Here is a 224686-nt window from a genome sequence, read left to right on the forward strand (position 1 = left end):
GGGTGAAGGAGCTCTACATCATAATTTGCTGAAGAGCTGGCATTTTGCTCTTCCTGTATATAAAAGAAAAAACCTTTTTACCTGTTGTCAAAAACCAGGGTCTTTCAAATAGACTGGTTTGGAGTTGGACCAATTTAACGAAAATCTACAGACCGTTATCTGGCATAGCTACATCATCAAAACTAATCCTAGTTACATTATCAGTTTTTACTTTAAAAAAATAACAATTTTAATAAGATTTGCAAAATGAAATTAGGAATATTTGTTCCCAGTGTCAAGGTAATAATCTACTGCTCATAGTTAACAAGAGCCACCGCAGGGCGGGGGTAATGCTTGACTTTTTACTTTTTCTAAAAGCAAAAAAAGAAATGTTTGAAAAAATCTTAACGTTTCGTTTTTATAAATATATATATAAACACACACACATTTATATATATTTTGCATTTTATGTTTATTTATATATATATTTTTATATAGAAATTGAGAGAATATATACACACATACCACCACATCGATATGCCAGTCCAATTACCACAGCGCCTAGCAGAACATAGCCACTGCTCATCCACCATCGCAAAAATGACTAGTTTCAGCAAACAGCTTTATATACAGTCACAAACTGCACTACACATTGAAAACAGACTCAACATTCCCATATATAGAGTAGTTTTTCTCTGTTATCATGTCTCACAAATCAACGATAACATTTTTATTGTCTTTTTCACTAGATTGACCAGAGAACTATATAATATCTATTTCCGAAAAGTCAACTGTTATCCCGTAAGATCAAGTAGATCCCCCGTAGATACAATGAATTTAGACAATAAAGTATATATAAAGGGAATAATTAAATTCAATACAGTTATACTTTCCCCTACGTGGATCAGATAAGATACAAGTGTGCAATAAATGTTATAGAAATTATACATACAAGAGTGTACAATAAACATACAAGAGTGTACAATAAACATACAAAGAGTGTACAATATACACACAAGAGTGTACCAATAAACATACAAGATTGTACAATAAACATACAAAAGTGTACAATATACATACAAGAGTATACAATAAACATACAAGAGTGTACAATAAACATACAAGATTGTACAATAAACATACAAAAGTGTACAATATACATACAAGAGTATACAATAAACATACAAGAGTGTACAATATACACACAAGAGTGTACAATAAACATACAAGATTTACAATAAACATACAAGAGTGTACACTATACATACAAGAGTGTACAATAAACATACAAGAGTGTACAATATACACACAAGAGTGTACAATAAACATACAAGATTGTACAATAAACATACAAAAGTGTACAATATACTTACAAGAGTATACAATAAACATACAAGAGTGTACAATATACACACAAGAGTGTAAAATAAACATACAAGAGTGTACAATAAACACACAAGAGTGTACAAAAAACATAGAAGAGTGTACAATATACACACAAGAGTGTAAAATATACATACAAGAGTGTACAATAAACATACAAAAATGTACAATAAACATACAAGAGTGTACAATATACATACAAGAGTGTACAATAAACATACAAGAGTGTACAATATACACACAAGAGTGTACAACAAGAATTTGTAACAGAGTTACCAACGTCCCCCGCCCCGGGAGTTTTATATGAAGCATAAAATTGTGCTATTTCAAAAGATTGAGGTATGGACCTCAGGACATTCAGTCCAAAATTATGATCAATGCTAGATCTGCAAATGTAACAATAAATTTGTTAAAAAAATAAAATGAAACACGGAATTTAAAAATCTATCATGTTAAGCTTTGACCTCTAAGTGTGAACTTGACCTTGGAGGTAGGGGAGCAGGTGTTGTGCATGACATAACGTCTTATTATTGTGACTATTTGTGCCAAGTTATTTCAAAATCCCTTGAACTATGAAGAAGTTCTAGATTCAACACAAAATATACCCTATAACAGACTATGTTAATTTTTGACCTCTAAGTGTGACCTTGACCTTGGAGGTAGGGATGCAGGTGTTGCGCATGACACATCCTCTTATTATAGTGACTATTTGTGCGAAGTATTTTCACAATCCTTTGATCTATGAAAAAATTATAGACCTGACACAAAATATACCCTGTAACAGACTATGTAAGTATTTGACCTCCAAGTGTGACCTTGACCTTGGAGGTAGGTGACCGGTTTTTGTGCATGACACATCATCTGATTATTGTTAACAATTATGGCAAGTATTTACAAAAGTCCTTCATAGATAAGAAAGTTATGGACTGGACACGACATTTACCCTCAAATAGATAATGTTGACCTTGAATGAACAAGTACGACCTTGACCCTGAAGGTACGGGTCTGGTTGTTGCGCATGACACATCGTCTTATTATAACAAACATTTGTGCCAAGTTATCTCAAATTCCTTTGATAAATGACAAAGTTATGGACCGGACACGAAATATACCCTGTAACAGACTATGTTAATATTTGACCTCCAAGTGTGACCTTGATGTTGAAGGTAGGCAACTGGTTTTTGCGCATGACACATCGTCTGATTATTATGAACAATTATGGCAAGTATTTACAAAAACCCTTCATAGATAAGAAAGTTATGGACCGGACACGAAATATACCCTGTAACAGAATATGTTAATATTTGACCTCCAAGTGTGACCTTGACCTTGAAGGTAGGTGACTGCTTTTTCCGCATGACACATTGTCTGATAATTGTGAACAATTATGGCAAGTATTTACAAAATCCCTTCATAGATAAGAAAGTTATGGACCGGACACGAAATATACCCTGTAACAGACTATGTTAATATTTGACCTCCAAGTGTGACCTTGAACTTGAAGGTAGGTGACTGGTTTTTGCGCATGACACATCATATGATTATTGTGAACAATTATGGCAAGTATTTACAAAATCCCTTCATAGATAAGAAAGTTATGGACCGGACACGACATATACCCTCAAATAGGCAATTTTGACCTTGAATGAGCAAGTGTGACCTTGACCCTGGAGGTAGGGGTCTGGTTGTTGTGCATGACACATCGTCTTATTATAATAAACATTTGTGCCAAGTTATTTCAAATTCCTTTCATAAATGACAAAGTTATGGACCGGACACGAAAGTGTGACGGACGGACAGACGGACAGACGGACGGACAGACGGAGCCTATTTCTATATCCCCCTTTTTTCTTCGAAAAGGCGGGGGACAATAAACTTACAAGAGTGTACAATATACACACAAGAGTGTACAATTTACGGTACATACAAGAGTGTACAATATACACACAAGAGTGAACAATAAACATACAAGAGTGTACAATATACACACAAAAGTGTACAATCTACATACAAGAGTGTACAATCCACATACAAGAGTGTACAATATACATACAAGAATGTACAATATACATACAAGAATGTAAAATATTATAATACCTTCATAGGTATTCCAGTAACTGTAGTGGAGGCTAGGCAATAATGAACATAAGCCATTTGAAGCATCCTGTCATACTGCTTCTTTCCTGACTCAGTTGTGACTACTTGGCATGTGAGAAGTTGTGATATGTTGTGCTTTAGCTTATCTGTGATTGTGCATGTGCCTTCCACAGGGTATGAGTGCAGTACCACAAGCTCGCAGTAAGACACTGGCAATAAACTGAAATAAAAATGTTGATACTTTTAGCATAATACTTGAGATTATTCAAAATATTTTGAATCAGACCTCCATCTCAGATACTTAAGGCTAATGACAGATATTTTGTAAGTAATTGAATAAAATCATAGTTTTATGAACATCTTTTTTTAGACGTTAAAAATGATGATATGAAAATGGTTTCCTTCTGTTCAATTTAGGGATGTCATCTGGAGCCAAAACGGCCATCCGGATATCCGAATCAAACATCCGGAAACATCCGGATGTTCGGATTGTTGTTATATTCTTAGTTGGTTGATATGACGTAACCATTTTTTCGCGACTTTTTTCAAAGTGTAATATTTCGTTTTACTTCCTTTTTAATTGAATGTTACATCCGGATGTTCGGATCGTTGTTATATTCTTAGTTGGCTGATATGACGTAATCATTTTTTCGCGACTTTTTTCAAAGTGTAATATTTCGTTTTACTTCCTTTTTAAATGAATGTTACATATCAAAAATTTTTCGTTATTGATTTTATTATTTCTTTATAGAATATGACTGTTCTCGATAAATTTAGTGCATATGGTACTTACCATTTTAAAATGAAATGAAAATGAAATTCATCGCCGATTGTCTCAATTCACCAATTAGTGCTATAATACACAATAACACTCGCTCACATTTGTGAAAACAAAATAACACCCGTAAAATATAAAAACTAGAGGATGCTTTTGTAAAAAAGCGCATGTCTCCCCCACTGCTGAGAATAACTGTGAATGGAAACAGGAATGGAAATGGAGATAAAAGAACAGAGTATATAAAACCAGACAACTGATATATCACTGATATATCAATAATAGTTAAATGTCCTCACTGATAAGAACTCTAGTTATCATCCGGAAATGAGAAAATGACCAATGGTCACTGTGACCTTAACCTTTGACCTACTGACCCCATAAACAAGAGGGATCATCTGCTCAATAAGACCAATCATCCTATGAAGTTTGAGGGTTGTAGGTCTAAAGGAACTCTAGTTATCATCCGGAAAGGAGAAATTAACCAACGGTCGCTGTGACCTTGACCTTTGACCTACTGACCATTAAAACAATAGGGATCATTTGATTAATAAGACCAATCATCCTATGAAGTTGAGGGTTGTAGGTCAAAAGGAACTCTAGTTATCATCCGGAAATGAGAAATTGACCAACGGTCACTGTGACCTTGACCTTTGACCTACTGACCCCAAAAACAATAGGGATCATCTGCTCTATAAGACCAATCATCCTATGAAGTTTGAGGGCTGTAGGTCAAAAGGAACTCTAGTTATCATCCGGAAACGAGAAATTGACCAACGGTCACTGTGACCTTGACCTTTGAACTACTGACCCCAAAAACAATAGGGATCATCTGCTCAATAAGACCAATCATCCTATGAAGTTTGAGGTCTGTAGGTCTAAAGGAACTCTAGTTATCATCCGGAAACGAGAAATTGACCAACGGTCAGTGTGACCTTGACCTTTGACCTACTGACCCCAAAAACAATAGGGATCATCAGCTCTATAAGACCAATCATCCAATGAAGTTTGAGGGCTGTAGGTCAAAAGGAACTCTAGTTATCATCCGGAAACGAGAAATTGACCAACGGTCACTGTGACCTTGACCTTTGAACTACTGACCCCAAAAACAATAGGGATCATCTGCTCAATAAGACCATTCATCCTATGAAGTTTGAGAGCTGTAGGTCAAAAGGAACTCTAGTTATCGTCCGGAAACGAAGAATGGACGGACGGACTGACGGACTGACGGACGGACGGACTGACGGACGGACAGGGCAAAAACAATATGTCTCCCCCCGAGGTGGGGGAGACATAATAATGTTTCCATTGTTCAATAACACGCATACAATTTACAAACTATGACCTTTGACAGGTATGTAGCCGGCTTTTCAAAAGAATCTGCCAATCTTTGATGTTTACCAACATGTAGCCCTGGCTGTTTGATTCGCATCATCAAAGAAGTTGCCGAAAGTTACATGAATTACACATATTTTAAGTGTTTATAAGTGAAAAAAAAACTGTGAAAAAAATGTTCTTAAAAAATGCATATCTTTGATTAATACTAAAGGAGAAAGTTATTTTGTCGGATAATTATCATATCAATTTCAATAAAAGCTGTGATAATTAACATATTATTATTCGTAAGTGCATTTATTGATTTGATTATTTTATTTCTGCAGATTTTTCATTTTCTCAAAATAAGGAGTTGACGGGTCGGTTAGCCGAAATATATATAACAAGAGCACCACTAGGCGGAGCATTATATGCCCGAAAGTGATTTTTTTTTTTTAGTAAAGATGAAGAATTTGTGAGACATGGGAATTAAATAAAGTATTAACTCCTTCACAAAACAATCATCCTTTGAAGTTTCAATATCGTAGTCCAAATGGAACTTAAGTTATGCCCCGGAAACTATTTTCATTTCTAAGGTAATAGTCATCTTGACCTTTGACCTTGTGACCCCAAAATCAATACGGGTCTTTTACCCAATATGGACAATCATACTATGAAGTTTAAACACAGTGGGCCAAATCAAACTTAAGTTATGTTCCAACAACTGTTTTCAGTTTTAAGGTCATAGTGACCTTGACTTTTGACCTTGTGACCCCAAAATCAATAGGAGTCTTCTACCTAATATGGACAATCATCCTATGAAGTTTGAATACTGTGGGCCAAATTGAACTTAAGTTATGCTAAAGAAACTGTTTTCAATTTCTAAGTAATAGTGACCTTGACCTTTGACCTTGTGACCCCAAAATCAATAGGGGTCTTCAACCCAATATGGACAATCATCCTATCAAGTTTGAACACTGTGGGCCAAATGGAACTTAAGTTATGCTCCGGAAACTGTTTTCAGTTTTAAGGTAATAGTGTCCTAGACCTTTGACCTTGTGACCCCAAAATCAATAGGGGTCTTCTACCCAATATGGACAATCATCCTATGAAGTTTGAACACTGTGGGCCAAATGGAACTTAAGTTATGCTCCGGAAACTGTTTTCAGTTTTAAGGTCATAGTGACCTTGACCTTTGACCTTGTGACCCCAAAATCAATAGAGGTCTTCTACCCAATATGGACAATCATCCTATGAAGTTTGAACACTGTGGGCCAAATGGAACTTAAGTTATGCTCCGGAAACTGTTTTCAGTTTTAAGGTCATAGTGACCTTGACCTTTGACCTTGTGACCCCAAAATCAATAGGGGTCTTCTACCCAATATGGACAATCATCCTATGAAGTTTGAACACTGTGGGCCAAATGGAACTTAAGTTATGCTCAAGAAACTGTTTTCAGTTTTAAGGTCATAGTGACCTTGACCTTTGACCTTGTGACCCCAAAATCAATAGAGGTCTTCTACCCAATATGGACAATCATCCTATGAAGTTTGAACACTGTGGGCCAAATGGAACTTAAGTTATGCTCCGGAAACTGTTTTCAGTTTTAAGGTCATAGTGACCTTGACCTTTGACCTTGTGACCCCAAAATCAATAGGGGTCTTCTACCCAATATGGACAATCATCCTATGAAGTTTGAACACTGTGGGCCAAATGGAACTTAAGTTATGCTCCGGAAACCAAATTGCTAACGGACGGACGGACATACCAAAATTTGATGTTTATGAGGCAATTGAGCTCATAAACACCACCTGGACCAACGTCCATAAGCAAAATAAGCTCATAAAAACAAAAAATAGCTCTTAATTTTAAATTTTATGAGTTTATGTTCTTTATTTAACTACGGAATGAAGCTCATAATAATCAAATGTTGGCTCGGACGGACGTACGGACGGACGGACGGATGCCAGGGGGTATAACATAATATGTGCGAAATTCTTTCGGGCATATAAAAATAATAGCCTAATTAAATATCTAAATTTGGACATAAGGAAGGTAACATCGTTGCCGCTGACAATCGCACAGGACTTAGAATATTCATCTTAAATCCTACAAAACTTAAATTTGTTTGGTGTTTAATATTTATTAATATGTGTCATACCTCATGTTATTAAAGTAATTATTGATTTTTTTATGGTCTGCAGAGATTATGATGTGTATTGTCAAACTAAGGTACAATATACAATATGGTGTCAACACCATGTCTACGTCAATTATCTCAACGCATGTTTTTTTTATTACATTTCCTCAATGTTCTGAAATATTTTTTGCGAACATCCCGATCCGAAAATCGGCTCCGGACACCAATCGTGATTCGAACGTTCGGATATCCGGACTCCAAATGACATCCTTAGTTCAATTCATGAAAATTAGAGGACAGAATCATAAACTTTTAAAGTTTAAAATCTTAATCATAATAGGCCTGTTAAACATCTGAAATAAATAAATTTTTCATTCAGTATGTAATTGTAGAACTGTGATGTAAGATGTTTATCACATGGAAACAAGAACAATCTGCAGCAGTGATCCCATGTTGCCTGATGATTGCCAATTCAGGGGTGATTGAACAGTTAATATATTCCAGGTAACTTATTGTAGCATGTTACAGCTACTGTGTAACAAGAGAAACAATGTTGACTTTTTACTTTCTCTAAAATCAAAAAACAAATCTTAGTTTGATTTCTTTTTTCCTTTTTATTACTTTAATAGGTCTGTCTTGTCACACTAGTTTTGTCAAAGACATAAACAAGAGTCACCGCCGGGCAGGGGCAACACTCAACTTTTACTTTTTCTAAAAGCAAACAAAGAAACGTTTGATCAAATCTTAACATTTCCTTTATATAATTTGAATAGGCACAAATCAGTGAAAAATCAATAATTTAACCTTCAAGGTCAAGGTCATAAAAGGGCCAAGGTCAATTTGAGTTTGATATTCATGAAGGTCTTGTCCTTAAGAATGTTCTGTTTTAATATGAAGTCAATCTATTCAATAATAGCAATGTTACAGCAAGCTACAGCCAAAACAAGCAAATTCGTTGAATTTATATCCCCCGCCAAGTACTGGTTATTATTAACACAACAACTGAAGACATAAGGCTTTTTATCCCTCTCCGAAAAGGCGGCGGGGGATATAGTAATAGTCTCCGTCCGTCCTTCCGTCCGACATTTTTGTCCGGAGCATATCTCTAAATGTATTTGAGTTATCAACTTGAAACTGGTGGATAGACCTCAATGAGGAGGAGTGCAGTGCACAAGAATGATAACTCTACCCTGCATAATTTTTTAGTTATTGCCCTTTGTTATTTTTCAAAATTGATTTTTGTCCAAAGCATAACTCAACAAGAGCACCGCTAGGCGGAGCATTATATGCCCGAAAGTGACTTTTTTTTTTTTAGTAAAGATGAAGCATTTGTACGACATGGGAGTAAAATAAAGTACATTGTATTACCTCCTTCAAATAACAATCCTCCTTTGAAGTTTCAATATTGTGGTCCAAATGGAACTTTAAGTTATGCCCCAGAAACTGTTTTCAATTCTAAGGTAAAAGTGACCTTGACCTTTGACCTTGTGACCCCAAAAATCATTAGGGGTCTTCTACCCAATATGGACAATCATACTATGAAGTTTAAACACAGTTGGGCAAATGATACTTAAGTTATATTCCGAAAAATGTTTTCAGTTTTAAGGTAATAGTGACCTTGAACTTGTGACCCCAAAATCAATAGGGGTCTTCTACCCAATATGGACAATCATCCTATGAAGTTTGAATATTGTGGGCTAAATGGAACTTAAGTTATGCTCAAGAAACTGTTTTCAATTTCTAAGTAATAGTGACCTTGACCTTTGACCTTGTGACCCCAAAATCAATAGGGGTCTTCTACCCAATATGGACAATCATCCTATGAAGTTTGAACACTGTGGGCCAAATAGAACTTAAGTTATGCTCGAAAAACTGTTTTCAGTTCTAAGGTAATAGTGACCTTGACCTTTGACCTTGTGACCCCAAAATCAATAGGGGTCTTCTACCCAATATAAACAATCATCCTATGAAGTTTGAACACTGTGGGCCAAATGGAACTTAAGTTATGCTCCGGAAACTGTTTTCTGTTTAAAGGTCATAGTGACCTTGACCTTTGACCTTGTGACCCCAAAATCAATAGGGGTCTTCAACCCAATATGGACAATCATCCTATGAAGTTTGAACACTGTAGGCTAAATGGAACTTAAGTTATGCTCCGGAAACTGTTTTTAGTTTTAAGGTCATAGTGACCTTGACCTTTGACCTTGTGACCCCAAAATCAATAGGGGTCTTCTACCCAATATGGGAAATCATCCTATGAAGTTTGAACTCTGTGGGCCAAATGGAACTTAAGTTATGCTCCGGAAACCAAATTGCTAACGGACGGACGGACAGACGGACGGACGTTCCTACTGAATTGACATTATGGGGTTTTTTCTTTGATCTCCTTTGATCTCTAAAACCCCATAAGCAACGTATTTGCACCCCATAAGCAACCTTTTTCCTCACAAGTACCGTCTATACGGATTGAACATGGATATTCACCCCACATCATCATTTCAGTGAGCTCGGACAGACGGACGGACGCCAGGGGGTATAACATAATATGTCCGAAATTCTTTCGGGCATATAAAAAGCCTATGAGATATCAACATGAAACTTCATAGGTGCATAGATCTCACTCAGGAGGTGTGCAGTGCACAAGAATGATAACTCTACCTTTCATAATTTTTGAGTTATTGCCCTTTGTTATTTTTCATACTTAATTTTTCACCTGAGTCAAAAAGTGTTTGAGATATCAACATAAAATGTCATAGGTGGATAGATCTTATTGAGGAGGAATGATGTGTGCAAGAATGATAACTCTTCCCTATACAATTTTTGAGTTATTGCCCTTTGTTCTTTTTCATGCTATTTTGTCCTGTCAGCTTATCTCAAAAAGTATTTGAGGTATCAACTTGAAACTTAATAGGTGAAAAGACCTCATTGAGGAGGAGCGCAGTGCATAAGAATGATAACTCTACCCTGCATATTTTTTTGGTTATTGCCCTTTGTTATTTTTCAAATTAATTTTTGTCCAAAGCATAACTCAACAAGGGTGCCATAGTCACAAAACACGCCCGTTTACGAAAAAGCTTTAGATGGAGATGGGGGCATTATGGATAAGTGTTATCTATCAAGCAAGTTTTTATTCTTGGCACTGTGTTGTTAAATGAACCTTAAAACAAATCAGTAGGGAAGATATGCACAGAATGTGTGACCTTGACCTTGGTCGCAGGGACCTGAATTTTATGCACGGCACTCAGCCTCACAATGATGAACATTTGTGCCAAATTATATTGAAATCCCTCTATGCATGTAGAAGTTTTGCTCCAGACAAGCGTTTTTCTATGAGCTCTAACTGTGACCTTCACCTTTGACCTAGAGACTTGGTTCATGTGCAGGGCACTACGTCTCATGGTGGTGAACAATTCTATAAAGTAACATTAAAATTCCTCCATGCATGTAGAAAATATGCTCCGGACAACATCTGGATATTTAATCATCTCCAGTGACCTTGACCTTGCAAATATTAACCTAAATTAAATGTGTCACACCTGAAGTCATGATAGTTACCATTTGTGCTACAATCCATCAATAAATGATGACTAAATGGTCCCTATACACATCTTCAAATTTTTATCTGAACTTTGACCTCTATGTGTAACCTTGACTTTGGTCGCAGGGATCTGAATTTTGCGTGCGACACTCAGCCTCACAATGGTGAACATTTGTGCCAAGTTATATTGAAATCCCCCTATGAATGTAGAAGTTTTGCTCCGGACAAGCGTTTTTCAATGAGCTCTAAGTGTGACCTTGACCTTTGACCTGGAGACCTGGATCATGCATCGAGCAATACATATCATGGTGGTGAACATTTCCATAAAGTATTATAAAAATTCTTCCATACATGTAGGAGATATGCTCCAGACAAAATCTGGATATTTTCACCATCTTTAGTGACCTTGACCTTGCATATATTGACCTAAAGTACATGTGTCACAGCCGTAGTCATGATAATGACCATTTGTGTTACAATCCATCAATAAATGATGATTAAATCGTCCCTATACACATCTTCATATTTTTATCTAAACTTTGACCTCTATGTGTGACCTTGACCTTGGCTGCAGGGACCTGAATTTTGTGCGCGACACTCCGCCTCACAATGGTGAACATTTGTGCCAAGTTATATTGAAATCCCTCTATGCATGTGGAAGTTTTGCTCCGGACAAGCGTTTTTCAATGAGCTCTAAGTGTGACCTTGACCTTTGACCTAGAGACCTAGTTCAAGTGCGTGACATGGCTTCTCATAATGGTGAACATTTCTATGAAATTTCATTAAAATCCCTCCATGCGTGTAGGAGATATGCTCCGGACAAAACCTAGATATTTCATCATCTTTAGTGACCTTGAACTTGTATATATTGACCTAAATTATATGTATCACAGCCATAGTCTTGATAATGACCATTTGTGTTACAATCCCTCAATAAATGATGACTAAATGGTCCATATACACATCTTCATATTTTTATCTGAACTTTGACCTCTATGTGTGACCTTGACCTTGGTCGCAAGGACCTGAATCTTGCGCGCGACACTCCGCCTCACAATGGTGAACATTTGTGCCAAGTAATATTGAAATCCCTCTATACAAGTGGAAGTTTTGCTCCGGACAAGCATTTTTCAATGAGCTCTAAGTGTGACCTTGAGCTTTGACCTAGAGACCTGGTTCATGTGCGCGACACTGCTCCTCATAGTGGTGAACATTTCTATGAAGTTTCATTAAAATCCCTTCATACATGTAGGAGATATGCTCCGAACAAAATTGGACGCTGCCCGCCCGCCCGACCGCCTGCCCGCCAGGGGCGTTCCCATAATACGTCCCGTTTTTCAAACGGGCGTATAAAAAGCCTTTGAGATATCAACATGAAACTTCATAGGTGCATAGATCTCACTCAGGAGGTGTGCAGTGCACAAGAATGATAACTCTACCTTTCATAATTTTTGAGTTATTGCCCTTTGTTATTTTTCATACCTAATTGTTCACCCGAGTGGATCATAACTCAAAAGTGTTTGAGATGTCAACATGAAATGTCATAGGTGGATATATATTATTGAGGAGGAATGCTGTGCACAAGAATGATAACTCTTCCCTATACAATTTTTGAGTTATTCCTCTTTGTTCTTTTTCATAATATTTTGTCCGGAGCTTATCTCAAAAAGTATTTGAGGTATCAAATTGAAACTTCATAGCTGGATGGATCTCATTGAGGAGGAGTGCAGTGCACAAGAATGATAACTCTACCCTATACAATTTTTGAGTTATTCCTCTTTGTTCTTTTTCATAATATTTTGTCCGGAGCTTATCTCAAAAAGTATTTGAGGTATCAAATTGAAACTTCATAGCTGGATGGATCTCATTGAGGAGGAGTGCAGTGCACAAGAATGATAACTCTACCCTGCATAATTGTTTAGTTATTGCCCTTTGTTATTTTTCAAAATTAATTTTTGTCCAGAGCATAACTCAAAAGGCCTTTGAGATATCATTATGAAACTTCATAGGTGCATAGATCTAACTCAGGAGGTTTGCAGTGCACAAGAATGATAACTCTTCCTTTTATAATTTTTGAGTTATTGCCCTTTCTTATTTTTCATACTTAATTTTTCAATTCAATTTTTTTCTTAAAAGTATTTGAGGTATCAACTTGAAACTTCATAGGTGGATAGATTTTACTGAGGAGGGATGCAGCACACAAGAATGATAACCTACCCTGCATTTTTTTTCAGTAATTGCCCTTTGTTATTTTCAGCCATCAGTATTCACATAGGTTTCAAATCTGTAATCACTATAGCCATCAGTTTTCATTACCAAAAGACCTTAAAATGGAGTTATTCTGCTCTACTACATATACATTCTTCCAATGAGCAAACACATTCGGCGGGGGATGGCCATGTTGACATGGCTCTTGTTTATATATTAATCATGGCATAAACAGTAATATTCTTTGAACTTGATAAATATTCAGGGCAATAACAGAGCCATAACTTTGTGTTAAATAGTAAAATCTGGAAATGCCAATGAGATGTATGCATACTACATAACTAATCAAGGGCCATAAATCTGAGTTATAAGTATCTGACTGGAACAAGGCGACTATATGCACATCTCCTCTTAGTATCCCATAAAGTTTCATTGAATTCCAGCCAGTAGTAGCAGAGAAGTAGCGAGGAAACAAATATTTTTCTATATGGATACTGCATAACTAATCAAGGGCCATAACTCTGAGTTAAAGTGTCTGACCCGAACAAGCCGAAGCTATGCACATCTCCTCTTGGTATTGAAGGTTCCCATAAAGTTTCGTTGAATTCCAGCCAGTAGTTGCAGAGAAGTAGTGCGGAAACGATTTTTACTCTATATGCATACTACATAACTAATCAAGGGCCATAACTCTGAGTTAAAGGGTCTGACCGGAACAAGCTGACGATATGCACATCTCCTCTTGATATTGATGATTCCCATAAAGTTTCGTTGAATTCCAGCCAGTAGTTGCAGAGAACTACTCCGGAAACGATTTTTACTCCATATGCACATTGCATAACTAATCAAGGGCCATTACTCTGAGTTAAAGTGTCTGACCCGAACAAGCCGACGATATGCGCATCTCCTCTTGATATTGAAGGTTCCCATAAAGTTTCGTTGAATTCCAGCCAGTAGTTGCAGAGAAGTAGCGCGGAAATGATTTTTACTCCATATGCATACTTATCAAGGGCCATAACTCTGAGTTAAAGTGTCTGACCGGAACAAGCCGCAATATGCGCATCTCCTCTTGGTATTGATGATTCCCATAAAGTTTCGTTGAAGTCCAGCCAGTAGTTGCGGAGAAGTAGTGCGGAAACGATTTTTACTCTATATGCATACTACATAACTAATCAAGGGCCATAACTCTGAGTTAAAGGGTCAGACCGGAACAAGCCGACGATATGCGCATCTCCTCTTGATATTGATGATTCCCATAAAGTTTCGTTGAATTCCAGCCAGTAGTTGTAGAGAACTACTCCGGAAACAAAATTCGGACGGACGGATGGACGGACGGACGGACAACGCCAAAACTATATCCCCCTCCCGATTCCATCGGTGGGGGATAAAAAATAAAAAATTCAATTTGACCTCATTTATGAGTGAAGGTCAAGGTCTGTCTGGTTAATTTAAAAGGCTATCCTTGAATATTACTATTTTCAAGTTTGAAGACAATCCATTCAAAAATAACAAAGTTAAAATAGCCAAGAACAAACAAAATTTGGACATTTGACCTTGAAAGTCAAGGTCATTTATGGATGAAGGTGAAAGTTAGTGTGGTCTTTTGAAAGGTCTTGTCCCAAGGGTTGTTGTGACCAAGTATGAAGACAATACACCAAGAACTTTAAAAGTAATGATCCAGGTACAAGTTTGCGGAGGGCAACGACTACGCAGCCAGGACTATAACAATACCTCTACTTTTTTTTTCAAAAGCAAAAAAGTCGAGGTAATAACAAAACTGTACAATATTATGTATGTATTACAGTTTCATAATTACATTTATGCCTTTTTTTAAAAGGTCATATGTGTTTGTTTTTGTATTTTAGTAGAAATGTGTGTACAAATGTAATCTACACTCATAATACTATCAAGCAGGTCATTTTGACCATGAAACAAAACAGAGGCATATTGTCTCATATTGACATCTTCTGCTGAGCATACTTTCAAATCATCAGCCAGAGCTCCAGATAACTTTTCATGTAATTGGTTTTAACTTCTTGATTTTGCAGCAATTAGTTTTTACACTACCGGATTTCAAATTCAATAAGTTTTTTTAGAGATCTAGGATTTTTTTCATTTTTATTATTAAATTATTTTTTTTTTGTCGAAGGGTCATATTTAATTGGGTACTACATGTATTTTATAAAGCATTAAATTAGCATGTACACCTTCAGCAATAAAAGGCTCCGTTTTACTGAAGTATGTTTCTGTAATGTTAAGTCCACTACGTTTCAATATTTTTTCCAACTACAAATGATGACATTTGCTATTTACTCAGACTCAATTCCATGCATGATTTCCTCATTCAATTTATCCGGTCTTTTTAGCTGTCTATCATTTGTTTTGCTCTCCGACTTCATTTTCGATTTGATTTTCTGGAAGGGCGGTCACTCAGAGCACATGTCAAAATTGCGCAAATGCGGTGCTGTGATAAGTTATTGCTCTGACAAAATATGCCACAGTAAATATTACAATCAGAAAACTGTTTCTTTCATTTCCGATTTTGAAACGATTGCAATTGTTATTCAATTCATTTTAAAACAACAATTTTTTGTGACGGTCGTTTAATAGATACTTTAACACCTAACTTCCTATATTTTGGCCAACATTTAGTGGACGCTGGCCGCGATATGAAAACGTTGTTTATTGGAATTAACTTATACAGTAAAAATCATTGGGATGGATTTTATGCTGCCACTTTATAAAAAAAGCTTAATAAAGGTGGCCGCAAGTACCAAATGTATACATAAAAAGATCAAAGGGCTGCAAGCTCTGTGGTATTTTCTGACATTTGCAATCTAAATCGTACTATATATCTGTATGTATTTTCCTGTATAAGTTTATTTTGAAATACTTTAATTCATATTGCAGGGCACCGAGTTGCAGCGACAGCATTTAGATTTTTTGCTATAACAGTTTGAGTTTGGTACAGAATTTTGTATAACAAGAGTTTCTACTTGCATCATGAAATCATTTATGTTCATTTTTTAAACTTACATATCCTGGCTAATTCTTATAAAATCGCTGAAAAAAAAGAAGAAAAAAGTAGTAGTCACAACTGAGATTTGAACTCCAGACCTCTCACATTGTAAACGGTCGTGTGACCCCTCGGCCACGGTGATGTTTTATATAATTAGACTGAATAAAACCGTATTATTATTATTATTATATATTAGTATTATTATTTATTTAGAATTTCAAGTTATGGTTTGTAATTCTTATTAATTTCTGGGTAAACTTGTTGTTTAACGCTGATGTAAATGTTTTGGCGAAAATCTTCTCGCCCAAACAGTCCGACATGTATATATTTCACTACTCGACAGTCAGATTTATTGTATTTATAAGTCTTTGGTAATCAACAGCGCTAAAAATAGCATCTTAAATTAACGGGTGCTTTACTTATGTTAGAAATTGATTATCGATCATCTACTGTCCCTGTCATAGAGTCAACATCCTTACTTTATTTTTCAGAAAGTCTAAATAACAAATGTTCATTTAGGGGCCTTTAATTCCTATCACAACTAGAACTATTGCTGAATGCTATTCATACCCCCACCAATGTCCTTGACAGAAGACGACTTGGAAAGGTGGTTAAGAGAATAACTTTAGTGGCACAAATACATAAACATACAAGAGGGCCATAATGGCCCTGAAGTCGCTCACCTGTATATAGGCCCCCAGGGCGTGGCCAGTTTAAACCCCAGGGCTTTTATCTGAACAAACTTGGTAGACACCCATTAGAAGATATTTCAAGCTAAACATCTAAGGACTAGCTCGTTGAGATTTTTAAAAAAAGATTTTTTAAGATTTAACTATACACATATAGTTGAAAGCAATGAAACCCCTAGGGCGGGGCCAGTTTTGACCCCAGGGCTTTTATTTGAACAAACTTTGGAGACACTCACTAGAAGATGTTTCATGCTTGATATCTAAACTCTAGCTATTCTGTTTTTTTTTAAAGAAGATTTTTAAGTTTTTGCTATACACATATAAGGAAAATCAATGTCCCCCGGAGCAGGGCCAATTTTGACCCTAGGGCTTTATTTGAACAAACTTTGAAGACACTAACTGGAAGATGTTTCATGCTAAATATCTTAACTCTAGCTATTTGGGTTTTATCAAAGAAGAATTTATAAGTTTTTGCTATACACATAAATAAAATCAATGACCCCCGGGCAGGGCCAATTTTGACCCAAGGGCTTTTATTTGAAAAAACATTGTAGACACTTACTAGAAGATGTTTCAAGCTTAGTATCTAAACTCTAGCTATTTGTTTTTTTTTCAAAGAATTTTTAATTTTAAGTTTTTGCTTTACACATATATGGAAAATCAATGACCCCCGGGGCAGGACAAATTTTGACCCCAGGGCTCTTATTTGAACAAATTTGGTAGACACCCATTAGAACATGGTTCATGCTAAATATCTTAGCTCTATAAGCTCTTTGGGTTCATTAATAGAAGAATTTATAAGTTTTTACTATATGCATATAGGGAAAATCAATGACCCCCTGGGGCGGGGCCAATTTTGACCCCAGGGCTTTTATTTGAACAATCTTGATAGACACCTATTAGAAGATGTTTCATGCTAAATATCTTAGCTCTAGCTCTTTGGGTTCTTTAAAAGAAGATCTTATAAGTTTTTACTATATGCATATAGGGAAAATCAATGACCCCCGGGGCGGGGCCAATTTTGACCCTAGGGCTTTTATTTGAACAAACTTGGTAGACACTCATTAGAACATGTTTCATGCTAAATATCTTAGCTCTAGCTCTTTGGGTTCTTTAAAAGAAGATTTTATAAGTTTTTACTATATGCATATAGGAAAAATCAATGACCCCCTGAGGCCAGACCAATTTTTACCCCAGGGCTTTTATTTGAACAAACTTGGTAGACACCCATTAGAAGATGTTTCATGCTAAATATCTTAGCTCTAGCTCTTTGAGTTCTTTAAAAGAAGATTTTTTAAGTTTTTACTATATGCATATAAGGAAAATCAATGACCCCCGGGGCGGAGCCAATTTTGACCCCATGGCTCTTATTTGAGCAAACTTGGTACACATCCATTAGAACATGCTTCATGCTAATTATCTTAGTTCTAGCTCTTCTGGGTCTTTAAAAGAAAGATTTTTTAAGTTTTTACTATATGTATATAGGGAAAAAATAATGACCCCCTGGGGCGGGGCCAATTTTCACCCCAGGGCTTTTATTTGAACAAACTTGGTAGACACCCATTAGAAGATGTTTCATGCCAAATATCTAAGCTCTAGCTCATATGGTTTTTTAAAAGAAGATATTTAAAGTTTTTTCTTTCGGTTGCCATGGCAACCAGAGTTCTGCATGGAATTAAATTCTTTGAACAATTTTCAAAGGTGACCACCAAAGGAACATTCCTGTGAAGTTTGGATGAAATTGGCTTAGTGGTTTATGAGGAGATGTCGTTTAAAGTAAAAGTTTACGGACGGTCAACGGATGGACGACGGACAGACGCCGGACGGACGCCAGACGAAAAGCGATCACAAAAGCTCACCCTGTCACTTTGTGACAGATGAGCTAAAAAAGGGGCATAACTTTGTTAAAATTCAATACAGAGTTATGAAACTTGACCTACATATCTTAATTGTGACACTTCATATATATTTTAAGTTTCAAGCAAATACCTTTTCTAGTTTCAGAAATATTCAAATACATGTTAAAATTTAAGAACATTGTCTAAGTCAATTTTTGGCCTTCAAGTGTGATCTTGACCTTAAGCCGGCAAAAGGGTAACATGGGTTCTGCACATAACCTTGTTGAGGTGAACATTTGAGCCAAGTTTGAAGAAAATCTGTCAATTAGTGTAAGACTTACAGAGCGGACACGACATACTGTCTAATATTTCATTGTTTGATATTTGACCTTCAATTGTGACCTTGAGCTGGCACATGGGCAACATGGGTTCTGCACATCCCCTTGTTGAGGTGAACATTTGAGCCAAGTTTGAAGAAAATCTTTCAATAAGTGTAGGAGTTACAGAGCGGACACGACATACTGTCTAATATTTGATTGTTTGATATTTGGCCTTCAATTGTGACCTTGACCTTATCCAATGAAAATCAATGACCCCCGAGGCGGGGCCAATTTTGACCCCAGGGCAATAATTTGAACAATCTTGCTTAGAGGTTCACTACACAATGTTTCATGCAAAATATCTAACCTGTAGCCTTTGTCAATTCAGAGAAGAAGATTTACTATATACATATAAGGAAATGCAATGACCCTCGGGGCGTGGCTAATTTTGACACTAGGGGTAAAATTTGAACAACTTTGGTAGAGTACCTATAGATTATATCATATACCAAATATCAAAGCTCTAAGCCTTGTACCTTCAGACAAGAAGGTATTTTAAGTTTTTACTATATTTACATATAAATGAAAATCAATGACCCAGGGGGCGGGGCCAATTTTGACCCCAGGGCTATAATTTGTACAATCTTGGTAGAAGTCTACCAGACAATGCCTTATGCAAATATTTATGCTCTACTTGGCCTTGTGGGTCTTTAAAAGAAGATTTTTTAAATTTATTCTTATAATTCCTTTTGGTTGCCATGGCAACCAGATTTCTGTATGGAATGAAATTCTTTGAACAACTTTGGAAGCCTTTTACCCAAGGATCAATCCTGCCAAGTTTGGTTGCAATTGGACAAACACACAGGTGAAACGCTGTATGCCACCGCATCGCAGATGCTGCTGTGGCATAAAAAGTAATTTAGTATTACTAAGAGTATTTATTAAAGAAATTGTATTTTGAATATATTTAGATAGTGTTCTTGAAAGTAATTTTGTATGACAGACACACAAATCTAGGGCTCTGCATTATAAATGTAAGAAGAGAAAAATAAGATAAGCATTTTTTGCAAATTATTGAACTTCATATAATAGTTATTGCATTTTTAGGTTGACATGCGTCACTGTCAAGCGAATGAAGATTAGCATCACAGTCTGTGGGAATCTCCAGTTTCCAGATATAGTACAGTACCGTGTGATCATAACTGTATAGGCTTAATAATTATTCAACCATGAACACTTGGGACTAGTTGGACTATTTTAAAGGGCAAGTCCAAGTTAGCACTTCACTTGAATCCCCTGTTAGTAGTATAGGGCCAGTCAGGAACATTGTGTTGAAGGAAAATGTTAAATCTAGCTGTTTTGGCTTCAAACAAAACCATCACACTAACCCAGTGGTGATATATTAAATCAATGGTGATATTTTAACTGATTTACCCAAAAGCTTCCATGAATTGAAGCTCCTGGGACTTGTGTAACATTTGACTTCACATTCCATTTATTATTATTTAGTTATTATAATTTATGTTTCCAAAAGGGAGAGAATACAGTTGCTGCCTTAACCATCTGTCTGTATGGACTCAAGTAATATTAAGGATAAATATCTGTGTTCATTCTGTACAGACTTGTACTTGTAGGGAAAAAGGTTGCTCAAGGGAGGAAAATATGTTTCTTATGGTGTTTTTGAGATTTAAGATGACTGAAGAAACTAGAAATGTGTCCATAGGACACTGGTGCCCCCACACTCCACTGTTTTGTCAATCTTATGACTCTAGGTCAAATATTTTTTGTGGCTACATGTGCCACAAGTTGAAACATAAAAATCTTTTACTTAAATAAGGGCAAGAACTTTACTTTACAAATACTGAACAAATCCACAAGCGAACCCAAAGATGCATATGTACACATGCTGACCAACATTCTTGTAAACTTTCTTGCTTACAAGTCAAATACTTTTTAAGCTATGCATGAAACCAGCTGAATATTGCAAATTTATACTACCGTAAGTCAAGGGCAATAACTCTAACAAAACTGAAAAAAATCCACATGCAAAGTCCCAGGTGCATAGCTTCACAGCGATGTTGATCATTTTTCCTGTAAAGTTGGTTGAATATAAGTCAAGCACTCAAGGAACAAATAACGCAACATAATGAAATGGTTTTGACTAAGTCAAGGGCAATAACTCTGCAAATACTGGATTAATTGGCAAGCGAAACCCAAGGTGCACAGCTACACATGATGACCAACATTCCTATTAAGTTTCATGGATCTAGGTTAAATACATTTTGAGCTACACACGACACAATTGAAAATTGCAAAGTTCACTAAGTCAAGGGCAAAAACTCTGATAAAACATATAAATTCACAAGCGAAACCCCACGTGCACAACTTCACATGCTGATCAACATTCTTTTTAAGTTTCATGACTCTATGTCAAAATGTTTTTAAGCTACGTGTGACACAAGTTGAAAATTGCAAATTTTTACTAAGTCAAGGGCAATAACTCTTACAACAAGAGGGCCAAGATGGCCCTAGACCTGACCCATCAAACACATCGGAACAATTACCTAGACAAGCATTCTGACCAAGTTTCATGACAGGTAAGTCAAAAATGTGACCACTAGACTGTTAACAAGGATTATCCATATTTGAGCATTGTGACCTAGTTTTTAACCCCAGGTGACCCATATACAAACTTGACCTAGAAATCATCAAAACAAACTTTCAGACCAATTTCCAGGATACTTGGATCAAAACAGTAGCCACTAGAGTGTTAACAAGATTTTTCTATTTTTAGCTCCTGTGACCTAGTTTTTCATCCAAGATGACCCATCTTCAAACTCATCTAAGCAATTATCTAGACAAGCAGCCTGACCAAGTTTGATGATAATCAAGTCAAAAATTTGACCACTAGAGTGTTAACAAGGTTTTTCCATATTTGGGCGCTGTGACCTAGTTTTTGAACCCAGGTGTCCCATAACTTGACCTAGAAATCATCAAAACAAACTTCCAGACCAATTTCTAGGATATGTGGATCATAACAGTAGCCACTAAATTTTTAACAAGATTTTTCTATTTTTAGCTCCTGTGACCTAGTTTTTCATCTGAGATGACACATGATTGAACTCATTCGAGCAATTACCTAGACAAGCATCCTGACCAAATTTTAAAATTGAGTCAAAAATGTGACCATTAGAGTATTAACAAGGTTTTTCCATATTTGGGCATTGTGACCTAGTTTTTGACCTCAGATGACCCATATTCAAACTTGACCTAGAAATCATCAAAGCAAACTTTCAGATCAATTTCCAGGATACTTGGATCAAAACAGTAGCCACTAGAGTGTTAACAAGATTTTTCTATTTTTAGCTCCTGTGACCTAGTTTTTCATCCAATGTTTAAACTCATCTGAGCATTTACATGGACAAGCATCCTGACCAAGTTTGATGATAAATGAGTCAAAAATGTGACCACTGGAGTGTTAACAAGGTTTTTCTATTTTTAGCTCCTGTGTTTTTCATCAGAGATGACCCATGTTCGAACTCATGTGAGCAATTACCTAGACAAGTACCCTGACAAAGTCTGATGATTGTTTGTTTGTTTCATTTTACGCCTTTTTCAACCGTATTTCAGTCATATAGGCGGGTAGTTTCCTAACCATCGTTCCTGGAGAGTTACACCAGTACTAGACTACCTTCCTCCGCGCTAAACTACCAAAGCATCTCCCGGGGATCGAACCCACGCCAGAGAGGTACCTGGATTAGAAGTCATCGACTCTAACCCCTCGATGATCGAGTCAAAAATGTGACCAAGGTTTTTCTATTTTTAGCTCCTGTGACCTAGTTTTTCATCAGAGATGACCCACGTTCGAACTCATCCAAGCTATTACCTAGATAAGCATCCTGACAATTTTTGATGATGATTGAGTCAAAAACGTGATCGCTAGAGTATTAACAAGGTTATTCTATTTTTAGCTCCTGTGACCTAGTTTTTCATCAGAGATGACCTATGTTCAAACTCATCTGAGCTATTACCTAGATAAGCATCCTGACCAAGTTTGATGATGAATGAGGCAAAAATGTGACCGCTAGAGTGTTAACAAGGTTTTTTCTTTTTTTAGCTCCTGTGACCTAGTTTTTCATCCGAGATGACCCATGTTCGATCTCATTCGAGCTATTACCTAGATAAGCAACCTGACAACTTTTGATGATGATTGAGTCAAAAATGTGACCGCTAGAGTGTTAACAAAGTTATTCTATTTTTAGCTCCTGTGACCTAGTTTTTCAGCCGAGATGACCTATGTTCAAACTCATCAGAGCTATTACCTAGATAAGCATCACCAAGTTTGTTGATGATTTAGGCAAAAATGTGACCGCTAGAGTGTTAACAAGGTCTTTCTATTTTTAGCTCCTGTGACCTAGTTTTTCATCGGAGATGACCCATGTTCGAACTCATTCAAGCTATTACCTAGATAAGCATCCTGACAAAGTTTAATGATGATTGAGGCAAAATTGTAACAGCTAGAGTGTTAAAGAACAAGTGGGGATGGACGACAGACATTCAACGATCCTAAAAGCTCACCTTGAGCTAAAAACAGAATAAATCCACAAACGAAACCCCAGGTGCAAAGTCAAGGGCAATAAGTTTAAAAATTCTAAATATATTCACACGAAACCAGGTGCACAACTACATATGCGGATAAACATTCCTGTAAAGTTTCATGACTCTAGGTCAAATACGTTCTGAGTTGCGTACGACACAAGGTGAAAATTGCAAATTTTTACTACGGCAATAACTCTAAAAGTACTAAATAAATCCACACCAAAATACCCAGGTGCACAACTACATATGCTGATCAACATTCCTGTAAAGTTTCATGACTCTAAGTCAAATTTATTTATATATAATTCTGGATTATAACTAGATAGGTATTAAAGGGGTTTTATGTAAACTTCTGATGTAGACTTTTGAAAGGAAGTGCAGTGTTCAAGAAACATAACTCTACCTTGATCAATGTTTTAATTATCTCCCTTAAGTTAAAAATGCTTATTTGGAGTTTTACTTTCAAACTATCACTGAAACTTAGTAACACACAGTTGTACAGACTCGAATTTGTCAAAGTGTCAAAGAACCATAACTACATTCCTTAGTTTTTAAATTATCTCCCTTTATAATACATGTACTTAATAATGCTTGCTCAAAGAAAAACATAACAAGAACCGGTTGAACCGGGTGATGCTCCCTGAATAGGTTATGGACACAAGAAAGTTTAAAAAAATGAACAAAGGGCAAAAACTCCAAAATTTGGCAAGTCAGAGTTATGTTGTTTTTTTGCACTGCACTTCTATTCAATGAGATCTATCTATCTATAAAGTTTCGTGATTTTATCTCTTATGGTTTCAGAGTTATGTCCAGGGTAAATTTCAAAGTGTAAAAATGAACAAAGGGCAATACCTCCAAAATAAGACAGGGCTGTGTTTAGGTTCTTTAGCATTGCACACGCAATTCTATAAATAGAAACAAGATATTCTATCAATAGAAACACCCAATTCTAAAAATAGTAACACGCAATTCTAAAAATAGAAACACACAATTCTATAAATATTAACACGCAATTCTATAAATAGTAGCACGCAATTCTAAAAATAGAAACACGCAATTCTATAAATAGTAACACGCAATTCTATAAATAGTAACATGCAATTCTAAAAATAGTAACACGCAATTCTATAAATAGTAACACACAATTCTAAAAATAGAAACACGCAATTCTAAAAATAGAAACACGCAATTTCTATAAATAGTAACACGCAATTTTTAAAAATAGAAACAAGCAATTCTAAAAATAGAAACACGCAATTCTATAAATAGAAACAAGCAATTCTATAAATAGAATAACGCAATTCTAAAAATAGAAACACGCAATTTTAAAAATAGAAACACGCAATTCTATAAATAGTAACATGCAATTCTATAAATAGAAACACGCAAATCTATAAATAGAAACACGCAATTCTAAAAATAGAAACATGCAATATACGTTGTTGTTGTTGATGATGATGATGATGATGATAGATAGATATGTATAAATATATATATACACACACACACCAATAAATATATAATTATAGTCATTTAATGCCCAAATCTGAGAAAATTTAGTAATTTAACCTTCAAGGTCAAGGTCATTAAAGAGCACAAGCAAATTTGGGTTTGATAAACAACAATGTTCTGTTATAATATGAAGTTGATCCCTTCAATAATAGCAAAGTTACAGTCAGTGCAGCCAAAACAATGAAAATTTCAATAATTTGACCTTCAAAGACAATGTCACTAATGAGTGAAGGTCAAGGTCTTTTGGTATATTTTTAAGAGTTATTCTTGAAGATTATTATGTTCAAGTTTCAAGACAATCCATTCAAAAATAACAAAGTTACAGCCTATAATAGCCAAAAAAAATGAAAATTTCAATAATTTGACCTTTAAAATCAAGGTCATTTATGAGTGAAGGTCAAGGTCTGGCTGGTTATTTTTAAGGGATATCCTTCAAGATTATTATGTTCAAGTTTGAAGACAATCCAAAAATAACAAAGTTACAGCCAATAACAGCATGAACAAGCAAAAATTGGACTTTTAACCTTGAAGGTCAAGGTCATTTATGGATGAAGGTCAAGGTTAGTGTGGTCTACTGAAAGGTCTTGTCCCAAGGGTTGTTGTGGCCAAGTATGAAGACAATACACCAAAAAATAAAAAAGTTACGATCCAGGTACAAGTTTGTGGACGGGAAAGGCAACGCCTACCCGACTATAACAATATCTCTACTTTTTTTTTCAAAAAAAAAAAAAAAAAAGTCGAGCTAAAAAAGACACACAAGTAAAAAAGGAAAGAATAGGATCAAAGAGAATTTACTGTTACCCATTGTTTTCCAAGTCAAACAAGAACCTCTGGGTTCGAAGGGATGGACGGATGGACAAGGCGGCGACTATATGCTCCCCCGAAAAGGAGCATAAAGAGAGTTGATGGAATTTGATTAAAATTTTACACAGTGAAAACAATCAAGTGAAAGGAACCATAATTTTTCCTAGCTTCATTTTACAATTATCATCTCTTAATACATCAAAATTTAAAATAATGGTTGTCTGTAGTATATCTTTTTAACTTTCAATGATATCTCACTCAAACTATACACAGTTGAAGAGACTAGTGCTGTGTCAAATAACCAAAATTCTACAGTACTTAGTTTTTGAATTATCTCTCTTTATATTATTTCATGATAATTGTTCAGAGAGAGGATTGAAGATTAAAGTAATTTAATTGAAACTTCACACAGTGAAAAAGATTAGCATGAGAAGTGCAGTGTACAAAAGCCATCATCAGTTTTAATGACATGGCCACCTTCAAATAATGTGATGCAAAAATATTGACCACTTGAGTGTTTTCTTGATACTGATACAGAAATATATTTATATCAAAATTGATTCTTTTTTTTATAGTTTTGTCTCCCTTTATTTTGTCATGTGTTAAAAATAGTCGAGTTTGCAGTTTTCTCTGGCAGCTTGCTCTTGTCAATAAGAGCTGTCAAAGGAGACAGCGAAGCTCGACTAATAGAATAATGGACGCAGTAAGAAAGACAAAACTATGAAAGTACTAGAAATGTGTCCATAGGACACGGGTGCCCCCACACTCCACTGTTTTGTCAATCTTTTGACCTTAGGTCAAATATTTTTTAGGCTACATGTGCCAAAAGTTGAAAACTAAAAATCGTTAACTAAATCAAGGGCAAGAACTTTAAAAATACTTAATAAATCCACAAAAAAACCCATAGGTGCGTAAGTACATGGCTGACCAACATTCTTGTAAACTTTCATACCTACAGGTCAAATATTTTTCAAGTATATACTAAGTCAAGGGCAATAACTCTGACAAAACAGAATAAATCCACAAGTGAAACCCCCAGGTGCACAACTTCACATGCTGATCAACATTACTGTAAAGTTTCATGACACTAGATCAAATACTTTTTGAGTTACATGCAACACAAGTTGAAAATCGTAAATTTTTACCAAGTCAAGGGCAATAACTCTAATAATACTAAATATATCCACACAAAATTACCCAGGTGCACAACTACACATGCTGATCAACATTTCTATAAAGTTTCATGACTCTAGGTCAAATACTTTTTGAGCTACGTGCGACACAAAAAAGAACGGACGGAAGGAGGGACAAGGGTAAATCTAAATACCCCCCCCCTACCCCCCTAAAGTGGGGTATGTATAATTATGTATTAAGTTATAGTAAAAAAAAAACATTGTTAAAATAAATTCCAAGATCGAGGGGAATAATTCTGGAAATAGTCACGCTAGAGTTATAAACCTTGTCACACAACATAAGAATATATATTTGTAGTTTGAAGTAGATACCTTAAAAAGTAAAGAAGTTACTACAGTCCAACCCCGTTTATTCGCAGGTGCCTGGGACTGAATATTTACTTCGAATAATCGATGGGTTCGAATAATCGAAATCGGAATATTGTGATAGACTAAAACTACTCCACTTTGACCAATCATAGCAAAACTACCGTTTACAACACATTTACTTCCTGTAATCACCTGTCATCAATTGAGAAAAATAAATATTAAAGAAAAGATGCGTAAAAATTATTGTACTGACATTATAGACATAAATACTTTAATTTTATTCTATATTATGTATCATTTCGTTTCGTGCAAAGCCTTGATAATGGCCGTCACTACGGTATTTACAGCTAAACTCTGGTATTTTCGATTAGGATAAAGGCTCTCATGTAGGGCTACAATTAATGAAAAGTTTTGACAAATTTACTTATACGGTATGTATGAAAATCATTGCTGTCATCTTCAAGCAATAACAGTAACAAAATCGGAGACGGTGCATAGCTTTTCATTTTCGGTAATTAAAGTTGATAAAGAGTTATTATCATTATTGTTTAAATACACGCCTGACTGTTGATATTTTTCACAAGTCGACCGGTCAGCGAGTGGATCTGCGCCAATTAGTCTGGCTTCGAATAATAATTAGGCTGGCTTCGAATAATAGGTGTGAAATTCTTTCATAATTGTATAATCGGGACCGAAATTTTACTTCGAAAAATAGGAGGTATTCGGATAATGCATTTCGAATAATACCCTCGCATTTATATTGATTTATATAGAGATAAAAACGGGACCGCCCATCTACTTCGGATAATGCCGGGTATTCGAATAAAGGGTTGTCGAATAACCGGGGTCGGACTGTATAATATTTCTTAACCTTTTACCACATGAGCATATTGTGAAAAATGGCCGTTTTCATTGAAAAGCCTCCTGTTACAAGTTCCAACTGCTATAAAACTATGAACTGATGAAACTTGGCGCATATGTTGACTGAAAACCATAACCTCTGTAACATCAGGCTCAATTTTAAATTTCCTGTTACCATGGCAACAGGGGGACGTCTCAAAATTGCAAAAAATCACTATTTTGCATTGTTTTTTTCCCATCAAAACTGATTTCAGAGTGCTGCAATTTCTCAATGCAATGAGATAGAGTATTTTCAGCATTGGTTACTGTGACGTCACTTTAAGATCGACCTGAGGCCATTTTTAGCCTGTCACATGTCCAAAATTTTGTTCGCGATGAGGGGGACTTATACCGCCCTCTTCAAACCCCCCAAACAGAAGGGGGCACATCCCCCCCATGATGTATCATTTTAATGGGTGGGGGGGGGGTCCGCGCTGAAAAAATGGTCACTTTTTTAACAGTGCTTGAGGCCTCAAAAGGGGGGGGGGGCAAAAAGCCGTTGAAACACGCTTATATCAGGGAAAAGGTTCAAGAAAATCCTAAGTTCAAAGAGAGATAAATCTGTAAATATTGCTTCAAGAGTTATGAACCTTGTCACATAAAATGTAAATGATGATAAGGAATAAGTATTTGAAGTTTGATGTAAATACCTTTAAAACTAAAATGCTATAGTAAAAATTAACATTTTTTTAGTAAAAAATCTAAGTTTATGGGGAGATAATTCTTGCAATATTGGTGCTAGAATTATGAACCTTAACACATAACATGTGGTTAATAATAAGGTACATATATTTGAAGTATGAAGTTGATCCCTTAAAAAATAAAGAAGTAACAGTAAAAAATAGTATTTTTTAAGGAAAATTCTAAGTTCAAGGGGAGATAAATCTGAAAATATTGGTGCTAGAGTTATGACCCTTGTCACATAAGATGTGGTTTATGATAAGGAGCATATATTTTGAAGTATGAAGTTTATCCCTTAAAAAAAAAAAGAAGTAACAGTAAAAAATAGTATTTTTTAAGGAAAATTCTAAGTTCAAGGGGAGATAAATCTGAAAATATTGGTGCTAGAGTTATGAACCTTGTCACACAAGATGTGGTTGATGATAAGGAACATATATTTGAAGTTTGAAGTTGATACCTTAAGAAATGACAAAGTTACAGTGAAAATATTTTACTGCACCAAACTTTAATCTGAAATCTGGATGCGGACGCCGGGGCGAGTAGGACAGCTCTCCATATACTTTGTATAGTCAAGCTAAAAAGAGCCAGTAATAGTTTGTTATGGACCTAAATATTATATTTGAACATGTATGTCATAGAATAATGAATTCAACTACTATTCATTTACTGAATTGTGCACTATATATTAATCAACCGGCAACACCCTTCACTCATTGAATTATCTGCCCCCGAAATAGTAAAAAATGGTAATTTTGATCCTTCAAGTATGTCCCACTTTGATTAACTATATTGACATTTACCCACCCTGAAACTGTACGTCACTATGATACCAGTGCTATGAGAATTCTAAGTAGGACAAATTAGGTTGCTAGATTAGTAATAATAGGAGGAAGCTTCAAACAATTTGTTTATGGCACCAAAAATGTTGGATAGCATACCAAAGAAATGTCAGTCATGGTTATAAGTGATATCAGCAAAATCAATGAAAGCCAAACCTCAATACTTAAATGTACGACCATGATTGATTTATCATAATAGCTAATTGTTCATCATGATTATGATGGTTGGAAATCATTAAATAATGACAGTGTTTGAAAGTCTATTAGTTACTTACATGTAGTATATGACACACCGCAGACTGAAAAATCTCAAACAATACCAATATAACAAAATACATTATTGATTCCTAATATAGATCTAATCATTTGCACAATTAAAGCATAAATTATGTATAAAGTGAAAAAATAAAATATTTCTGTATGCTCTTTTTGCTGTCTCTTTTCATATTCTATGACTACTTTCGGCTGAAACACACCATGCTATAATCTCGTAATTCCATTCAAAAAAGCAATTCCAACTTGTATTGGACAAAGTGCTATGTTACTTGTGATAATAGAATGGTTTGCTAGACATCATTCTTTTTGTGGGAATATAACATACACAACTGTGATAAAATTTGCCAAAGAAAAAAGGATAATATTTTCATATCATTCTCTTTTTTTTAACAATTCAAACAATGAAAATAGAAAAAGGTAAGTATAAATCAATTTTGAATATAATTATAGTAACTGAAAATTATCTGCAGTTATAAGTAAGGATAGCTGGAAATTCATTAGTAATATTATACTGCCACATGTGCCCTTACATTTTTTTGGAGCATTTGTAATAAAAATGAAGTTTTATAATGAATTATTTATGTTACAGACTGGTTTCATATTTATCATAAATATATCCAAAAATAACATTCACATTAATGTCCAAAATATGATAAAGAAGCAAGTTTGTTTGATTTGATATGCCAACAAATTCATATGATATAATTAAGCCTCTAAGTCTGAGTCTATATGTACCTAAGATTGGAGTGAAAATGACTTTGGAATCTTTATTTATCACGTCTTGGCACAAGTAAACAACATCCTTCTGAGCTATGACATTAGAATATTATTATATATCATTTAATTATTCATGATGGTATAGTTACAATTTGATAAACAGGTTCTAGGATTTGGATCCTGATGAAGGAAAGACAATCATCCAGACTTTTGATGTTTAAATGGGTTATTTCTTTTATCTTCTTTGATCTCTAAAACCCGAGGAGCAACCTATTTTCACTCCATCAGTAACCCTTTTTCCACACAGTCTGTATGAACACGGATGTTTGTCATCTGAGTGTGTACAGCCAACCAACCATTTTAATTATCCCCCTTCTCATTTTAACTGCAGGGATTAAAAGTAGAACTAAGTAAATACCTAAGCTACATCATGAACATCAATTATTAAACATATTTGTCTTTCCTTCTTATATCCTGAACAGATGTTCCCCCATTTTACAGTGGTCCGCACTAAAATATCTGTTATTTCCCTTCGGACCTGATATTTTATCTAGAAATAGAATGTCCTGAGTTATCTAAATATGCTTCTTGACAGCATTCATTTGTCTCTAACAATTACAAGACTAACTTTGCACCATCATATTGTTTATATGTTCACCATTACCAAATATACAAGTACTTAACCTCTTTTTACCATGCTGAAAACCTACAATATGGAACACCACAACTGCCTCATGTTATTACATTTCTTTTTATCTTTCCTAGAAAGCGTCTTCTTATGTCAAATATTAGCTTTGTGTTGCATAGAATTTTGTCCACTTGTCTAAACATTGCCTTATTATGCAACAGTAGTCTTATCTCTTCAAAATGTGATGTTGACTTGTCTTAACATTGTTAAATTATTTCAAACAGTAATGTTATCATGTGAAAATTCATTTTGGCTTGTCTAAAATGTGTTATATTATGTCAACTAATCGGGCTATTTGGTCAAATTGTGGAGCTGTTTTCTCAAAAGACTGTCTGATCATTTGAAACGGTAGTGTTCTCTTGTCGAAATTTGGTGCTGACTTGTCAAAGCACAGCTTTATTTTATCAAACTGCTATGTTATTTTGTCAAAATATGGTGTTTAAATACCTTAACATTGTCTTATTGTGTCAAACAGAAGTGTTACTTTGCCAACAGTAACTTCACTTCTAGCAAACACGGTTATAGCGAACTTCTGGTTATAAGGAACTTTGACCTTCTTTATTCAATATAAAAATAAATGGTTATAGCAAACATGGTTATAAGGAATTATCGCTTATAAGGAACTCATTTCTTAGTCCCAATTTAGTAAAAGTGCAGATAATTACACTATTATAACAAACTCCAAAATATCGGCTATTCATTAATATATCCCCCATTTTTTGTTTTCATTGCCATGGATTAAAACTTGGCAGAATGAACCATTTATTGTCGTATGTTACACTTCAATACATCTATGAAATTTAATTTGTATAGCAGTATGTAATAGTTTTCTATCTAGGATATTTTTAGCATGAGTTCTTGTCACCAGGATAAAACGGTTATTCCTCTTATTCTATTATTAAATCTTTTCTTTAATAGTTTTGCTTGAGTAAAATAATTATGATCATTTATAATCGGTTTTCAACATAATCAAGCATGCTTGCAAACATAATTCATTGAAAACTACAAAGTAGGCTTGATTGAAATGAAAAGAAATCTATATCTTTCATTAGTAAAAGTCACCCTTAAATTATAATAGAAGAAATTTTAATATAAAAGGAAGAAAAAATCGAAAATCTTGTTATTGGCTTGCAGCCGTGGTCTGTTTTGGAAAAGTTGTTCCGGTTAGGTGGTTTCCTGCTTACATTTGTTAGTGCATGATTGAACCGGAAACCAGCTGCAATCGTGCCAATCGCAACTTTTCGGCCTTTTCCGTCACTCTTCGGATTAATGATAATAGCTGATGTAGTTCCGATTGCAATCGTGACAATTCGGGCGATTCCGTCATACTGCGGAATCAGACGAAGTAATATTACGGAAATCTAAGCTATTTTAGTTACTTCGGTAATCCCAGTTTGTTTACATAAATAGGATTTCTATTTTTACTTGATTTATCGGTTTAAACCGTATTAAATTATAAACGAAATTGTTCCGTTACAATTCTTTTTCAAGACGCAAAAGTTAGTTTCTTTTATAATTGTTTTTTGACTGTATTAGTTTTATACAATAGAGAATGTTGACAGTAGTAGTATTCCGTCTTCAAAGGGTGGTCCTGCTTACCAAATCACACAGAATATTAGTGCATGATCGAGTTATATTTAGATCTACTGAACGCAATTCAACGTCTTGGTGAGGTAATCTAAAAATAGTCCATGCATATCATTAACCTTACCACGTGCTGATCTACAGATAGCTCATAGTATCTGATCGTGTAACATAGTTGATACATGCTTATTAATTGGTACCACGTAACGAAGTATTTTAGTGCCTTTTTCTTGTCTATAAAGCTGCTATATACTGCCAAAACGAATGATTTCTCTGCTAAAAAGTGGAAATGAAATGTGCACACTTGTTTCCCTTTAGTGTGATAGATCTGGGATATACGATAACGTATGTCGCAGGATAGATAGATCTCCACGTTAGTATTTTTACGATTGATTATTTTCTTTATTAGTTTTATACAATAGAGAATAGATTTCAAATCGTTTTGACAAAAAATATTCGTTTTTACACAAAAAAAACAACAACTAAATAAACCCTTTATGATATACAAATACCGTAATTAAAAAAAAAAATGTGATAATAAATTGAAACAAAAAAAAAAACAATTTTAAAGGGTTGGGATGAAGGCACAACTGTGCAAGCCTTTCCTTTTAAAAGGAAACTTTATTTTTAATCATGGAAAGAAAACGAAAAGCACTGAGTTTAGAAACAAAATATGATATTTTATGAGAAATTGAGAAAGGTGTTGTAAAACTAAAACTGAAATAGCAAAGGATTTTTAAATTCCAAAAAGCTCTCGGGTATTGGGTCTAAAAAAGAAATAAATGACTAATTTTTATTAATCAAATGCTCTTCAAAATGGTGGACGATGGTAAACAATCAATTCGTTATATGTAAATCTGTTTGCTATAAAAACTCTTGATACAAGGAACTAATTCACTATATGCTTACAAGGAACTCCTGATATAAGAAACATATTTTGAATGTCCAAATGAGTTTGTTATAAGCGGAGTTTACTGTATATGAAATATTTGCATTATCTTGCTGAAATGGGGTGTTGACTGGGCTAAATCATGCCTTATTATAATAAACTGTATGCTATTTTGTCATAAAGCGGTTTTGACTGATTAAAACTCAATCTTATAAAGTAAAACAATTGAGGTATCTTGTCGAAATGTGGTAATGACTTGTCAAAACTCTTTCTTATAATGTTAAACAGAAGTGCTATTTTGTCAAAATTTTATGTTTTCATGTAAAAAACAAAAACAGTCTTATTATGTCTAATAATTGTGTTATTTTGATCAAATTTAGTTCTGTCTTGAGAAAACGCTGTCTGATTTTGCTTAACTGTCCCGTTGTCTTTTTTGCTCTATCTTTTCACGCTCCGCGAGGGCTCTGGTCACGTGATACTAAATTTGGACAACATTTCATTTGGACAGGATAACACGATTATCTGACATAATAAGACAGTATTCAGACATGTTAACATAATAAATTGGCAAGTAAACATCACTGTATTACATAATGATACTGTGTTTTAACAAGTAAACACCACATTTGAAAAGGAAAAATGATACTTAGCCATAAAATGATGATGTTTAGTCTAATTAACACAGAACCTTGACAAAATAAAATGACACTTTGACAAAAAGATAGTAATTTTAGACAAGTCATTACCACGTTTCGACAAGATGATATGACTATTTGACATAATAAGACGAATCTAGACAAGTTAAAATTGCATTTTAACAGTTCATAACCATAATTTGTTAAGATACCACCATTTTTTCACATAAAAGAATTTAATGAAGAGTTATATATACATGTACTCATAAAAGTTATGAACTTTAAAGAAAAGATGCTAAAATTAATTTGATTTATCATTTGATTTAACCTTTTACCCCACAATAGGACACAGGTGCCCCCACACTCCACTGTTTTGTCAATCTTATGACTCTAGCTCAAATAATTTTTAGGCTACATGTGCCACAAGTTGAAAACTAAAAATCTTTTACTTAGTAAAGGGCAAGAACTTTACAAATACTGAATAAATCCACAAGGGAACCCCAACGTGCATAAGTACAAATGCTGACCAACCAATCTTGTAATTTTTCAGACCTACAGGTCAAATACTTTGAGCTATGCATGAACAAATTAAAAATTTATACTAAGTCAAGGGCAATAACTCTAACAAAACTGCAAAAAATCCACATGCAAAGTCCCAGGTGCATAGCTTCACAGTGATGTTGATCATTAATCCTGCAAAGTTGATTGATTCAAAACTCATGCAATTTCAAAGGAACAAATAACACAACATTAATGAAACGGTTTTTTACTAAGTCAAGGGGCAAATAATTCTACAAATACGGGGATAAATCCACAAAGTGAAATCCAAGGGTGAAACAACTTTCATATGCCCTGACCAACATTCCATTAAAAATGCATGATTTCTAGGTTAAATACATTTTGAGCTACGCAAAACACAAATGAAAATCGGGCAAATTTTTTCACTAAGTCAAGGGGCAACAACTTTGACAAAAAAATATTAATTCACAAGAGAAACCCCAGATGCACACTTTCACTTCCTGTAAAGTTTTCATGGAAACCCTATGTCAAATACTTTTCCTGCTACATGTGACACAAGTTAAAGTTGCAAAAATTTTTACTCAGTCAAGGACAATAAATCAACAAATACAAAACTAAATCCACACGAAAATACTCAGGTGCACCCAACTTCACATGCTGAATTCAACAAATTTCCTGCCAGAACTTCCCAAAATACGGTTCCCCCCCCCGTAATGTCCGGAACGGACATTGTCCGATTAAATTTTTATTAGGTATCCGATCGTTTTTATAAATTTCCCGGATCGGGTCCGATCTGTCCAGGCTTTTTAATCCAAGTCAGCAATTGTACACAAAATGGGCAATCACTAAAAGGGTGCCAAACGAGTAATATCGGGCCTGCGGAGCGTGCAGTAACAGCAGACTTAAAAAGCACTGAAAAATAAATAGATTCTGAAGAACAAAAATTGGGAATGAAAAAAGGGGGAAGACAGGACTGGTGAAAGTCGTTGGTCGTATGACGGGAGCGAGATGAAAATTTAGAGCTAACGGATGTGGAAAACTGTGCCGGACTTTTTTTACGGCGAAAAAAAAATAAAACCTAAAAGTGTCTTAGGAATACAAACACAAGTTTTCCTTTGGTTTTGATTAATTTTATTCGGTCTGACAGATTTCGTTTCGGTCCGACAGATTTTCATGGTTTGTCAGACCTAATGTCTGACACTTTTTTTCAACTTTCGGGAAGTCTGTTCCTGTAAAGTTTCATGACCCCAGGTAAAATACTTTTTGTGCTAGGTGCGACACAAGTTGTAAATTGCAAATTTTTGTTAAGTCAAGGGCAATAACTCTGACAAAACAGAATAAATCCACAAACGAAACACCAGGTGCATAACTTCACATGCTGATCAACATTTCTGTAAAGTATCATGACTCTAGGTCAAATACTTTTTAAGTTACATGCGACACAAATTGAAAATTGTAAATTTTTACTAAGTCAAGAGCAATAACTCTAAAAATACTAATTATATCCACACCTAAATACCCAGGTTCATAATTTCGCATGCTGAGTAATTTAGGAATATGTGTACAAAAATTTTCAATCAAGCTGGGCTAACTTAAAGAAGTAATAACTGATCATTCTCTTCACAACAAATCAAAACAATCACAACAAATCAAAACAATCACAACAAATCAAAACAATCAAGTATTCTCATAACGGCTTTTGAATTTACAATCATTTCAATACAATGTTCAAAAGTGTTAATAATTGAAATATGTTTAATATAATTATACTGTGTATCAATCAATGTATAGGAGTACAATGTATTGTAATTGATGACAGTCTATGATTGGACATTGTCAGACATTGATCCATGCAATTAGAGGAGATGTTTTAAATAATCTTGGTTTTGGACATCAAACAGATTGAAGAATAATTCCAATGGATAAAGCTGCATACATGTACCTCCAAAATATTTAAAGACAACAGATTTGAGAAAAACGTAATATTTTTAAAATAGTAAAAAGATTCAAGAATAAAGAAATATGTGGAAAGTCAATGCAGAGCCCAAGGCCCTGCCAGTCCTATTTAAAGATCGTCTGCTATTTATCGTTATCGTCTCCACCGTTTTGAATAAAGGTTGAACGGTACTATTTTTGAATACTTTAACTTTTTTCCTTTCAAAGTCTTAAATTTGTAATTTCTTTTGTTTATTTTCCGTTCAAAGTCTTAAATTTGTTATTTCTTTTGTATATTTTAATTTTAGTCTTCAAAAATTTCATATGTGTTTTTTTCTACTTCAAAATATTTAAGTTATTTTAATTAAGTAATATTATGCAATAACCCAAGTAAGTCCTACAATAGAGCTATATAGCACTGCCAGTTCTAAATATCTCACTGAAATTTTATGCATTTTTTTCATTGTATTTTAATTGTTTTTCTTCAAAAAATCTCAATACAATTTTTATATCCTAGATCTAATGCATTCTTTGTACACTTCGTATTTCTTCATTCAACAAGCATAAATAAGTATGCTATAATCAATGAGCATAATTATTGTCTGAACAACAGTGTTGTGAAAAATTCTAACACGACCCGCATTTTTCCCTATTGAACATAGAAGAACCGAAAGTGTGTGTTATTATGCAACAGATGCACAGTTTGACGTTCTATATTTAGACATGTGACGTAATCATTATACACGTGACGTAACCACTAAAAATCCGACGCGCTTTAATTAAGTACGGAAACAAATCAGGCGCAATTTTGCTTAACTATCAAGTACGGCAACATTTATTTGTTGATGTCATGTTAGAATCGAAATAATATATCCAAATCAGTGATTTTATCGCTTGATAACATCACTGTTTGTCATTCGGATGCGCATCATTATATCACTCGGGCCACGACCTCGTGATATAATTCCTCGCATCCGAACTCCAAACAGTGATGTTATTGAGCGATAAAATCACTGTTTGGGATATATTATTTCTTAATCAATTCCAAGAATTTCAAAAAAAAAATGTTAAAGAACACAATTATTGTACAGCAGTAAATATTGATTCACATGCTACAACACAAGTAGATTTACGCTTTCCTACTCTGAGCATTTGCATATGCAGGATCATTATTATTATGCAAAACCTTACAGTACAGTTCTAGGGAATAACTGATGGTTCAAGAAAGAATGAAAATGCTTTCAAAGCCACATTTTCACAGAAGTGTTCAACACCAGACACGCAAAATAAACACATTGAACAAACCCAAATGACCAAAAATTACTCTACGACAATCATGTACATATAAGGAAAATCAATGACCCCCTGGGGGGCCAATTATGACCCTAGGGATTTTATTTGAACAAACATGGTAGACATACACTAGAAGATGTTTCATGCCAAATATTTAAGCTCTAGCTCTTTTGGTTTTTTACAGGATGATTTTCTTAGATTTTTGCAAAAAAATCTTTTGGTTGTTTTTATGGAATTTAATTACCTGAACAACTTTGGTAGAGCTTCATGCAAGGAACATCCCTGCAAAGTTTCAACAAATTTGGCGAAGTGGTCTAGGAGTAGTTGTTTAAAGAAATTGTTGACGCACGGAGGCACAGACAATGGACAATGCACCATCACAAAAGCTCACCTTGAGGACATTGTCCTCAGGTGAGCTAAAAAGCAAACATAGACCATAATTAGCTCATGTGTAAACCACTCTTAGTAGGACCTAAGGGTCAAGGTCAGTGTCACTGTTACTAGAAATAGACAGATAGTTTCAGGTCCATAACAATAGATATATTAATCAAACTTAGTAAACAGCAAGCTTTTGTGAGGTCTTTGCTTGGCTTTGCTTTAGGCCCGCTTAGGTCAAGTTAAAGGTCACTGTTAACTTCAAACAGAAAATTATGGTCAACAACTACAAGTTTGGAATGAGATATTGTATAATAGAAAGCTTATGTTGAGACCCCACTTGGGATTATATATTTTTATTGCTCCTAGATCACTGTGACATTAAATTAATTGTTTCATAATTTATATTTTAACTATATTTACAATTATTTTAAAAGCTGAAACATTCCTTCTACTATTGAAGACCTTAAGTCATTAGCACATTTCTTTGTTAATACGAGGGTTGTCCAAAAAATTCGTGCACTGCAGTTATTGTCGTGAGAGTTATTAATAAAAACAAATGAATTACTGTATATATCACTTGAAGGAGAAATCTGTCTCAAATAAGAAAACAAAAGAAAAAGCCGAGTAACCGGCGTGTCGTGTTAAGGAATGGTCATTGAGTTACCTTAGTAACGTAATACCAGCGCACGACAAATCAAAGCACAGAAGGCGCTGAATTTGTTTGGGTCTCAGAATGTACGAAAGGTGCAGGTTGTGAGATTATATGTATAGTGCCACCAATGCTTTCCAGCGTTTTAATTGTAGTAAATTGGCTATAAGACTTATTGCAACACTGATATGCAATCCAATGTTTATTTGACTTAAACAATTTGAAAAAAAAAATGGTTTGCCTTTACTAGGATTTGAACTCCAGACCTCTCGCTTCATAGGCGAGCGCGAAAACCCTTCAGCCACGGTGAATTTATATGTGAACGGCCTGAAGAAAACCATATTATTCTAAATTGGGGCTTGTAACGACTTTAACTGTTGTTTAACACAGATGTAAATAATCCTGGAGCTTACTATAAGCATGTATATTTATAAAGAATCAAAGGGATGCAAGTTCTGTGGTATTTTCTGATCTTTGCAATCTTAATCGTACTGTATATCTGTATGCATTTTCCTGTATAAGTTTATTTTCATGTATTATAATTCATTTTGCAAGGCACCAGAGTTTGATACATACGGAATTCTGCATAACTAGAGATGCATCAAAAAATCATTTATGTTCATTTTTTTACGACAGTCACACTTTATCCTTGCATATCATGGCTACTTCCTTAACAAAGACACTTAAAAAAGAATTAAAAAAAAAAGTTTCCTCGACTTGGATTTGAACTCCAGACCTCTCACTCCTGAAGCGAGCGCGTTACCCCTGCACCACAGAGAAGTTATACAAATAATATCTGAATAACATCAGGTCATTCTAGATTTAGAACTTCCATTGCATTTCGGGTTTGTTATCCTTATTAATTTCGAGGTATTTTGTTCAGGATAAACCTGTTGTTTAAAATTGAAGTAAATAATTTAGCGAAAATTTTCTCGCCCAAACAGTCCGACATGTAGAATCTATATATTCCACTACTCGGTTTGTGTAGTATTCGGTAATCGACAGCGCTAAAAATAGTATTTTCATTGATAAAATCATATTCATCCGCGTAATTTGTGATTGTGCATTTATTGACAATTCTATTAGCCAACGCTATTTTTAAACTTTGAATGCGTTGTTATTTGTTGGATACTTGTAACAAAATAAAAATATTTCTTTCTTTTAAATCGCTAGTTTTAAGCTGTTTTGAGAATTACTTGTTGTTAGGTTTGTTGTGAACTTCTGTGTCAGAGGTTGAATGTCCGCTTTGTATTTACTTAATTTCGATCAGAAAATACAATAAAACAATATTAGAAATCTTCGACCATTCGGGAATTATTTTGCTTGAAAATTAATTCGCCTGTCTTTGACCATCTTTACGCAGTGATCTCCCCTGAATTTTTCGGTGTTAGTGTACATATAAAGGGAAGTAACCGCTTCAAAAAAGTGGACTACTTTCGGCGTTGGCAATTTACAACATTAGACTCTGAAATTTCGCTACCATTATTTGTTTGGTCTGACAACCCAAACAAATAAAAATTGGGTTAGTTCATTATTGTAATTGTATTAATTGTTTGTTGCTTGTAAAGTGGTATTTGCTTTTTATGTTATAATATGTTTTACTGTCAACAGAGGAATGATTGATGCAAAGTATTGTGTAGTTTTTATTGTTTTTATGCAACGTACATGTAACATATTCCACCAGTGCATGAATATATTGGACAATCTCGTCACATGCGCCGGCATTACAGACAGACGTCTGCCTGACCGGTTGTCATCGTCTACTGACTCTCTCTCTCTCTCTTCTACAGAGCGTTTGTGCCATTTAAAAACCAGCCTTCGTGACACTGAACTTGTCCAACTTGCCCTTTTAAGTTCTTTGTAGGTATCTGTTGGTGATTTACCAATATTTGCACCAAATTTAATGATCGTTCGTATTTTCAGACATTTAGCGACTGACATTTTCACGTAATTACAGTATTGACGACCACACACAAATGTTTGTATACGACTGTTAAAATAGGGCAAATGACTCATATTTTCTAGTGACGTTAGGAATACGTACACACACTTTTCCCTGAATTTTAACATTAATATGTAGTGTTTTAAGAATACTGTGATGCATCAAAGTAATGAACTAACCCATTTTTTTGTCGTGCGCCAGTATTAAGTTACCAAGGTAACAGTATGACGATTCGTTTTCACGACATGCCAGTTACATGTTTTTTGTGCCCCCACTTTAGTGGCGGGCATTTAGATTTACCCTTCTCCGTCTGTCCTTCCGTCCGTCCGTTCTCTTTTGTGTCGCACGTAACTAAAAAAGTATTTGACCTAGAGTCATGAAACTTTACAGGAATGTTGATCAGCATGTGTAGTTGTGCACCTGGGTATTTTTGTCTGGATATTTTTAGTATTTTTAGAGTTATTGCCCTTGACTTAGTAAAATTTTGCAATTTTCAACTTGTGTTGCATGTAACTCAAAAAGTATTTGACCTAGTCATGAAACTTTACAGGAATGTTGATCAGCGTGCGTAGTTGTGCACCTGGGTATTTTCATCTGGATATTATTAGTATTGTTAGAGTTATTGCCCTTGACTTAGTAAAATTTTGCAATTTTCAACTTATGTCACATGTAACTCAAAAAGTATTTGACCTAGCCATGAAACCTTACTGGAAGGTTGCTCAGCATATTTAGTTTTGCACCTGGGGTTTCCCTTGTGGATTTATCCAGTATTTGTAGAGTTATTCCCCTTGACTTAATAAAAACCGTTTCATTATGTTGTTATTTGTTCCTAATGTGTGCTTGAGTTAGAATCAACCAACTTTACAGGAATAATGATCAACATCACTAAATTACAGGAATAATGATTCACATCACTGTGAAGCTATGCACCTGGGACTTTGCATGTGGATTTTTTTCAGTTTTGTTAGAGTTATTGCCCTTGACTTACAGTAGTACGATTGACCATGAATTGGAGAATCTAGTTTCATGGAGGGGAGAGTTACAATATAGGACAATGAAATATTGTGAAATTACTCTAAATTATTAAAACAAGATGCCAAGGCAAACATGTTGAGCCTACTGTCACATCTGACCTTGAGCTTTGACCTAGTTAAACTGTTCTTTCATGCGACACACCATCTCATGATGTTGAACATTTGTGCCAGGTTATTTGAATTTCCACCAGTTTGTGATAGAGTTATAGAGCAGACACTTCTATGCAAAACACTTTCTCCAGCATATTTGATCTTCGTATATAAAAAATTTGGGAGTATTCCGGTTTTGACAAGATATGCAAAATTTGCTTCAACATATTCCATCTTATATAACAAATTTGGAGAAACTCAGGTTTGGATATTTTATTGCAAAACTAGCTCCAGCATATTCGCTTTTTATATAGATAACTAATTTGTAGTACACGGTTTGTCATTTTATGCAAAACTAGCTCCAGCATATTCCCTCTTATATAACAAATTTGGAAGTACACAATTCTTGACATTTATGCAAAACTAGGTTTCAGCATATACCTTCTTATATACCAAATTTGAAGTACACTAGCTGTTCTTGATATACTATGCAAAACTAGCTCCAGCATATTCATCTTATATAACAAATTTGGAGTAAACAGTTCTTGCATTTTTATGCAAAACAAGCTCCAGCATATTCCATCTTAATATAAACAAATTTGGAGTACACTGTCTTAAACATTTCTATGCAAAACTAGCTCCAGCATATTCCCTCTTATATAACAAAATTGGAAATACCCAGTTCTTGAACATTTCTATTGCAAAATTAGCTCCAAGCATATTCCATTTTATATAAAAAATTTGGAGTACACAGTTCTTGCAATTTCTATGCAAAACTAGCTCCAGCATATTCCATTTTATATAAAAAAATTGGAGTACACAAGTTCTTGACATTTCTAGTGCAAAACACAGCTCCAAGCACATTCCCTCTTATATAACAAATTTGGGGAGTACACACGTTCTTCTACATTTCCATGCAAAACCTAGGCTCCAGCCATATTCCCCTTATATAAACAGATTTGGAGTAACACAGTTCTGACATTTCTATGCAAAACTAGCTCCCAAAGCATATTCCATCAATATATAACAAAATTTGAAGTACATAAGTTCTTGACATTTCTATGCAAAAACTTACTCCAGCATATTCCCTGTTATGTAACAAATTTGGAGTATACAGTTCTTGACATTTCTAGGCAAAAAACTTACTTCGCCAGAATTATTCCTCTAATATAAAACCATTTTTTGTGCAAATAAAATCTCTACAATACAGACCCAAAAAAACAGCAAAAATGAAAATGTTGCAGGCTTGGTTTGAAATGAGCCTGTTCAAGGATGATACTGTAAAATGTAACTTACTGTTTTTCGGCCCAAAGCATGCTTAAAGATATACTATAACTCATCTCAGAGTAAAATATTTTTATCCCAGAAATTATTTGAAAATCTATGTATTTCTTTCTAAATATGTCTTATTTGAATAAAAGAATGTATCAAACTGTGTTTGGGAAGCTGCATATAAGTAAAGTTTTTTTTTTTTTTTTTTTTTTTTTTTTTTTGACACTATGCATTCTTATTGTGCCTCTAAATTGTGTAGAGTTTAAGACATAAGATATCTTCCTGAGTGTGTAGTCAAAACATGTTTATTATTTATATTTAAAAAAGAGACTGTGTTAGTCAATTATCAATATTTAAAAATACAATGAATTTGAGCATATTATATCTTTTAAATTCAAATTTTATACTTATCATACAGTTACTCCAAACTAAAACATAGAATTATAATTTTGTGAGCAAGAGCTGATATTTTCTTATATCAAGTAAGATTTAAAACAGTAAATAACTGCAGATTTTTTAACCAATAGAATAAGAGTCCTTATAAAATCATAAGCTGTGATATGTGGCATTTCGTTGGCCTAAGACACATGACTTTGGTATGTTCGTGGCTCAAGAAATTAAATTGTTAATTATTTATAAAATATTAATTTTATGTCTTGATAACTTTCAAGTTAAAGCAATATTGTCTTTGTTGTTTGTAGTAGTAAAGTTGTAGCATAAAAAACTTGGAAGGTCAATGCATCTGGCCAAGGCTTCATACTGTTGTCCCATCATTCCATGATGACGAAACATGATTTTCCTAATCTGTTGGAGAGTTAATGATTGGACCTATACTGTCCGAAACTCCTAGACATTGCCAAATTTGTTGCAGAGTTTATATTGGACCTACTGTACGAAAACTCTGGGGTCGTTGCAGTACGCCTCAGTACCTAACTGTACTGGTTAATATAGCGACTGGTTGGGCTTCTTGAAAAAAGTGGAGTTCGCCTACTGGAACTGAACACTTAATAACCCATTCTTGTAGCAATTCCATGTGGAAAATATAAAATGGATAATCAAATCAAAACAGAAGTCAATTGTTATATCCATAGAAATATTGTCACTTTAAATTAAATTATGAACAAATAAATCCGGTATTAATCATTTTAACCAAAGTTATTAAGTAATTGTATTAATCCATTTAACAAGAATAATTGAATAAGATCTTGAATTCTAGTAATAACACATAAACACCATAAATTAAGAGAAATTAACTGGCGGCCACTTCTGATAGATACTTTTTAGCGTTCTGTTTGGTCATCTGATAAGATCATATGTTCATTCATTAACCCTAGTGGTCGAGTGCAGTAGATAATGATAGATTTACTCCCTGGTCAAGCATTTGACCTGAAAGAATAACTTTGACCTTTGACCTAGCCACACAGTTCTTGAAGATAGAAAGATATTAAAACATCAATCACTTCATAGGCAACTATTAGTTTAAAATTATAAAGATTTTCGTAAATTCTGTTGATAAAAGCACGGCTGAAACCATGCTCTAAACAATTTACGCCCTGAATTACTACAACTATCTGTCTTTTTCCCCTGATGCTTGACTGTAAGTCATGTTGTATACATGTGTTTTATTTACAAAAACAACTAGTTAATTATTCTTTAAATTTATCTTTTATTTAATGTATCCAATATTTGAATTTTATTACTTTTATCACATATTATCAAATTATGATGTATTGTACTAGAATTGACTTAACATACAAACTATTCATTTCTGTACGTCTTTCTCCGCGTTAAATAATTATTTCCCTGTCCTGTTCTGGTTGTAAAACAAATATGACCACTGTGGACAAAAGGTCATCTGCATGACTTTCTTTCATTAATCTATTCACTATTTCAATTCTAGTTGTATCGAAAGGAATTGGGAAAAAAACACACTTGGATGACGCTTGTTTAAATTTGTATTTTCTATTCAATAATTACAAAATCACCTAAATTAGATCACAACTGGGTAAACAAATACCAGGTACTTTGGATCATGCTTGGTTATTTTTGATGTTGTTTTTTTTTTTACAAATACTTAAATAAATGTTTCTGTTGGGATAAAAAAACAAGAAGCGCGCAATGCGACGAAAACCAATAGGTCAAAGTGCACTAAAGTTATTCAGTAGAAGCTGAAAATTCTATTGTAAGCAAATGACCTTGACCTTGCTCCCAAATATCTAAGTGGCAATCCAAAGCTGCCACACAGCAAGTTTGGTGTCAAAATGTCAAAGCAAACTCAAATTATTATGTGAAAACTGAATACATTAACCTTGATCACAGACACCTGGGTAGCAATCCAATGCTGCCTCTTGATATAAGCTACCCATTCATCAAGTTTGGTGTCAATGGGGGAAAGCAAACTTAAGTTATTGAGCAGAAACTGAATTTCTATTTTTAGTATCAGTCACCTTGACCACTGACACCTGGGTAGCAATCCCAAGCTTCCTCTTGATATAAGCTACCCATACACCAAGTTTGGTGTCAATAGGCCAAAACAAACTCAAGTTATTGAGCTGAAACTGAATTTCTCTTTTAGTAACAGTGACCTTGACCTAGATGACAGATGCCTGGGTAGCAATCCCATACTGCCTCTTGATATAAGCTATCCATACACCAAGTTTGGTGTCAATAGGTCAAAGCAAACTCAAGTTATTGATAAGAAACTGAATTTCTATTTTGAGTAACAGTGACCTTGACCTTGATCACAGACACCTGGGTAGCAATCCCAAGCTGCCTCTTGATATAAGCTAAACATACAGAAACTGAATTTCTATTTTTAATAACAGTGACCTTGACCTTTATCACAGACACCTGGGTAGCAATCCCAAGCTGCCTCTTGATATAAGCTATCCATACACCAAGTTTGGTGTCAGTAGTCTAAAATAAACTCAAGTTATTGAGCGGAAACTGAATTTCTATTTTTAGTAACAGTGACCTTGACCTTGATCACAGACACCTGGGTAGCAATCTCAAGCTGCCTCTTGATATAAGCTATCCATACACCAAGCTTGGTGTCAATAGGCCACAGTAAACTCAAGTTATTGAGCTGAAACTCAATTTCTATTTTTAGTAACAGTGACCTTGATATAAGCTACCTACACACCAAGTTTTCGTTGAAAACCTGGTTAAAAAAGAGGGCGTAGTTAACTCCAACTTATTTTGTAACCAAGTCCTTCTATTATACTCAGGCACATTAATAGAATCTGCCTGTTATCTATTTATTTAACCTTTTCCCTCATATATAGATGAGTTTTGATGGCTTTTTGTCCCCCCCCCCCTTTTGAGGCCTCAAGCAGTGATTAAAGGCCCTATTTAGGCCCCAAACACTGTTTTTCGTTTGAGAAATGTTGTTAAAAAAAGTGATCAAGTGTCATCAGTATTGAAGCATTTTCATAGTTTTATATCAGTTTGAACTTGTAACAGGAGACTTTTCAATAAACACAGCCATTTTTCACAATATGCTCATGTGGTAAAAGGTTAAAGATATTTTTATGTTGATAATAATGATTATTTATGTGGAATGAAAATGTAAGTACTGTTATAATTTTTTTGATGTCAATAAATTCTTGTGCTGAAATTTTGTTGGAGAACAAGGGCTAGGGTTGAAAGGATCTTCCGGGTTTTCGTAGTTAAAACTTTGTGATATTTTTGGCCGCAAAGGTATGATAATATAATTTTGAAGTATATATTCATCACCACCAGTGGTTTCTAAGTTTAAATGTATTCAAAATACAGTCGGCATCGTACTTGCGTCCACCTTTATTGAGCGACTTTTTTATTAAGCGGCCGCATAAAATCCCTCCCGATGATTTTTACTATATAAGTTAATTCCATTAAACGACGATTTTATATCACGGCCAGCGGCCACTAAATGTCCGCCCAAATGTACAAAATTCAGTGTTAAAGTATCTATTAAACGGCCGTGACAAACAATCGTCCCTACGGACATTCTCACCTGTGTAATTAGCGAGTAGGTTTGAACAAACAAATATTTTTCATGGTCATTGGTCTTAAAGTATCTTTAAACGGCCGTCAATTAGACCGTCACAAATAATTGTCGTTTAAAAACGAAATAAATAACAATTGCAATCGTTTCAAAATCGGAAAGAAAGAAACAGTTTTCCGATAGTAATATTTATTGTGACATATTTTGTCAGAGCAATAACGTATCACAACACCGCATTGGCACAGTTTTGTCATGTGCTCAGAGTGACCTCCCTTCCAGAAAATCATCGAAAATGACGTCGGAACGATGAGGAAATCGTGCATGGAATTGAGTCTGAGTAAATAGCAAATGCCATCGTTTGTAGTAAAAATAAAATCGTGAAACGTAGTGGACTAAACATTACAGCCTTTCATTGCTGATGGTGTAGATCTAGGTGCTCATCTGATGCTTTATAAAATACATGTAGTACCCCATTAAATATGACCCTTCGACAAAAAAAAAAAAATATATATATAATGATAATCTAAGATCTCTCAAACTTTAATGTTTTGAAATCGGGGTAGTGTGAAAACTAATTGCTGAAAAAATCAAGAACTTTAAAACTCATTGCATGAAAAATTATCTAGAGGTCTGGCTGATGATTTGAAAGTATGTTCAGCAGGAGATGTGTATAGATGTGTATGACCATATTAACAAGATATGTTTGTAAAACATGTATGCCCCCTATCAGCAGCCAATTATTCATGTGATAAGGTAATTATGCATGACTTCTGACCCAGTGATCAAACAATTAATAAGGGTTATCAAGTATCTACTGGTCATGACCTTGACTTTTGATCCCTGACCCAAAACTCAATAGGGTCATCTGCTGGTCAAGACCAATCATTCATACAAAGTTTTGAAGTTCCTAGGCCTAAGCGTTTTTAGTTAATTGATCAGAAAAACCGTTTTTACTTACAAGGTCAATGTGACCTTGACCTTTGACCCCTTGACCCCAAAATCAATAGGGGTCATTTGCTGGTCATGACTAATCACCATGCCAAGTTTGAAGTTCCTAGGCCTAAGGGTTCTTTTATTATTGATCCGAAACCGTTTTAACATACAAGGTCAATGTGACCTTGACCTTTGACCCCAAAATCAATAGGGGTCATCTGCTGATCATGACCAATCACTATGCCAAGTTTGAAGTTCCTAGGCCGAAGCGTTCTTTAGTTATTGATCAGAAACCGTTTTTATTTACAAGGTCAATGAGACCTTGACCTTTGACCCCTTGATCCAAAAATCGAAAGGGGTAATCTGCTGGTCATGAAAAATCACCATACCAAGTTTGAAGTTCCTAGGCCTAAGCGTTTTTAGTTAATTGATCGGAAACCGTTTTTACCTACAAGGTCAATGTTACATGACCTTTGACCCCTTGACCCTGAAAACAATAGGTCATCTGCTGGTCATGACCAATCACCATACCAAGTTTGAAGTTCCTAGGCCTAAGGGTTCTTAAGTTATTGATCGGAAAGCATTTTTACCTACAAGGTCAATGTGACCTTGCCCTTTGACCCCTTAACCCCAAAATCAATAGGGGTCATCTGCTGGTCATGACCAATCACCATACCAAGTTTGAAGTTCCTAGGCCTAAGGGTTCTTTACTTATTGATCGGAAACTGTTTTTACCTAAGAGGTCAATGTGACCTTGATCTTTGACCCCTTGACCCCAAAATGAATAGGAGTTATCTACTGATCATGACCAATCACCATACCAAGTTTGAAGTTCCTAGGCCTAAGGGTTCTTTAGTTATTGATCGGAAACTGTTTTTACCTAAGAGGTCAATGTGACCTTGACCTTTGACCCCTTAACCCCAAAATCAATAGGGGTCATCTACTGATCATGACCAATCACCATATCAAGTTTGAAGTCCCTAGGCCTAAGGGTTCTTTCGTTATTGATCGGAAACCGTTTTTACCTACAAGGTCAATGTGACCTTGACCTTTGACCACTTAACCCCAAAATCAATAGGGGTCATCTGCTGGTCATAACCAATCACCATACCAAGTTTGAAGTTCCTAGGCCTAAGGGTTCTTTTGTTATTGATCGGAAACCGTTTTTACCCAAGAGGTCAATGTTGACCTTGACCTTTGACCCCTTGACCCCAAAATCAATAGGGTCATCTACTGATCATGACCAATCACCATACCAAGTTTGAAGTTCCTAGGCCTTAAGGTTCTTTACTTATTGATCGGAAACCGTTTTTGCTTACAAGGTCAATGTGACCTTGACCTTTGACCCCTTGACCCCAAAATCAATAGGGGTCATCTACTGATCATGACAAATCACCATACCAAGTTTGAAGTTCCTAGGCCTTAAGGTTCTTTAGTTATTGATCGGAAACCGTTTTTTGCTTACAAGGTCAATGTGACCTTGACCTTTGACCCTTGACCCAAAATCAATAGGGTCATCTACTTGTCATGGACCAATCACCATACCAAGTTTGAAGTTCCTAGGCCTAAGGGTTCTTTAGTTATCACTCGGAAACCATTTGGTCTACGGACCGACGGACCGACGGACCGACGGACCGACAAGTGCAAAGCAATATACCCCCTTTTCTTCGAAATGGGGGCATAATAATATATGACAATATGCTTTGTTTCAAGGTCAAAATGACCTGTTAATAGTATTATGAGCGTAGATCACATTTGTACACAAATTTCTACTAAAAAAAACAAACACATATTGATGACTTTTTAAACAAAAGGCATAAATGTAATTATGAAACTGTAATACATAATGATTATATAATATTGTACAGTTTTTGTTTTTAATATGTTATTATATCTATGACTTGTCGTATAATAAAGTCTCGAATTTTCCAGAATTCTATTGAGAGACCACTTTATTAAGAGACCACTTTTTGGCAGTCCCTTGAGTGGTCTCTTAATACAATGTCGACTGTATTAACTAACACTTTTATTTTTTTTATGATATAGCGCTTTTGTATATGTTTACCGCATACAGCCTCCTAGGGTGTACTAATATGTTTTCATTGGTATAATCACATTCGCTATTTACATTTTAGCGACAGGTACCATTTTAAGGTTTTTTAGGTAATTTGAGTTATTCTTTGTGATTTTATGATTATTTTAAGGACAATGTATGGTGTACATGCCAGTGTGAAAATTTTCATGTTGCAGTGGAAAAAAATGAAATTTAGATCAGTTCGATTTCTGACACAGTTTTGAATCTAAATGGTTGAGACTTAAAGACAGACATCTATGAAATATCAGATAATAAAATCTGTCAGTCTTGCAGACTAAGATATAATATCTGACTTGAATTAATAGAAATGTATTTAAATTTAAAAAAGAGCATGTTTGGTTAAAAGGTTCTTGTCAGTAACAATATTTCAAAAATATGTACCCATTCACTCAGTTAAGGACGGAAAATAGTCTAAAACAAGAGCCACCAACAGGCGGGGCAACGCTCGACTTTTTACTTTTTCTTAAAGCAAACAAAGAAACATTTGAACAAATCTTAACATTTCCTTTTATAATTTGAATATACGGAAGCACAGAGGGGACATTCCGATTTTATATTATTTTCCTATCTCGTGGCCAAGAGTTATAACTCAGAAAAAAAACGAAAAACAAAATACTGTCTCGTTCCACGAGATACAACTAAGAAAAAAACAAAAAACAAAAAAATCCCTGTCTCGTGGCCAAGAGTTATCTCATGGCCACGAGTTATAAAAACAAAAATTCGCTATCTTGTTCCCACTAGTTATAAGTCAATGAAAAACAAAATTTGCTATCTCGTTACGCCACGAGTTATAACTTAGAAAAAAACAACTAGAAATGTGTCATCATGCCACTGATGCCCCTGCATGCAGCCAAAATTTCAGATGTTATAATATTTAGTTCCAAATTTGTTTGCACAATTTTTTTCATTTAAGTTCAAAGCCCTTAAAACTTTTCAATGTTAACACAAACCATTTTCATACAATGTTCAAGGCTGAGAAATTATTCAGTCTTAACCTTTTGAAAATAGCATATTGCATGATTGTAGCCAAAATAATGGCCACAAAAGTATGAGTGCTGAAACTGAAAGTTCAAAATTTTTCCAACATTCAGGAAAGATAAGTTTGTCCAAAATCATTGAAGCTCGACCAAATTCAAACTTAAACTGCTTATTCCTAAGATGTATCTATATTATTTTCAAAGTTAAAGGGACATAACTCTGCCAAATAATCATCGAACCATGACCAAATTCCAACTTGACCTGCCCATTCCTTTGACATAATTTATCCATATGTCAAATTTGAGTTGAATATGTAACACTGATGGGTAGAAAATGAACAGAAACTGTTAATTTCATATTATTTTCAAAGTGAAAGGGGCATTACTCTGCCAAAAATCATTGAACCATGACCAAATTTGAACTTGGCCTGGGCATTCCAAAAACATATCCATATGTCAAATTTGAGTTGAATGTGTTGTACCGTTGGGGAGATAATAAACAGAAACTGAAAATTTCATATTATTTTCAAAGTGAAAGGGGCATAACTCTGCCAAAAATCATTGAACCATGACCAAATTTGAACTTGACCTGCGCATTCTTTGACGTATTCATATGTCAAGTTTGAGTTGAATGTTTTGTACCGTTGGGGAGATAATGAACGGAAACTGAAATTTTCATGTTATTTTCAAAGTGAAAGGGGCATAACTCTGCCAAAAATCATCGAACCATGACCAAATTCGAACTTGACCTGTATGTTCTCATGACATATCCATATGTCAAGTTTGAGTTGAATGTGTTGTACCGTTATGGAGATAATGAACTGAAACTGAAAATTTCATATTATTTTCAAAGTAAAAGGGGCATACTCTGCTGCCAAAAATCATCAAACCATGACCAAATTCCAACTTGACCTGTATTTTCTCATGACATATCCATATGTCAAGTTTGAGTTGAATGTGTTGAACTGTTGGGGAGATAATGAACTGAAACTGAAAATTTCATATTATTTTCAAAGTGAAAGGGGCATAACTCTGCCAAAAATCAATGAACCATGACCAAATTCGAACATGACCTGTATTTTCTTATGACATATCTATATGTCAAATTTGAGTTGAATGTGTTGTACGGTTGGGGAGATAATGAACGGAAACTGAAAATTTCATATTATTTTCAAAGTAAAAGGGGCACAACTCTGCCAAAAATCATCAAACCATGACCAAATTCCAACTTGACCTGTATTTTCTCATGACATATCCATATGTCAAATTTGAGTTGAATGTGTTGTACCGTTGGGGAGATAATGAACTGAAACTGAAAATTTCATATTATTTTCAAAGTGAAAGGTGCATTACTCTGCCAAAAATCATCGAACCATGACCAAATTCGAACATGACCTGTATTTTCTCATGACATATCTATATGTCAAATTTGAGTTGAATGTGTTGTACGGTTGGGGAGATAATGAATGGAAACTGAAAATTTCATATTATTTTCAAAGTAAAAGGGGCATAACTCTGCCAAAAATCATCGAACCATCACCAAATTCGAACTTGACCTGTATTTTCTCATGACATATCCATATGTTCAGTTTGAGTTGAATGTGTTGTACTGTTGGGGAGATAATGAACTGAAACTGAAAATTTCATATTATTTTCAAAGTAAAAGGGGCATACTCTGCCAAAAATCATTGAACCATGACCAAATTCGAACTTGACCTGTATTTTCTCATGACATATTCATATGTTCAGTTTGAGTTGAATGTGTTGTACTGTTGGGGAGATAATGAACTGAAACTGAAAATTTCATATTATTTTCAAAGTAAAAGGGGCATACTCTGCCAAAAATCATTGAACCATGACCAAATTCGAACTTGACCTGTATTTTCTCATGACATATCCATATGTCAAGTTTAAGTTGAATGTGTTGTACGGTTGGGGAGATAATGAACGGAAATTCGAACTTGACCTGTATTTTATCATGACATATCCATATGTCAAATTTGAGTTGAATGTGTGCAACCGTTACTAAGATAATGAACGGAAACTGATGATGACGGAATGACAGAATGACGGAAGGACGGAATGATGGAACAGGGTAACACTATATGCCCGGCCATTACATGGCAGGGGCATAAAAATTCGCATTCCCACGATTTATAACAAAAACAAAATTTGCTATCTCGTGGCCACGAGTTATAACTTCGATTTTATTGGTCAGCTAACTAGTTACCCAGCTTAGAATTGTGTTCATCTGATTCGTCGGCTAACTCTTGGCCACGAGATAGCGAATTTTGTTTTTTGTTTTTTTCTGAGTTATAACTGGTGGCCACGAGATAGCAAATTTTGTTTTTTGTATTTATTTTACTTATGTCTTTTGGGAACAAGATAGGGAATATTATTTGTTTTTGTTTTTTTCTCAGTTATATCTCGTGGCCATGAGATAGGAAAATAAAAGGAAAATAAAATAAAATCGGTATGTCCCCTCTGTGCTTCCGTATGAATAGGCCTGTCTTGTCACACTTATTTTTTCAAAATATTAAGCCTTCCCATAAATAAATGACAATGTTAAGAAAATATTATCAAAATTCAGAAGAAAAAAAAATATAGGCATATACAATGTATTTAGATATATATATATATAATTTATTTTATTTTTTTTTCTCTATCTAATACATGTGCGTATATTTTTTTTTATTATATACGCATACGTATTACAGAAGAAAAAAATGATTTTATATGCGAAGGTAAGGCAAAAATTAAAACAATCTATAATCATTAAAAATACAAAGAAGGTGGTCTTAACATGGTAGATATTAGTAGTTCATGTTCATTCTTTAAAAAAAAAGGTCATGCTGTGACCTTGACCTTCAAGGTAGTGACTCAAATTTGCGCGTGACACGTCGTCTCAATATGGTATTCATTTCTGTGAAATAGTTGTAAAATCTGACTTCAAATAACGAAGTTCATGGGCCGGACATGATTTTGCTGCAAGGTCATGCTGTGACCTTGACCTTCAAGGTAGCGACCCAAAAGTTGCTCGTGACACGTTGTCTCAATATGGTGACCATTACTGTGAAATAGTTGTACAATCTGACTACAAATAACAAAGTTATTGGCCGGAGAAGATTTTGCTGCAAGGTCATGCTATGACCTTGACCTTCAAGGTAGCAACCCAAATGTTGTGCGCGACAAGTCGTCTCAATATGGTGATCATTTTTGTGAAAGAGTTGTAAAATCTGACTTCAAATAACAAAGTTATGGGCCGAACAAGAATTCTGGACGTACATACAGACTGTCTGACGGTCTGATATATGTATGTATATATATATATATATATATATATATATATATATATATATATATATATATATATATATATATATATATATATATATATATATACGCATATGTATATATTCAACAATTTCCCTTTCAAGGTCATGGTCATCAAAGGGCCAGGGTCAATTTGAGTTTGACATTCATGAAGGGTTTGTCCTTAAGAATGTTCTGTTTTAATATAAAGTCAATCCATTCAATAATAGCATAGTTACAGCCAGTTAAAGCCAAAAAAATGAAAATTTCAATAATTTGACCTTCAAATTCCAGGTCATTGATGAGTGAAGGTCAATTAGGTCTGTCTGGTTTATTTAAAGGGCTATCCTTGAAGATTATTATGTTCAAGTTTGAAGACAATCCATTCAAAAATATTATTAAAAGTTATTACCAATAATAGCAAGAACAAGCAAAATTTGGACATTTGACCTTGAAGGTTTAGGTCATTTATGGATGAAGGTCAAGGTTAGTCTGGTCTACTGAAAGGTCTTTCCCAACGGTTGGTGTGGCCAAGTTCGAAGACAATACACCAAGAACTTAAAAAGTTATGATCCAGGTACAAGTTTGCAGACTGCAACGGCAACGCCGCCAGGACTGTAACAATACCTCTACTTTTTTTTTTTTCAAAAAAAAAAAAAAGTCGAGCTAAAAACTATTAATTTGTCTGTAGCTTAATCTCTAGTTTGGTCTGCAAAAATATTAATCTATTCTTGCTGACTTAATTTTCCAATTTCATACAATAAAATACTGTAAATTATACCCATATATGGCAGAAGTTATGTTTTTTTTTTGTGAAACACTCAATTCACAAGACATTTAGTCTGGTCAGTAAATCTTGACTAGAAGTTATTATTTTGACAGACATAGATTGTACTGTTCCAAAATGAGATTGTTTTTGTTCTCAGGAAGAAATATCATCAAGAATTTTTTTGTTTGGATTCTGAGGATGATGTTTCCATCATGAATAAGTTTTTAACTAGAAATGTGTCATCATGCCACGGATGCCCCCACATGCAGCCAAAATTTCAGATGGTGCATTAATTATTTTTTTCATTTCAAGTTCAAAGCCCTTAAAACTTTTCAATGTTAAAATAAACCATTTTCATACAATGTTCAAGGCACTGAAATTATTCAGTCTTAACCTTTTAAAAATAGCATATTGCATATTTGTAGCCAAATAATGGCTAAAAGTATGAGTGCTGAAACTGAAATTTCAAAATTTTTCCAACATTCAGGAAAGATAAGTTTGTCTAAAATCATTGAACCACGACCAAATTCAAACTTAAACTGCTTATGTATCTATATTATTTTCAAAGTGAAAGGGACATAACTCTGCCAAAAAATCATCAAACCATGACCAAATTCCAACTTGACCTGCCCATTCCTTTGACATATCCATATGTCAAATTTAAGTTGAATATGTAACACTGTTGGGTAGATAATGAACAGAAACTGTAAATTTCATATTATTTTCAAAGTGAAAGGGGCATTACTCTGCCAAAAATCATTGAACCATGACCAAAATTTAATTCGAACTTGGCCTGGGCATTCCAAAAACATATCCATATGTCAAATTTGAGTTGAATGTGTTGTACCGTTGGGGAGATAACAAACAGAAACTGAAAATTTCATATTACTTTCAAAGTGAAAGGGGCATAACTCTGCCAAAAATCATTGAACCATGACCAAATTTGAACTTGACCTGCGCATTCCTTTGACGCATCCATATGTCAAGTTTGAGTTGAATGTGTTGTACCGTTGGGGAGATAATGAACGGAAACTGAAATTTCATATTATTTTCAAAGTAAAAGGGGCATAACTCTGCCAAAAATCATCGAACCATGACCAAATTCGAACTTGACCTGTATTTTCTCATGACATATCCATATGTCAAATTTGAGTTGAATGTGTGCAACAGTTCTTAAGATAATAAACGGAAACTGATGATGACGGAATGACAGAATGACGGAAGGACGGAAGGATGGAAGGACGGAATGACAGAACAGGGTAACACTATATGCCCCAGCCCCAGCCATTACATGGCGGGGGCATAAAACTATTTTGATAAATAATGCACCAGTGATTCCCACAGCTATTGCATAACAACCTGGCTACCCTATAAGCTTCCTTTGTGGAGGTATGATTATCTCCCTTTTTTATTTGCATTAATTTGGATAATGCACCTCAAATACATAAATATCTCTTTTAAACAGCTTTTTATACACTCCCACAGCAGGTGTAAATTTCTGTGAGGTAGCTTCACACTTCCAACCCAGCCTTGTGAAATGGGTAAAGATGTTTATTCTGGTGAATTTCATTAATAAAAAGATATGTTTCTATAAGTAGTGCTGGGCTGTGACATCATAAATCAACTGGATGCTTATGTGACTATAAAGGTACATCAGATTGAATCACTTTTGTAGGACCACCCCATGGGCTTTATTGGCCATGCCATACTAATTTGATCCACTGGAATGACTACAAATTATTGCTATTAATAAAGTTGTCACATTAATGATTATTTTTAATTATTATTGAAATTTCTGTGTTCAACCCCTATTTGTATCTATAGTGAAAACAAGATTGCATTTTGAGATAAAGTACTTTGCCACTGCAATAAATGATACAACACTAAATAGAAGGAACAGAAGTAAAAAAAAATTATTCCTATACATTCAGGAGTGTCTAGCGAATTTAGGGGTCAAGTATGTGCACAAAGGCCATAGTCTTCTATAGTTATTGGTCAGACGAGATTTTAGTGGTCAAAGTCACAGTGAACTTGACCTTTGATCTTCTGACCTCAAAATCAATTAGGGTCATCTATTTGTCAAGACCAAACCTCAAAACTAAAATTTTGGACTGCAGGAAAAAGTATTCTATTGTAAAACAAGTCAAACAAGCTTTGAGTGGTCAAGGTCACACTGACCTTGACCTCTAACTGGCCTCAAAATCAATAGGGATCATCTATTGATACATTTGAAGTTTTCCAGTAACATAAACCATATTTTATTCCTTCTCAAGTAATTGATGAGGAAGAGGTGATGTGCATTATAAGTGGGAGAATAAAATATACATAGAGCAATAACTCCAAAATTATGAGGTTTTTTCCTATGCTCCATGAAATTTATTCATCTTGAAAATTTTAGGTTGATACAATTCAGATACTTAAAATGTGTTGTACAGCAACACAAAACTTCAGTACAAAAAAATACAAAGGGCAACAAGAACAGGTTGAACCAAGTGATGCTCCCCGAGAAGGTTTTGGACACAGTAAAGTATAAAAAAATGAACAAAGGGCAAAAGCTCCAAAATTAGGCAAGGCAAAGTTATGTTTTTTTGCACTACATTTCTATTCAATGGGATCTATCTATCTATAAAGTTTTGTGATAATATCTCTTATAGTTTCAGAGTCATGTCTTGGGTAAAATTCAAAGTGTAAAAATGAACAAAGGGCAATAACTCCAAAATTAGGCAAGACAGAGTTATGGTTCTTGTGCACTGCAAACCTACTCAATGAGATCTATCTATCTGCAAAGTTTCATGTTGATAGCTCTTATAGTTTTATAGTTATGCCCCAGACAAAAATAAACAAAGGGCAATAATTATAGTTTTAGTCAAGGCAGAGTAACAGATCTTGTGCACTGCAAACCTACTCAATGAGATTTAACTACCTACAAAGTTTCATGTTGATACCTCTTATAGTTTAAGAGTTCGGACCCGGACAAAGTTCAAAGTGTAAAAATAAACAAAGGGCAATAATTCATAAATTAGGAAAGGCAGAGTTACGATTCTTGTGCACTGCACACCTACTCAATAAGACCTATCTACCTACAAAGTTTCATGTTGATACCTCTTATAATTTTAGAGTTATGTCCCGAACAAAGTTCAAAGTGTTAAAATAAACAAAGGGCAATAATTCAAAAATTAGGCAAGGCAGAGTTACGGTTCTTGTGCACTGCATACCTACTCAATGAGATCTATCTACCTACAAAGTTACATGTTGATACCTCTTGTTGTTTCAAGAAAAGCGGAGGGACGGAGGTTCCTACGAATGGTCATTTATTGGGTACTTCTTTTGTTTAAAAATACCCAATAAGAGAACAAAAGTACCCAATAATACTGACGGAATGAATAGAATTACCCAACATGTGTCCTCTTGTGTGTCGGAGGTACCAACAACCGAACAAGTGTCCTCTCGTTCGCCTGGATAGACGGACCGACAGAAGGACAAGGCGGCGACTATATGCTCCCTCGAAATTTTTCGGGCCAAAAAACATACCTTTAAAAGTAACGGCTCTAATGTGATGTATTTTACTAAAAGAACATGTATCCATTAATGAATTTTCAAATTGATATCTCTTGCCAAGAAGATAAGATGATATCAATTTGAAAATTCATCTTCTTGTATAAAAATTCAATGGGCATTAACTCAAACAAATTGCAAAAATCAAAGGGCTGCAGCTCTATGGTATTTTCTGATCTTTGCAATCTAAATCATACTGACTATCTGTATGTACTTTCCTGTATAAGTTTATTTTTATATACTATATTTCATCTTACGCAGCGACAGCATTTTGATTTTCTTCTATAACAGTTTGAGATTGATACATACGGAATTTTGCATGAAACAAGAGGGCCATGATGGCCCTGAGGTCGCTCACCTGTATATAGGCCCCCCCCCACGTTGCAGGGCCAATTTAACCCAAGGGCTTTTATTTGCACAAACTTGGTAGACACCCATAAGATGTTTCATGCTAAACATCTAAGCTCTAGCTCATTGGGCTTTTTAAAAGAAGATTTTTTTTAAGTTTTTAATATACACATATAGTTAAAAACAATGACACCCCTGGAGCCGGGCCAGTTTTGACCCCAGGGCTTTTATTTGAACGAACTTTGTATTCACTTACTAGAAGATGTTTCATGCTTAATATCTAAACTCTAGCTATTTGGGTTTTTTCAAAGAAGATTTTATGTTTTTGCTATACACATATAAAGAAAATCAATGACCCCCGGGGCAGGGCCAATTTTGACCCCAGGTCTTTTATTTGAACAAACTTTGTAGACACTCACTAAAAGATGTTTCATGCTTAATATCTTAACTCTAGCTATTTGGGTTTTTTCAAAGAAGATTTTTTAAGTTTTTGCTATACACATTTAAGGAAAATCAATGACCCCCGGGGCGGTGCCAATTTTGACCCCAGGGCTTTTATTTGAACAAACTTGGTAGACACCTATTAGAACATGTTTGATGCTAAATATCTTAGCCATAGCTCTTTGAGTTCTTTAAAAGAAGATTTTTTAAGTTTTTACTATATGCATATAGGGAAAATCAATGACCCCCCGGGCGGGGCCAATTTTGACCCCAGGGCTTTTATTTGAACAAACTTGGTAGACACTTATTAGAACATGTTTCATGCTAAATATCTTAGCTCTAACTCTTTTGGTTCTTTAAAAGAAGATTTTTTAAGTTTTTACTACATGCATATAGGGAAAATCAATGACCCCCTGGGGCGGGGCCAATTTTGACCCCAGGGCTTTTATTTGAACAAACTTGGTAGACACCTATTAGAACATGTTTGATGCTCAATATCTTAGCCATAGCTCTTTGAGTTCTTTAAAAGAAGATTTTTTAACTTTTTACTATATGCAATAGGGAAAATCAATGACCCCCGGGGCGGGGTCAATTTTGACCCCAGGGCTTTATTTGAACAAACTTGGTAGACATCCATTAGAACATGTTTCATGCTAAATATCTTAGCTCTAGCTCTTTGGGTTCTTTAAAAGAAGATTTTTTAAGTTTTTACTATATGCATATAGGGAAAATCAATGACCCCCCCGGGCGGGCCAAGTTTGACCCGAGGGCTTTTATTTGAACAAACTTGGTAGACACTCACTAGAAGATGTTTCATGCCAAATATCTAAGCTCTAGCTCTTATGGTTTTTTAAAAGAAGATATTTAAAGTTTTTTCTTTCGGTTGCCATGGCAACCAGAGTTCTGCATGGAATTAAATTCTTTGAACAATTTTTAAAGGTGACCACCAAAGGAACATTCCTGTGAAGTTTGGATGAAATTGGCTTAGTGGTTTATGAGGAGATGTCATTTAAAGTAAAAGTTTACGGACGGACGACGGACGGACGGACGGACAACGGACGGACACCGGACGAAAAGCGATCACAAAAGCTCACCCTGTCACTTTGTGACAGGTGAGCTAAAAAGAAATAGAATTGCCTCGACTAGGATTTGAACCATAGGCCTCTCACACCCTCAACGAGACCGCTTACCTCTGCACCACGGCGAAGTAATCATATGTACCTTGAATAAAAACGAATACATTATGTAATTCTAAATTGAGAATTTCCATTTCGTGTTTGCAATCCTTATTAATTTCGAGGTATTTTGTTCACTATAAACCTGTTGTTTAACACTGATGAAAATAATTTAGCGAAAATCTTCTCGCCAAAACAGTCCGACATGTATATATTCCACTACTCGACAGTCAGATTTATTTGTGTACTACGCTCTGGAGTATTCGGTAATCGACATAGCTAAAAATAGCATTTTCATTGATTAAAATGATATTCATGATAATCCGAAGCTTTACGGAAATAGCCGAACATTTTTCATTGGGTAAAAAAGCTATTCATCCGCGAAATTTGTGATTGTAACCTCATATTTCTATTGACTAATCTAAACTTTTAATGCACTGTAATTCGTTAAATGCCTACATTAACAAGAGCTGTCCGTAAGACAGCGCGCTCGACTTTTTTTATTGCTTGCCAATAAAAAAAGTTTTTGCAGTAAAAGGCAATACAAGAATCTCTGTATTTTTAAAGTGAACAATGGCCATGAGCATTAAGATATTTAGTGAAGAATTATTTTACTGAATTGTGTGATACCCTTGAACACTGCAGCAAAGTTTGAAATGTTTAAGTCAAAAGAGGGCTGGTAAGAAAGAAAAAAAATTAATATCTCAAACAGTTCAGTCAAAAAGTGGACTGGTACTAAAAACTTAACCAAGATTCTAAGTCGATAAAAGGCCTTAATTTTTTAAACAAATCCTTGACAGAGTTACCTTCTCTTGCGTACAGATGGGGGTAATGATGTGAAATAGCATTAAAAGTTTCAAAGCAATATCTCAAAGGGTTAAGGCAATAAGTGGATTTTACCCATATTCAATGTATTTTCTAAGTCAAAAAGGGGCATAATTCTGTCAAAAAACCTTGACAGAGTTATGTCCTCTTGTCTGTTGATGAAGGTCGTGATGGTAAACAAGTATGGTCAGTTTCAAAGCAATACCTCCAATGGTTTTGAAATAAAGTGAGGTGGTACAAAAAACTTAACCAAGCTCAATACACTTTCTAAGTCAAAAAAGGGCCATAATTCTGTCAAAAAACCTTGACAGAGTTATGTACTCTTGTCTGTAGATGGAGGTTATGATGGTGAACAAGTATGGTAAGTTTCAAAGCCATACTTGTAATACTTCTGAAATAAAGTGGGGTGGTACGAAAAACTTAACCAAGGTGTGACGCCAACGCCGACGCCGAGGCGAGTAGGATAGCTCCCCTTTTCATAGAAAAGTCGAGCTAAAAATTATTCTTTCTTTTAAATTGCTGGTTTTTAAGCAGTTTTGAGTGAGAACTACTTTGCGTTGTTAGGACTGTGAGGAAATTTTGTGTAAGACCGTGGATGTTAGCTATGTATTTACTGATCTTACGATCAGAAAATACAAAAAGAGTTGTGATTCTTAGGCAATGTACTTCTTCCCAATGAGATGTAACCATGTAACCATATTTGCAATTATAACTGAAATAATTCTAGTATTATGCTTTAGTTCTTGTTAGAGTATGACAGATGGATTGACCAATGAACTGACCAAATTGATAATGCTAAATCTATATCTCTCCAACTTCAGTTATCAGTCCAGTATCTATCATCTATTTGTTTTTGCCTATTTTCAGGATTGGTGATCATGCAACAGTTGCCTATGAATGAAGATGAAGTGAAAAGTGATTGAGGAAAATACAGCATCCTTGCCTAAATTGCCAGTGGGTTGTGATTGTACATTTGTCGAAGCTGTTATTTGATAAATGACCTGATAATCTCATCACTAACAAATATATCAAAATTCTAAAAATCTAGACAAAACCTGTTACCAAGAGGCTTCCTTCGGTATATGACATTTATATCTAGGGAATATGGAACAATTGGCCTTTGCTAGGAAGAACTGTTGTCATACAGAATGGGTGTGCAAGAATATATCTACCAGTTTGTAAAACAATTTTCATTCTTATCTAAAAATCGATTGAAACATCTCAGCCCATCAATGAAAGTGTTAAAGAAGTTATAATTGTGTGTAATTTAAATTCTCAGTCATAAACCATCATTAATCATGTCAGATATAAATTTTGTTATCCTTATCTAAATAGAAATCAAAAAAGAGAATTTTGTCTGCCTTTTAAAGAGCATAATTATCCTTTGTAGATATATACATATATATATATATATATAATTAATTTTGCAAATTATTCTCTCCCTTTGAAGAGTTATTTGCTTTAACATGTATATGGTTTTAATTTGGAACACTAACATGTGTGCTCATAAGTAGAAAGTTGTGTATTTGAATATAATTATGCAATTCCTTTAACAAATATCAGAAGTAATTTTTGTGCAAAATTTCAAAGAGTGTAAAAAGGAGAAACAACTAAAATAAGCCAAACTCAGTTGAAAAATGACGGAATAAAAGTGTTAGTTAAACAATGAGTTTAGCACGAGTTCATTGCTCATGTGGAACACCAATGTGTAAAAGTAATGGATATATACCAGTAGCAAAAGACAGACAGATGAAGATTAAACTACATAGAAAGTAAGTTTTACAAGTCATAGATTAAGTAATTTACGGATTTTACACTCTCTGACAAACTAATGATAAACAAAATCATTCATAAAGTATAAATACCAGTAAATTAATAAATGTACATACAATGTCAAATAGTAAATATTGAAATTTTGACCTTCAACATCCAAATTAACTGGTGACAAGGCAGTTTGAAGGACAGCTAAATCCCCTACTGCAGTAAACATGTTTGTGAACTTCTTGACCTTTAACCAGCCATGACCTTGATGTTGTGTCATGTATATCATTAGCACATAGTCCCACGATGGTGATTATATGTGCCAAGTTATTTCAAATCTTCCATAGAGGCAAAAAGTTATGGAGAACATATAACCTTAACCTTCAGGGTAGCAACCTGGATGTTGTGCTCTGCAGATTGTTTCATGGTGGTGATCATTTGTGCAGAGTAATTTTAAGAACTTTCAATTGTCAAGAAGTTATAGAGCGGACACGAAAAATAGATGTTTTTGCATTGGACCTTTGAGTGTGACCCTGACCTTAAGGGTTGTGACTTGATTATTGTTTTCTACCAATGGTGTCAAAATAGTGATCATTTCTACCAAGTTATCTTGAAAACATTGCAGCGGTTTAAATGTTGTGGAGTAGACACGAAATGTAGACTTTTCAACATTTGACATTTAAGTTAACCTTGACCTTGGGGGTAGCAACCTAATTTATAATTGCGCTCTGCACATTGTCTCATAATGGTAATCACTTATGCCAAGTTATTTAAAAAAACTTTTAAGTGGTTTAAGAGTTATGGAGTGGACATGAAATGTAGACAGTTTAACACTTGACCTTTAAGTGTGACCTTGACCTTGATGGTAGCAACCCAATTATTGCACTTTGCACATCATCTCATAATGGTGATCACTTGTGTCATGTTATTTAAAAAAATATTTTCAGCGGTTTAAAAGTTATGGAGCGAGGAGTTATGGAGTAGACATGAAATGTCTGCTTTTTCTGCACATCGTCTCATAATGGTGATCAGTTATGCCAAGTTCTTTTAACAAGAGGGCCATGATGGCCTTAGATCGCTCACCTGACCCATCAAACTTATCCGAACAATTACCTAGACAAGCATTCTGACCAAGTTTCATGACAGGTGAGTCAAAAATGTGACCACTACAGTGTTAACAAGGATTATCATGATATTTGAGCAGTGTGACCTACTTTTTGACCCCAGGTGACCCATATTCAAACTTGACCTAGAAATCATCAAAAAAACTTTCAGCAGACCAATTTCCAGGATACTTGGATCAAAACCGTAGCCACTAGAGTGTTTACAAGATTTTTCTATTTTTAGCTCCTGTGACCTAGTTTTTCAGCCGAGATGACCCATGTTCAAACTTGACCTAGAAATCATCAAAACAAACTTTCAGACCAATTTCCAGGATACTTGGATCAAAACCGTAGCCACTAGAGGGTTTACAAGATTTTTCTATTTTTAGCTCCTGTGACCTAGTTTTTCACCCGAGATGACCCATGTTGAATTTGACCTAGAAATCATCAAAACAAACTTTTAGACCAATTTCCAGGATAGGTGGATTGAAACAGTAGCCACTAGAGTGTTAACAAGATTATTCTATTTTTAGCTTCTGTGACCTAGATTTTCATCCGAGATGACCCAAATTAAAACTCATCTGTGCAATTACCTAGACAAGCATCCTTACCAAGTTTGATGATAATTGAGTCAAAAATGTGACCACTAGTGTTAACAAGGTTTTTCCATATTTGGGTGGTGTGACCTAGTTTTTGACCCCAGGTGACCCATATTCAAACTTGACCTAGAAATCATGAAAACAAAGTTTCAGACCAATTTCCAAGATACTTGGATCAAAACAGTAGCCACTAATGTTCACAAGATTTTTCTATTTTTAGCTCCTGTGACCTAGTTTTTGACTGGAGATGACCCATATTCAAACTCATCCAAGCTATCACCTAGACAAGCATCCTGACCAAGTTTGATGACAATTGAGTAAAAAATGTGACCACTAGAGTGTTAACAAGGTTTTTCTATCTTAAGCTCCTGTGACCTAGTTTTTCATCCGAATTGACCGATGTTCGAACTCATCCAAGCTATTACCTAGACAAGCATCCTGACCAAGTTTGATGATAATTGAGTCAAAAATATGACCACTAGTGTGTTAACAAGGTTTTTTTATTTTTAGCTCCTGTGACCTAGTTTTTCATCTGAGATGACCCATGTTCGAACTCATCAGAGCTATTACCTAGATAAGCATCCTGACAAAGTTTGATGATGATTGAGGCAAAAATGTGACCGCTAGAGTGTTAACGAACATTAGTGTGGACAGACGACAGACGAAGGACATTCAACGATCCTAAAAGCTCACACTGAGCTCACTCAGATGAGCTAAAAAATTTCAGTGGTCTTAAGTTATGGAGCGGACAGAAAATGTAGACTTATTAACACTTGACCTTTAAGTGTGACCTTGGCCTTGGGGGTAGCAACTCAATTATTGCGCTCTGCACATCGCCTCATTATCGTGATCACTTGTGCCAACTTATTTCAAAAACATTTCAGCTGTTTAAAATATATGGATTGGATACAAAAGTGTTATGGAATGGACAGACGGAGGCCATTCCTATAATCCCCGCTACGTGTAAGGGGATTAAAAATAAAGCTCATATTCTGAGGACTGATGTTCTTTCAATTCTGAATGCTTTATATTATAAAAGAAATGACAATAGCCATGGTAAAAGAAAAGGTCGTACTTAAAGCTCTTGTTCAAAGGATTATTGTTTCAAGTATGAAGACAATCTAGTATCAAGCTAAACATTTTGACCTGAAGGTCAAGGTCATTTATGAGAGAACAATCAATTCAGTCTGGTGTTCTGTTCATATACAAAGGCAATTCACTGAGAAGAAAAAAACATTATGACCAATATTAAAGTTTTCTGAAAGCAAAGACAACATGACTGTAGCAATAGCTCTTTTTTCTTCAACAAAAAAATGAGATATAATTTTTTTATTGAGACATAAATATTTTTTATAAGTTTTTAGTATAGAAACTTCTATATGAACACACTTTGGGTGTAATCATTTAAGGGCTTAACACTATGATTGTGCACTTGATAGATCCATCAACTGTCAATTCAACTACATAAGACTGGTATTAGTACCTTTATCTGGTCAGTAGTTGCTTGTCCCATTATAGTATGTCGGAGCCAAAACCAATGCCCAGACCACAACCTTTCCTTGTACTGTTAAATAACCTAATTATCTTGTGCCATATTGCCATGTTTAATTAAACAGCATCATGAATAACCTCTAGCATTATACCATGGCTGTCACATCAATTAACTGGGAGTACTACTTTAGGTGGTTTGTTGTTCTTTTCAGTCAGTCTCTTATCAACAATATTTTGTTATACCTCAGCATTATATACCCATGATGCCATTTAATTGACTAATAAGACATGATTATGAATGAAACTGACAAATGCACCTTCTCATGGTCGCAAGTTTTAGTTCAACAGTATAATAGGCCACCAGTTTGTTTTTGATATTCTACAGTCAGTGCTTTCTCTCAGTAATCAATTAGACTATATCAATTCTCCTTTAAACAATGCTTATTTACCAAAAACAATTATACAGCAAACTTTCTTCAGGGAAAACTATTTTCAGTGATTTAGAATTCCTTATAGGAGTGTGCATTATATCATGAAGGGAATTTATTGCTGTTTGAAATAGAATTTTTGTTACACTGAATTCATCAAAACAATAATTAAATTAGAAACAATGTTGGATTTAATGTTGAAACGCAATAAAAAATCGGACCAGAACTTAATGGTGCCATCCCGACACACATTGCAGCCTGGATTTGAAACAAATAATTATAGTTACTCTACAGCTGAAACATTTGGCTATGATAAATCATCTTTTGATGCATGGTATGTACATTATTATTTCATGTTGTATATTTTTTCCCAATAATTCCTGCAGTAAAAATAAACTGAACTTAAAGATGGAAGAAAAACAAATCATAGGCATTTTATTGCAAAACTGTCAGAACATAATTATGAAATACATGAGCCAGTACTCAATAAAAAATATGGATATTAAATAAACTAAGGTGTTAAAGTGAATATATCATAGCTTTACACTTTTGATTAATTCCAAAAACATTCTGGGTTATAATTGAATTAAAATACTAAAAATTGAACACTAATATAGTCTTGGTATCCAAGAAAAAAATATATACTAAGATTTTAAAAATTACAGCATAAATGAATTTTATATAGTTAAATTAGTTTTTGAAAATGAATTTTTTGTAGTGTATCAAGTTATCTACAAAGTTATATCTAACGCCAGATCTCATCTAAGATTGAATGTACATTTAGTGTAAATCAAACAATTCAAGATTTAATAGCCCAATATGCCTCACAAATGCTTTTACTTTTATTTCTCAAAAAAGCTTTTTAACTTTGATGTACCGTAAAATTCCTATTAAAGCCCCCGGGGCTAAACATTTTCAGAAAGGGGGGCTATCATTACAATACAGTTTTTCCTAAATCCAAAAATCACTGTAAATACATTTAGTGTTAGCAAGTGTTGGTAATAACATTAAAAAGTGTTAAGGTTTTAAAGTTCATATTATACATATTTGTGTTTACTATAAAATACTATGGGTTCTGAATGATTTGAATAAAATTTTGGCTTTAATTATGAGTTCAGCACTGATAAGTAGATTGTTTTATCAAAAGGCCTGGGGGGCCTTTATTAGGGGAGGGGCGTTTATTAGGAATTTTACGGTACTTTTGTAGTATCTAATAAGTTACTAATGATTGGCCAATTATTTGGCTAGTAATTAAGTATTTTGTATGGAAGTCAAAATTGTTCGCTTCGTTTACTGGCTGTTGACAGTACCAGTAATTTGACAGATAAACGTGAAACGGGAAACAATTCTCTTCATTACAATTTTTTCTCTTTATAATGATAATATTGGTAATTGAACACAGTCTAATAACAAACGTTTAGACTTAATCTGTGTTAATTGTTAGTTTTGGTTTATTGTATAGTATATAGATTATATAATTTACCATTAAGTCCTTATCTTGTAAACAAAATACTCTGAACTGGTTGAAACAGAAGAATCATTAAGAACCCACAATCATGATAACACCAGGTGTAATATATCAAGATCTACAAGTTTCAAACTGATCTGATTCTTCATCAGGATAATTCATACAAAATAAATCTGCCTCAAATAGTTAAACAATTGACTTAAGAAAGTAAGTCACATGATAGGTTATAATTAGTAACAAAATTGCTAAGTTTTGGAAAATTGCAAGAAAATACTCTTGAAGCGTTTACTTTAGGCAATATATACTTTAAAGGACACAATAATAAGTTTACAGCTAGTGACCTCTATTTTCTGATTTATTAGAGGTACTTTCTTTGACTGTATTTGGCTTTGAAAATGAACCTACATGAATATAATATTCTATTCATCAAATACCCAAAATAAAACTGTTTAAAGTAATCATTGATGCGCCTATAATGTCATGTTTACATTTAGCACATCTTTACGCTATATTTGTATAACACAAATGATGTCACAACGAAATATAATTTATCCACTGCTGTTAAATACCATTTTTTATGAAATCACACAAGCAGCAGGGGTGTGTGATAAATTAGAAAAGGGCATTTTATGTCTGTTTAACTGAACTTCATACATAATACCTATAGTAACCATATCACTATTTATTTACAAAACACTCAGTTGTAGTTCAAAAATACCATTATGTCATTTAGATGACCATTACTCACTAAACTGGATAGCACTCAGGCCATTTGTCTTAGACAAAACAAGAATACACATTATTTGTAGATCAAAGAAATAGAGAAAAGCAGAATCCCTAAAGAAAGCCCAACACAGCAAAATTGTAAAATGTTGCAGGCTCCGTTTGATTGAGCCTGTTCATGGACGGCACTGGAAAGTGCAAGTTACCATCCACGCCCCCTAGCACCGGCTTAAGCAGAATTCAACATTTAAACACGAAAATGGTGAAATTTGAATTAGAAACATCCTAAGATGTGTTCATATGGCAGTTATCATGGAACCTTCAATGTGACACAGTAGTGTCATTCCATGAAAAGCGGCGTATGGTCCCCAAGTTTAAAAGAAATGCGTGTGCCCTAAACAAGAAAACAATGGGCAGAACTAAATAAAATGAATTTTGAAAGGGGATCTAAGGTTATGAAGACTGCAATTATCACAGACAAGATATGAAAAGACAAATTTAACAAGCATTTATCATAATATCGCAAGCAATCCACAAGTCCCCTACCCCAGCAACATTCTGAAGGGCCATTGGTGATTGCATTGAATGAATGAATGACATGAATGAACTTAAATCTTTCCAGTCTCAATTTGTCTACATCATAGTAAAGTTTCCCTGCCAAGTAATACAACAGATAATCATAAGATCCAATTTTCTCAGAATGAATATGTATAACAGTTTTACTAATGTTTCAACTTTTCTCTATTTTAAGTAAATTTGTTGGAAAAGTTTTTTAAAAGTGATCTCAGGAAACAGTTTTTAGGAAAGGACCGACAGACGGATTGAAACACATTCTGAGGATAAATTTTTAAACATCCCTGGCTGTGAAGCACCAGAGAACAACATTTTAAAATGCAAAAATTCTTAAACTAAGAGGAGACAACTCTTGAAATAAAGATGCAAGACTTATGAGCAAATAATGAACATTGTCATACATGATTTGAGTGTATCCAAAGTATAAAGAAGATACCATAATTATATAGTCACAAAGAAGAAAACTGAAAAAACAAGATTGCATTTGTGAATCAAAGCACAGAAGGCGCTGAATTTGTTTGGGTCTCAGAATGTCAGAAAGGTGAAGTTATGAGATTATAAACCAATTTGTTTTTGTATAGTGCCACCAATGCTTTCCAGTGTTTTAACTGTAGTAAATTGGCTATAGGTCTGATTGCAACACTGATATTCAATACAATGTTTATTTGGTTTAAAAAAAAATAATAAAAAACAAGAATGTGTTTGTTAAACACAAATGCCCCCGCTCAGAATCTTGTCAGTAGCAATATTTCAAAAAAATTTTACCCATTCACTCAGTTATGGACAGAAAAATTGCCAAAAAATTGTAAACACAAGTTATATAGCTTGACAAAGTCATGGCATTTTGTAATTGTGAAAAATATAAGTTTCCAAGTCATTGCTCTGAAAAATATTCAACTTCATGCAAGTTATCTTCCTACCAAATATGAATGCAAGTGTCATTAAATAAAGGCTGTATGGGCAAAAGTGTAAAAATTTATTTTGAGCACTGGTGACCTTGACCAAACTGACCCCTAACTCTATCCAAAAGAAGAATACCATGTAAGTTATCTTCCTACCAAATATGAACTACATCTGTCAATAAATAAAGGCTGTGCAGGCAAAAGTGTAAAAATCTATCATGCTGTGACCTTGACCTTCAAGTTTGCCACCCAAATGTTGCTCACGACACATCGTCTCAATATGGTGATCATTTCTGTGAAATAGTTGTCAAATCAGACTTCAAATAAAGAAGTTATGGACCAGACCAATTTTACTGCAAGGTAAAGCTGTGACCTTGACCTTCAAGGTAGCAACTCAAATGTTGCATGCGACACATCGATTCAATATGGTGATCATCTCTGTGAAATAGTTGTTAAATCCGACTTCAAGTAACATAGTTATAGGCCGGACACAATTTTGCTGCAAGGTCATGCTGTGACCTTTACCTCGAGGTAGTGACACAAATTTTGCTTGCGACACATCGTCTCAATATGGTGATCATTTCTGTGAAATAATTTTAAAATCCGACTTTAAAGAACGAAGTTATGGGCCGGACACGATTTTGCTGTGACCTTGACCTTCAAGGTAGCTACCAAAATGTTGCGCGTGACACGTCATCTCAATATGGTGATCATTTCTGTGAAATAGTTGTAAAATCAGACTTCAAATCATGAAGTTATGGGCCGGACACGATTTTGCTGCAAGGTCATTATTTCTGTAAAATAGTTGTGAAATCCAACTTCAAATAACAAAGTTATGGGCCGGACACGATTTTGCTGCAAGGTCATGCTGTGACCTTGACCTTCAAGGTAGTGACCCAAATGTTGCACGTGACACGTCTTCTCAATATGGTGATCATTTCTGTGAAATAGTTTTAAAATCCAACTTCAAATAACAAAGTTATGGGCCGGACACAAATTCGGGACGTACATATGGACGGACTGACGGACGGATGACTCGACGACAAGATGCTCCCCTGAAATTTTTTCGGGGAGCAAAATAACATGCCAATGAGCCAGTCTATAGTCGATCGTTCTTAAACTTAACCATTGAAAGAGGTAACAACTGAGGCAGTGTCACTTACTTCATTTGCTCCGCCTCTGTTGAAGTTCGGCTCCACCTTAAATTGTTGCCAAATTTAATATGATGCTCCGTATGCTACTAGCATTTAGTCTTTGTTGACGGGGTGTAAGGGAACCAGGACAACTTTGATCAATATCACTTGTCGAATCATTAAATTACAAGTTACAAAGCCTAAACCACGCCCACTATCAGAGAGACGGTTCTCCCTCAACCATTAAGAAAGTAAGCCAAACTCTGCGCACAGGTTACGCTAAGGCCAGTAAGGGGAGATCACTGCAGAACAGTTTGTCCTCAAATGTCATTCGACCTTTATTCTATTCATACAAATATTTAAATGGATATATTCTCGGCACATATTATTGTCTTTAATTTATTTTAAGTATACCAATCATTTCAATTTAACTTGTTATCCAATTTATTTTGATTTGACCAGACCTTTCAATCTTTGAAACTATATTGAAGTTTGAACGACAAAAGACCAATTTTGGACAAGTCAAATATAGTCAAATAAACAGCAGTTCATAACAGCATCGGTAAATTTTGCCGTAAATTACAAATTTTGAAATTTTGTTTTACAATGCCTTTTGAAAAAGCAGCTGAATAACAATTTAAAAATACTCATAAAATAATTAATCTGATAAAATCAAAATCAACAACAACTAGAATTGTGAATGGTTATGCAGGAAACAGACATTTTTTCGTTTGTCACATATTTTCGCGATGCCGATTTTTATAATACAAAAAGAAGTCACCAAAAGGAAGCCTTGTATTGATAAAATTTGTCCAATAACACTTTAAATATAGTTTATTTATTAAATTTACTTACTGTATTGTTTACATTAGTTTAGAATGAGACATTTGCCAGTGTGTGTTGTACAATGGATATTTTCCTCAGGGAGGGGGTGCCTGGAATCACAGATATATTGTACAAGCTTCATGATGGAATTAATCAAGAAGAAACAGCAAAATTGGGAGTCTGAGGATTTTGAAAATCCTAGTGAGGACCATGATTATTTCTACCGTCCACATTTTGTTTTGTTTCTTCATTGAAAGCCAAACTAAGAAAAGCCGTCATTTTGACATTTCACCCAGGTTCTGTTATCATATAATACTAGAAATGTCACGGCCTGAAATAATCATCTGAACCAAAAATAAATAACAGGGTGCTGGTCCTTGTGGCCTTAAAAATGAATTTCGCGTATAATCTTCATGGTCAGCGTGCTGCTTGATTTTGTATGTAATCTTTATAATATCTTTAGTCATAAATAAAATAGCTTTTTAATATAATAGGTAAATCTCTGTACTTTCTTTGCCAAATTTTCAATGAGCTTAGATGTTATTTTTGCAATAGGATTGTCTTTTTGTGTAGCTTCATTGATTGAATTAATTAATTTACTCATGTAAAAGCACTTTTGATCGGCATAGGCATAGTACATCTTTATTCAACTCTTATAAAATTAAGATGTCTTATTATGTAACAATACATGTAGATCTATATATTTTTTTTATTTTGTCAAAACATCAATTGGTTTGATGTAAAAGGTTCAATAAAACAGCTAGATCATTACAATCAAGATAATTATTATCATGTTGCTTCCATTCTCAATCTGAATCTATATATATCTTACATACACATAATGTTAGAACCTATTATATAGAACAAATTCCCAAATATTGACCTCTTCGTGTGTAATTCCAGACCGAGAATGGAAAATAAAAAATAAAAATTAAAATCCACCCACCCGCCCCATTTTTTTCCAAAATTTGGATGAGAATCTAGTTATTTATTTTCTATTGCCTTAACAAGCTTTTTATATTTTTAGTTCCTGTGACCTAGTTTTTGACCGGAGATGACCTATATCTGAACTTCACCTAAAAATCATGAAAACAACCTTTCTGAGAAATTTCAAGAATATTTGGATCAAAACTGCAGCCACTAGAGTGTTAACAAGCTTTTTATATTTTTAGCTCCTTTTACCTAGTTTTTGACCAGAGATGACCCATCTTCAAACTTGACCTAGAAATCATCAAAACAACCTTCTTAACAAATTTCCAGAATATTTGGATCAAAACTGCAGCCACTCGAGTGTTTACAAGATTTTTCTTTCTTTAGCTCCTGTGACCTAGTTTTTGCCCGGAGACAACCCATATTGGGACTTGACCTAGAAATCATCAAAACAACCTTCCTGACAAATTTCCAGAATATTTGGATCAAAACTGCAGTCACTAGAGTGTTAACAAGCTTTTTCAATTTTTAGCTCCTTTTACCTAGTTTTTGACCGGAGATGACCCATCTTCCAACTTCACCTAGAAATCATTAAAACAACCTTCCTGACAAATTTCCAGAATGTTTGGATCAAAACTGCAGCCACTGGAGTGTTAACAAACTTTTTCTATCTTTAGCTCCTTTTACCTAGTTTTTGACCAGAGATGACCCATATTCAAACTTGACCTTGAAATCATCAAAACAACCTTCCTGACATATTTCCAGAATGTTTGGATGAAAACTGCAGCCACTAGTGTTAACAAGATTTTTCTATTTTTAGCTCCTGTGACCTAGTTTTCGACCAGAGATGACGCATATTCTAACTTGACCTAGAAATCATCAAAACAACCTTCCTGAGAAATTTCAAGAATATTTGGATCAAAACTGCAGCCACTAGAGTGTTAACAAGCTTTTTATATTTTTAGCTCCTGTGACCTAGTTTTTGATAGGAGATGACCCATCAACCTTCCTTACTGATTACAAGAATATTTGGATCAAAACTGGAGCCACTAGAGTGAAGAAAACCCATCTTCGAACTTGATCTGTATTTCATGGAGACAAACATTCTGACAAAGTTTGATGATGACCCAATCAAAACTGTGACTGCTAGACTGTTAACAACCCAATTGTTGACGAAGAACGACGCACAACGCCGGACATAGCCCTATCACTATATCCACCCTTACCACTTTGTGGTCAGGTGAGCTAAAAAGTTATGATCCAGGTACAAGTTTGCGAATATCAACTATAGCAATACCTATTCTTTTTTTCTTCAAAAAAACAAAGTGGAGCTAAAATTGATTTGTGTTTCGGATATTCAACTGTAATAGAGAACGATTTTCAATGCTGATTGACTGTTCAAATCATTTGGCGGCGTCTTTGATGTGCAGCATCAACAATTAATTTGTCACATATGATGTGGTTGATGATCAGAAACATATATATATTTGAAGTTTGAAGTAAATACGTTAAGAAATAAAGAACTTATAGTAAATGTTTGAAGTAAATACCTTAAGAATTAAATAAAGAACTTATAGTGAAAAAGTGTAAAAACTTGAATCAGAAATCTTGACGAGGTAGCAGACGCTTGGCGAGTGGGAAAACTCTCAATATACTCCCTTTAGTCAAGATTAAATTGATGTGCATAATCTCCATACTGCCATCTATCCGAAATTTAAGTTTCATAAAAATGTTTACAGTACTTTTTGAGTAATCACAAATATTGTTATATTTGTCTATTTGTTGCCATAGCAACCACATGTTCATGACAGGAAGAGCATAATTTCCAGACTGCCATCTATCCTTATATCAAGTTTCATAAAAATATTTTCAGTACTTTTTGCTTCATCACAGGATCCTGATTGTGGACGGACTGACAGAAGGACAGACATCTTTACATTTGTATTCTTGTTGGGGTATTTTACTGTGTAAAAAAAGTACCCAACAATACATCAAAATTCATAAAAAAAATACTCAACAATACATACGAAATGAGTAGGATTGGTAGTTGTTGGGTATTTAGTACCCAACATATACCCTCTTGAGCGCTCGGACGGACGGACGGAGGGTTAACCTCAAGTCCGCTCCAGTTAAACCAGTAGGGGAATAAAAAGCAGGCTACATATCCTAAGGGTGATTATACAGTATTCAAGTAGGAATACTGGAAGCACCCAAATTGAAAAAGGCCAGATGGAAGAAACTAAAAATACCACATAAATACCACATAACATGCACAACAAATATGTCGTGCTGAACGATATACAAAGATCGGAAATATAACATCTTGATGTCATACATATAAACCTAATTAATTAGTTAATTTAAACAATAAAATACCACTATGATGTCAATAACATAATGACCAATGGCAGTAACTAAATGCAGTATGCTGATAAGGCCAACTTAAGACTACAGTTATTGTTCCATCTTCTGGTATTTGACTACCAGTGCCATGTGTTCTGTTCAATTCCTTTCCTCAACAAGGCATGTTTTTGTTCACACTGCATCAACCATACTTTCACAAATCCATCAAAATTGACTAAACTAATATAACTAATGTGAATAATGCTGAATATCATGATTATTCTGTTAAGTCTCTTAGAACAAGGTCAGACTTCAAGGTCTAAGAATATTCTAAGGGCACTCTAAAAAGTAATTTACTTACATATCAAAAATATTTGGACAAAAACAACAAGTAATATTATAGGTGACTTATCTGTTCTAGAAATCTACCTAAAATCAAGTGAAAAGCCACTGGCACTGAATAATGGTCAGAAGTATATTATTGTAGCCTCCATTTAATGAGATCCTTCTGACCTCTGGCAGTATTAGCTGCTCATTACTGAGTGTGAATGTACCTTGGTGGTTAACACTTTCATCAGATCATCAACATGAAACAAGTAATAACAAACATGTAGACATGTGCAACCAATAATTCAATACAGAATGTTCTTGTAGGTAATAATTACTTTGTTCATGAACAATATATCCTAACAAAAACTGTCGGAGGACAGTTAGGCTCGACTATCCGAAAAAGTTGTCACAAGGGTGTTTTATTGCTTACCTATGAATAAATAAAATTGATCGAAAAGGTACAAAGGCTTGTCATCAAGTAAATCACTGCTTTATTATTATGAATGCATAAAATTGTCCCAAAAAAGGCACAAACCCTTCAGTAGTTATGGAGATAACAGCTTACAAGCAAAACTTTACCATGAATTTCTAAGTTGAAAAAGGGAAGAAAAATCAGCCTAAATGCAAGATAGTACAATAGATCTTGGTCAGTGACCTACAATTATGACCCTAAATGCATACGGTATGTGAAGTTTTAAATAAATATCTTTAATAGTTATTGTGATATGTAAAACTTGCATGTAAACATTAACCAAGAGACTAAGTAGAAAAGGGGAGATAAATCAGCCTAAATGCAAGATAGAGTTATGGAACTTAGTCAGTGACATACAATTATGACCCTTCATGCATATGTGAAGTTTCAAATCAAAATCTCTGATAGTTATTGACATATGTAAAACTTACATGTAAACATTAACCAAGAGATTAAGTAAACTAGAACTCCGCGAGTCGGATGTGTCGCCTTGTGAACAATATAGTTTAGCAGAAATGGCCAGGACAAAAAAGAAATATGAAAACTAACAAAGGGCAATAACTCAAAAAATAATAAGTGCAGAGCAGCAGTTTCTGTGCACTGCACTTCTTATCAATAAGATCTATCATTCTATGAAGTTTCAAGTCCATATCTTTTATAATTTATGAGAAACAGCCTGGATAAAAATAAAGTATGAAAATTAATAAAGGGTAATAACTCACAAATAAGAAGTGCAGAGTACCGGTTCTTGTACACTGCACTTTATCTTAATGAGATCTATCATTCTATGAAGTTTCATGTCCATAGCTTTCATACTTGAGGAGAAATGACCAGGACAAAAATAAAGTAAGAAAATCAACAAAGGGCAATAACTCAAAAAATAAGTAATGCAGAGTATCAGTTCTTATGCACTGCACTTCTTCTTAATGAGATCTATCATCCTATGAAGTTTAAAGTCCATAGCTTTTATACTTTCGGAGAAATGGCCCGGACAAAAATTAAGTATGAAAATTAACCAAGGGCCAAAACATAAAAAATAAGAAATGCAGAGAACCGATTCTTGTGCACTGCACTTCTTCTTAATGAGATCTATCATCCTATGAAGTTTCAAGTCCATAGCTTATATACTTAAGGAGAAATGGCCCGGACAAAATTAAAGTATGAAAATTAACAAAGGGCAATAACTCAAAAAATAAGAAATGCAGAGTACCTGTTCTTGTGCACTGCACTTCTTCTTAATGAGATCTATCATCCTATGAAGTTTCAAGTCCATGGCTTTTATACATTAGGAGAAATGGCCCGGATAAAAATAAAGTATGAAAATTAACAAAGGGCAATAACTAAAAAATTAGGAAGTGCAGAGTACCGGTTCTTGTGCACTGCACTTCTTCTGACGCTGCCGACAAAAGTAACCCCTATATGTCGCCTTTTCAAGGCGACACAAAAAGGGGAGATAAATCAGCCTAAATACATGACACAGATATGAGTGCTGTTCAGTGATTATTATTTATGACCACAAATATACATATGAAGTTCTTGCATGTTAAACTTAACCAAGAAAAGGAGATTTTTTTAGTACAAAAGGAAGCATAATTCAGTCAAAATACATGGCAGAGTAATGAATCTTGAGATGTGACCTTTAATAATTATGACCCTTAGTACATGTGTAAAGTTTCAAGTAAATATCTCTGAAGACCTTTAACCTTTAACCAAAATCTCAAAGTTTTAAAAGGGCAAATAATTCTGCAAATATTGCAGGCAGAGTTATGCAACTTTGCAAACTGATGTACATTGTTATTATAAACTAGAAATGTGTCCATAGGACACAGATGCCCCCACACTCCACCAATTTGTCAATCTTATATCTCTAGGTCAAATTTTTTTTTTGGCTACATCTGCCCAAGTTGAAAGCTAAAAATCTTGTATTAAGTAAAGGGCAAATACTACAAATACTGAATAAATCCACAAGAGAACCCCAAGGGGCATAAGTACACATGCTGACCAACATTCTTGGAAACATTCAGGCCTACAGGTCATAAACGTTTCGAGTTTCATGCAACACAAGTTAAATATTGTAAATTTTTACTAAGTCAAGGGCAATAACTCTAAAAATACTAAAAATATTCACACGAAAATACCCAGGTGCACAACTACACATGCTGATTAACATTCCTATAAGGTTTCATGACTCTAGGTCAAATATTTTTTGAGTTGCATGTGACACAAGTTGAAAATTGCAAATTTTTTCTAAGTCAAGGGCAATAACTCTAAAAATACTAAATATATCCACATCCAACTTGTCAATCTGATGTACATTGTTATTGTAAATAAGTATTGTTAGTTTCAATTGAATATCTCAAGCAATAATTGAAATATTTGACTTTACAAAAAACTTTAACCAAAATTTCTAAGTTAAGAAGGGGCATAATTCTGTAAATAATGTAGGCAGAGTTATCCAACTTGTCAATCTTATGTACATTGATGCTATAAATAAGTATTGTAAGTTTCAATTGAATATCTCAAGCAATAATTGAGATATTTAACTTTACAAAAAACTTTAACCAACGCAGACGTGGGCACAGACGCCGGGGCGACTACCATAGCACTCATATTCTTCAAATAGTCAAGCTAAAAATGTTTAATTTTACAGGGATACTCAGGCAAATTATTGAGGAAAATATTAAAATGATCCTATGTACTCAAATCACCCTAAAATAACATTTTTTTAAAGTTCCAGCATGAATTTGTGTATAAATTCTATATATTTTGCATTTGAAGCATAAATATATCTATAAATGTTGAACAGAATTTAGACGCAGTCAGAATCAGTGAGTAGATTTTAAAACAAGTCATGTGACTTGAACAAACCCTGAAAGCTGCAATAACAGATAATGTGGATATTGTATGATTGAAACAAGTCTCTAAGTCATTCACTTGACATGTTCTTTAACGTTTCTAGAGTTCACTCTGACAAGTATTGTGAAATCTTAATGCTCTAACCTGACCCACATGGGTCAAGTTAGGAAACCACCATTTTATTCTTTTTAAGAAGATAAGTTTTGTTCCTGTGACTGTTTAGTGCACTCATTTTGAGGGCATTTACAGAATAATAAATGAAAAATTCAAAACGAAGAAAGAATATTTTGCCTGTGTCTCCCTTTTATAGCTCCACTTTTTGAAGAAAATTTAGACACACTTGTCATGACACACTTGTCAGTGTTAGTCAACTTTCTGGGTTAATTTTTAACTTACTGTATAGTTTTTTAACTTCAATACTAAAGCTAGTTCATTAAAACATTAAGTGCTTGAGTTCTACCTGCCCAATCTATTTTCGGGTCAATTTTTTTAAAGACCAAAGGTCAAGGTCACTGGGACTTGAAATAGAATCAAAGAGAAATTTGCATGCAGTGTTGAACACAATTCATATTTGTTTTTATAAGTGCAACAACTATCAATAATCAATTTCATACTTATTCTAAGTAAAAAAAAGGATATTACTTTGAACAAGAAGTATAGATATATTTATTACCTCCCTTTATCCAAAATGCATCTATAACCTCCTATTATGGGACAAATAATTTAACTCAAAATACTATGTTAAGTTACAAAATGTTACTAAGTTAAAAGATTAGTTAAAATACTGTTACATAAAAAGTGATGTAAAACACTGTGTACCTGAGTCACAAAACATGAATGCCACAGTCTAATACTACCAGCATATAAGTTGTTTATATTGTACTGGAAATTGCATGGAGGTAAATTCTTCAAAATTAACTCTTTAAGGGCATGACTGGTGACATGTCCGGGGTCCGTACTCGACAGCCAAAGCTGCATTTTGTGCCCTTATGGGCTGATGGACCTTCATTAAGCATAGACTAAATGTACACACACTGTTTAGTACAACAGCATAAAATATCATAAATGTCAACAATAAGAAAATAAAACTAACTCGCATTCTTTTTAGTCCTTAGACACCTAATGTCTGGAAACATTTATTTTTGGAACTGTTTGGATTTTGGATTTAAAGTGTGACGCATGTAAACATCCCCCAAAAGAATGCTGTTCTCTTTGCTTTCATGGAGTATCATAACTAAAGAATAAGATTGGGAGTGACAGGAATAGCCCTGGTAAAACTAGTATATCACTAAGTTAATCTGGTGATGATTGGTGCATCTATTGTTGGACTGGGATCACATTCAATTAGGTTCATGAATCACATGGTAGCCCTAGCATTTGCTTGTTGGATGGTTTGTCACTTTTTAATGATTTGGTCAATATCATGGAGATTGAATCAACTAACTGGCATTCCTGGATAACAATTCAGTAATTACCAGTTTTTTTTTGTAAGAAACTACTAATCCCTGTTTTCTGAATCAAAGTGAAAGAGGATTTCAACCTGCTGAAGGATGGAACCAACAACCCCTGGATAACAAATCCAATACTCTCCCTATTGAGCCAGCTACTCTATTAGCCCCGGTAAAATTTAACTTCTTCACAGCAACTGATACCCACATAGTATTATGTATCTTAGAGCAATTTTAATATAAAGGGCCACTGCTCCAAAATAATAAAATAAACAGGGATTAGTAGTTTGACAGATGAGAAGTAACCACATATCAGAGTTTTTTTCTATATTTTATAATTTAATTTTATAACTGGAATAGATTCAGTTTTATGTCCAATGAAAGTATGACAGATGGGCACAGGACAGACATGCTGTTTAAATGTAATATGAAGCTTTTTTCTTATTTTCTTATAATAAGGCCCCTTTAATACTAGTTCTTTATTGTGCACAGATTTATCAATCAATCTGCTCTTAATACATTAGATGAGTCAATTCCTAATACAACTTAAACTCTTTTCTTCTCTCTATCTTTTAATTGTACATTTAAGTGGATTTGAGCAAGACAAATAAAGAAATCTGTTGTCAGATTGTATTTATGATAACTTAACATAGTCATGATGTTTTTTTCAATTCCTGTAAGGCATGAATAAAGCTTATTCAATTAGACTGAACACATGTTACAGCAGAGAAGACATAGATCTTTATCTATTTCTGCATTAACTAGAAATGTGTCCATAGGACACGGGTGCCTCCACACTCCACCGATTTGTCAATCTTATGTCTCTAGGTCAAATTTTCTTTTTTTGGCTACATGTGCCAAAGTTCAAAACAAAAAATCTTTTATTAAGTAAAGGGCAAATAAAAACCCAAGGTGCATAAGTACACATGCTGACCAAACATTCCTGTAAACTTTCAGGCCTACAGGTCAAATACTTTTTGAGTTACGTGCAACACAAGTTGAATATTGTAAATTTTCACTAAGTCAAGGGCAATAACTCTAAAAATACTAAATATATCCACATGAAAATACCCAGGTGCACAACTTCACATGCTGATCAACATTCCTGTAAAGTTTCATGACTCTAGGTCAATTACTGTTTGAGCTACGTGCGACAAAAAAAGGGAACGGACGGACGGACGTACTCACAAAATGGTACTTCAGTGATTTTTCCTTTGATCTTTTTAGCCATTTTTTAGTCAGTCACACAAGGCTTAAAAAAGACACACAAGACTTTTTTAGTAATCAAAGCACAGAAGACACTGAATTTGTTTGGGTCTCAGAATGTCAGAAAGGTGAAGGTTGTGAGATTATAAACCAATTTGTTTGTATAGTGTCACCAATGCTGTTTTCCAGTGCTATAGTAAATTGGCTATAATACTAATTGCAACACTGATATTCAATTCAATGTTTATTTGGCTTAAACAAAAACAAAAAATAAAAAATAAAACACATGAAAAAAAGACCTGAACTTGGTTTTGAACTCCAGACCTCTCGCTTCCAAAGCGAGGGTGTAAACCCCTCGACCGCGGGGAGTTATAAGATAACAGCCTGACGAATACCATATTATTATAAATTAGAGTTTGTAACCCTTATTAATTTCGATATAACCTGTTGTTTAAATAATCATGGAGCTGAATATAAGCATGTATATCTATAAGAATAACACAATAACACAATCTTCGACCAATCGGGAACTATTTTTTCGTTACAAAAATTAATGCACCTGTCATTTGACAATCTTTACGCAGTTATCTCCCCTTAATTTTTTCGGGGTTAATGTACATATGAAGGGAAGTAACCGCTTTAAGGAGTTTGGACTACTTTCAGCATTTGCAAATAAGAACATTAGGATCTGAAATTTCGCTACCATTATTTGTTTGGTCTGACGACCAAAACAAATAAGAAGAGCCACCGCCCAAATCTTAACGTTTCCTTTTTAAAAACTTAATCGGTCTGTCTTGTCACATTAGTTTTGTCTATATATTTTGTATATATATAGAAACATGCAATTCTATAAACAGAAACACGAATTCTAAAAAAATAGAAACACGCAATTCTATAAAAAGAACACACAATTCTAAAAATAGAAAATTGCAATTCTATAAATAGAAACACGCAATTCTATAAAAAGAACACGCAATTCTAAAAATAGAAAAACGCAATTCTATAAATAGAAACACGCAATTCTAAAAATAGAAAGATGCAATTCAAAAAATAGAAACACGCAATTCTAAAAATAGAAACACGCAATTCTAAAAATAGAAACACGCAATTCTATAAATAGAAACATGCAATTCTATAAATAGAAACACGCAATTCTATAAATAGAAATACGCAATTCTATAACAAGAAACACGCAATTCTAAAAATAGAAAAACGCAATTCATTAAATAGAAACACGCAATTCTAAAAATAGAAACATGCAATTCTATAAAAAGAAACACGAAATTCTAAACCAGATACACGCAATTCTATAAATAGAAAGACGCAATTCTAAAAATAGATACATGCAATGCTAAAAATAGAAACAAGCAATTCTAAAAATAGAAACACGTAATTCTAAAAAGAGAAACACCCAATTCTAAAAATGGAAACACGCAATTCTATAAATAGAAACACGCAATTCTAAAAATAGAAACACACATTTCTAAAAATAGAAACAGGCAATTCTAAAAATAGAAATTCTAAAATAGAAACACGTAATTCTAAAAATAGAAACATGCAAGGGTTTTAATGCTACCTTTTGGTTCTCATATTTTCTCATTAATATATTCTTATAATCCTGAATAAAAAAAATATCCAAAGATTTCAAATAAAATAATACAAAAGCTGATCCAGCAAAGCCAAAATTGATGTTAGTCACGATTGAAAAATCTTAAATTAACAAGTTTAATTCAGCAGCAAAGCAGCTAAGTCTTATATTCTAAACAAGAGCCATGTCAACATGGCCATCCCCCGCCGAATGTGTTTGCTCATTGGAAGAATGTATATGTAGTAGAGCGGAGTAATTCCATTTTAAGAGGTCTTTTGGTAATGAAAACTGATGGCTATAGTGATTACAGATTTGAAACCTATGTGAATACTGATGGCTGAAAATAACAAGAGCTGTCCGTAAGACAGCGCGCTCGACTTTTTTATTGCTTGCCAATAAAAAAAGTTTTTGCAGTAAAAGGCAATACAAGAATCTCTGTATTTTTAAAGTGAACAATGGCCATGAGCATTAAGATATTTAGTGAAGAATTATTTTACTGAATTGTGTGATACCCTTGAACACTGCAGGTTCAGTGGATAGGAATGAATTTTTTTAGATTTTTTAAGTTTTTTAGTGCTTGCCTATAATACAAAACATTGACAGTTAAGGGCCATAATTCAAATAAAATCTTTGACAGAATTACCTTCTCCTGGACATGTTTGGGAATCATGATTGTAAACAAGTATTCCAACTTTCAAATTAATATCTCAAACAGTTCAGTCAAAAAGTGGACTGGTACTAAAAACTTAACCAAGATTCTAAGTCGATAAAAGGCCTTAATTTTTAAAACAAATCCTTGACAGAGTTACCTTCTCTTGCGTACAGATGGGGGTAATGATGTGAAATAGCATTAAAAGTTTCAAAGCAATATCTCAAAGGGTTAAGGCAATAAGTGGATTTTACCCATATTCAATGTATTTTCTAAGTCAAAAAGGGGCATAATTCTGTCAAAAACCTTGACAGAGTTATGTCCTCTGTCTGTTGATGAAGGTCGTGATGGTAAACAAGTATGGTCAGTTTCAAAGCAATACCTCCAATGGTTTTGAAATAAAGTGAGGTGGTACAAAAAACTTAACCAAGCTCAATACACTTTCTAAGTCAAAAAAGGGCCATAATTCTGTCAAAAACCTTGACAGAGTTATGTACTCTTGTCTGTAGATGGAGGTTATGATGGTGAACAAGTATGGTAAGTTTCAAAGCCATACTTGTAATACTTCTGAAATAAAGTGGGGTGGTACGAAAAACTTAACCAAGGTGTGACGCCAACGCTAACGCCGACGCCGACGCCGACGCCGGGGCGAGTAGGATAGCTCCCCTTTTCATAGAAAAGTCGAGCTAACAAAGGGCAATTACTGAAAAATAATGCAGGGTAGGTTATCATTCTTGTGTGCTGCATCCCTCCTCAGTAAAATCTATCCACCTATGAAGTTTCAAGTTGATACCTCAAATACTTTTTGAGAAAAAAATTGAATTGAAAAATTAAGTATGAAAAAGAACAAAGGGCAATAACTCAAAAATTATAAAAGGTAGAGTTATCATTCTTGTGCAGTGCACACCTCCTGAGTGAGATCTATGCACCTATGAAGTTTCATTTTGATATCTCAAAGGCTTTTTGAGTTATGCTCTGGACAAAAATTAATTTTGAAAAATAACAAAGGGCAATAACTCAAAAATAATGCAGGGTAGAGTTATCATTCTTAAGCACTGCACTCCTCCTCAATGAGATCCATCCACCTTTGAAGTTTCAAGTTGATACCTCAAATACTTTTTGAGATAAGCTCTGGACAAACTAGCATAAAAAAAACAAAGGGCAATAACTCAAAAATTGTATAGGGAAGAGTTATCATTCTTGCACACAACATTCCTCCTCAATAAGATCTATCCACCTATGACATTTCATGTTGATATCTCAAACACTTTTTGAGTTATGCTCAACTCAGGTGAAAAATTAGGTATGAAAAATAACAAAGGGCAATAACTCAAAAATAATGAAAGGTAGAGTTATCATTCTTGTGCACTGCACACCTCCTGAGTGAGATCTATGCACCTATGAAGTTTCATGTTAATATCTCATAGGCTTTTGGAGTTATGCTCTGGACAAAAATGTCGGACGGAAGGACGGACGGACGGACGGAAGGAAGGACGGAAGGTCGGACGGACGGACGGAGACTATTTCTATATCCTCCGCCGAAATTTTTCGGCGGGGGATAACAAGATGCATGTCATCATTTATTGCGGGATGACACAATTGATTTTGCGACACAATTTATTTAATGAGTTGTCAATAAAAATATAAGTACATAAAAACGTTCACATACATTAGCTTTCCACTTCAGGACCCATCTTAAATTTCTTGCTTAAATTAATGTTGCAAAACATTTTTACTTACATTCTCTTCAAATGGAAAGACAATGTTTTTTGGGATCCCATATGCAAATAAAAATATTTCGAGTCTTTCAACACATAAAAAAAGGGAAAAAGGGAGTTTAAGAAATTTAAAATTGTGGAACCAGGCCCAAAATAAAATCATGGGGGTTAAAATCTGTTTCTCCATCCCTAAGGGGCAATGGTTTTTTTGGGGTTAAACACATCTGGTGTAAGAAATTGGGGAATTTTCCTGGTTTATAAAAAAAAATTTTAAAACCCATCTAAATGTAAACTTTTAAAAAGAGGCCCCTGATGGCCCAAAATCGCTCACCTTATATAGGGCCCCCGGAGCGGGGGGTTTTAAACCCCCGGGCTTTTAAATTTTAAAAAAAACTTTGGGGTTTTTTTTGTAAAGCATTTTTAAATTTTTAATTAATTTTATTTTTTTTAATTTTTAAAATTTTTTATTATAATATTTTTTATATTTTATTAATTTTTAAAAATATATACATACATACATATATATATATATATCATATATATATATATATACATAGTATGTATATATATATATCTATATATATATCTATATATATATATACATTTATATATATATATATATATATATATATATATATATATATATATATATATATATATATATATTAAATATATATGTATATATATAATATGTATATATCTAAAAAAAAAAATGTCAAGCTAATGAATGACCCCCAGGGCGGGGCTAATTTTGACCCCAGGGCTTTTATTTGAACAAACTTGGTAGACACCCATGAGAACATGTTTCATGCTAAATATCTTAGCTCTAGCTCTTTGAGTTCTTTAAAAGAAGATTTTTTAAGTTTTTACTATATGCACATAGGGAAAATCAATGACCCCCGGGGGCAGGGCCAATTTTGACCCTAGGGCTTTTATTTGAACAAACTTTGTAGACACTCATTAGAAGATGTTTCATGCTAAATAACTTAGCTCTAGCTCTTTGGGTTCTTTAAAAGAAGTTTTTTAAGTTTTAACTATATGCATACAGGGAAAATCAAAGACACCCTGGGGCGGGGCCAATTTTGACCCTAGGGCTTTTATTTGAACAAACTTGGTAGACACTCACTAGAAGATGTTTCATGCTTTATATCTAAACACTAGCTATCTGGGTTTTTTCAAAGAAGATTTTTAAGTTTTTGCTATACACAGTCATATAAGGAAAATCAATGACCCCCGGGGCGGGGCCAATTTTGACCCTAGGGCTTTGATTTGAACAAACTTTGTAGACACTCACTAGAAGATGTTTCATGCTTAATAGCTAAACTCCAGCTATTTGGGTTTTTTTAAAGAAGATTTTTTAAGTTTTTGCTATACACATATAAGGAAAATCAATGACCCCCGGGGCGGAGCCAATTTTAACCCCAGGGCTTTTATTTGAACAAACTTGGTAGACACCCATTAGAACATGTTTCATGCTAAATATCTTAGCTCTAGCTCTTTGAGTTCTTTAAAAGAAGATTTTTTAAGTTTTTACTATATGCATATAGGGAAAATCAATGACCCCCTGGGGCGGGGCCAATTTTGACCCTAGGGCTTTGATTTGAACAAACTTGGTAGGCACTCATTAGAAGATGTTTCATGCCAAATATCTAAGCTCTAGCTCTTACGGTTTTTTAGAAGAAGATTTTTTAAGTTTTTCTTATTGGTTGCCATGGCAACCAGAGTTTTTAATGGAATTTAAATTTTTGAACAACTTTGAAAGGGGTCCACCTAAGGATCATTTCTGTAAAGTTTGGTTGCAATTGGCCATGTAGTTTAGGAGGAGATGTTGTTTGAAAAGTTTGACGCCATTTTTTGAAGGACGCACGACGCACGACGCACGATGGACGCAGAGTGATGACAAAAGCTCACCTTTGAGCACTTCGTGCTCAGGTGAGCTAAAAATAGAAACAAGAGCTGTCGGTAGGACAGCAACGCTCGACTATTCTAAGTGCTTGATAGTAAAAAAAAAATGCTTGATTTTGACAGTTACCTCCTCCTGTTTACAGGTTGGGGTAATGATGGTGAACAAGTGTGCAAAGTTTCAAAGCCATATGTCAATGAACTTTGAAAATATTTGAGGTATTACAAAAACTTTAACATAAATTCTAAGTCGAAAAAGGGGCATAATTCTGTCAAAATGCTTGATAGAGTTACCTCCTCCTGTCTACAAGTTGGGGTCATGATGGTGAACAAGTGTGCAAAGTTTCAAAGCCATATGTCAATGGACTTTGAAAATATTTGAGGTATTACAAAAACTTTAACGTAAATTTTAAGTCGAAAAAGGGGCATAATTCTGTCAAAATGCTTGATAGAGTTACCTCCTCCTGTCTACAGGTTGGGGTCATGATGGTGAACAAGTGTGCAAAGTTTCAAAGCCATATGTCAATGGACTTTGAAAATATTTGAACTATTACAAAAACTTTAACATAAGTGGTTACGCCGACGCAGACGCGGACGCCGACGCTCGGGTGACTGCAATAGCTCTACTTATTCTTATCGAATAGTCGAGCTAATAGAGGTCTTTTATTAACCTTTTTCCCCATAAGCATATTGTGAAAAAATGGCCGTTTTCATTGAAAAGCCTCCTGTCACAAGTTCAAACTGCTATAAAACTATGAAAAATGCTTCAATACTAATGAAACTTGGCACAAATGTTGACTGGACCATAGCTTCTGTAACAGCATGCTCAATCATATATTTCCTGGTAACGTGGCAACAGGGGGACATATCAAAATTGCTAAAAAATCACTATTTTGCATTTTTTTCCCCCATCAAAACTGATTTCAAAGTGCTGAATTGAGATGATAGAGTAAAAGGCTTTTCAGCGTCGGTTACTAGTTACCCTAAGATCGACCTGGGGCCATTTTTAGCTTCTCACATGTCCAAAATTTTCTTGGCAATGAGGAGGACTGCCGCCCCCCTTCAAATCCCCCAAACAGAAGGGGGCACATCCTCCTTCTGGCAACCCCCTTATGTACCATTTTGATTGGGGTCTCCGCCGAAAAAGTGGTCACTTTTTTTAACAACATTTCTCAAACGAAAAACAGTGTTTGGGGCCTAAATAGGGCTGGTCATCCATCAATTACTATTATGTCACACCGACACAGTATAGATTGTGGAGGAAGACCTCAGGTGCACTTCTGTACATTATTTCAAGCACGAACGGGCACCTGAGTAAAACCACCGGCCTTTACTAAGCTAGCTGGATAGCTTCCTCACATGAAAGAATCCAAAGTCCCTGTCAAGATTTGAACCCACAGCAGTGTAGTAGAAGCTATTTAATGGTTTTAGTAGAAGCTATTTAAGGGTTTTTTAACCTTAGCTCTCTAGGCCCCTAAAAGGGACCTGAATCACATTAACTTGAGCAAACTTGAGAAAAAACAAGATTGCATTTGTGAAAAATGCTATGCCACCGCATTAATACAACACTAAATAGTAATGTTTTTGTTTCTATACAATTGAAGATTGCCAAAATGCATAGATCACTGACCCATCTAATTGTTATTATCAGATAAGTACCTTCAGACAAGAAGATTTTTAAAAAAAATTTACGTGACATAGTGACTGAAAATCAATGACCCCCGGGGCAGGGCCAATTTTGACCCCAGGGCTATAATTTGAACAATCTTGCTAGAGATCACTTCACAATTTTTCACCTCTAGCCTTTGTCACTTAGAGAAGATGATTTTTTAAAGTTTTTACTATATAAATAAAGGAAAACCTATGACCCCCGGGGCGGGGCTAATTTTGACACTAGAGGCAAAATTTGAACACTTTTGGGTACCTATAGATGATATCATATACCAAATATCAAAGCTCTAAGACTTGTACCTTCATACAATAAGATTTTTTAATTTTTTACTATATGTACATATAGTGAAAATCAATGACCCCCGGGGCAGGGTTGACCCCAGGGCTATAATTTGAACAATCTTGCTAGAGGTTCACTACACAATGTTTAATGCAAAATATCTAACCTCTAGCCTTTGTCACTTTGAGAAGATGATTTTTTAAAGTTTTTACTATATACATTAAGGAAAACCTATGGCCCCTGGGGCGGGGCTAATTTTGAAGCTAGAGGAAAAATTTGTATAACTTTTGTAGAGTACCTTTAGATGATATCATATACTAAATATTAAAACTCTATGCCTTGAACCTTCAGAACAGACGGTATTTTAAGTTTTTACTATATGCACATATAGTGAAAATCAATGACCCGGGGCGGGGCCAATTTTGACCCCAAGGCTATAATTTGAACAATCTTGGTACAGGTCTTCCAGAAAATGCCTTATGCAAAATATCTATGCTCTAGGCCTTGTGGGTCTTTACAAGAAGATTTTTTAAATTTATTCTTACAATTCCTTTTAGTTGCCATGGCAACCAAATTCCTGCATGGAATGAAATTCTTTGAACAACTTTGGAAGCCCTTCACCCAAGGATCAATCCTGCCAAGTTTGGTTGAAATTGGACTAGTGGTTTTTCATAAGAGATTTTTTAAGTTCACTATATAATCTATATAACACACAAACACATACACACAGGTGAATCGCTATATCCAACTGCATCACAGATGCTGCAGTGGCATAAAAACCTCTAAGAATGTAACAGACAAAGTTTGGTGATCATCCATCAATTAGTTCAGTAGAATTTTTTTTTAAGGTTTTTCTTTTTTTAGCTCTGTTGACCCCTAAAGGGGTCAATTGAAATGATAAAAACAAATTAAGTGTTAATGTCACATGGATGCTGCAGACAAAATTTGAAGTAAATTTGCCCAGCAGTTTCAGAGAAGATGAATGTTATTTATATATATAAAGTTTTATTTAATGCCTTATGTTAAATCTTTTCAAGTGAAAGAAACAGAATTTCATGCATGGATTGTATGTAAATATCAAGAATATAGGTATCATGTAATATGACAAAGATGTGCTTCCAACTAAGCAACATCAAAAAAAAACAAACAGACTGTACATACATTAACATTACTACCTAGAATCTAAACCTACACTGTTATAACGAAAACATGCAGTATTTTCTACTTACTGTAACAAATAGTATAACATCAACGACAACAACACTGTTAGGTATAACTAATTTTGTGTGGAATACTTTATCTTTGTATCTCAGGATAATTTTGGAAAATTGATTAATATACTGAAACCACAAAGACATCAAGAATTATAGAAACACTTTTTTTTCTTTGGCCTGGAAAATATTATTGGAATTAAATAATTTTATTGTGCATTATAACTTGGTGGGAAAAACATATAATCATATTTCATTACACAAGTGTTGGCAAAAAATATGTTTAAATGAGAATGTACTCATAGCAGAATTACATTAGCTACATATGTTGCAGACACCTTGAATCAAATAATTGTAAAGCATGCTTAATTTAGAACTCTTAGAAGCATAATTTATTTCAATTGAGGAAATCTGGATGTAAAAACTACAAAATTTGAACTAAATGTTATTACTGCTTGAATATAAGTAAAAAGTGTAGATAATAATTAAAGGGTTTGTGAATGTGTATATGTGTGCATAAAAAATGACAGGAATAACAAACAAAAAATATCAATGAGTGGACCCAGCCATGGAATTAAAACAGAAAATAATAGAGTAGATGAATTTCAAAGCAGGTTGGTAAAATTTCAATAAATAATACTAGTGTCAAATTATTTCCCATATTTTCTCCTTCCATATTTCGCCATTTGTACATCTTGACATAAAGTGGTACCATAAAGTTAGTAATGGTATTACTTACAAATAATCCTACCTTTCTTTTGTATACATAAAACTTCCAATAGCAACACATAATTGCCAATATTCATTTACGGGTTTGCTTATCACATTCATAAAAATACAAAATTTAACTAAGTCGAAAAACAGACAGGGGATAAGGGACAGACCTGAAATCGAATCCCACAGTATGGGACCATATGTCAATGCTGTATGCCAAATATCAAAAGGCTGTGATATGCAGTTGCTGAGAAAACTGTTACGAAAGTTTCCTACCAGTTTTTCCCCGCCCGCCGCCCCGACATTCACCATACCAAAAATGATGCAACGTAAGCCTGCTGAATAATGTTAAATCTAACAATCAAGTGCAATATTAAAGCATAGTCTTTTTTTCTTTTTTCTTTTTGTATAGTATTGAAACAATTATATTGTCTTGTAAATGTATCAAGAGAGGCCAGGTTTGAATCTCATACATATACAAAGTGCATCAAGATAATCTATTCTGGATAATTTCATAGAACAAAATGATAAAAACTCTAAGGATCGATTTATTCAGTCATTTGAAATGTTCTGCGAATTTGATTGATCCTATATTTTAATATAAAATACCAAGAAAATACCATTATCTTTTTATATTGCCCTAAAATTATACATGTCTACAACACTGTTGATAACAAAATAAGTGCATTCTAAGATCATGATAACCCACTGATTTACTCATTGTTCTAATTGATCCCAAATGTGCATTATACATGACCTCCAGCAGTCTGTAGTCCATAGTTTGTTTTGTTGTTTAGACAAGTGACTATATGCTACCAAAGGTTTGTTCCAATAACATATGGAGGTAAATTTATGAGAAGTTATATAAGCAAAAATGTAAAGCATTATCATTTTTAAGGGGAGACAATTTTAAATAATCAAGCTAAGAAGCACAATAGTTTTTTTTGACAATGCGCTTCTACTCTTGTTTCACAACTACTGCCTCAAGTTTTGAAAAAAAAAAATCCAGTGTATCCCGGCCATCCCCCCCCCCCCTAAGAAAGCATTATTATATAATGTAGAGTTTATATGGTTCTTAGACACTGCACTTCCCCACCTTAGCCTCTCTATACCTGTGTAAAATATCTTTAAGATGGCATTGATAGATCCATATAAATTGTACTCTGGTGGACAATTATAGAAAACAAGAGGGCCATGATGGCCTTTATATCGCTCACCTGAAGGCTCAATCCTATTTTATTTGGGCTGTGTGACCTAGTTTTTGGCCACAGATGACCCATATTTAAACTTGACCTAGAAATCACCAAAACAACCTTTCTGACCAATTTTCAGGTTATTTGGATCACAACAGTAGCCTCTATGGTATCAACAAGGTTTATCCATATAAGGGCTGTGTGACCTAGTTTCTGAACACAAGTGACCCATATTCAAACTTGACCTGGAAATCATCATAACAACCATTCTGGCCAATTTCAAGGATATTTTGTCTGGAACAGAAACCCCTAGAGTGTAAACAAGGTTTTCCAATATTAAGGCTATGTGACCTAGTTTTTGACCCCAGGTGATCCATATTCGAACTTTACCTAAAAATCATCATTTCAACCTTATTGACCAATTTTCAAATGTAAAATATGTACTGCAAATAATTGTCCACATTATATGTAATCATTAAAATATATGCATTCATTTCTTATTGAAAAAATTGACTCAGACTTTATAGAAAATAAATTTCTTATTACAAATAATGCTTTTTGGAACTACAATATTGGTCTTAACAAAGACATGGCTGCAGTTTAAATTGCATTTACAGTAATTATAACAGGATAATTACAACTTGCACCAATAGCTTGAGCCATAATGTAGTCAAGCTGTGTATTCCTGCATTCACTTTGGTAAGTTATAGTATTTACAACTAAAGCCACATGCTTGTTAATACAGCTAAACTGGTGTTGCTGTTGGTAGTTTACACTCTGGATCACGACAGTAAGCCACATTGAATTCACCAGAGCACTGTTCAGCACCGCATCGTTCCCTGGCAGGCTGTCAAGCAGTTTACCAGTACTAGTTTCCTTCACTTTCGCAAGGAACTGAAACTTCTGTACATGCCAGTGCAGAGGTACAGTGCGAATGATTTCCATGTTTCAAAAATTACTGTTTGGGAAGTCATTTTGAGTAGATTTTCAAGTTTAAATTGATAATATTGTGAGGTTAGGTAATTTTTACATTACGTAAGCTTCTTGCTTAGTTAACAAAATGATAAAGATAATTAAGTATTACTAGCACCATGGATAATTACCATAATTTATGTTCCATTTTCTATAATTTTAGAAATCATAACAAGGGAGGTGATATTTACATAAATACTGAATGTCATGTCTTAATTCTTCACAAATAGTTAACAAAATACCTGTTTCAACGATGCACACCGATAATTGTATTCATCTTCACTTCTTTGTTATGAAATACAAGTTTATGTTACAAAATTTCTCAATTTTCTTGTGCATGGAGGCCATTTCGTCAGGGTTGTCATACTTTTGGTTTAGTTCTTTTTATAATCTCAACTCGAGGTCAGACTGATACAGATGTTTTCTGAGGCAAAGTTGTTGAATGGACTGATTGATATGCATTATTTATTGATTTGAATTGTATGTTTGTTCTAGAAATGAAATATTATGACTTATTTATTTTATATTGTAACCTCGAACCACCTTATTTGCATACCAAAATATTTTGGTACTCATTTGCATACGCAAAGCTAATACCAGTGTTTGTATCCTAAAACATCACTTTGCCTCTGTCCTTACTGTAGAATAGATGTACAAAATTTTGTCTCAACGAAATCTTCCATATTAATTTCAATAAAAGTTTCATTCATTAAAAAAATTCATCTTGAAAAGGTACTGTATCTTTCCCGCAAACCGGAAGGATGTAAAAATAATATCCATACTGTAAATTAACTTTTAATCTTAATCAGCTAAATTTTTGTGAAAAAAATACAACATTTTTTGTTCACTTTCGTTTCTTTGTGAAATATTTTACACAATAAAATGTGCAAGTCATTGTTAAGAACCGAAACATTTGACATTGTATTGCACTATGTGCAAGGTGAGCTAAAAAGAATATAGAAACATTAAAAGATACCAATATCTGTCATTTTCTCAGCGAGGCCAATTATTTAAAGTGAAGTATCTTCAAAAAACTATTAACCTTAAAAGTATGTAATGTTTAGTTTAAACATATTCATTTAAGCTCAGTTGCCAAACAAGTTCTTGCAACTTATATTAATCACTTTCGCGCCCGCTTCCTAGAACCAACCGGTACTGGTGTCATATGAAGAAACATGGTCTTGACCCGAGTAGTGCTTGAACCCATGATCTCTGGGTTGAGAGGCAGACACCTTAAGCACTAAGAACACCACTCCCCTTTAATGTTTAATGTGTAATGTTTAAGATGGTGTTGGGAGTTTATGCAATTTAGAGATAATAATGAACATTTCTTTTATAATTCCATAACAGATGATGACAATCAATACTAATATTATTCTAGTCCAAAATATACAAGTTGCATGAATTATTGATATACATGTTTTGAAAGTGCAGAACAAAGATCTGTTAATCTATTGCTGAAATAAATTGTCATATTTGCCTGAAACAGCATCATTAACAAATTCCAAGTTTCATACCTGCTTAAATTGTAGCAATTATTACACTATATCATAAAACAAAAACAACATTTTACAGGATACATGTCTCAACAACAACTGTTTTCTCATATATCATGAGGTAAAACATTAACATAATTATGTATATCAATTTGTTACATAATGTCTTCATCAATACAAGGCTTAATCAGAAATTATGAATCAGAAATATTTAAATACTTTTTTGCAATGATTATAATTCTCAGATGAAATTTTATATATTCATTTACTGTCTGCACAAAATTTAAAATAAAAAGTGAAAAGAAGATTGATAAACAAATAAAATTACATGTGTTTAATGTGCAGTTTAAATTACATTTCTCACTCATAATTCAATTTGACTATGTAAAGTAAATAATTGTAAATAATCATGGACACTGGAAACTAAAAATTGTATGCTGATAGAAAAAGCAAAACAATTATTTCAAAGCTATCTTTAATTGTCGTCAGATAATTTCTTCAATAATTTGAAAATGCATATTTTGCTGTTGTTGTTTTGAATGAGTTTAAATCAAATTGATATTTAACAAATTCCAAACCTTAAGAAAAGAGGAAAACACCAGAATAATGTGTTACCATAAATATATTTCAGGCAAAAAGTGGTAGAACCATCAAACTCTTTTATTGCACAGGATATTTTTCTAACATAAAATGGATGAACATTCTTGGCAGGATTCAAACCAACAGCAGTGTTCATAAATAACTAATATTATGTTTAACCAAACAAACCTACAGCAGAATTTCAAAACAAGAGGGCCATGATGGCTCTAGATCGCTCACCTGACCCATCAAACTCATCCGAACAATTACCTAGACAAGCATTCTGACCAAGTTTCATGACAGGTGAGTCAAAAATGTGACCGCTACAGTGTTAACAAGGATTATCCATATTTGTGTGGCAGTGTGACCTAGTTTTTTACCCAGGTGACCCATATTCGAACTTGACCTAGAAATCATCAAAACAAACTTTCAGACCAATTTCCAGGATACTTGGATCAAAACAGTAGCAACTAGAGTGTTAACAAGATTTTTCTATTTTTAGCTCCGGTGACCTAGTTTCACATGCGATTTCGAACTCATCCGAGCAATTACCTAGACAAGCATCCTGACCAAGTTTGATGGTAATTGAGTCGAAAATGTGACCACTAGAGTGTTAACAAGGTTTTTCCATATTTGGGCGGTGTGACCTAGTTTTTCATCCGAGATGACCCATGTTCGAACCAATCCTAGCAATTACCTAGACAAGCATCCTGACCAAGTTTGATGACAATTGAGTCAAAATTGTGACCACTAGAGTGTTAACAAGATTTTTCTATTTTTAGCTCCTGTGACCTAGTTTTTCATCCGAGATGACCCATGTTCTAACTTATCCAAGCTATCACCAAGACAAGCATCCTGACCAAGTTTGATGATGATTGAGGCAAAAATGTGACCGCTAGAGTGTTAACAAGGTTTTTCTATTTTTAGCTCCGGTGACCTAGTTTTTCATCCGAGATGACCCATGTTCGAACTCATCCGAGCTACCACCTAAACAAGCATCCTGACCAAGTTTGATGATGATTGAGGCAAAAATGTGACCGCTAGAGTGTTAATAAGGTTTTTCTATTTTAAGCTCTTGTGACCTAGTTTTTCATCCAGGATGACCCATGTTCGAACTCATCCAAGCTATCACCTAGACAAGCATCTTGACCAAGTTTGATGATGATTGATGGAAAAATGTGACCGCTAGAGTGTTAACAAGGTTTTTCTATTTTTAGCTCCGGTGACCTTGTTTTTCATCCGAGATGACCCATGTTCTGACTCATCCGAGCTATGACCTAGACAAGCATCCTGACCAAGTTTGATGTTGATTGAGGCAAAAATGTGACCGCTAGAGTGTTAATAAGGTTTTTCTATTTTTAGCTCCGATGACCTAGTTTTTCATCCAGGATGTCCCATGTTCGAACTCATCTGAGCAAGTACCTAGACAAGCATTCTGATCAAGTTTGATGACACTTGTGTCAAAAATGTGACCGCTAGAGTGTTAACAAGATTTTTCTATTTTTAGCTCCTGTGACCTAGTTTTTCATCCGAGATGACCCATGTTCGAACTTATCCAAGCTATCACCTTGACAAGCATCCTGACCAACTTTGATGATGATTGAGGCAAAAATGTGACCTCTAGAGTGTTAACAAGGTTTTTCTATTTTTAGCTCTTGTGACCTAGTTTTTCATCCGAGATGACCCATGTTCGAATTCATCCGAGCTATCAACTAGATAAGCATCCTGACCAAGTTTGATAATGATTGAGGCAAAAATGCTACCGCTAGAGTGTTAACAACTAAATGTGAACGGACGACGGACAATCATCGATCCTAAAAGCTCACCCTGAGCATGCTCAGGTGAGCTAAAAAAAAACTAGAAAAGTGTCCATAGGACACGGGTGCCCCCACACGCCACATTTCTGTCAATCTTATGACTCTAGGTCATATATTTTTTGGACTAAAATTCATGTGCCACAAGTTGAAAACTAAAAATCTTTTACTAAGTAAAGGGCAAGAACTTTTAAATACTGAATAAATCTACAAGCAAACCCCAAGGTGCATAAGTACACATGTTGACCAACATTCTTGTAAACTTTCAGGCCTACAAGTCAAATTTCTTTTTGAGCTATGCATAAACAAGTTGAAAATTGCAAATTTATACTACTGTAAGTCAAGGGCAATAACTCTAACAAAACTGACAAAAATCCACATGCAAAGTCCCAGGTGCATAGCTTCACAGTGATGTTGATCATTATTCTTGTAATTTAGTGATGTTGATCATTATTCCTGTAAAGTTGGTTGATTCTAACTCAAGCACTCAAGGAACAAATAACACAACATAATGAAACGGTTTTTACTAAGTCAAGGGCAATAACTCTACAAATACTGGATAAATCCACAAGTGAAACCCAAGGTGCACAACATATGCTGAACAACATTCTCGTAAGGTTTCATGACTCTATGTCAAATCCTTTTTGAGTAACATGCAACACAAGTTGAAAATTGCAAAAAATTTCTAAGTCAAGAGTGATACTAAATAAATCCAGACAAAAATAGCCAGGTGCACAACTACAACATGCTGATCAACATTCCTGTAAAGTTTTATGACTCTAGGTCAAATCCTTTTTGAGTTACATGCAACACAAGTTGAAAATTGCAAACTTTTACTAAGTCAAGGGCAATTACTCTAAAAATAGTAAATAAATCCACACGAAAATAAACCCTGGTGCACAACTACATATGCTGATCAACATCCTGTAAAGTTTTATGACTCTATGTCAAATACTTTTTCAGCTATGTGCGACACAAGGTGAAAATTGCAAATTTTTACTAAGTCAAGGGCAATTACTCTAAAAATACTGAATAAATCCATAGGAAATACCCAGGTGTACAACTGCACATGGTTAGCAACATTCCTGTTCAGCTTCATGACTCTAGGTCAAATACTTTTTGAGTTTCCTGAGACACAAAAGTTAAGGACAGACGGATGGACCTTCCTACGAATGGACATTTATAAAGTACTTTTTTGTTTAAAAGTAAGAGAACAAAAGTACCCGACAATACTGAGGGAATGAATAGAATTACCCAACAAGTGTCCTCTAGTGCGCCGAAGATACCCAACAAGTGTCCTCTCGTGCGCCCGGAAGGACGGATAGACGGACGTACAAGGGTTAATCTAAATGTCCAACCCCCCCCCCCCTAAAGTGGGGGCACAACAACCCTACTGCAGTATTACATAAATAACAACTATTATCATGTATAAAAACAGCAGAATTTCATAAAAAACAACTGAACCATACAAACTCCTGTTGAAATTTGAACATCATGAAAAAATACAGTTTCATGATACTATCACTATTTGCTGATACACTCCATACACTATTATTAAATAAAAATATTAACCAGCTCTGTATGATGAATTTCTAATGTTTTCTAAGAAAGCAATACATATTGCTGTAACACTTTTTCTCTTTATCTCTATTTGGGAGTAGAGACTCCCTTGTGTGTTGCTTACTACTAATTTTCTCATTTGTTCCTCTATTGCATTTATTACTATATCATTATCAATCAGCTTGTTCATTTATGCTGCCATCATAAACATTTTCATAAGCACATTTTGTAGATTAAGGTATAAAGTTGTCAAATTCTTGTTAAAATCAACCAATATTGTATGGCAATTCTTTAAACCAAAGTCGGTTATGTGACTATTATAGGCAAACCATTATATTAAGTTAATCAGAGTTACTAAACCATGAATGAGATTCAAACATGTGCAGATATTTATGTTAATTTTCAGTGCTGTTATATTTTTTGGTAGTCCTATGTAGAATTACTTTATAATGTCCTAAATTAGAATTTTAAAGGTATTTATTTTGATGTTTCAAACTGGTTAACTGCTGTTTATCAAGTGAATCGCCATCCACATGGATAAACCTCACCTCAAAAATTGTATTTTTCAAACTTTTTACAATGTTTAACAAGAACTGTTGGAGGAAGGGAACGCTCGACTATTCGAAAAAGTTGTCACAAGGGTGTTTCATTGAGTATAATAATGCTTACCTATATGAATACATAAAATTGTCCGAAAAGGTACAAAGGCTTGTTATTAAGATGTTTTATCGAGTAAATCACTGCTTTATTATTATGAATGCATAAAATTGTCCAAAAACAGACACAAACCCTTCAGTAGTTATGGAGATACCAGCTTACACGCAAAAACTATTTCTAAGTCAAACAGGAGCCACCGCCGGGCGGGGGCAACGCTCGACTTTTTACTTTTTCTAAAAACAAAGAAAGAAATGTTTGAATAAATCTTAACATTTCCTTTTTATAAATTTAATCGGTCTATCTTGTCACTTTAGTTTTGTCAAAGTATGTATCCTTTCCATATATATATCCTCATGAATATTATATATATATACGCATTTAATATATATATACATATATAATATATATATATATATATATATATATATATATATATATATATATATATATATATAAACGCATTTATATACACGCATTTACACACACGCTTTTATATATATAAACATGCACACCAATAAATATATATGGTAATTTAATGCACACATCAGTGAAAATTCAGTAATTTAACCTTCAAGGTCAAGGTTGTAAAAGAGCCAAAGTCAATTTGAGTTTGATAAACATGAAGGTCTTGTCCTTAAGAATGTTCTGTAATAAAATGAAATCAATCCATTCAATAATAGCAAAGTTACAGTTACAGCCAAAAAAATGAAAATTTCAATAATTTGACCTTCAAAGTAAAGATCATTTATGAGTGAAGGTCAATGTCTGTCTGGTTATTTTAAAAGCCTATCCTTGAAGACTATTATGTTCAAGTTTGAAGACTATCTATTCAAAAATAACAAAGTTACAGCCAATAATAGCCAAAAAATGAAAATTTCAACAATTTGACCTTCAAAGTCAAGGTCATTGATGAGTGAAGGTCAAGGTCTGTCTGGTTATTTTAAAGGGCTATCCTTGAAGATTATTATATTCAAGTTTGAAGACAATCCATTCAAAAATAACAAAGTTACAGCTAATAATAGCCAAAAAAATGAAACTTTAAATAACCAGACGGACAGTCAAAAACAATCAAAAACATGTTCACTAGTAATCATAACATGAAATAAATCAAAGCACAGAAGGAGCTGAATTTGTTTGGGTCTCAGAATGTCAGAAAGGTGAAGGTTGTGAGATTATAAAACAATTTGTTTTTGTATAGTGCCACCAATGCTTTCCAGCGTTTTAATTGTAAGACTAATTGCAACACTGATATTCAATCCAATGTTTATTTGACTTAAACAATTTGAAAAAAAAAATGAGTTGCCTTAACTGGGATTTGAACTCCAGACCTCTCGCTTCCTAAGCGAGCGCGCATACCCCTCGGCCACGGTGAATTTACATATTAAAGTCCTGAAGAAAACCATATTATTCTAGTTAGGGTTTGTAACGACGCTAACTGTTGTTTAACACTTGTGTAAATAATCATGGCGCTTACTATAAGCATGTATATCTATAAAGAATAAAACAATATTAGAAATCTTCGACTATTCGGGAATTATTTTGCTTGAAGATTAATCCGCCTGTCATGTGACCATATTTACGCAGTGATCTCCCCTAAATTTTTCGGCCTAAGTGTTACATATAAAGGGAAGTAACCGCTTCAAAAAAGCGGACTTCTTTCGGCACTTGCAATTAACAGCATTAGAGTCTGAAATTTCGCTACCATTATTTGTTTGGTCTGACGACCCAAACAAATAAAAAATGACTATGTGGACATAAATTCAAGCATGGTCAAATTACCGATGTGATAAACTAATCCTGCGTAAATATTCCCGTACGAACTGGAAAAATTATAGTGGATCACTGGGACATTTCGTTCTCACGGGTGATCATAACTCAATTTATTACACGTCTGTAAAAAATAACACACGCAAGATTTGTCTCCTATAATTTCTGAATGGCGGATATTTGTACTCCTGTTTTAAAAATGTTAAAATATTTGTTAGTTACCGAAAATTATCGCCGATTGTTGATATTCCATAGCGCTAAAAGACACAAAAACACTCGCACAAAAAGTAGCATCCATAAATAAAAGGAATATAATGTTTCCATAGTTAAATAATAAATACAAAATTTACACATGAAATGACCTGTCTGCACTTCTGAAGAATCTGTGAATCTTTGATGTTTACACACCTGTAGTTGTTGCCGAATCATGAAAGAAGTGCCGACACTCAATTGACTTCCGCCTCTTTTTTATACATCAGAAAAAAAACTGTCATTTCTTTTTGTCAAGGAATGATTACACATGTTTAATTATTGCTCAAGTAAAAAAAAATGTTGGATATTTATTGTGTCAATTATTGACATATTATTAATCGTAAGTGCATTTTGATTGTGATATTTTATTTACATTTTTATGATCTTGAAGATATTGTGCAATACTTGTGTCTGCTATCAAAACAATAATGCATATGAAAGGACCACAGCTTCCAAAAATTAATTTTTTCGGTCAATTTTATGACAGAATCCCCGCTGCTACCAGAAATGTTTTATTGCATGGGCTAAGTATTTAATCTGTATCGGCAGTCATAAACAAACGAACATGTACCCCAAAGCACATTAAAATTACCACATGGTAAACTAGTGACCATATATATGCTTTACAAATATTCATTAATTAAACAAACATTATTTTTAATCCAGTTTCCACACCTTAATTTGATACGTTCTATAATTAGTTTATTCAACTTAATTGCCGTGCGCATGCGGTACTGCGTGACATAAGGAAAATGTCCTTCCCTGGATGGTCGCTATTTATGTAAATACTTTAAATAGTAACACCCTAATTTTCATGAATGATCACTCGTTACTTGTTACATATTAAATGTGTGATTTTCCTCCGATTTTATTTTTGTTTTCGGGGGAATTTTTTGGGTCGAATGCCCTGGCTGATTTGGTGGAAATCTGATTTTTTTAAGCTGAAAAAAACTTTTGAGTCGGGGCATTTTCGCCAGGTCGGCCGGCAATAGCAAACAGATAATTTTTTAAGAGTGGCTTAACAGCCTCCTAATGCAGATAGGCCGAGTGATCAACTCAGCGGAGAGTAGTAATCTAAGGATTGCAGGCTTCGTGGGTTCAACATGTCAGGGGCAAGCAGTTTTCTTGAGCAAGAAACACTTAACACATTGCTTAATACTGGTTGGTTCCAGGAAATGATTCATGAGTGTTTCAATAAGCTTACACAAAACTGAACTGAATTCTGTATGAAGTACACAGGACTTTACAACAGGAAATGAATACATACTGGTACAGAGAGAAAATGTTAATTTTTTTTCACTCTTTGTTTATTGTAAAGCATACCAAAATGGTTAAAACACACATTAAGTAATAGTGAAGGCAATGCAACATTTTGGCAAACAGCTTTAAAACATTTAGAAAGTCAAACAGAAAAATATCAAAAATATAATAATTTGGCATAGTAATTTAGTTTACACTATTGCCAACAAAACAAGAAAATTCCTTGCACAAGCTTAAAGTGACTGTAGCCTGTAATAACCATTTAAAAAAAATCTGATTTCTAAGAGATCTGCCAGTATATGTTTGTATCAGTTGTTTGTATCAGGAAGAAATTCCCCAAAGGCCATTCCAATGCAATTACAGTCCTAAGTGCATCCATCTAGAAAATTTAGGAAACAATAAAATCATATTTGGATTGAACAGTAAATCATAAATTTTCCTGAAACTGATTGTAAATAAAAAAATATGTATTGTATTTTAATGATACACAATCACTTTCTTTGAATCAGTAGGGAATAAATAAATATTATTTTGCATTTAAGTGAGGCACTCATGATGTGCCTCTTTGAAAACTAGAAATGTGTCCATAGGACACGGGTGCCCCAACACTCCACTGTTTTGTCAGTCTTATGACTCTAGGTCAAATATGTTTTGGGCTCCATGTGCCACAAGTTGAAAACTACCAAGTAAAGGGCAAGAACTTTACAAATACTGAATAAATCCACAAGAGAACCCCAAGGTACATACGTTAACATGCTGACCAACATTCTTGTAAACTTCAGGCCTACAGGTCAAATACTTTTTGAGCTATGCATGAACAAGTTAAAATTGCAAATTTATACTAAGTCAAGGGCAATAACTCAACAGAAAAAATTCACATGCAAATACCAGAATAACTCTGACAAACAGAATAAATCAACAAGCAAAACCCTAGGTGCACAACTTCACATGCTGATCAACATTCCTGTAAAGTTTCATGACTCTAGGTCAAATACTTTTTGAATTACATGCGACACAAGTTGAAAATTGAAAAATTTTACTACGTCAAGGGCAATAACTAACAATACTAAATATATCCCCACGAAAACACCCAGGTGCACAGTTACACATGTTGTTCAACATTCCTGTAAAGTTTCATGACTCTAGTTCAAATACTTTTTGAGCTATGTGTGACACAAGTTGAAAATTGCAAATTTTTACTAAGTCAAGGGCAATAACTCTAAAAATACTAAATATATCCACACAAAAATACCCAGGTGCACTGAGTAACTACACATGCTGATCAACATTTCTGTAAAGTTTCATGACTCTTAAGGTCAAATACTTTTTGAGCTACATGCTACACTGAAGTTGAAAATTGCAAATTTTTAAGAAGTCAAGGGCAATAACTCTAACAATACTAAATTTATACACACAAAAATACTCAGGTGCACAACTACACATGCTGATCAACATTTCTGTAAAGTTTCATGACTCTAGGTCAAATACTGTTTAAGCTACATGCAACACAAAATGAGAACGGATGGACAGAAGGACAGACAAGGGTAAATCTAAATGCCCCCTCCCCCCCCCACCTTAAAGTGGAGGCAGAAAAACAACCAAAATATCATTAAGCTGATGGATGTTCTGTTGATCAGTACATTTGTCAACATATTTAAATGCATAATAGTTAATTTTTAGCATCAAAAACTTTCATATTGATCCAAATTCCACCCAAAGCTTTCTACCTATAATAAAAATAATGAAAGACACCAGACACAAACACATATGTCTCCCAAAACTATGTATGGTAACCCCTGTAAAGTTTGGTTGAAATCCCACCAGTAGTTTGACCTGTGAAAGTTGGACAAGATTTTTCTATTTTAAGCTCTGGCTGCCATTTTGTGCAGCACAGTGAAATGTGCCGATGGGGATGGTACTGATTACTCCTGTAAAGTTTGATTGAAAATACCACCAGTAGTTTGACCTGTGAAGGCCAGACAAGATTTTTCTATTTTTAGCTCTGGCAGCAATTTTTGTGCAGCATGCCGAAGGTGCCGGCGATGTGCACAACTTTGGATGGTACTGATTACTCCTGTAAAGTTTGGTAGAAATCCAACCAGCAATTTGACCTTTGAAAGCCGGGCAAAATTTTTATATTTTCAGCTCTGGTGGCCATTTTGTGCAGCGAAGCAGAACATGCCTGTGATGTGCACAACAAGGGATGGTACTGATCACTCCAGTAAAGTTTGATTGAAATACAGCCAGTAGGTTGACCTGTGAAGGCAGGACAAGATATTTCTATTTTTAGCTCTGTTGGCAATTTTTGTGCAGCATGCAGAACGTGCTGGCGATGTGCACAACTTCGGATGGTACTGATCACTCCTGTAAAGTTTGTTAGAAATCCCACCTGCAATTTGATCTGTTAAAGCCTGAAAGATTTATTTATCTTTAACTCTGGTGCCCATTTTGTGCAGAGAAGTGGAATGTGCCAATGATGTACACAACAAGGGATGGTACTGATCACTCCAGTACAGTTTGGTTGAAATCCCACCAGTAATTTGACCTGTGAAGGCCGGACAAAAATTTTCTATTTTTAGCTCTGGGGGCCATTTCGTGCAGCAAATCAGAAAGTGCCAAAGATGTGCACAACTATGGATGATACTGATCACTCCTGTAAAGTTTGGTTGAAATCCCACCAGTAGTTTGACCTGTGAAGGCCTGACAAGATTTCTCTATTTTAATCTCTGGCCGCCATTTTGTGCAGGGAAGTGGAATGGCCAGTGATGTGCACAGCTAGGGATGGTACTGATCACTCCTGTAAAGTTTGATTGAAAAATAGTTAGACCTGTGAAGGTCGGACAAGCTGAATACGGACAGATGGACAACCGGACAACAACCGTATATACGAATGTCCAGCCGAATTGGAATAAGGGACAGACAGACAGACAGCGAAGGCAAAAACAATATGTCTCCCAAAAATTTTGGGAGACAAAATAAATAAAGGCTGCATAAAAAAGACAAGCATTTTTGACTTATTATGAAAGGTTAGCGTTCAAAATCTAAGTAAGGTAGTATTATATTTCTTAGACACTGCGCTTCCTCATGTCTTCAATACCTTTCAAGCTATTCTCCAGATTAGCATTATTAAATACATGTATTATAAAAGGAGATAATTCAAAACAACTCAGTGATTAATCTAGAATGAGTCCAGTAGCAAAATCAATGAGTCATGTCGCAAAATAAATGCGTCTTAGCAGAGAATAAAACATTTTAAATAGCAGATCCTTGACATGATCTGTATGTATTTTTAACAAGGGATTAAGTGATTTTGAGTATATAAAAAGTTATTTTTGGTACAAAATTGACATAATATCTCGCAATTATATGCACAGAATTAATAAGTAATCAGTCGGGGTACATGTAAACACTTAGACATGCCGAAACTTTTCATAATCGTTTTTTGTTTTAATTTTTTTTTTTTTTTCATAATAGACATTTTTTCAGACTAAACTTTTAATATTAATCAACACCTTTGTCAAGTTTTTTTTTTAATTAAAGAGCATGCATTCTAATTCTGTTATAAAATTCTGTGACTTGATGTTGCTAAATTCAAAATTTCACCATTTTTGTGTTTAAATGTTGAATTCTGCTTAAGCCGGTGCTAGGGGGCGTGGATGGTAACTTGCACTTTCCAGTGCCGTCCATGAACAGGCTCAATCAAACCGAGCCTGCAACATTTTACAATTTTACGGTGTTGGGCTTTCTTTAGGGATTCTGTTTTTCTCTATTTTTTTGATATTAATGAGAATATATTCGAGTTAGGTTTAAATATCACCTTTGCTATTTGTATCATTCCAGATAAAATCAAAGGGCTGCAAGCTCTCTGGTATTTTCTGATCTTTGCAATCTAAATCGTACTGTATATCTGTATGTATAAGTTTATTTTTATGTACTATAATTCATCTTGCAGGGCACAAGAGTTTGATACATACGGAATTTTGCATGACTAGAGTTGTATCAAAAAATCATTTATGTTAATTTTTTATGACAGCCAGACACTTTATCCTTGCATATGGTGGCTACTTCCTTAACAAAGAAACTTTTAAAAAAAAGTTGCCTCGAATGGAATTTGAACCCCAGACCTCTAACACACTAAACAAGCAAGTAACCCCTGCACCACAGAGAAGTTATACGAAGTAAGTCTGAATAAAATCAAGTAATACTAAATTAAAATTTCCATTGCATTTCGGGTTTTCCTTATTAATTTCAAGGTATTTTATTCACGATAAACCTATTGTTTAACAATGATGTAAATAATTTAGCGAAAATCTTCTCCCCAAAACAGTCCAACATGTATATATTCCACTACTCGACAGTCAGATTTATTTGTGTAATAAGCTCTGATTAACATCGCTAAAAATAGCATTTTCATTGATTTAAAAATCATATTCATCCACGTAATTTGTGATTGTGCATTTATTGACAATTCTATAACCCAAAGCTACTTTTAAACTTTGAAATTGTTGTAATTTGTTGGATACTTGTAACAAAATAAAAATATATCTTTCTTTTAAATCGCTAGTTTTAAGCTGTTGTTAGGTTTGTCGTGGACCGCTGTGTCAGAGATTGAATATCAGCTTACAAAAAGAACAAACATGTGCAGTAGGCAACCACATCAAGATGTTAACATTTTAATTGGGTTATTTGACAAAGTCCAAAAGACCTGACAGACCTTTGATCACATCAAAGAGGCATGCTGACAATCACCAGCCCAATATAATTAGGTCATTTACCATGCAACAAATCTTGTTTTATTTTTACATTGTCCACTTGAAATATTAAACAACTGTTAATATTTACATATTTAGAATGGATAGATATGGTTTTTTTTGTGTGAACAAGCAAATTCGTTGAATTTATATCCCCCGCCGAGTACTAGTTATTACTAACACAACAACTGAAGACATAAGGCTTTATTTATATATATATCATGGCATAAACAGTAATATTCTTTGAACTTGATAAATATTCAGGGCAATAACAGAGCCATAACTGTGTGTTAAATAGTAATATCTGGAAATGCCAATGAGTTGTATGCATACTGACCGGAACAAGGCGACTATATGCACATCTCCTCTTCGTATCTCATGAAGTTTCATTGAATTCCAGCCAGTAGTTACAGAGAAGTAGCACGGAAACTATTATTGCTCTGGTTGTATACTGCATAAGTTATCAAGGGCCATAACTCTAAGTTAAAATGTCTGACCCGAACAAGGCGACCATATGCCCATCTCCTCTCGGTATTGAAGGTTCCAATAAAGTTTCATTGAATTCCAGCCAGCAGAGAAGTAGCGCATAAACGAATATTTTTCTATATGCATACTTCATAACTAATCAAGGGCCATAACTCTGAGTTAAAATGTCTGACCCCAACAAGGCAATGGTATGCGCATCTTCTCTTGGTATTGAAGGTTCCCATAAAGTTTTGTTGAATTCCAGCCAGTAGTTGCAGAGAAGTACCGCGGAAACGATTTTTGCTCTATATGCATACTGCATAACTAATCAAGAGCCATAACTCTGAGTTAAAGTGTCTGACCGGAACAAGGGGACCATATGCGCATCTCCTCTTGGTATTGAAGGTTCCCCTAAAATTTCGTTGAATTCCAGCAAGTAGTTGCAGAGAAGTAGCACGGAAACAATTCTTACTCTATATGCATACTGCATAACTAATCAAGGGTCATAACTCTGAGTTAAAGTGTCTGACCGGAACAAGCCGACGATATGCGCATCCCCTCTTGATATTGAAGGTTCCCATAAAGTTTCGTTGAATTCCAGCCAGTAGTTGCAGAGAAGTAGCGCGGAAACGATTTTTACTCTATATGCAAACTGCATAACTAATCAAGGGCCATAACTCTGAGTTGAAGTGTCGGACCGGAACAAGCCGACGATATGCGCGGCCCATATTGGGTCATTTTCCCAAAAATAAAATCTTAATTCAGGGAAAAACACAACTAAAATTAAAAAAAGTTTCCATTATGTGAAAATTATCTATTACACAAACTTTTCTATCTCCCAATGTTTCAGCGGTTAAACCCCTCTTTTTCAAAGAGTTTCTGTTTATGATAACATAGTGTAAGATAAGACATGTAAAAAATTTATAAAAATGAACAGAAAGTCCTTGAAAAAGAGAGGTTTTACAGCTGAAATGTTGGAGATAAAAAAGTTTGTGTAATAGATAATTATTAACTTTTATTAACTAACTGTTTCCAGAATGAATTCATTATGTGAAAAACATCTTAACTACACTGTACTGAAGTAAATACTTTGTTTCGAATCCAAATTTTAAAATGTGTTTATAGGTGCAATATAAAAGGATTTGAATGAACCAATTACCTGATTTTCTTTATCTGATATAGAATACAGTGTTAATATTTTCCAATTTTACAAAATACTATTTAATAAGATTACAGATACTTTAAACTAATCAAAGCTCTTCAAAACCCATTTATACTTTAGATGGAAAGAACCAACAGCCAGAATTTAAGTTATACATATACATTTGTTGCAAAATTACATAATGGAAACTTCCACAGGAAATCCCAATTAACATCTACATATTTACTCATAAAAATGAAGAATTTTAGTTTGTTAATACTGAAACTAACTAATTTCTCCTCAGTAACTATTAAATCAACTTAAGACTTCAGAGTTAGAACTACATTTATGCAAAACAATCATTTTAGGTTAATATGGACTCTTAAACCATGCTGTAAAATGGTCTTTGACATAGATATGATCTGTGGTTATCCAACATTTGAAACATTTTACATGGAAAAATAACTTGTCACTTTGCCCAGAAAAACTTGGCACTTAGCCCAGATAAACGCATTTATATGTCTATTTATAGTAACATACGTCACATTCTGTATACTTCAGTAATCATTTTTCTTTGAAATATATCCTGATGAAGGTCTTGAAAGACCGAAACCGGTAGATCCTAGAATAAACCAGTTACAAACCATCCTGATGTTTGATGTGTATTCTCTCCTTCCCTTGCTTTACTTGTTAATTTTCCAATTTTGTCTAAAATGTTAAGTTCTTGGGGTTGGGTAATTTTCCAAAATGGTGAGTCTCTATAACAAGATATAATTGATAGCTTAATTTAATAAAAGTTATACTAAGTTAAACTAGACATCAGGCAGATATTAACAAAAAATTGCATGGTAAAATTATGATTCTTGGACATTGCACTTACTCTCATCTTTTACACTAAAATCTCTTCAATGCTAATATCATGTTATGACAAGACTGTGGCAGATAGAGAGACAACTTTGTTCAATGTTGCTTTCCTTTGATGATCTTTTGTCTCATATTTCTGGTGCACAGAGGTCAAATATGTTACCAGCACACTGTTCTGTGGTAGTTTATTTATATAAATATAGATATAAGATGTAGTGATTTAAATGATTAAGTACTGATTAAATAATCAGTATGATCTAGTCACTTTGCACTGTGAACAATTTATAGATAAAGAGATAACTTCAAGAACAACTCATTAAGTGATATGTAGTCATAAAACAAGGATAATTGATTAATTAGTTGACTGATTGATGATGCTGATTAAACAGTGAATGATGGGAGCTCCACTCCAGCAGGTACAATTTGATTATGAAGGAGATAAGTGGAATATTTCAGAAATTATGACAGGGTGCTCTCCCACTCTGATGTTCCTTTGGATTCCATGATCCTCCTTTTGTTAGTGGGACATTATCTTGGTCCATTTATCATATATAATCATCACAGATTATAGTAAACTGAGAATGGGTCAAGTCATACAAGTAATACAAAACTATAATATTGTAACAAATTTTACTCATAAGCATATAATTCTGGAAAAAAATTGCTATGATTGATAGATAATATGAAATCTAGAAATATAATTATACCTTGCATGTAAAAATTTCACCATGACCTGTGAAAGAACCTTGATATAAAAAGCCTGGTTTGGACAGACTATAGATAGTAAAATACTTCTAATAAAAAAAAAACTTTTACCAATATTTTTGTTCAACTCCTACCTTTAAAATATTTATGTTTCAAACCATTTTTAAACTTGTTGAGTAATTTTATATGTAACCTGTACCAATTCCTTTATAAATATTGTTAAGCCAATTACCATTTAGAAGTTATTCTTACCTATTATGTAGACTTTTAAGTTCTTTTTGTAAAACCTAAACCTTGAAGCAAGAAACCTTATTGATCCTTATTGATATTACTTACGGTAAATCATATCTATATTTAAGAACAATTAGAAATCCAAGTATTTTGTAATAATCAATCTAATTATGAAGTTTCTATTTTCAATTTGATCATACCGGTATATAAACACTATACTGAGATTAGTGATAAAGGCAAATCTTTTGTTCTTACACATACCAGCCTTTGGATTATAATTTCATCATATTGTGGAATGTTTTTTTATTAGAAATATCTTTCAATATTAAATCTTAACCAAAGTGAACAAATTAAATGCTGATTAAAGTAATTAAAGATTTAAGAATTGCCTGTCTTCATTAGACGCCGCTTGCAAGCGACATCTAGTAGATATGCATTTTTCCATACAACAATGGGGAAAATTTTAGACTTGATTTTGTGTATTTTTTTTTTGTTTTAACAAAATCACACTGTTTTTAAATTTTGTAATAAAAATAGCTTTTATGATGTACAACATGTCACAGAGCTTTAAGGGATTAGAATAAACGTTTAACTGAAGTGATAGTGCCATGTTTGAATATCATATTCTTTTGATCATTATCTATTTTTTATCCACATAATACATAACGTGCCAATGAGCCAGTCTATAGTCTATCGTTCTAAAACTTAACCGTTGAGATAGGTGATAACTGAGGCAGTGTCACTTACTTCATTTGCTTCGCCTCTGTTGAAGTTTGGCTCCGCCTTAAATTGTCATATTAAATTTGATATTATGCTCCATATGCTAGCATTTAGTCTTCGTTGACAGGGTAGAAGGGAACCAGGACAACTTTGATCAAAATCACTTGTCGAATCATTAAACTTCAAGTTACAAAGCCTAAACCACGCTCACTATCAGAGAGGCGGTTCTCACTCAACCGTTAAGAAAGTACAACAAACCAAATACTGTATTTATTACGAAGATGATCACACGACGAGAAACAAATCTAAATGTCATTTATTATCGAATTTAAGTAAACTAGTATTTGTTTTGTTTTCACTGTTATGTTTCATAATTTGAAATAAAACTAATGATAACTGTAATTATATAGCAATCAGTTGTGGTGACCGTGAACAATTTTTCACGCTTTAAAGACTGCAGGATAATAGGGCATACCTTTCTCTTCCATGGTCCAGTTACCACACGGTACCATATTTACACCTGTCTGATCCCAGTTAATTATAAGAATTAGCACGATGTAAAGATAAAGGTGACCAAGCATAGGTATACCGTATGCCGTAAAATAAACGAGGACAGTCAACTACTGCGTGACCGGTGTTATTTTTATTTATTTTTTTTATTCTTTATTTGTAATCGCCAATTCATGACCCCATATTTATGCCAACAAGTGTTTTAATTTGGCGGTCTAAAAGCGTTTGCGCCAATTTATGACCCCGCCAATTCAAAACACTTTAAAAAACGCCAACATTTGACACCGCAGATATAATGCGCTATACAGTATACCAATCATTTCAATTTTATTAGTCCCCTACCGGTTTAACCGGAGGGGACTTTAGGTTTACCCTCCGTCCGTCTGTCTGTCTGTCTGTCCATCTGTCCGTCTGTCTGTCAGTCCGTCCACAAAACTGGATCCCGCGATAACGCAAAAAGTACTGAAAATATTTTTATGAAACTTGATATATGGATAGATGGCAGTATGGAGATTATGCACGTCTTTTTTTTTCTTCCTATGTTGAAAATTCTGGTTGCTATGGCAACAAATAGTCTGAAAATATGGCAAATTTAACACATAAACTGGATCCAGTGATAACTCAAAAAGTACTGAAAATATTTTTATGAAACTTGAAATATGGGTAGATGGCAGTCTGGAGATTATGCACATCTTTTTCTTTTCTTCCTATGTTGAAAATTCTGGTTGCTATGGCAACAAATAGCCTGAATTTCAAGATTTCTGATTTAAATTTTTCAGCTTTTTCACTATATGTTCTTTATTTCTTAAGGTGTTTACTTCAAACTTTAAATATAAGTTTCTGGTCATCAACCACATCATATGTGACAAGGTTTATAACTCTAGCACAAAAAAATATCAGTATTACCTCCCTTGAACTTAGATTTTTTTTAGGGGAAAAAATGTTTGTCTTTTTTAAATAACTTCTTTTATATTTCCTAATGTATCTACTTCAAACTTCATATATATGTTTCTTATTATCACTCGACATTTTTGAGAAGGTTTAAATACTCTAGCAAGACTATTTCCAGAATTATGTCCCCCTTGAACTTAGATTTTTTTCGAGAAACTGGTATTTTCACTCCAACTTCTTCATTCCTTATAGGATATACTTTAAAATCCCACATCGTAATAATATGACAAGGTTGTATAAACATAATTTCCTTACTAAGCATGGAAACTTAACACATTACTGTGATATAGACAAACTTATTTTATTATGTTTTGTGGTTGATATTTTCAAATACAGACTTCATCCTCAAATTCATTATAATTAGCAAAAAAGATGTATTTTCCATTAATAGATTTTTTAGGGAAAATGGTAGAGGACTTCTTTATTGCCGCTAATTACTATCAAATTCTTTGTTCTTTATCACCAATTTTAATTTGATTCGATCCAGACGTTTCGAATTCAGTCTTTGTCGCAACAGACAAACATTTAAGAATTTCAGACCTTGCATTATTAGGTTTTACTTTTTCACAAAATTATTTATTATTAAACAACGAGCACATACCAAGAACATGGGAAAAAAATTATTTGTGCTTTGGATATTCAACTGTAATAGAGAACGATTTTCAATGCTGATTGACTGTTCACATCATTTGGCAGCGTCTTTGATGTGCAGCATCAACATTTAACTTGTTTTAAATTAATTTATCACACTTGTGTTTATTGAGATTAATGGTTTTTACATAACTCAGTGCAAGAGGTAATTCTGAATTAGTTTAAATTCATTTTTAAAGAAACTGCAGTGCAATTCATTTTGATGAAGAATTAGTTATAATCATTTTCAGATTTATAAGATTGATAACAATAGGACAATATGTAAAGAAAATTTGTATATATTCTTAAGATATTATATAGACCAACTCTAACTTGTTAAAGGCAAGTTTTATTCTGCAGACTGTAATATTTAACAAAAGCAACATGAGAAAATTGATGTATTTTCTTTGACTTAACAAAATAATATTCATTCGAATTGCACAAAAAAACAATTTGTTTGATAAATTGTCAGGCAAAACAAAGTTTCCTAATTTAAAAATATAAAATTTTAGCATAATATTACATAATTTTCTGCTTCATTTACTATCATAACTTTTCCATTGTTCCACATCACATCCAAGGAACACAGGGTAACAACAGTGTCTTAAAATGCAAATTAAATTATACAAGAGATCAACACTATAGCAGCAATAAACCCTATAGCAGCAACAAGAATGTGCCAAATATAGAAGCTCTAGCTGGCCATAACAATTAAGATGTGTTTTTCTATACATAAGTCTACATAAAGCAAGTGACTCCTGAGAAAGGGCCAATTTTGACCTGATGGTTATGATTAATACAACTTTTGCAGAAATATAATAATTGATGCTACATGCCAAATATCTAAGCTCTAGGCTTTGTAGTTTCAAATTTTTTTCCCTGGAAGTCTATATTAATCAAATGACCAAGGGAAAGGTCAATATTGATCCCAGGAGCATGATAATATCAGTGTTGTAGAAGTCCACATGGTATTGTGATATACCAGTTGTTCTGTACTTTCATACAAAGTCTCAAATATGGTTTCCCTACATAAGTCTATACAGAGTTCAATTGTATAGAAAAAAAATCTACTTCTGTTATATTTATGTGGTGGCATTTTTTCACAAATGTAATCTAGTTTGGTTTTGTTTTTTGTTTTGTTTTTAGCAGAAATAGTCACTAACATTTCTGTAGTATTTTGCATTTACAAACAATAAAGGGGCGTCTGTGGCCGAGTGGTTGACTTCAAACCACTTGCCCCTCACTGCTGTGGATTCGAATCCCAACAGGGACTTTGGATTCTTTTATGTGAGGAAGCTATCCAGCCAGTTATGGAACGTCAGTGGTTCTACTCAGGTGCCCGTTTGTGCCTGAAATAATGCACAGATGGGCACCTGAGGTCTTCCTCCACGAGTAAATCATGAACGTTGCCATATGACCTATACTGTGTCGGTGTGACGTAAAACCCAATCAAACAAACAAACAAGTAAATATCTATAAAGAATTTTGAAAGGAAAGTAAATGTGTTATATCAATAAGGTGTAATATGTAATATTAGAATTCATTTTGCTCTGTAAATTTTGCTGTCTTAATTAATAACAAACTATTCTTGAATGGAAAATAAACAATATATCAATCACACATGTTTTGTTCTGTCTGAGGAATTGTAGCGGTTCTATAATCATGTCAGCCCATTATTTATCTGTATAAATTATATACAATGAAAATATTAACTGTAAATTGAATGTGTAGCTAACTCAAACAGACACACAATTCTGTAACTGCCTGTCTTAGATGTTCATAAATTTTGAACAAATCAATTTTCCAAATTTTTCTGCAAAAATCACTTTAGAATAACCTATTGCAAAAAGGAAAACAGTATATTCACATCAATGTCTTTTCTGTCTTCTATATGCCAAAATTGTTTGTGCTAAGAGACACTTTATGAGTATCAATATGAGTGGGTTGTAAATATGTTACCTCAAAGTATTTATATGTCATGGTAATTGAAAATAATGAAAATTGAAAGAAGGTCAAGGTATGTCTGGTTCACTTAAAGGTCTATCCTATCATGTTGTTGTGTTCATGTCTGAAAAAATAACAAAGTATAAGCATAAAATAATGAAAAAGCAAATTAGATGTATGTATGATTTTTAAATATGTTTTCTCATTCTCAGTTTACTGCCTTGTTTACAAAAATATTTCAAATTTCTTTTCTCATATTAGACAAACTGCATATTTTCTCTACCAAGCAAAATTAATGTGCCTACTGAACCAATGCTAAAGATTAATTTATTTTCTTCAATTTTTTGTTTATCATATTTTAAAGTATACCATTCTCAAGAAAACAGATTTTTTTATCTGCCCCAGTCTAATATCACTAATAAGACATGTATGTATGCTTTTTATCAATTTGATGTGAATTTTTTTTTTGATTCATGGCTTTCATTTCTATTTTCAGGGGAGGTAAATCGGACCCTATGAAGTTTGGAGGTCTATCCAAGTTTGGATTTCAGTCAAATCAAAGGAGGATGGGCAGTGGTAGTAAGGGAAAGAAACATAAACAGGCCACGGCTCTTAAAATAATGGCTGAACTAGGCTCAGAGAGCAACGCTCATGGTTTGGCCAAAATAGCAACGTCAAATACTACCAAAAGAAAAGTGCTTTGGTCCTTGCTTGTGATAATTGGATTTACTGCTGCAACACTTCAACTTTCATTCTTGGTGAAAAAGTTTCTCTCTTACCAAGTGGTTGAGGTCTCTAATATGAAGGAAGGAATGCCTGTAGAATTCCCAGCTGTAACTATATGCAATATTGCCACCATTTCATTAACTAAGGTAAATGATTTGTTAACACCAGGTTCAGACATCATGAAATGGTTCCATTTTATTGCAGCAACAAATTTTGGTGAACATGCATCCAGAATGAACTCTCATCAGGCATTTTTTGAGAACTTACCAAACGAAGCCAGGTATATAGGTCACAGCATAAATAATTTTGTTATTAATTGTAGATTTAACAACCGAGATTGTGGTGCTCAAAACTTTTCCCTCTTCTTTGATGGTAAAAATTATTATAATTGTTATACATTCAATAATGGTTATGATGAGGAAAGAGATCAACCTAAAGAAGAGAAGCTTCTTATGCATACAACTGGACCACAAAATGGCCTGTCATTGATTCTGTCATTAGATAACGACAATGCTCCACCTGGGGGTTACGGAATTTATGATGTAAAAAACCATATGGCATTCAGTGCAGGCGTTCGTACTCAAGTACATGCACCAAACACAATGCCAAGCCCAGCTGATCATGGGTTTGATGTGCCGCCTGGATATTCCACATCAGTTGGATTAAAAGCTATATTACATTCCCGGCTTCCAAGTCCACATGGAAACTGTACATTTACAACACTTCAAGGTGAGCGAACATATAGAAACACATTATTTACATGTTTTCAACTTTGTAAACAGAGGATTCTAGTGAAAGTTTGTGGATGTAAAACAGCTGCTTTACCCATGTACAAGGAAACCGACCCTTTTGCAAAAGATTTACCATATTGTGGAACAGTAAAAAATTGGCGTGAAAAATTAGATCTTTTTAAAGCCAAAGATAAGGTAGAACTGAAAACATTAATGTGTGAACACAAAGTGTTGCAGAATTTAAACAATGATCGAAGTTATGAAAAGACATGCCAGTGTTTCCAGCCATGCAAAGAGACAGCATATCAGAAGTCACTATCTCTTTCCTACTGGCCTCTTGAGTTTAACCAATTAAGTGCTTTACAAGAATTCTATAAAGACCCGAAAAACATAGAAACTCAAATTCTTCAAGAGGCCTTTGATAAACTTAACACCACTCTTAGTCACTATGGTGAATTGGCCCAAAAAGGGATACATCAGGAATATAATGAGTCTGACCTTAATAACCTAATTCGAGCCTCTACATTGATCCGTCAAAACCTAATTCGCCTGAACATATATTTAGAAGATTTAAGCATTGTCGAATTCATGCAGATGCCGGCTTATGACCTAGCAGACCTATTTGCAGACATTGGCGGGACACTAGGATTATGGATGGGTATTTCTGTGTTAACAATCATGGAGCTAGTGGAGCTTATAGTTAGTCTCGTCATGCTCCTCTTTCACTCTGAAACCGATGTCTCAGGTGATTCAACCACAAGTAATGAGGAACACCAAGAAAAACAAAACATGATAGACCATCATAATACTTTAATGTCAAATGATTCAAAATATAATCATTTTCAATACAACAGAACTTATGATAAGCATACAGATTCACCTATTTAGCAGTGCCTGTAAGATTTAAATCACTGTAAAAATCTATTTCATACATTTGTCAGAACAAGTTGAAAGGAAGTTTTTTGATGAGAAACATGGATTTTTTCACAGAAAACTCTCCTTTATTGTTACACTTACTAAAGATAATATCCTCATTTCTAGCATTATCTGAAAGAGCTTTGAACGTTCTGTTGAAAATGTGAAGGATAAGTGCTTTAGAATACAGAATAAAGTTTTATCACTTGACAGTGGAATACACAAAAGCATTATTAGGAAGCAAAACATCAACTTTTTATCAATGCTAAATGAAAATAGGCATTTGGATCTGAACAGTATGACATGGTAAAAAGTTCCTTATTCTGTTGTCAATTTTTGTACTAGATTTATAGTATAAAAGCACTGTAAACTCTCTATGCAAGGACTGAAACAAGGTCAACTTGTGACAAGGCAATAATGGCAAGCATTTGATTGGCTGATTCTCAGAACATACTAGGAAAAATGCTGTACAGTTAAGATGACTGAAAATATTGTTGCAATTATAGATAGTTCCTGATATTTAGTGATCGTTTTTCGTCCAGCGTCAGGCCATCCGTAAACTTTTACTTCAAACGACATCTCCTCATAAACCCTAAAGCCAATTTCATCCAAACTTCATAGGAATGTTCCTTTGCTAGTCAACTTTAAAAATTGTTCAAAGAATTTAATTCCATGCAGAACTCTGGTTGCCATGGCAACCGAAAGAAAAAACTTAAAAAATTTTCTTTTAAAAAACCGAAAGAGCTAAAGCTTAAATATTTGGCATGAAACATCGTCTTGTCAGTGTCTACCAAGTTTATACAAATAAAAGCCCTGAGATCAAAATTGACCCCGCCCGGGGGGGGTCATTGATTTTCCTTATTTGTATATAGTAAAAACTTCAAAAATGTTCTTTTAAAAAATCCAATTAGCTAGAGCTTAGATATTAAGCATGAAACATCTTCTAGTGGGTGTCTACCGAGTTTGTTCAAACAAAAGCCCTTGGGTCAAAATTAGCCCCACCCCTGGAGGTCATTGTTTATCCCTTTATGTATATAGTAAAAACTTCAAAAAATCTTCTTTTAAAAAACTCTAAGAGCTAGAGCTAAGATATTTAGCATGAAACATCTTCTAATGGGTGTCTACCAAGTTTGTTCAAATAAGGGCCCTGGTGTTAAAATTGGCCCCAACCCGTATCGTAAGAACTTAAAAAATCTTCTTAAAAAAAAAACCAAGACACTAAGCATGAAATATCTTCTAGTCAGTGGCTACCTAGTTTGTTCAAACAAAAGCCCTGGGGTCAAAATTGGCCCCCCCATTATATATATATAAATATATATATTATGTAAAAAGAAAAAAATGTCCTGAAACAAAATATTATTCAGCTATTTAAAGAAGGGGTTTTATCTGTTAAACAATTTATGTGCCATTCAATTTTTAGGCAACTTACTATCACATTTTTTCATACAGCATTCTTTTTTAAAATTCAAACAATAAAGTTTTAAGAAGATATATATTTTGAACAAGAGCGATCAGTAATCACATGTGTCGCCTCATGATGGCCAATTTCATGTTGGGACAAATTTTGTGACAGAAGGACAGACAGATGGACAGTGCACAACTAGACTTGGTACTGATCATTCCTGTAAAGTTTGGATGAAATTGCACCAGTAGTTTATGAGGAGTAGTCCGGACAAGCTTTTGTGTATCTGGCAACACACAGAAAAAAACACCTTTTTATCAAAGGGCCATAACTCGGCCAAAAATCATTCAACCAGAAAACCCGTGCAATATGCGCAAGGACTTGAGCTACAGATCAATCCTGTAAAGTTTCATTGAAATTGCATTAGTGGTATAAGAGAAGTAGTCCGGACAAACTTTAAAAATAAAAGTTATTAAAGGGCCATAACTCTGACAAAAATCATTGAACCGGAAAATGCTGACAATATGCACAACTAGACTTGGTACTGATCATTCCTGTAAAGTTTGGATAAAATTGCACCAGTAGTTTATGAGGAGTAGTCCGGACAAGTTTTGTGACGGACAGACAGACGGACAGACAGACAGACGACGGAGAAGTGATCCCTATATGTCGCCACTACTCCGTAGAGGCAACACAAAAACGGAAGCAAATAGTTGTAAAAGGAAATAATGATTTGCGAAGACTGCAACTTTATCTAATATATAATATATTTATGTATATATGCCTGGTGTAAAACATTTCTGTTTGATCTTATTCTATTATCTCTTAAATACATGTATTTGTCTGACATCTAGCCATATTATATAAAAATACCCCACCCCACTTTAAGGCATTGAGAGTACAGACATTTTGTTATCTTGACTTTTTATTGACAGTCCCAGCGAAAATGCAAACTGAGGAGAAATAAATTAACAGGTTTTAGATTTCATTGTTTAGCAAGCATTATTTTTTACAATCATTGTTCATCATTGGAATAATCAACATCATCATAATAATCAATATCATCATAATAATCAATATAATCACAATAATCATCATTGGTAATGGTATAAATATTCACATCAAACAACAGTTAATGTTACATTGCATGAATGTGATTATATATAAATATCATATCCCTCTGATGGTGATAGTACCTGTACATAATGTTAACCCTCCAAATATTATGTTTACCATATTATATCACCCAGACATCAATCTGATATTTATGTTATTATAACAATATAAAAATAAGTTTTATTACATTTCACACAGTTCATATCAGAGACAGTATTTTCATGAATGACATAGCTACGAGGGGTTATCCAAAAATTCGTGGACTAACTTTGTTGCGTAAAATATATTTGTGATATTGATTTGAAATTCTTACACAATAAATAACAAATAAACACAGAAAAATTCATGTTAGTAGCTTCTTATATTACAACAATATTTAATTCTACATAAACACATGTCAGCGACTGTGGCGCACTCCAAAAAGTTATTGACGTCAACGTCGTAATATTTATTATAGCATAAAATCGGCTATTTTTCCCTCTTTTGCCCATGTTATAACGGGACCAAAACTATGTGTTAACATAGTCACGCGCTCTTGTTATAGCCCGGTTTCACCTATGCGCAATACATACAGGGCCCAGTAAACAAACAAACAAAAAATGACGATTTGGCCTGTTTGCCGAAGAGTCATGCGTTCTTGTTATATTGAAATTTATTGATTCATGGGCCTCAGTCGCATATTCCAGTAACTTTAATGCCGGAAAAACGGCGTATAGACATCGGTGCTAATCTTGGTTGTCGCCCTTTCTAAGAAACGGACAGTTGTCAATGTAAACAAATACAGTAGAATCTACCTGTCATTCAGTTTAACACTCCAATTAACTTACAAAACTAGATAACACAAAATTAATATGAGAAAATGTTTTTTATTTATGTTAATGTTGATAAATGCTCTTTATATTTCTTTGAGAGAATAATGCTTAGTGTCTGATTTTTTTATAAACTTGTTTGCTTGAAAAAAAAAACCGATTCTGATGTCACTGATCTTTTTTCTATCGTCAATCTGAAATCACTCTAAGAATTTCTGAGGGTCATGTTTTGTCTTGGGTAGAGGGTAGAGTAATGTAACGTTTTTTTTTCTTGAGATAATAAATCTCCAAAGGCCAAGCTTTGTTAAATCAATTAAAATTCAAAATTTCGTTCGGTTCCGAGAATTTTCCAAGTTGTTGGCCCCGGAAAAATGAAACGCATACGTAAAACATAGAATTGGATAAATACCGTCCAAGCACAAGAATTTAATGTAATTGTGTTTTGTATAAACTATACAGCACGAATCTGTTTGAAAATTTTATGCTATAATAGCGTCAACGCAAGTTTATTTCGTGTTATAAAGTCTGCAGAGTCCCTCGGAACTGTTGGAGCCCTCGCCCTACCGGGCTCGGGCACCAACCATTCCTCGGGACTCTGCAGACGTTATTACACGGAAAAACGTGCGTTAACCCTATAACGTTCAACTTATGCTTCAACGTTACGCAGTCAATAACCCTTACTGCTTCACAAAGTAATGTCCATCACTAAATTTTTTATGCCACTTAAACACTTATGATATTTAAATTTTATTTTCTCTGTTCACCTGTTTTGTTTTTTTTCAAATTTTTTTGTTGGTGTCATTCCCAAATTACAACAAAATTTTATGATCACGCTATTTTCTAATTTCTGCGTGTCTGTCATTTCCCCGTTGTAAACAATATCGTCGTCTGGCGTTTCTGACGATTTCAACAATAAAATAACGGAAATGACGTCCATAATTTTAAAGAATGACTTAAATGACATCATAGAAGAAATATGCGATGTTTAGTGGGTTTTCTACGTTAATTAGTAGTTTTTTAGCAAAAAAATATACGATAAAAACTGCGCTTTTCTACCGTGCTTATTTAAAAGCAATATAAAATCATTCTTTATTGACGCAGTTAACTGTTCGTTTCAGAACGTGTTGATAATATTCTAAAATATATGCTGATAAAATTTCATTACAATACACGATGACGTTTAAAAGATATTTAAAAAGTCCACGAGTTTTTGGATTACCCCTCGTACATGTTAAAATGTAAAAGCTGGTGTTCACAAATGAAATATAATTTCATCTTACATGCCAAATTTTTATTTATTATTTTTTGGTTTTACATTGAATTTTTTTGCAAAAATGCGTTGGTATCTGACTCGGTCAATGAAAAAAACAATGAAAACCCAAAAAAGTTTTCATAACATATTAAAATGTGGTTGCATACAATATAATCTATTGATTACTTTCCAAGCCATGAATAAATACACTAGACTCCATTAGTCTAGTTCAGAAAGATTGTTTAAAGTATACAAAAACAACTTTGCTCAACATTGCCATGTATTTTAACACACACATTGAAATCGTTTCATACACATGCAATGAAATGGCAATCTAGTTCAAAAGAATCTTCAATTCTTTGTGTTGTTTTTTTCCAGTTATCTGAATTAAAAGGAAACTCAGCTGAGACCTCAGTTGAAAAACTTCATAAAGTTTCCACAATAATTATTACCGTGAAAATTTTTCTTGACGTTTGTTTGAAAAGTCGTAAGATGAGATATATATATCCTGATAGAATATTAACTAACATCTTAACTTTATTAGCGGCGTATTTCAAGACAACACAAAATTTTTTGGGGGCAGATTTTTTTTTTTCATTTTCCCAAAATACGGAGTCGGCGGGTCAGTAAACCGAAATATCAAAAAATAATGGCCTTACATGCAAAACAAATTTTCTATTAATAGTTCATTCTTTTTGGTAGTTTTAAATCATTTTGACTAATTTTTGTTGCTTAATGCTGTGTCATCAAATCATGACATCACAGTGTTCATATTGAAAAACAATTCTGTAAAATTCCTCAAAGAAAATCTTGTAATAACAAATATATGCATGAAACCACTCTGGCTTTTTCATCTTACAATTTTATAATGCTGGAATTGATCTACCATTTTCCAAGCCTTGGGTAACAGTACCACCTGACTAACAATTTAGTACTGTTACATAGGTAACAGTATTTTTTAAAAGTATAAAAACAGTACGCCTCGGGTAACAGTATTTTCCTTGGGATGATATTTTTACTGTTACCCACAAACCCATGTGTTATTTATATACTGTTTATTCCATTTATTCTACATGGCAGGACTGGAAATAAAACAATCTATTTGTTCCAAATTTTAGAACATTTGCTAATTCTGTTTGTTTGTTGTTTTTTTTTCCAGATTATTTCAATTAAAAAGAAAACTGTGAGACCCAATTTTCTTCATTACCAGCTGTTCCATGTTTTTTCCTTTTTGTTGATCAATGTAGGAATTTCAAATTTTATGTTTTAAGGGTTTTGAAAGTTTGTAGAGTTCCATTATATTAACAAAACAGGCTGCTCATGGAGCTACACAGAATTTGGACAGGTTATTTCAGTTATCTGCTTGAATATTAAATTGGTACTTTCCACTTTTATGTATTCATTTCTTTCTATCATGATAAAGTAAAATATATTCTGAGTTAGGAAACTTTAATCATGTCCAGTTATTTTGGTACTATCCTATAAAGTTGACTGTAAAATTTTAGCTGTTTGTAAATATGGTTATATAATGGTATCATTATATTGATAATGAATAATGTATTTTCCCAAGTCTTTCAACATATACATATATATCATGTGTTTTTATCATGTGTTTTTGATTATGATTTGACTGATGGTTATGAAAGTGTTTCAATAAATATAATTTAACAGTAACTTGCTTGTCTTTTTTCTTTCTTTTATTTCAGCTTAAAACAGCTTGCTGTCAGTGATAAATATATCAGGAATCAATTGCTTAAGAATGGTAGTTATCAGTTAATAGAGCAGATTGGCTGGATTGGACAAATGACCTATTTATCAGTCATCAAAATGGGGGAAAAACCTATTAATATGGCCAGTTAATTAATACAGTCTACATTAAAAAAAAGAATGAAGAATGTATTGTAAATTTGTAATGAGTATGATCATTTAGATTACTGATGTCATAGTTTCTTAAAAAAATAACTAGTTCAGACTGTATGTGAAAAGCAGAATTTTACCAAGAGGAATAGTAAAATATATAGTAGGTTCTATGACATTACAATGTATTTATATTTGATTTTGATTAAAACAGGAGCATTGCGAAGGCGCGCATGTGTATTTGTTTGAGTGATCAAAAATAATCTTTCAATTAGGATAGAGACCCGATCAAGAACGTTGTCTGAAAAACATTTTATCTTAATTATCCTTGTGCTACTGTATAAGGTGTAGGCATTTTTTACCAGAAGTGCATGATTTATTAAACATTTTAAGAGATCTACCAGGCAATGCTATATGCCAAGTTTAGAGGCATAGTATTTATCCACAAAAAGATAAGATGTATTTTCCTATAATTATCTTGAAGTGACTCCCAGGGCAGGGCCAATTTTTACCTTGGGGTCATGATGAATCTAACTTGAATAGAAATCTAAAAATCAATGCTACATGCTCTGGGATTTGTAGTTTCACACAATAAGACTTAAATGTGTTATCCTATAATCAAGTAAGTTACCACAAGGCAGGTCAATTTTGACCTCATGGGCATGATTAATATCAATTTTGCAGAAATTCACATATTAAGGTAATGCCATTGCTGAATATATCTTAGCTCTTGGCAGTGTAGTTTCACAAAACATGTTATTCATACAAGATTATCTCAACTGAGTGACCCTAGGGTCCAAAGAGCTTTTGTAGAGGCCAACAAGGCAATGCTACAATTCATGTCCAATATCTTAACTGTATAGGCAATGTAGTTTCACCAAAATAAGACTTGAATGTGTTTTCCTACACGAAAAAAAATATTACTGAGTGACCCCCTGGGTGGGGCCAATACTGACCCAAAGGGCATGATTAATATCAATTTTGCAGTTATTCACAAGGTCATGGTTAATGTTACATATCTTAATCTTGGCATAGTTATTTCACAAAATAAGACTGAAATATGTTTTTTTTCTTAACAACTAAATAACCCCAGGTGCAACACTCGACTATTTACTTTTTCTAAAAGCAAACAAAGAAACGGTTTAAACAAATCTTAACATTTCCTTTTTATAATTTTAATAGGTCAGTCTTGTCAAACTAGTTTTGTCATAGTATGAATCCCTTCCATGAATAAACAAGAAAAGCATTGATGCAAAGCATCAAAGGGTGTCCAAACAAGAAATGCAGCAAATGAAGATGAACTAGTAGACATCTGATGACCAGAAATCTTATAAACTTTTCAATGGTTAATTGGTTTTTACCAGAATTGTATATGATTTATGAATGGGCAGACAAAAGACATTGTTCATCATGAACTTTGGTAGGCATGCATGATGCTAGAAATTAGAATATTGAATGTTTTTCCACAGGAACTAGAAATTCTATCAATATTAACAATAATATCCAAAAGATACAGGTCTATGATATCCAAAATATACCCCCTTATATGGTATAAGTTTATTTTTATAATATAGAGGGTATTTTTGGATATTATCATTAATATTGGTTATTTGATAGAATTTCATTTTTATGTGGTATTTTCTTTGAAACATTTTTTGAAATAAAACAGTAGTCAAAATGAACAAAGACTGTTCATTGATTTATTGGGAGGTCAATCTACTATTTTAATGAATTACTCTGACCCACATGTGTTTGCATTCCTATCAATAAATCCATAACAACTCATGTTAAAATTGCAGACGAAAGTTTCTGTTGTTAAAATGTCACAATATTCGGCAAATGAACATTCCACTCAAACTACCATAAATCGATTGCTATAGAACAGTTATCTAAAGAGACTTATAGTAGAACTATAGTATACTACTGCTAGACCTGTTAACTGTCGCACAACGTCAAAATAAAAGCTACATTTAAAGATATGAACTAGGTCTATTTAAATATTCACGGTAAAAATGTTATAAGTGCAAACAGGGCCGTAAAAAAGAAAACCGAAGAGACCTACGGAAAAGACAATTTCAAAATGAATATATTATGATATATAACAATTCGTAAAAATGGCCTACTTAAATTTTATCTATAGATTTATAAAGAGTGCAATTAATTGTTTGAATATGTTTCTGCAAAATTCTCTGGTTTGTTATTTATTACCATAGCGTGACATGAATGACCGTTTCCTTAAACTAAAACCACTTCTATAAATAGATTTTCGGACTTTTACAATGTTAAGGTCATCATTCTATTAATAGGTACAGCAGTAACATACTTACTAACCTACATGATTAATAAAACAAACCGAAGAGCGCAATTAATTGACGGATAAGATAATTTTATTTGAACGGAATTCTGCAATTCGCTGTTAATTGTACATATTGCGACATTTCATTTTTCCTCATACCAATCAGAATGATCGGCTATTATGACAGACGAAAAGGCCCGAGAAGTTGCAATTGCCCTTTCACAAAATCTGATTTCATTCCATATAGAGCGTTGCGCTTCGGCGCGGACGCCAATGACAATGAATATGTATTACAGAAGAAGAAAAAAATATGTATACAGTCTAACTTGCCCATGCTACCACGTGTATTAAGCGACTTTTGTCTTAAACCACTTTAAATTCCCCAGATCATTTTCTCTCTATATCTTTAATGTATTAAGCAACTTTTGCTCAACGCGACCAACGACCGCTAATTAGTCAGCTAATTGAGATCAATCTTTCCATTAAACGACCACTTTTACCTATCAAGTAATTGTGTTTTTAGAGTACATAACACCTCCTCGTAATGTCACAAGTGTCAACAATCAAATACAACAAATAAATGTGTGAAAAACTCTATTTCCCAAACCGTTTTAGTGTATGCAACTGAAGTTAAGTATACACATGATGTGTATTATCCAATAATATCAAATAAACAATGCAATGCTCCGCCCCTACTGAGATGCTGTATACGCTTCGCTTGTTGACATTTAGACTGCATTAAATTGACCTTGAACTTGATCAGCAATTAAATGAATCTTAACAATAAAATGTAGTTTGTTTATTTCAAATGAAACAATGCACAACAGAAAATATCTTTTCGTGTTGGAGACGAGGAAAAACAACGGAGAAATTAAAAAATTTTGGAAAAATGTCAAACATGTACGTAATGGATCAAAACTGTTTTGTCAATAAATATCAGAAAGTTATATTTTACATTAGCATCCATTTAGATTATCGGAGCGTACTTATTATTCCACATTTATATAATGTAAATGAAGTTGAAAAACATTCCCACCGCAAAAGAAAGATGTCATTTATAAATTTTGACATTTATATCATGCTTTGTCTTAAATATATATTTATTAAGTTTTACCCATGAAATATGGTGCTATATCAGTCAAATATATTTCGTATTTTTTAAATATAAATATGAAATATAAATATGAAATATAAATATGAAACTGGGCATAGTCAAAACTTATTTATTTATAAGGACTTCTTTCGCCATTTTGTTTGAAAAAATGATAAATAAACAAGATTGCATTTGTGAAAAATGCTCTGCCACTGCATGGTTCAAATTTCATAGCTGTACATCAAAGGACAAGAAAGTACATGTAGGTCACATCATCAAAATCTAGGTCACCTGATATCAAAGTTCAATTTTGCAACTAAAACTGTGCACATGGTCAAAATGTCATTGCTCTACATCAAAGGACAAGAAAGTAGGTCACTGTCCCCTTGGGCAAGGCATAATTTTGACCCAAGGGTTTAATTCAAAACAATCTTGATACAGGTCCACCAAACAACATTTCAAGTCAAATATCTAAGCTATAGCTTTCTCCCATTCAGAAAACATTTGTTTTATTTTCTGTTTTTACTATGTGTACATAATGAGAATCACTGACCCCGGGCAGGGCCAATTTTGACACCAGGGGAAAAATTTGAACAACTTTGGTAGAGGACCTATAAATGATATTATATATCAAACATCAAATCTCTATGCCTTGTACCTTCAGACAAAAATATTTTTTATTTTTTCACTATATGTACATAATGAAAATCAATGACCCCCGGGGCGGAACCAATTTTGACCCCAGAGCTATAATTTGAACAATCTTGCTAGAGGTTCACTACACAATGCAAAATATCTTAACTCTAGCCTTTGTAAATTTAGAGAAGATGATTTTTTAGCTCGACTTTTTTTTTTTGAAAAAAAAAAAGTAGAGGTATTGTTATAGTCAGTTGCCGTTGCCGTTGCCGTCCGCAAACTTGTACCTGGATCATAACTTTTTTATTTCTTGGTGTATTGTCTTCATACTTGGCCACAACAACCCTTGGGACAAGACCTTTCAGTAGACCACACTAACCTTGACCTTCATCCATAAATGACCTTGACCTTCAAGGTTAAAAGTCCAATTTTTGCTTGTTCATGCTGTTATTGGCTGTAACTTTGTTATTTTTGAATGGATTGTCTTCAAACTTGAACATAATAATCTTCAAGGATATCCCTTAAAAATAACCCGCCAGACCTTGACCTTCACTCATAAATGACCTTGACTTTGAAGGTCAAATTATTGAAATTTTCATTTTTTTGGCTATTATTGGCTGTAACTTTGTTATTTTTGAATGGATTGTCTTCAAACTTGAACATAATTATCTTCAGGGATATCCCTTAAAAATAACTAGACAGACCTTGACCTTCACTCATAAATGACCTTGACTTTGAAGGTCAAATTATTGAAATTTTCATTTTTTTGGCTATTATTGGCTGTAACTTTGTTATTTTTGAATGGATTGTCTTGAAACTTGAACATAATAATCTTCAAAGATAACTGTTAAAAATATACTGAAAGACCTTGACCTTCAATCATTAATGACATTGTCTTTGAAGGTCAAATTATTGAAATTTTCATTGTTTTGGCGGTAACTGACTGTAACTTTGCTATTATTGAAGGGATCAACTTCATATTATAACAGAACATTCTTAAGGACCAGACCTCGTTGTTTATCAAACCCAAATTTGCTTGGGCTCTTTAATGACCTTGACCTTGAAGGTTAAATTACTGAATTTTCTCAGATTTGTGCATTAAATGACCATAATTATATATTTATTGGTGTGTGTGTGTGTATATATATATATATTTACAACAACAACAACAACAACAATTGCGTCATTGTTTCTATATATAGAATTGCGTCATTGTTTCTATTTATAGAATTGCGTCATTGTTTCTATTTTTAGAAATTGCATCATTGTTGCTATTTTTAGAAATTGTGTCATTGTTTCTATTTTTAGAAATTGCGTCATTGTTGCTTTTTTTTTAGAAATTGCGTCATTATTGCTATTTTTAGAAATTGCATCATTGTTTCTATTTTTAGAAATTGCATCATTATTGCTATTTTTAGAAATTGCGTCATTGTTTCTATTTTTAGAAATTGCGTCATTGTTGCTATTTTTAGAAATTGCGTCATTGTTGCTATTTTTAGAAATTGCGTCATTGTTGCTATTTTTAGGAATTGCGTCATTGTTGCTATTTTCAGAAATTGCGTCATTGTTTCTATTTTTAGGAGTTGCGTCATTGTTGCTATTTTTAGAAATTGCGTCATTGTTTCTATTTTTAGAAATTGCGTCATTGTTGCTATTTTTAGAAATTTGTTGCTATTTTTGGAAATTGCGTCATTGTTGCTATTTTTAGAAATTGCGTCATTGTTTCTATTTTTGGAAATTGTGTCATTGTTGCTATTTTTGGAAATTGCGTCATTGTTTCTATTTTTAGAAATTTGTTGCTATTTTTAGAAATTGCGTCATTGTTGCTATTTTTAGAAATTGCGTCATAGTTGCTATTTTTAGAAATTGCGTCATAGTTTCTATTTTTAGAACTTGCGTCATTGTTGCTATTTTTGGAAATTGCGTCATTGTTTCTATTTTTAGAAATTTGTTGCTATTTTTAGAAATTGCGTCATTGTTTCTATTTTTAGAAATTGTGTCATTGTTGCTATTTTTGGAAATTGCGTCATTGTTTCTATTTTTAGAAATTTGTTGCTATTTTTAGAAATTGCGTCATTGTTTCTATTTTTAGAAATTGCGTCATTGTTGCTATTTTTAGAAATTGCGTCATAGTTTCTATTTTTAGAAATTGCGTCATATTTTCTATTTTTAGAACTTGCGTCATTGTTTCTATTTTTGGAAATTGCGTCATTGTTGCTATTTTTAGAAATTTGGTCATTGTTTCTATTTTTAGAAATTGCGTCATTGTTGCTATTTTTAGAAATTGCGTCATTGTTTCTATTTTTAGAAATTGCGTCATGTTGCTATTTTTAGAAATTGCGTAATGTTTCTATTCATATATATATACAAAAAATATAAACAAAACAAATGTGACAAGACAGACCAACTAAATTTATAAAAAGGAAACGTTAAGATATGTTCAAACCTTTCTATGTTTGCGTTTAGAAAAAGTAAAAAGTCGAGCGTTGCCCCCGCCCGGCGGTGGCTCTTGTTAAGTTTTACTATACACATATAAGGAAAACCTATGGCCCCCGGGGGCGGGGCTAATTTTTACACAAGAGGCAAAATTTGAACAAGTTTAGTAGAGTACCTTTAGATGATATTATTTAACAAATATTAAAGCTCTTAGCCTTGTACCTTCAGACAATAAGATTTTTTTTGTTTACTATATATATATATTGAAATCAATGACCCCCAGGGCGGGGGCAATTTTGACCCCAGGGCTATAATTTGAACAATCTTGCTAGAGGTTTACTACACAATGTTTCATGCAAAATATATAACCTCTAGCATTTGTCAATTGCTAGAAGATTTTTTTTTAAAGTTTTTACTATATACATATAAGGAAAACCAATGACCCCTGGGGCGGGGCCGATTTTGACCCCAGGGCTATAATTGGAACAATCTGGGTAGAGGTCTACAAGAAAATGCCTTATGCAAAATATCTAAGCTCTAGGCCTTTTGGGTCTTTACAAGAAGGTTTTTTAAGTTTTTACTTATGTACATATAGTGAAAATCAATGACACCAGGGTGGGGCCGATTTTGACCAAAGGGCTTTAATTTGAACAATCTTGGTAAGGGTCTACCAGACGTTTCCTTATGCAAAATATCTAAGCTCTAGGCCTTTTGGGTTTTTACAAGAAGGTATTTTAAGTTTTTACTATATGTACATAGTGAAAATCAATGACCCCCGGGGCGGGGCCAATTTTGACCCCAGGGCTATAATTTGAACAATCTTGTTAGAGGTCTACCAGACAATGCCTTATGCAAAATATCTAAGCTCTAGGCCTTTTGGGTCTTTACAAGAAGATTTTTTAAATTTATTCTTATAATTCCTTTAGGTTGCCATGGCAACCAGATTTCTGCATGGAATGAAATTCTTTGAACAACTTTGGAAGCCCTTCACCCAAGGAACAATCCTGCCAAGTTTGGTTGAAATTGGACTAGTGGTTTTTCACAAGAAGATTTTTTAAGTTCACTATATAATCTATATCACACACACAAACACACACACACACACAGGTGAATCGCTATATGCCACCGCATCGCAGATGCTGCGGTGGCATAAAAACAACTTTTGTTGAACTTTGTTTTGAAACTGTCTAGAATGATAACAAGAGGGCCAGGATGGCCCTGAGGTCGCTCACCTGTATATAGGCCCCCGGAGCGGGGCCAGTTTGAAACCCCAGGGCTTTTATTTGAACAAACTTGGAAGACACTCATTAGAAGATGTTTCACAATGTTAAGTTTTTACTACACACATGTAATGAAAAACAATGATCTCAGACCCCCCTCCCCCAGGGCCAATTTTCACCCAAGGGCTTTTATTTAAACAAACTTTGTAGACATCCATAAGAAGATATTTCATGCTTAACATCTAAGCTCTAGCTCATTGGGTTTTTTAAAAGAAGATTTTTAAGGTTTTACTACACACATATAGTTAAAAACAATGACACCCCTGGGGCGGGGCCAGTTTTGACCCCAGGGCTTTTATTTGAACAAACTTTGTAGACGTTTACTAGAAGATGTTTCATGCTTAATATCTAAACTCTAGCTATTTAGGTTTTTTCAAAGAAGATTTTTTAAGTTTTTACTATATGCATATAGGGAAAATCAAGACCCCCCGGGGCGGGGCCAATTTTGACCCAAGGGCTTTTATTTGCACAAACTTTGTAGACACTCACTAGAAGATGTTTCATGCTTAATATCTAAACTCTAGCTATTTGGGTTTTTTCAAAGAAGATTATTTAAGTTTTTGCTATACACATATAAGGAAAATCAATGACCCCCGGGGAGGGGCCAATTTTGACCCCAGGGCTTTTATTTTAACAAACTTGGTAGACACTCACTAGAAGATGTTTCATGCCAAATATCTTAGCTCTAGCTCTTTGGGTTCTTTAAAAGAAGATTTTTTAAGTTTTTACTACAGTACAGATATCGAGGAATATGCAAAATCCTCCGAGGATCGAGGAAAGTACTCGCAACTCCGCGAGAGTATTTGTCCATAAAAACGAGTGACTCCGCGTGAGAAACGTGTGATGAGAGTGACTCCGAGACGAAAATAAAAGCGCGTGACTCCGAGAGAGAATTACCGCGTAACTCCGTGTCGGTGTCTAGATGGTGTAAATAAATGCAAGTGCAATCTCATTTTATATTTAATTTAATTCTTTAGATTACCATTCGAAAATAAAGATGATTTTACGGTTGTTGTTTTCAATTTACCCTGAAACAGTTGAAAGGTACATTTGATTAGAAAAAATCACTACCGTAAGCGTCATCAGTTCTCAACCGATTAATTAGGTCAGTAGCAATAACCACAGGAACCCGAAATTCTATCAAAAACAAAAAGCGATTTAAAAAATCCATATAATAACGGCCCAACATTTTTTATACTTCTTTAAGAAATGAATTAATTATATAAACTTCTTAATCTTAAATGTTTCTATATGCATCAAATACCGATAACGTGCCGTTCTAATTTATTTCAGGTGCCAAATATTGTGTTGTGTTTATTTTTTTTCAATGTGGAAAATGAGTTTCGATCTTCATAATATTTTAATCATTGATAACATGTGCACATCAAAAAATTTGACTTTCCCAACTTTTATATTGGTTTGTATAGTTTTAAAAATTGTCATAATGTGCAAGTACGTTTCTTCATAATCCATTGTTTACATGTATTTTAGTTACGTGTCAACCTGTCACATCCGCCGTTTTAATTAGAAGACACTTGATTTATATATAATTTTTGAGAATTAACATTAACTTAATCGTTTCTAAATAAAGCTGCATAAAAATTAGTAATATATTGTTGTAATTTTATTCCAAGAGTATCTCCGAAAATCTGTCGGTCTCATTCTGTTATCAAAGTCATATGTAGACGTATGTCGATATTGATATCAAAAGTCAGTTGTCTGGTGATGATCATTAATAAATTAAGATTTTTGTTTTTTATTTCAGGCATTATGGAGGAATTCAAGAGTTATAGAGGTGTTAACAAGTTGACAGAGGCCGTTCAACTTACCTAGCGCACTGCTCCCGTAATTCATTCACCTGTAATCAGCATTACACAGATTGACAAAAAATAAAAACAGCAAAGAATAAAATGATCATTTTATTTGTCTTTTTGTTTTATTTGTTTATGGTTTGTACATCATCTATATCATGTCATTTTATAAAAATAAAAAAACAGTTTTGACAAAGATTAAACTACTTCCGATTTCACGTACATGTACTGTTCATAGACGATAAAACAATATTTTTATAATAGCATATGAACATATTTGATCGTCACAGCAAGCGGGCATGCGTTGTACATGTACGTATGTGGATTGAAAAAGACCGCCATGCCTTTAAAAAATCACTGCCAATCTCAATGTTCTTGTTTTATAATTCATGGTTTTATTTTTGAGACGACGCAGCGCCTGTTGTTTTCCCCCTGCAAACATCGGTAGAATTTCATAAATGAATTCCTTAATGTTGACCTTTCTTGTGCTGCCAACATCGGTAGAATTGCCTAGCAGATCGAACTTCTTAACTCTGTTCTATATTGTTCTGAAAGCAATAGTAAAATAAATTTAAACATTAATGTTAAAAGCAGGACTGTACATGCCGACATAGGGTGTCGCTGTTTTGGCTAGTGCATTGTATGGAATGATGTATTATATCTCGTATTTCACGGATTTTTTATCAACCAACAATTAAAAGGAGACGTACATGTACTTCACATGGAAATCAGTTTGGTATCATTTATGTAACTGGTACAAATTTATCTAAAAGCCTGACTTAAAAGTATAAAATTACTTTCCAAGGCAGATACATTTCACTGAAGAATACTTTGTACACTGTCTTAAAGAATATGTTGTTTTTTTATTCAGTTCAGGTACAAAGTATAATTTCCCTTACGATAGTATGTCAATGGAATGAATCGACCTAAGCACGTGGTTGTTTTGCCATGTATTTCCTTTTTTTTCTTCTTCTTTTTTTTTGCTTACATAATAATTATAAATTTGTATAAACAATGCAAAAAAGAAGCTCATCTATATTTTCTTATTTTAGAATACTAAATTAAATAGGTTTTTGACACTGAGCGTTACGGGAATTGCGGGAAATCATCGGTTATTCTTTCCTTTAATTAATTAATGAATCAAGTGTGTCTACTTTCGTTTTCACTTGTGATACTTTACATCAACGAAGAATTTTCGACAACATTGTTATTTTGAATGAATAATACATGCGTTGAAGGATTTTATTTTAGAGGTAGAGCATTATATTAATTAATAAATAAATAAAGCATACGTGTACCAAATCAGTCTTATTTTCTCGGAGTCACTCTTTTTGACTCGGAGATTCACGGAGTCCCGCGGACAAAATTGTCACTCGTTTTTGTCTCGGAGTCACTCTTTTTCACCCGAGAAATTTATAATCCACTCGGAGTCACGCTTTTTGAGATTACTCGATACTCGCAGAAATTTGCATATTCCTCGATATCTGTACTGTATATGCATATAGGGAAAATCAATGACCCCCTGGGGCAGGGCCAATTTTGACCCCAGGGCTTTTATTTGAACAAACTTGGTACACACTCATTAGAAGATGTTTAATGCTGAATATTTTAGCTCTAGCTCTTTGGGTTCTTTAAAAGAAGCATTTTTAAGTTTTTACTATATGCATATAGGTAAAATCAATGACCCCCTTGGGCGGGGCCAATTTTGACCCCAGGGATTTTATTTGAACAAACTTGGTAGACACTCACTAGAAGATGTTTCATGCCATATATCTAAACTCTAGCTATTTAGGTTTTTTCAAAGAAGATTTTTTAAGTTTTTACTATATGCATATAGGGAAAATCAAGACCCCCCGGGGCGGGGCCAATTTTGACCCTAAGGCTTTTATTTGCACAAACTTTGTAGACACTCACTAGAAGATGTTTCATGCTTAATATCTAAACTCTAGCTATTTCGGTTTTTCCAAAGAAGATTATTTAAGTTTTTGCTATACACATATAAGGAAAATCAATGACCCCGGGGCGGGGCCAATTTTGACCCCAGGGCTTTTATTTGAACAAACTTGGTAGACACCCATTAGAAGATGTTTCATGCTGAATATCTTAGCTCTAGCTCTTTGAGTTCTTTCATAGAAGATTTTGTAAGTTTTTACTATATGTATATAGGGAAAATCAATGACCCCCTGGGGCGGGGCCAATTTTGACCCTAAGGCTTTTATTTGAACAAACTTGGTAGACACTCACTAGAAGATGTTTCATGCCAAATATCTAAGCTCTAGCTCTTAGGGTTTTTTAAAAGAAGATATTTAAAAAAAATTCTTTCGGTTGCCATGGAAACCAGAGTTCTACATGGAATTAAATTCTTTGAACAATTTTTAAAGGTGACCACCAAAGGAACATTCCTGTGAAGTTTGGATGAAATTGGCTTAGTGGTTTATGAGGAGATGTCATTTAAAGTAAAAGTTTACGGACGGACGACGGACGGACGGACGACGGACGGACGCAGGACGAAAAGCGATCACAAAAGCTCACCCTGTCACTTTGTGACAGGTGAGCTAAAAGATGATCTAAGAAAATAAATCCAAACACCAATATCTTTAATTCAGTCATAATTGCTGTACAGACATTTTAAGTGTTGTTTACACGAGTCACAATGTAGTGCCAAACATCGCGTGCAACACGGTCAAAACTAGAACTGCCACTGTCATGGTGTGAATATCCCTGCATACCACTTTGTCAGAATCAACAGTGGTCATTTAGAGCTCAAGGACAACCTCCCTGCCAAATCTGAAGGTAGTAAGCCAAAGCATTGCTAAATTATGTTTTCTACATGTTTTTTGTGGCAAAGATCAAAGTGACCTTAACCTTTGACCTCAAACCCAAAACTGCCACTGCATGACTTGCAGCTTTGCCTGGGGGTGTTTTATGATGAATTTATATGAGAACATAATTATATGCTTCAAATGTGAAAATGTCAAAATCAATAACACTTAATTCTTAAGCATTTGATCTGATAAGCTTATTGTAGTAAAAGTCCCTGTGACCTTGACCTTTGACCCAGTGACCTCAAAATCAATAGAGGTCATCTACTAATCATGACTTACCTCCATGCTAAATATGAAGACTGTGGGACAAAGTAATTTTAAGTTATTGGGCGGACATGCTATTTTAGTCAAGACCTCTGTGACCTTGACTTTTGAACAGTGACCTCAAAATCAATAGAGGTCATCTACTAATCATGACATCCACCATGCCAAATGTGGAGACTGTGGGTCTAAGGATTCTTTAGTTATTAGGCTGACAAGGTTTTCTTAGTTAATGCCCCTGTGACCTTGACCTTTGACCCAGTGACCTCAAAATCAAAAGAGGTCATCTACTACTCATGACTAACAGCCATGACAGTGGGTCAAAAGAATCTAAAGTTATTGGGCGGACAAGTGTTTTTCATTCAAGACCCCTGTGACCTTGACCTTTGATCCAGTGACCTCAAAATCAATAGGGATCATCTACACATCATGACTAACCTCATGCCAAATATGAAGACTGTGGGTCAAAGGAATCTAAAGTTATTGGGATCATCTACACATCATGACTAACCTCCATGCCAAATATGAAGACTGTGGGTCAAAGGAATCTAAAGTTATTGGGCGGACAAGCTCTTTTTAATCAAGACCCCTGTGACCTTGACCTTTGACCCAGTGACCTCAAAATCAATAGGGGTCATCTACTTATCATGACTAACCTTCATGCCAAATATGAAGACTGGGTTAAAGGAATCTTAAGTTATTGGGCGGACAAGATTTTTTTAGTCAAGGCCCCTATGAACGTAACCTTTGACCTGGTGACGTCAAAATCTATTGGGGTCATCTACTAATCATGGCCAACCTCCATGAGAAATATGAAGACTGTGGGTAAAAGGAATCTTAAGTTATTTGGCGGACAAGCTTTTTTTAGTCAAGGCCCCTGTGACCTTGACCTTTGACCTGGTGACCTCAAAATCATTAGGGATCATTTGCTAATCTTGACCAATCTAAATACCAAATATTAAGACTCTGGGTCATAGTTATCTTAAGTTATTGGGCGGACAAGGAAAAACCGACGGACGGCCGGATGGCGGGATGGACAAGCTGATTCAAGTTATACCCCCCTTACAACTTTGTTGTGAGGGGGTATAAAAAGTCAGCTAAAAACTCCTCAAAAAGTCTATATCCATCCAGTAACCTGCAATCAATCCACTTAAACAACCAACAGGTGTTAGTCACACAGTAAATGTAATAGTATCATCAATCACACATATGTAAATTATTTTTGAATCTTGAATCTTTTTATTTTTCTTAAAGTATTATTAAATTGTTATTGAGTTTCATTTTCTTCAAATACTGTAGCTCATCTGGAGGCAAGCAGCTTTAAATAAGAGAGGAAACAATAACATAGAATTTTTAGCAGTTAAACAACCTCATTAAGTCTCATCTTAATACATTAAATGCTGCTGTACCTATGCCAGCAGATACAGGTGACATGACAGTTCAAAACATGTATCTTGAAGTGCATTCATGTGACCAAGAAACAATTAGTGTAATAGCCTAAATACATGTAATCTGATTAAAATCTAAAGTCAATTTTAAGGAAAGAATGTTGAAACAGTATAAAAAAATGCACAAGAAGGAGTCATTCTTTATGTATTGATACTGACATTTAATATAACATTTTCTTACAAATTGGAAGCAGTTCTAAGATAAGGATCAATGAAGCTATCACAATATTATTCAGCATGTCAAAACCTATGATGCTTATTGGGGAAACAAATGCCACAAGATCCAAGGGAAGTAATTCTTCTGACATTACTAGCTATGAATATGAAGATACTTAGTGTTGTGGAAAAAGAAGATATCTATACAATAAACAAGAGGGCCATGATGGCCCTGAAATCACTCACCTGAATATAGAAACTCACCATGACAAGGAACAAGTAATATTGTAAACTATCAACAAACGCAGATATGAAATCTAAACCTTAAACTGATATCACAAAGTTCATATTTGATTCTGAAATAGTGCATGTGTAAAACATTACTGGTTGCTATTGCTAAGGGAAAACAACAGTTCCAAAAGATGTGTACTTATCAGGAAATCAATGAACTACAGGGGGGGGGCCAATTTTGACCCTAGGGCTTTTATTTGACACAACTTGGTAGACAGCCATTAGAATATTTTTCATGCTTAATATCTAAGCTCTGGCTCTTTGGGTTTTTTAAAAGAAGATTTTTTTAAAGTTTTTAATAATCACATTGCAAAATTACCGCATTACCCCACCCACGCCTATACATATAACACTGACGTTTTTTATTTACTGTTCAATGAATATTGACATTATCTTTTTCTAAAACAATTCAATGATTTAAAGATATATTATATTCACAAATAATACTAATTATATTTAAAAGAAACAAAAAACTTTCGAAAGAAAAACATAAATCATGAATGTAGTGTAAAAAGTTAGCCATTACAGTCCAGCTTTAGTTGTGTCCCCTAGTTAATCAAACGCCATTTACTTCCTGTCTAGGCCGTTCTATATACAGTGCAGGGTTTTAAATTGATTTTGGGATTGTGTAGGTTATTTAATGCAGCGAGGTTTGCATGTCACAGATATATGTGTGAATTTTAGTTTTTTTTTCTTTAGTAAGGATGAAGTATTTGTAAGACATTACATAAATTAAATAAAGTATTACCTCCTTCAAATAGCAATCCACCTATAAAGTTTGAATATTAAAGGCCAAATGGAATTTAAGTTATGCTCCAGAAACTGTTTTCAGTTTTGAGGTAATAGCGACCTTGAACTTTGACCTTGTGACCCCAAAATCAATAGGGGTCTTCTACCCAATATGGACAATCATCCTATGAAGTTTGAACACTATGGGCCAAATAGAAATTAAGTTATGCTCTGGAAACTGTTTTCAGTTTTAAAGTAATAGTGACCTTGACCTTTGACATTGTGACCCCAAAATCAATAGGCGTCTTCTACCCAATATGGACAATCATCCTATGAAGTTTGAATACTGTGGGCCAAATAGACCTTAAGTTATGCTCCGGAAACTGTTTTCAGTTTAAAAGTAATAGTGACCTTGACCTCTGACCTTGTGACCCAAAAATTCAAAACAATATGGACAATCATCCTATGAAGTTTGAACACTGTGGGCCAAATGAAACTTAAGATATGTTCCAGAAACTGTTTTCAGTTTTAAAGTAATAGTGACCTTGACCTTTGACCTTGTGCCCCCAAAATCAATAGGGTTGTTCTACCCAATATGGACAATCATCCTATGAAGTTTGAATATTGTGGGCCACATGGAACTTAAGTTTTGCTCTGGAAACTGTTTTCAGTTTTAAAGTGATGATGATCTTGACCTTTGACCTTGTGACCCCAAAATCAATAGGAGTCTTCTACCCAATATGGACAATCATCCTATGAAGTTTGAACACTATGGGCCAAATAGAAATTAAGTTATGCTCTGGAAACTGTTTTCAGTTTTAAAGTAATAGTGACCTTGACCTTTGACATTGTGACCCCAAAATCAATAGGCGTCTTCTACCCAATATGGACAATCATCCTATGAAGTTTGAAAATTGTGGGCCAAATGGAACTTAAGTTATGCTCCAGAAACCAAATTGCTAACGGACAGACGGACGTCCAGACAGACGGACGGACGCCAGGGGGTATAACATAATATGCCCGAAATTCTTTTGGGAACATAAAAAAGGAGTTATAAAACAAGAGGGCCAAGATGGCCCTAGACCGCTCACTTGACTGATCCAACTCATCCAAGCAATTTCTCAGACAAGTATCCTGACCAAATTTGATGACAATTGAGTCAAAAATGTGACCTTTAGTGTTAAAAAGGTTTTTTCATATTATGTCAGAGTGACCTAGTTTTTGACCCAGGTGACCCATATTCAAACTTGACCTAGAAATCATTAAAACAACTTTCCTGACCAATTTCTAGAATATTTGGATCAAAACTGCAGTCACTAGAGTGTTAACAAGATTTTTCTATTTTTAGCTCATATGACCTAGTTTTTGACCCAATATGACCCATATTCAAACTTGACCTAGAAATCATCAAAAAAAATTTTTTGACCAATTTCAAGAATATTTGAAACAAAACTGCAGCCACTAGAGTGTTAACAAGATTTTTCTTTTTTTAGCTCCTGTGACCTAGTTTTTGACCCATATTCGAATCTGACCTGTATTTCATTGAGAAAGACATTCTGACAAAGTTTGATTATGATCCAATAAAAACTGTGACTGCTAAAGTGTTAACAATCCAAATGTTAACGATTCAAGGCAACGGACCCTGGACATAGCCCCATCACTATACCTCACATGTGATGATGGGTGATGTGATGGTCAGGTAAGCTAAAATGTGAACTGTCACAGGTAATGTACAAAATCTGAATAGAAAATCGTTCTCTATTACAGTTGAATATCCGAAGCACTAATCAATTTTTTCTCCATGTTCTTGTTATGTATCTGAAAGTCTGAAATATTGGCCTGTTGCGACAATGATTTAAACATCTGGTCGAAGCAAAATTGGATAACAAGAAAAATTGAAATGACTGGTAAACTTAAAAAAAATGAATTCAATACAATATGTGCCGAGAATATGTCCATTTAAATATTGGTGCAAATTGCATAATGCTCGTTCGTATGAATTTGAAGACGAACTGTCTCTTATTATACAAATAGCAAAAATATGTCTGAAATATCAAATAATAGTCATGAATAAATTGATATATATATATATATAATCAATTCTTAGTTACGTTTTGTTTTTTGAGAACAATCGTCAGTCATAGAATCCTTCAAAATAACCTATTGCAAATATTTTTGATACATTTAAAAAAAAAACGTACTTTTTTCAATCAGTTAATCTGTTTTATAACTTAAATGTTAATTATTTTCATAAATTACATGTCGAACACGTTTTGCCTGTTTTGCAAAAAATATTTTCGCTGAGTCCGTATCGCCAATAAAATCTCCGTTGCGTATTTTAATGTTACCTCATGTTCCCTGCCCGAATTTGGTTCCCGTCATTAGACTTGAACGATCGACTATAGACTGGCTCATTGGCACTTTATTTATTAGGTAGATTAATAGTATCTGTCATATGTTGCGGACGGACCGGAATATCCATCCCTAGGGGGGGTCGCCCAATTGGCGGTAACGAGGCTTGCCGAGTTACCGCCCAATGGGCGGGTTCCCCAGTGACGGATATTCCGATCCGAACCACAAACATGTGTCAGATATTTTTTCTTGCATATTCTGCCATATTATTTCATATTCAAAATGGTTTACCTCAATATGATACATGTTCAAGGAAATTAAAGTCATTTCATCCATAACTATTTTCTTCCAATAGCGTATGAACTTACAACTTAAATAACAACGGCGAAATGACGTCATCCTAAGCACATATTTTCCTTCTAAAATGACGTCATTTTAAACGGTTCATTCATAAAGTGCGCTAAAATGACGTTGTTGTTTGGCACGCGACTCATCTGGCACCCCCCATGCCAGATGAAATTTCCAGCATGGGTAAAACGCACGGAACCGCCAGTCTGCTATGCAAGAAAAAAGTAGATAATTATAATAAAATGGATCTTTTTTTTTTTTTTTAAAAAAAAAAAAAAAAAACCTAAATTTAAAATTTTTGTTTAAAAAATTTTTTAAATCCCCCTTAAAAACCCTTTGTGAAAAAATTTTTTTTTGTTTAAAAAAAAAATTTTTAAAAAGGGGAAAAAAAAGCTTTTTTAAAATATTTTTTTTTTTCTAAAAAAAAGCCCCCCCCCCAAAAAAACCCCCGAATGGGTGGGGTTTTAAATTTTTTTTTTTTCTTTGTTTTTTTTTTTTTCCCCAAAAAAAGGGACAAAAAATATTTTTTTAAATATTTTTAAATCTTACTTGATTATTATTTTTTCTTGAAGTCATAAACTAATATAAAAAAAATATTTTGAAATTAAATAAAAATGAAATCTTTTAAATTTAAAATTTTAAAATGGCTATAACATTCTTATAATTTTAATTTAAATGAAAATCACATTTAATTGGATACCGTTTTCATAACTAGAAGTGACTCCAAAGATGACATCTGTTAAAAAAAAATCCTAAATAACAAACATGATTTAACAATATATTTCCCTGCCAAGATACAATAGATAATGTTAGCAACATTATGTTCAATTAAAAATAGCAGCCTATCATAGTCACCCTTTTATCATAGTATGTCCAGCTTCAAAGATAATATTTTTTTAACACATCAAGCGTCCGACAGAAACAATTCCAAAGCAAGGCAGAAACAGACACAAAAATAGATTAAAATGTATCAAAACTCTGATGCAATCAGAAATTCCATTAAAAGAAATTTGAGTTACAACATATCAACTTCTTGACATGCTTGCTTGAAAACATATTCACAGTAAAGAACTTATCAATATGCCCAAATATGTACCAAATGTCTTAAAAGATCTTATAATATGAATGCTATTAACATATATAAAACACTGTGATACCATTAAGGAAATCTCAAACAATGATACTGTCTGAAAAAGAAACACTATATTTTGATTTTGCAAAACAAATTTTTAAGAATTCTGTCTGTATCCCAATCAAATAAATAAAGCAATAACCTTGTTTTGTAAACTTGGATGAAACACCTCTTATTCATATTACAGTTTTACATCACACCAACACATTATTAGTCATAATTATGGCACCTTTCCAGCTTTACTGGTGGAGGAAGACTCTCTGGTGCTTCCTAGATAACTTCCTCAATGAAGGAATCAAAAAGTTCCTGTTGGGATATCAAACCCACAGCAGTGAGGGGCAAAGGGTTTGAAGTCAATATACATAAAGGGTTTGCTGTATGTTTAAATCTTTTCAGATGCTAAATCCGCAAAGTAAATGAGGTTGTGCAACTGTTGCATGAAAAAGTCCATTTTATGTTACAGTGAATGCATAGAAAAGTACAAGTTCTGATGGTAATTTTTGAAAAATCATATAAAGAAAACAGGGATGTAATAATATATAAACAGAACAAAACCATGTTGCACGACTCTAATAAAGATTCGCAACAGTGATAAAAGATAATTTTGTTGATAAAAGTAGAAAGAAATATTTACTAAGTAAAGTGCATGGCCTTAGGAGGACCATCAACAAAACATACTGTACTGTTAAACTGCCAACTTACTTGTCATTCTCTGCAGCCAAACTATATGTTGTTCAAGGGCTCCATTTACATCATTCTTCAAGCATCTCCGAATTTGACCACATGTAAAAACAAATAATCTATATAAATATTCATTTACAGTATGAAAACTTCTTTCCCAATGGGTTTTTATGAAATTTTTTGAAACTTATTTGAAGGGAAAGTTGTTAAACAGAAAGCATCAAAATAATTCAAATAAATGCATAAAAAACTCCAAATGCAACTGCCAAACAAAACACTTTTAATTTTTATTTGTTGTTCAGTAATATATCAAAAAAGATAAATGAAACTTACTAAATTTTTCCCCTTTATAATGATTAAATTGTTTAAAATTAAAACTGTTTTGGAATTGTTCCTAAAAAATAATCATTTTTGGGCAGCCTGTATGAATACGGATTTTTAAAAGTAATTTATTGGAATCCTGTACGGGATACGTTTTTTAAAAATTTATTTTGGGAATCCTTACTGGATATGTATTTTTAAGAAATTATTTGGATCCGTATGGCCTGTATTTAAAAAAGTAATCAATTTGGTTTGTATTTTCTTATTTATTCAGTAATCTATATTGGTATCCTGTACTGGCTTAGTAACTGTATTTATTGAGTAATCAATATTGGTATTCTGTACTGGACACTGTATTAATTCAGTAATCATTATTGGCAGCCTGTACTGGATACTGTATTTATTAAGTAATCTATATTGGTATCCTGTACTGGATACTGTATTTAATAAGTAATCAATATTGGCATCCTGTCCTGGACACTGTATTTATTAAGTAATCAATATTGGCATCCTGTACTGGATACTGTATTTATTGAGTAATCAACATTGGTATCATGTACTGGATAATGTATTTAATAAGTAATCAATATTGGCATCCTGTACTGGATACTGTATTTATTAAGTAATCAATATTGGAATCCTGTACTGGATACTGTATTTATTAAGTAATCAATATTGGCATCCTGTACTGGATACTGTATTTATTAAGTAATCAACATTGGTATCATGTACTGGATAATGTATTTAATAAGTAATCAATATTGGCATCCTGTACTGGATACTGTATTTATTAAATAATCAATATTGGTATCCTGTACTGGATACTGTATTTATTAAATAATCAATATTGGTATCCTGCATAGGCCACTGTATTTATTAAGTAATCAATATTGGCATCCTATACTGGATACAGTATTTATTAAGTAATCAATATTGGTATCCTGTATTGAATACTATATTTAATTAGTAATCAATATTGGTATTCTGCACTGGATACTGTATTTACTAAGTAATCAATATTGGTATCCTGTACCGGAAAATGTATTTAATTAGTAATCAATATTGGTATCTTGTACTGGATACTGTATTTATTAAGTTATCAATATTGGTATTGTGTACCGGACACTGTAAATTAGTGATCAATATTTGAATCTTGTACTATGTATTAGATTCATTCTTAACAATATTGGTATCTTGTACTGGTTACTATATTTAATAAGTAATAGATTTGTTTTTTGTACAGGATATTATATTTTATAAAGAAACAATATTGGTTTTTTGTACTGGCTACCGTATTTAAAGGCATATCATGCCTCAGAAATGAATGAAATTTGACTTTTTTGAATTCAAAAACCTTTAAGTAATGGTTTTTTTGGCATGTAAAAGGCAAGAAAGAAGCGCTTAATGTAAAAAAAATGTAACAAAAGTAGCTAACAAAATAGTATTTTGAATTCCATACAAAATACTATATCACATTAACTGTACAAACTGCAAAAAACACACCTGGCACACTGTCACTTCACTTCAAAATTGTGGTTGTACTGATAAACAAGCAAACAGCATTTCTGAGATGGACCAGAAGGCTGATTTAAACAGCTAACTGTAAGTATTGTTTACGCTTTTGTCCTGTTATTCATTTAAGTTGTAATTTTTCAAAAATCGATCAATGTAGTTCTGTGTAGGATTGTTTAAAGCTGATTTATGTTGTTACAAAAAGAAAATTATATTAAACCCTGGCGAACTTTTTTTCTCTGACGAAGTGAACGATGATTTGTTAAATATCAAACAATTACAAGAGGGCCATGATGGCCCTGAAATCGCTCACTTTAATATAGAAGGAACAAGTAATATTGTAAACTAAAAAACTTCTTAAGTTTTTACTATATACATATAAGGTAACCAATGACCTCCCGGACTGATACAGGGCTTTTATTTGAAACAAACTTGGTAGACATGTGAGTGGACATGCACTTAGAAGATATTTCATGTCAAATATCTAAGCTCTAACTCTTTGGGTTTTTTAAAGAAGATTATTTAAGAATTTTTGACATTTGAGATTTATGACATTGACCTTGAAAGTTAGATTATTGAATTTTCACTGATGTTTGTGCATATTTTTATATATATTTAAATACAAATTTCTTCTTCTGTATGCGGATATATGTACAAAAGCTATACAAAGCAAGGTCTTTACATTACCTTGCTATATATATGTGTATAAAAAGTATGTTTTGGGAAAATGCAGAGTACAAAGTTCTTTAATTTTTTATACGTTTATTTCTGTTAGCGCTTTCAAATGTTTCTACATATCTTCAGACAGTAACGTATAATATAATCATAACAAATATAACAATGACGTAACGTTATAAAAGTGCGGGAAACGTAAAAATACAACGTTGCGCTGCAAATGAGATATTCTTTTACTCTCTATATAAGAAGTATGAAATTGCTACAAAAATACAAAGGGTAAATATTCTATAAAGGGAGGTAATAAATAAGTATTAAAGTTCAAAAAACATTGACTAATTATAGAAGTAGATACAACGTTTGCATTACTTATAAATACTTTTTAATATTAGTTAGCTAAAGGAGTAAAAATATGTCAGAAAATGTTTTACTTGAAACCATGTGGAAATGGAAAACTATTTACTTATATATAAATGTAAAAGATCTTGCATGAACCGTTATGGGGCTGGCCGAGTGGTTAAGGTCGCTGGCTTGAGATCACAGGTCGCTCACCGCTGTAGGTTTGATCCTCACTCGGGTCGAAATCTTTCATGTGAGGAAGCCATCCAGCTGGCTTACGGAAGGTCGGTGGTTCTACCCAGGTTGCCCGCTCGTGCCTGAAATAATGCCCGAAGGGGCACCTGGGGTCTTCCTCCACCAATAAAGCTGGAAAAAAATCGACGAAAAAAATCTCGCGGGACGCTCTAGGATGGCCCGACTTGAGTGTACGGTCGCCCATATGGGCTTTCCGGCGGCGACCTTATATAAGCGCATTAAAAAAAAAAAATGAACATTAAAAAAAAACAAGTCGCTCACCTGTATAAAGGCACCCGGAGCGGGGCCAGTTTAAACCCCAGGGCTTTTATTTAAACAAACTTGGAAGACACCCATTAGAAGATGTTTCACGATGTTAAGTTTCTACTACACACATATAATGAAAAACAACAATCTACCCCCCTCCTTCTGCCCCCCCCCCCCCTTGGCAGGGCCAATTTTAACCAATGGCTTTTATTTGAACAAACTTGGTAGACACCCATAAGAAGATGTTTCATGCTAAACATCTAAGCTCTAGCTCATTGGGTTTTTTTCAAAGAAGTTTTTTAAGTTTTTGCTATACATATACCCGGGTGTAGATTTTCCAGGGTAAGCCTGGAAGAGAGGCTGGTAAACCCTGGAAAACTATGGAAAAGCATGGAATTTCATGGAAATTCATGGAAAATTGGTATTTTTTCCATGCTATGTGGACTTTTTTTGTCCAGCCATTTCCAGCATTGCTGGAATAGGCTGGAAATTGGCTGGACATTTGTGGTAAAAGCCTGGAAAACCATGGACTTTACTTCCATGTAGCATGGAAAGTGGAACTTAGATTTTTTTGATGCTGGAAATGTGTTAAACTTTCTCTAAGTATGCTGGAAAAAACTTGTAAAAATTACAAGAAATCTTACTTTATATATTCAGCACAATATTGTAAATTTACGAAGAAAATATACAATCATCATTTATTTTAATGCAAGTTACTGTAAATGATTTGAAATTTGACACTTTATACTTTTTATGTAGTTGAAAAAGGGTATCTCAGAAAAAATGTCTTATAATGCTAAAGACATAAAATTAATGAATTGATTGTTCAAAATACATATTATTATTTAAATAAATCTACATGAAGTTATGTACAATGAAATAATATCCATTTAATTACAGGCTTTAAGTTTAACTATAAATTAATTAAAGTATGTGATTAAAAAAATCATTCAGACACTATATAATAATCAAGATGGGATTGCATTGCTTGCCATTTTTAAATTGTAAGAATTCATGTTTTTGGATAACAATAAATAAATAAACAAAACAATAACAGTGCATGAAAGAATCTCATATATATTCTATATTAAATTGACCAATATTTAGGAAAATAAATACTACATCCACTGAGATTTTACGCTACACAGATCAGAGCTCTGATAAAACTCATTGACCAGCATTTTCTAACCATCTGTGTATGACTAATTTACTCCACTGGTCATTTCAGATCAGGCTGTTCCATGTGATTATTTTGGGGAGAGATAACATTATAAATTTCATATGAAGAATGTGTCTAGAAGGGCATTGCAATCTTTTTTGTACAAAACTTTGTAATGATCTTTAAAATCTATATATCTATTAGCTATTTGATATTTTCTGTAACGCTCAAAGAATAAAAGTTAAAATGATGAGCAGATTAACCCTGCTTTACATAATGATAGACCTGTCCAGTAACTGTTGTAAATTATGAATTCTAAGATATCTGGGTCAGAAAGAGTGCAAATTACAGAGAATGTACTTGATATTTTAGCAGTTTTGGAGATATTGTTTTGTTTAAGACTTTAAAGTGTTTAAGTACATGTATTGGCATAATAACAATTAGAATCACCTGGGACAAAGAGATATAGAACAGAATCAGGTATTTATAAACCTTAAGTTACATCAATGCAGAAACAGGTTATATATCAAACTATTAACATTTGTAACAAGAGATCAAGGTTCTTTTCATATTTTCAACTTCATGCATTTGTTTTTTCTGATAATTGTTTTTAATCTCTACATGTATAATATGTAAAATATAAATTATTCAATGATTTCTTTATAATGTATATTGTTGAAATGACAATTGTTAGTAGATCTTTTTCATTTCCTACAAATAAAACAAATTAAATCAATTTGATTAAATATGACTAAATGGTACAATCAGTTAAGTTTTGTACAGCTGAACAGGGTCATCATAATCATTTGTTATATTTACATGTATGTGTTGTGTTTTCAATGGAACAATCTAAAATTACATTTTACATTATACAATTACATAACTTGCAGGCTGGGACATAAGTGGTGACTGTGAGAATTACCAACAGTGTTTAATAATGATGTGCAGTATTAATCCTGAAAAGGTATATTTTTAAATCTCAATACGTGTACTTTTTTATTCCATGTCTTTTCTTGAAAAAATACATACTGGGTGATAAATATTGTCACAAATTTACTTAATTCTTATACATGTACAGAGAAATTCTTAAACACTTGTGCACTTTGAAATAAGATATACTGCATTGCTTTAGTATTTTTGAATATGCATAAGCATAGTTAATATTTAATAGTTAATACATTTGAAACATTAGATTTGATGTTATTAAAAGATACAAAATATAACTGCATAATATTTATATGCAATAAAACATAAGTCATTACCACATCTGTGTTAAATTTATTATGAATTTTATCTTTAAAGGTGAGCACAACCACAAGAAGTTCTAGGAAACACAGGCAGAGGACTGAAAATGGACATCAATAAAAGAAATAGTAATTTAAATAATCAGAAACACTTGAAACAAATTTAAGATTAAAACAGTTTCTCATTGACAGATTAAGAGCAAAATAATTGCTAAAATTTATAAGACAACCAGAACCTAGCTACCAAACCTGCAGCTAGAAAAAAAACTGTTTGTGCTATAGTGAATGTAGGATGTTCTATTCTGTATTTGGACTAAAGGATATGTATTAAATTTTGTGAAGGAAATATGTGATCATGTTAAACTAATAAAAATTCCACCCCAAATATTCCTGTGCTGAATTCCGTCAGAGAATTTTAAATTTTAAGAACATTCAGGGATGCTGGAATTAGGCTGGATTTTTTTCCATGTTATTCCATCAAGGCTGGACTATTTACCATGGTAAAAAGTCCAGCCTCTATGGTTGGCAGTCACATGGAATACCCTGGAAAAAAATCCATACTTTTGTTCCAATACTCCATGTACATGGAAAAGCATGGAATAAAGTCCATGCTTTTCCATGGAAAACATGGAAAATATTCCATGCAGCATGGAAAATGTTCCCTGTTTTTCCAGCCCATTTTTTCTCAGCTTCAGGCTGGAAAAGGCTGGAAAATTTTGTTCCAATACTCCAGCCTCTTATTTTCCATGGAAATCCCTGGAAAAGCATGGACTTTTTACACCCGGGTATAAGGAAAATCAATAACACCCGGGGCGGGGCCAATTTTGACTCCAGGGCTTTTATTTGAACAAATTTGGTAGACACTCATTAAGTTTTTACTATACACATATAGTTAAAACTAGGGATGGCAACGAGTAACCGGTTAACCGAGTACTCGATCGAACGTCCGAATATCTGTTAACAAAATTGATATTCGATTACTCGGAAAAAATGTATAATTTCTATTTTATTTGCTATTTAGACAGTTTGGTGTATCCAATTAGTTCAAAAATTCGGAGATGTGCATATACCTTCATAAATACCTGTTAAATACAATCACAACTTCCTTGCAGAGGTGCGAAAATAATACCATAAATTTAATGAGGCGATCAACAGTTTGACACGCGCACATGTGTCGCTTACGTCATCCGGTCTCTTATGATATTTAGTAACCTTTAATTGTGTAACACAATGCAGTTTGTACCCGAATCTTGTTTTAAGGTAACATTTTTGAAAACAACAAAGGGCCGTATTGCTATTATGATATAATAATTAAGGTAGTATTTAGACCCGGTTAAACTTTTGTTGCCGCCGATCAGTCTATTTTATTACAAGAAGAACAAGATTGCATTTGAGAAAAATGCTATGCCACCGCATTAATACAACACTAAATAGTAGTGTAGGAACAGATTTTTTTTGTTTCTATTCAATTTTGTAGATTGTCATAATGCATAGATCCCTGACCTATCTAATTTTTATCAGATTAGTGGTTAAATCTGTTGTTAACTCAATAAAAGATCAGAGTAGGAATATATCAATGCACTCAAGTCTAGTGAATTTGGTGGTGAAGGTCATATTTCAAACAGCCTAAATTTCATGACTACATCAAAGGACAACACAGTAAGACACTTTGTCAAAATCTAGGTCAGCTGATATCAAAGTTCACTTTACATCTTAATCTGTGCACATGGTTCAAATTTCATAGCTGTACATCAAAGGACAAGAAAGTAGGTCACATCATCAAAATCTAGGTCACCTGATATCAAAATTCAATTTCACAACTAAAACTGTGCACATGGTCAAAATTTCATTGCTGTACATCAAAGGACAAGAAAGTAGGTCACTGTCCCCTTGGGCAAGGCAAAATTTTGGACCCAAGGGTTTAATTCAAAACAATCTTGATACAGGTCCACCAAACAACATTTCAAGTCAAATATCTAAGCTGTAGCTTTCTCCCATTCAGAAAACATTTGTTTTATTTTCTGTTTTTACTATGTGTACATAATGAGAATCACTGCCCCCGGGCACGGCCAATTTTAACACCAGGGGAAAAATTTGAACAACTTTGGTAGAGGACCTATAGATGATATATATAATATAGCAAACATCAAAGCTCTATGCCTTGTACCTTCAGACAAAAATATTTTTTATTTTTTTACTATATGTACATTATGAAAATTAATGACCCCCGGGGCAGAACCAATTTTGACCCCAGGGCTATAATTTGAACAATCTTGGTAAAGGTTCACTTCGCAAAGTCTCATGCCATATATTTAACCTCTAGCCTTTGTCAATTCAGAGAAGAGGATTTTTCAATTCTGAGAAGAGGATTTTTCAAGTTTTTACTTTATACATATAAGGAAAACTATCGCCTCTGGGGCAGTGCAATTTTAACACTAGGGGCATAATTAAAACAACTTTAGTAAAGGACCAATAGATAATACTATATACCAAATATCAAAGCTCTAAGCCTTGTACCTTAAGACAAGAAGATTTTTTAATTTTTTACTATATGTACATAGTGAAAATCAATGACCCCTGGGGATGGGGCCAATTTTGACCCCAGGGCTATAGTTTTTTACAATCCTGCTAGAGGTTCACTACATAATGTTTCATGCAAAATATCTTAACTCTAGCCTTTGTAAATCTAGAGAAGATGATTTTTTTAAGTTTTAACTATATACATATAAGGAAAACCTATGGCCCCTGGGGCGGGGCTAATTTTGACACTAGAGGCAAAATTTGAGCAACTTTGGTAGAGTACCTATAGATGATATCATTTAACAAATATTAAAGCTCTAAGCCTTGTACCCTCAGGCAATAAATTTTTTTACTATATGTATATATTGAAAATCAATGACCCCCGGGGCGGGGGCAATTTTGACCCCAGGGCTATAATTTGGAAAATCTTGCTAGAAGTTCACTTCACAATGTTTCATGCCAAATATCTAACCTCTAGCATTTGTCAATTGCTAGAAGAAATTGTTTTAAAGTTTTTACTATAAGTTTTTACTATATACATTTTAGGAAAACCAATGACCTCCGGGGCGGGGTCGATTTTGATCCCAGGCCTATAATTTGAACAATCTGGGTAGAGGTCTACCAGACAATGCCTTATGCAAAATATCTAAGCTCTAGGCTTTTGAGTCTTTACAAGTAGGTATTTTAAGTTTTTACTAAATGTACATATAGTGAAAATCAAAGATCCCCGGGGCGGGGCCGATTTTGACCCCAGGGCTATAATTTGAACAATCTTGGTAAGGGTCTACCAGACAATGCCTTATGCAAAATATCTAAGCTCTAGGCTTTTTGGGTCTTTACAAGAAGGTATTTTAAGTTTTTACTATATCTATATATAGTGAAAATCATTGACCCCCGGGGCGGGGCCGATTTTGACCCCAGGGCTATAATTTGAACAATCTTGGTAGAGGTCTACCAGACAATGCCTTATGCAAAATATCTAAGCTCTAGGCCTTTTGGGTCTTTACAAGAAGATTTTTTTAATTTATTCTTATAATTCCTTTTGGTTGCCATGGCAACCAGATTTCTGCATGGAATGAAATTCTTTGAACAACTTTGGAAGCGCTTCACCCAAGGATCAATCCTGCCAAGTTTGGTTGAAATTGGACTAGTGGTTTTTCACAAGAAGATTTTTTAAGTTCACTATATAATCTATATAACACACACACACACAAACAAACAAACAAACACACACACACACGCACACACACACAGGTGAATCGCTATATGCCACCGCATCGCAGATGCTGCGGTGGCATAAAAAGATGTTTCAACTGCTAAACATGTTTTAAACTTGATATTGCATTAATTAAAATGTTCTAAAGTATAATGTCGTTGATTTAATTTTAATTAATTTGTCTCCTTTGCAGTCCTATCTATAGTTACGAATTCTATGAATGTAAATAGAAAACGAAAGTAGCATGCGGACGGTGTTGATATTGTGGGATAAACTTTGAAGATCATTGGAAATCGTCCGAGTAACCGAGTACTCGATCGGAAAAATGCCCGAGTACTCGAGTATTAATTTTGGTATTCGTTGCCATCCCTAGTTAAAACCAATGCCACCCCTGGGGCGGGGCCAATTTTGACCCCAGTGCTTTTATTTGAACAAACTTTGTAGACAATTACTAGAAGATGTTTCATGCTTAATATCTAAACTCTAGCTATTTGGGTTTTTTCAAAGAAGTTTTTTAAGTTTTTTGCTATACATATATAAGGAAAATCAATAACACCCGGGGCGGGGCCAATTTTGACTCCAGGGCTTTTATTTGAAACAAATTTGGTAGACACTCACTAGAAGATGTTTCATGCTTAATATCTAAACTCTAGCTATTTCGGTTTTTTTCAAATGAGATTTTTAAGTTTTTACAATATGCATATAGGGAAAATCAAAGACCCCCTGGCGCAGGGCCAATTCTGACCCAAGGGCTTTTATTTGAACAAACTTGGTAGACACTCTCTAGAAGATATTTCATGCTTAATATCTAAACTCTAGCTATTCGGGTTTTTTCAAAGAAGATTTTTAAGTTTTTACTATATGCATATAGGGAAAATCAAAGACCCCCTTGGGCGGGGCCAATTTTGACCCCTGGGCTTTTATTTAAACAAACTTCATAGACACTCACTAGAAGATGTTTCATGCTAAATATCTTAGCTCTAGCTCTTTGGGTTCTTTAAAAGAAGATATTTTAGGTTTTTACTATATGCATATAGGGAAAATCAAAGACCCCCTGGGGCGGGGCCAATTTTGACCCCAGGGCTTTTATTTGAACAAACTTGGTAGACACTTATTAGAAGATGTTTCATGCCAAATATCTAAGCTCTAGCTCTTGGGGTTTTTTAAGAGAAGATATTTTCTTTCGGTTGCCATGACACCAGAGTTCTGCATGGAATTAAATTCTTTGAACAATTTTTTAAGGTGACCACCAAAGGAACATTCCTGTGAAGTTTGGATGAAATTGGCTTAGTGGTTTATGAGGAGATGTCATTTAAAGTAAAAGTTTACGGACGGACGGACGGACCAAAATTTGTTGTTTATGAGGACGGACGGACGGACGCCGGACGAAAAGCGATCACAAAAGCTCACCCTGTCACTTTGTGACAGGTGAGCTAAAAATGAACCGTTATATAGACTAAATAAAGGGAGGTAATAAATATGCTTTAAAATGAAAAGCATTGACTTATCATAGAAGTAAATGCAAAATTTGTATTACTAATAAGTACTTTAAGTGCACGTCGCTGAGAAGGCACAGGGCATCGGCAGAAGATTTTCAACTTGGCTGGTAGACAACTTTAACGTAGCCTTCAACCGTGGGCGTTAACTACGGAATCCTACTTCGTCACTTCTGCGGACCAGTTGCCGATGTCCTGACTAATGCCGAGGGGAGTGGCCCTACAAAGTAGGCTGAGACGACGAGGATGGTGTACTAGGGTGCGTGAGCCCCTAGTACAGATAGACGGCTTGAAAGGCAGGCCTATAGCTGGCACCAACAGCCCTTTTCAGGGCTAAACACCTTTCCTATTGTCACAGGTTACTGTACATTTAGGTTCTCATTGACCGCCGTACAGTGACCTACTTTTGGCTCAAAATTCATATCTTTGGCTAATACTCCGTGGAAATTGCATGGAGGTAAATAATAACCATTTTGTGCTTCAAAATTAACTCTTTAAGGGTGACATGTCCGGGGTCCGTACTCGACAGCGCAAGCTGCATTTTGTGCCCGAAAGGGCGGATGGACCCTCATTAAGCTTTAACTACATACATACATACACGTAGAACATAGTTATATTAGGTTAATATGAGCTGTTTAATTGTGGCTTTAATTCTTTTTCATCTCTGAAATGATCATCAATCTTCAGTACTTTATATAGGGGAAATATATCAAACTTTCCCCCTGAACACTCATGTAGATGTTTATTCACCTTAAGAAAACGAAGTGACTCTGTATTAGTTTGTTGTCTATGTAAATTCATTCGTAAGTTTAATCCATTTCTAGTTTGCCCAATATAATATTGTTGACAATTTGGACAAATAATACTATATATTACATTTTTAGTTATACAGGTCATACTTTGTTTTACTGTGAAATTTTTGCCATTTGTAAACTGAATTGTGTTACCTTCGATAATTGAAGGACATGTCTTACACCTGGTTCTGTTACATTTTGTTACAGACGGAATGTCCACTTTCATATCAAATCTGGAGGGTGATAAAATTTGTTTTAAGTTTTTCGGCTATCTTTTACTGTTTATAATTCTTTTCTTTTGTAATAATATTCTTCATTCTTTCACTCTTTTGTAGAATTATTTTACAAGAATTTATAACTGGGAACATGTTTGTATTTCTGGGATTGTGTGTTGAAATGAAAGGGATCATAAACATTATGAGCGGAAGAACGAGTGTCTTGACGATCAGTGGTCTTGATGGGTCCCTTAGATTTTTTATATATATATATATACATATATATACATATTTTTATATAAAACAAAGGGCCATAATTAGGTCAAAAGTTATCCAACCACAAAACCCCGACAATTTGTGTCAGGGCACTCAATGATAAAGCTTCTGTGAAAGTTTGGTCAAAATCCCTTGAGAAATGTATGATGAGTTGCGCACAAAAGAAATTGTTGACTATATTTTCTAAATAAGGAAAAAAAAAAAAAACAAAGGGCCATAATTAGGTAAAAATATTATCAAGTCACAAAACCCCAACAATATGCACCAGGGCACTTGATGAAAAAGCGCCTGTGAAAGTTAAGTAAAAATCCCTTCCGAAATGTAGAAGTTGCGCACAGAAGAAATTGTTTTCGCGAGCCAGCTGGCCCATCCGCCCACCCGCCAACATACCTCAATCTAATAACCAGTTTTTTCCTTTGGTAAATAAACACCAAAAATAAAAGGCTTTCGAAAAAAAAATGCCTTTTGTGGAGCATAATGTGCCTTTAATTGGTAATCCTCTGGTAAATAAATGCCAAAAATAAAAGGCTTTCGGAAAAAAAATGCATTTTGTGGAGCATAATGTGCCTTTAATTGGTAATCAATATTGGTATAATATACTGGATACTGTATTTAATTGGTAACTTATGGTGTTCCCACAGGAACTCGAGAACGGGACCACAGATTACGGCACATATTTTCGATCATGTAACGGTTTTTAAAAACGTTTCTGCTACATCTAAATATCTTTTAGTATTATCCGAGTATATGGCCTCAAAAAATATATTATCAATTGAACCCAATCTGTCTCTTTTAAAACTGGTCAAATTTTACAGTATTATAAAAAAGACAAGGAGTGACATCCGCCATTCGCCGCAACGTTTTCGGCATGAGTTTTTCCCCTTTGGCTACAATTGATTACTATTTTTTTTCAGAATTTTGTTCCCTTTATTTTTGTCAGATATCGTCCAGATATACTGTTCACGGTTTATTGTTTACACGTGTTGACATATATAGGCGGCATTATAACCGGCGTATTCGTGTTTTTATTTGTTAACATGGAGAAAACAGACACTTAAAGACATTTTCTACAGTTTTATGAAAAATTAATCCTTTCATAGAATTTTCTAAATTTTTTGTATGATGAGTAAAATTTAATGACGAATTTAAAAATAAAAAGAAAAATATATGTTGACGTGTTGGATTTCTTGTAAAATGGCAGTTTCCATGGTAACCGTATATCTAAAAACTGTCAAAATAGCCTCACTGTGTTATAACGAATAGAAAATGTATAAGATAGCTTAAAACACACAACGAGCATTGTTTTATGCAAAGATAACCTTATCTAATGATTCTGTATGAAACAAATGATAATCTGAACATATTTCTTTAAAAAATGAGTTTTCCATGTTCCTCAACCGAACAAAAAATGAGAAAAATAAACATGAATTCTGAGAATAATTAGAAATATTGAAAAAAGTGTTTCATAGGATTTTCTAATTTTTTTGTATGTTGTGTAAAATTTAATGACAAATTCAAAAAGAAAAAGAAAAATATATGTTGGCGTGTTGGATTTTTTGAAAAATGGCAGTTTCCATGGTAACCGTATATCTCAAAATTGTCAAAATAGCCAAACTGTGTTATAATAATGTATAAAATAGCTTATTACACTCACAATAAACATAATTTTATACAAAGCTTGCTTTATCTTAGGGTTCTGTATAAAACAAACGATAGTTGGAACATATTTCTTTAAAAAATGAGTTTTCATGCTTTTTAACTAAACACAAAATGAGAAAAATAAACATGAATTCTGTAAAAAATTAAAGCTATCAAGAAATTTCTTTCATAGAATTTTCTACATTATTGATATATCAAGTAACATTTGATGGTGGATTCAAAAATAGAAATAAAATATATATGTTGACGTGTTAGTTTTTTGTAAACGGGCAGTTTCCATGGTTACCGCATATGCCAACTGTCAAAATTACCACGCTTTCTTAAGAAATATCAGTGTTATACTAAATGTATTGTCAAATATACAACAAAAACATGTTGTGATAAAAATTTCTTTTTCTTTTGATGTTATATTAAGTAAATGATACTGAATATCTTTTTAAAACATATCTAGGGCCATATTATTTTTTTCACTCGACTAACATACCCGAACAGTAAGCAAGTATTCAGAAATTTACAAAGAAAATAATGAAATTCGGAACATTTCTTAGGTATTAATTTTTGTTTTTTTTTATTCAACACTTTTAAAATATATCATTTTAAACTTCTTTGCCCAGTTGTCTGCCAGTAATCAAGTCGCGACGCACTTTCGTCACTGTACCAAAAGTGGGTGGGGTAACGCGCGCAGAATTATCATCAATGCTGTCGTACTAATGCTTGGAGAAATCCTTTATGTGATGTTGTCTAAACGACCTCTTATTCTTTTGAACCGATCTCCTTTTGAACATTTAGAAATATCTATTCTGTATTATTTACTCATTATTTGCTTATAGCTGAAATTTAAACACTTATCCGAATACTATTCAACTTGACCTTCATTTGAAGAGTAATTATCCGTGATTATCTTTCTTGGAAGCGCATAACAATGCGCACAGAAAACTACCGAAAACGTCTTTAAGTAATATGGTCCAACTGATTTTGCCTAACTGAAAAAAGGAATATTTAAACATGATCCATAGATAAATATTTGAGGCACTCATCTGGTATTCATTACTAGGAAATGTGAAAGTTTTCCATGTATTGAGTGACATAAAAAGAGAACTAGAAAAATTATAACAAAAATCAAGCATACATGTATCAAGGGGAATAACTTACGCCAAACGTTGAGGTAAATGGCGGATGTCACTACTTTTCTTTTTTCAATATACCGTAAATTTGACTGATTTTTAAATAAGCAGATTATATTAAATTGAGATTAGATAATTGAAGACCACCCGCTCTCATAATATGAAAAGATATTCAAAGCTCGGACAAACAATATGTAAAGCCGGTATGGATTCGGATTTATGCGCCGCAATATATGCGGTCCTATTCCAGAGTTTCTTTGGGTGTTCCTTCAGAACTTTGTGTTTTATGACAATGATGGATGTTCAGTACACAATCTAGGACACACCAGTAACTGAACCATACATTTTTTCTGTAAATGTTACCAGGAGGGATTATAAAAATCACCAATCTGCATAGCAATAGAGCCGACTGGTTAGCTCAATATGTACAGTTTTGGACTGTGAATTGGGAGACCTGGTTTCAATTCCCAGCGCAGGTCACTTTTGTAGTAATAAATTAGGGCCGGGAATTATGTTCAAATATTCGAATATTTGAAACACTACCGAATATTCGAACATTAATAAACGAATACGAATATACAAAAAAAAAAGGTTAATTTTTTGTTATTACTGTCAAATTTCAATTAAGATCGTAAATTAAACCATTAACCTGTACTTGACCAGGTGTTCACACGTTTGTATGACGCGTGTCAAAGATTATCGCCAATTAACTGTGAAAACTTTGGGGTCTAGTTGATCAAAAAGGCACCTGTTTCACAGTTTGCAATTTACCTGTTTAACAGTTGATAATTTAATTCTTTCCGATTTTAATTTTTCTGTGCTATAATCTTTCCGATTTATCAATAATTGTCTTAAATTTTGTGAAGACGAATAAATCAGCACGCATTAAATCGCTGTATTATTAAAGCATGGGAAGTGTCTATATTCCATCAGAATATATTTATTCCGTAGAAATTAGACTCCGTCTGATATTTACTGCGTAATAGCTAAATTTATCTGAAGAATATTTTAAACCTTATCTAAAATTATAAATAAATAAAAAAATATTTAATATAAGTTAAGTTTCAATGTAATTGGCTAAGAGGCTACGGTGGACAATCAAGTCACGTGAGTTACCTCCCGTAAATAAGACAAATGATCAGCAGTCAGATTAACTGAACAAAAGGCAATCAAATTATGAATTTATTTCAAAAGTTAACATATAATTATGTCGATTTACAATATATAAAATTAAAAAAACTTTGACGTAGTAATAAAGGAATTTTAACCGTCGATTTTTCCAAGCATATTAAAGTAGTATAGTATTGGACACAATCAATTTCGTATACATATACGTCAAAGAGAAATATTGGAACAAAAGTTATGAAAAAGGAATATTTGAACATCAAATTACTGATTCGTTCCCAGCCCTATAATAAATAATGAAATCCTTTCTACGGTCATTAGCACTGTACCTCTGCTCTTGTATGTACAGAAGTAATCAGCTCCTTACGAAAGTGAAGGCAACTTGTACTGGTAATTTGCTTGATAGCCTGCCAAGGAACTATGCAGTGGCTGAACTGTGCTCTGGTAAATTCAATGTGGCAAACAGCTGTGATCCGGAGTGAAAACTAACCACACTAACACAGCAATATGCATAACAATTTAATTGATTTAAAAACCTGTCATATTAAAATATTTTCCTCTGCCATTAATTTTCTCACAAAGATTCTCCTGATGTTGTAAAATAAACAACTATCCACAATCATTCTTTTGATATTAAATATTCTATTGGTTATAAACCTATTGATGAGAAATTAATATAATGGGTTTAAATCTATTGAACATTAATCATATCTGCACTTGAGTTTTCTTGTCTGGAATAAGAGTTTCCCTCTAAATTGATTTACCTCAATTTCTCATAATGAAAAGTAATTCATTATTTTATGATAAAGAATATTTATCTGGAAATATACGGGTGCTTAAATCAACCTCCCTTTGATCTAAGTTAAATAGTATTTTCGACTCAAAACTCTGAATCTATTTAACCTTTGGTAACTCTGAAAGAAGAAATGTGTATTTATAAATTCATCATTTTCACTAAAAACAAGAAACATGGCAATGCCACGAAACCAGGTTTTCAATTATCTCCATTGTAGATAAATATGTTGTATTTGAAATACAAATACAAGCAATAAACAATGTAACTATGTGCAAAGTAAAACATGAATAATGTAGGAGGAGTTGCCACAGAAGAAGTGTTCACTATATATTCTGTATAAGGAAAAAATATATTCTGTATAAGGAAAAAAAAACAAAGGGCCATAATTAGGTCAAAAATTATCCAATCACAAAACCTCTACAATATGCGCCAGGGCACTTCATGACAAAGCTTCTGTGAAAGTTTGAACAAAATCTGTTGAGAAATGTAGGACTAGTTCAGCACAGAAGAATTTGTTCACTATATATTGAGGAAAAAAAACAAAGGGGCATAATTAGGTCAAATATTATCCAATCACAAAACCCCGACAATATGCGCCAGGGCACTTGATAACAAAGCTTCTGTAAAAGTTTGGTCAAAATCCGTTGAGAAATGTAGGAGAAGTTGCGCACGGTAGAAATTGTTCACTATATATTTTGTATAAGGAAAAAAACAAAGGGCCATAATTAAACATTTTGAAGTGCATCAAGCAAATATAAAATATTCCATTCTAATTTACAAAACAGGTAATAATTTCAAACAAGACAATTTGTAAAAGACTATGGATGCTTTACCATGTATGACTACTAGAAAGACTCAAGAACTGTTACAAGAGCGGGACATTGGAAACTTAATTTACATTTGAGTTGTAAACACATGCACAATATAAAATACCTTTATATTGTACACCATTATCATAATCAATAAGAATATAAATTCCAATAAATATGATTTTTTTGTAACTTGTTGATGAATTTTTACACGAGAAACAAAGCAAACTTAAATAACTGTAGACATGTGTTTTGAGAAGCTTCTGTGAAAGTTTGGTCAAAATCCGTTGAGAAATGATGGAGGAGTTGCGCACAGAAGAAATTGTTCACTATATATTCTATATAAGAAAAAACAACAAAGGGCCATAATTAGGTCAAATATTATCCAATGGCAAAACCCCGACAATATGCGCCAGGGCACTTGATGACAAAGCTTCTGTGAAAGTTTGGTCAAAATCCGTTGAGAAATGTAGGAGGAGTTGCGCACAGAAGAAATTGTTTACGCCCGCCCGCCCGCCAATCCGCCCGCCGACATACCTCAATCTAATAACCAGTTTTTTCCTTCGGTTAATTAAATGCTAGGGTTTTTCTATGTAAAGCTCACAACAAGAGGGCCATGATGACCCTGAAATCGCTCATCTGAATATAAAGACTATCCATGACAAGGAACAAGTTATGTAAACAATAAACAAAAGCTGATATAAAATCCAAATCTAAAACTGATATCACAAAGTTCATATTTGTATCTGAAATAGAGCATGTGTAAAAACATTTCTGGTTGCTATTGTTAAGGGAAAACAACAGTTGCAAGAGATGTGTACATATAAGGACAATCAATAACCCCCTCAGGCAACGCTAATTTTGACCCCAGGGCTTTTATATGAACAAGCTTGGTAGAATCCAACAAGAACATGTTTCATGCTAAATATATAAGCCATAGCTCTTTGGGTTTTTTAAAAGAAGATTTTTTTAAGTTTTTACAATATTTATTATTATTGTAACATATCAGAAAAATCAATAACAAAACAGCAAAATCTTATTCAGGTAAGAATCTCCAAACAATTGTTGAAACAGTTCCCTAAATACAACAATCAAATTTTGCAAATACCATCACTGGTGATGAGACGTGGGTTCACTTTTATGAGTCCAATCAAAAGATACATTAACAATATATGGGCAACAATAGGAAATCAAAGACCTTGCATAGCAAAACACACCATGTCAAAAGGTCATGTATGTAATTTTCTTTTTCAATCAAGGTCCTGCTTTTCAAATTGTCTACCAAAGGGTGAATCTGTCAATGCCAAGTTTTACAAACGCCAGGTCATAAATTAAAGAAATATTTCAAAAACCGTTGACCAGCAACTGGTCTCCGTGTTGTCAGGTTCTGACATAACAATGCTTCATCACACAAAGTGGCCATTGTATGTGAATATCTGAAACACAAAAAGTTTGTTGAGCTTCCTCATCTTTCTTATTCGCTAGATCTTGCCCCTTGTGACTTTTTCTTTTTCTGAGGCTCTAAAAACACCTTGCTTGAAGAAAATATGAAACACGAAAAAATCTTGTTACAGCTATTTTCCAGGGTCTGAACAGTATAAGTCAAAAAGATAGTGAAAACGCATTTATAAATTGAATTAAAAGACTAAATCTTTGTATATCACAGTAAGTATTTTGAAGGATTGAGATTATTATTCTGGCACTGTTTGTTTAGCACTTCTAAAAATTGACCCAGTTGCATTCATATTTGACCCCCTCATAATATCTAACCTCTAGCTCTTTGGGTTTTTTAAAAGAAGATTTTTGAAGTTTTTACTATATAATAATAATAATAATAATAATAATAATAATAATAATAACTAGAAGGGTTTTTGTCACAAAAGCATATGTCTCCCAAAACTGTGTATGGTCACTCAGATGTAAAGTTTCACTGAAATACCACCAGTAAGCTTGACCTGTGAAGGCCGGACAAGATTTTTCTATTTTTAGCTCTGACGGCCATTTTGTTAAGCGGAGCAGAACGTGCTGGTGAGGTGCACAACTAGGGATGGTACTGATCACTCCTGTAAAGTTTGGTTGAAATTCCACTAGTTACAAGTTTGACCTGTGAAGGCCGGACAAGATTTTTCTATTTTAAGCTCTGGTGGCCATTTTGTGCAGCGAAGCGGAAAGTGCCAGTGACGTGCACAACTAAGGATGGTACTGATCACTCCTGTAAAGTTTGGTTGAAATGCCACCAGTTGTTTGACGTGTGAAGGCCAGAGAAGATATTTCTATTTTTAGCTCTAGTGGCCATTTTGTGCAGTGAAGCGTAACGTGCCAGTGATGTGCACAACTAGGGATGGTACTGATCACTCCTGTAAAGTTTGGTTGAAATCCCACCAGTAGTTTGACCTGTGAAGGCCGGACAAGATTTTTCTATTTTTAGCTCTGATGGCCATTTTGTGCAGCGAAGCGGAACGTGCCAGTGATGTGCACAACTAGGGATGGTACTGATCACTCCTGTAAAGTTTGGTTGAAATCCCACCAGTAGTTTGACCTGTGAAGGCCGGACAAGATTTTTCTATTTTTAGCTCTGGTGGCCATTTTGTGCAGCGAAGCAAAAAGTGCCGGTGATGTGCACAACTAGGGATGGTACTGATCACTCCTGTAAAGTTTGGTTGAAATCCCACTAGTAGTTTGACCTGTGAAGGCCGGACAAGATTTTTCTATTTTTAGCTCTGGTGGCGAAGCCAAAAGTGCCTGTGATGTGCACAACTAGGGATGGTACTGATCACTCCTGTAAAGTTTGGTTGAAATCCCACCAGTTGTTTGACCTGTGAAGGGCGGACCAGCTTAATGCGGACGGACAGACAACGGACAAACAGACGGACGTACTCACAAAATGGTACTAATGTGACTTTTCCTTTGATCTTTTTGGCCATTTTTAGTCACACAAGGCTTAAAATAAGATTGCATTTGAGAAAAATGCTATGCCAACGCATTAATACAACACAACAAACAGTAGTGTAGGAACAGGTTTTTTTTGTTTCTATACAATTGAAGACTGTCAGAATGCATAGATCCCTGACCTATCTAATTCATATTATCAGATAAGTGGTTCAATCTATTGTTAATCCAATAAAAGATCAGAGTAGGAATATATCAATGCACTTGAGTCTAGTGACTTTGGTGGTGAAGTTCATATTTCACACAGCCTAAATTTCATGACTACATCAAAGGACAACACAGTAAGACACTTTGTCAAAATCTAGGTCAGCTGATATCAAAGTTCACTTTACATCTCAATCTGTGCACATGGTTCAAATTTCATAGCTGTACATCAAAGGACAAGAAAGTAGGTCACATCATCAAAATCTAGTTTATAAACATATAAGGAAAACCTATGGCTCCCGGGGCGGGGCTAATTTTGACACTAGAGGCAAAATTTGAACAACTTTGGTAGAGTACCTATAGATGATATCATTTAACAAATATTAAAGCTCTAAGCCTTGTACCTTCAGACAATAAGATTTTTTGATTTTTTACTATATGTATATATTGAAAATCAATGACCTCCGGGGCGGGGGCAATTTTTACCCCAGGGCTATAATTTAAACAAGAGGGCCATGATGGCCCTAAAGTCGCTCACCTGTATATAGGCCCCCAGAGCGGGGCCAGTTTAAACCCCAGGGCTTTTATTTGAACAAGCCTGTTAGACACCCATTAGATGATGTTTCATGCTAAACATCTAAGGTCTAGCTTGTTGAGTTTTTAAAAAAATGATTTTTTAAGTTTTAACTATACACATATAGTTAAAAACAATGACACCCCTGGGGCGGGGCAAGTTTTGACCCCAAGGCTTTTATTTGAACAAACTTTGTAGACACTCACTAGAAGATGTTTCATGCTTAATATCTAAACTCTAGCTATTTGGGTTTTTTCAAAGAAGATTTTTGCGACGGACGCGCCCTCAGGCGCGTTCAGAGCTAAGTCATCTACACATGGGATTTCGTCTGCTACAATCGCGCAGTGTCCTCAACCGATTAACAGCCCAAGAAATAGTACATGAATTTGATTCTTAAAAACTCCCATGCGTTGTCGGGATATCTTAAAATCTTCCATATTTAGCCTTTTCAATTTCAAATTAAGTTATCCAAGTTGAAATATGAACGTATATGATTGATAATAACGTTGTAGTCCCGTAGTATTATTGCGCAATATGCAAATTACTGCCGAAACGATTTACCGCTGTCGAAAAAGTAGGACAGCAAATTATACTATAATACAGGTGTAAGCTCTAAGTTCCAATAATTATTAGTAGGAAATAAATATTTCTACATTATACAAAACATTATTATCAACAAATCAAAAGTTTTTCGTGACTCTAGAATAACTCGCGCATTAATAAAAGAAGAACTATTTTCGTGACTAAGCTGAATATTCAGCAGTTATTAATAAATTAGATACAGTACGATGGTTACTATAAATATCTATTTTTTTGAAAATGCATGTAACAAGAGAGTTTGTCAACACTTTACCACCATGTAGTCTTTCATGGTAATCTTTATTGAAGGAAGTTCTGATATCAGTTCTACTTCCGATTCTTGTGGTTTGTTTACATATTTTTTCTAGGTCACGATATGAGTTAAACTTCGCTATTCTAAAAATAGATTCTGCTTCTGTACACATTATACATGTAGTAAACCAGCGGATACTTACTTTGTTTACATGCAATACTTTCAATACAATTGTAAGAAGCAAACAAGTTGAAAATGGAATTTAGTGTGAAAATGAAAAGGACAACTAAACACTGTACGTGGTGCTTAAGTGACATTTAGATTAAAATAAAAACGATGTGCTCTGGCCCTTGTAAATAAAAAAATCTAAAAAATACACCATTAATTGCTGATGATTTTAACCAAAAATATTTTTAATGAGACATATCCAAGAGAAATAAAAATACAACATGTAACAAATGACTTATATTTTATTGTCTATATGTCCACTATGTTATAACACGAAACAATTCTAAATAACATTCTCACATGTATAATATATTATGCTTGAAGTTTATTTTGCATGGTTTTATTTAAGAAATATTTCGTTGACAGTTTTTTTTCTATTTACATATCATTTCTTGGAATAAATCGATAAGGACACTGATTTACAAGTTTAAATTTCATTCTGTATTTAAATGCTTGAAAAGTAGAAAATCTGAATTATATCAGATTGGGACACAAAATATATTGCTCTACAAATCTCGAACTTGTATGGAACAAATGTTCTCTGTTATATATTTTGTGTTTTATTTTATTATTTTTTCTAAAAAAAGCCTAAATGTCTCTCCGGTTGCATGTCCGTCGCATTCAGTGCTGCAGCACTTTGATTACGTTTTTGCTATACACATATAAGGAAAATCAATGTCCCCCGGGGCAGGGCCAATTTTGACCCTAGGGCTCTTATTTGAACAAATTTGGTAGATACCCATTAGAACATGTTTCATGCTTAATATCTTAGCTCTAGCTCTTTGGGTTCTTTAAAAGAAGATTTTTAAGTTTTTACTATATGCATAAAGGGAAAATCAATGACCCCCTGGGGCGGGGCCATTTTTGACCCCAGGGCTTTTATTTGAACAAACTTGGTAGACACAAACTAGAAGATGTTTCGTGCTTAGTATTTAAACTCTAGCTATTTGGGTTTTTTCAAAGAAGATTTTTTAAGTTTTTGCTATACACATATAAGGAAAATCAATGACCCCCTGGGGCAGGCCAATTTTGACCCCAGGGCTCTTACTTGAACAAATTTGGTAGATACCAATTAGAAGATGTTTGATGCTTAATATCTTAGCTCTAGCTCTTTGGGTTCTTTAAAAGAAGATTTTTTAAGATTTTACTTTATGCATAAAGGGAAAATCAATGACCACCGGGGCGGGGCCAACTTTGACCCCAGGGCTTTTATTTGAACAAACTTGGTAGACACCCAGTAGAAGATGTTTCATGCTAAATATCTTAGCTCTAGCTCTTTGGGTTCTTTAAAAGAAGATTTTTTAAGTTTTTACTATATGCATAAAGGGAAAATCAATGACCCCCTGGGGCGGGGCCATTTTTGACCCCAGGGCTTTTATTTGAACAAACTTGGTAGACACACACTAGAAGATGTTTCATGCTTAGTATTTAAACTCTAGCTATTTGGGTTTTTTCAAAGAAGATTTTTTAAGTTTTTGCTATACACATATAAGGAAAATCAATGACCCCCTGGGGCAGGCCAATTTTGACCCCAGGGCTCTTACTTGAACAAATTTGGTAGATACCAATTAGAAGATGTTTCATGCTTAATATCTTAGCTCTAGCTTTTTGGGTTCTTTAAAAGAAAATTTTTTAAGTTTTTACTATATACATATAGGGAAAATCAATGACCCCCCGGGGCGGGGACAATTTTGACCCCAGGGCTTTTATTTGAACAAACTTGATAGACACTCAATAGAAGATGTTTCATGCCAAATATCTAAGCTCTACCTCTTTGGGTTTTTTAAAAGAAGATATTTTAAGTTTTTTCTATTGGTTGCCATGGCAACCAGAGTTCTGCATGGAATTAAATTCTTTGAACAATTTTTAAAGGTGACCACCAAAGGATCATTTCTGTAAAGTTTGGTTGCAATTGGCCATGTGGTTTAGGAGATGTTGTTTGAAAAGTTTGACGCCACTTTTTGAAGGACGCATGACTCACGCAGAGTGATGACAAAAGCTCACCCTTGAGCACTTTGTGCTCAGGTGAGCTAACAATCTTGCTAGAGGTTCACTTCAAAATGTTTCATGCAAAATATCTAACCTCTAGCATTTATCAATTGCTAGAAGAATTTTTTTTAAAGTTTTTCTATAAACCAATGACCCACGGGGCGGGGCTGATTTTGACCCCAGGACTATAATTTGAACAATCTGTGTAGAAGAAGGTATTTTAAGTTTTTACTATATGTACATATAGTGAAAATCAATGACCCCCGGGGCGGGACCTATTTTGACCCCAGGGCTATAATTTGAACAATCATGTTAAGGGTCTACCAGACAATGCCTTATGCAAAATATCTAAGCTCTAGGCCTTTTGGGTCTTTACATGAGGTATTTTAAGTTTTTACTATATGTACATATAGTGAAAAATCAATGACCCCTGGGGCGGGGCCGATTTTGACCCAAGGGCTATAATTTGAACAATCTTGGTAGAGGTCTACCAGACAATGCCTTATGCAAAATATCTAAGCTCTAGGCCTTGTGGGTCTTTACATGAAGATTTTTTAAATTTATTCTTATAATTCTTTTTGGTTGCCATGGCAACACGTTCTTGTTTTCTTATTTGTTTAATTAAGAATTAATCTACCTGTTAATTAAAAGATCTAAAAGTATCTGTCATGGTTAAGAACTGTTCACTATTTAGGGGAGAAAATGTGTAAGTGGCCTGATAGCTCAATCGCTACAGCCGCGGTACATTATTCTGTGGGTCACAGATTCGAGTTCAGGTCAAGCTGAAAGTTTTTCTCATCCTGTGACTGCATATAACCCTGAGTTTAATTCACTATGCTCTGTAAACATCAGAAATTCAAGGACACAAATCAATATAGTGGGGAAATATGTTGTGGTTTAGAACTGTTCATTATTAAAGAGGAAATGTGTAGCCGGCCGGATAGCTCAGTTGATCTTCTGACAGTCATGGGTTCGAGTCATGGTCAAGCAGTTTCAGTCAGGGTTTAGAAGTGGTTTTTCAACTGACACATGTTTGATTCATTTAACAGATTGTATTAAATTTGAAATGGACAAAGGCAGTATTGTATGCATGATACTTTTAGACCTACAAAACAGTTGATCACACTATACTGCACATGAAGAAGTTCTTCTTCTTCTTCTTCATGAAACTTCTAGCATCTGCCATAGGTAATGACATTCTTACATGGTCAAAGTCTTATTTCTGATGGACAGCAGCTGGTGAATGTGGCTGGTACTCATTCTACTACAGTGCTCAGAGTACCTATGGTGTTCCCCTGAGGTTCATTTTAGGTCCTCTTTTATGTCTAATATATGTCGATAACATGTCTGCAACCCTAAGCAATAAGCTTTTATTATATGCCGATGACTCAGGTATCCTTGTATCTGGTAAAATAAATCTGAAGAAATTCTCTCTAATGGCATGACTCTTAATAGTGATTTGTTTATTGACTAAAAATTGTCTTTGCATCTTGGCAAGACAGGGGCTGTCCCTTTTGGTTTAAGTTTCAAGTTTAACTGGGCCTAGCCTCCAGGTCACATGTAATGGTACTGCTTCTTGTGAAAAACCACTAGTCTAATTTCAACCAAACTTGGCAGGTTTGATCCTTGGGTGAAGGGCTTACAAAGTTGTTCAAAAAAACTCATTCCATGCAGAAATCTAGTTTGCAACATACCGTATATAGCTTGACAGAGTCATGGCATTTTGTAATTGTGAAATATATAAGTTGCCATGACTTGTGAAGTGATAAATATTCAACTTTATCAAATATATATAAATGTAAAAAATCTATACTTGGCACCCTTGACCTTGACCCACTGACACCTATAGAATATCATGCAAGTTATCTTCCTACCAAATATGAAATACACCTGTCAATAAATAAAGGCTGTATGGGCAAAAATGTTAAAATCTATTTTGAGCATTGATGACCTTGATAAAACTGACCCCTAACTCCATCCAAAGGAAGAATACCATGCAAGTTATCTTCTAACCAAATATGAAATAAATCTGTCAATAAATAAAGGCTGTATGGGCAAAGGTGTAAAAATCTATTTTTAGCACTTGTGACTTTGACCCAACTGACCCCTAACTCCTTCCAAAGTAAGAATAACATGCAAGTTATCTTCCTACCAAATATGAAATATATCTGTCAATAAATAAAGGCTGTATGGGCAAAAGTGTAAAAATCTATTTTTAGCACTAGTGACCTTGACACACTGATCCCTAACTCAATCAAAAGGAAGAATACCATGCAAGTTATCTTCCTATCAAATATGAAATACACCTGTCAAACAAGAGGGCCATGATGGCCCTATATCGCTCACCTTAAGGAATAGATCGAACTGGATTTTTCTTATTTAAAACAAGCAACAGGTTTATAAAATTCTTTAATGTTATTTAATAGTTAGTGTCAAATGTAAAGTTTTTTTGGCCAACAGCAACAGGAATGCAATCAAGTGTATAGAAATACCTCTTTTTTCTTTTCTTTAAAGTATTATAAGGTTGCTAAAAAATACACTCCCTGTAGTGTGTTGATATCATGAAAATTTTAACAATGACATCATAATTAACAAGGCGAAGTACAAATTTGGATAATACTTCAATAACAAGAGGGCCATGATGGCCCTGAGGTCGCTCACCTGTATATAGCCCCCCCCCCCCGGGCCAATTTTTACCCAAGGGCTTTTATTTGAACATACTTGGTAGACACCCATAAGAAGATGCTTCGTGCTAAACATCTAAGTTCTAGCTCATTGGGTTTTTTAAAAGAAGATTTTTTAAGTTTTAACTATACACATATAGTAAAAAACAATGACACCCCTGGGGCAGGGCCAGTTTTGACCCCCGGGCTTTTATTTGAACAAACTTTGTAGATATTTACTTAAAAATGTTTCATGTATAATATTTAAACTCAAGCTATTTGGGTTTTTTCAAAGAAGATTTTTAACTTTTTGCTATACATATATAAGGAAAATCAATGACCCCCGGGGCGGGCCAGATTTGACCCCAGGGCTTTTATTTGAACATACTTGGTAGACACCCATTGGAACATGTTTCATGCTAAATATCTTAGCTCTAGCTCTTTGAGTTCTTTAAAAGAAGATTTTTTAAGTTTTTACTATATGCATATAGGGAAAATCAATGACCCCCTGGGGCGGGGCCAATTTTGACCCCAGGGCTTTTATTTGAACAAACTTGGTAGACACTCATTTGAAGATGTTTCATGCTAAATATCTTAGCTCTAGCTCTTTGGGTTCTTTAAAAGAAGATTTTTTAAGTTTTTACTATATGCATATAGGGAAAATCAATGACCCCCTGGGGCGGGGCCAATTTTGACCCCAGGGCTTTTATTTGAACAAACTTGGTAGACACTCATTTGAAGATGTTTCATGCTAAATATCTTAGATCTAGCTCTTTGGGTTCTTTAAAAGAAGATTTTTTAAGTTTTTACTATATGCATATAGGGAAAATCTATGACCCCCTGGGACAGGGCCAATTTTGACCCAAGGGCTTTTATTTGAACAAACTTGGTAGACATTCACTAGAAGATGTTTCATGTCAAATATCTAAGCTCTAGCTCTTACGGTTCTTTAAAAGAAGATTTTTTAAGTTTTTACTATATGCATATAGGGAAAATCTATGACCCCCTGGGGCAGGGCCAATTTTGACCTCAGGGCTTTTATTTGAACAAACTTGGTAGACACTCATTAGAAGATGTTTCATGCTAAATATCTTAGCTCTAGCTCTTTGGGTTCTTTAAAAGAAGATTTTTTAAGTTTTTACTATATGCATATAGGGAAAATCAATGACCCCCTGGGGCGGGGCCAATTTTGACCCCAGGGCTTTTATTTGAACAAACTTGGTAGACATTCACTAGAAGATGTTTCATGTCAAATATCTAAGCTCTAGCTCTTACGGTTCTTTAAAAGAAGATTTTTTAAGTTTTTACTATATGCATATAGGGAAAATCAATGACCCCCGGGCCGGGGCCAATTTTGACCCCAGGGCTTTTATTTGAACAAACTTGGTAGACACTCACTAGAAGATGTTTCATGCCAAATATCTTAGCTCTAGCTCTTTGGGTTCTTTAAAAGAAGATTTTTTAAGTTTTTACTGTATGCATATAGGGAAAATCAATGACCCCCTGGGGCCGGGCCAATTTTGACCCTAGGGCTTTTATTTGAACAAACTTGGTACACATTCATTAGAAGATGTTTCATGCCAAATATCTAAGCTCTACCTCTTACGGTTCTTTAAAAGAAGATATTTAAAGATTTTTCTTTCGGTTGCCATGGCAACCAGAGTTCTGCATGAAATGGAATTCTTTGAGTAATCTTGATAGAGCTTCATACAAAGAGTATTCCTGCCAAGTTTCATTAACATTGGCCTTGCGGTATCATAGAAGATGTCCTTTGAATATTTAAAATGTGGACGGACGACAGACGACGGACGCCATTTGGTTGGCCATCCTAAAAGCTCACCTGCACTTTGTGCAAGGTGAGCTAAAAATGGGTCAAAGACAAAAATGGCCGGGTTGCATTTGTATACCAAATAACATGACTCATGAGGCTGTGATGTTACAAAAATTTACTACCATTGACCATTAATGTTGAACATTTAACTAAGTCGGTAAACAGGAAGTGGATAAGCGATAGACCTGAACTTGGGACCACATGTAAATGCAGTCACAATACCAAATATCAAGAGGCTGTGTTATGTAGTTGCTGAGAAAACTGTTACGGAAATTTCCTTCCATTTACAATTAATGCCGAAAATTTAACTAAGTCATCAAACGGGAAGTGGATGAGCAACATACCTGAAATCATATCCCATTGTATGTGACTACATGTTGATGCTGTATACCAAATATCAAGAGGCTGTGATAAGTAGTTGCTGAGAAAATTGTTACGAAAAATTCCTACCATTGACCATTATTATGAATTTAACTAAGTCAGTAAACATGAAGTGGATAAGTGACAAACCTGAAATCGAATCCCATGGTATGGGACAATGTGTTAATGCTGTATACTAAATATTATGAGGTTCTGTAGAGTAGTTGCTGAGAAAACTGTTACCAAAAATGGCCCAACCAAATGCCCGGAATCAAGTCTCAATACATGATGGTAAACAGTATTTTTTTTGCATATAATTATGTAAAATTTTTCAAAAACCAGTATTATAGTTGTACCAGATATCCCATTAGTGTTTAAATATTAAAATATTTTTTGATAAAAGTGTTTACTCAGGGGTATCATTTTCGGGACAGGATCTAACCCGCAAGCATCTGTGGTTAACATATTAGGACACTCCTTTCAACAAAAACTTCTTCCTGTTCACATTAGTGGCTCTATACACAGGTTTAATCATAAAATTAAATCTTGTAAAATGTCATAAAAAAAAACAAACAAGATTGCATTTGTGAAAAATGCTATGCCACCGCATTAATACAATACTTAATAGTAGTGTAGGAACAGATTTATTTGTTTCTATACAATTTTGAAGATTGTCATAATGCATAGATCCCTGACCTTATAAATAATCTAATTCTTATTATCAGATTAGTGGTTAAATCTGTTGTTAACTCAATAAAAGATCCGAGTAGGAATATATCAATGCACACGAGTCTAGTGAATTTGGTGGTGAAGGTCATATTTCACACAGCCTAAATTTCATGACTATATCAAAGGACAACACAGTAAGACACTTTGTCAAAATCTAGGTCAGCTGAAATCAAAGTTCACTTTACATCTTAATCTGTGCACATGGTTCAAATTTCATAGCTGTACATCAAAGGACAAGAAAGTAGGTCACATCATCAAAATCTAGGTCACCTGATATCAAAGTTCAATTTTACAACTAAAACTGTGCACATGGTCAAAATTTCATTGCTGTACATCAAAGGACAAGAAAGTAGGTCACTGTCCCCTTGGGCAAGGCAAAATTTTGGACCCAAGGGTTTAATTCAAAACAATCTTGATACAGGTCCACCAAACAACATTTCAAGTCAAATATCTAAACTGTAGCTTTCTCCCATTCAGAAAACATTTGTTTTATTTTCTGTTTTTACTATGTGTACATAATGAGAATCACTGCCCCCGGGCAGAGCCAATTTTGACACCAGGGGAAAAATTTGAACACCTTTGGTAGAGGACCTATAGATGATATTATATAGCAAACATCAAAGCTCTATGTCTTGTACCTTCAGACAAAAATATTTTTTATTTTTTTACTATAATATTATGTACATAATGAAAATCAATGATCCCGGGGGCAGAACCAATTTTGACCCCAGGGCTATAATTTGAACAATCTTGGTAAAGGTTCACTTCGCAAAGACTCATGCCATATATTTAACCTCTAGCCTATGTCAATTCAAAGAAGAAGATTTTTCAATTCAGAGAAGAAAATTTTTCAAGTTTTTACTTTATATATATAAGGAAAACTATCGCCTCTGGAGCAGGGCAATTTTAACACTAGGGTTATAATTAAAACAACTTTTGTAGAGGACCCATAGATGATATTATATACCAAATATCAAAGCTCTAAGCCTTGTACCTTCTGACAAGAAGATTTTAGAATTTTTTACTATATGTACATAGTGAAAATCAATGACCCCTGGGGATGGGGCCAATTTTGGCCCCAGGGCTATAATTTGTACAATCTTGCTAGAGGTTCACTACACAATGTTTCATGCAAAATATCTTAACTCTAGCATTTGTAAAATAAGAGAAGATGATTTTTTAAGTTTTTACTATATACATATAAGGAAAACCTTAGTCCCCCAGGGCGGGGCTAATTTTGACACTAGAGACAAAATTTGAACAACTTTGGTAGAGTAACTATAGATGATATCATTCAACAAATATTAAAGCTCTAAGCCTTGTACCTTCAGATAATAAGATTTTTTTATTTTTTTACTATTATGTATATATTGAAAATCAATGACCCCCGGGGCGCGGGCAATTTTGACCCCAGGGCTATAATTTGAACAATCTTGCTAGAAGTTCACTTCTCAATGTTTCATGCAAAACATCTAACCTTAAGCATTTGTCAATTGCTAGAAGTAATTTTTTTTTAAGTTTTTACTATATACATAAAAGGAAAACCAATGACCCCTGGGGCGGGGCAGATTTTGACCCCAGGGCTATAACTTGAACAATCTGGGTTGAGGTCTACCAGAGAATGCCTTATGCAAAATATCTAAGCTCTAGGCCTTTTGGGTCTTTACAAGAAGGCATTTTAAGTTTTTACTATATGTACATATAGTGAAAATCAATGACCCCCGGGGCAGGCCGATTTTGACTCCAGGGCTATAATTTGAACAATCTTGGTAAGGGTCTACCAGACAATGCCTTATGCAAAATATCTAAGCTCTATGCCTTTTGGGTCTTTACAAGAAGGTATTTTAAGTTTTTACTATATGTACATATAGTGAAAATCAATGACCCCCGGGGCGGGGCCGATTTTGACCCCAGGGCTATAATTTGAACAATCTTGGTAGAGGTCTACCAGACAATGCCTTATGCAAAATATCTAAGCTCTAGGCCTTTTGGGTCTTTACAAGAAGATTTTTTTAATTTATTCTTATAATTCCTTTTGGTTGCCATGGCAACCAGATTTCTGCATGGAATGAAATTCTTTGAACAACTTTGGAAGCCCATCACCCAAGGATCAATCCTGCCAAGTTTGGTTGAAATTGGACAAGTGGTTTTTCACAAGAAGATTTTTTAAGTTCACTATATAATCTATATAACACACACACACACAAACAAACACACACACACACACACAGGTGAATCGCAGATGCTGCGGTGGCATAAAAACAATGAACAGCAGGGATCTCAGGAAGGTCAGAATTTCACGTGGCAGACTGTTTGGCCAAAAATTTTCTTGAGTCAAATCAGTTTTTCTTGTGTTATTTTTCTACACGAATCATTTTCATGTTTCAGAAATTACTGTTTGGGAAGTCATTTAGCCTCGTTGTACCATCTCTCGAACAATAATTTCACTTAACTGTAATTATTTTTAGGATGTTAAGTGTCTTTAAGGTAAAGTTCTTCATTGTAGAGGCATGTATTGTGTCCGTTTTGACCTACTTAAAATTTGTCAACATGACCTTAAAAATGGCTGCTGTGAACTCATTGGGGTGCTTGATTAGTAGAACAAAGCTGACCCCTTGCCACCAATTATTGAACCAAGTTATTTATAGTGTACGAATAACTTGTAGAAAGAGGAGATCATTTAGATTGAAACTATAAGCATTAATTAAATTTTCTACTGTAACATAGAACAAAACAAACACATTTTCATTTATTTTCATGTCTTGTCACATTCCTGGAGTATTCATCTGACTTTTTAAATACAACAGCTTCACAAATCACAAGCAGCTTTACTTATATCCACCAAAATTTTATTATTCCTTTTCAACATTGATAATGGTATCAATTGCATATTGAGAACAGTAGAAGAAATATATTTAGTGGTGTTCAACTTGATTTATCTTGTTCGATTAAATATTTGATTGAACAAAACAATAAATCAAGAAACTAGGTCAACGTTGACAGTTCATAAAACAAATTAAAAATACAGTAAAATTACGCTAATATTTTCTTGAAAGAAGGGTTCAAAAAGTATTCTTATTGTTCTGACTAATGTTCTGACTAAGGCTCCCACGTTTACAATATTTTGTAAACGTTTACACGATTGCTAAGAACCGAAACGATACCGTTTAAACGGTGGTACTTCTATGTACTATTCAAATCGCCAAATGATGACTTAATTACTTTCTATTTTAATACATGTACAAATAATGTTCAGGGCTCATCACGTTTGCGTCGGCACTGTATCCCCATTTCGCTCTAAGGAAAATCAATTTTACCAAAAATCTATCATGTAACGAGCGATTATTGCACAGTAATGATGTGTGGATGGTTGTAAACACCCATTTTCCGTTTTTAACTTTAGAATAAACCAATTTTGAATTGCTAAAATCCATGATAACAGGCAATGATTAAGATATTTAGTAAGACAATAGGGTCATTTCGTTTAAACGGTAAAAAGTATCGTAAACGTTTACGAATGAAAATCGAAACGAACCCGTTTAAACGTGTAACCGTGGGGGCCTTAGTTCTGACACATATCTACATTAGTAAAGTGGTTACTTTACAAAAATACACAATTTCAAAAATGAAAGTAGGCTGCCATTATCTTAAAATTGAACTTTCCTCTACTATGAAGCTGTAAATATGGAACTTTGCCAAAACAAAGCAACTGTAAGTGCTTGTCACTTTATTAAACTATCTCTTGCTGCACAACATAAATTTGATTTGTCAAATATAAAATTTATCACTTTGGTCGAGAGATGGTACCGTTCGAGAGATGGTATCGAAAGGCTAGAGTAGATTTTCAAGTTTAAATTGATAACTATTGTAAGGTTAGGTAATTTTTAAATATGATAAAGATAATTAAGTATTTCTAGCACCATGGATAATTACCATAATTATTGTTCCATTTTTACTTACATTTATTGAGGTGAATAACACATGTGTACATGTATAATTTTAGAAATCATAACACGGGAGGTGATATTTACATAAATATTGAATGTCATCCCTTAATACTTCACAAATAGTTAACAAAATACCTGTTTCAACGAAGCACACCAATAATTGTATTCATCTTCACTTCTTTGTTTTGAAATACGAGTTTATGTTACAAAATTTCTCAATTTCCTATTCAAGGCCGCCATTTTGTCCTACTTCCGGTTTAGTTTTGTTTATAGGTCAGATTGATACAGATGTTTTCTGAGGCAAAAATGTTGACTCAGGACTGATTGATATGCATTATTTAATGATTTGAATTGTATGTTTATGATCAGAATAAAATATATAATGACATAAATCGTTCAGCAGATTCAGTAAGACCGGTGTACACAATGTTGAAATATATGATTTTTCCCGCAAACCGGAAGGAAGAATTGAAGTAATATTCGTACTTTAAATTAAACTTTTATCTTAATCAGCTATTTTTTGTGTAAAAAATACAACATTTTTTGTTCACTTTCGTTTCTTTGTGCAATATCTTACACAATAAAATGTGCAAGTCAATGTCAAGAACCAAAATATATTACATCGTATTTCGGAAATGACACAGTCTCCTTTCTGATGGTGTTACGAATCCATTATTGAATGGGGGAATCAACTTCACTGTAGCTCTGAAATTTGGGCTATTCTGATTGATTTTGAATTAACATTCACATTCAACAACATTTTCATCTTTCTAATGCTTTAACAGAAAAATCCTCATAACAATGTCTGTTGAGACAAAAAATACACGATACACTTTCTCACTTTATCCCTACAAAGACAGTCTATGTAATCTTGCAATAAAAAAAACCCTTTAACCCCCAAAACAGAGACCAATTTTCAACTCTAGACCATAATTTGAATATACTTTGTAGAAACCAGCAAGCTAATGCCTTGTGAGAAATATCTAAGCTCTAGCCCTTTCCATTTTGAAGTATAAGAACTTTTAAGTTTTTTCTTTTAGTTGCCATAGCAACCAGAGTTTAGCATGGAATGGCATTCTTTGAACAATCTTGATAGAGCTTCATACAAAGAGTATTCCTGCCAAGTTTCATTAATATTGGCCAAGTGGTATTATAGAAGATGTCGTTTCAATAAAATGTGGACGGACGCCGGACACATTTGATTGGCCATCCTTAAAGCTCACCTGCACTATTAGCAAGGTGAGCTAAAAATAAAGCCTGTATGGGCAAAAGTGTAAAAATCTATTTTTAGCACAAGTGACCTTGACCCACTGATCCCTACCCCAATCAAAAGGATGAATACCATGCAAGTTATCTTCCTACCAAATATGAAATATATCTGTCAATAAATAAAGGCTGTATGAGCAAAAGTGTAAAAATCTATTTTTAGCACTGGTGACCTTGACCCAACTGACCACAAACTCCATCAAATTTAATATTCCTATCAATTATAAATGACATCTGTCTATAGAATATGGTTAATACACCTGTAAAAATGTAAAAATCTATTTTTAACATTGGTGACCTTGACATTGGTGACATTGACCTTGACCCAAATGACCCCTTACTATACCCAAAGAAGGAGGACCTCCCTTGGCATGTTTGTATTAAACATGAAAGACATCAAGCAAAAAATAAAGGCTGTATGAGCAAAAATGTTTAAATTTATTTTCTAAACCAGTGACCTTGACCTTGACCCTAGAGACCACTTACTCCACAAAAAATTAGAGGACCATTAAAAGTATCCACCTACCAAATATGAAAGATATCATTAAATAAATTAAGCAATTAAGAGAAATTTACGATAAATCAAACTTGCCGGAATAGGTTAACCAGACAAGGCCCTATTTTCAAAGTGAAAAAAGGGAAATAACTGGGAAATATGGATGACACAGTTATATAACTTGGCAATATCATGTACTTTGTATTGATAAGTAAGTGTGGAAATTATGAAGCCATTAGTAAAGATAGAACTTAAGATATTTCCAACTTGCCGTTTTAGGTTAACCTAAGTGCTGAAAAGGGCAATGACTTGGTAAATATGGAAGCCATAGTTATGTTACTTCACCAGATCATGTACTTTATATTGATTAGTAAGTGTGTAAACTAAGAAGCCATTGGTACAGGTAGAACTTAAGAAAAATCCATCTTGCCGTTCTAGGTTAACCTCCTACGGACAGACGGATGGACGGACGGACAGACGGACGGTCGGTTCAATTACTATATGCCCGGGGCATAAAAAACTTACATAATCATAGTCTTAATCAAAATAACAATTTATATATTGTTTAATTATTTTTACTAAAAAACGGCTGATACATGTATTGGTTTTACCATTATTTATAACAGGTCAATTTGAAAGTGAACATAACTGTATTAATACATGTACAATATCTATTTTTTGTAACTAAAAAACTAACCTTTTTTCTTTGATAAGAAATTTTATGGAGGCTGATTTGTATTTTGCATCAGGGGGCACTGGGGGAAAACATGAAAATACAATAAACGAACCACTTTGTGGTAGATCGTATTTTCATGTTTTCATCTGGCACCCGGTTACTTTTTGTACTTTGTCGGTTTTCATGTGGCACAAATCACCCACTATAAAATTTAGTGCACAAATTCATTCAAGTGCAAGTAACAATCTACTCTATGAAAAGTCTGTAGTTGGGTTGACTCTGGAGACCTCAGCGATTTTTTTCCCTATACATGTGGTACCCGATAAGGGACCCATTCACAATTACAAATGGACCTTCACAATTTTCGACTAGGTCCGACGGACCCGTTCACAATTCTGATGAAATTTCACAATTTTGATTAATTAAGCCTTTAATAATGTATTATTTCCTCTCTTCGCATAATGATGTTAAAATTTTGCCTGTTGTGCTTTGTTTATCTTAAAACGCGTTCAGCCGACCATGATTTCCGTTGCATTCCCCCTTTAAATTTTCGTATTGTTTAAATACAAAACTTCTAGGGACGAACTAATACCGAAACAAGCGTCTGACAATTTCTGTAAACATCATTCAAAATGTCTCGTAACAGTAAAGCTTTAGACATTAAGTACGTTTAAGTCAGTCAAAAATTATATGTTCTTACTGCTTAATAAGATACTCACAATCTTAAGTAAAAAATTCACAATTTGTTAAGAAACAACGCTTTTTTTTCACAATTTTTATGGTACTGGACCCATTCACAATTCAGGGGAAAAAATTGCTGGACCTGGAGGTTGAGACCGGTGTCCCTCCATTACAAATAGATAAGACAGAAGCTGTCCTTTTCAAACTATGCACATGTTAGGAAAAAAAAAGAATAACAATTCAGAATATGATTTTTGAGACTTTATAAATTATATTGCTTGATCCAAATTTAAGGACATTTTCTTCCCTTAAAGGACCAGTACTGACCTACTTGCACAGAGAGAGTGGAATATATATCTATATTGCCATGCAACTGTCCGGTGGAATTGCACAATGGACCCTGCCATCACTAGTAATGGACACTAATTAACCTCAATTCTGGATAGGTCATTATGTAACCTGCCAAATCTCACAAGTTCAGAAGACACCACAACATCCAGGCTAAGATTCCTTTAACTGTATTATAGATATTATTATTAGCCAGCTAACACTGGTATAAACCTTTAACCTGTATACTAATCAATACATGTATTATCATTTATAACTTTAAATGAAAGTCCTCCATCACTTTAATAATAATGTCATAACTGTAACTCTTTAAATACAGAAATATTAAAAGTCTCATCATATCCATATACTAAGATATACATGTATGCACATAACATTAACAATTCCCAGTTTCTATTAAATAAATATGAAATCCTAACATTAACATTAACATTGGTACTAATGGATGGAATTCAAAATCTAGTAGGAAGAAAACTATAATGTATAAACTCTATTATAGATACTATTATTAGCCAGATAACACTGGGTATAAACACCTATAACCTGTAGACCAATCAAAACCTGTATAATCATTTTAAATGCAAGTCTCATCCATCATAACTGTAAGTCTTTATATACAAAAATATTGTAAGTCACATTATATTCATATACTAAGATATACATATATGCACATAACATTAATAATTCCCAGTTTCCATTAAAAATAAATATAACATCATATTAGCATTGGTACTTGGATGGAAATTCATAATCTTGTAGAAAGAAAACTATAATGTATAGTATAAAAGTAAAAAAAAATCTCAAATAGTCTATATCATATAATAAAGATTGAGTTGTGTGAGTGTCTAAACATTAAATGCATATCTCTTATACTGTTCCATCAGACTTTACATCAAGTGTTTAAAATTGATAACTTCAGGATGTTATCCTTTCTCTGTTTCAATATATGGACATGAGCACCTATATGCATAGTTTTAATTTTCCAACTTTCATTTTTACCAAAGGTTATTTTATTAACAATTTATATACAAACACATAGAAAATAATAATTAGTTTCACATAGTGATTAGAAGATTCCTGTATCAGAATACCTGTAGGTATGTACTAACTGAACAAGTCTATACGGTATATAAAGCCAGTAAAAAAAATCTATTAATATTCACTCCTCAGGGCCTCTATGCCTTTGATGACCTTACAACTGGTAAATTTTATACAACAACAAGAACTGTCAGAGGACAGTATTGGCTCGACTATTCAAAAAGTTGTCACAAGGGTGTTTTATTGACTATAATAATGCTAGTTATCTATGAATACAAAAAATTGACCGGAAAGGTACAAAGACTTGTTATTAAGATGTTTTATCAAGTAAATCACTGCTTTATTATTATGAATGCATAAAAATGTCCCAAAAAAGGCACAAACTCTTCAGTAGTTATGGAGATAACAGCTTACAAGCAAAACTTTACCATGAATTTCTAAGTTGAAAAAGGGGAGAAAAATCAGCCTAAATGCAAGATAGAATTATGGATCTTGGTCAGTGACCTACAATTATGATTCTAAATGCATATGTGAAGTTTTAAATAAATATCTTTAATAGTTATTGAGATATGTAAAACTTGCATGTAAACATTTACCAAGAGACTAAGTGGAAAAGGGGAGATGAATCGGCCTAAATGCGAGTAGAGTTATGGAACTTGGTCAGCGACATACAATTATGACTCTCCAATTATGACCCTAAGTACACACAATGTACATGTGTAAAGTTTCAAGTAAATATCTTTGAAGACCTTTAACCTTTAACCAAAATTTATTAGTTTCAAAGGGGCAAATAATTCTGCAAATATTGCAGGCAGAGTTATGCAATTTTGCAAACTGATGTACATTGTTACTATAAAAAAAAGTATTGAAAATTTCAATTGAATATCTCAAGCAATAATTGAGATATTTGACTTTACAAAAAAACTTTAACCAAAGTTACAAAGGGGCATAATTCTGTAAATATTATAGGCAGAGTTATTCAACTTGTCAATCTGATATACATTGTTACTATAAAAAAGTATTGTAAGTTTCAATTGAATATCTCAAACAATAATTGAGATATTAGAATTTACAAAAAACTTTAACCAAAATTTCTAAGTTAAAAAGGGGCATAATTCTGTAAATATTGTAGGCAGAGTTATCCAACTTGTCAATCTGATGTACATTGTTACTATAAATAAGTATTGTAAGTTTCAATTGAATATCTTAAGCAATAATTGAGATATTGGAATTTACAAAAAACTTTAACCAAAATTTCTAAGTTAAAAAGGGGCATAATTCTGTAAATATTGTAGGCAGAGTTATCAAACTTGTCAATCTGATGTACATTGTTACTATAAATAAGTATGGTAAGTTTCAATTTAATATCTCAAGCAATAATTGAGATATTTGACTTTACAAAAATATTTAACTAAAATTTCTAAGTTAACAAGCAATTATCATAGTCAGGGGGTCAAACGTATAGCGGTGCGATACTCCTTTAAGCGAGGTGAATTCATGCGATACGCCCTAATGGCGGACGGGAGCGAAAACGAAAGTGGGTATGAGCATGTTTTTTTCCAAATATTTGTTGTCTATTTAAATGTTTTGAAGAATAGCATTTTGCATGCTGATCAGAACTTATAATTGTGCATGATTGTCAAGATAAGATACTAAATTTTATAGAATTGAGGAAGTTATTGAGGTATTTGTTGCTGCAAATTCAACCGTCAAACTGATATGCACATGTAAAAGAATAATGTATTAGTCGTTTTAAAACGAGATATTCGATTAGTTTAAATCCCAACATGTTTATTTTTGAAAACAAAACGATATACAAGAGTAGTTTTCCATATCTATCCAAAGATATATAAAATATTTCCAGATTTCTTACTGTACGCCTAATATTTGGTCCGATAAACCAACTGTACGCACACATGTTGGTATGTTTTTCTATAGCAACTTCCTCATTACAGTACATTCTTATTCAATATTGATGAAATATCAAGTGTTGAGTTTGTATGATAAATCATCATAATCATATGTAAATCACAGTTTCAATTGAAACAACAGTGTCAATTAAAGTATTATACTATGATATAGTTAATTTAAATATTCTTTTCTCACAAAGGTTAATCATTAAAATGAGATAAGTTATTGCACAGAAATTTAAAATTCTATCAAATAATCAACAGTACGATAATATTCGTTTTGTTTCTTCTATTTATTCAGTAAAGACTTTATCATTTAATAATATGTTTTTCTATTATTAATTACATATTTATGTTGCCAGAAAAAATAACTTTAATTAAAAAAGCAACATATGAGAAATGGCTCTACTATTGTATTACATGCACTGGTCGAAAAACGCTCCCATCAATTCTTATGTTCATTCAATACCTTGAGAAGTACATGTAATATATTGTACGTTTTTTCTGGTTTTTTTTTCTTTGCAATGGAACTTGAAATTTATATAAAAAAAATACCGGCTTGATTTCCTCTATGGATTGGGTGTGATGTATTATATACAGAGCACATCATTGTATTTCAGTTATTCTGATGTTTGTCATTAGCTCTGTCGCTTTGAATATATAACTATACTACTCTATAACCAGTGTATACCAAACAGCTTTGTGTATTTGCTTATGAAAGCATTCATACTTTTAGTGATTTAACATATCTGCCAGTAGTTTTACTTTAAAACTAGGCTTTCTCTGCAACATTTAATGTATAGCATTACCCCTCACTTTTTGTAAATATTCATTTCCACTAGGAGTTACTCTTACTGTTAAAGCAAGTGTACCATGTGACTAAGAGATTTGTACTGTTACAGGCCAACAGTACTTTTTAACAGTATAAAATATGGGCAAGTGTTTTTTATAACAGTAAAAATATCAACCCTCCTAAAAATACTGTTTCCCTCGGCTAACACCTTGGCTAACAGTATTTTCCTTGGGATGGTATTTTAACTGTAACCCACAAACCCATGTGTTATTTATATACTACTCCATAACCAGAGTGACTCAATCTAATATTATATACTCAATAGCTTTTTGTTTATTTGCACATGTGTCAGCATTTGTACTTGTGGTACTTCACCTATCTGGCAGTAGTTTTGTTTGTTTATCAAGTTGTAATGTTTTAATTGCTCTGCAACATCTACAACTGTGTATTTGCACATGTAAGCATCAGCTGTTCCTAAGAAAAACACTGAGCTGTTTGATGTCCAATGGCTGACTGAAGTTTGAAATTAAAGTTTTGTGTTTTTTTCCTGACAGACAGGCCACAATTATGTGCACTACAAAAATAGCCTGTTCTAAGCAACATTTTAGAAAATAATTTTACCACCTAAAGATTTTTACCACCTGGTTCTCAGTCTCTAGCTCTAGAACAGCAGCGACATGTACTTTCACTGTATTTTATAGGTTGTCTGAAATGTTCAATTCTATTTATAATATGAAAAAAAGATCAGTTTAACAGCAGCATGTATGAAAGATCTTAGAACCTCATGAAGTAAAACAGCCCTTATATCACATAATAACTGCTATTTTTCTGAAATATCTTGCTTTGAAAGTGAGTTAATTTATACAAGATTTCTTAATTGGTTTCTTAAATTCATTCTTACATATTTTGGTCAAATTCCTACTTTTTATCTAAGATCTTAGAGTAAAGGGTACTTTTTTCCAACTCCTAATTATCACAGGATAATTATTATTAATTATTCAAATTAAATTCAAACACTTATAAAGATGGTTATACAAAACTTTTATTTCAAGTAAGTCTTTAAGGAAAGAAGAAGATTTCAGAATTCCGGAAACGGGCACATATATGGTAGATATCTTAGTATAATCATAGGAAAACATGTACAACAGATGTGATAATGAAAAATATCGAACCTTTAACAGCGTACAGTTACTTTATCGCGCCAAAATCCAGCGCACACTTAAATATTTTGACCAGTATGCGTCTATGTATATCGAAGCACAAAGGTACTTGCTATGCAACTCAATTATGATTACTCTTATAGAATAAAAAAGAAAAAGAAATTAACTATATTAAAATAAGCTTGCATTAAGCGATTTTATTCACCGACCCAAAATTAGTTGCCGTCAGTTTACCTTCAATAACTCTTTTAATTATGAATTTAGGCCTCTGTAATTTTGATGAAGTGTGTGTCGGTCCTATCTTCACATCCTCTATACAAAATATGCAATTGTAATCGAAGATTTATGAAATACTTAATAAAAAAACACTCACTCTGACGTGTGTTTACACGGGTAAATCCGCCATTAGGGCGTATCGCATGAAATCACCTCGCTTAAAGGAGTATCGCATCGCTATACGTTCGACCCCCTGATAGTATTGCAAGCAATCCATAAGTCCCCTACCGGTTAGAATCCCAGCAACATTCTGATTTCAATTTTACAAGTGAATGAATGACATGAATGAACTTAAATCTTTTGAGTTCTAAGTTTGTCTATTTCACAGTATTGTGTTAAGTTTCCCTGCCTAGTAAGGAAATTATGTTTATACAACCTTGTCATATTATTACAATGTAGGATTTTAAAGTAAATCCTATAAGGAATGAAGAAGTTGGAGTAAAAAATACCAATTTCTCGAAAAAAATCTAAGTTTAAGGGGGACATAATTCTGGAAATAGTCTTGCTAGAGTATTTAACCTTCTCAAAAATGTTGAGTGATAATAAGAAACATATATATGAAGTTTCAAGTAGATACATTAGGAAATAAAGAAGTTATTTAAAAAAGACAACATTTTTTTTCATAAAAATTCTAAGTTCAAGGGAGGTAATACTGATAATTTTTGTGCTAGAGTTGTAAACCTTGTCACATATGATGTGGTTGATGACCAAAAACTTATATTTAAAGTTTGAAGTAAACACCTTAAGAAATAAAGAATTTATAGTGAAAAAGCTGAAAAATTTAAATCAGATATCTTGAAATTCAGGCTATTTGTTGCCATAGCAACCAGAATTTTCAACATAGGAAGAAAAGAAAAAGATGTGCATAATCTGCAGATTGCCATCTACCCATATTTCAAGTTTCATAAAAATATTTTCAGTACTTTTTGCGTTATCACGGGATCCAGTTTTGTGGACGGACGGACTGACAGACAGACAGACGGACGGACGGACAGACAGACGGACGGACAGACAGATAGATGGACGGAGGGTAAACCTAAAGTCCCCTCCGGTTAAACCGGTAGGGGACTAAAAAGGGGCATAATTCTGTCAATATTGTAGGCAGAGTTATCCAACTTGTCAATCTGATGTACATTGTTACTATAAATAAGTATGGTAAGTTTCAATAGAATATCTCAAGCAATAATTGAGATATTTGAATTTACAAAAAACTTTAACCAACGCAGACGCCGACGCGGACGCTGACGCTGGGGCGACTACAATAGCTCTTATATGCTTCAAATAGTCGAGCTAAAAATAGTAAGTAATATCTAAGATAGACAGAAAAGAACAAATAATTTAGTAAACATGAGTTACTTCCCCTTAAAATAGAGAAAACCTGAAACCCAAAAGAACACCCTAAACAGCAAAATTATGAAATGTTGCATGCTCAGTTTTATTAAGCCATGCAAAGTAATGGTAAAGTATTCATAAAAAGTTAGATGGCCATGACTGCCAGCAGTAATTGCAGAAAATCGGATAGCTTTCAACATCTGGATACTTGTACAATTTGTAAAAACAATCATTCTGTGCAATAGATAAACGTAATATGGATAAAATCAATAGGATAATCTTTTACAACAGTTCCATTACCAATCTTAATACTCATTTGCAGGTGAACGTTCTTCTTGTAGGAAAATTTTGAAAAAAGTAGACCACAACTATATACGAAATCCAGGTTTTAGTATTGCCTTTATGCAAAGGGACAAGCTGTTAAACTGAGCCTGCAATTTCGTGAAAATAATATCACAATGCACATGCTTTTTACATAAAGTTATTAAATACAAATATAACAACATATTTGTTTACTTGATTTTTACGAATCAAAATAAAACTAATTAACACAACATGACATTAACTGCTTATAATAACAGCTCCATCCATAGGCCAAAATAAAAAGCATTCCATAAGAGACGACGCCATTCACCGGCGTCGTCAATGAAGGATAAACATGAAATAGGTTACGTTATAGGTCTTATAATAAGGACTATATGAGGACAATAAACGTCATTTTGCTCAAATGATTATCTCAAAAACATGTGTGATATTTCCAGCAAGTATTTTTGGTGAATGATGATAAACATGTTGTTAAAGAAGTTGTAATTCATAATGAGCCAATCATAATTCAGTCGAAATTCATGCTAGAATTATGGTTCTTGGACAAAGACCCCAAATACATAACTGGTGAATTTTCATATATACTGGTTGGGGAGATAATTTCGGCTGGTTGATAAACTCGGCTTTTTATAATTTAATCGAGTTATCGGAATTTTTAATCTAATCAAGCTCATCATCTCATACTATCGCTGGAATTCGACAATATCTGGAAATTTTGTCAAGTTTGGTAAGATATTTAAACAAGAGCTGTCACAGGAGACAGCAAAGCTCGACTAATAAAATACTGGACGCAGTAAGGAGGACAAAACTATGAAAGAAAAATCAATTATGTATAATTATGTATTAAGTTATAGTAAAAAAATAACATTTGTTAACATAAATTCCAAGATCAAGGGGAATAATTCTAGAAATAGTCCTGCTAGAGTTATGGACCTTGCCACACAACATTTGTGTAATGATAAGAAATATATATTTGAAGTTTGAAGTAGATACCTTAAAAAATAAAGAAGTTGTTATATTTCTTAAAGAAAATCCTAAGTTCAAAGAGAGATAAATCTGTAAATATTGCTTCAAGAGTTATGAACATTGTCACATAAAATGTAATTGATGATAAGGAATAAGTATTTGAAGTTTGAGGTAGATACCTTTTAAAATAAAAAAGTTAAAATAAAAAATAACATTTTTCTAGTAAATAAATCTAAGTTTATGGGGAGATAATTCTTGCAATATTGGTGCTAGAGTTATGAACCTTGTCACATAAGATGTGGATGATGATAACGTAAATATATTTGAAGTATGAAGTTGATCCCTTTAGAAATAAATAAGTTACAGTAAAAATAATATTTTGTATGGAAAATTCTAAGTTCAAAGGGAGATAAATCTGTAAATATTGGTGCTAGAGTTATGAACCTTGTCATATAAGATGGGGATGATGATAACGTAAATATATTTGAAGTATGAAGTTGATCCCTTAAGAAATAAAGAAGAAACCGTAAGAAATAATATTTTTTGAGGAAAATTCTAAGTTCAAGGGGAGATAAATCTGAAAATATTGGTGCTGGAGTTATGAACCTTGTCACATAAGATGGGAATGATGATAAGGTACATATATTTGAAGTATGAGGTTGATCCCTTAAGAAATAAAGAAGTATCAGTAAAAAATAGTATTTTTAAAGGAAAATTCTAAGTTCAAGGGGAGATAAATCTGAAAATATTGGTGCTAGAGTTATGAACCTTGTCACATAAGATGTGGTTGATGATAAGGAACATATATTTGAAGTTTGAAGTTGATACCTTAAGAAATGACAAAGTTATAGTGAAAAATATTTTACTGCACCAAAACTTTAATCTAAAATCTGGACGCGGACGCGGACGCCGACGCCGACGCCGGGGCGAGTAGGACAGCTCTCCATATACTTCGTATAGTCGAGCTAAAAATAACACAGACTTTTACCTGTTTATTTACAAAACATGCCTATAAAAAGTACGGGAATCACATTGTTGTGGCATGTGCAGCAGATGCTCATTTTGAGGCCCGCACAGGGGTACTTGTATATATTGACCGACTACCGGTAAAGCAGACGACGTTTACGTATTCATTTTGTAGATGAAATTCAGACTCACTTTTGTCTTGCTTACTCAGAAAAATAAAAGGCTGATTACAAAATTGTAATCTTTAAGTGGAATGGATTGAAAGACTGATGTTAAATGCTCCTTTTATATGTTAATGGGTAGGTTGAATACCACTTAATTAATTTCTTCTTCACTCTGTTAAGCTAAGTATCACTAATTCTTTAACTACATATTTTGTTATACATTAATAAATGATAATGCATGTGTTTTACGTAAAAATGGTTTATATGTTACATAGTACGTTGCATATAAATATCGTGTTATCATAGATATTCATTATACTAACGTAATGCTCAACAATTTTGGTAACAAATATTTTTCATTTGACATAAATGAACCACAGGTGCTCGTCCAGTCTTGGTGCCCATATAAAAAAAATGAAGTTTTAAAAAAAAAAAATTGAAAAAAAAAAATTTTTGAAAAAAAAAAAACATCAAAATAACTATTTTGGGTTGAGTTTAAGAAAAAAAAAATTTGAAAAAAATTTTTTTTTCCTATATACCATTACTACGAAAAGGTCACCTTCAAAAATTTTTTTTTTTCAATTTTTTTTTTTTAAAACTTCATTTTTTTTACATGGGCACCAAGACTGGACGAGCACCTGTGAAATGAACAGCAAAGGAATAATAAAATGTCTAAACATGTTATTTTACATTTTAACTTACTCATTTAAGAAGAAAAACAAAGAGCCGGAATTATCTACTCGCGCGCGTTAAAAATATCCTTTTTACGTTCCTCTTCCAGGGCCTCTCAAAATTACCTGTTATGTTTCTAAATATAACTTTTATGGTGATACCGGAAAGTCGAAGAGCTGAAGTTTATTATGGTGCAAGATTCATCAGAATACCTAAACAAATAAATGAAATATACCCCCAAAACACTGATTTTCCGCTGAGTTTATCTCCCAAACCAGTATTAGTGGTTGATAAGATATGAATTTATACACATTTTTGCCCACAATACATTAACCAAAGTATTATGCTGTCACCTCTGCTGACATACATACTAAGGTGAGTAGAAAATGCGAGAGATATAGATAACAGAGATAAGCAGCTCCTATATACTCCATTGAAATATCACCCATGCCTATCAAAAAAGTGAAAAATTAGGCATTTTGTAGCAAATAAAACTTAATGGATGTACATTTCATCCTTTTGTCATGCTATGAAAAATTAGCTATTTTCTTGTTATATTTTATATTGTGTATATTAAATAAGTGAGTGAAATATTTGTAATATTTGTATTGAATTTCATTTTAAATTTTATTTTGTATTTTCTGATTTCAAAATTAGGCATAAATCTATAAATGATAAAACTAAATTATACCCTTTTTCTTTGTTAAATCTCAAGTAAATTTAGGTGGTCAATTAGAATGTCTCAAATAGGTGACATGTTGTTACAGAGAAGCCAATGTGCTAAAAACCTTTTACACTAGACAAAGAATTGCAAAATGCTTGTTATATTAACATCTGTGATAAACTTTATTCTTTTAAAAACATAGACAATTAAATTTACTAATAGTGATTAGAAAATATGTAAGTTATTTCTCAAGTATTTTCAGACTTAAGCCAGATCTTGTAGTTCCGCCTCTCTAGAAATAATGTTTAATTATTGGTCAACTAAGTTAAACCAATGGACAGTGAGAGAAACCCCTTAAAAGATCCCTTTTCCAGCTGGCAGTATCATTCTGCCTGATTAAACTGTATGTTTAAAAAATTAAATAAAAGCTGGAAAGTGGATTAACTTTTCTTATATTTTATATCTAGGTAAGTTGTATTTTATTCTATGTACATTTTGTAAATGTTTGATGTTAAACAACTAAAATTTAGTTAAGAACACTTAGCTGTTCTTATTGTGAATATTATGTTAAAAACTTTGTTAAAAACTTCAGGTAACAGGTTGTTACTTAATATTTGAATATTATCTATTTTTGTCTTATAAGCAATTCAAGTAAATGAATGTAAAACTTACTTTCATTGATATGTCAGAATTTAAATATTATGTTATTATGTTAGATCATTCTGCCTGATTAAACTGTATGTGTTAAAAAATTAAATAAAAGCTGGAAAAGTGGATTAAACTTTCTTATATTTTTATATCTAGATATTCCCCATTGTGAAAGATTCTGCCCCGATAAACGAAAGCAGAACACTTTTATGTTATACACCATTTAAAGTTAAACCTTTTATCTATTGCTGTATGTTAAAATATAGGTAACTTTCCTTGCATTTCACTAAGAAAAACATAGCAGAACATACCCACTGAGCAAGTTTTTTTCGTCTTAACAAAAATTAACCTTTTCCCTGATACAGCCCCCTTAATTTACTGCTTTACACCCCATAATACAGTAGTCAGATAGATAATCAATAATCAATATCCTACTGATAAGGAGTCACACACTATCTCCATATAGGGTATGATAAAATATAGGTAAAATTGGTCAAATTAGATACCTATATACTTTAACTGGAAAATAAAGTATTAAGTTGTGTTTTGACAATTTTTGTATCAATAAAAAGTTTGAAGAGAATTGAAATACCTTTCCAATGGTATTTGTTATGGTAATATAACGATTCGCCACACTAACGATTCGCCACATAACGATTCGACACAGAGTAATAACGATTCGCCACAGTTAAATAACGATTCGCCACGTGTTCAAGTACAAAATTTTTCACACCTGTTTTCAAACTGTTGATGGAAAACTTTTTGCTATTTTATATTTCATTTGTTAATTACATAAATTAATTACACTAAATACAGCTTTTATTGAATTAATAAGACACGAAAACCAAATATTTTATTAACAAAATTACATAAACACAATCATAACTTCGTTATTTATATAAACTGGAAAAAATATACTAACACCTTCTATAGAATAAAAATACATGATAAAATAGATATATTTATTAACTAAAACTACATAACAAATTTTTATAACTGGAAAAATATAATAACAACTTTTATAGAATAAAAATACATGAAATACATTCGTTATTTAATTATATGGATAAATTATACGAAAACAGCTTTTATTGAATAAAGACACATAATCATATATATATTTTTTTATTACCAAAATTACATTATACATTGTAGATAAGTTATTTATATAACTCACATGTTTTATTACAAAAATTTACATTTTTTAAAACCTAAAACCTGGAAAAGAATACTATAAACAGCTATTGATAGAAGCACATAAAACAAATTTTATCACCAAAAATAACAAAAAGCAATTCTATAGCCAGAAAAATATACGATACAAGAAATAGCTTTTTTATTATTACATATTAACATAACACTTTGTTAACAGAAAACTAGTTAGTGTCCAGTTCTGGGGAACTCTTATAAACCGTTGTTTATGCGGGACCATACAGGGCTGCACAAGCATCAAGCAAAGCGCTGGTGGTAATTGTTCTTAATCTGTACTGTTCCCAAAGGGCCCACAGTCGTCCTTGAATCTTCTTCGTCTGCTTGGTTTGATATCGTTTAAGTTTCTTCTCTTTCACCAACTTGGTCTGAATTTTCACATCTGCTGCTTCCTTATATAGAAGGGGATATCAAAACGTAGAATGGAAGGTTCCCTTTCCTGGCTCGTCTGTTGAGTTTGTTATGCCAGCCTTCACAGTCGTTATTGGTTCTCACAGATCGTCCAAACTGACACCACGATTCCACAGGCCAAATGACGTTGTTGATCCAGTATTCTCGATGTAGTTGATGTAGGCGTCTGTTTCTGGGGTTGAACTCTTCGCTTCAGATACTGGAAAGCTGGTCTAATGTCGTCTGCTGGCAGAAGTGGGAGGGAAAACGTCTTCCTCAAAAGTTGATAAACATCATTCTGTTCACTGTAAAGCTGTCTGTAAATAAAAAAAAAATGCAGATAAATTATTATGATTCATGTATATATAAGATATATGAGAGACTGACTTTTAAAGACATGGAACAATTAATAACTAGTAAAATTTATTTATTTTACAAACATAATTTTCTTATAAACGTGATTCATTCTATAAATTATTATAGCAAGTAGCGTAATATAGATACCTGTAGACCAAGGTTCTTGTACTTTACGGAAGAGGGCCTGTCCGAAATGAAACGCACAGCCTTTAATGTGGGGATCCTCAAACACGTCTCTTAGCCCCTGCCACATTCCTGCTTCAAAATCAACAACGAATGTTTCAACGCAATCGCCCAGGTGTTAGATTGCTGATCGCTCGGAAGACCTGAAAAAAAATAACCAGTATAACTGTAGTTTATAGTTTGTATCAAATGTAGGAAAAAAATCAACAAAAATAAAGATAGAGATGTTATTTTTTTTTAAGAAATACAGTTTGCTGAATGTCATCATTTTATTTACAACTCAAGTAAACATTAATTATTAATATTTCATTACTTTTTATAGTCACGCCGATTTTTCCCAGACAATTAGTACAAAACATAAAGGGACCTGCTTCATGTTTTCCCCGGACTTGATGAAAGCATGTGAACAACAAAAGTTGAAGTGAAGGGAGTCTTCACCACTTTGAATGTACCGTCGATGTACCATGACTTCGCTCTGGAGAGAAGGCTGAGCTGTACGTCTGTAGACAGGATAATATGTTTTCGTCCTTCACCGTAACTGTTTCCCGGTAGAAAGGTTCTTCTATTGTTCGACCAAGGTATTCCTCGTCAATCTGAAAAATATAAAATATTATAATTTAAATTATAACAATATAATATTCGTTATTCACGTTTATATATACATGTATATAAATGTATAAAATATATTTTTAATTGTGATTGCTTTAATTTATATAAACTCTTTATATTTTTGTTTTTTTATACTTTTTTTAATGTTTTACATTAAGATTAAAATATGTATGATTTATACCTCAAAATCAAGAGTTGTTGGGTCTTTTGGTCTTTTGGTCGGAGACACGAACGTGCGCGACTGCACATCTGGTAAAGTGCCTGATCTGAGGTTCGAGAGGCTTCTGGTTGATTGGCGTCTTGTAGTGAATCTGTTACGTTCTAGCACATTTTTTATTAGTTATATTAACAAAGCACATTTTTTTATTAGTTATATTATTTTATCTATTTAATATGTATGAAGCTTAGTAAATTTAAAAAAAAAAACAGAAAAAAAAAACATTAAACATTTTGACATTGTTCATTTTCGCAATAATTTTTTTAATATAGTATGTAATATTTCATCTTGAATTAATCATACCTGTGTTTCCACATTTTATTGATGCTCATCTTTGACACTTGTCACATGTTACAGCAGTGAGTTACTATAGATACGTCTTAAACAGAATGAAAACAAGGAGGAGCAGGCATGATTTTGTTTTCGTTATTTTTTTCGTTTGTATTACTATTTTGTGTATGATTTTTAAGTTGTGCAAGATGGTGTTTTTAAACCTCTAAATCGGCATATATCGCTCAATTAATTTGTTAACAAACATAAGCTTAATTACCGCATTGTTTTGAAATCTGCTCACGTTGCCTGCTAAATAAAGGATTATTTCGGCGTCAATTAAACTATTTCTACAACAATCCTTTAGGTGATTGGCTTGCTTAGATTAAAGGTGTGACAAATGTTTTAGATATGCGTTCTTTAATCAATTATCGTAAATCAATTTTTCAAAACACATGTTTTGCAAATACCTTTTTTAAAAATATTTGACTTATATATATAATTTATGAAATATGTATTTTTATAAATATATATTCTATTTTTTTTTTTTCAACATATAATTACTTTCTTGTAATGTACTCCTGTAATAATGTTACTTTTGATAAACTTGAAATTCCTCGATGGGGGCCTTAATTCATATTACTTGTATTAAGAACATTTTTAATTTTTGTCATTGTTCAAATTATTAAAACAAAAGGTAATAGTCTGTTGATTACTAAAAAAATCATTTTTATAATCATACTGTGGCGAATCGTTATTTAACTGTGGCGAATCGTTATTACTCTGTGGCGAATCGTTATGTGGCGAATCGTTAGTGTGGCGAATCGTTACTAATTCTTTGTTATATATCATATTTGTTGGGTTTATACAAATATGTCTACATGAGTTATAAAGTAATAAACTATATACTTGATGGTGTTTTTTTCTCCATTTTTCAGAAAAATTAGGCTACTTATGTGTTTTAACTAATGTAAAGTGGTTTAATTACAAGTTTGACAATATGTATGTCAATGTAAGATTTGTAGAGATTTGAATTATCTTTCCAGTGGTATAAATTTTATATTTGTGGGCTTTATAACAGTATAATTACAGTAGTTATAAACAATAAAATGATGTATAATTTTTCTCTCTCTTTTACAGGTTTTAGGGAAATATGGGTAATTTATTATTAACTTTTTTATTATGTCTCATAACTAGGCAAAAAAGGCTTATAGGATACCCATTTTGACTTTTTTTTTGTAGGTGTACAGGTTTTTAAGATTTTTTTTCCAAAAATGATGAGTTTTTGTTTGTTTTGGTTTATGCAGCATTAATTTTTAGTGAAATAAATAACAACAAGTTCCTTTTTTTATACCAGTAAAAAGAAATCTCAGGTTTTTTTTTATTTATTTTATTAGTTTTTTTTATAATTTATTTCATAATAGTAACTGTCATTTCTGTAATACATGTATATAACTGTTGAATGAAATATTTCAGAATTTCTGCTGTCATGGTCATATATTTTCTTCATGAATTATGAATTTAATTAAATTTTATCATTTATAGATCTAATTTAGATCAAATGATGATAAAGGAAAGACATCCTGGAGTTCCACGGCCTTTTTCGGCATTTTCATGTTGCCGACATCAAAAATGATATATGGGATATGATTTTATCATATCGTATAATACACGGCCCCATGCTGTGTCTGTTATGAAAACAATAGCGCACATGAAAGAATTTAAACTTTGAAATATTTCTTTGTCGGTCATTTTCTTTAACAAGACCCACAGCCGGACGGGGGCAACGCTCGACTTTTTACTTTTTCTAAACGCAAACATAGAAAGGTTTGAACATATCTTAACGTTTCCTTTTTATAAATTTAGTTGGTCTGTCTTGTCACATTAGTTTTGTTTATATATTTTGTATATATATATGAATAGAGACATTACGCAATTTCTAAAAATAGCAACATGACGCTATTTCTAAAAATAGAAACAATGACGCAATTTCTATAAATAGAAAAAATGACGCAATTTCTAAAAATAGCAACAATGACACAATTTCTATAAATAGAAACAATGACGCAATTTCTAAAAATAGAAACAATGACGCAATTTCTAAAAATAGCAACAATGACGCAATTTCTAAAAATAGAAATAATGACGCAATTTCTAAAAATAGAAACAATGACGCAATTTCTAAAAATAGAAACAATGACACAATTTTGCAATTTCTAAAAATAGAAACAACTAGACCTATCACTGAAGGTGATTAATACCCCCACCAGCAACTTTGACTTTTGAAAAATAAGTTGTCTGAAGAAAAATTTGAAATAAACCTACAGTAAATAAAATTTCAATTTATTGCAATCCCAACTATCTTGATTTTGATATAAGCTTGCTATACACCAAGTTTTGAAAACAATATCTCATTCCTAACCCTAGTAATTGTCTGGAAACCCTTTTTCTATTTTAGTAACTGTGACCTTGAACCCAGGGAGTCCAAATGCAATACAAGCGCGGTCTTCATGTAAGCTTGCTAAACACAAGTTTGATTACAATATCTCATTCCTAACTTTAGTTATTGTCCGGAAACCATTTTTCTATTTTTAGTAACGGTGACCTTGACCTTGGCCCAAGGGGGGTCCAGATGCAATACCAACCGGGGTCTTCATATAAGCTTGCTATATACCAAGTTTGATTACAATATCTCATTCCTAATTTTAGTTATTGTCCGAAAACCATTTTTTATTTTCAGTAACTGTGACCTTGACCTTGGCCCCAGGGGGTCCAGATGCAATACCAACCGGGGTCTTTCATATAAGCTTGCTATATACAAGTTTGATTACAATATCTCATTCCTAACTTTAGTTATTGTCCGGAAACCATTTTTTTTTCTATTTTAGTAACGGTGACCTTGACCTTGGCCCCAGGGGGTCCAGATGCAATACCAACCGGGTCTTCATATGAGCTTGATGTACACCAAATTTGATTACAATATCTCATTCCTAACTTTAGTTATTGTCCGGATACCCTTTTTCAATTTTAAGTAACGGTGACTTTGACCTTGGCCCAGGGGGTCCAGATGCAATACCAACCGGGTCTTCATATCAGCTTTCTATATACCAAGTTTTGATTACAATATCTCATTCCTAACTTTAGTTATTGTCCGGAAACCATTTTTCTATTTTTTAGTAACCGTGACCTTGACCTTGGCCCAGGGGGTCCAGATGCAATACCAACCGGGGTCTTCATATGAGCTTGATGTACACCAAGTTTGATTACAATATTTCATTCCTAACTTTAGTTATTGTCCGGAAACCATTTTTCTATTTTTAGTAACGGTGACCTTGACCTTGGCCCCAGGGGTCAAGATGCAATACCAACCGGGGTCTTCATATCAGCTTTCTATATACCAAGTTTGATTACAATATCTCATTCCTAACTTTAGTTATTGTCCGGAAACCATTTTTCTATTTTTAGTAACGGTGACCTTGACCTTGGCCCCAGTGGGTCCAGATGCAATACCAACCGGGGTCTTCATATCAGCTTGCTATATACCAAGTTTGATTACAATATCTCATTCCTAACTTTAGTTATTGTCCGGAAACCATTTTTCTATTTTTAGTAACGGTGACCTTGACCTTGGCCCCAGGGGGTCCAAATGCAATACCAACCGGGGTTTCCACATAAGGTTGCTATATACCAAGTTTGATTACAATACCTCACTCCAAACTCTAGTTATCGTCTGGAAACCATGATGTGGACCGACCGACGGACCGACCGACCGACCAACCGACAAGCTGACTCCTATATACCCCCCCTAAACTTCGTTTGTGGGGGTATAATGACGCAATTTCTATAAATAGCAACAATGACGCAGTTTCTATAAATAGAAACAATGACGCAATTTCTATAAATAGCAACAATGACGCAATTTCTAAAAAAAGAAACAATGACGCAATTTCTAAAAATAGCAACAATGACGCAATTTCTATAAATAGAAACAATGACGCAATTTCTAAAAATAGCAACAATGACGCAATTTCTATAAATAGAAACAATGACGCAATTTCTAAAAATAGCAACAATGACGCAATTTCTATAAATAGAAACAATGACGCAATTTCTAAAAATAGAAACAATGACGCAATTTCTAAAAATAGCAACAATGACGCAATTTCTAAAAATAGAAACAATGACGCAATTTCTAAAAATAAAACAATGACGCAATTTCTAAAAATAGAAACAATGACGCAATTTCTAAAAATAGAAACAATGACGCAATTTCTAAAAATAGAAACAATGACGCAATTCTATAAATAGAAACAATGACGCAATTCTTGTTGTTGTTGTTGCAAATATATATATACACACACATACACACACCAATAAATATATAATTATGGTCATTTAATGCACAAATCTGAGAAAATTCAGTAATTTAACCTTCAAGGTCAAGGTCATTAAAGAGCCCAAGCAAATTTGGGTTTGATAAACAACAAGGTCTGGTCCTTAAGAATGTTCTGTTATAATATGAAGTTGATCCCTTCAAAAATAACAAAGTTACAGCCAATAATAGTCAAAAAAATGAAAATTTCAATAATTTGACCTTCAAAGTCAAGGTCATTAATGAGTGAAGGTCAAGGTCTGTCTAGTTATTTTTAAGGGATATCCCTGAAGATAATTATGTTCAAGTTTGAAGACAATCCATTCAAAAATAACAAAGTTACAGCCAATAATAGCCAAAAAAATGAAAATTTCAATAATTTCACCTTCAAAGTCAAGGTCATTTATGAGTGAAGGTCAAGGTCTGGCGGGTTATTTTTAAGGGATATCCTTGAAGATTATTATGTTCAAGTTTGAAGACAATCCATTCAAAAATAACAAAGTTACAGCCAATAACAGCATGAACAAGCAAAAATTGGACTTTTAACCTTGAAGGTCAAGGTCATTTATGGATGAAGGTCAAGGTTAGTGTGGTCTACTGAAAGGTCTTGTCCCAAGGGTTGTTGTGGCCAAGTATGAAGACAATACACCAAGAAATAAAAAAGTTATGATCCTGGTACAAGTTTGCGAACGGCAACGGCAACGCCGACCCGACTATAACAATACCTCTACTTTTTTTTTCAACAGGTAAATATTGAAGTCGGCGAAAGTCGCTTCTATTGAGATCATGCATGTCGGCGATTCTCGCTTACATGCGGTAATCGATAAAGCCGTCGATTCTCGCTTCTATCAGGGAATGGTAAAAGACGGCGATTCTCGCTTCTATAAGGGAAAAGGTTAATAAGTAGTTCTCTTTAAAAATTGACGTTTCATTTATTTAAATGGGAACTGTAAAATTATTTTTACCTGCAGCCATAGAAAAATGCATAAGCTTTCAGAAAATGTATTATTTTATTGATTTTGATATCTGGTTAATAAGTTTTACTTGCTACAAGTTTTAAGTTTAACAAGCACGTGTGATATTTGAACTGGCTAAGAAGTTGCCTATCTCTGTTATCTATGTCTCTGAAAATGCCAACTGTTATTCAGTTTGTCAAGCTAAAAACTTAGAAAAAAAGAACATTGTTAGGTGTAACTTTAGAATTTTGGAGATGTCATAATAAGTGATATCATAGAAAAATTCAAATCATCTTATGGTAGATTTTTGAAAATGCTATATTATTAATACCACTTAAACAGAATAAATGTTTTGGAACAAAATATTATGCTGCTATTTTCAACTGTTTCAACCAGACAGCAATGATTTTGTGCATGCCCCTTTCAATCTTGACATGATTACAGAAACATATTTCTTTCAAACAGGTATTTTGGAAATACATGACATTGTACATGTACTCTTTTTCAAATTTGAAACATTAATATTGTAAAGCTAAGGCAGCAGATACATTGTATGCAACTTTAGAAACTTTAAAGTATCATTCAATTATTAATACAATGTATATAGAAGATTTGTTTGTTTCATATGTATGATTGATTATGTATTACTTGTGAGCACCTGCTATTACACTTTCAATATTACATTAAAATAAAGAAATATTCAACATGTATTACCTTTTAGCATGAGACAATAAAATAATGCGGCCTCTGTTCTCTAAAGTTGTAGCACTATCTTCGTTCTTCAGACTTGACTGTAGCTCACTAAGTTTACACAGTTCCCCGACAGCTTGAGTCAATCCATTAACTACATTATACTCATCAGAGTCTGTGGGAGCACCAACTTCAGTGAGAGCAATCATCACCTGTAACATACCAGGAAATCTTTGACACCTTCAACAATTCAAGCAAAATTTAATAATTTAATCTTCAAAGTTAATGTCATTTAAAATCAAGGTCATGTTCAGTTTGACCTATTAAATGGTTGTAATAGTCAATTTTAGACAACATTTACAGAATCATTGATGGGTCCATGCCAAATACCTAACGATATGCACATGTAGACCTTATGATAATTATTGACGAACACAAATAGCACACAAAGATAACCAGATGTCCAGACTGACGGACAGTTTCAAACCAGTATACCCACACAATTGTGCAAGCGGTATAATAGATACATTTTTAGAAATGTTTTAACTAAACTTAAGGGCAGAAAATTCTATGTACAGGGACTACCTTGGACTGAAAATTTAGGCCTTAAGAAAAACTGAAATTGAGGGAGAAGTGATCATCAAATCGAGTTATATCATTGGATTTTTTTTCTAATTTTATTTCACAATATATACATGTACACCTTTATATGTACATGCATATAAAATATACATGTATATGGCACAAATGTGTATATGATCATATTTAATGAAGTATTAGTTGCTCAATAAAGTTTATTTAAGCATTTGATTTACATCAACACAACATTTTTTAATTTTTTTTTAGGTTCAACAGTTTCTGACTCTTACTTTTAAATGCAATTTATTAAGAAGAAAAGTTCTTTAATTCATAATAATTATCCAAATTCTATCAATTTACATCAGTTTTAATGATGAATATTACTATCATAAATGTAATGATGATAACAAACGTATTATGGGATATTGTAAATCAAACAGGACATTATAGGGGAACTAGTAAATCAAACAGGACATATAGGGGAACTAGTAAATCAAACAGGACATATAGGGGAAATTGTAAATCAAACAAAACCGTGAAAACATTTAGGGAATACTGTAAATCAAACAAAACGTACAGGGGATATTGTAAATAAGACACAAATATACGTTTGAGGTAACTTAATTATCAATTAGCTTGCTTTTTCATGTTTTTATCATCTGCTGCATTCCAGCTTTAATTTACCGTATAATCAATGCGCTATTGTTTGCGATGTGGATTTCCAAGTGTGAATTCCAAAATGTCGCTATGGCCACGCTTCAGTGCGTGTGCTAATTAAGTCAGATTACACAATTAAATCTGCCTCCAGGCAGTATTATGAGTGGAGAAATATACATGTCAGACATTTCATAGAAATTTTAGGGCGACTAGAATTTCGCTTTTCAGATCATATAGGGCGAAGTGAAAATATTTACGGCGAAGTTTTCGTCTGACTTAGCCCTGAGCGCAGTCCCTGATGTAACAGAATCATCAATGACAGGCTTAATCATATTCATATTTGCTTGTCTAACTTCTTTTCTTTACACACAAATTAAAATACATATGAACAAGATATGTTTGTAAAACATGTATGCCCCCTATCGGCAGCCAATTAGTCATGTGATCAGGTTATTATGACTGACTTTTGACCTAGTGACCAAAAAATCAATAAGAGTTATCTACTGGTCATGACTAGTCACAAGGTAATTTTGACCACAAAGGTTGCGTGCAGCAATTTTATGACAAAGTTATATCAAATCTTACCAAAATATATATGCATAAATTTAATGAATCGTGTAGGTCTCATTAATGACAGCCAAGTTGTTATATTACCTAAGACTTTAAAATGTGTATACTAAAAGGATTTTTAGTTTAATAAAAAAATATCAACCAAGGCAACTTGAGTTGTTGAGTTATTGGTCAGAAACAGTCTTTACATACAAGGTCAATATGACATTGACCTTTGACCCTTAAATCAATAGGGGTTATCTACTGGCCAAGACCAATGCACCTGTGAAGTTTGAAGGTAAAGGGCCCATGAGTTGGGATATTGATCAGAAAGCGTTGTTACCTATAAGGTCAATGTGATCTTGACCTCTGACCCCTTAATGCCAAAAATCCATTGAGGTCATCTTCTGACCAAAAGCAATGCATCTGTAAAGCTTGAAGGTCAAGGGTCCATGGGTTGTCCAGTGAAATACAAGGTCAATGCAACCTTGACCTTTGTTCCCCCGTCCACAAAATCAATAGGGGTCATCTACTGGCCAAGACCAATGCACCTACAAAATTTGAGGGCCAACTTGTCAAGTTATTGATCAGAAACAGTTTTTACATTCAAGGTCAATGCAACATTGATCTTTGACCCCTTGACCCCAAAATCAATAGGGGTCATCTGCTGGTCATGAACAATCAGCAAACCAAGTTTGGAGTTCCTAGGCCTAAGAATTCTTTAGTTATTGATCTGAAATTGTTTTTACCTACAAGGTCAATGTGACCTTGACCTCTGACCCTTTGACCCCAAAAGTCATCTACTGGTCATGAACAATCATCATACCAAGTTTGAAGTTCCTAGGCCTAAGCGTTCTTTAGTTATCACACGGAAACCATTTGGTCTACGGACCGAAGGACCGACAGACAAATGCAAAGCAATATACCCCCAATTTCTTTGAAGAAGGGCATAAAAATGTTTAGAATATTAAGACAACAAGAGTGAAATGATGGCCCAGGATCACTCATCCGAGATAAATTTCTAAACAAGAGGGCCATGATGAGCCTAAATCGCTCACCTGCGTCAGAATACATGTTTATTTATGTTTTTTAAAGAAAGATTTTTTTGTTTTAACTATATGCATATAAGGAAGATCAATGAACCACCAGGCGGGGCCAATTTTGACCCCTGGACTTTTTTTTATAAATTAGAAGACACTCACTAGAAGATGTTTCATGCCAAACATCTAAGCTCTAGCTCTTTGGGTTTTTTTTTAAAAATGTCTTTTTGTTTTTACTAACAGACAAATAAGAAAAATCAATGATATTCCGGGACGGTGCCAATTTTAACCCCAAGGCTTTTATTTGAACAAATTTGGTAGACATACATAAGAAGATGTTTCATGCTTAATATTTAAACTCTAGCTCTTTGGGTTTTTTAAACAAGAGCTGTCGGGAAGGACAGTAACGCTCGACTATTCTTAGTGCTTGATAGAAAAAAAGCCTTGATAATGTAAAATTTTCTAAGTTAACAAAAGGGCATAATTTTTCTTTAAATCCATGTTACAGTTATAGGCCTTGATGAGAGTCCTATTATGCTCTCAGAGAAGAGTATAAAATTTCAACTTGTTTCAAGGCCAGATGTAAATAGAATATGAAAATATCTGAGGTTGTATGCAAACTTAAATGTAAATTCTAAGTTGAAAATGGGGCATTATTCTGCCAAATGCTTGATACAGTTACCTCCTCCTGTCTACAGGTTGGGGTCATGATGGTGAACAAGTGTACACAGTTTAAAAGCCATATGTCAATGGACTTTGAAAATATTTGAGGTATTAGAAAAACTTTAACGTAAATTCTAAGTGGAACAAGAGCCACCGCCGGGCGGGGGCAACGCTCGACTTTTTACTTTTTCTTAACGTAAACATAGAAAGGTTTGAACATATCTTAACGTTTCCTTTTTATAAATTAAGTTGGTCTGTCTTCTCACATTAGTTTTATTTATCTATTTTGTATATATATATATATGTATAGAAACACGCAATTCTATAAATAGAAACACGCAATTCTATAAATAAAAACACGCAATTCAATAAATAGAAAGACTAAATTCTAAAAATAGAAACACTCAATTCTATAAATAGAAACACGCAATTCTATAAATAGTAACAAGCAATTCTATAAAAAGCAACATGCAATTCTATGAATAATAACACGCAATTCTAATAATAGAAACACGCAATTCTAAAAATAAAACACGCAATTCTATAAATAGAACACGCAATTCTAATAATAGAAACACGCAATTCTAAAAATAGAAACACGCAATTCTATAAATAAAAACACGCAATTCAATAAATAGTAACACGCAATTCTATAAATAGAAACACGCAATTCTAAAAATAGAAACACGCAATTCTATAAATAAAAACACGCAATTCAATAAATAGAAACACCCAATTCTAAAAATAGTAACACGCAATTCTATAAATAGTAACACGCAATTTCTATAAATAGTAACACGCAATTTTTAAAAATAGAAACACGCAATTCTAAAAATAGAAACACGCAATTATAAAAATAGTAACACGCAATTTCTAAAAATAGTAACATGCAATTATAAAAATAGAAACACACAATTCAATAAATAGAAAGACTAAATTCTATAAATAGTAACATGCAATTCTAAAAATAGAAACACGCAAATCTAAAAATAGAAACACGCAATTCTAAAAATAGAAACATGCAATATACATTGTTGTTGTTGATGATGATGATGATGATGATGATGATGATGATGATGATGATGATGATAGATATGTATAAATATACACACAAACACACCAATAAATATATAATTATGGTCATTTAATGCACAAATCTGAGAAAATTCACTTCAAGGTCAAGGTCATTAAAGAGCCCAAGCAAATTTGGGTTTGATAAACAACAATGTTCTGTTATAATATGAAGTTGATCCCTTCAATAATAGCAAAGTTACAGTCAGTTACTGCCAAAAAAATGAAAATTTCAATAATTTGACCTTCAAAGACAATGTCATTAATGAGTGAAGGTCAATGTCTTTTGGTATATTTTTAAGAGTTATCCTTGAAGATTATTATGTTCAAGTTTCAAGACAATCCATTCAAAAATTACAAAGTTACAGCCAATAATAGCCAAAAAAAAAATGAATATTTCAATAATTTGACCTTCAAAGTCAAGGTCATTTATGAGTGAAGGTCAAGGTCTGGCGGGTTATTTTTAAGGGATATCCTTGAAGATTATTAAGTTCAAGTTTGAAGACAATCCATTCAAAAATAACAAAGTTACAGCCAATAACAGCATGAACAAGCAAAAATTGGACTTTTAACCTTGAAGGTCAAGGTCATTTATGGATGAAGGTCAAGGTTAGTGTGGTCTACTGAAGGGTTGTTGTGGCCAAGTATGAAGACAATACACCAAGAAATAAAAAAGTTATGATCCAGGTACAAGTTTGCGGACGGCAATGGTAACGGCAACGGCAACGCCGACCCGACTTTAACAATACCTCTACTTTTTTTTTCAAAAAAAAAAAAGTCGAGCTAAAAAGGGGCATAATTCTGTCAAAATGCTTGATACAGTTACCTCCTCCTGTCTACAGGTTGGGGTCATGATGGTGAACAAGTGTGCAAAGTTTCAAAGCATTATGTCAATGGACTCAAAATATTTGAGGTATTACAAAAAGTTTAACGTAAATTCTAAGTCGAAAAAGGGGCATAATTCTGTCACAATGCTTGATACAGTTACCTCCTCCTGTCTACAAGTTGGGGTCATGATAGTGAACAAGTGTGCAAAGTTTCAAAGCCGTAAGTGGTTACGCCGACGCCGACGCTCGGGTGACTACAATAGCTCTACTTATTCTTATCGAATAGTCGAGCTAAAAAAGGTCTTTTTTTGTTTTTACTACAGACATATAAGAAAAGTCAATGATATCCCGGGACGGAGCCAATTTTGACCCAAAGGCTATTATTTGAATAAACTTGGTAGACACTCATTAGAAGATGTTTCATGCTTAATATATAAACTCTATCTCTTTGGGTTTTTTTTAAAGAAGATCTTTTAAGTTTTTAATATAAACATATAAAGAAAATCAATGACCCCCTTGTTGGGTGGTCTTTTATTTGAACAAACTTGGTAGACACTAACTAGAAGATGTTTCATGCCTAATATCTAAGCTAACTTAGACTAGCTATTTGGGTTTTTTAAAGAAGATTTTTTTAGTTTTTACTATATACATATTAGGAAAATCAATGACCAATGGGGCGAGGCCAATTTTGACCTCTTTTTTATTATATACATACATGTATAAGGAACATCAATGACCTCCTGGGGTGAGGCCAATTTTGACCCCTGGGCTTTTATTTGAACAAACTTGGTAGACAAAATATCTAAGCTCTAGCTCTTTGGGGTTTTTAAAAGAGGATGCAACCAGATTTTTGCTTGGAAACAATTTTTAAAAGAACATTCCTGTGAAGTATGGATGAAAATGGCTAACAGGTTTATGAGGAGATGTCGTTTAAAGTAAAAATTTATGGATTGATGGATGCCGGACAGACGCCTGACGGACGACGTAGGAAAAGCGATCACAAAGCTCACCATGTCACTTTGTGAAAGATTGAAGCCAGTACTAGTAATTGGGTTTGTCACTTTTCTCCAGGCTGCATAATTTTCAGAATATTTGTAGATGTAGTAACCCCAGAGGACCAGTTTTTACACCAGGGGCAAGATTTACATATATTTTGTAAAGGACTACATAGTGATGTTGAAGCAAAATATCTAAAGTCTGTGCATTGCATTTTCTGAGTATATTGTTAAGAAATTTTTACTTTACAGGTCAATAAAATAAGTGACCCCAACTTAAGGGCAGTGCCTTTTTTTACTCCAGTAGCTTGATGAATACAACTTTTGTATATGTTCACTGGTCAAAGTTACATGCAAAATATCTAAGCTCTAGGCATTGCAGTTTCACAAAAGACTGAAATGTTTTTTTCTATGTAAGTCTATATAAACTAAGTGATCCCTGAGTTGGGATCAATAATTTATATAACTTTTGTAGAGGACCAAGGGCATATCTATTTTCTTGGCATTGCACTTTCAGAGAACCTCTTAGCACTGCACTTTCAGAGAAGAAGATATTCAAGAACTTAAGAATACAAGTCTATGTACTCTAAGCAACCGCTAAGGTGGGTCTATTTATGACTATCAGGGCATGACTTAAATAATATTTGTAAAGGTCAACTAGGCAATGCTGTATGCCAAAAAATCTAAGCTCCTGACATAACCGTTTGGCAAAAAAAGCAATAAATATCTTTTCCATACAAGTCTAAATAAATCAGTGACCTCCATGGTGGGCCAGTTTTGACCTCATGGGCATACTTTACATAATTTTTGTAGAAGATCACAAGGTGATGCTACATGCAAAATATCTCTGGGCATTGTAATTTCAGAAAAAAAACATTTTTCAGACATTCTTTACTATCAAGTCTGTGTAAAATAAGTGAACCTCAGAGCACAACCATTTTTGACCCTAGTTGCATGAATTACGTAACTTTTGTAAGGATGTACTTGGCAATGCTGCTTGCAAAATACATCAGCCCTTGGTATTTTACTTTCATAAAAGAAATCTTAAACTGTTTTCCTAATCAAGTCTATATAAAATAAGTAACCCCCAGGAAGGGGCCAATTTTGACTCCAGGGCCATGATTCATATAACTTTTGTAGAGGTCTTTATACAGTACTTCAAGCCAAATTTCTAAGACACTTGAGGTACAAACCATTCAAACAACCTTTCTGGCCAAACAGATTCAAGTAATGATTTAAATGTTTTGTATGATTAATAACTTAATTGCAGTATTTATCACCATATTTCTACTGTGTAACTAACACAATAAGGGCTATCTATCACCATACATGCCATAATTTTTAGACAAGATAATCAGCGGAAACCATTTTGACATTTCAGGCCCCTGTGACCTTGACCTTTGACCTAGTGACCCCAAAATCAATAGGGATCATCTACTAGTTATGACCAATTACTATGTGAAATATGAAGACTTTGTGATAAATCATTTTCAAGATTATCAGGGGAAACCATGTGGTCTACCGACGGACAGACTGACAGACCGACAGACAGACCGACATTAGCAAAACAATATACCCCCTCTTCTTCGAAGGGGGGCATAATAAAGCTATGTTAAGTAAGGACAATTAGCTAGTTGGTTACTTGAAACATTCGCTTAATTCTGTAGATTTCATCACCTCATATTTAGAGGTACTTTTTACGGTGTTTGACCACTAATAACTGCCTGCAGGCTGATTAAATTTACAGTGTATGACACCTTCGCTCAGGAAGCCACAGGGGGTAAACAATTAATCATTTAATTGATCGAAATTATTGCCGATAATTGTTTGTTGGAAAGGGCACATAGATATACCAATCAAAGGATTAGTGTCACCATTGCAATGCTGTAAGGGGATAATCGTTCGTTATTAGCGTTCTAGAATAGTTTATAAACAAGAACGTGTTTGTTAAACACAAATGCCCCCGGCTTAGATTCTTGTCAGTAACAATATTTAAAATAAAGGTTGTATGGGCTAAAGTGTAAAAAAACAATTTTTAGCACTAGTGACCTTGACCCAACTGACCCCTAACTCCATCCAAAGGAAGAATATCATGCAATTTATTTTCCTACCAAATATGAAACAAATCTGTCAATATATAAAGGCTATATGGGCAAAAGTGTAAAAATCTATTTTTAGCACCGTTGACCTTGACCCAACTGACCCCTAACTCCATCCAAAGGAAGAATACCACGTAAGTTATCTTTCTACCAATTATAATACAAAACTGTCAATAAATAAAGGCTGTATGAGCAAAAATGTAAAAATCTATTTTTAGCACTGGTGACCTTGACCCAACTGACCCCTACCTCCATCCAAAGGAAGAATACCTCAATTTTATGTTCCTACAAAATATACAAGACATCTGTCGATAGAATAAGGTTAATACACCTGTAAAAGTGTAAAAAAATCTATTTTTGACATTGGTGACCTTGACCCAAATGACCCCTTACTAAAGGAAAAGGAAGAGGACCTCCCTTGGTATGACTATTATAAACATGAAAGACATTAACTTCTGCTGTATGAGCAGAAATGTTTAGATTTATTTTTTTACACAAGTGACCTTGACCTTGACCTAGAGACGCCTAACGCCACAAAATATTAGAGGACCGTTAAAGGTATCCACCTACCAAATATGAAAGATATCATTAAATAAATTAAGTAATTAGGTGAATTTTTTTTACAAATCCAACTTGGCGGAATAGGTTAACCATACAAGGCCCTATTTTCAAAGTGATAAAAAGGGAAATAACTGGGAAAATGGATGGCACATTTATATAACTTGGCAATATCATGTACATTGTATTGATAAGTAAGTGTGAAAATTATTAAGCCATTAGTTCAGATAGAACATAAGATATTTCCAACTTGCCAGTTTAGATTAACCATTATTCATTTTCTAAGTGCTGAAAAGGGCCATAACTTGGTGCAAATGGAAGCGATAGTTATGTAACTTGCCCAGATCATATACTTTGTATGGATAAGTAAGTGTGTAAATTATGAAGCCATTGGTACAGGTAGAACTTAAGAAAAATCCAACTTGCCGTTCTAGGTTTACCTCGTACGGACAGACGGACGGACGGACGGTTCAATTACTATATGCCCGGGGGCATAAAAACAGACAATAAGATTATAAAATAATGTAAAATTTTTGGTTACAAAGTAGATTATTTTTGATTTTTTTTACCGGGACATAAATCATCTCCAGGACACCTCCGGGACAGACACCTTATTTCCGGGACTTTCCCAGACATCCGGGACGTTATGGCATGTATGCTATCACTTACCTGTGCTGTTTTAACGACTCTGTAAAAATGGTATTGCACTGCAGTGCATATATTTTGACATAACATCATTTTCCTTTTACAAACATTAAGATGCGCTAAATGTAAGTGTTATACTGTAGGCACATCAATGAAAAATTGATCTTTTTTCACTTCAAACGGTCTTTATTTTTGATATGTTATCAATAGAATATTAAATTTGTGCAAATTTAATACTAAATTTATTGAACTTGTTGAATAAAATGATATTGTGCTCGCTAGAGGCTCAGAGGCTCGCATAATATAATTTAATTCAACTCCTTCAACAAATTCAGTATAAAACCTACACTCATTCAATATCCTCTATTTATGTATATTTTGACCTCTTTTTGGTAAGTAACATGGTTTGTAAGTGCGGGTTGCAATGTATAAATAACTTTCTTTGTTTACTCCACAATATTTTACTTTTTAAATACATTTTCAAAATTTGCATGAATCTGGCTTACTGCTTTACGTAAAATATTACCACAGCAACAATATGTAAAAGTTTTTAATACATTTTCATAAAGATCATAAAGATGATAGAATTATTAGATCTATCTCATCTTAGGCAAAGAATATATTGGAAATGACCAAAGAAAGGCAGCCATGGGAGGTAATAATTGCTATGTAAGTTCTTTTGCAATCAATACTGACCTGCAGCAAATTTTGTTCTTTCTCGTTCCACGAATTCAAAGACTTTGAGCCAGTTACCACAGAAATCTGTATTTTGAAATGTGTGTTATTCTTATTAAAACTACATGAACAAACATTACAATTTATATGGTTTAAAAGAACAAGAGGGCCATGATGGCCCTGAAGTCGCTCACCTGTATATAGGCCCCCGGAGCGGGGTCAGTTTAAACCCCAGGGCTTTTATTTGAACAAACTTGGTAGACATCCATTAGAAGATATTTCATGCTTAATATCTAAGGTCTAGCTGGTCAAGTTTTTTTCTTTACACATATAGTTAAAAACAATGACACATCTGGGACAGGGCCAGTTTTGACCCAAGGGCTTTTATTTGAACAAGCTTTGTAGACACTTACTAGAAAATGTTTCATGCTTAATATCTAAACTCTAGCTATTCGGGTTTTTTCAAAGAAGACTTTTAAGTTTTTGCTATACACATATAAGGAAAATCAATGTCAGCAGGGGCGGGGCCAATTTTGACCCCAGGGCTTTTATTTGAACAAACTTTGTAGACACACACTAGAAGATGCTTCGTGCTTAATATCTAAACTGTAGCTATTTGAGTTTTTTCAAAGAAGATTTTTTAAAGTTTTTGTATAACACATATAAGGAAAATCAATGACCCCCGGGGCGGGGCCTATTTTGACCCCAGGGCTTTTATTTAAACAAACTTGGTAGACACTCACTAGAAGATGTTTAATGCTTAGTATCTAAACTCTAGCTATTTGGTTTTTTTCAAAGAAGATTTTTTAAGTTTTTGCTATACACATATAAGGAAAATCAATGAACCCCGGGGCAGAGCCAATTTTGACCCCACGGCTCTTATTTGAACAAACTTGGTAAACATCCATCCATTAGAACATGTTTCATGCTAAATATCTTAGCTCTAGCTCTTTGGGTTCTTTAAAAGAAGACTTTTTAAGTTTTTACTGGGATACGGACAAAAGCCCCCCTGGATGAAAGCCCCCCCCCATCTAAAAATGACAAAGTGGACAAAAGCCCCCCATGAATTTTCCACATAGGACAAAAGCCCCCCCCCCCCATAAAAAAGTAAAGGTAGGACAAAAGCCCCCCCCCCCCCCACATGGTCCATCACATTTACATTTAGTGTCAACGAATTAATATCTGCCTTTTTTCAATTAATTTGGTTATTTCATCATCCACCAGAACAGAGTGAAGGCTCTTTGTGAGCAGTTCGACAAGGGTGAGAAGACTATGGCACAATTTCAGTATGCCATGTCACAATGTATCATTTTGAAAGAATTAACAAAATAAACAATTGTATTGAAAAAACATGCATATACAAATATATGTCTTCTATTTGTTAATTAAATATATATAACAAAATAACCAAATTAATTGAAAAAAGGCAGATATTAATTCATTGACACTAAATGTAAATGTGATGGACCATGGGGGGCTTTTGTCCTACCTTTACTTTTTTATGGGGGGGCTTTTGTCCTATGTGGAAAATTCATGGGGGGGCTTTTGTCCACCTTGTCATTTATAGATGGGGGGGGGGGCTTTCGTCCGGGGGGGGGGCTTTTGTCCTACACTCTTTTTTACTATATGCATATAGGGAAAATCAATGACCCCCTGGGGCGAGGCCAATTTTGACCCCAGGGCTTTTATTTGAACAAACTTGGTAGACACCCATTAGAAGATGTTTCATGCTAAATATCTTAGCTCTAGCTCTTTGGGTTTTTTAGAAGAAGATTTTTTAAGTTTTTACTATATGCATATAGGGAAAATCAATGACCCCCTGGGGTGGGGCCAATTTTGACCCCAGGGCTTTTATTTGAACAAACTTGGTAGACATCCATTAGAAGATGTTTCATGCCAAATATCTAAGCTCTAGCTCTTTGGGTTTTTTAGAAGAAGATGTTTAAAGTTTTTTCTTTTGGTTGCCATGGCAACCAGAGTTCTGCATGGAATGGAATTCTTTGAACAACTTTGTTAAGGCTTCACACAAGGAACATCCCTGTGAAGTTTCATTATGATCTGCCTTAATAATATGGTTTCAGAAAAGATGTCGTTTGAAAAGTGTGAACGGACAACGGACGACGTACGACAGACGACAGACGAAGAGTGATCCTAATAGCTCACCCTGAGCATATGCTCAGGTGAGATAAAAACAATACAGTGTAACTTCCGTATTCCGGAACTTCTAAAATCCAGAAACTTCTGAAACCCAAACATTTTTTAGGGTCCCTAATATTTTCTCCTATTTTCTAAATAATGAAAACCTCTGAATAACAGAACTTCTAAATTCTGAATTCCGAACAATTTTCCGGTAAAATTTGGGTTATATCAATTCAAATTTACAGCCAAAATCTGGAAATAAAAAGGTGTGAAGGAATATGATACTTGTGATTGTAAAATCTTCAAAATGCCAGATGTCAAATGTCTTCTAATTTGCAATTATTACCATTTATGTTGACACCTATTAGAATCACAACCTGTGAACACTTGTTTCTGGTGAAGTGTGAAAATTTTAAGACTGACAATTATAATGGGATTAAAGGTTAATAGCTGGTACTACATGAAAATATACTAAAGGATAAATTGTGATAATTAACATAATGCTATTGTATCAACAAATTCAGGTATAGATTACAAAGATATTTAATATACATGTAGTTATAAACTTTTTTAAATGTCCTATAATTTAGGTTTTAGGAGTTTAATCAGCTTCATTTATTTTTCATCACGTTTTTTCTTACAAAACTGATGTTTAGTGTTTCTACTTATTCGGATAATTCAGAACTTCTGAATCCCGGAAAAACTTCCAAATTCCAAACTTTTTTGCTCGTCCCATAGGTGTTCGGTTTTCAGAAGTTACACTGTATAACAAATTTTATACTTGCCACTTCTACAAAGTTTACAAATTTTCTAAATCCTACATAATATGTATCAGTAAAAGATTGGTAACAATTATCATTATTGGGCCGGTCTAAAACGCAGACGCTTATGCAGACAATATAGAATATATAGTAAAACGCAGACAATATAGAATATATAGTAAAACGCAGACAATATAGATATAGAGTGTTTTCACAAAATGCAGACGATAAAGAAATAGAAGGTGTGAATTAGACTCTTAACAGCTTGTCACCACTTTATTTTTCAGATTAACTTTATAAAATAAGAGATTTATAAGAATTATTATTTGATACAAATATATATATATACATATAAAACATATAAAACAAAGTAAGCATTTATAATTATTTTATTTAAATATAAAACAATGTTATAAACATTTATACATATAAAGATCATTATTATTTACTCTATATCTATAGTGTCTGCATTTATCACAAGTTGTACTATATATCTATATTGTCTGCGTTTTACTATATGTTTCATATTGTCTGTATTTACTCTATATCTATAGTGTCTGCATTTTACTATATGTTTCATATTGTCTGCATTTATCAAAAGTTGTACTATATATCTATAGTGTCTGCGTTTTACTATATGTTTCATATTGTCTGCATTTACTCTATATCTATAGTGTCTGCATTTTACTATATGCTACATATTGTCTGCATTTATCAAAAGTTGTACTATATATCTATAGTGTCTGCATTTTACTATATGTTTCATATTGTCTGCATTTATCACAAGTTGTACTATATATCTATATTGTCTGCGTTTTACTATATGTTTATATATAGTACAACTTGTGATAAATGCAGACACTATAGATATAGAGTAAATAATAATGATCTTTATATGTATAAATGTTTATAACATTGTTTTATATTTAAATAAAATAATTATAAATGCTTACTTTGTTTTATATGTTTTATATGTATATATATATATTTGTATCAAATAATAATTCTTATAAATCTCTTATTTTATAAAGTTAATCTGAAAAATAAAGTGGTGACAAGCTGTTAAGAGTCTAATTCACACCTTCTATTTCTATATCGTCTGCATTTTGTGAAAACACTCTATATCTATATTGTCTGCGTTTTACTATATTTTCTATATTGTCTGCATAAGCGTCTGCGTTTTAGCCTGTGCCATCATTATTACTTAAATACGAGCCACCACCAAGTGAGGGAAATGCTTGACTTCTTTACTTTTTCTGAATCCAAACAAATAAACAGTTTAAACAAATATTTAAAAAAGAAAAATTAAAGAAAATATTGAAGGTTTTCCTTTTTGATCTAGGTCAGTTCAACCTTTAAGAATGTCTTTTGAAAAAGGTTGTTTTGTGCAAGTATGAAAAATTCCATTGATTATTTACAAAGTTACAGCCAATTATACCAATAATCAGTGGAAATAAAATAATCTGACCTTCAACATCAAGGTCATACTTGAGGCAAGGTCAATTTGAGTGGGTTTAATATACATGACGTTTATGAATTATGAGAAGTTGTGTCTTAATATGTAAAGTAAATTCATTTATATATAACAAAGTTATAGTCAGTTACAGAAAAAAAAGAGAATTTCATTAATTTAACCTAGACAGTCATGGTCAAATAAAGGTCAAGGTGATATTTAAATAATTCAATATGTTTGTTTGGTAGTAAGTCTTGTTTTATCCGAGTTTAAATCAAATCTGTACATAAATAACAAAATTATGACAATTTAACCAAAATTCAATAACGGTCAAGACGAACAAGATCATTCAAAATTCAAGGTTAAGGTCAGTTTAACCTTTTAGAAGGTCTTGTCCAAAATGTTGTTTTGTCAAAGTATGAAGATAATCAATTTATTAATTACCAAGTTACAGACAATTATGGCAAAAATCGGATCTATCCTTTAAAGTTTGATTGAAATTCAACCAATGGTTTGACCTGTGAAGGCCGGACAAGATTGTCTAGTTTTAGCTCTGGCAGCGATTTTGTGCAGCAAAGCAGAACATGCCGGTGATGTGCACTGATCACTCCTGTAAAGTTTGGTTGAAATCTCACCAGTAGTTTGACCTGTGAAGGCCGGACATGATTTTCTTGTTTTAGCTCTGGCAGCCATTTTGTGCAGCAAAGCAGAACATGCCGGTGATGTGTACTGATCACTCCTGTAAAGTTTGGTTGAAATCTCACCAGTAGTTTGACCTGTGAAGGCCAGACAAGATTTTTATCTATTTTTAGCTCTGACAGCCATATCGTGCAGTGAAGCGGAACATACACCGGTGAATCCCACCAAGACATGCCATTTTGAGCAGCTAGGCAGAATGTACAGGAGAAGTGCACAACTAGGGATGGTACTGATCACTCCTGTATGAAGTTTGACCTGTGAAGGCCAGACAAGATTTTCCTATTTTCAGCTCTAGCTGCCATTTTGTGCAGCAAAGCAGAACATGTCGGTGATGTGCACAACTAGGGATGGTACTGATCACTCCTGTAAAGTTTTAAGGACGGACAAGATTTTTCTATTTTTTGCTCTGTGCATATCCAGTAACACAGCATATAATGTAAAAGTAACACCAAATATGTGCTTAACTATTGCCAAAACGAAGAACACAGTATGTAAACAAACCAAAATATTTTATTCTAAATTAAATATAAAGAAATGAATTAGCGCATATAGCTGCTACGACATTATACTTTAACCAGCATTACAATTTTTTTCAGAAATATGTTTACTTTTTAAGATCATTTGTGAGAAAGGCAACCTGATTACCGTTTTGAGGGTGACTAAAATTTGTGTTACGTCAAATTAATTTGTATATTCAACACATTTAAACGTATTCATGTTCGGTATACCTAAAACATTTGTCAAACTACAAATGTTGTATTACAATAGAAGGAAGCTGGTTAAACAAGATTTAGCTACTTTAAATGAGACAACCGCCATTGCTTCAGTGCTTTATTCACTAATTTATCGTTACCTCATAAAAATGGTCTTAATTATGTTATATCTGACTATCTGTCATGTGTAACACTGTAATTTTCAAAATTTTTGAACAATGTATTCAACAGTAAGTTATGGCTTTAATTTTCAGCTTACTGAAGATGACATTTAACTTCTTTTATTTGATCAACAGTTTCAATCACATTAATGATCTGTGAAACATGGATGGGAGATTTTTGTACTGCTATACAAATGTACAAGTACTTGTATATCATACTTTATCTTGTCAACTTGTGTATATTGCTAGAACATAATGTATGCAAATGCAAAATTCTTAATTTTATGTCATATGTTGAACAAAACAGGCTGTTAAAATATTTTCATTCCGATTTTCAATAACAAGTAAGCATTAAATGCTAAGTACTTTTGAGTAAAAATATACAAAACAAATTTGTGTATTTTACCAGCTTGTCTGTTGGAAAAATATCATACACAATTCTAATATACTCCATCATAGCTTCCACTGAGCATGTCCATAAAGTCTTGAAGATTGGGGCAGCAGGTATAATTCCTGGTGTCTTCCCTTTAGCAAGAATATCATATTCTATACTCTGGTTACATGATTGCTGGAAAGCTGGGCTGTGATCTAAGACAAACACTGTCTTGTGTGTGACAGACACAGCCATTGTTCTGAAATAAAACAAAAGTACATCTTTGTTTTATAAATAAACAAAATATTATCAAAGTATTGCAAGCAAATAAAAGTCCCCTCACTAGCAATGTTCAAAAGGGCCAGGCCATTCATTTTTACCATTGTTTAAGACATGAATGAACTTAAATCATTTTTGTTCTTAGTTTATCAATTCTGTATCATAGTTACGTGTTAATAGGAAATTATGTTTATACAACTCCAATTTTCTCAGTATGAATATTCATAACTAACAATTTCAACTACAGTCGACTCCGCTTATAACGAACTCAATGGGACATTTAAATATTGTTCGTTATATCCAAAGTTCGCTAAAAGCCAAGTAGCAACAACTTGCTGACTTGTTTTGGTGGGTAAATTTGCCGTGAAAAAGTACCGTTTCATTTGTATAATCGGTATTTTACGGCAGCGCTAATTTAATGCGGGTCATTTTATTGAACAATATATTATGTGCATGGTACATGTATTTAGACATGTAGTACTAGTTAACCATTTGTATTTTTTTATTTGGTAATTATCGGGTATTTACAGCAATTTATCAACTGAGGGTGCGAAATACAAATTTTCAGTAACAAGTAGGAAATTATGTTGTGAGAACATTTAATCAAAATCTTTATTCTTAACTGCGCAATCACTCGATTGTATAATTACTGGATAGCAGTATTCATGTACTGATCTTAATCGAGAGCATCCCGATATTTCAATTATAACAGTTTGTTTTAACCGAGAAAAATTACATGTTTTTCGCTGTTTGGGACTTGAAAAAATGGTTCGATATATCCGAAAATTCGTTTTAAGCGAGTATGTATTAAGCAATGTGATTTAATATAAAATAAAGAAGGAATCGGCCGGGGATGTCAGATTTAGTTCGCAGTTGTAAGGCATGTAAAGCTTGTTATTGTTTCTGAAATATTCTATTTTTAGAATCATTATTTATTCATTAAATAATTAACTTATTGTCATTTTTAGCATTTAAGTAATGTATATGCAATATTCCTATTTAAATAAGGACAGTAAAGTAATTATATTGTTTTCAGCATTCTAATAATTCACTATGTATAAACGTTCCTAAAATTAAATGTTACCTTTCTCCGAATTTCATGTTAGATAATTTGTTGACATTTAAGGAAGCACGATTATTTCTTTATTCCTGGATTAACATGTCTGTTACTCCACATTTTTGTAGTATCCCTTATGTTTTGATGTTATAATCAGTAAATATTCATGAAACATGCTCTAATCAATTTATTTTTGTCAAAATAATAATTCCTAAAACTTTCCCAAAATGTTGGCAATCTCCTGGTTTAGACCCCCATGTATTTTTCAGGAGTAAAACTTGCATATAATACACTAAAGAAAACGGAATGAACCTTATATATACTCCTGGTTTAGACCCCGGGGTCTAATCCAGGATATAGCCAAAATGTTCATGGAGGCTGCCATCTTTGTTTTAGGTACACGAGTACCGATATCTGTAGTTTGTTTAGAAACAAGCATATTTGACTTTATTGTGTAACATGTATTTTGTATTATGTGATTATAATGTTTGCTTCTCAAATTGTTCAAGAGATTTACTGTTATAGTTTATTTTTGTAAAAAAGGACCGTACTATTTGTTCGGTCATTCGCGTAGTAAAGTTAGGTTGTGGAATCACCCTAATTCTCTTTAAATTGTAATAATCCTGCTAAATTACCATAAGTATTTAATTGAAATGTATTTAATAGCGTAAGTGTTATTTCTCAACATAATGATTACTTACAATTTTATATGTTTACTTTGTATTTTGTTATTATGATCTGTTGAGCTGTTGATGGGAATTCCTAACCAATTCTGATTGGCTTAGATAAATCCTAAGTGCAATCTGATTGGTTGGGAATCCTTTCCTGAATTCCTAAACGGCTCAAAGGTTATAAATAGAGCGACAGTCCTCATTTGGAACAACAATGCCCACTTAAGTTGCTTGGGCGCGATAATTCAAAATTGAGCAGAAAACATCAAAACTGAATTTTAGTAAGTTTCTATTTAGGAAAGACTCCTAAATCACATTGGAATATGTATTAAACTTTTATTAAGCAACTTTCCCTGAATGAGAGCTGACGTACTTCATGTTATAACATTTAATCCTAAATTAAACAAATATTAGACCAAAGAATCCAAACTTGCTAAAAGCGTTGTTGACTTATCTTTTAGGAAATCATAAAATCACTTAACATAGCGCCTTATGAAATGATGCCGAAACCTTTTCTGTATATTGATGATAAGTTATATTAAATGTTAGTATATATATGCAGTTTATGTATACAAAACTGATGTATACACTATTAAACCAAAGAATTGAAACTTGATGAAAGCGTTGTATTATTTACTCCGGAAATCCTAAAGAAAAGAGTCTACCAATATAACATTGAAACCGGGTGCTGTATATAACTGATGCTAAGTTAGCATATATGTTTATACAGTAGAACTTGTGGCGTATTTTTGAAACAGCTATCCTGACACTGCGGCAAAAGTACGTTACACTATTAACGATAATTCCTTATAAGGGAGTTCGATATAAGTGGAGTCGACTGTTGGAAAAGTTCCAAGTTCTTTAAAACTTGTTGGTTTATTGGCGTCCGCGCCGAAGTGCTACACAATATATGGAATGAAATCAGATTTTTTGAAAGGGCAATTGCAACTTCTTGGGCCTTTTCGTCGGTCATAAAAGCTGATCATTCCAATTGGTATGAGGGTGTTTCATTATCAACAAGAGCTGTCCGTAAGACAGCGCGCTCGACTTTTTTATTGCTTGCCAATAAAAAAAGTTTTTGCAGTAAAAGGCAATACAAGAATCTCTGTATTTTTAAAGTGAACTAGTTGTTTGATACCCTTGAATATTACAGCAATGTTTATATGACATAATTTATGGTAAAGTGAACAAGTGGATAGGAATGAATTTTTTTAGATTTTTTAAGTTTTTTAGTGCTTGCCTATAATACAAAACATTGACAGTTAAGGGCCATAATTCAAATAAAATCTTTGACAGAATTACCTTCTCCTGGACATGTTTGGGAATCATGATTGTAAACAAGTATTCCAACTTTCAAATTAATATCTCAAACAGTTCAGTCAAAAAGTGGACTGGTACTAAAAACTTAACCAAGATTCTAAGTCGATAAAAGGCCTTAATTTTTAAAACAAATCCTTGACAGAGTTACCTTCTCTTGCGTACAGATGGGGTAATGATGTGAAATAGCATTAAAAGTTTCAAAGCAATATCTCAAAGGGTTAAGGCAATAAGTGGATTTTACCCATATTCAATGTATTTTCTAAGTCAAAAAGGGGCATAATTCTGTCAAAAACCTTGACAGAGTTATGTCCTCTTGTCTGTTGATGAAGGTCGTGATGGTAAACAAGTATGGTCAGTTTCAAAGCAATACCTCCAATGGTTTTGAAATAAAGTGAGGTGGTACAAAAAACTTAACCAAGCTCAATACACTTTCTAAGTCAAAAAAGGGCCATAATTCTGTCAAAAACCTTGACAGAGTTATGTACTCTTGTCTGTAGATGGAGGTTATGATGGTGAACAAGTATGGTAAGTTTCAAAGCCATACTTGTAATACTTCTGAAATAAAGTGGGGTGGTACGAAAAACTTAACCAAGGTGTGACGCCGACGCCGACGCCGACGCCGACGCCGGGGCGAGTAGGATAGCTCCCCTTTTCATAGAAAAGTCGAGCTAAAAATGAAATGTCACGATATGTACAATGAATAGTGAACTGGAGAACTTGCAAAACATATTCAAATAAAATTATCCTATCAGTCAATTAGTAGCGCTCTTCGGTGTTTTTTTATTATAAATCATTTTGTAGTACACAGTGGGTTGAGAAAGTCTGAAAATCTATTTAAAGAAGAAGATTTATTTAACAAAACAGTCATTCATGTCGCGCTATGGTAATAAATAACGAACTGGAGAATTTTGCAATAATTGAAATTCAAAAATATTCAAACAATAAATTGCACTCTTTATAAATCTATAGAAAAAATTTAAGTAAGCCATTTTTATGAATTGTTACATCTTTTTTGCTGTTCTAAATTTTGTTTGAAGGCAATCGATTTTATGGTTGTTTCAGTGAAAGATTTGCCGAATATTGTGACATTTTAACAACAGAAACTTTTGTCTGCAATTTTAACATGAGTTGTTACGGGTTTATTGATAGTCCTGAATGTGAACACACTGGTTGGTCAGACAAGGTATTTTGAAGTAATTCATTAGTAGTAGATTGACCTCCTA

The 224686-nt window shown here is 33.7% G+C and overlaps 2 protein-coding genes and 3 long non-coding RNA genes across 5 annotated transcripts; 2 read left to right on the forward strand and 3 right to left on the reverse strand.

The window, feature by feature from the left end:
• Positions 1–5: 5 nt before the first annotated feature.
• LOC132736679 (integrator complex subunit 13-like) lies at positions 6–221681 on the reverse strand (the record flags this gene model as incomplete). The annotated part of the gene is made up of 6 exons (XM_060723869.1): positions 221500–221681; positions 220170–220395; positions 213859–213924; positions 203504–203691; positions 3460–3679; positions 6–53 (listed from the first exon to the last, which is right to left on the reverse strand). Coding segments are annotated over exons 1-6 (765 nt in total), but the record flags the coding sequence as incomplete, so codon positions are not given.
• LOC132736682 (FMRFamide-activated amiloride-sensitive sodium channel-like) lies at positions 89339–121274 on the forward strand. Its single transcript, XM_060723871.1, has 2 exons — positions 89339–92674; positions 117733–121274. The coding sequence occupies exons 1-2, from the start codon at positions 92613–92615 to the stop codon at positions 119579–119581; spliced, it is 1911 nt and encodes a 636-aa protein (XP_060579854.1). The 5' UTR covers positions 89339–92612; the 3' UTR covers positions 119582–121274.
• On the reverse strand, positions 102657–145905 carry LOC132736686 (uncharacterized). The gene is made up of 2 exons (XR_009626614.1): positions 145841–145905; positions 102657–111439 (listed from the first exon to the last, which is right to left on the reverse strand). It is a non-coding gene; the product is annotated as an uncharacterized LOC132736686 (long non-coding RNA).
• Positions 135692–143375, reverse strand: LOC132736685 (uncharacterized). Its single transcript, XR_009626613.1, has 2 exons — positions 136895–143375; positions 135692–136144 (listed from the first exon to the last, which is right to left on the reverse strand). It is a non-coding gene; the product is annotated as an uncharacterized LOC132736685 (long non-coding RNA).
• On the forward strand, positions 150818–151918 carry LOC132736683 (uncharacterized). The gene is made up of 2 exons (XR_009626610.1): positions 150818–151290; positions 151629–151918. It is a non-coding gene; the product is annotated as an uncharacterized LOC132736683 (long non-coding RNA).
• Positions 221682–224686: the final 3005 nt, after the last annotated feature.

This window comes from Ruditapes philippinarum, unplaced genomic scaffold, assembly GCF_026571515.1.
Source record: "Ruditapes philippinarum isolate M1 unplaced genomic scaffold, ASM2657151v2 ctg384_1_1_1_1, whole genome shotgun sequence".
Lineage (NCBI taxonomy): Eukaryota > Metazoa > Mollusca > Bivalvia > Venerida > Veneridae > Ruditapes > Ruditapes philippinarum.

Coding starts and splice junctions, on each gene's coding strand:
- LOC132736682 (XM_060723871.1), top strand. CDS start 92,613: ATGAGTGGACCCAGCCATGGAATTAAAACAGAAAATAATAGAGTAGAT. Junction 92,675..117,732: donor GTAGATGAATTTCAAAGCAG/GTTGGTAAAATT, acceptor TTCTATTTTCAG/GGGAGGTAAATCGGACCCTA.